At 37.9% G+C, this 288,358-nt stretch overlaps 3 protein-coding genes across 12 annotated transcripts in view; 2 read left to right on the plus strand and 1 right to left on the minus strand.

Moving 5' to 3' along the window:
• Window positions 1–5,014, minus strand: part of CMAS (cytidine monophosphate N-acetylneuraminic acid synthetase) — a 20,117-nt gene extending 15,103 nt beyond the window's left edge. The window contains exon 1 of the mRNA XM_035028082.1: window positions 4,647–5,014. Within this exon, the coding sequence (XP_034883973.1) occupies window positions 4,647–4,906 (260 nt within the window). The 5' untranslated portion in view covers window positions 4,907–5,014. The remainder of the gene's footprint in view (window positions 1–4,646) is intronic.
• Window positions 5,015–50,805: 45,791 nt separating this feature from the next.
• ABCC9 (ATP binding cassette subfamily C member 9) lies at window positions 50,806–204,317 on the plus strand. Of its 10 annotated transcripts, XM_035028085.1 has the most exons (42): window positions 67,723–68,097; window positions 68,435–68,546; window positions 71,348–71,408; window positions 73,010–73,171; window positions 75,546–75,687; window positions 81,431–81,552; window positions 90,271–90,437; window positions 91,666–91,908; window positions 93,803–93,997; window positions 95,943–96,095; window positions 96,942–97,097; window positions 99,056–99,190; window positions 101,441–101,603; window positions 106,208–106,248; window positions 107,362–107,504; window positions 116,770–116,878; window positions 121,228–121,335; window positions 128,470–128,542; window positions 129,446–129,551; window positions 138,102–138,140; window positions 139,509–139,610; window positions 141,269–141,353; window positions 142,664–142,744; window positions 156,344–156,481; window positions 156,628–156,753; window positions 160,815–160,911; window positions 163,262–163,491; window positions 164,147–164,295; window positions 164,510–164,579; window positions 166,644–166,801; window positions 170,670–170,762; window positions 175,212–175,314; window positions 187,339–187,440; window positions 188,032–188,152; window positions 189,642–189,772; window positions 190,495–190,573; window positions 192,481–192,589; window positions 194,113–194,216; window positions 196,998–197,131; window positions 198,280–198,342; window positions 199,054–199,229; window positions 202,954–203,041. In XM_035028085.1, the coding sequence occupies exons 4-41, from the start codon at window positions 73,030–73,032 to the stop codon at window positions 199,189–199,191; spliced, it is 4,650 nt and encodes a 1,549-aa protein (XP_034883976.1). In that variant the 5' UTR covers window positions 67,723–68,097; window positions 68,435–68,546; window positions 71,348–71,408; window positions 73,010–73,029; the 3' UTR covers window positions 199,192–199,229; window positions 202,954–203,041. The 10 variants fall into 10 exon arrangements, with proteins under 10 accessions (XP_034883981.1, XP_034883979.1, XP_034883977.1 ...); XM_035028090.1 differs by lacking the exons at window positions 67,723–68,097; window positions 68,435–68,546; window positions 199,054–199,229 and adding exons at window positions 50,806–50,893; window positions 52,754–52,893 and having other exon boundaries at window positions 202,954–204,317; XM_035028088.1 differs by lacking the exons at window positions 67,723–68,097; window positions 199,054–199,229 and adding an exon at window positions 66,834–66,961 and having other exon boundaries at window positions 202,954–204,317.
• A 16,667-nt stretch (window positions 204,318–220,984) lies between these two features.
• Window positions 220,985–228,234, plus strand: KCNJ8 (potassium inwardly rectifying channel subfamily J member 8). The gene is made up of 3 exons (XM_035028094.1): window positions 220,985–221,325; window positions 222,179–222,620; window positions 226,562–228,234. Exons 2-3 carry the CDS (start codon window positions 222,247–222,249, stop codon window positions 227,460–227,462), a joined length of 1,275 nt encoding a protein of 424 aa, XP_034883985.1. The 5' UTR covers window positions 220,985–221,325; window positions 222,179–222,246; the 3' UTR covers window positions 227,463–228,234.
• The last annotated feature ends 60,124 nt before the right edge of the window (window positions 228,235–288,358 follow it).

Raw genomic sequence — 288,358 nt, forward strand, 5'->3', positions numbered from 1 at the left:
TATGAAAATAGCATCCCATATGTAGACTTAAAATACAATGAACATCATTTATTAAAGGGGCTATGTAAGCAGATGGTTTCCTTTGGCTTAGAGGAATGAGAAGAGGGCGGGCAAAAAGAAAGAATGAGCAAGTGAATAAACAGGCCTAATAAAATGTAAAATCAAGTACAGAGTAAATGTCAAAGCCTAACGCTAATGGCTTTAGCCTCAAATGAAGTCATATTCCATCTAACAGGACGAACAGGAATATCAACCCTGATGCCTGTGAATATTATTTCAAATCATAAAGTGCCATTTTAAGGATAACACAGCATAGGCTTATCATTAATCACAAATCCACACCCTACAAATGAAACTGAAGTTCGTGGTTTTTTTTTTTTTCTCCACAAGTGTGTTAGGCAACATTTACAAAATCAATTTGTCCTGAGGTTTACTAACAGCACTGAACCATCTTTGCAATCAAGCTCTTACAAACTCACCTCTAACAATAACTTTTTACTAAATGAAAAAAATTGTCTTAGCATTTTTCTCAACTGCTAACTATCCAAAGTAGTATGCAAAGTTAGCAACCTTGGAAGTATTGTTAGCTTTGACTCTGAGCAGGCCAGAAAAATTGGTCTCAAGGAATAAATCATGGTTTTGAACAAAATAATCTCCAAAGCATCTTCTAGCCCTGAAACACACAATCGGGCAGCGCAATTTTCTTCAATTCCTTCGTAGGGTAAATATTTATCAGAGAAAGAAAGTAGGAAGATGAGGGGCAGCAAAGTTGCTCCAAACATGGACTGTAGCTTCAGAATAAATCAATTAAATCCAAATCAACACATTTTAATTCAGGTTCCAATACATTAAGCATACCAAGATAAGTAAGAGTACCTGCTCACAAGAACCTCTTCAACCCAGTAGAGCAAGGGTCATCCCAGGCTATATCTGGCTCACAGCCTGCCTGTTTTCATAAATAAACTTTTAATGGAATACAGCTATGCTCATTCACTTATGTATTGTTATGGCTACTTTCACAACATACAACAGAGCTAAGCAACAGAGACCATTTGGCTTGCAAAGTCTAAAATATCTAGTATTTGGCCCTTTACAGAAAAGTTGGTGGACCCCGGAAATAGAGAGTAAAGACACAATTCCATTAACTCTTTAAGGTCAAAGCATGTTAGCATTAGGAAGAATTCTGCAGATAATTACAACTTTCCCATTTTACAAGTAAGGAAACTGTGGCCCATGGAAGAGATGAAGATTGTAAAAAACCTTCAATATGAGGGGAGAATGTCAAGGAGAGATCACATGCTATATGGCAGACACACTCTAAGGGCTGTATATATACTACCTCACTTAATCTCCTCAGCAAGCCTATGAGGTGGATATTTAAGTCCATTCTGCAGATGAGGAAACTGAGGCACAGATGTTAAGTGATTTACCCAAAGTTGCAGTTAACATGTGGTGAAGCTAGAAATTCAGATCCACAGTTTGACTCCAGGGTCTGTGACCTTACCTCGCTACACAGTGCATGCACTAAAAGAAGGTCTGAACACTGCTGCTCTGTGCGGAAAACAAAGGCACAGTTACTTGTCACAGAGGGGATCAGCAAAAACTTCACTGAGGAAGTGGTGCTAGTCCCTTTTATTACCTTTTTAGTCGAACTTTCCAGATCCTTAGAAAGGATGCCACATAGCAAACAGCTATGCAAACTAAACAGAGGAAAATCACTTCATTACACAATATTCTAAGTTTGAGAAGGCAGAGTCAGACCGATTATGCTCATTTTGCTGGTAAGGGAAATACTGGTTTTATTTCTTCCAATTACTATTATTAGTATAGGAACAGATACCATAGATGGCTTGAAGTATAAAATATCATTCCAACTGTCAAGATGCTTATACTCTAGTCTAGATGTATTAAATAAAACTGGTACAGAAAACGTTCTCAGGAATCATTTATTCGTTCATGGATTTTGTACAAATGCATTTTAATAAATGGAAGCAGGAAAATCACTGCTTAATACATAACATATATTTTCCAATCATTTCGTAGCAAAATCTCCTATGTCTGCAATAAGGCTATTTGTTGGGTTTTGACTCTCAGCATCAACTCCCATTTGGTAATCATATTCCAATTTTTCTCTTGATGGAACTGTCACATGGTGCTTCAGGGGGTGGTCCATCACCAGCTCCAAGAGCAGAAGAGGCAGCTAAACTGTACCAATACAAGCACTGGGGACCCAAAGAGACTCTTTTGGTTACACTTAAACCTGGAAGGAGTAAAATAAAGGGGTAAACCAAGCTGGATACTAAAGCAGAAAGAGCAGCTTTGATTTGTTAACTATGGCAGTAGGCTGAACTCAAATTCCCCAAAACAAAGGCTGGAGACTTCTTAAAGGCTAGAGTATGTTAAAGGAAAAGGTACTGAGAGGGTGATAGAGAGGGTTAGTCCATGTGACTAGGCCGTCTGGGTTTGTTAACTGGTGCTTATCCGGGGGAGAAACACACTTCTAACTTTATGATGGGTGGCAAGGTGCAAGTTGAAGCAAGGTGCCCATCGAATTTAGGCCTTTAATTCTCCCACAGGGACTGGGAAGGAATGAGAGTTATCTACTAGGATGTTTGCATTTCAAAGAGACAGTTTTGGGTGGTATATTTACATTCCAAGGGATGGAGAAGGGGTTCATAATTACAAGCTTTCAAAAATAGTTGTTCTGAGAGGGGGTTTAGAGGCGATCTGCATGTCACCAGGTGGTCCCTAAAACAAACACTAAATTCTCCTGGCAGCACTGACCTTTCTCAGCCATTTTAAGGGGGGCTAGGATCATCCTAGAAGCATGGCCTTACGCTGCTGGAAACCATACTAGAGTTTGGACAAGTCGTTATGTGCTGAGAGTTTTGCAGTTCCCAGCACAATCACCTGACACCATAAAGGGAAAGCCTATCTAGAAGAACCAAGAAATGGAGGATTCTGGTGACAGAGGGCACCATTCCCTTACCCTGCTTTATTTTTCTTGAAAATATTTATCACCACCAAATAGAGTATACACTGTTTGTATATTGCCAGTCCCTAGCTCCATGAGACTAGGGACTGACTTGCTACTGCTATCACCTCTGGTTAAGGACACAGTACAGTGCCAGTCACATAGTAGATGGTCAATAAATATTTGCTGAATGAATGAATCATTTTAGCCTCTGAATCTCATTGTATCTGAACAAGTCTTACCCTTCTCTGTTAAGCCAGGCTGAAAGGGATTTCCTGACATGCAACCAAAGAGTTGTAAATGAGTTTTGTTCTTAATTTACTGTGAAAGTGATTTTTGATCTCTACTTCATTTCACAAAAATGGCATATCACTGCTGCCTGGATGCACCTTCTTCCAGTCTTCCCCCCCCCTCCCCAGTGTGCACTCTTTGTAAAGGTGAAAAAATGTCCAAAAGTTTGTAAGCCCCAAAAGGACAAGAACCATGTCATTTCATCTTGATGTTTCCTTGGATGTGTATGGCAGAAATTAGGGCCAGTAAATGTTTACTGAACTGAACCAAAGTCCCAAGGCTTTCCCTATCTCTCCTTTGCACACTTCCTATTACACTGCTACATTAGTGTTACCTTCTGGGTGCCCACCCCTATTTAACTCGCTCCACCCAGGGCTTCCTTTGGATTAAAGCCTTAAGAAAATTAGTAAATTCGTACTTTTGGAGTGTCTTTCTTTAAACAAGACTAGTTAAATGAAAATCATAAACCCATATATTAATGTGGGCAATTAATATGCTCCAAAACAATCATCTCTTTAAGACCCAAACATCAAAAAGTTAAAATAATTTACTTTCCACAGTAACAAATTCAAGCATAATTAGGGTGAAGTTACTATGTGTAAACTCATTCCCGGCACTAAATTCTCTCTCTCTTCTTTAATGAATGACATCAGCTTGTCACCCCTGCCCAAAATGGCATATGGCAATGTCTCTGAATGATGCACAATTAAAACTGTCTTTAGGGCAGACGAGGTTCCAAAGATACAATAAAACCATTTATAAGCATATCATAAAACAGCCTGCTGTACGTTTCCTCACTATCTCTTAACCTATGTACAAAGGTAGGTAGTTTTCTAGATTGTGCTGACTCACAGGCAGATAGCTTGGAGTATTTTTCAAAGGTCAGAAAGGGATCTCCAAGCTGAGCTTGAAACTAGAAAGCCTTGACACCTCACTCCATTCATGAACCTGATGCCTCCCCTAATCGATCGGCACCAAGTGGTTATCACAGGCTAAGCAACAGGGGAGCCCTAATTGGCCTCTGTCTGCAAGAGTTCACATATTGCCACAGACATTTCACAGGGGGTGGCCTCCTTTACTTTATCCTGTGAGGTCAACCCGGGCGGCAGAGACGGCTGAGAAGGGGGACATCTCCCCTTTTACGGATGGCATTCTCAAGGGCAGGGACAGGAACTGTCCCAGGTCAAGGCTATTAACAGCTACGGAACAAGGAAGAAGCTGGAGCACTTCCTCCCCGCGCTCTCAGCCGGGGCCCAGACACCCCGGATCTTGCACACCCCTCCCAAGAGCAATTGCCCTGGAAGCCCCAGCCCTTCCAGCGGCCCGGCTCCCGGTTCCGACCCCCACCCAGGCCGCACCGCCCACTCTCGCACATGCGCACCTCTGGAAGACCCCCGAGTCCAGGGCCGCACGCAGGACCCAGCCAATAAGCGGGACCCCCGCCAGGTGCTTAATGTTCTTCAGGGGGATGCCCTTGCTGCCGCCCCGGGCCAGAATTAGCGCCGCCAGGTGCGGGGGCTTCTCCACGCCTCGGCCCTGGCCTCCGCGGGAGTTGCGCTGCAGCTTCGGCGGTCGGCCCCGGGAGGGCCGCCCCCGCGGGTTGGAGACGGAGGTGGCGGCCCCCTTCTCCACCGAGTCCATCTTCCTCCCACGCCTTCTCCCCAGCTTCTCCACATCCGGGAGCTCTTCTCTCGCCACCTCAGCTCGGCGCCGCCCGATCTCCCCGCCCGACCACTCGCGGGGGTGGCTGTTCCTGGCCCTGGCTCCGCCTCCTCGACGGCCCGCCCCTCAACGAGGCACGCCGGGAAGTGTAGTCCGCGGCCCTCTCGCCTGGGTCCAGTAGGCCAAGTAGGCTCTGGCAGAGCGACCCCAAACCCACGTGAGAGTCCAGGGTTAACTGGAAAGAAGTGCAGCTTCTGGGGGGAGGGGGTTGATAGTATACGGAGATTTCTAAACTAGGCAACGTAGATTATAGATTTTTTGGTAAAGAACTTCTCCACTTAAGAAATGTAGTGGGTTTGGGCGCCTGGGTGGCTCAGATGGTTAAGCGTCTGCCTTCGGCTCAGGTCATGATCTCAGGGTCCTGGGATCGAGTCCCGCATCGGGCTTCCTGCTCCTTGGGAGCCTGCTTCTCCCTCTGCCCCCCCCCCCCCTCTCCGTCTCTCATGAATAAATAAATAAAATCTTTAAAAAAAAAAAAAAAATGTAGTGGGTTTCCCACTGCACACTCAAATGCACCCTAACACGAATCAATCTTATATTTAAAATTATAATTGTATATTTTTCTGCTATGTTCCTGACTCTTTATTCCCAAGAGGGTACCTCATTCAAATGTCCTGCAGGCACCTTCCACTCAACATTAAAAAAACTCAACTCTCCATATGGGCTCAAACTGCTCCTACATCTGCCTTTTCTATCAAGATTACCGAACATCTAGCATCGAAAACTTGGAAGTCAACCTTGACTATTCCCTTACAGTGTAGTAATCACCTATTCTTATTTTTTTGTTGTTGTTCTTGTTATTTTGTTTTATTTGCTATAAATCTCTTCCTTTTAGAAATTGTTACCTCTATCATCTGGGGGAGCTTTCACTCGCATCCTCTGCATTGCAGAGGTGGGTGTGTGACCCAAGCTGGTGGATATAGTATCTCATCTTCCTGAACAGAGCTGTGGTCTAGGGACAGGCATGTGACCAAGCAGAGCCCATTGGAATCCTTCCCAGAGACTCTGGGGAAGAAAGGATCTTTCTCTTGGTGAGTTTTTGGGTACTAAGAACACTATAAATCTGACTCCTCAGGGCAGGATGAGGGAGGGGGGATGAGGCGTTTGCTGTTCTGAAATGGGCTGGGAGACTGAAAAAAAGCTGTGCCAGGACATGCAGGGAGAAGAGAGAAAGAGCCCTGATGGTATCATTTAAACCTCTTGATCCACCAAGAAGCTCAAAGGCATGTATACACATGCACACACAATCTCTTTTTTATAGATTTTTGGGAAAGTGTCTCTGACCTAACATGTATTTTGTCTTTCACCACTTTTGCAAGCCTGTATCTAGAAATAGAGAGGCTCCTTGTCTGGTAGAGACTAACACACCCAGAAGGCATGGGATGTGGCATTGCTGTTTCTTTTCAAGGAGGGTAAAAAGGCCTTTATGCTTCTCAGGTTTTGGCCCTTTTGGGGGCCCTTCACATCCCTTTGCCTGTGAGGTAGCTGATGGACCAACCCTTGCTGGCACTGGTTCCGGGAGAAGGTGCTGCGCTGACAGATATGGGAAAGGACAGCTGTAAACAGATATCAGTGCAGACCTGGAGATGGGAGATATGCTCCAAGAACCATTCCAGAGCTCTAGGCCAAATGGTCAGTTTGTGCCCCCCACCCCCTCACTGGCTCTTTGAATAGAACGCTTGCTGTTATTGTGCTTCAGAGACACCAACACTGATTTTTTTTTTGGTAACCACGTGAGAAGGACATCTGCTTCTTACACACCAAAACTCTTTTTTCCTCTCTACCTCAGTAACAACCTTAGTTCCCACTAATAATACAGTTGCCATTCTCCACAGTAAATCCCTAGAGACCCATAAAGCCTACTGGGCCACCAACACCTCGGTAGATTGACTCCAGTGGCACACGGGTGTCCTTCAAGCTGGGGACAGAACAAATGCCACCAATGTAACTTATCAATAGTGATTTGCGTAAATGCTGTGAGATCATGGACTGCTCCAGGAGAGGGACTGTTCCTTCTTTGTAATCGCATCTAGAACAATGTGTGGGTCAGAGTATGTGTCCAGTAAATGTCAGTGAGTTGCATTTCATATTACTTTTCCAGTCTCTGCCCACACATACTTTTGTTTATAGTTGCAATCCTATGATAATAAAACATTTTGTATTCTTTGTATTGTTACAGTACAATTTTGTTTCAGCTTGAGAACTAGATGATTTCAATCTGGAGAGAGAGGGAGACAGAGAGAGAGAGAGAGAGAGGATGGTAGTAAAGTGGAAAATAATTCATCTAGTTCCAAATATGGCACATGGAATTTTGATAAATATTCTTACAGTAAAATCAGAATATGCTTATTTAATGTATTTTTCTTCTGTGTAATCAGTGGGCATAAAGTTTCAGTTAAGCAAGCTGAGTAAACTCTAGGGATCCGCTGTACAACATTGTACCTAGTCAATAATAATGTATCACACACTTAAAATTTTAAGACAATACACCTCCTGTTAAGTGTTCTTATCACAATAACTTTTTTCTTTTTTAAAGAGAAAGAATGATTGTGCCAGGAAAAAACAAATGTTAGCTTGTCTTTGGATTAGTTTGGAGGAATAAAAATAAACCACCCTCAAAGCAAATATTCAGATTCATCCTTCCTTTAGAGATGAGTGTGAAGTGTTACTGCCAAATAATAATTCGTTTGTATTTATAGTGAAAGAATATATTTTCATATTAACTCTTGTTTTATGCTTCTGTATATGAACACACTCAATGCACAGTAGAGTCCTTTCATTCATTCACTTGTTCCCGTTCATTGCATTCCATAAGCCAGGTGCTGTGGTGCACGCTAGGAATACCAAACAGAGATGACCAAGATGCGGAGCTTAGAATTCTGAAGGGAAGACAGGCAAACTCTGTGGAGTGTGGTTTGTGTAGTGACGGAAGTGCATGTGCTGAGGTAGGTCAGTACAGGGAGAAGTATTTAGGTGAGAATAAGATCTCTGTTTGCTGTGATAACTTCAAAATACTCTTGGGGCACCTGGGTGGCTCAGTCGTTAAGCGTCTGCCTTCGGCTCGGGTCATGATCCCAGGGTCCTGGGATCGAGCCCCACATCGGGCTCCCTGCTCGGCAGGGAGCCTGCTTCTCCCTCTCCCACTCCCCCTGCTCGTGTTCCCTCTCTTGCTGTCTCTCTGTCAAATAAATAAATAAAATCTTTAAAAAAAAAAAAAAGAAAGAAATACTCTTTAAAGTGTAAGAATGTTCTAGGCCGAGGGAACAGCATTGTGGGAGGCACAGAGGAATGAAACAGCAGGATAAATGGGACACTTGAAGTAGGTCACTATAACTGGGGCACATGATACTTGTTGGTTAGTGGCAAACCATGAGAATAGAGAGGAACAGTGGACCAAATTACAGCACAGAAAGGTGTTATGGGCCAAGCTTTGCCAAAGAAGTTATAGAGAGCAGGGATATGACATAATTGATTTCATTCATTCTTTCAACAAATCATTATTGCATGACTTTTGTGCATCAGGTAATTTTCTGGCACTGGAAAAATACATTGAAGATGATGAAAAGTGCTCAATATCTGAATATATCTCAAAAGTACAACTAACAGGATTTGCTGACAGACAGCAGGATGTTTGGTCTGACCCTTAGCAGAAGGGAGCTGCTATTAACTGAGATGCAAAAGACTACAAAAGAACAAGTTTAGGGGACAAAACTAGGCATTCTGTTTTGACATGTCATGTATGAAACACATATGAGACATTCAAGAGATATAAAAGTGGGCTATTGAGTATATGGCCTGAAGTTCACAGGAGAGGTCTAGGAGATAAGTATAACTTTGGAGTCATCATCATACAGAAATATACAAAGCAGTAATACTAGATGACATATAGCAGGTGATGGTGGATAGAAAAGAGAAGGAACTAGGGGGACCAGAGGAGATCAGTTAAAATGAAAAGTTGGTGGAAAAGAAGTCCAAAGACTGAGCCTGGAAGACCTCTACCATGTAGGAGTTCAGGACATGAAAAGGAGACAGCAAAAGAGACAGAATGGCTAAAATTGAGAAGGGAAACCAGTGTGGAAGCCCGAAGTCTAAATGAATAAAAGTGTCAGAGGAGGAAGAAGTGGTCAATTGTACCAAATGCTCTGATGGCCATATAAACAGAGACATTGTTCTATTTAGCAGTGTGGCGTCATTAGTAATGTTAAGGACAGCAGGCCCACTGGCTTGGTGGTGGCAAACCCCTGACTGGATTGGAGGAAAGAGGGCATGGGAGAAGGGGAGGTGGAGATTGTGAGTCTAGGCAACTAAAGAGATTTGGCCTAAGGACAAAAGAGGAAAGGGAGAGTGGTGGAAAGGTTAAACAGAGCCAAAAGAGGCTTTTATTTCTTAGATTAAGAGGTGGGAAATAATAGCATTTTTGCATGGTGACAAGGGGAGTTGGAAAAGGAAAAACTATTGATGCAGAAGAAAGAGGGAAGACTTGTTACCTTTCCTTTAGTAGACCACAGGAAATGTGATCTAATTCCAGGTGACAGGACTGGCTTTGGCTAGCAACAGAACAGAAGATGAACTTCATGGGCACATGTTCAGGTGTGTGGCTTAATGTGGTCCCCAAACCAGACAAGATATCATAAGAAAACTACAGACCAGTATGCCATATGAATATAGACACAAAAGTCTTCAACAAAACATCAGTGGATCAGTTTTCTGTGGCTGCTGTAATAAATTACTAACCCGGTGGCTTAAACCAACAGAAATTGATTCCCTCACAGTTCTGGAGGCCAGACATCTGAAGTCAGTATCTCTGGGCTAAAATCATGGTGTCAACAGGACAAGGCTCCCTCTGGAGGCTCTAGGGGAAAAACCATTCTTGTTTTTTCTAGTTTCTGAAGGCAGCTTGAATTCTTTTTTTTTTTTTTAAATAAAGAGTTCTGTTTATTGTTCTTCTTTTTCTTTTTTACATAGGAATGAAAAACTTCTTTATGTCCGGGTGCCTGGGTGGCTCAGTCGTTAAGCGTCTGCTCAGGTCATGATCCTAGGGTCCTGGGATGGAGCCCCGCATCAGGCTCCCTGCTCAGTGGGGAGCCTGCTTCTCCCTCTCCCACTCCCCCTGTTTGTGTTCCTTCTCTCGCTGTCTCTCTCTGTCAAATAAATAAATAAAATCTTAAAAAGAAGACTAGATAAATAACTTCCAAAGAGGCAATAAATTGGTAGAATTCTCTTAATCCCATGGTGGAACAAAGATGGTCCCCAAGTCATAGGTATTCCCAGATGGTGTGATGACAGTGCCTGAAGGGGTGAAATTTCAACCACAGCTAGACCCTCTTCCTGGCACATAACTCAAGATGCACACCCCTCGAGCAGAGATAATAAACAGAGTGAAAGAATCCTGAATAAGAGGGCTTCCACAGTAAACAAAATTGTTAATGGTTTGGTGTTTGTGGCCTTATAATTATTAAGATTTGAATTGATATTTGATACCTGGGATGAACATACCCATTTTTGAATTTATATCAAAATAAATGATTAAAAAAAAACAACAACCATGGATTTGTTAATGGCTAGGGAAATTACTCCAGAAAGCAGGGTGGAAAGGAACTGCAGAAAATAAACTTGACAACTCATGTGGAGCAAGTGAGAGAAAGGTTAATCTTCAGATTATTAACTCAGATTCTTTGTAGGACTTGAAGGACTCACTGGACCCTTATCTGCCTCTCCCGGCCAAATTCTAACTGATAATGATTTAGGAGGAAAGAGAAAGGGAGGTTCCTCAGAATACTGAGCTCAGGGCCAAGAGGGCCTTTAGCTACTTCAGTCTCAGAACTCTGTGGGAGGAGTTGATAGGGTGTGGCCTGGAGGTGGTACAGCAGCTTGTGGTATTAAAAACATCTGATAAAGAACTATTCATAGTTAGAGAACCCCTGGGAAGAATACCAGGTCTTTACAGGCACACACAACCATTGTTCTGTGACTGACATAGAATCGAAGGTGGGGGGAAGCAGGTCAACTGTAACTGACAGGGGTAACATCCTCTGTTACAGAGCATTTCAGGGTGGGTCAGGAAGCAACCAGGATTTAGTGTTCCATAAAGCTGGAACTGGCCCTTCAAAGACCAGATTTAAGTCCAACAAAAGAAGAGAAGTTTCTGTCTAGCACTGGAAGTAGAATCTTCCAGAACAGTACTCTGCAATGTGAATTAAAAATGCCCACCACTTTGATGTTAGTGGAACGTGGCCTTTTTTTTTTACAGGGATGTATTCATAATTAAGTTCATGATCATACTTAACATTTATTGAGAACTTGTGCGTCATGAAGACTGCTGAGTCTTTGCATGCATTATTTCATTTCATCCTTATAATGACCCTTGACCACTTAACATCACCTCTGATTGAAGATAATAAAACTGAGCCTTACTTAGCTCTCTGAGTAACTTTAACTCCTCTTCCAAGTACCACACCTGGCGAGTGGACAAGGGGAGATTTGAATGCAGAATCTCAAACCCTCCAAGCAGGATTCAAACCCCTATGATATGAGAACCAGTCTGGAAAGAGATATATATCTCAATCATATATATATGATTGAGTCATAAACTCTGATTTAGTAGTTAAAGTCTGACTAGCTGGGGAAAAGAAAGAAGAGAGAGACACCCGGACTCAAAATAGATAGGATCTAGCAACAAATGTTTCTGCAACACGGTCTTCTCCGTCTCCCACTCCCCCTGTTTGTGTTCCTTCTCTCGCTGTCTCTCTCTGTCAAATAAATAAATAAATAAATAAATAAATAAATAAATAAATAAAATCTTATTTCTGCAACACGGTCACTTCTTTTATATAGAGGAGTTCTTGGGCAAAAGAACCAGCCTATAGGTCCAGTCCCATTCCTGCAGGAGTCCATGATGGGGAAAAGGAGGCTATGGACAAAGCTGAGTAATCTACAGAGGATGTCACAAAGTTGCCCAGTGTCCTGGTCATGTGCACCGCTTCTGTTCTGCATGGGCATGGGACTGACCAGCACATTTCTTTCAAGGATGTAGGAGTCTCTGACCCTGGAAGGAAGCCAGAAATACAAGAATGCCCCAGTTAACACATTGCCTATTTCTCCAACTACCAGATTGTGATGTGTGGGCAGGGTGCAGAAGATATTTCCATGGGATTGAAAGATCCTTCAGAGAACACCTTGTCATGTTTTGTGCTCAGTGGTCTATATGTTCAGATCTTCCTTTTACCACTTATTAGATTGACCTTAAGAAATTACTTACCTTCTATGCGTCTAAATTTTCTCATCTGTCTCATAGGTTTGATAATAATAATGACCACATCATAAGATTATTTTGAGGACTAAATCACAATGTATAAAAAGCATTTAGCACAGTGGATAGCACATAGTAAAGGGCCAATAAGTGGAGTTATTGAAATGTTTATGTATTAGAGAAAAAAATTTATGAACTGGTACAGTGTTTCATATTTTATATGAAGATTACTGATCCTTTTTTTTTTAAATGCACAATGCCTCAAGAGGCTCGTTGAGTAGAAAAGATGAAACCTGGAGTAGAACAGGTGAATAGCATGGGCTGGCTGAGCTAGAGTTAGGGCATATTTAAGATGCGTGTTGTGCTGTCTGTGTTGTGCTGTAAACGCCTTCTGTGCCTTCTGAATATAAACTTGCCAAAGCCAAGTCCTAATCCCCAAAACTATGACTATGATACATGAGGAAAAGGGGCTTTGCAGGTACAATTAATTTAAGGATTTTGGATGAGGGATTAGCCTGGATTATCCAGATGGGGCCAATATAATCACAAGCATTCTAAGGAGAGGGAGGCGGGTGGAATGAAAGAATGAAGGTCTACAGATGCCTTGATTTTAACCCAATAAGACTGATTTTAGACTTTTGATGACTAGAAATGTCAGATATAAATTTGAGTTATTTTAAGCCATTAAATTTGAAGTCATTTTGTTATAGTGGCAAGAGGAAACTAACACAGCAGGTAAAGTTTGAGTATTTGGGCAAGTGTGGGAAAGCGGAAAGGACAGTGTGGTGTCTGTCCTTTGCCAGGCCCTGTGGGATGGCACCTGGATTCTATACAAGGAGCTATCAAAGGAAGGTAAAAGGCCTGTCATCATGAAGAACACAGAGTGGGGAGATTATTCACTCTCCTTGGAGCCTGTCCCTGAGAAGCAGAGTTCATGGAGACACCTCCCTGGGACAAAGGAGCCAGTGGGCACCATTTCCCTCCCTTGCCCCTCAGCATACACACAGAACCACCTGCAGGAAGGCAGCTCAGCCAGGACACTGGCTGCCTAACTTGCTTATACCAAGTCCCACACCTCTGTGCTCTGGCGAGATTGCCCTTCTCAGTCAAGCTTGCTTCCGTCCCAGGGCAGTGAGCCTCTCCCTCAGAAGATCAGGGGCAGGCCTCTGCGTTCCTAAAGCTTGGAGTTTTAAAGGTCATCAGGCTTGGGTGGTATAGAACCTGGAGGGCACTGCGCTGCTCCTAGAGAGAAGGCAGGCAAACAACCTGGAGGCCGACAGTGTGGAAACAGCCATTTGAAAAATGCCTGGGACACAGAGTGGGGAGATTATTTGCTCTTCTCAGAGTGCTTCCCAGAGAGGCAGTGTGTGTGGAGACCCCTCTCTGGGCAAAAAGGAACTGGCTGGTGCCCCTTCCCTCCTCCGCCCCTCAGCATACGCACAGAGCTATCTGCAGTAAGCAGCATAACACTGACACGAGCTGTCTAACCTGCTTACACCAAGCCCCACACCTCTGCCCTCTGGTGGGACTTCCCTTCTCAGTCAGACTGGCCTCAGTCCCAACCCAGCAGACCCTTCCCCAGAAGACCAGCAAAAATCCCTGCCCAACCATGTTTCCTGACCAGAGAGTTCTGTAGGACTTCAGTTCTAGTGGAGTCGGTGCCAGGTCTCAATTAACAAGCAGACCAGAGCACACCTAGTTAAAACCACATTCTGGCCAAGGACCAAACATTGTCCACCGCAGACAAGGACTACCTCTGCAGATGACTGGCCTGAAGGACAGAGCAGCCAAAACACAGCAGCAGAACTCACACAGCACACACCAGAGACACTGCCTGAAGTGCCAGGCCCTGGGCACTATATGACCTCTTCCTCATAAAGCCATTACTCTCAGGAGCAGGAAACATGATAGGCTTTTCTAATACACAGAAGAAGACAGAAACTTAACAAAATGCTAATATGGAGGAATTCATCCCAAATGAAAGAATAAGATAAGGCCATGGCCAGAGATCTAAGCTGAACAGATGTAAGTAACATGCCTGATGGAGAATTTAAAGCAATGATCATAAGGATACTCAGTGGGCTGAGAAAAGGATGGAAGACTTCAGGCAAGCCCTTACTGCAGAGATGAAGAGTTAAAACACAATCAGTCAGAAATGGAAAGTACAGTAACTGAGATTTGAAACAAATTTCCTGCAATGAACACAAAGATGGAAGAAATAGAGGAATGAGTAAGTGATATAGGAGATAAAAAATGGAAAATAATGGTGCTGAACCAAAGAGAGAAAGAAGAATTATGGAGCACAAGAATGCACTTAGGGAATTCAGGGACTCCATCAAACATAATAACATGTGTAGTATAGGAGTCCCAGAAGAGGAAGAGAGAAAAAAGGGGGCAGAAAATATATTGAGGAAATAATAGCTAAAAGCTTCCCTAATCTGGGGAAGGAAACAGACATCCAGATCCAGGAGGCACAGAGAACTCCCATCAAAATCAACAAAAGCAGGCCAACACCAAGAGATATGGTAGTAAAATTTACAAAGTACAGAGATAAGGAGAAAATCCTAAAAACAGCAAGGGAAAAGAAATCCCTAGCTTCCAAGGGAAGACCCATAAGTTTAGTTGCAGATCTCTCCACAGAAACTTGGCAAGCCAGAAGGGAGTGACATGATATATTCAAGTGCTAAATGGGAAAAATCTGCAGCCAACAATATTCTGTCCAGCAAGGCTATCTTTCAGGATAGGGGGTTATAAAGTTTCTCAGACAAACAAAAACTAAAGGAGTTTGTGACCACTAGTTCAGCCCTGCAAGAAATATTAAAGGTGACTCACTGAGTGGAAAGGAAAGACCAAAAGTAACAAAGACAGCAAAGGAACACAGAAAATCTCCAGAAACAATGACAAACAAGTAATAGAATGATAATAAATACATATCTATCAATAATTACTTGGAATGTAAATGGACTAAATGTTCCAATCAAAAAACATAGTGTGTCAGAATGCATAAAAAAAAAAAAACCCCAAGGCCCATCTATATGTTGCCTACAAGAGACTTATTTTATTCGTTTATTTTAAAGATTTTATTTATTTATTTTTGAGAGAGAGTGAGAGAGGGAGAGAGCACACAAGTGGAGGGAGGCGCTGAAGGAGAAGAAGGGAAGCAGAGTCCCTGCAGATTGCAGAGCCCGACACAGGGCTCGATCTCACCACCCTGAGATCACGACCTGAGTGGAAATCAAGAGTCAGATACTCAACAGACTGAGCCACCCGTATGCCTCAAGAGACTCATTTTAGACCTAAAGACACTTGCAGATAGAAATTGAGGAGATGGGGAAATATTTATCATGTGAATGAATATCAAAAGAAAGCTGGAGTAGCAATAGTTCTATCAGACAAACTAGACTTTAAACCAAAGACTGTAACAAGAGACAAAAAAAGGGCAGAATATAATAATAAAAGGGGCAGTCCAACAAGAAGATCTAACAATTGTTAATATTTATACACCCAACATGGAAGTACCCAAATACATAAAACAACTAATTACAAACATAAAGAAACTAATCAATAATAATACAATAATAGTAGGGGACTTTAACACCCCACTTACATCAATGGTTAAACCACCTAAGCAGAAAATCAATAAGGAAACAATGGTTCTGAGGCACACACTGGACCAGAGGGACTTAACAGATATATTCAGAACATTTCATTCTAAGGCAGCAGAATATACATTCTTTTCAGGTGCACATGAGACATTCTCCAGAATAGATCACATATTAGGCCACAAAACAGGCCTCAACAAATTCAAGAACATTAAAGTCACACCATGAATCTTTTCTGACCAAAATGCTATGAAACTAGAAGTCAACCACAAGAAAAAATCTGGAAAGAACACAAATACATGGAGGTTAAATAACATGCTACTAAACAATGAATGCATCAACAAGGAAATCAAAGAAGAAATTAAAAAAAAATATGGAAACAAATGAAAACGAAAACAAAACAATCCAAGACCTTTGGGATACAGTAAATGTGGTCCTAAGAGGGAAGTATATAGCAATACAGGCCTACTTAATGAAGAAAGAAAAATCTCGGGGCGCCTGGGTGGCTCAGTCTTTAAGCGTCTGCCTTCGGCTCGGGTTATGATCCTGGGGTCCTGGGATCGAGCCCTGCATCAGGCTCCCTGCTCCGCAGGAAGCCTGCTTCTCCCTCCTCCACTCCCCCTGCTTGTGTTCCTTTTCTTGTTGTCTTTCTTTCTCTGTCAAATAAATAAATAAAATCTTTAAAAAAAAGAAGGAAAGAAAAATCTCAAATAAGAAGTTAGCCTTACACCTAAAGGAGCTAGAAAAAGAACCACAAATGAAGCCTACAGCCAGCAGAAGAAGGGAAATAATAAAGATTAGAGCAGAAATAAATGATACAGAAACTTAAAAATGCAACAGAACAGATCAATGAAACCAGGAGCTCATTCTTTGAAAAAATTAATAAAATTGATAAACCACTAGCCAGGCTTATCAAAAGGAAAAGAGAAAGGACCCAAATGAATAAAATCACAAATGAATGAGGAGACGTAACAACTGACATGCAAACAACATTGGGAGAATACTGTGAAAAACTATATGCCAACAAATTGGAAAACCTGGAAGAAATGGATAAATTCCTAGAGACATATGAGCTACAAAAACTGAAATAGGAAGAAATAGAAAATTTGAACAAACTGATAACCAGCAAAGAAATTGAATCAGTGGTAAATCATCTCCCAGTGAACAGAAGTCCAGGACCAGATGGCTTCACAAGTGAAGTCTACCAAACATTTAAGGAAGAGCTATTACCTATTCTTCTCAAACTATTCTAAAAAATTCATTCTATGAGGCCAGCGTTACCCTGATATGAAAACCAGATAAAGACTCCACTAAAAAAGAGAATGGCAGGCCAATATTCCCAATGAACATGGATGCAAAAATTCTCTGTAAAATACTAGCAAATCAAATCTAACAGTACATGAAAAGAATCATTCACCACGAACAAGTGGGATTTATTCTCGGGTTACAAGGGTGGTTCAATATTCACAAATCAATTAATGTGACACATCACATTAATAAAAGAAACGATAAGAACCATATGATCATTTCAAAAGATGCAGAAAAAGCATTTGACAAAATACAACATCCATTCATGATAAAAACCCTCAACAAAGTAGGTTTAGAGGGAATGTACCTCAATATAATAGAGGCCATTTTCAAAAGACCCACAGCTAATATCATCCTCAATGGGGAAAAACTGAGAGCTTTTCCTCTATGGTCAGGATCAAGACAGGGATGCCCATTCTCACCACGTTTATTCAACATAGTACTGGAGGTCCTAGCCTCAGCAATCAGACAACAAAAAGAAATAAAATGCATCCAAATTGGCAAGGAAGAAGTCAAACTTTCACTATTTGCAGATGACATGATATTCTATATAGAAAACCCAAAAGACTCCACAAAAACATGTGATACATGAATTTAGTAAAGTTGCAGGATACAAAACCAATGTACAGAAACCTGTTGCATTTCTATACACCAATAATGAAGTGGCAGAGAGAGAAATTAGGGGATCAATGCCATTTACAATTGCACCAAAAATAATAGGATGCCTAGGAATAAACCTAACCAAAGATATGAAAGACCTGTGCTCTGAAAACTATAACACACTGATGAAAGAAATTGAAGATGACATAAAGATATGGAAAGACATTCTATGCTCATAGATTGGAAGAACAAATATTATTAAAATATCTATATACTATACTTAAAGCAATCTACACATTTAACGCAATCCATATCAAAGTAACACCAGCATTTTTCACAGAACTAGAACAAACAATCCTAAAATTTGTATGGAACCACAGAAGACCCTGAAGAGCCAAAGCAATCTTGAAAAAGAAAAGCAAAGCTGGAGGCATCACAATTCCAGACTTCAAGTTATACTACAAAGCTGTAGTAATCAAAACAGTATGGTACTGGCACAAAGCTCAGTAGGACAGAATAGAAAACCCAGAAATGAACCCACAATTATATGACCAATTAATCTTCAACAAAGCGGGAAAGAATATCCAATGGGAAAAAGAGTCTCTTCTAGCAAATAGTATTGGGAAAACTGGACAACAACATGCAGAAGAATGAAAGTGAACCATTCTCTTCCACCATGCACAAAAATAAACTCAAAATAGATTACAGACCTAAATGTGAGACCTGAAATCATAAAAGTCCTTGAAGAAAGCACAGGCAGTAATTTCTCTGACACCAGCCGTAGCAACTTTTTTTCTAGATAGGTCTTCTGAGGCAAGGGAAACAAAAGCAAAAATAAGCTATTGGGACTGCATCAAAATAAAAAAACTTCCACATAACAAAGGAAACAATCAACAGAACTAAAAGGCAACCTACAGAATGGGAGAAGGTATTTGCAAATGACATACCCGATAAAGGGTAAGTATCTAAAATATATAAAGAACTTATAAAACTCAACACCCCAAAAATGAATAATCCAGTTAAAAAATGGGCAGAAGGCATGAATAGATATTTTTCCAAAGAAGACATCCAGATGGCCAACAGACACATAACAAGATGCTCAACACCACTTATCATTAGGGAAATGCAAATCAAACTACAGTGAGATATTACCTCACACCTGCCAGAATGGTTAAAATCAACAACCCAAGAAACAATGTGTGTTGGTGAGGATGGGAAGAAAGGGAAACCCTCTTGCTCTCTTGGTGGGAATGCAAACCAGTGCAGCCACTCCGGAAAACAGTATGGAGGTTCCTCAAAAAATTAAAAATAGGACTACCCTAGGACCCAGCAATTGCATTACTAGGTATTTACCCAAAGAATACAAAAATACTAATTCAAAGGAATACATGCACCCTCATGTTTATAGCAGCATTATCTGTAGTAGCCAAATGATGGAAACAGCCCAAGTATCCACTTGGGTGCTTGTAGGCTCTATTTTTGTTTGTTTGTTTTATGTGGTTATATTAATCTAGGAGCTCCCTTTCTCACTATCCCTGTTACTTACAAGTGTTCTGTCACCTGCACCATGAAGTGCGCCTTCTTATCTGTGAAATCAAATGGTTCTATGTTACTTAGTTGTCTTGAGATGCAGACGAGACAGGAGGATGGCATTGAAATTCTCCTTTTTCAAAGATTTAATTTCTTTCTCCTTTTGATAAAGATGGGAAGACAGAATATACAGATTATAGAAGGACTTGCCTCTTTCACTTTTATGGTTTTGGCCATAATATATTCATATAGTCATCCATCTCTTTGCCAACAAACATTTATTGAGGGCCTATTCTGAGTAAAATAAATTTCCTGAGCATTGCAGTGGGTTATATAAATTAAACACACACACATACCTTCAGCTGTAAAGAAACTTAACATTTCATGGAGGAGAACCTATATGTAAATTATTAAATATGACATATAGAGAATAAAATGTATAATGTAAACTGTCCTCAATCTTCATGCATTTTGATGCATTTACTTTTCACACATGATGTATTGGCACTTCCTTTCAATAGCACTTATATTATACTAAGAAAATGTGTTTGAGTTTCTAACAACTGACAAAAAATGAAATCTTGAAACATAGCCATTTTAACTCAGTATTCATGTCTTCAAACATAAAGAGAAATGACAAGTATCCATAAAATTGATCTGAAATGGATTAGAAAGTCCAGGAAATGGGGAAAATGGAAAATTTTACAGTGTATTTTTTTAAAAAAAATAATCTCTATACCCAACATGGGGCTTGATTTTACAACCCCAAGATCAGGAGTTTCATGCTCTATGGACAGAGCTAGCCAGGTGCCCTTTACAGTGTCCTCTCAATGACCTCTTGTCAGTAGAGGAGCAAAACACCAGCTAAACTTGAAGTCTTTGAAAGCAGAAAGGATGAGACTGGGGAACTGGGGAGATGCTGTTCAAGGGCACAAACTTGTAACCAGAATATGAATAAGTTCTGGAGATATAATGCACAGCTTAGTGATTATAGTCAACAATACTGTATTATATCCTTAAATTTTTAAGAAACGAGATCTTAAATATTCTCAGCACAAAAAAGAAATTATGATTATGTAACATGTTAGAGGCATTAGCTTGATCCTCATTGCTTTTGAAAGCTCTTTCACCTATCTTATGGTTTGGAGTTTTGTCTTCTAGTTTTGCCAAAAACAACTTCAGTGTTTTTGTTTCTCTTTTTCCTCATTGGCTTTGGAGGATTTCCAGAAAGGGAAGGCAGAAATGCCAATTTCATGCCATTATTTTGAAACAAGATATTTCTATCTTAAATTTAGATGTTCCTTATCCTTGCCCCCCCCTTTACATTCTTCCTCTTTGTAGTTTATCTGTGCTCATAGTTTCATCTGAATGAGTTACTATCATATTGTCATCTTTATCCCTGGCTTCTCTTCTTTTGATTATTCTCTCCTCTGCCTATTGTCAACTTCACATGGATATTCCTAAGAAACCCCTAATTACTGTCCTTTATACTTTTATGTTCCTGATCTTGGTCAATGGCATCACAGTTCTCTGGTGTCATCTAGCTGAAAATCCTGAAATTATATTTGTGCCTCTTTTTGACCATTCTATATTCAAAATGTCTCCTACCTCATTGTTTCCTTTTTGTTTCCACTCTTATCACGCTAGTCTGGACCCCACACCTGGTTACTGCAGACTATTCTTCTTGGACGTCTTATCTAATGCCAATTCAACTACTCACTGGGCCAGAGTTAAATTCTTTAAGTACATCTCATGTTTCCCTTTCCTCAAAACCTCCGTGGCTCACCGACACACATAATAATCTCTTTGACCTTCCATAAATTGACACCCGGACCCTCTACCAACATAAAATTATTTGCTTCCTAAAAATACTCTTCATTCCTTTATTACATAACATTGTTTATCATTTGTCCTTTACCTGGTAGGTCTATTTCTTCAACCTCATTTGCTGATGTCTTGGCTGGCTTTCAAGGTTCTTAATGAGGCCCTTTCAAAATATCCATTTTCAGTTAATCGCTCCTTTCTCTATACTCTTAAGATTCTTCTTGTTTTTTAATTTATTCTTTACATGTATCGGTGCATGTCATGCATGTGTTTGCCTTCCCCATTATTCTGTCAGTTCCCAAAACACAGGAACTGTGCCTTTTTCAGCTTATATTATCCACATCACATAATATAATTCTTGCATAATGATTGCATTCCTTGATTTGAATTTAAATAAGTTACACTAATAGATGTTTGTAGTATATCCTAATGAATACACATATATAATTTATTTTATATATTATATATAATATGCTATAAATTATATATTATATTAATGATATATAATATAGTATATGTGATATACTATATTAATATATGTAATATAGCATATTATATATAATAGTATATATTATAGATATATATTTTTTCCTTTCTTCTTGGATTCTACTTTATTTGGTAAAACTCAGAAACTAACAACCAATTCACTTCTGTTCACCTTCTCTCTCTGAAGGAGGCAGCTGACCAGGGACAAAAAGGCTGTTCTTTGGGGATCATCCACCATTTCCAGGTTTTATACTCAGGCAATCCATGGCCTAGTGGTCAGGCCTCCAAACCCAAAGCTCTCAGAAGAAATAGAAGGAAGTAAAGGGGAGCTCTCACGTTGAGACAATGAAGCCCTCTCACCTCTCTTTCCACCCATCCACAACCTCCCCACACCCTAACCTAAAAAAAAGGTAGTAGAAGGCAAAGCCTGAGTATGAGAGACAGACAGACACACACACACACACACACACAATTTTCTTTCAGCCAAATAGCTGCAAAATCCCTCCCTGGAAGGAAGACAATTAGCAACACCAATCAAGGCTTGGTGGTCCAAGGTGATGGTTGGAAGCATGTGAAACTGACAAAAAATTAAGGGGAAAAAACATTTTACCATCAGCTCATTTCCAGGTCTCCAGTGAACTTGTTTTAGTTCTAAGAAATCCCCATTTCCAAAAGAAGTGGACTGTGGCCCCTGGAGTAGCTGGCTTAGGGAAAGTTTTCCCATGATAGGGAAGACAATGGTGGGAAATGGGGAAGCAGGGCAGGAGGGCAAAGTCTTTGGGAAAAGTCTAGGAAAGGGGATCCTTGCCCTTGGATATTTATAAATAAATAATGATATATAATATATAATAAATTTATAAATATTCTTTATCGTATTATATTATATAAAGGTTTTTTAAAATTTTGATGTACTAATACAGTATCTTTTAGTATTCCTTTAAATTTCATTTTGCAATACTTTTTTTTAAAAGCTCCTGGATCTACCTTTCCAATTGTTTGAAAAATTTGCATGGTGGGGTATATTTCTCCTGGTAACCAGGTTATGAGGAGATTTAACACTTTTTAGCTTGTTATGGTGTCTACTGTCCTTCCTCTACAACATATTACTACTTATTAGGTATTCTTTCCCTTTATTTCTCAAAGCTCCAATAGCACAAGCTGGTTGTAGATTTCCTGAGTTTTACTGACAATTTGGGGTTATAGAAAGTTGTTAGATCCCAGCTACCCCTGCCATATGGAAGTTATTGCTGGACAACCTTCTTAGGATCTTGATTACTGATTTCTTCCTCATCTATTCCTTTCAGCCCCCAATTATTTTGCAAGATGCTTCACCATAATTCCATAACTCTCAAAGTAGGTATCTATTTTACCTGCCAGGAAAAGATCCAAAATGCTTGTTGCCTTATGTATCAGGATGCTTTTAATAAGTATAGAAAACCCTTTGCCTTATGTATCGGGATGCTTTTAATAAGTATAGAAAACCCTATTCAAGGTGGCTTAAGTCATTAAAATGTTTATTACTTCATACATGAAGTCCAGAGGTATGGAGGCTCTAGACGTAGTTAAAGGTTAAATGATGCCATGTAGTACCAGATTCTTTCTAGTTTGGTTTTCTTCTCTGCAATACCTAGTCTATTGTCTTTTTTCTCAGACTACCTCTCTTCATAAACTATCTGCAGCAGTTCCAGGCATCATAATTAAGTACCATATCTAGAAGTACAGATTGTCTCATCTGGTTTCTTGTTTTTAAGGAAAGAGAAACCTTTCCCAGAAGCCTCCACTCAGAACTCCATCACATATCCATAGGCAGCCCCACTCCTCATCCATCACTTAGATGGGCAAGTTTTACTCCTGAATTAGGGATATGCCCACCTTTGTGCAAAGACTCAAATAGGATTTTGTCAGCATGAAAGAAGTAGGGAATTAATTTTGTGTAGGTAATCAACAGTGCTTGCATACTTTATTATGCATTACAATTTAACATTTTTTGTTGTTCTTTAAACTTTTTCTGCCTAAAAAGTTTGATGGGGGAAACTCATCTTTATAATCATACCAATATCTTGAGGTTTCTTCTCTAAAGAGAAGTGCAGAGTTTTGTTTGCTTATTTTGTTTTGTAAGGAATTCTGCTTTCTTAGGTTCATCAGCTCAAACTACAGTGATTGGCTATTACATAACATCTTTTGTCCCTCTTATAATTTTTAAATTTATTATCTCTCTTGAATTTTCAAAGATGTTAGTGAGGGACATAGCTAAGTCTTTGAAATTACCTTCTTTTTATCAGGCAAATTTCTTTATTCTTGCTGTAAGAATCAGAGACTGGTGTCAACTGAGTAGTTATTTTTGTCTTCATCACTTTAACATCAAGTCAACACTTTGCCCCTGCTCTTAACCTGGTATTGATAACCTGGTCAAGTCTCTTAAAGTATCGGAGTGAAAGCTTCCTCATGCATTTGGGTATATATAAAATAACTTCTGTTCCAAAGCTTTAAGGCTCTACAAAGCTGATGAGGCACAGAAAACCACTGAATTACTTGAGGAAAGTTATTCAGCTTGGTTTACTTAATCTTGACTTACATAGGCCCATGATAATGAAATATCCTCTTTAATTGAATGTGCAAATAATGAATACTGCTAATAACTTTAACAATTGCTCATCATTATACCAGAAAGACGCATCAAATGTCTATTTTTCAATGTCAATATATTTTAGTATTATATTAGTGTTTTCAAAAGGTATTTTGTGTGTCTTTATAAAATACCAGGATAAAGATCAAAACTCCAAAGACTGGGGTTTAATGACGATGTATATTTTCTTCTTTTTATGATACATAATCTCAAGATCTGCAATATCATAAAATTCTCATGTCATTGGCTACTACAGTTTTATGGGATACAAAATAAAAAGTAAACTGAACAAAACTGATATTCATGAGATAATATAAACTTGGAGGAATATAGAATTTCTCCCATAGCCAGATTATACCTTTCTCACAAACCCTGCCAAAAATATGTGTGAATTATTTGATTATCAAATATAAGAAAAGACAACCAAGTTAAGGGTCTTGTTTGCTTCAGGTTTAGATAGAAACCAATTCAATTCAATGTGCACTTACTGAGAATGTATATAATACACACATTTACCATTCTAGAAATGATTTATAGAATAATTGAAATATTGACAGATGAGATGACTTTTGATTTCCTTACAGATGCAGAGTGCTTAAAGCACAGAGGAAAGTAAACAAAACAGTAAAACAATGACCTCTACTATTATGAAAACACAAAGCCCTATATCCTAGTGGAGTCTATAAATTACGCTTATCAAATGAATAAAATATTTTGTGTTGATTCCACAGGAAGTAAAAATAAGGGGAGAAAGGAGAAAAGATGTTGAATATAAAATATTGTTGGGGCCCATGAATATTTGAAATTTAATGATAATACTTGAATTCAGGTCAAATCATTGTCTATCAAAGATAGACACACATTAGTTACAGAAGGTGGTCCTCCAACTCCTCACTGTGCCAAAACTTAGAGGCAGACCCCCACAGAACTCTCCCTGTTTAATGTTTTCCTATTAAAAATGACTTCTTCTCATACCTTAACTTCATAGAATATATTCATCTCTGATTACAATGTTTTTCTAAGAATGTTTTTTATTTATACTACTAAAACCCAATCTGACTTTTCATTTCTTTCACTTTATTTATTAGAATTCTTTTTCCTATTTGTGGTTTATAATTATGTAGTTGAAGCTACTAAGCAAGGTATATTTAAAGGAAGCCTTGCTCCCATCCTTGTTTCCTAGCCTCTAATCGCCTTTCTTTTACAGGGTAATGCTTTTAATTTTTTTTTACTCATCCGCTTAAAAAATAACACACACATGCATATACATACATATCATATATTGTTATGTTATTATACATAACATGATAATATATAATATCCTCTCTTTTCCTAGATAAATGATAAATTATACACAATTTTCTCTACCGTACTTTTGTCATTTAACTATACTTCCTAGAGACAGTTCTATAGTAAATACAACATGTTAAACAAAATGATTAGGGAAAAAACTTGGAGTTACAGTCCAAATAAAATTGAAATGACTTATAAACTTTTTGAAAAATGTCAGTGGTCAACAAATGTTATAGCATGCAAAACAGCTGTTTGTTAAACAACTCCATACTGATAATTGTTTGGTAATCAGAAAGTAATGTTTTAAGCGTTTACAACCTAATACAATAGTGTGTTGCCTACATATGTATGCATACGTGCATACATATATATGCTTTAGTGAGTTTTTTCGCATTTTATAAAATTGACTTTTGGGTTGATAGGGAACATGTTAGTTATAATTTTTCCCCATTGAAATAATAGGATGTATTCTCCTAGTTAGTGTTATTACACAGAAAGTCTGATTTCCAGAAAGAGATTACTGATAATAATAATAAGATACCAGTACTTTATTTCTCTATCCCAGTTTGCCAGGATATTATGATTTTACTAGCAAACAGTAGATGGCACTGTAAGTACACACTCATTAGAGGCCAAATTAATTTCTAATAAACTACAACATGTAATTAATATTATTTAATATTTGAAGTTCTTGTGCCTAACGTTGTTCAGGAAGGAATGGACCATTGTCTGAGGTCTAGAAATATATTTCTGATATATTCAGAATTTCTATTCAATTTTATTTGAAATACTATTTGTTGTAATTACTAAGGGATTTTATATTAATAAAGATGGTGCCCCTAAAACAAAGTGTACATTTTAATTCCGCATGGCGAGTAATTGTGATGGATTAATCATTCAGTGCTAGAATATCTAAAACACAGACTGCAAATATTCCTTAACCACTAGCGAATAGACTATGCATCCCCCATTTTTAAAAGATTTTGAGACTTTAAAAAAAAAAGAACAAAGAAGTCTCAGGGCCAAAATCAGAATTTTGTTGGTCTCACTTGACTTACAATTATGATTTTTTTCTTTCACTTTGAATTTTTTAGGGTGTTTTTGAAAAGTTACCAATGACCTTTATGTTGCTGAGTTCAACTTTTATTCTCCGGCCTCATTTTGTTTGACCTGTCAGCAGCCTTTCCCACTCCTGATCTTTTTTTTTTTTTCTGAGAATCTTTTCTTGGCTTTCAGGACACCACATTCTCCTGGTTTTCCTTTCACCCTACCGGCCACAGCTTCTCTGTCTTATCTTCTCCCACTAATCCCTCATTTTCTTATCTTTTAATGTTGGAGGGCCTCAGTATTGGTTAACTTCCTTTTCTTATCTACATTCACTTCCTTACTGATATCATCCAGGTTTGCTGTTTTAAATACAAGTAAAATGTCTACATTTCAGGTGGAGTCCAAAAGATTCAATTGTATAAAAGGAATTGCTGCATTATTTTCAGGATAGCCGGATGCAGAAGAAGAGTAGTGATTGCTAATCTAGTTATATTTAAATTCTATAAAATCGTGGGATGTGTTGTGGGATGGTCGGAGTACAGGGACCATCTCTGTGGTGACAATGTTCAGATTTGTACTTCTAGCCTAGACCTACTCTCTGAATTCCAGACACATATTCAACTGTTTATCTGCCAATTCTATTAATATCTAATAAAAATCTCAAGTGTGCCCAAATTCCCTTCCCATCTCCTAGACTCCTATGCCGTGGTCTTATTTATTTCTGTATCCTTTCAGTTGCTGAGGCCAAAAACACTGAAAGTTTTCTTACTCCTCTCTTTCCAACCTGTCATGAAGTCTGTTGGCTCCTCTAGCTTCAACCCATCTCTCACCACTTCCGCTGTTAACATGTTGGTCCAATCAATTATCGTCTCTCACTTGAATTATGGCAATAGCCTTCCAGCCGATATGTCAGGCTCCACTCTGACTGCCTTACATTTAACATTCACAGAGCAGCCAGAAGGGTCTAATCAAAATGTGAGTCAGTTCACAGTACTCTGCCCCTCAAAACTCTGCAGTGGCTCCACATTTCATTCAGAATAGAATCAAAGTGCTTACATTGAACTACAAGGTCAGATAAGATCTGGCCCTCAGTAGTTGAGTTCTTCTCTTCCTACTCTTCCTCTCTGTCACTCCATGACAGCCATACTGGCCTCCTTGCTTTTCCTCAAACTCAGTAGGTGCAATCCTACCTCAGGGCCTATGCACTGCCATTCCCTTTTCCTGAAAGTCTCTCCTCTTAGTATTTACATGTCTTGCCTTTTCACCTCCTTGTTTCTTCACCTCTCACACCAAGGAGGACACTGAGTGTCCTGTTTACAATTTCAAACTTTATCCCTGCCCCAGAATCCCATCCCTCTTACCCTATTAGTTTTTTCCAAAGCTCCTGTCACCTTTGACATAGTATTTATTATATTGTTTATTTGCCACACTAAAATATAAGCTTCACATGAGCAGAGGTTATTGTCTTTTTGGATCGCTTCTCTCAGTGCCTACAACAATGCCTAGCCTGTTGTAGGTAACCAATAAATATTTGTTAAATGATGAATGAACAATGAATAAGTGGTGAGGAAGATAGTACACCATAATCCTTTCCATATTTTCGGTCTCTAAATATCACTTAGTTTCCATGTAGCAAAAATCACTCATTTTGAAGGATGACTCTGTTATAATTTTTTTTTCTTCTAAAGCTGACTGAACCAATGGTGGACTCACTAGAATGAAATTCCAAAATAATTGGCAGTGGTCTAGTTAAAAATATAATGTGCACAACTTAAAATATAATAAGTAGGTGCCTAATATTTGAGGAACGTTCACTATCCGGGTTGCCTGGTAAGGAAGGACATTGGCATTAATTGGGTCACTAACATACATAACGACACCATAGGCCTTTCACTTATATATTATCATTTACTCTTTGCAACTCTGTGAGGTGTGGGTTGCCCTAATTTTGCTGACTTTGAGGTTTCTGTTCAGGAAGATAAAATTACTTGACCAGCATCACATATTAGCTGGTAACACAGCTAGGGTTCAAACCCAGCTTTGATCCCTAAGCTCACAGTCTTCTGTGACACTCACTACCTTGCCGCCCCCCTTTTTTTTAAGGGAAAATATGTTTAAATATGTATTATACCAAGACCAGGTATGTGAAAAAAAATCAGAGAGTCCAGTGATTCTTGAATATTTATAGCCCAGAGGTGCTTCAGCTTCTGGACTTACCTCTAGTTCCAACCTAGTTCCAGGATGAATTTTATTTTACTTATTTATTTTTAAATTAAACCTTTTTTGAAGATGTATTCATTTATTTGAGAGAAAGAGAGAGTGCATGTTCATGAGGGGGAGGGGCAGTGGAGGAGGGAGAAGGAATCTCAAGCGGACTTTGTGCTGAGGGTGGAGCCTGATGTGGGGCTGAATCCCACGACCCTGAGCTCATGACCTGAGCCGAAACCAAGAGTTGGATGCTTAAATGACTGAGCCACCCAGGTGCTCTGATTCTGTTTGATTTTAATTGAGAAAAAAATAGATGAAAATGAAACACTGGTGTTATGTTTCTGTGTATACACCCCAGATCTGGATAAGTGGAGGTAGAATAGTTCAAGTCATGTTATTCACTGAACCCTTTAGTCCTTTTATAAAGAACAAGGCAGTTTAATCTATACAATAAAATTATCCTGACAAGGATACAATCAACCTGGTTCCTTTGACAACTCTAACAGACAGTCTAGGTTTTGTTTTGATCTCATGCCTTCGCTCTCTACACCCAGATCTCTGGAGACAGCTGCTGATCAGACAGAGCTCGCATTCTCTCCAAACCCATTCTATAGCCACCCCACCAGGAAAAGTGTTCTTCCTCTGGCACTTAACCTATAGCTCAGAGTCACAGAAAGTTCTTTCCTCTCTCATGCCCTGGTGTTAGTAGAGTGACTTTTTAGGTCTGGGGAAGTCTCACATCACTTTTATTTTGGGATCTCATGGCTTGAGACAGCTGGTAAGTGTTAATGACCAGGCCACAGCGCTCAGGTCTGCACGTCCACTGTCCCCATTTCAGAACAAGGGAAACATCCTGGGATGTGGTTCTCACAACACAAAGGAGACACTAAAGCCTTGGGACGATCCTCAGTGGGAGAGGAGCTATTTTTCAATTTGGCTTGGGACCAAGTACTGAAAAATGTGAAACCATTGATTACATATTACTCCTTTTGGCCAAAAAGTCAAAATTATACAAACATACAAGACAAACTTACTATATTTTTCCCACATTCTTTCTTTTCCCTAGATATATTGTTTAACATTTGAACAGTTGTACAAAAGATCCCATGGGAATGACATTCCCACATGAACAGCTTCCTTGCTTATAAGAGATTCAATTCAATTCTCTGGCTGCTGAGGGGCCAATTTAAGTCCATGTAATTTAACCCTGCAAGTCCTTATATGCTATTACGTGGGAGAAGGGAAAGAAAAGCATGATAAACCCCCAAATCTCCATGAGTTGAGAAAAGATTATCCTGTGTGGTGTTTGGCTTAGCATTATCTTCATGCCATATTTGCCTGTGCCAATACCAAGGCCTGGTGTCACAAGAGAAAGCGTAAGGAGATGTACTTACATATATACAGGCATTTATGTAAGATCTATTGAGATATACTGTGGTGCAGTTCAGATCAACTGCCACATGTTAAGATCCATATTCTAGGAGCTAAGCTAGTTGTGGAAGAGTCAAAGGTGAGTTACATTCAGTTCTTGCCATGCACTTTGTCACCGAAGCAGAAAAAATGGGCTAGAATTGAAAGATGTACTTCACGAACCAAAAGCAAGAATCATACCTAGAGCAGGTAGATATGATCAATTACCTTACAATCACTTTTAACATGATGATGTTATCCCTCTGGGTCACTTGAAATGAATTAGCAATTTTAGCTAACGAATTAGCTAGACTAATGAACCATCCAAAGCAAATTGAAATAGAGAAGCAGTTTACCTATCTCTAGGAAATAATTTATATTGTTAAGCAACTCTGTTATACTCCTATGAAACTTAGATTATGATGTCTTCTAAAAAATTTGGAGTATGAATAAAATTGGAAGGGTTCAGAGAAGCATTCTGTTTCTTTGATAAATATCATTATTGTTGTTATTTTAATCATTATACTATCAGAGACCCCATAGGGCCCCACAGCCCTTATATCTCAAAGACTGAGGAAGATCTCAATCTTTTTATGCTATGGGGATTTGCTCTACTTCACATAAAATTCTGATAGCTATCTTGTGAGCTACAGACTTTAACCTACAACAAAGCCTACAGAGCAATTTATTGAATATTACTTTATGCCAGGGTCTATATTAAATGCTTGTCCATATATCATCTTACTGATTCTTTAGCAACTCTCTAAAGAAGCTGATATTATTTCTGTTATTCAGAGGAAGAAATTATTTGAGATTAACTGACTTGCCCAAGGTTACTCAGCAATTAAGTGGGATTCAGAGCCAAGGTGTGAACAGTGATCAAAAATGATAAGATATAATTTGCTAATAAAAAGCATTTTTGCTTTATATGTAATTGCTAAATGAAAATATCTTTGCATTTTCCAGAGTGGCTTTGAATTTAGCAAAGCTTTAATTCCACTTGAAAGAACAGGATTATATCAATGTACTAATTAAGGTTAAGTACTTTTCTCAAACAAAAAAATGATTTGGAGAAGGCTGGAAAGTTAAGAAAAATTTGTGTTGTTGTTTTTTTTTTAATCCTTCCTTTTCTAGGAAATCAACCAATGCTTTCTTGTTGACATAATTTCTGCCAAGACATTTAAAAGTACCTCGTATCTAGAATATATATGCTCTGTAGAACAGAGAGAGAAAGCGTATAGTGGTGCTGTTTGAATGGGAAACAGGAAATCAGGCTTCAACATAGAATTAGATAATGTGATTCAAATAGCCTCAAAGCCTAAAACATGCTTTTTCTTTTGTTATGCCTTAATAGTCTTACTTATTCTTTTACCAGTACATAAATTTCTTTTGCACTGTGAGGAAAGTATTTGTTTTGTAAAAGTGTAGGTAAGAACTAATTTTGAATACAGTGATAAGATCTTACAGAGCATAAAATTTATAAACACATGCACACACTCACACACACACACATAAACAATCCACACATATAGACAATCCTTAAAAAGACAGAATATCAAAACAAATCAACTTTCTGCCTGTCCTGAATAGTCACTTTCTTTTCGGTTTTTAATTCCTCCTCAAGTTGGGATGAGGAATAGCTGGAAATAAGCGTGGTCTCTGAACTGTGGTTCTGGAGATCTATTTAGTTGCTCTTCAATTAGTTCATCATCTCATTTTACAGCTTCTAGAACACTTGGAAGAAATGAAACAAATCCCTTTGAGGTTTTAAAGCAACGAACATCTATGTGGTTCCAAGATATAGGGAAAATATATGTTTATTATCATTTTCATGATAATGGTAACATTCATTTTTTAATACAGCTGGGTACTTTACCTCTAAAGATTTACCTGTGATGTTTAAATTAAGAGAAGAAGGTTATTTCCTTTGGTAGTGAATCTGGGAGGATGAGAACCATGCAGCTGCCACAGGTCATGACCCCAGCCACAGATGCTGGTTCACACTGGGGGAGATAAACCCAACACACAGAAAGATGCAAAAATGAGAGCGAGAGAGATTGAGAGAGAACTGGTAGCACTGAATTCCTGATTCTAGTCCCTGAGGGCCCTGAAGATGCTCTGATTCCCGGTTTCCTGATGCTTGGCTCCCCATCTTTCATTCTGCAAGTTACACCAACAGCTTTCCAGTAAGGTCTCTTCTATGTCTTTCTATTTGTTGTTGTTTTTCCAGTAAGGTCTCTTCTATGTCTTTCTATTTGTTGTTGTTGCTGCGATTTTGTTGTGATTTTTGCATAAGCTGGCTCAAGTTGAGTTTCTGTCCTCTGCAACCAAAGGTTCTTATACATATTAGAACCATTTTCATCCCAAGTGCTGAGGTATCATCTGAGGTCCAGGAGTTCTGTGACCAAGAAGCAAAGGATTACACAGGGTATTGTCCCAGCCTGTGAACTAGTTTTCAGGGGCTAACCATCCAAAGGCCTGGAAGTCTCCATAGTAACAGTGCTAAGTAAGAGATAAAGCTATATATTCTGGGTTTTCTAGAAAGTCCCAGTTTAGGAGCGTCTGGGTGGCTCAGTTGGTTAAGCGACTGCCTTCGGTTCAGGTCATGATCCTGGAGTCCCGGGATCGAGTCCCGCATCGGGCTCCCTGCTCGGCAGGGAGTCTGCTTCTCCCTCTGACCCTCCTCCCTCTCATGCTCTCTGTCTCTCATTCTCTCTCTCTCAAATAAATAAATAAAATCTTTAAAAAAAAAAAAAGAAAAATAGAAAGTCCCAGTTTATACCAATGGCCAATAGGTCTCCTGCCTGCTTAGCATTTGTCTCCGAGGTTTTATTTTCTAAATAGGCATTATTATTATTGATAGTTGCATTAAAATAATCCAGCACCAGTTAATGAAAGCACTGCTTTTCATTTCTACCTTCCTCAATGGTCTCATCAGGTGCTGTGTGTGACCTGTGTGCAGTAAAGATTCTTTTTAACATGTGATTAAAAGTCTGAAAGACCTCCAGCAATAGCCCGTCTCTCTTCTAACCCATCCTACAGGCAGTGTAACTCACACTTCTCTTGGAATGGTGGTGTGTGCAGTGATTAAAGGTGTATCCAAAGACGACAAACTCTTGCCAGTCTCTAGTGGTGGTGGAGAGAATTGTTCAAACTCGCTGCCCTTGCTAACCACTTGAAGGACTTACCGGTTATGCCATAGGCCATGCCAGGGCCTGGAAGAGGCTGGAAGCTGCCAGGCCACAGTTAGGCTGTCTGGGTGGAGTGAAGTATAAGAAATCATAGTTCAGGTTTACATGAAATACATTAGGCAACTGTAGGCAAAACAGTTCTCACATAAGTCACACAGAGTACAGTCTACACACGTTTCCTCCAAAGGTTTGTCATTCATTATCTGGTGGGAATCTGCTTGTTTCTATTTTACAGGTTGGTAACACTTCAGTATTTTTTTTTAAAGATTTTATTTATTTATTTGACAGAGACACAGCGAGAGAGGGAACACAAGCAGGGGGAGTGGGAGAGGGAGGAGCAGGCTCCCCGCTGAGCGGAGAGCCCTATGCGGGGCTCGATCCCAGGACCCTGGGATCATGACCTGAGCTGAAGGCAGACGCCCAACGACTGAGCCACCCAGGCACCCACACTTCAGTATTTTGTAATAAACTCTTTAGGAAATTGTGAGCTTAAAAAGACAGAAGTCTACCTTCACTGAAACGTTAAATACTTAATTTCCAATTATCAAAAAATTCATGAAGGATATGTGATTTACAGAAAATGTTGACATCACTGTATGAAAGCTACAAGGCACAATCTACTGAAGGAGAATCAACATCCATCTACTTCAAAATTGAGTTGTTATTTTTATTATTTATTTATTTTTAAAAAGATTTTATTTATTTATTCGACAGAGAGAGAGAGCGCGCACAAGCAGAGGGAGCTGCAGGCAGAGGGAGAAGCAGGCTCCCCACTGAGCAGGGAGCCCGATGCAGGGCTTGATCCCAGGATGCTGGGATCATGACCTGAGCCGAAAGCAGACGCCTAACTGACTGAGCCACCCAGGCACCCCTTGACTTGTTATTTTTAGAATGTGCCCGAAGACAACCATTTTATAAAGTCAGCTGTAATATGTGTATTATACATTAGCCATTTAGATCAATTACTTTTCTTAATTGTTTCATGTTTTTAGTTTCCAAATTTGGCCATGCATGTTGGAAAAGAGAATAGGTATTAGGTGCTAAATATATACATATTTTTTAGAGAATGATTTATTTATTGATGAATAAGAACAGAACATTCATATGAGAGAAATAATTATAGGTACCATTGGAAAGACGAAAACTTAAGTTCCTTCTGTATAATAAGTGTTTAATAAATACTTGTGGGCCATAAAGGGCAGGATTTCCACAGGTCCCTTGTTGGATGTTAAATATCTTTCAAGGGCCACTGCACTCTAATTAACAATTTTAAAGATTACCAGTGCTTTCATCAACTTGTGCAAAAGATAATCTTAATGTCATTTATACCTGCAAGTTTAGAGGTTTTACTAAGTAGGTCCTAAATATAATTGCAACAGTTCTTTTTGCTGATACAGATTATTTTGCAAATGGCTCCTGGCAACTTTAAAGAATAAAAACCAGCAGTTGGCCGAACTCCTGGTTAAATTTAGGAACCCCTTTCCTGTGTGGCGCTACCATTTCAAGAGCTGCTTTGGGTGACACTTTGCCAATAGTTATAACTATATCTCAATTTACTAGATTTGCCTCTAAGAATTAGGTAAAAATCTTATTTTTTAATTGGTCTTAAAAATGTAGTGGCAATTCTTTGTGTTTTCTTCTGACAGTCCTATCCTTTCATTGACCTATGAATAAAAAATTACATGTTGAAAGGAATTGGGGAAATCTTTTAGAAATTAAACAAAGCTTTTATTATGTTAATAATTTCCTAATTTAATAGTTTTATGGGTTGAGTTATTTGTATTTTATTTTGCATGTAATTAAGCAAAGAATTAAAGTAAAATGTATCTTCTAAAGAAGGAAAAGGACTATATAGTTTCACTTTTCTTCCTAGTTCCAAAGTCTTTCTCTCCCTTTCTCCCTCTCTCCCCCATCCTCTCTGTCTCTCTGTGAGTGTGTGTATAACATCAGAACTCTAAAATCTAAATCACATTCTAATTATTTGGAAATCTATGGCAGGCTAAATGTAGGAGTGTGTTAGGCAATTTTCCAATGAATTTAGTCAAAGGAAATAGCTAAGGCTGATAATTCGCAGATAGTTCATTCATTGCCTAAACTCTGATAATTGCTCATAACTATATTTCTTTTTTTACACAATGTAGATTTGACCCAAGTGTACCAAAATATATTGCTGACAGAGAGAGTTCTAATCATTCTGACACTCAAATTTGCTCTTACTCTTCCCTTCTATGTAAGAAGTAATAGTGAACAAGACAGAGACTTAATTAGATAGACATCTCAGTTTATCATCTTATTCAAGAGGAACTATGGTCTGGGTAGATAATCACTGGCTCATGGTTCTCACAAAGCTGGAATTCCCCCATTGAGATTTCTTGCATAGGAAGAGTAGAGTGGGACCCCTTACATGTTAAGATAGCATAGTGAGTCCTGAATCTCACTCCCCTAATACCCAAAGGAGAGTAGGCAAAAATGATAATGATAGGCAAAGCTAAGCATTCACCAAACAAACCAATCACAGAACAGATTAGGGTATAGATCTCAACATTTCAAAAATTTTATTTTTCGATAATAGAAGCTGAAGAGTCTGAGGTGGTTGTGCTTCCTTCTCAGCAGCCTCATTTGAGAAGCAAAAGAGGGAACTGACAAGACCCTGAGAAACACCACTTATAACCTTCAATGTAGTGAGAAGCTGTCTAAGGAATGAGAAGAAAGTGTGAGGAAAGAATCCATGAATAGGTCAAACAAAATCTCTCAAGAATGGAAATCCCTGCAACCCATCAGAAGACCTCAGTAGAGGCTCCATGGCTCTGAGCTAAGGTGGAGGAAATGAGCCCAAAGAGGTCGCACCCTGACTGGATATGAGTCTCTGATGTAGGAGAGTTAAGGGAATCTTAGAAGACTAAGCAGAATGTAGGCCTTTAGCAAGTATTTCATTCAGCCCCATCTGGGTTCCCCCCCTTCCTTTCTCCACACTCCAGACTATTGCCGGTGTACAGACTATCTGGTACTACAAGTGTAGAATATAAGGGGTGGGAGAGAATAGTCCAGGATAACTGCAGAGATTATTTTTACTATCCCTCCCCAGAAAAATTTCAGAACCCATCATTTAGGGAAAGCTTTTGAACTGCCTCACAAATCTGTTTCACATGGACAAATAACCAATGGAAGAATTTTGACATTAGTCCTCCAAGTGTGTCAATACAACATAGCTATATTTTCCTAACCCCAAAGAGTATTAACACTCTTTCTCACAGTCATTTTGACTCTTCTGATGTTCCCTTTTAATCAAATTGTCATTAACATCTGTTTTAAGCAACAAGACATTCCCACGGTAGCAAAACTATGATGATTTTTTCATATGGAGAAAGTAATGGAAGCACACGAATCGTGAAAACAAACAACTTGAAACATCTTGGGATTTGAGAAAAAAAACTTTGAGTAATTAATATAAACCTTATTTTGTGGAGGAAGAATGTGAGCAGGATACTCTACTCACAGTAGGTTCTCCTTTACTGCAGAGAAGAACCGAGCTGTAGCAGCACTTTGGTTATCCTGAGACAAGACTCAACTAGCTCTTCTGTCTTATCGCCCTCTCTGGGGACGTTCTCAAGATGGAAGGTGGGGTGGGAGGGATGGGGTGACTGGGTGATAGACACTGGGGAGGGTATGTGCTCTGGTGAGCGCTGTGAATTGTGTAAGATTGTTGAATCACAGACCTGTACCTCTGAAACAAATAATGCAATATATGTTAAGAAAAAAAAGAAGAAGAAGAAGAAGAAGGTAGCGGGAGGGGAAGAATGAAGCGGGGGAAATCGGAGGGGTAGACGAACCATGAGAGACGATGGACTCTGAAAAACAAACAGGGCTCTGGAGGGGAGGGGGGTGGGAGGATGGGTTAGCCTGGTGGTGGGTATTGAGGAGGGCACATTCTGCATGGAGCACTGGGTGTTATGCACAAACAATGAATCATGGAACACTTCATCTAAAACTCATGATGTAATGTATGGGGATTAACATAAGAATAAAAAAAAAAGATGGAAGGAGCCTTTCGGATTTATTGTCATTAATGGGTCTTTATTGTCATAGGCAATGTGTCAAGACAAAAAACTTTTCCTTAGTAGCTCTAGTACAGGATAAACCTAAGTGCCCGAAACTATTTTATGTAACCGGAGAAAGCACTTATCTTCGCTATTACTGCCATTCAAGGGCTAAAACTGTAGGTAGTTCCCACTCCCACTGGTATAATTTTTTACTCCTTTCCATGACAAAGAGAAGTCCTGAAAGCGGGCAAGTACCACAGAATTAACTTTGCCCATCTGTTCTTTTTAGAAGGGTTCTTGATTACTTTCCACAAACAAGAGCTAGCCTCAGGCTGATCAAAATTCATGGAAGGCTTGTGGCTCCTTTTAAACACCACAGTGTGGTATTGTACCCAAAATAAGTATGCTTCACAAAAGACAAAGGAAGTGTTGGTCTAGCAAAAGCATTCTATGTAAGTGCCTGAGATGTTGACTAACATTCTAGAAAATTCTTTGTGTAATTAAGCATTAAAAAGAGTATCTAGAAAAAAATCTCAAAGATATCTAGTGTCTCTCTCTCTCTCTAGTCTATTCTTATTTGATATATAATTTTCCTTAATTACATTCCTTCTTTTGTCTGTTCAACAGGTATTTATTGGGAGCCTATCAATCTCTGCTAGGCACTGGGTATAGAGTCTTGAACAAAACACATATTCTTCAACCTCATGGAGTTTTAAGTCTGCTGGGAAAGACAAAACCAAATTTATGCAAATAATTATAGAATCCCAATTTGGCAAGTTTCAATTGCTCCAGTTGCATGGAGCATTACTTTTATAGATAGTCATCCTATTTATATAGTACTATGAGAAAATTCTCCTAAAAAAAAAAAGAAAAAAAGAAAATTCTCCTAAATCTGTATCTACCTCATGTAGTGTGGACCATCACTTTTCATATGCTTCTAAGGAGCCATCTCATATGTTCGCACCATCTCCTTCACTCTTTGCCCGGGTTTTAAATCCTGTGTCAGGAAAGTGTTCTCTTTTATTCAAATGTATGTACCACCCCTTTTGATCCACCCTCAGAATTTAGCTCAATGTAGATTCACCCAACTTTTGCTAGTACATGTCGGCTGGATCCCACAGCTCTTCTGGGGTAGCATCCTTTTTCTCCTTTATCAAACCCAATATCCCAATATATCCTGGCTGAGTTACTGCTGTCCTAGAGACTGAAGGGCAAGTGGGGGTAGATCCCGATTGTAACTCATACTGTGCTACAAAAGCACCTCTATATAATCTTCAAGGAAGGGGGCAGCTCAGACCCTTAGTGGGGACGAGTAAGCCACTTGTGAGGCTCACAAGGCAGGGGAATCTGGGGATTCAAGAATTTCAGGTGATCTCATCCATGCGTCAGGATCTCAGTCTTCCCTATACAAATGATAAGATGACTAACTTAAAAAAGTTCAAGGATTCAGCAGCGAAACTACTAGAACAACAACAACAAAAGCCCAGTAAGTTCTCCAGTTTCATTACAAATAAACAAAGCCATTGACTTCCAAAATTTAAAAATTGGAAGTTATAAAATACAACTTCAAGATGTTCTATTCATACCAGCATATCAGTTATGTATTGCATTTTGTTGCTAACAACAGAGCTTGTTAAGATGTCTAGCTTTTAAATAATAAACTAATTTTCCTATGGAAGAATCACAAGCTATAAAATACAACTTTAAAGCTTTCCATTTACAATAGTGTATCAGTTATGAGGTGCATTTTGCTGCTTGTAACAGAGACTGAAAGTAGAAGCTGCATAAATAAGACAGGAGTCTCTTTATCTTTCACTAAAAAGAGGCCTAGAGATAGGCAGCCCAGAGCTGCTATGGTTCTATAATTGTTAGGCTTATCTCTTTCTGCTCTGTCATTCTTACAGAATGGCTTTCCAGCATCAAGTTTATTCCATGGTTCTAATAGCTGCTGGAGCTCCAGCGGTCACATCTGTAGTCCCAAGAGCAGAAAAGTAAAGGTCAAGTGGTGCATATACCCTAGCTGTATGTCCCCACTTTAACAAACATTTTCAGGGGTGTCATCTAACAACTTTCACTTATGTTGCACTGGCCAGAAATTAGCCACTGGCCACACCTACCTATAGGGAAGGCTGGGAAATGTAGTCTTTTAACTGAGCACCTTGCCCCCTCAAATCAAACCAATGTTATTTTATTAAAGGAGAAAAGGAGAATGAACATTAGTGTTGGCAACTAGCAATTGCTGCTATAAATAGCATTTAGAACTACATACTATTGATAACTACTGAGGATTTGTTCGTGGGCATATAAAATAAGATTTGAATAAATTAAATTTTACTGAAGCTGAAAATATCTTTGGATGTAATTAGAAGTGCATTGGTGGGCGCCTGGGTGGCTCAGTTGGTTAAGCGACTGCCTTCGGCTCAGGTCATGATCCTGGAGTCCCGGGATGGAGTCCCGCATCGGGCTCGCTGCTCGGCAGGGAGTCTGCTTCTCCCTCTGGCCCTCCTCCCTCTCATGCTCTCTGTCTCTCATTCTCTCTCTCTCAAATAAATAAAATCTTAAAAAAAAAAAAAAAAGAAGTGCATTGGTGACTTTGGGTGGGAGAAACCTGAGGATGAAGTGGATTGTTGTCAAGGCGCTAGCTTTTGTTTGGGGTAGTAGTTTGCAAGTGCTTACTTCATTGTTAAAAATTCATAGCTAATTAAATGCACAGAAGCAGACCATGCACGAACAAACAATAAGAGTGTGTCATCAGCCAAGATTTGTTATTAATCCATCTCAAAAAAGAAAGTGCAATTTTGAAATCTTACTTTTAAATTAAAAAATGACTCTAAAATGTAGATGGAAGTATAAATGGGTGGGAAAGCCAAAAAAAAAAAGTGGGAAGGGAGGAGAATAAAGAAAAAAATGTGCGCTGTCAGATTTTTTAAATTCCTGATACATCATTCTAATTAAGCACATTGCCTCTTGGAAGGAGGAATCAGATCCTAGTCATTATCCCATGCTGTTACTGATTCATGGTGATGTCCTTTGCATATTTTGTCAGGAGTAATGGAAAGGGATTCGTTGTTCACCCTTCTACGCTAAAAAAAGGTGATTATTGCTGTGCTTATTCTACTGTATTTTCCATGACTCATCTATGGATTTTGAGGTGCCATTTATTTATTTATTTATTTATTTATTTATTTATTTATTTATTCTGATGTAGTGTTCCATGATTCATTGTTTGCATATAACACCCAGTGCTCCATTCAATACGTGCCCTCTTTAATACCCATCACCAGGCTAACCCATCCCCCCACCTCCCCTCCCCTCTAGAATCCTCAGTTTTTTTCTCAGAGTCCATAGTCTCTCATGGTTCGTCTCCCCCTCCTATTTCCCCTCCTTCATTTTTCCCTTCCTACTATCTTCTTCTATTTTTTTTTAACATATAATATATTATTTGTTTCAGAGGTACAGGTCTGTGATTCATCAGTCTTACACAATTCACAGTGCTCACCATGGCACATACCCTCCCCAGTGTCTACCACACAGCCACCCCATCCCTCCCACCCCCCACCACTCCAGCAACCCTCGTTTGTTTCCTGAGATTAAGAATTCCTCATATCAGTGAGGTCATATGATACATGTCTTTCTCTGATTGACTTATTTTGCTTAGCATAATACCCTCTAGATCCATCCACATTGTTGCAAATGGCAAGATTTCGGGGTTTTTGATGGCTGCATAATATTCCATTGTGTGTGTGTGTGTGTGTGTGTGTGTATACACACATACCACATCTTCTTTATCCACTCATCTGTCGATGGACATCTTGGCTCTTTCCATAGTTTGGCTATTGTGGACATTGCTGCTATAAACATTGGGGTGCACGTACCCCTTTGGATCACTCCATCTGTATCTTTGGGGTAAATACCCAGTAGTGCAATTGCTGGGTCATACGGTAGCTCTATTTTCCACTTTCTGAGGATCGAGGTGCCTTTTTATGTGTGCCATTACCACCTTCTGTTGAGGACACTGCTGGTTACCTATTCTCTCTCTTTCTACCTTGGTCTTATTCAGAACCATCAATAATGTGAAAGTGGAAATGTGTAACTACCAGAAAATTTTCTTAAAAGACAGCAGATGTGCACCCTTTGAACTTTCTGCCATTTCTCCCTTCCTGCTGCCTAGGAGGCAGAGGTAATGCATTTGCGAGCATGAAGGATGGGAGAGCTTAGTGCTTCTTTGGGGCCCCCGTGACTCTGTGGAGCCAGTTTCAGGCCTGGGCTGCACTCTCTGATCTTCATTAAACAGGCGAGCACAAACTCGTGCTTTTCAGCTTCTCTAGGAGGGTCTCTGTTATATGCAAATGACCCCAGTCCTAACTGACACACTTTCCTTCTCTTGGTTATATGCCAACTATTTTAAGAATCAGAGGCCACAGGAAACCAGCAGCAGAATATTAGACAGAACCCACATTCTGATGCAGGATCTTGAAGACAGTAGTGTAGATTCTTTCTATTGTGCATTGGAACAGATTCTCTCATACGCACATTCACTGTATTTTACAGTCATATCTTACGAGGAGGAAAATTACCTCTTCCAAAGTTGTCTCCTCCATCCTGAAAAAGTGTAGGAGGTTGTTATAGTAGCACTACATGAAAAATTGTATTTAAAATACGAAGTGAAGCATTAGTAAACCGAAATTCTCTGGGATTGATTAATATGATAGTTGCAGCGCAGAAAACATATTTGATGAAGTTCTTGTCTATATAATATCCAGACACAGAGAAGTATGGCATTCCTAAATGTTTCCACCTCAGTAATATTTTTGAAATGTTGTCTTGTTTAACACTTGAAATATAGTTGACCTTTGAACAACAGGGGTTTGAACTGTGTAGATATACTTGTGTGTGGCTTTTTTTTTTTTTGATAAATGTATTACAATACTGTAAGTGTGTTTTCCTTACAATTTCTTAATAACATGTCTTTTCTCTAGCTTACTTTATTGTAAGAATACAGTATATAATACATATAATATACAAAATATGTATTAATCAACTGTATTTGTTATCACTAAGGCTTCCGGTCAACAGTAGGCTATTAGTAGTTATTATGCTTTGGGGGGTCAAAAGTTATACGCTGATTTTTGAGTGGGGGGGTCATGGGCTAACTGTATATCCTTTACTATCGCTGTTACTTCAAATGGAAAGTCCTTGCTCCAAATCTGAAGTGGGAGTTGTAGTGATCCCAGCCAACAACCTGAAAGTCAAAGAGTAAAGTTTGGTCAACGCAGAGGACAGAGCAGCATAGATTTAGGAGAGCTGGGGAGGAAAGGTGAAAAGTAAAGAAAAGACTGGAAGCGAATGGAAGATGGTTGAGAGTGCAGGAGAACTCTCGTTTGTAGGTCTCGCTGGGTAAAGTAAGCTTTGCCAGAAACTATAACCAGCCCTAAAGGATCATGGGATTCTTGGCTGTTCAGTAGCTCTAGCTTGTGACATGCAAACAACTTCTTCAAAGTCTATGGATACAAGGTCCAACCGTCAGAGTTGAATTCACTTCACTGCTAAGTTGGAAACTTCTAAGTTGCTTCTTTCCAAGTGTATTTTCATCATGTACCTCATTCTTTGAAAAATGTGGGGAAAAAATTGAAAGAATTAATTATTCAGTGTTTTCATAGCTAGTGAAATGCTGTTTTATGATAAGAGCCTTCTAAAAATTTAGGTGCCACTATAAAAGGCACATTTTAAGTTTAAAGATTTAAGATGGAGACAGTTTTGATTTTTTTTTTTTTTATTCCCATTCTACATATTATCTTGGCAGTTTGGTTCAAAGGACATTTGTTAGGAGTCAATGCCCCACTACCTGCTGGAGATATGGTGATGATGAGGACCCTATCCCTGACTCGCAGATAAAGTACTTTTACTGTGTAAATGCTATAATTCTGTCTGCAGTTACCTTTTATACTAGTTAAATGAGCAAAATGCTTACGTTGTGTCAGGAATATTCAGTCTCTTGACTCGGCACTAGGGGGAGCAAAACCGCAGAATAAAAGCTGAGAAAATTTGAGCTTCACAATCATGATGGGAAGATTGAAAATTACAAAATTTCAGAAATGAATGGCTGAGAAGTGGTAGGATATTTAACAGTCTGTGATGGTGAGCAACTGCCGTAACCAGTCAGGAAAGTACTTTCTTTTTTTTTTTTTTTTTTAATTTTTTATTTATTTGACAGAGAGAGACACAGCGAGAGGGAACATAAGCAGGGGGAGTGGGAGAGGGAGAAGCAGGCTTCCCGCGGAGCAGGGAGCCCGATGTGGGGCTCGATCCCAGGACCCTGAGACCATGACCTGAGCCAAAGGCAGACGCTTAATGACTGAGCCACCCAGGCGCCCCAAGGAAAGTGCTTTCTAAGTGAGGTCAGACAGTGGAAGTTGGAGATGTTGGTCTGGATCACTGAAATCTGGTTTTTTTTTTTTTTTAAGATTTTTTTTTTTTTATTAGAGAGAGAGAGAGTACAAGCAGGGGGAGCAGCAGGTAGAGGGAGAAGGAGAAGCAGGCTCCCCGCTCAGTAGGGAGCCCGACGTGGGGCTCGATCCCAGGACCCTGGAATCGTGACCTGTGCTGAAGGCAGCCGCTTAACCGACTGAGCCACCCAGGTGCCCAGGATCACTGAAGTCTTTTTAAGGGAAGTTTTTCCAAGACTGGAACTTGTCGAGTCCATATATTAAACAGCATCCAGGAAACTAAAGCCTATCATGCTCAAGGACTTTGCTGCCAAGTTTTGCTAGTTAGCTGGGATAAAGCAAGGATGAGCAGGTAGAATAGTTTTGTGCCAAGAGCAATACAATTATGAGCTGGTTTTAATAAGTAGACCCTTGAAAACAAAGGACTTTTGGAATAACGGTAATTTTATAATGCAGAGAACATACTATGTTATTTCCTGGTAAGAACATTTAAAAAAATCAAGACTTTTTTTAAAATAAAAAAAAATTATTTAAGTAGGCTCCACACCCAGCATGGAGCCCAACGTGGGGCTTGAACTCATGACCCTGAGATCAAGACCTGAGCTGAGATCAAGAGTCAGACACTTAACCGGCTGAGCCACCCAGGCACCCCATAAAAAAAAAATCAAGAAATTTTGAATCAAAGACAATGAATTATGGGGAAAAAAAGATTGCAGTACTGAGGACAGAAAAATAGCGAACATGTATGAAGTGCCTATCCTTATGATTTATATATGTTGTCATTTAGGTTTCCCTAGGATGGTAATGAGATTGGTGACGCCAACCATATTTTTCAACTTAGAACACAGGCTCATTATACTAATAATTATTTGTTCATCACACTCTAACGTATTTATATAGTAAATATGATCAGAATCAACACAAAACATGGTTAACTTATTTTATTTTATTTTTTTGCCTTGACAAATAGCTTTAGAAGATGGAGACTTTATTAAAATACAGTAGAAAGACATAGTTAACTTTATTTTAAAATTGAATGCAAACACTGAAAGCGCAAATTGTCTGAGAAAAACTTGTAATATTTGGCATTTGACATTTAATGGAAAAATGAATTCTTGAAGAGTAAACTATATGTCTTATGACCAAAAGAGAAAGCTCAGTTCATATTGTTCTTGACTTTTAAAAGTGGTGGTTTTATTACTTATTTGAGCTGACTATATAAATAGAATGTGTTTACTATCAGGAGTCACATATACCCTATAAAGTCCCTCTGATTCCTTATGCTGATTCAGGTGGTGTTGATGTCACTGGTCTTTGGTTGTTTCATTACATGACTGTGTTGATGTGGGTATGAGAATATGATATACCAACTCAGATCCCTTTTAGAAATCTCCTGGTGTTAGTGACTGGTGAGTAGGACCTGTTAAACTCCTAACTGAGAACAAAAGACACTGAGTTTACCTTTTAAGCACAAAGAATGTCCCCTGCTCCCTACTCCTAAATTATGGGACACCCTTCCGTTGGGTTTGCAAAGTGGTGGGTTCCCACAAAACCCTGAGGGGAAAGAGAAAAATAGTTATGTACCTAACCCCTAATTCCCAAATTGGAGGACACTAGACTTGCGTATTCTGAAATTTGGGTTATATAAATTGGGGAATGCCATTGACTTTTCATCTGGATATTTCTGAAGACAGGGAGCCCACTGGTGGGTAGTTTCACAGAAGCAGGAGGCCAGCAGGGCATGAGCGTCTCATAGGGTGCCTATGAAGAGGACATGCTGAGGGCCACCATATCCCTACTCCCAGAACGCATGGGAGCTAGTGTTCAAGATTCCACCTGAGAGAGCCCAAAGTTGAGCAGAGAGATAAGAGCCACTTAGATTGTTGTTCCCAGAAGGTGTACCCAGAAGGCTGTATGCACCACTGGTGAGGGTTTGGCTAAGAAAACCCCAGATGCCATCTACATGGAGACTCCCATATCACCAGAATCAACTGACATCACACTTAAACTGATGGAGGACGGACAGGGACCTCCTCTCATCCCTCTAAAAGCACCTGACCGTGACTTTGTCTTTGGCCAATTCCAGGGGCCAGACCAGAGGGTGACATTGGTAGCAGAAGCCTCTGAAGAGGAACAGATAGGAGGTGGGCAGAGAAAATCAGGGAGGTGGAGAAGGACGTCAGGAGAAGACGACTTAAAACCTGACAGTATATGTTTTCATGAAAAGATTAAGGGACAAATACCAGTGGATGGGACTGAACTCATCAGGAAGGATTGAATCAGCATGAGTAGGGGTTCACAGGCTTGGAGCCAAACTACCACGTTTGAATCCTGGCTCTTCTGTTCACTAGCTATGTGACCCAGAGCCATTAATTTGTCTGCACCTAAGATTTTTTAAAAAATTAAAGGGACTATGCAGCGTCTTGGACATAAGAAACACTTATGACATGTTAGATATAATAATGATGGTGATGATAACAAATTCACCACCCAGACATGAGTGGGCTCATAAACGTGGCACCAGTTAGAGAAAAACACATCCTAATTTTGTACATAACTGAGTTCCAATGCTCTATTTACACAAAATGACACATGGTTTATGTTTATATGAAGCATGATATAAAGTTAATTATTATTATTATTTTTTATTTAAAGATTTTATTTATTTGACAGAGAGAGACACAGTGAGAGAGGGAACACAAGCAGAGGGAGTGGGAGAGGGAGAAGCAGGCTTCCTGCCGAGCAGGGAGCCTGATGGGGGGCTTGATCCCAGGACCCCGAGATCATGACCTGAGCCGAAGGCAGATGCTTAACAACTGAGCCACCCAGGCGCCCCAATATATAAAGTTAATTATTAATAAAATATCCTTTTACCAATTATATAGTTTATACTCTTAAAACTGAGTACATAAAAATAAAAAAAAAACTATAACCAAAGTGGTTGTTTTATTCAAACAAAATAAAGACATTCTTTACTTTTTAAATCAAATCTCAAAACATGGATTTTGGGGACATAAATTCTCACCTTGTGTTGAAATAAATGGCCATTATACACACTGCTTTTTGTAAGATTAAATGTTAATTCCGTTGTGCAGCACACAGACTTTAGATCTGGTCCCTGTCTGCCCATCCAACCTCTTATTGTTCAGTCACGATATCCATTCTCTCGCCTTTACACAGGGTCTTTTTTCTGCTTGTACAAACACACACACACACACACACCCCTCTTTGCCATAGGCAGCTTCTTCTGTTTTCCTCAAATATAATTGTAACTCTTTTCTACTCTGAAACACCTTCTATGAATTCATTCTTTCAACATTCATTTTAACATTCATTCTTTCAGCAAATATTTCCTGAACACACAATTGTTTCAGGCACCATTCCATGCCCTTGGAGTACAGTATTGAGCATAGATATGTCTCTGGTCTCAAGGAAATGGCATGCTAGCGGGAAGAGACAGATGAATAGGAAGACAAAATAAATGAATAGCAGTGACATTTAGGTCAGTGAAGAGGAAAGACTTTCTAAATGATAAAACTGCTAAGACATATATTCTATGGTAGCAGAAACTACTTATCTGTTCTCACTACTGTAACCCCAGGGCCTAGGACAGTGCCGGGAATATAATTGATCCTCAATAAACATTTTTTTTTTTTTAATATAGCCATGAATGCAATGGGTACTTCTGGAATGTAAGGGCAGAGTGTTCCAGGCAGAGGAAAGAGTAAGTGCAAAGGTCTTACAGGAGGAAGGAGTTTGGCATGGTTGAGGAACACAAAGTAGGCCAAGGAGCCAGAGCAAGAGCAGTAGGAAGTGTGGTCAGACAGGAAGACAGGACTTTGTAGATTCTGGCCTAGGGTACAGTAGGAAGCCATTGAAAGCAGGTGGAAACTTGCACATACTTCCATTATATATTATCATACTGTTTTATAATTTCTTCATCCACCCTATTAGGTATATTTTTTTTCCACTTTGTCATTGTTTTCTGCTTCTTTCTTTATTATTCCTTTTATTCTACTTACTTTGCATTTATTCTTTTTTTTTTCACTTGTTTCTTGATTTTGATGCTTGATTTATTTTTTACTAATTTTACTAGTTTTACTAATACATGAATATAACACTATAAAATTTTTCTAAATCTTACTTCAACTTTATTCCGTAAGTTTTTTTTAAAGATTTTATTTATTTATTTGAGAGAGAGAATGAGATAGACAGAGCATGAGGCGGGGAGGATCAGAGGGAGAAGCAGACTCCCTGCCGAGCAGGGAGCCCGATGCGGGACTCGATCCCGGGACTCCAGGATCATGACCTGAGCCGAAGGCAGTCGCTTAACCAACTGAGCCACCCAGGTGTCCTATTCCGTAAGTTTTGATAAGCAGTGTTTTTCATAACACATAAACTGTTTTATCTCAATTCGGATTTCTTCTTTGACAGTTTAATTATTAAGAAGTGTGTTTTTATTTTTTTTTATTTTTATTATTTTTTTTTTATTTATTCATTTGAGACACAGAGATACAGAGAGAGAGAGCATGAGCAGGGAGAGAGGCAGAGGGAGAGGGAGAAGCAGGCTTCCCACGGAGCAGGGAGCCCGATGCGGGGCTCGATCCCAGGACCCTGGGACCATGACCTGAGCCGAAGGCAGACGTTTAACGGACTGAGCCACCCAGGCGCCCAAGAAGTATGTTTTTAAATTCCCAAATAGGGCGCCTGGGTGGCTCAGTTGGTTAAGCGACTGCCTTGGGCTCAGGTCATGATCCTGGAGTCCCTGGATCGAGTCCCACCTCGGGCTCCCTGCTCAGCGGGGAGTCTGCTTCTCCCTCTCCCACTCCCCCTGCTTGTGTTCCCTCTCTCACTGTGTCTTTCTCTGTCAAATAAATAAATAAAATCTTTAAAAAAAAAAAATAAAAAATAAATTCCCAAATATATGAGCTGTTGGTTATCTTGTTTTTAATTTTGTTATGGTAAGAAAACATGGATTACTATACAGACATGAGTCACATGTGAAACTTGCTTTGTAGCCTGATATGAGGTCAAATTTTGTAAATGTACCATATGTGCTTCAAAATAATGTTTTTGTAATTATTAGATACCAGTCTCTCTATATGTGTATTATATCCTGTATGTTAACGGTGTTGTTCAAATCACCTACATTTTTAGTAAATTTCCATCTCTCTACCCTATCACTTACTGAAAGAACAGTTCTAAAGTTTATGATCACAGTTGTAGGCTTGTCACCTTCTCCTGGTAACTTTGTCAGTTTTGTTTTTCATATAATTCACGTATGTTGTTGGGTGCAAAAGGTATGTATCTTGCTAATGAATTGCTCCTTTTATAAACCCTTTTGAAATATAATGGTGCTTTTGTTCACCCAGATGTCTCTTTCATCTGATACTGACTGATATGGCCATATCAGCTGGTGCCGTGTCATTCCTGCTTCCCACTTCCCACATTTCACTTTGTGTCCTTCCTTCTCCCTTCCTATTGGATAAATCATGGTTTTTCAAAATTTCCTTTTATTCTCCTTTTATTATTGTATGACAAAAATGCAATCACTTTCTATCCTTTGAGTAGATAAATTCACAGTGTTCACATATGGCATAGAAAGTGTAAAGATGACTAGTATTTTGGGGTGCCTGGGTGGCTCAGGCGGTTAAGCATCTGCCTTCGGCCCAGGTCGTGATCCCAGGGTCCTCTCTGCTCAACGGGGAGCCTGCTTCTCTCTCTTCTTCTGCCACTCCCGGTGTTTGTGCGCTCTCTTTCTCTCCCTGTCAAATAAATAAGTACATTCTTAAAAAAAGATAACTAGTATTTTACTCTCCTCTCAGATTATATAAAATTGGTAGAATGCATTAACTCTAATCTCACCTGAGCTCTACTTACATGTTATTGTTTCTGAAATTCGCCTTGCTTTTGAGCCCTCACCTCTCCAAAGTGAGCATTTTTGTTGTGGGGATGGTAGCTTTCAGAGTCTATGGCAATTTAGTTGAGCCCATATCCATTTACCCACTTTCTTTTTACTGTTCTGCATGGTTTCTTGGATCTCAGACCTTCCTCCTGGGGTCAATCTCTTTCTTTAGTGAAAATCTATTAATTACATTATAAAATCTCCCAGTCACTGTCTAAAGATTTTGTTTTGTTTTTTTTTTAATGTAATCTCTACACCCAAAGTGGGGCTTGAACTCATAACCCTGAGGTCAAGAGTCACATGCTCTACCTACTGAGTCAGCCATGCACCCCTCACAGTCACTGTCTGAAAATGGTTTTATTTTCTCCTTCATTAGTGATATTTTAGTTTGGTTTATATTATATTGACAGTCATTTTCCACTTTGAAGACATTATTTTTCTGTCTTCTGGCCTCTTTTGTTGCTGTCCTGGTAGTCTAATTATTGTTTCTTCATGGCTAATCTACCTTTCCTTTCTGGTTACTTTTAAAATCTTCTCTCTGCTTTCGTGTTATGCAATGTCTCTTTCAGATGCATTTACCTTTTTTTTTTTTTTTTGGTCCTATATAGGAATTGTGTTGTTTCCTCTCTTTCATCACTTCTGTAAACTACTTTTTTTCCTCTCCACCTTCTTTTTATTCTTCTCTTGGGAATTATTATTAGACCCATGGCCAACCTTCTCATTGTTTCCCTGTTGCTCTTAAACTCTCTACCCTACTTTCCATTTTTAGTTCTCTCCATCTGTATCCTGGATAATTTATATATTCTGTCAAGTTGTTTTTCTAGTACACAAAGTCCTTAGTAGCCCTAAATACTTCTGTTGTGTCTGAAGACTCTGTCTCAGATGGATTTTTTTCCCTTGTATGTTTTGTAATTTTTTTTCTAGACAGTTTGTCTTTAGAGATGCTTGTTTATTTGCCTGGAAGAATCCCATGGGAGTATATTGGGTCGTAGTCCTCAGAACTAGACACTTGACATGAGGGTTCAGGGGCTGTGCTTATTAAGGGAGTGGAGGAAAACAGGAGAGAGAAGAAGAGGAATCTGAACAAGGGTGTGGTCTCGGGCAAAGTCCCATGGAAAACGATCTTAGGCTGATTCTGCAGGTGACTTTGGAGTCTAAGTTATGCCACAGAGCTGTTGCCACTGAGACTAGAGAGCTCTGAAAAATGGGCGGGAGGATGTGTCTTGAAGGGCCATGCTCTGAAAAAGGAGGCCCAGTAGTGCTGGAAAAGCATAGGAAAGCATACCCAGGAGGGAGTCCCTGCCTTAAGAAACAGGAAAAATGGATCCAGGGGATCCGGGTGAAGCACAGACACTGCTGTTATCCACTCAGATGTCTTTGCAGGGCGATTTTACATTAGATTCTGCCAAGCACTTAAGGATGTAACTGGCTAAGGACCAATATTTATGTTTGCTTCTCAGTTTGAGGATTCTCTGATACCTTGTGGGTTTCTATTCTGAAAAGTGCAGGCCAAAGGAACGGATTTCTCATTTAAGACTTGTTTTCTCCCAAAGTGCAAGCCAAGATGAGCTTGCATGTCAGCTGCCTGGCTGCTGAGCCACTTTTTTCCTTCCTAGCTTCTCTACATTAAGGGCACAGCTTCTCCAGGACAGGCCTTTCAACAAGGTTTCACTTCTAAACCTTAATCGTGTTCTATGCAAGGATTAAAATCCAATCCAGGTATTAGCTGGTCTAATTAGCCCTCCACATCCCTCCCCTATCACTTCTGAGGACTGCATACATGGTTGCACACTGGTCTGGTTAGAGACTTGGGGCTGCGTTTGTGAAAAGGGTCTTACTCTTCTTTTGTTTTAAAAATTTTTTTAAATATTTATTTACTTATTTACTTACTTAACTCTTCAGTGTGGATCTTCTGTCTCTTCTCTCTTGCAGGTGAGTTTTATGTAGGAAGAACTTCAAATTCAAACTGTAAGTAAGATTTCTGTCCTTCCAGTCTTGGTTTGGACCCGGTAGTCTCCGGTCCTCAGTGGGGTCCTAAATTGTCCTTAATTGTGAAGATCAGCGATGGAAAAAAGTTGGAGAGAGGAGACAGAGAAAGCCGTGAGATCAAAGAGTTCCAGAAACAGAAGTGTGGAAAACTTGATATCCTCAAAAAGGATAAACGGGAAGAACGTGTCACCACTCTACCCAGAAGAGGAGGTGAACGTAGTTGTGTGCTCTGTGACCTGCAGATATATTTTATTTCTGTAGCATGAAAAGAATGGGTAGGAAATTCGCTCTTTTAAGTTCCTTTTCTCCCCCCTAGAATATAATATGAGGTTTCTGAGATAGCTGGAGAAACAACTGAAATGCTATTTTCCTCAGTTTTCCTTTTATCCCAAGGAAACCGAAAAATCTTCAAATGTATGACGAGAAATGAGCTTAATGTCTTGAACTCTGATAGTTTTCTTCAGTAGTTTCTTAAAAGTACTGACACGATACTGCAGTATTACTTATAAGGTAGCAATACTTACAAGGTAGCAGGCCAAATAAAGGTGTGCAAGAAGTGTTTAGGCTTCCAGCAAGGAAAACTTTTAACAAATGACTCCAATGTAGATTGTAGGACTAACACCGAACTTCAAGCTTAGTTCCAAACTGTTAAGCATTATCTTGACTTCCTCAAATACAGATAGCTGGACTGAAAACATTCTAGGTTGGTATTAGTGTAACACATGGAAAAAATCAAATAGAAGATTCAAGACTATTTATGAAGAGGGTTGATTCTGCCCAATTTGGCCAACAGACTTGTCACGATCATGATCCTGTGGGGCTGCTATTCTGTCAGGAAGAGTTCTTTACCTGTTTATAAAGACAGGAGAAGGATTTGTTGAGAATAACTGTATTTATGCTGTAGATGATAGTGGTATTCAGTTTCTTACAGAGACCATGCTGTAAAAGAGACCAAGCTGTAAAAATTATCCACAACTCCGTTTCTTTCTAATAGTAGTTTTCTATTCCCTAGGAACTGGAGAAAACCCTTAAGCAAATACAGCAGTTATCTCAGCTTGCATCCCTGGATATAAAAATATCTATATAAGTCTGGAAGACTGGGAGTAGGCAACACAGCAAGAGTCTGTTTTCCTACCAAGAAAAACGCCTCAGGTAAGAGAAAGTAGAAGTACAGAAGTTTGGTCAAGTCTGATATATTACTGTTAGAAGGGAGTGTATTTGCATTAGTCACTTAGATTATCAATCAGTCCAGCCATCCTCATGTAAAATCAAGCATGTAAAATCTCCAAAAGCTGTTGCTCTACAACCTCCATGAGACATCGAGTCTTCTGGAAATGGTGGCACTGGGGACACAGGGACAGAATGTTAGCTGCATTGGTGGTGCAGATAATAATGAAGAACTGGTTGCAACACCTTTTATTCTCTGGAATGGAACCCCTGACTAGATATGAAGTCTTAGGCTACTTGGCATCGTCAGTGGTACTTCCTGTGGGAGAGTGGGCAGTGATATTGTCGATGGGTAACAATAGCCTAGCTGCTACTCTTAACTTAGGCACCATTAGACACATTATCTCAGTGATCTGGACCAGGATGTAAGAAAAACAGTAGGTTTCCCTATGGTAGTCCACAGAATGTTCTTAAAACTCATGTGAGATGCCCACTGGATATTCTTAAATTTATTTGGAAAGTTCTTCTGCAGGTTATATTTCTTGAGGAGTAAGTAAGATTCTGTCTAGATAGCTTTTCTTTTCTTTTTTTTTAGTAGTTGTTCTTGTCATCTTGTTCTTAAATTCAAACTATTATGGCTCAGAAAACATAGGTGACATATGTATGGTCAGAAGAATGATCTCCATTCTGCTTTCTCTTCCCAAATCGTCCCAACTCTGCTCCTCTTCTGTGTATCTGTGGCAGATGCTGAGGTGTGCTGTCAGACCCCCTTCAAAAGGGCCTGCTACCCAGCCACGAGGAGAGGAGGGTGGGAGCTGACAGTCTCCAGCCACTGGCTTTCTTAGGATCTGCCTCAGCTTTTGAACAGAAGTCAAGTTCTTCTCAGTGTGCGCCCCAGCCAGTGACTGAGCTGACTGAGCCAAATGGTGCTTCAGGGGGCTGCAAGGGCTTGGCTTTGCTCTGACAATTCCCGCGGGGCTGGGAGAGCTTCTGTCAGGTCTGTGTCGTGGTCTGACAGCTCCCTCTGTCCGATCCTACATCCTCCTCCTTTCTTTTAAGGTGTTCTACTTTCCAATCAACTATATGCACTCCTAACTCATCTCGGTATTTGCTTTCTAAAGAGTCCAAAAGGAAGGGTATCCCACACTGTCCTCATTCCATACAGTTCTGTGTTATGATATTCTGTGCTGCACAAAACCCTTCTGTTCCAGCACCTTCGTTCTTAATTTTTTCTTACGCAGTTAAATTGGTACTGTTATAGGAGACCTGATTTTGGATTCAGACTTGTTTTGGGTTTGAATCTCAACTTTGCCTTATACATAGCAGTATGAACTTGACCGAGTTGTTAATTTCTTTGAACCCCTATTTTTTTCATCCTTCCAGCCTGGAACTCAGCTGGAAACAGATCCCCCCGTTGGATGGAAACATGAATGCATATAACTGATGTGCAAAACAATTAGGCATCCTCCTAACAGTTCCAAAGACAGAGATCCCATTTCATGCCCACTGTGGACGGCGTGGATTTAGTTATATTTACGTTAAGTTTTTATTTTCCTGTATAAGAAGAATTTACCACTAACATGTATAAAATGGAGGGAACGTTATTTTTTCTTCTTGCTATTAAGAAGAAATCCCCTGCACTGTAAAATTTGCTTGCTTATTCCTTCTCCCCTCAGAATTTCTAATTTTAATCATATCTCATCTTTTGCCTCTCTTGAAGTAAATCTTTTCTTCCTTAAAGTTTGGTATATTTTCCTACTCATTAATTAAGTTTTGTTATTTTCCTGTGACGAGGTTATTAGCTCTTGCTTTTTACAATTAATAGTTCAGTTTTGGGATGAGAATTATGTCTATTGTGTTATTTACTGTATTTTGAAAGAGAGGTTTCACTCCATTTAACTTCCTCTTTGTCTTTTAAAATAACTACTTGAAATATTTTCCCTGGTATTTTTCCACAGAAACAAAAAATTGGGAGAAAGGCGAAAAGTGAAGGGGAATTATGGAAAATGTTTTAAATTAGTTTTCTTTTTTTTCCTTCTTTTCACTTTCCTTGCCAAGTTTAAACCCATGAAGTCTTGACTAGATACTAAGTACAGAAAGGACCCAAACAAACCGAACCTGCTTTAAATATGGTTACATACTCCTAAATTATATTTTGATAAGGAATCTTTTTTAGTGTAACAAGTATTTATAATAAATAAACACCAGATAATAGTAACATCTTACCATTTTATGGTATTTTACAGTTTGCCAAGGGCTTTTACTTTGCCTTATTTTAATTGTGTATAAAAATACCCAAAAAAGTTCATACTGTCCCTTTTGGACTTTTCAGAATTCTGTTTATATGGTACTAAGAAGATTGAAATGATGTGTAATAGAATGTTAAAATGAAAGCCTTGCTTGAGACCTTAAGACAGCAGAGCCCAGAGACTCCAGACACACAGGACAATCCTCCCCCAACTTTCTGGGGAGACAAGGGACTTGAGAGCAGTCACAAATCACAGCCGAGCAAGCACAGCCCATAGGAGTGTAGTTCTACTATGTCTCAAACTTCACCTCTCCCTCCAGCCTCTCGCCTTTGGGAATTTCCAGGGATGATGCAGTATCTGTTCGCTTGGTCCCTCTAACTGCAGGAGACACATATTAAGCTCACCAACTGGTCTCCTTAAATCTCCTCTCCCATGATTGGGGTTAAGAGGAAACTTCTCATAGTCTTTCTTTCCAGCGGGGGCTCTTTTAAAAGACTTTTCCCAAAGTGCCCTCCAGAAATCACCTTCTGTGTGCTAAGTCCTGACTCCTGCGGGCAAGGAGCCTTTAAGAATTATCTGACTGGTTTTAGCCAGCTAGTTTTTGCAAGTCCTACAGGGTGTTCTTCCTTATATTGATATCTGAAATCTGTTGGTCTCCGTCTAAACTTCTATTTTGAGAGCCAACTACAAATAAAATTTTGAAAAATAGTAAATAGTAAATACATGTGCAGCTTGCATTGAGAAATGTATGCCATCAGAGCTTGTCCTCTATCAAAAATCAATGACTCTGACTTCAGCAAATATTCACTTAGGATTTTTCTAGAGGCCAAACTCAGAAAAAAACAAAAGTATTTGAAAAAAAAAAAAAACCCAAAAACCCAAAAGTATTTGAAATAATTTCAGGTATGTGGGCGGGGCAGGGGAGAAAAAACAAATTCAATAGTAATTAAAAAATAGGACTTAAAGCAGTGGCAACACATGAATGTGGGGCACTCAGATCAGATGGGGGGCCACCATATGTCAGGTGTCCCAGAAGGTGGGGGCCGGCAGCATGGGCAGTGAAAGAATTCACCCAAGGCAGAACAGAAGAGATAGAAGTTTATTGAATACACTGCAAGGGAGTGGCAGGACAGCAAAGGAGAGACAGTGTGCGAGGAGGAGGTGGTGAGGGGCCACAGTTATGGGGCCGAGTGAGGGAGTATGGGGACTATGGATTTTCCCTTTTTTGGTAACCGTAGAAACTGTGCCTCATTGTAATTGGTCACTAGGGCCTGTGGCTATTTCAAGGTGGGTCACTTAATAAGCCTGTTTGAATTCAGCTTGGTGGTCCCTGTGGGCTCTTTAGGCCTTGCTCAAGTTTCCATTGCTCGAGCCTGTTGCCTAAAAGCGGCCTCTACAATGAGGTACTTTTTGTATTCTCTGTGACAAAGACTGTCGCTTTCTCAGGCACATAGCTAGATTGGTTTTCCCATCCTATTTACGTTAATGCATGACTGTGTGCCTAGCTTCAACCAATGGAATATATATCACTTCCGACATGGCACTTTTAGGGAGCGTGTGTGCCTTTTCCACGCTTTCTTTTCCCATCACTAACTGGATGCCTTAAATGTGGTTTCCATAGGGAAACTTTCTGGACTAGGTCTGGTCCTGCAATAGCACGCTATACACTTTTCCCTTGCAGTACCACAATTTTATTTTAAAAAGTGTTTCTTATTTATTCAATAGTTTCCTTCCTTGCTAGACCTAGAGTTCTAGAAAGACAGGAGGTATGTCTATTTGTATAGTGCTATTTTCTCCAACCACATATAAGACACATAGTAGACAGTCAAAAAGTATTTGCTGAAAGGATACGTTAATCCAAGTCTTAATACTCTGTTATAAGAAACAAGTGCTCAGTGGGGCTGGTGGAACCAAGAACATCAACCTGCTGGTTTTCAGGACTTCATTTTCACCAAGGACTAATGAATTGTACTTTCTTTGGCTTAAGACAGAGATCTTCTTTTCCCAAACGAGTCATTAAAAAAGGAAATGCACTCTTCAAAAGCCTCACATTTGCAAAAGAATAAACAATTGTTATTACGTGACTGAGCCAATGTAATCGTTAGGGCTTATCTAAATTTATTAAATGCCCTCAGGATCTGTTTCCCAGATTAGCCTCTGTGATCTGCTGTTCCAGGAACAACATCATGTGTTGTTGATTTGTTTTTTTTAAATTTTGACTCTAACCTTATGTCCTTTTATAGCATTTCCTAAGGACGTTTGCCTGTATTCACATCCTCAATAAGAGCTATTGAATATTCCGTATCAAATGCATGTGTATGATTCTGTATTTCCAGATTTATAAGACGCATAGTAATGGAGATCTAGATCTTACTTACACGCTTTTTGTTTTGAATAAACATTATGAGTATCCTTCATGCCTACAGGTGTCTTTGGAGAAACCGCTCTCTGGTTTCTACTGCTCGTCTCATGTAACTATAGCATGATTTGGAACAAAGTGCATTGCTTTAAAAACAATATACTTGACTCAAAATCCTATTTGGCTCACATCCACAAGTGTCCTCACTGATATCTATCCAAGAAACACAGCTCATTGCTCTTAACTTCTGCAGTTCTCTCCACGTGAATCTCTGTTCTCATTTTCAAAAGGCGTAAGGTAGGAAGATACCCAGGTGTCCACGAAGGTTGAGATGAGCTAGTGGGAGTAAAGGAATGATTTAAGAGATGATAGAAGACTACTTGTTTGACTAGAGTTCACTGACCTTTTCTCTATCCTCTGGGTAATCTATGTTTTGTACTTGCAGGGAGAAGAGAAGGAGTAGTAGCCACTGAGGCGGCTGCCTTCTAGGTTATCTTGATTTAGGGAGGAGTGTGAGGGCTGGAACCAGAGTTGTGCAACATGTAGAGGAAACACTGCAAATGCCACCCTGGGGGAGGTGCTATGACTGCAATTACAGAAAAAAAGGGCTGTAGCAATCAGCCTTAGATCCTCGGTGTGGCAAAAACACTGTGTTAGATCCATAACTGGGCGATGCAGGAAATGCGCTATTTGGGGAGAGTATTGAAGCAGGACAGGATTCAGAGAGGGAAAAGCATAAAAGAGATCATTTGGGCAGTTGGATGAGCAAAAGCAAGGATACAGAGGTGGTTAGCACAGGGGCTTTTATCAGAGTCGTAAGTAGGAGAGTTTGGTTGGAATAGAAGGGGTCAGTGAGGATGAGGCAAACTTTATAAGGACCTTAAATGACAGAGAAGTCATGAAAAATGTATGAGTGTGGTAGCGAAGTCTTTGGAGATGAATTTGAGGAAGATGAATATAATCTCTATGTGTAAAGGAGTTTGGGCAGAGACCAATTAAGAGGTCGATACAATAATTAATTGAGAACTAACTCTAAGGGAGAGGGGAGGCAGAGAGAAAGGAAAAGGGTAGAGGAAGTCATTGCTAAGTGTAACATAAATGATTTAATAGCTGTGAGGATGGAGGAAAAAGAATAAAAGAAAGTGGGCAATGAATTCATGATTAGTCAAGGCTTTAAATCTAAGGTACCAGTGCAATTAAATAAGGAATTAGTAGGTGGGGCTAGTTTAGGAGGGGGGAAAGAGACACAGGGAAAGAGAAGTATACTCTATTGTACTAATATAGTATACTAATATACTACAGATATTTCAATTATTATTATGCCTACAGGGCTCTAATAATAGATACTTTTTTTTTTAGAATAGAGAGTTTAGATTTTTACCAAAGTCCTAAAGAGATGGAGAAATTTTTCCTAATATTGATGTTCTGGGTTTTCTCTACTGTCCTCCAAAATTATGTCTAACCCTTATTGTAATTGTGAAGTAAACACATTGCAATTGCTTGTTTACTTATCTCTATCCTGCAGTGTTCTCTATGTTCCTCAATGGAGGCAGGGAAAATCCTTATTATATTCCCAGTACCACTGGGTTGGTGGTGGGGTGGTAAGAAATGCAATCATTATTTTTTCCATTAGTGTCTTTATCAACATAAAAGGGATCATCAAATACTTAGCTGAGAAAACAGATGTGAGGTTGAGTAAGATGCTTAGCCTAGTGCCTGGCACATAGAAATTGCTCAAATTGTCTCTCATTATTGTTGCTTTTCATGAATAGAGAAGTAAATCTTGGTGCATTCCAGCAAGGCTCATGAAGATAAGAAGGTTTTCTATTTTCCCCTTCTGGCTCCTTCTCCAGCCAAATCATCTTTGTAATTGTGCTATTACTTTCTTATTACCTAAGTTATGAGGATGACTGCTTCAGCTTTCTACTTCACAGTCTGGACAAAGAGCGAGCTGACACAATCTGCAGAAAGAAGAGAGGGCAACAGAAAGTTTGGGTTTGACTGTCTAAAGAGTGATTTCATTAGCCCGTGGATAGCTGAATAAGGAAATAAAGTTAAACTGTAATTACCTTAGACTAAGAGCTGTATTTGGCACGATGATTCAGCATCATTATCTGTATATAAAAATATTTCTGGAAGTGATCCTGGTAAACAACCAGTTGTGAAGCCAGTATCCTACCATGTTTCTCAAACTGGGATATGTGCATTGGACACTTGATAGAACAGAGTAATCATGAAGCATATTCCTAGTGTGCTGATTTTACTTGGATGTTTGGGAAGATACACTTCTTTTCACTGAAGTCAACTTGCATATATTATTTGGTCATTCAACAAAAATTTATTGCATTCAAGCAGAATGTCAGATGTTAGGAAATACTGATTTAGAAAATGGATTTGGGGGGCACCTGGGTGGCTCAGTTAAGTGTCTGTCTTCAGCTCAGGCCATGATCCTGGGGGCCTGGGATCGAGCCCCACATCAGGCTCCCTGCTCAACAGGGAGTCTGCTTTTCCCTCTCCCTCTGCCCCTACCCCCCACCCCCACTTGTGCTCTCTCTCTGTCTCAAATAAATAAATTAAAATCTTTAAAAAAAGAAAGAAAATGGTTTTGGTGGTAGTATTGGGTTCATCAGGTAAAGTGTAAGATTCACATGCATTTTTAAGTTGAAACATAAGACAACAAGAAATTTTGATTTTGAGGTGGGTTCCTTTGGATGAAACTGCCATGTCCTTGAAGGTATACATTCACTCTTCTCGAGTGCTTACGGTGACTCCTGGGAAGAGCTGGGGAGGTAAGCATGGAAAGCTGTAGAAGCGTGAGAGCAACATGCCGTGAGGTGCATCACCAAGCAGACACAGCAGTCCAGCATTCCTACTCTGCCCATGAGCTGCCATTCTTGTGAAAGCTTGGCAGCCTTCAGGAGGTAGATATTGTCTTCATTGAAATTAGATTCAGTTCCTGGCCCAAAGAATCCTCTTTGCTTGTGGCCCCTGAACGCTGGTGGTGCAAGAATGATTTTTCTCTTTGTTACAAGTTCAATTAGAAAGTTGGAAAGGACTGGAGAAATATCTTTTTACCCTTCTGCACCCTGTACCCTGAAAATAATGCCTTGTTAGATATACAGAAGAATAATGATAGTTTTAAAACACCCTTTATTTGACTTTGGAAACTCTATGTAACATATGTGGTACAGCTAGGCACATGCACACAGAATACACATCTGGGGGTTTTATATATACCTAGATGAATCCAGAGAAGTATTAAAATTAGACATATTTAACTATGCTCTCTAAGATTTAATCAGACATAACTATATAACATCAATAAGAAATTACTTCTAGAATTCTGCCTACTAAATTCTTAAACATTTAAACATATTAAAGAGGTCAGTTTTAATAAAAATAACCGATTACAGAGTTCACAAAAGGAAAACAATTATGTGACCTTTAATGCTAATTAATTTAGTGTAACAGCTCTGGATGTCTGTTTAAAGGATTATATAGGAAATACATACAACTAGGGGCGCCTAGGTGGCTCAGTCGGTTGAGCGTCTTCCTTCGGCTCGGGTCATGATCCCAGGGTCCTGGGATCAAGCCCCGCATCAGGCTCTCTGCTTGGTGGGGAGCCTGCTTCTCCCTCTCTCTCTGCCTGCCGTTCTGCCTACTTGTGTTCTCTCTCTGTCAAATAAATAAATAAAATCTTTAAAAAAAAAGGAAATGCATACAACTAGTGTATCAGATATTAATAGATTTCTTTAAAAATTTGTAAAGAAGTTTACTTTTTTGAGTCATGTAATTAATATCCTTGAAATGTTTACAATATTAATCTGATCAGCTATTTACATTTACTCCCAATGTAAATAATGTAATCAAAATTGTTATAATACTCAAATTAGCAAGATCTAAACTTATTTTTTTTTATTATGTGTTAGAATCAAAATAGTTTCGGGCGCCTGGGTGGCTCAGTCAGTTAAGCATCTGCCTTTGGCTCAGGTCATGATCCCAGGGTTCTGGGATCGAGCCCCATGTCAGACTCCCAGCTCAGTGGGGAGTCTGCTTCTCTCTCTCTCCCTCTCCCTCTCCCCCTGCTTATGCTCTCTCTGGCTCACTCTCTCTCTCAAATGAATAAATAAAATCTTAAAAAAAAGAAGCAAAAATAGTTTTACTTCTTTCAATTTGAAAAAAATAAAAATGTATAATTTCCTCAAGTATTTCATTTAACTAATGACAAAAGTATGAATCACTAACTGTGGAGATATTTAGATTTACCAAAAGTCCTGTCTTTACTAAATTTGAACAATGTTGGGACCAGCCCAGTCCCTTTTATTTTACAAATAAAGACTTGAAGTCCTTGTCCCATTCTCGATCTACATTATTTTTAATGCTTGATATCATTTACATAATTTTTGTTTGTTTCACCACATCCATGTTGAATCTGCACCAAGATATAAACAGTGGATTTAGATTTGCCTGCCCAATTCAAAAAACCCAATGCTCTGGAAGTTAATATTACTGAGATTACATTGTATCTTTCACATTGCCTACAGAGTGATCTTTTAAAAGCAAGAATTATTAGGGGTGCCTGGCTGGCTCAGTTGGTGGCACATGAGACTCTTGATTTTTGGGATTGTGAGTTTGAGCCCTATGTTCGGTGTAGAGATTACTTAAAAATAATATATATTATATGTCATATAATATATATTTTATATATATATAAAAGCAAGGCTCATAGCTTCTCGTGCTTGCTTACAAAACCTAGGAAGAAGCTCCATATTGTTTACCTTGAAATATATCCCAATCACAAACCAGTCTCCTCCAATCCTTCTAGCTCACTGTATTTTTATTTACACTACATTAAGCTACTTAGAGTTCAAGCATGCAAGATCTGACCAGCTTCTATGAATCCACACATGCTGTTCTTACTGCTTGGAAGACTTTTTGAGCCTCCTTTGTCCCCATCTCTGACTGGTAATGGAAAAATTCTATATCTTGGCTGCTGCTAGTCACATGGCAGTATATATATTGTCAAAACTCATAGAACTGTTAGATTTTACTGTATGTAAACTTTACAAATAAATTCTACTTTAAAAAATCTGAATAATCTCCATGTACTTGGGAATTAAGACATTTCTAAATAACTAATCAGTCAAAGAAGTTTCAAAGAAAATTAGAAAATACAAAGTGAATGGTACCAAAATTATTTTTAAGCTAAATAAAGTTGACAAATATTTGGCAAAACTGATCAATAAGAAACAAGAGAGAAAATGTAAAAGACCAATATTAGGAATGAAGAAAAGGATATCAGTAAAGATCCTATAGACATCAAAAGGATACTAAGGAAATATTATGAACAACTCTGGGCCAAGACATTAAAACAAGTACAAATTCCTTGAAAAAGCACAGCTTCTATAAACTGACACAGGAAGAAATAGAATATCTGAGTACCAACATATCTAGTAAAGAAATAAAGTTCTTAAATAAAAGTCCTTCTACAAGGAAAACTCCAGGCCCACAAGGCTTCTACTTTAAATCTATTAAAAATTTGAGGAAGAAACAATAATTTTACAAAATCCTTTCAGAAAACAGAGAAGGAAATACTTCAAAATTCATTTTATAAGGCCAGCAAAACCCTGATATCAAAATATTGCCCAAATAGACAAATAAAACTCCCCCAAAACCCAAAAACCAAAGAAAGGAAAACTATAGATTAATGTCCCTCATTAAAATAGATGCAAAATTTCTAAATAAGATATTAGTAAATTGAATTCAGGAATATATAAAAATTGAATTCAGACAAACCAGATCTGTAGTGATAAACCTCAGATCAGTGGTTACTGTAGATGATGATGGTGAGATTGACTGGTCACAGGCACAAGAGAACTTCCTGGGGAGATACAAATATTCTATGTCTTTTGGGGGTCATGGTTATATCAAAACATTTTAGATTTTACATGTATAATGGATTGTTTTTATTTTAAGAAAATTATACTTAAAGTTGATTTTAAAATATAATGTACATATTTCTAATGAAAACAAAGATGTTTGTCTTCTTTTTTAATTTCATACCATTCTGGAATTTGGAGTTGATAAAATTAGAATATAAATAAGCTATAAGTATTTGAAAATGGGAAGTAAGTTGTCTTAGTCAGTTTGGGTTGCTGTAACAAATTACCCAGGTAGTAATTTGTTGACTAGGTGGTTTTAACAACAAACATTTATCTGTCACAGTTCTGGAGGCTGGGAAGTCTAACATCAAAGTACCAACAGATTTGGTTCTTGCTGAAGGCCGCTGTCCTGGTTTGCTGATATCTGTCTTCTCACTCTGTCCTCACATAATGGAGAGCAGAGAGAGCAAACTCTAGTCTCTTTCTCTTCTCATAAGGTCACTAATACCATCATGGCCTCATCTAAATATAATTACCTCTCACAGGCCCCACCTGCTAATACCATCCCAAGGGGGGTTAGTTTTAACATGTAAGATTTAGAGGGAACACAAACATGCACTCCATAATACAAGTGCAACACTATTTGTAGATAAAATCATATTTTTTGGACAGTCAAGGTAACATGGCAAAACAGTCAAGGTAACATGGCAAAACAATACTAAGATTATTGAGAAAGCTTAACAAAATGGTTATATATAAGATAAATACATATCAGAATATATAAACAAATATCAGTACAAAATATGAAAACAAAAATATAAAATTTATGATTGATCATTATAAGAAATGCACAGATTTATATAAATTTGATAGTAAGATAAAAAGGAGGCGTAAGTAAATAGGAAACTATCTTTCTGGATAGAAGGAACACTAAAAATATGATTTTTTTGTAAATTACTTCCTAAATTTAATGAAATTCCAATAAAATGCCCAACAGAGAATAGCTAAGAAAATTTTGTAAAGAGTACAAATGGGACTGGTCCTCCCAGAGTTAAAAATATAGTTTAAAGCTATAATAATAAAATTCATCTGATCACAGTAATATAGTAAAAAAAAAAAATTATAAAAAAGATCCATTAAATGTGGCTCCTGGGTGTTTCAGTTGGTTAAGCATCCAACTCCTGATTTCTGCTCAGGTCATGATCTCAGGGTTCTGAGATCGAGCTCCAAGTTGGGCTCTGCACTGAGTGTGGAGGCTGGTTAAGATTCTCTCTCTTCCTCCCCCTCCCCAACCTCCCCCCCCACTCTCTCTCTCTCTCAAAAAAAAAAGAAAAGAAAAGATCCATTAAACAAAATAGTTAGCTCAGAAACAGATCTTTTATAAAATAATGATAAGTATACAACAAAGATGGTATTACACATCAGGACAGAGGAAAAAAGATTATTCAGTAAATGGTGTAACAAAGAAAATGTTAAGTTCTCATCTCATGGTATATGCCAAAATAAATTCTAGAACAGCATAAAATATAAAAAGCCCTTTCTTTTTTTCTTTTTTTCATTTAAATTCAATTAATTAACATATAATGTATTATTGGTTTCTGAGGTAGAGGTCAGTGATTCGTCAGTCTTTCATAATACCCAGTGCTCATCACATTACGTGCCCCCCTTAATGTCTATCACCCAATTACCCCATCCCCCACCGACCTCGCCTCCAGCAACTCTCAGTTTGTTTCCTGTGATTAGGAGTCTCTTATGGTTTGTCTCCCTCTCTGATTTCATCTTGTTTTACTTAATAAAAACCCTTTATATTTGTTTAAAGGTTAGTATTTATTAACTAAAGCATTGGAATACAATGTACTAGTAAAAGACACCAAATTTGCCTAAGTAAACTTTATCTTAGAAGAAAGCTCCAGGAAGGCAAAGATCCTGGAGTTCTGACTCATCACTAACCTCTGTGATCTACAGGAGATCTAGCCAGTGTGTGTGTTCAAATAAATCCTTTCAGGATGTATGAAAACAACTGTTTCTATTTTTTGTAAAAGCAGCACCACTATCGTTTTCTTAAATGACAAACTGGGAAAAATATTTGTCATGTATATGTAAAGATTAATATCCTCTTATTAAAAGTTCATGCAAATCGTAAGAAACTTCATTAATACCCATTAGATGGACCCATATATGGACAAGCTATTCACAACAGAGGGAATACAAAGATTAATGAACATTTGGAAAAAGTTAATATGAATAACAAAGGATTGCATGTTATCTGTCAAATTACAGGATTTTTAAAAATAAATATGTATATTCAATGCTGGTTTGGGTGTAAGTGTAATAGGTCAGCTCATACGGTTTGGGGGGAGTTAACACAAACCTTTTAGAAAAGTAATTTTGCATTCTAAATCCACAGCCTTAAAAATACTACTTTTGACCCTGCAATTACTTTTCAGAAAATGAACCTTAAAAAAATTATCTGCTGCAAAGAAAGAAGAAACTTTATTTTAAAAGTTCATCATAGGATTAAATACGGTAGTGAAAAATCGGTAACTATATGTCCAACAGTAGGAGAATGGATTTTAAATTATGATAGCCACACAATGCATTATGCAGCCATTTAAATGATTTCTATAAAGATTTTAAAATTCCATCAGAAAATAATTGTTTTAAAAGGTACTGTGAGGAGATAATTTATTTTGTGATTGCCAACAATATTAAATATGCATAGAAAAAATAGTAACCATGGCATACATATTACCTTTTACTGAAAGGGCAGGCACTCAGCACTTTAAAGGGATCCTCCCATTTACCCTCACATCAAGACTATGAAGATATATATATATATATATATATCTTTATTTTATATATATATATATACACAATATAATATGCATATGTTTATATTATATATATATATTTTTTATTTTTCCCCATTGAACAGGTGAGGAAACTAATACACAGGGTGATAAGTAATTTGCCCGAAGTGTTTGAGTTGAGTGAGGTAGTAGGGTTTGATAGCAGGTTAGCTCTTGCGTCCATGCTTTTACTCCCTGTTAAAATGCAATGAAGTGTTTTCAGTTTTACAGGTTTGGGGGTCCACTTGTCTCCCTTATACTTTTCAATAATTTCCAAAGTTTCTACAAAGCATAACTTGTACTCATTATAAACCATCTCAATAATAGTAATATATATTTTTTAAATCCCAAAGTCAACCTGATTTTCTGTAGTAACGCTCAGATTTATATCTGGGGATTATCTGCACCCCCCATTTCCAGGTGTCTGGGGAGCCCCAGATCCCCCTTCCCGCTTGTTCACCGGGTCTTCCCGCGTCCCACCCCCACTACCCGGATCCCCGTTCTGGAAGCACGCTTTCTCTGTGCGCCTGCGTCGTGGCAGACAGCTCCAGGGTGCAGCTGGCAAACTTTCAAGCGCCGTGGGACCAGATTCTTCGGGACCCTCCCAGATGTCGCCCCGCGAGGCCCCGCAGACCCCTAGCGGCCGAGGGTTCAAGCTTCAGTCGCCGGCGGAGGCCCGGCACTCGCGCGGGAACGCAGCGACCCTTTCCGAGAGTGAGGCGCCCGCGGGAAATCCCCGGGGCTCGCAGGGCGCGGGTCGGCCTCTGCCCATCAAGTCGCAGAGGCCGGGAGGCCGCCGGGGTTCAGGGTGCAGGTCCGGGAACCAGCTCCGGGTCCCCGCGCTCCTGAAGCGGTGCCCCGGGGCGGTCGCGCGCGGCGCCCCGGAGGCACCAGCCCGCCTGCCGACCATTCTTTAATGGATTAGGACAATTGCTGAAAACAGTGATTATTTCAAGCTGCTGAGCACTGGCCCCCGAGAAAACCGAGTGTTAATTAAAGAGGGTTGCCCGGGGACAAAATTTACGGCTTGGGTCCTGGGGACAGTTATTTTGGGGTGAGTGTATTTTAAACCGGTTATGTCCTTGACAATTAATTCTCTCTCTGGTCGGGAGCAAGAGTGTGTGTGTGTTGGGGGGGGGACTGTTTGTGCAGATGTGGGAGTCGAAGTCCCACTTTCGGGGAGCCAGGGTAGGGGTCGCCCTTCGGAAGCGCGGCGACTGGTCCTGAGGAGTAACCAAGTTTTCCGGGTCGCTGGGGCAAGTATGCGATTTGAGCCCGCCTCTCTCCTGTGAGCCATTCGCACGCGCCCATACAGCCTGGCAGCGGTGTCCTCTCCCTGGAACGAGCCCTTCGTGTCCCAGGTCCGCTTGGGGGGAAAACGGTGAACTCCCCAGATCCGCTTCCTTTTGTGGTTAATAAAAGGGCGCTTGTAGAGCCTGGGGGGGAAAAATTTGCAAGTGCAAGTGAGTACCTTGCGTGTTTTGACGTCTGAAAACCTGACTCCAGAGAATCATTGAATCCTACGTTGCAAGTTTCAGTGTTTAATGAAGTTTAGGGGATGCGTATTACTTGTGTTTGTAAAATCTTTGCAACGCGCACCCCAAGTTGGTCGCCCCAGTACCGAAAGCAAGGCCGAGCGGGGGTGGGGAGGGTCTCCAGTCCCAGGCGCTGCTGCACTCGGGGCTTCTGCCCAGTTTCCTGCCTCGGAGTTGTCGTGTCCGCCCCAGCTCGGAGCAGTTTGTGCAATTTAGAAACCCGATAGGAGGCAGCAGCTGATCTCCCACCACCCTAAAAATAATCCGCTCCGGCGCCCTGCTTGCTTCGGCTAGGGGAGGAAAACTGCCTTCGGAGTAAGTGAGTCCGTATTTTTTACATAAATATGACTTAAACATTTTAAGAGTAACTGTAAACTGTCGATTTCGGCAACCAAAAGGCGCCCGCGCACTCTCGCAGCGCTGCCTTCAGGGTAGCTATTTCTAGGATGAAGGCACCGGGCCCCAGCCGGAGAAGAGAGGGCGTGGGGATCAGGTTTCCAGCTTTACTTACAAAACTCTGCCGGCTCCTACTTAAAACCGGCCGGGAATAATGCAAGGAGTTATTACCAATTTTTTTCTCTTAGACAATCTCCTGTATTGTTCATGAAGTAGTTTTGTGTCTGCTTAATTTTTGTTACTCTTTACTTTTTAGGAGTTCTGCGTCTGGGTTTGAAACTGACAATTAAGACAGTGTAGGAAGCTGGTGTTTTGAAGGTAGTGCAAGTGCACGAGTAGGGGGTTGAAGCATCAAGCGACCGCCCAAGGTATTTATTTTTTGCTTGTTTGTTCAATTTGGGATTAAAAAAATATCCTATCGGCGTGTCTGAATCTTATCTGTTGAGTACTATTTCCTTTAGTGTGCCATAGAACTTCAACGGGTGCATTGAGATCAGACACTAGATCAGAAGTCAGTGGTCATTTTTGCTAGTGATTTTCCTACTTGGATCTGTCATTCATAGATAGACAGGGAAATAGACATCTTTTGCTTCCTATTTTGTGAATCACAGACTGAATGAAAAATTTCAAAGAAGTTATTACATGTGTTTCTTAAGTGATCTATTCCTGAAAATTCCCTAGATAATGGTAATGCGTTTACAATGTTATGTTTCTCTCTTATAACATATTGTTAATCTCAAATAACTAAAGAGTTACTTTGTATGTAAGAATGAAAGTTTTTAGAGTGCTTTTAGCATGTTTTCTTCAGGTGTTTCTAGCATGTTTAAGTTCTCGGAGGTTGCTAATTCATTAGAGCCGACACTTTCTTCTGTATGAGCAGGAAAGAGTGCTAGTTTTTACTTTAGCCTTCAACCAAATCTAAATTTTATAACTCTTGAGGGTGTGGAACTTTCTATAATGCATTTCAAAGAATAAAATACTGAGGGTGTGATTTTTGCCATGAAACCTTACGTTTGGGCATCAAGGATTATTTTCCTTCTATGCTTTCTGCTTTGCAGACCATCCCTATAATCAAAGTTTCACTTTTGACATTTGTCTTTAAGGTTCATTCAGTCAAGTTCTTCAACCCTGTCTGCTGTCCTAAACTTACTTGATCATCTTTCAGTGAGTTTATGCCTGTGGGAAGAAAAGTGTCATGTCTTCCTATCTGGCTTCTTTTCCCTCTCCCTCCTCCTGGATGCTTGGGCCTCTGTCAGTGCTTAGTTGAAGGAGACAGCTCCAGAAGGGGCCTGGCTCAGGGGCATCACGTGACAGAGTTTAGCCAGCTAGAGCAACAATTTATACTGTTCCCAAAACGTCTCTAACTTAATCATGGTTCTGGGAAGGAAACCCTGAATGACAATAGGAGATTTAAAAATTAATTGAAAGTCCTGATTGAATAAAATGCCTTTGGCAAACACGATAATTATCAGCATAGCTACAAATTTACTCCTTCCCTCTTTTTGCCCATGTTGAGTTGTAAGACGGGCTGACTGTTAGAATGTGCCACATGTGTACTCTAGGTTTGGAGAAAGAAGCTAAGGGCAGAGGGAAAAGGATGGAGGAAGAGGAGACAGAAACAAAGACCCGAGAGATGCAGTGAGAGGTAGTGAACAGGTTGGGAGCCCTAGGGCATTTGAGGTTAGAGATTATGGTAGAAGAAAGGAATCATTCTAAAGCTTTCAGTTTACTGATCTGAAGTATACACCTTAGTATGATTATGTCATTGTGTTATTTCCCTGTCTGGTAGATCATAACCTTTATACCAAGAGCTACTGGGATTAGTGTAGTCGGATTTATATGGTCTAAGACCTCGGGTACTGTTTGTCATCTGCATTCTTGGATTCCTAGTGCCTAGCATATGGTCAGCATCAATACGTATTTTTACACTTAATGAATGGCCTAGAATCCCAGACATCAAGTACGTGGCTGGAAATGCTCTTTGACTTCTGCAGGTTGCTGTAGTTCTCTGATATTTTCTTTCCACCGTTATACACATTTATCCAGAGGTTACTTGATTGGTACATTTGAGGATTGATTAACCATACCAGGTAGGCAATGCTTATTATAGCTAATGAAGTATATGTTTTGCAAATCCAGATTATACTTTAGTATCTGGCTCAGTGATAATGATTAAATATCTATCTTATCTATCTATATATAAATGTGGCCAATTGGAATATTATCATTTTGGATAAAATTATAAAACTGGCAAAAGTAAAAATTATTTTCTGGTTCATTTTAGGAAACAGTTTATACATGTCTTTCAGTAAGAGTGGGTTCAAGTTTCTTTTTGTCATTTCTACTCAATAAAAGAGATAGTCTAAAAGATAAAAGAAAGTCTTAGAAATTCCGTTACTAGCTATTATTTTTCAGTTTGTTTTTTTTTTCTTTTTTTCCCCATTTTATTGATGTACATCGCTGTATAAGTTTAAAGTGTACAGCATGATGGTTTGATTTAGATGTATTGTAATATGATTACCACACTAGGTTTAGTTAAGATCCATCACTTCATATACCTATGGTACATAATACAAAACTTCCATTTTACTGTTACTTAAAAAATCTCAAGCCCATTTTGATTATCTTATGAGGCTTGGAGCCTTAATAGTTGTTAAGAATTTGCCAAGTATATACCCTCATCTTGAGTTTTTTTTAATATGATTTTTTAAATGAGAAAAGGTCTCAACTGGAGATCATATCAATGATCAGTAAAAGGGCTTACTGGAAACAATGTGTGAGAGGAATTCCATATAAGAATTTACAGATTGTAAACACAGGTTTTTTAACTAGTTGTTCTATTCATATAATGCTTTATAAAACTTTTGCTTGAAGATGAACCATGAGAGACGATGGACTCTGAAAAACAAACAGGGTTCTAGAGGGGAGGGGGGTGGGAGGATGGGTTAGCCTGGTGGTGGGTATTGAGGAGGGCACATTCTGCATGGAGCACTGGGTGTTATGCACAAACAATGAATCATGGAACACTTCATCTAAAACTAATGATGTAATGTATGGGGATTAACATAAGAATAAAAAAAACACAAAACTTTTGCTTGAAATTTGGTTTCTCCAATAGCTTACCTACAGTTGCCAATCTTTCCTGTATAACACTGGTTTTTTTTTCTAGGGAAAAATACTGTTCGTGACCATTGCTAAATCATTTCTCAATGAAAGGGAAGAGAGAAAAGGTACTAGTTTACTTATTTATACCTTTACCAACCTTTAATAATCTAACTCAGAATCCAGTGTGAAATAATGTGGAAAAGAGACCAAGTGCAGTGAGGTTAAAGTCTTAAACTGCTACGTCTTTTAATGACAATAGATAAAGATGTTTTTTAAAAAATAGGTTGGAGGCTGCATGCTGCAGGGGGAGAAACATAGTTTAAGTCAGACACGTGGGTGTGGATCACCGCTACCCTACTGGTTGGCAAGTTACTGAACCTCAGAATGCTCTCCTGTAAAATACAGATAACTAACATTGCATGGCTATTCTAAAGACTAAAGATAGGGGCGCCTGGGTGGCTCAGTTGGTTAAGCGACTGCGGCTCAGGTCATGATCCTGGAGTCCCGGGATCGAGTCCCGCATCGAGTCCCGCATCGAGTCCCGCATCGAGTCCCGCATCGGGCTCCCTGCTCGGCAGGGAGTCTGCCTCTCTCTCTGACCCTCCCCCCTCTCATGCTCTCTATCTCATTCTCTCTCTCAAATAAATAAATAAATAAATCTTTAAAAATAAATAAATAAAAATAAAGACTAAAGATAGTGTATGCAAAGTGCCCAGAATTTGGCAGGTAGTAGGTAAATAGGTGGCATAATAAAAGAATTTTTCAGAAGGCTAAAACTCTTGAGAATTTCACAGTGGTATTTGATGCAGACCCTTGCTCTTATATCATCTGTCTCAGGGCGGCAACAAGAGAAATGCATTTAAAATGTGAGTTGGAGTGTGTTACTCCTCTGATCAACCCCCCCTCACCCCCCGCCACCCAGTGATTCCATTTCACTGAGTAGAAGCCAAAATCCCAACAATGGCTAGCAAAACCCTGGGTTACCTTGTCCTCAGCTTCCTCTCCAAATTTGCCTACTACTCTAATGTAATATTGATTTCCAATTAAAAAACATTTTTTTTTTTGTTTCGAAACTTGATTAGGGTGCATTTCATGTAAGAATATTCTCTGAATGCGGGACTTGAGTAATTTCATTAAATTATCATTTGAGTTATATTTAATTTATCTGAAGCACTTGATTTTAATAGTCTTCAGAGAAAGGCTGATTGCTGTTTGCCACCACATTGGCTTCTGTGTATTAGTATTCCTTTGTACAGTTAACAAAAAGTGGTGGTAAATTTTGTCCAGCTTAAGTTATTTGCTAATGCATTTTCAGTGAGAAAGGATGAGAAAGGATTTGATATTACATTATCTTGTAGTATCAATCAGTAGTTTCATTTTTTCTTTCTTTTTCTTGATATATCACCATTTTTGTTCCGTGAAATCATTTTAGTCACACACACACTTCGTTAAGGTACTATCATTGGTAGATATTAGTAATTATATATATTTCCAAATTAAAATAAAATATTTTTCTCTGGAAAAAAAGGTTCTAAAGGAAGTGATTTATAGAATGTATAAGGCCTTTATAAGAAACTCTTAAATGACTTTGGCATACAGTTTCCTATTTCCTCAATTGCAAAAATAAAGGGGGTTAATTTTATAATAAAACCTCCTCCTTAGGGCTCTGAGTGTATGAAAGGGAATTTAATAACGAGAGCCTCTTTCTCTTGTCTCTTCCTTTTAGAGTAAGTGATACAAGAAGAAATGAGCCTTTCATTCTGTGGTAACAACATTTCTTCATATAATATCTATGATGGTGTGTTACAAAACCCCTGCTTTGTGGATGCCCTCAACCTGGTCCCTCATGTCTTCCTGTTGTTCATCACTTTTCCAATATTGTTTATTGGTAAGTGATCTATTCTCCTATATTTCCTCACCTAATATTCATTTTAAGCCTTATTAATGGTTGAGATTTGGTATAACGTTGACCTAATTTTCCCAACATGAGAACTGATTTGTATATCTGTGAGAAAAGGACAAGCAAGTTTTTTGTGCTTCCCAATTATTTATGTCTTGGCATATGATATTTTGTAGATAAAATAGAAGTCACATGTCTCCTTAGAAATGGACTTCAAGTAGCAGCAGCAGTGTTTTGAAAAGAGGGAGAGAGAATTATGTGGGATAGATCTAAAGCCTTTGCTGAGCACTTGTTTTGTGGTGGTGAAGAGAATGGGAAATGGGTAAAACATAGTACTTGCTTGGAATAGTCACTGGAACTGTCCAGTGAAGCAGATGTATCGAAGTCAAGGGAAAAGATGACTATCTCACATTGTAAGCTCATTTGCAGGTACGGGAACAAATTATCCTGGGCATTAACTTGCTAGAACAACTAATTCATGGGGCCAGTGGGGATGATTGCACGGAGAGTGACATGTTGGGGGATCTGAGGACACAGAGCGTGCAAGTTCAAGTAAGAGTGATAAGGCTGTGTTCCAGGTAGAAAGAATACTTTATGCAAACTATTTGCACAGGAGCTAAAAATACAGTTTTCTCTATTATTTTACAGTTTACATATACACAAAATCCAATTATTTAAAATAATTATGTATGACTTGTATAACTTCCCCAAAACAATCAAAATAGACCTTTAACTTAAAAATTTTTTAAAAATACATTTCACATATAAAAATGACAGAGACTAATATGATAAACATCTATTGAGCCTGTCACCACTCATCTTAAGGAATCTAATGGTAAGAACATAAGTGAATTCCTCTGTTACTGTTTCCTGAGCCGGTTACTCTTCCCACATCCGATGTCCCTGTCCATTCAAAAGAGATAACTACTCTCTGAATTTGGTGTTTAACTTTGCTCATAAAAATAAATCTGCTTATAAAAATAAATGAAAAAAACCATCAGACTGCTTTTTTTAAGAAAACTAGCATATTTTAATGATCTGCTTCAAAAGAAGGTTTAAAAATAATTTGCACACTTTTATTTCTTCATTTAACAAATATTGATTGAGAGACTACTATGTACCTGGCATTGTAACGGTGATCAAAAAATTTCTGTTATAAGATATATCATATGCATAGGCCAACGAAACTCTTGGCACATTGTTATTCATGTTAAACAAATATATAGACATTAAATATAACTGTGCCAGAGTGGCCATATATAGAAACACGAGTTGTTGTTTATGTGGTTGGTATTATTTGTAGGACATTAACAATGCCCTTTGGCCAAAAGTAGACCATACTTTTTTAAATGCAATTTTACAGTTAATAATTTATTTTTAACATTCAACTCACTTCTTGAGGGCAATTACTGGGACAGTCTTGTTTGCATCAGTAGCATTGAACATAGGCTGGTAAAGGGTATTTGAATCAAGTGGAGTTGGAGTGAACATTGTCAAAGGGGAATGGTGGAGGAAAATGTAGACTGTTCACCTCTAACATTGGCTACTTGAGTTAGTGAAAGATCATAAATAAATCTCAAAGAAGCATCAGGCATAAGGAAAGCTTGCTTTCAAGAGTTTACAGTGTAAATTCTAGTACAACATGTTATATGTAACTAGTCTTTCCATAATGAAGTTCATTTGGGAACAACTAAGACATGAATCAATTTTCTTTTCAAAGAATGCTTCAGGAGCCCCATTAGTCCTTACAGAAATTCCTTCCTGCAATATTTCGAGCACAAACCCCGATTCATTCTTGAAGTATGTGAGGCTTCTCCACAAACAAAACATTTCTTTGAGAAAATATCACTACCACTGTTGAATAGTGCTGGCCCAGTCATAGGTTATAATTTTTCTCACATGATACACATTTGATTGAGTTGACTCAACTAATGAGTTCTACATTTCATTACCAAATATGGCTCTTTTCATTAGTCCCCCCACAGATTCCATGTTTTGAAAGATTTTAGACACCAAATTGCTTTTATTAACATCATCATTAATTTGGTTTCCTCTTAAACGAATCAGGGACCTCTCAGTAAGAGCTCTGATGAGCATGAGATAACCATGTTGTCACCCAGAGTTGGCCTTATTCTTGAGCAGTGCAACAAATGTCAATGTGTTAACCTAGGCAGTCTTATAAAAATTCATTGAAATGGAATTGTTATTTTTTTAACATAATGAAAAAAGACCAGGATTTTCATTGCTACCCTAGAAAGCACCTCTCATTCCTCTTTCAGGAATCTTCCATCCCCAAATGATATCACAATATGCATTATTTCCATGATTATAATTAATCCTTTTACTTTTCTATTTTTTTCAGGGTGGGGAAGTCAAAGCTCAAAAGTACAAATTCATCATAACACATGGCTTCATTTTCCTGGACATAACCTGAGATGGATTCTTACATTTGCTCTTCTCTTTGTGCATGTTTGTGAAATAGCAGAAGGCATTGTTTCTGACTCGTAAGTGATTCAACATAGTTAATACGATTACAACTATACTAGTGAGTATATTGATATGATTGGTACTTAAGAGCATACCAAGTCAGGCTTAACCCTTCAGTTATAACTCATTAGGAACAACAGCTGTCACTCATTTTATAGCAGTCCTGCTTATCTGTGATTTCATTTACCCATGATCAACCGAAGTCTGGAAGCAAATGGTCCTCCTTCTGATGATGGGTAGTCAGAAGGTCAGTCTACTAACGCTGCATCACAAGGCCTATGCCATTCACCTCACTTCATCTCATCATGTAGATATTTTTCTCATCTAACATCATCACAAGAAGAAAGGTGAATACAGTACAATAAATTATCTTGAGAGAGAGGGAGTCACATAACTCTTACTACAATATATTGTTATAATTATTCTATTTTATTATTATCAGTTGTTAATCTCTTACAGTGTCTAATCTATACATTAAACTTTATCATAGGTATGTATGTATAAGAAAAACATAGTATAGGGGCGCCTGGGTGGCTCAGTCATTAAGCGTCTGCCTTCGGCTCAGGTCATGATCCCAGGGTCCTGGAATCGGGCCCCATATCGGGCTCCCTGCTCAGCGGGAGGCCTGCTTCTCCCTCTACCACTCCCCCCTGCTTGTGTTCCCTCTCTTGCTGTGTCTCTCTCTGTCAAATAAATAAATAAAATCTTTAAAAACAAAAAACAACAAAAAAAGAAAAACATAGTACATATAGGACTCGGTACTATCTGTGATTTCAGGCATTCACTGAGGTCTAGGAACATATCCCCCGCAGATAAGAGGGGGACTGCTGCATTTGATAAGCATGTGTTTTGTCTGTATTTTTGTGTTGCCACGTAATTTCTCTGATAACAAAAATTCAGGTCTCTGTGACTTATGCTTATTCATGTGCTGTTTCTTTGTTCCTTCATCTGTGTAGCTCTTGCAGAAAGTTCTCTCCTTTTAAACATTTTGCTGTTTACTTTACCTATCAATGTAAGTATACATAGAAAGATTGTCTATATTGACATATAGCTCAAATAGCTATATATTTACATATAAATATATAACCAGTTCCCAGAGTTTGTTTTATAAAGAAGCAAAGATAGATGAGGCAGGCATTAAAGAAGTCTGAGAACCAGTGAGGATGTAGCCACAAATTGAGGCAAAACACAACTGTTTTAAAATCAAGATTTGCCATAAAACCCATATTTTTGAAGGAGTTGAAGGAATTTTGTCATTCTTATAAAAGAAGTTTGCATTAAGCAGTTAGAATATAATGCATTCTACTTATAAACCTGAACATAATGTGGGAAAAATATTTTTATCATGTATTAACAAAAAATAGGAAATAATTTTGATAAGCAATATCAAATAAGAGAATTTTGATTATGAAATTATGCTAAATAGTGCACCATCAATTAAAGAACTGATATGAAAAGTTCTTAAGAGTTTTTAAAAAGAAAGCTCAAAAATCATTTTTCTTTTATTAATAGGGACCTCCCCTGACATCTGTTTATGTTTTTCTGTTGCAATTAATGAGGAATGAAACTTCTGAGCTTTTGTTATGGAGCCAACTATTTTGTAATGTTTTATGACAGTTCTTTGCATGGATGTGCACGTCTTAGTTTCTGATAAAAAGAAAAATCAGGGACTCTGTTGATATTGCATGCCTTCAAGCATTTAGAAGCTTGATTGGCTATTATCTTATTGATTACTGTTTAAAACCCTTTGGTGTATTTGTATTCTATTGTATTAACATAGGCAATTCTAGTTTTTGTTTTTAATCCCTTAATATACAAGCTGACTCTGTGTGTTTCTGTGTGTATGTATAAGATGGATCAGTCCAACATTTCCTAAAAACTTGACACCATGTAGGCAAGAATGTCTCCTTCTTTCCAGCCTCATGATTGTTGTATAGATTCAGTCAGAGACTTAGAGGCTGGGCTAAGAAGGGTGAAGACATATGCTAACGGCAGAAACTTGTTTTATAGTAGTAATGATATAAAAGGCCCATCCTGAAATCAAGTAGAAATGTACTCTTGATTTGTGTTACTCCCTCCCATTCCTTAGCTGCAGACTGCTGACTGCTTCCCCTTAGTCTTTTATTTATTTGTTTGTTTATTTATTATTTTAATTAACATATTATGTATTATTTGTTTCAGGGGTACAGGTCTGTGATTCATCAGTCTTATATAATACCCAATGCTCATTACAGCACATACCTTCCCCAATGTTCATCCCTTACCCTTTTTATCCAAGCTTCTCAAAAATCATTTTCCAATGATTCCTGAACTCCAAAATTTAGTTTACTTTCTTGCTTGCCTTATCCTATTCTGGCAACTGCTTGTACAAGAATGCCAGTGAACATTAAAGACACTTTAATGAACAGCTTTTCTTCCTTATCATACTTATTACATTCGACATTGCTGATCATTGCTTCCTTCCTTCTTTTTCTTTTTTTTTTTTCTCATTAAGGTTTTGTTTTATTGGGTCTCAAAATTCTGTGACAGATTTTTGGTCAAGTTGTTTCCATTAAAAAGTACTGATTTTAAAAACTAATAACTTAAAACTGCCACACACACACACACACACACACGCACAAATGGTCCACAAAACAAAAAAACAAATGGTCCAGAAAACCTTCCTTCTTTTTCTTTAACAAAATATTTATGAACTATTCTTTGCTGAAAATGTAACATATGCTCATTATAATTAGTGAAACAATGCAAAGACTTTCCTAATTGAATATTTGATTTTCTTTTTTAGTAATACAAATATTAAAGCTATTCATTTTTCTTTTGAAACATCCTTACCTGTTTTGCACAGATTTTTGTTAAGAAATGTCCTCTTTTTTATTTCTATTTAAATAGTTTGTGGTTCTGCTTTAGATACTCTCCTACATCTAGGAATCATTTTCAGTTTGCTTTTTAGTCTAATATGATTGATTTATTAGTAGATCATATAATTGGTTAAACAAATACCTTTTAGGACTCATTAGCATTTCCATTTTAGTTAAATATTTGATTATTTTATATGGTTTTAATGAGAATTAGAAAATAATATATTTGTTTTGTTGGAGACAAAATTTTATTGAGTTTACTGATTGGATTACCCAAGTTTTACGTGTTGATTATTTTTATACTATTTAATTCATCAAATTCTAAAAATGTGTATTAAAGTTTTCACTATTATTATGTTTTCATTTCAGCTTTTATTTTTATCATTTTGTCTTTTTTGATATTATTTTTTTTGTCCTCCATGATGAATGCATTTTGATTTTCTTCTTTACTTTCTGAGTAAAGATTTTCTGCTATAATGGGATGTGTGTGCTTCTACCAGAACCTCGAGGTCTGCGAGTCACACTCTAAAAATAACAGAGCTTAAGGGAAAGAATAGGGTTGGGACACCACTCAAAACTTGTGCAGCTTTGTAAGTAGACAACTAACAATATAATAGCAATCCTAATAAAAAGACTAGCATGGTTAAAAGACCCATGAAATCCCTAACAAAGAAATGCCACAATAAGTATAAAACTTTACTGTAGCTGTTGCTATCTTTATTCATTCCTTACTATATTGTCTTCCTTAATGTTGTTTTGTCATTTTTTTCTAACTTCTTGAATTGACTACATAATTTATTTATTATAATGTTTTCTCATTGAATATGTTTAAAGTTAGTTATAAACTTTCTTCTGAGTATGGTTTTGACCACATTTATTTATAGGCCTTGATAGGTAGTATGCTCATTTTTAAATTTCCTAAATATTAGGCAAGTGATTTTTAAAATTTTTTCTTTGGTTCCATAGTAAAAGAATACTGGAAGCATTTCTTAATTTCCGTGCTGATGAAATATTTACTTCCTACTTTTTCTTTTTGACCATTTTGAACTATTTCTGGGGGGTGTTGTATACCATATGGACATGGTAACAAAAATGTGAAAGTACCACGATAGCATAAAAGCTGGTTTAAAAACTACCCATCACTCCCCAGAAATAGTTCAAATCACTTGCCTAATATGGTGTATATCACTGGTCATGTTCCAAATCTCTGCATACACTGGGCCTATTAGACAACTCCCTTTGCATGTTTAATAGACACCTTCACGGTCTGCATGGCCTTGCTGGAACTTACTAGCTTCTTTTCTCCAAACTGCTCATCTTCTTCAAGACTTAAGTGGTTACCCACCATCCACCTAGCCCCCTTGGGAATTATTCTTTATGTCTCCTTCACCATCACCCTAAAACCCTAACACTATTAAAGTCCTGTCCATTTTAACAATGAATATTTTCCAGATGTTGTATTACTTCCTTGTTTTTGCTGCCAAAGCTTAGTTCAGGCTTCCATCATCTCTCACCTGGCCTATACCCATAATTTGCTAACTGCTTTTTTTTCCTTCTATGTCTCTTTCCTCTCCTCAGAGGCACACACTACCTATCAACTCCATCATCTGTGTTATTACCAGATTGATTTGTCTAAAACCCCCGAAAATCTGACCATACCACTTACCTGTTAAAATATTTCGATTTTCCAAAAGATTAGATTCCAGCTCTTTACCATGTCATAAGAGCTTTTCACCGTGCATCCTATATGAAACTTTCTATTTGAGAATATTAAACTACTTGGAATTTTGAACATGTCACACAGTTTTGTGCTCCTATGTATTTACACATTCTGTTCCCTATTTTTAAAGTGCTCTTCTACCATGTTCCTGACTAGTGGATTCCCTTTCATATTTCAGTTTCCACCTTCCACCATATCTTGAAGTGTCTTTCCCAAATGCTCCTCCTTCCCCCACTCTCAAACTAGTCACTCTCTATACCTTTTATGTACGAATGTATTTAAGTAATTTGAGAAAAGTTAAATGTTTTACTAGGTGGCGTTATTAATGTAAATGAGTTGAGGGCTGTCTACCATGCAAATCTGGTTTTGTCATGTTTCCAATCCATGTGAAGCTCTCTATTGCCCTCAGAGTGAAATCTAATCTCTTTTCCATCATATTCAGTTGCGTGTGATACACTGAAACATGTCTGGGTCCTCTGCCTGGAACCGTCGGCCTTCTTCCTCCTCTGGGTAGCATCCCTTAGTCTTAGGGCCTCAGTGCAGAAGTCGGTTCCTTCACAAAGCTTTCTCTTCCTCAGATGCTGGCCCTGCATGCGCTTATAGTCCCTTCACCTGTGTGATCATTTCCTATTTCCTACTGTTATCCCCAGGAGACTCTAGGGCTTGTGACCCCCGATACTCTATCTTGTTGTGTTCACTGTTGCATCCTGACATCTAATAGTGCCTGGACACAGCAAACACACGTGTGTTGAATGCATCAATGCCAATGGTGAAATCACTAAGGGCCATAAAGTTTAGGAAAACTATCAAAGGAATAAATGTACTTTTCTTGTACATTGGAGTTCATATCCATGTGGTTGTTTTCTGTCGCTTTAGGTGTTAACTTATTTCAGCAGTTCTGCCCTTCAGTAGAGGAGACGTTCCATGTTTGCTCTTGTTGTGAGTATTTAAGGGCTTGTTTAGCCATGGTACCCGGTCCTCTGTGTCGGGGATAAATCCTTCTGGCGGAATTATGTCTCCCAACGTAGTCTTCCTTTGCATTGTTCTCTTAGCAACGACTACTGCATTCTGATTTTAAGTATCTTATTTGTAAGAGAAAGTTTTAATGGACAATTTGGAAACAAAGTGAGAACTGTCTGGAACCTTCAGCTCTGAACACTGATTCTGTCCCGCTCTCCGTAGGCGGCGGGAGTCGCGGCATCTCCACCTCTTCATGCCGGCTGTGATGGGATTTGTCGCCACTACAACATCAATAGTATATTATCATAACATTGAAACATCAAATTTTCCTAAATTACTCTTAGGTAAGTATGATCAAGTGTCCTCCTCCTTCCCCAGAGCTATTTTTCTTTCTCTTTCTAGTAAACGCTGGGGCTGGGACTGGGGAGCAGGGGAAAACCACAATAGTTAATTCTTCTATAGTCTACTGGTGAATGGGGAAGATGAAGATAAACTGAGTGCTCTGGGCTGTGAAAACTCTCTTCCCCCAGGACATCCATCCTCCACTAGATGCCCCTCGTGATGTGTTGGTGTGTGGCAGGGGGACCGGGGGAGGGGTGTGCTGGCCTTCTGGCTTGCAGAGACTCTACTCTAAGAATTGAGCCCTTGCCCGGTCCTGCCCCAGGAGCAAGTCAGTGCATCTAGCTCTCTGCGTTTCTGCCTCTGTCTTGGGGTCCTGAGGCATTTTCTGAAGGTCCCAACTTTTCAGCGATGCTGCGGCAATGTCACATTCTTCGTAGCCCTGTTGCCCAGGCATGGGGGACCCAGTGCAGCAGAGTCTGTTTCGCAGCGTGCTGGAAACTGTACTGTCCTGAGAAGCAGTGTCCTCAAAGCACGGCCCCTCACATCTGCTTCATGCCTAACCTTTTCTTTTTCAGCCTCTCTTGCCTCTTTGTCCTGTGGAAAATAAGAGGCTATCTAAAGTGTTCTAATTTTATTTTTGCCTGCCATGGTAATAATATCGCTTATCCCAATTAGTTGTATTTAATACTCTGACCAATCCTTGCATTCCGTGGTGTATACTTTTAGAAAGAGAGCTAAGATGAAGGTGTAGAACATGGATCATGGCAGGGCTTCAAGGCCTGTAAATATCCTAAAATTGCAGGCAGAGTCTTGTGTGTTTGTGTGAATGAACACTTACAATTTTGCAAAGTACGGAGAGTGCACTTGATTGTTAAATGATGAAAGTGATGTTGATTACTGATATAGAAATTTGGAAAAGTAATAATTAAACCACACAGATATTTTATTTGCTTGTCCAGAAGACATTGAAATTTAAAATGAATTAAAGGAAAATACTGAAATTTTTTTTTAAAGATTTTATTTATTTATTTATCTGAGAGAGAATGGGAGACAGAGAGCATGAGAGGGGGGATGATCAGAGGGAGAAACAGACCCCCCGCTGAGTGGGGAGCCCGATGTGGGACTCGATCCCGGGACTCCAGAATCATGACCTGAGCCGAAGGCAGTTGCTTAACCAACTGAGCCACCCAGGCACCCAAAAAATACTGAATATTTAATTCTGTGTTGCACCACGTTATGTGATTTGGCAAAGGCAATCTAAGTACAAACAAGTAGACTGGGTTAAATATCAATTTAAAAGGCTTGTCAAAGTCTGAATTATCTTAAAAAAAAAAGCTGTTTAGTACAACATGAAAGGCAGATATTATCAAAGAAATCTTTTTTTGAAAACGCTAAGAAAAAAGAGTGAAATTTTTAGCAGGCAAAACCAAAAAAAAAATACATATGTACTGTTGGAAATCCAATGTTAGACATTTAAGTTTCTGAAAAATTGATGATGAATAAGATATAAGTTATAAGATGTAATTAGAAGGGAAATGTGCATTTTCATAATATTTTGAAGGAGACGTGGTCAGAAGCTGGCTGTAGATAGAAGGCAGAGGGCACAATTAGATCATACTGCTGGAAGGACTTATGGAGATAAAAGATAGTCTAAATTTCTCATTATTTTAGGAGAGAAATATTTGGGCCTAGAAAAATTACATTTATTTTCAGATTACAAAACTAGTAATTTTGTCCCAACATTATATTATGAACATCACCAAACATACAGAAAGTTGAAAAGAACCAAGTGAATACTCATAAATACCTAATACGTAGATTCTTTAATTTCTGTTTTATTCTATTTGTTTGATCACATTTCTGTATCTTTCTATCCCTCCATCCATTGGGCTTATTTTTTATACATTTTAAAGTAAATTGCAGACATTAATATACTTCACCTCCTAATTATTTCAGCATGCAAATCATTAACTAGAGTTAAATTTTTCTACAGTTGTTTTTGTGAGATAAAATTTACCTGTTGCGATTCATCAGTCTTACACAATTCACTGATGAATCACAGACCTGTACCTCTGAAACAAATAATACAAAATATGTTAAAAATAAAAAAGATAGTAGGAAGGGAAAAATGAAGGGGGGGAAATTGGAGGGGGAGACGAACCATGAGAGACTATGGACTCTGAGAAACAAACTGAGGGTTCTAGAGGGGAGGGGGTGGGGGGATGGGTTAGCCTGGTGATGGGTATTAAAGAGGGCACATTCTGCATGGAGGACTGGGTGTTATACGCAAACAATGAATCATGGAACACTACATCAAAAACTAATGATGTAATGTATGGTGATTAACATAACAAAAAATAATAAAAAAATTTACGTGCTGAAGTGTAGAAATCTTAATTTGCTGAATACTCACACCTGTCTAACCCTATCATGCTATAGAACAGTGCCATCATCCATGAAACTTTTCTTGTGTCAATCCTCACTTTCATCTCCACAGAGGCAAAAATCTAATCTGATTTTTTCCCCATCATAGATAGGATTTGCCTGTTCTATATTTCACATAAATTGAATCATGCAGTATAAATTCTTTTGTGTAATACTTCTTTCTGTCAGTGTGATTTTTTTTGAGGCTCACCCATAATATAGTATAGATCAGTATTTTGTTCTTGTAATTGTTGGGTATTATTCCATTGTATAAAGATTCCCCAGTTTTCTGTTCTCTTGACAATAATACCTGGACTATTTCCAGGTTTTGGCTATCATGAAAAAATAGCTGGTATAAACATCCATGTGCAAGTCTTTCCGTGGCTATATGTTTTTTATTTCCTTTGAGTAAATATCTAGGAGTGGAATTGCTGGGTCATAGGGTATATAGGTAAATGTTAATATTTTGTTAAGAACCCACAGGATCTTTTCCCAAAGTGGTTTACTTTACATACTCGCTAATAATGTGTAGGAATCCCAGTGTTTCCACATGCTCACCAACATTTGATGATTTGATCTTTCTAATATAGCCATGCTGGTGGGTGTGTACTGATAATTCATTGTGGTTTGAGTTTGCATTTCCCTGATGGCTAATGATGTTGAGCACTTTTTGATAAGTTTATTAGCCATTTGTTATATTTGTAAAGTAGCTATAGCATATCTTTTGCCCATTTTTTATTGGGTTACATTTTTATTATTGAGTTGCAGGAGTACTTTGTATATACTAAATATTAGTATGGCATTGGATACATGTTTTGAGAATATTTTCCTTCCAGTCTGTGGCATGCATATTAGGATCTTTTGGTGAGCAGAAGATTTTAATTTTGATGTAGCATAATTTATCATTTTTTCATGCATAATTATTGTTTTCTGTGTCTTAAGAAATTTTTGCTTCTGCTCAAAATATGTTTCCCTCATATTCTCCTGTTTTTTGTTTTTTTTTTTAGGAGCTTTATAGTTTTAGTTTTTATTTTTAGGACTGTGATCCATTTAAAATTAATTGTGTATATGATGTAAGGCTGGTGCCAAGGCTCTTTTTTCCCAAATGGATACCCATGTGTTCCAGCAGCCATTTGTGGAATAGACTTTCCATTTCTCATTAGGTTGAGTTGGGACCTTTGTAAAATATTTGAATCAAATTAACATTTTAGTCTGATCTATTTCTCCGCTCTGTAGTTTCTGTTCCTTTGATCTGTTTGTGAGTTTTATGAGATTATCATTCTGTCTTAATCTGATTACTATTGGTTTGGAGGTCTTGAAATCATATAGTGTACCCATACGACTTGTTTTCTTTGCTTTTCTCCCAAGATTGCCTTGGATATTCTAGTTCTTTTGTATTGTCATATATAGTTAGAATCAGGTTGTCAATTTCTACCAAACAAAAAAATCTCAGTAGGATTATGATAAGGATTGCACTGAGTGTTTAGAACAATTTGGAGAATTGACATCTTAACAATATTAAGTTCCACAGTCTGTTTGTTCTTCATTTACTTAGGTCTTCTTTCATTTCCCTTAGCAAAATATTTTGAGGGTAGAGGTTTTCCATGTCTTGTTAAATTACTAGCTTTTTTGTTTTCCCACTGCTATTATAAATAGAGTTGTATTTTAAATTTCATTTTCCAATTGCTTCTGTCATATATATAAAATACAGTTGATTTTGTATATTGATCTTATATTTTGAAACCTTGGAAATTTACTCATGACTTCTAATTATTGCTTTGTAGGTTTCTTGGCATTTTCTATATACACAAATCTATCATTTGAAAATAGAGACAGTTATACTTATTTCTTTTTGAACTTTATGCTTTTTTTCACCATATTGCAATAATTAAGACCTCCAGTAAAATGCAGAATATACATGGAAAGTGTGAAATCTTTGTCTAATGCCCAATTTTAGGGGAAACATGGTCAATATTTCATAATTAATTATAAAGTTAATTGTAGGCTTTTCATAGAAGACCTTTATCAGGTGAGTAAGTTTTCCTCTATTCAGAGCTTTCTCAGAGTTGTTTTTTTTTTTTTTTAAATCATGAATAGGGCACCTGGGTGGCTCAGTCGTTAAGTGTCTGCCTTCGGCTCAGGTCATGGTCCCAGGGTCCTGGGATCGAGCCCCACATCGGGCTCTCTGCTAGGTGGGAAGCCTGCTTCTCCCTCTCCCACTCCCCCTGCTTGTGTTCCCTCTCTCTCTGTGTCTCTCTCTGTCAAATAAATAAAAAAAAATCTTTAAAAAAAAAAATAAAATCATGAATAGATGTTGAATTCTATTAAAGATTTTTTTTTGCATCCATTGGGACAATTAGATTTCCATTAATGTGCTGAATTAATTGGTTGATTTTTCAAATGATAAAGTAACCATGAATTCCTGGGCTATGTTACACATGGTCATGATATATTATCCATGCTATATATTGCTAGATTTTGTTTGCCAAGTTTTTTTAGATCTATGTTGTGAAGAATATTGGTCTGTTATTTTCTTGTAATATCTTTGTCAGTTTTTCATATGCTGGGTTATACTGGCTTTTTAAAATGAATTGGAAAGTGTTCCCTATTTCTCTATTTTCTGAAAAACATTGTGTGCAGTTAATTCTATTTCTTCCTTAAATGTTGAATAGAATTTATCAGTGAAATCATCTGGGCCTTTTAACAAAATGAGGATTTTAAATTTAAACTTATTTCTTTATTAGACACAGACTCTTCAGAGTATGTCTTATTATGTCAGTTTTGGTAAGTTACAGGTTTCAAGAAATTTTCCCTTTCATCTAAGTTTTTTTTATTTATTGTCATAAAGTTGTTCAAGGTATTCCCCAATTATCTTTCTTAAGTATGCAGGATATGTGGGGATAATTCTTTCATTCCTAATACTGGTAATTTATGATTTCCTTCTTTTCTTGATCCGTCTAGCTGGGGACTTAGTAATTTTCTTATCTTTTTAAAAAAATCAACTTTGTGTGCTTACGTTTGTTAATTTTCTCAATTATTCATTTTCTCTTTCACTGCTTTCTACTCTTATCTCTATCATTTTCATCCTTTTATTTATTTTGTTCATTGTTCTTCTTTCCCTAGCTTTTTTTTTTTTAAAGATTTTTTATTTATTTATTTGAGACAGAGAGAATGAGATACAGAGAGCATGAGAGGGAGGAGGGTCAGAGGGAGAAGCAGACTCCCTGCCGAGCAGGGAGCCCGATGCGGGACTCGATCCCGGGACTCCAGGATCATGACCTGAGCCGAAGGCAGTCGCTTAACCAACTGAGCCACCCAGGCGCCCTTTCCCTAGCTTTTAAGATACAAACTTAGATCATTGTTTTTGGATCTGTCTTTTTTTCTAAAATAAATATTTAAAGCCATAAATTTTCCTTAAAGTATTGTTCTAGTTGTAATCTTTAAAATTTTAGTATATACTATTTTTATTATAATTTAGTTCAAATACTTTCTAATTTCCCTAGTGATTTCCTTTTTAACATGCAGTTAATTAGAACTGTGTTGTTTAACTTCCAAGTATTTGGAGACTTCTGGATATCTAATTGTGTAGAAAGTCTCGAAGTTTACCTTCATAGTCTCTGTCCCTGGTGTTCACAACCTGTATAATCCTCTACCCTTGAATGTGAGTGGGACATGTGACTTGTTTCTAGCCAATAGAGTATGGCAAAGATGAAGACACCAAATCAGGTGAGCTTCTATTGAGACTGCAGCCCCACTCAATGCCTGGCTTTGGCAGTCTGGTGAGACCCTGAAGCAGAGAACCCAACTGATCCATGCCTAGACTCTTGATCCATGGAAACTGTAAGATAATAAATGTGTTTTGGTATAAGTTGCTAAACCTGTCATAATTTGCTAGCAGCAATAGAAGATCAATACACTTATTGTTCTTTTTTGTTTCTTGTTTTTGTTTTTTAAATTTAATTAATTTATTTAAAAGTTTTAATCTTTATTATTCATTTATTCATTTGTTTATTTTTATTTTTTATTTAAATTCAATTAGCCAATGTATATCATTGTTTTTGATATAATGTTCTTGTTCTTGATTTTTAATTTATTTTCATTGTGAACTGAGAACACACTTCATATGATTCCTTTAATTTATTTTTTCTTGTTTTCTGAGTATATGTCCTATGCTAGTACCATGTGCACTAACAAGAATGTATATTCTGAAGGTGTTTGGGTATTTGGGTGTATTTTTATAATATTAAATATTATATAGCCTTGTAAATATCAAACAGCTCAAAGTGGTTGATAGCGTTCAGATCTTCTAAATCTTTATTATGGAAATGTGTATTTTTTTATTATTGTGTCTCTAAAAAATTGACCCTTTGTCATTATTAAGAATTTTCAAAATTTCTGATAATACTCTTTTTTTTCAAGTTTTTATTTAAATTCCAGTTAGTTAACATACAGTGTAGTATTAGTTTCAAGTCTACAATTTAGTGATTCAACACTTACATACATCAGCCAGTGCTCATCACAAGTGCACTCCTTAATCCCCCCACCCAACTCCCCTCTGGTAACCATCAGTTTGTTCTCTATCGTTAAGAGTCTGTTTCTTGGCTTGCCTCTCTCTCTCTCTTCATTTTCCCTTTGCTCATTTGTTTTATTTCTTAAATTACACATATGAGTGAAATCATATGGTATTTGTCTTTCTCTGACTGACCTATTTCGCATAGCATAATACTCTCTAGCTCCATCCATATCATTGCAAATAGCAAGATTTCATTCTTTTTTTGTGGCTGAGTAATATTCCATTGTGTGTGTGTGTGTGTGTGTGTACCACACCTTCTTTATCCATTCATCAATTGATGGACACTTGGGCTGTTTCCGTAATTTGGTTATTGTAGATAATGCTGCTATAAACATCGGGGTCCATGTATCCCTTTGGATTAGTATCTTTGATGATAATATTCTTTGTTTTAAAGTCCACTTTATTTGATACTAATGTAGCCTTTCCAGATTTCTTGTGTTTACTGTTTTCATTGTATATTTTTTTCTATCTACTTACTTTCAATCTGTTTCTTTATATGTAAGATGAATATCTTTTTTAAAAGATTTTATTTATTTGAGAGAGAGAGAGTGTGTAAGCATGGGGAGGGGCAAAGGGAAAGGGAGAGAGAGAATCTTAAGCAGACTCTGTGCTGAGCACAGAGCCCAATGTGGGCCTCTATCCCAGGACTCCAAGATCTTGACCTGAGCCAAAATCAAGAGTCAGACGCTGAACAAACTAAGCCACCCAGGTGCCCCAAGATAAATCTCTTTAGGTAGCATGTAGTTGCATGTAGTTTGGTCTTTTTTTTTTTTTTTTTCTAAATCTATTCTGACATTTTCTATTTTATGCTAGAACAAGATAGATGATGAGCTTATATGCCAAAGTTTCAGTTCTTTTTCACTAAGGAGGCTGTGGCCACCTTTAAACTTCAGTAACTTCAATAAGTTTTGTACAATGGATTGTCTCATATGTGTTTCAGATTTCTTCTTTCTCATCCCATATTAATTTGTACTGACCTTTATTCAAAGTTTGAAGTATACTGGACCTTTGATTTCTAATAAAGTGTCTGTGTCCATCTCATATTTGTTGTGAAAGGATGGCTGTGGTTAGGAGATGGTATAGATCCTTACCTTTCTCATCCCACTGCATAAAGTCTGGCTTTGTTCTGTAGGATCATTGTTCTTCTCTTCATTTTGTGGAGGCATGTGGTGTTTTAAGCCATTTGGGTGAGAAGAGTTAGTTACTACTTGAATGTTGATCTGTAAAGCAGAAACCCTATTATATAGCTAATGTGCATTCTGTAATAATTCCAGGGTAATACCATTAGACATACCCCTGAAAGCTGCAATACACCTATTGGACAGATCACGCAGAAAACAACTTGGGAATTCTTCATATAATATAATCAGGGCTTCTTAAAATAATAAAAACAAGACCAGGAGATAGAATCAGTTTTAAAGTCAACAAAATTACACATAAGTTCTGGGTAGGTTATTCCTATTTACATGTCTTTTTACATCTACCCATCTATTACAGAGTCGAGGCACTAGCATTTTAAAGTCATTACTACACCTTCAGTTCAAAACTCCCAAAAGTGCCCTCGGGCATATATGTTGTTTTCTTAAAAAATAAAATTAAGTGGAAATAAAATATTTAAAATTATCTTTGTTATTAAAAAGCATTATATTTATATTGAAACTTCAGTGAAGTTAAACATCAGGGAAAGATTGCATCTTTTTCCTTTTCCTTTTTATTTTTCCAGCCCTATTCCTGTATTGGGTGATGGCCTTTATTACAAAAACCATAAAATTGGTCAAGTACTGGCAGTCTGGTTGGGGAGTATCAGACTTGCGTTTCTGCATCACTGGCATGATGGTCATCTTGAATGGACTCCTCATGGCTGTGGAGATCAATGTAATTCGGATCAGAGTAGGTATCTAATCATTTTTTAAAAAAGATTTTATTTATTCATTTGACAGAGACAGAGACAGCGAGAGAGGGAACACAAGCAGGGGGAGTGGGAGAGGGAGAAGCAGGCTTCCCGCTGAGCAGGGAGCCCGATGCGGGGCTCGATCCCAGGACCCTGGAATCATGACCTAAGCTGAAGGCAGACACTTAATGACTGAGCCACCCAGGTGCCACCGTATCTAATCATTTTTGTTTAATTACTGGAATTCAAGACCCCAATATTAAAGATTATAGTCAGCCAGAAATCATTAGTATTCAAGAGAATGAGCAAATGTATAACCTCTATGTGTATAAAAGTTGAACTAATCACTAAGTTTCAGGCCATTAGTGTTCCAGAAATCTCAGTATGACCCTAAAATCTATTTATTCATTTGTGCATATTGATTGAGCAATTGTTATGTGCCAAACATTATGCTCAGCTCATATTATAGACGAAATTGTTTTCATCAGGAAATTCCATCATCCATGATTTGTCCCAAGCACACCCATATTAAGCAAACTACTGTATTCCTAGAAATTTCAAAATGAAAAGAAGATAATACGTTTGCTCATTTCACTGATGAAGAAACTTCTACAGAGATAACTAGCTATATCCAAAGCCACATAGTCAAGACTCTTGCCTGGTCTGTGATTACAAACTGTTGTGTTTTGCATCACAGAATGCTGTTATGTTGTGTGACATACTTGTGAATGATTTTTCAATATTCATTTTCTGCCAGAGCACTTTGACTTTGCTCTGAATGGCATGTCACAAGCTGTAAGGAAGAGTGGAGAACAGTTAGTGAACATCAGTCAAACCACAAATTATCAGAGAGTGACTCAATAATGGTGTCAACACATTTAAAAAATCTAAGTAATGTAAAAGTCTTCATTTAGTTGACCCTACGACAGGATATCATGAAAGACTGGTTCTTAGTAATAACTATCTTTTAAAGGGATAATCTGTTTTGTTTTTTTTTTTAGAATTGTCCTTAAGTGGATTAAACATAAAATTCTGGCATTTAACTAATTAATCTAGTCACAACAGAAGGGAAACATTTCAAAATATATTTCCAAAGAAATGTAAGAGGTATTAAAATATACATTTCGTCCCCTTGAAATGAAAATGTAGAAAAGGCTAAAATTTTATTTTAATATGTGGAAAAATAATTGGGTTAATTATTACTCTATGGAATTTTTCTTACTATAGAGGTATGTATTCTTCATGAATCCTCAGAAAGTAAAGCCTCCTGAAGACCTCCAGGATCTGGGTGTGAGATTTCTTCAACCATTCGTGAATTTATTGTCAAAAGCAACATACTGGTGGATGAACACACTTATCATATCTGCTCATAAAAAGCCTATTGATCTGAAAGCAATTGGAAAACTACCAATAGCAATGAGGGCGGTAACAAATTATGTTTGCCTGAAAGATGCATATGAAGAACAAAAGGTAATTTAGTATCTGTTTTTCATGTCCATAATTGTAGAAAATGGGTCTGTTAAGTATAAAGTTACTAAGCTTAAATATCTATGGTTAAGGAAGATCAGATTTTCTTCATATGTCTTTCCCAGTAATTTTGAGTCTTGTGAATTGGGCCACTGAGAATATACTAGAAGAGCCAATGAAATAAAGTTACATTGTGTTAATTGCCCAGTTCATACATGAAGAGGGATAGAGGGAACACTATTACCTTTTCTGGAACCAAGTGGAAGGTAAAAATCAAGCTCAACGATCATGTATATCTAATCCTTGTTACCATATGTTGTTAATAACTCGTGGAATTGTTAAGTGTTTTCAAGTATCTTGTCAATAATTTTGTTATATAAAGGTAAAATAAATCATATAATAACCACATTTAATAAACTAAAAAATCCCTAAATTAATTATTGACTAAAATTTGGACCCTGTGTTTCAAACTTGAGAAACTGAATTAAATAAAGTTATCTACCTATTCCATGTATTATCCTATATGTCTGTCAAAATTGGTTTCTTCTGGTACTTTCTTTGAGCAATTGCTTTAAAAGCCTTAAGGAGTCTTTAGATATTTTGAATTTGTCTTGTTATTATTCTATATAGTCATGTGTGCTCTCCACAGTGATAGATGTAATTGATATGGCAGTCATCTACTAATATTGTTGCAATTGAAATTATTAGTATTCACAACATTGGAAAGGGGTGGGGTAAGGTGAATCAGTTAGAGTTTTTGTCTGTTCTAAATCAAGACAACAAAGCATTTATGGTAAATGATGAAAATGACCTCAGTTTTGTGTCAAAACTGTGTCTTATGAAATTAATATTGCAGGAAATGGTTACTATAAATGAACCGGAGTCATCTCTTTGGTTTCACCTCTGGGAAAAGTATTGCATAATATTTTTGAAACTTCTTTGCTAATGTAAAGATTAACAATATAGCCTAAGCATAGTTTAAGTGTTCTGCGTACTCTTTATAATGCAGATCAGCTTGAACTTAGTGCATTAATGTCTTGCATTAATAAACTTTTAAAAATAATCAAATTATTCATCTAACAGGGAATCAAATATGAAACACAGTTGAATTCTATTCCATTGAGTTGGCTTCCCACAATGAAAAAACGTTACCCACCTCCTCTCTATGACTTAATTATGATGATTATTCAGGTCTTAAAATCCTTTCAACAAACCACTACAGATGTGTGAAGTCATGCGTTGGCTTAAACGTATAAACCATTCTTCAATTTTGCATCTCTTTGTCAAATAACTAGGCAACACAAGTCTAACACAACTTTAAACTGTACTGACTAATATTCATGGAGATAGGAAATACCTGGAAGAGAAACAATTTGAAGTTGGGATGATCTGTTTTGTTTAGCTTGTAGTAAAGTACCTTGTAGTATAATATCTTTAGCTTGTGATAAATATCTTGTGATCTAGTAACTCCAGAAATCTTGACTAGTCTTTTGATAAGCTTGATTTTTATACTTCACTATCTTCTTTTCCATACAATGGTATTTGGTAATATTCATGACAGATACACATGTTCCAAACAAAAAAAATTAAAATTAATTTGACTTTAAGAATTTTGGGTTATCCTTTGACAGCTAAAAGTAATGCAAAGTCTTTGAAAATCTGGCCTATTTACTCTTCATTCTATCCCATTAAAAGGTGTTCAGTAGCTACTGTTTGCATAGAATGCAAGGGACCATGGATTATGCATACTATACTAAAGGGACTCATTAACACTGACTTATAAACTTAAAATATCATCAGAAATATCAGAAGGAATTGCCATAGTTGCTGAGATTAATTGCTGTGCTAGCAGTTTTATTTTGGTTCATCTGTTTTGTTTTGTTTTGTTTTCTTTCAGAAAAAAGTAGCAGATCATCCAAACCGGACTCCATCTATATGGCTAGCAATGTACAGAGCTTTTGGACGACCAATTCTACTTAGTAGCACATTCCGTTATCTTGCAGACTTACTGGGTTTTGCTGGACCTCTCTGTATTTCTGGAATAGTTCAACGTGTGAATGAAACCCAGAATGGGACAAATAACACAACAGGAGTAAGTGTGTGGTGCTTTTGAAAGGAAGCATATTATTGGCAGATTTCATTGTAATTGTTCCTTTTTATTAATGCAGTTCTTTGAACGTTCAAACAGGCTTATTTACAAGAATTGAATGCATTTAAAGCAAATAAAACAATAATTTTCCTTGTAGTGAAAATCATGTGCTTATGTATTCACTGAATGGATCTGTTCAAAATTATTTCTCAGATTCAGAGCCTATAAACATTTAATGAGTATCTACTATGTGCCGAAGCCATGTTCAGAAATTTCACATTGATTATTTTCTTTGATCTTTTCAGCAACCCTTTGAAGAATTTTCATGCATGAGTGCATCAGGGGTGGCTGGGTCACTTTTTTGGAGGCCTGTGACCAATCACATTAGCAATGTGATTTGTACTATATACATTTTTCTTTTTTATACAATAAAAGTCATCACCCTGTTTCACAATGAACAGGGCAAGTCACATTATAATATTTTTATTAGATATTATGCTATTATTTGGGGGCTGTAGAGTATAAGATACTATATCTTTGCTGTTATAAATATGTAGTCTTTTATTCTGTATTCTTAAGAAAGTCTCAGCATGAATTTCCCAGTTTCTAAGAGCTGATTTCCCTAGGTTCACAGAAACTCTAGTCTAGATGCATCAGTTTTCCTTTTCTATTCCCTCAATCTGATTTGCTGTCCTTTTTTCTTCACCTGTTAAAATTTCATGCATTCTCAAAGCCTACACCAAATGCCACCTCCTCAGTAAAGCTTTTCTGATTGTTCTGATTGGAATTTGACTCTTCTTCGTGCTGTTCAACACATTGTTTATTTCACCTTGGCACTTGCTATAAATGTTCTTTATAATGAAGCAAGTTATTTATGGATATGCTTATCTTTCTAGGTGGTAAGCTCTTTAAACAGAAGGACTGCGAACTGTTAATATTTATGTTCACAATGTGTAGCCTAGTCACTTGCGCATATTGGTGCTCAATTATTATGGAAGCAAACCAGATATTTTCACCATTGAATGCACTTTTGTGATGTTTTGTCCCTATTAGTCTGATTACAGTCCATACATTCCACATAGAATTTTTCTATCATCCCTCTCCCTTACACGTATTAACCACACGTTTTTCTGAGAAGGAACAGAACTTACATGTTTCTGTGCAACCCCATGGAAGAAGAGGAAGGGACCAGAAATAGAATTTGATGGATTTAAACCATAAAAAATGAAGATTTCCCAGATTGACTATGATTTAGTTATTTGAGTGTTACCTTTCCCTCACTTCTAACCAACAAGTTATCACATACTATTGTTATAAACAAAAAGCAATCAGTTTTGTATGTCCTTCTGATGACTTCAGTCATATTCCTACTCAATTTCATAAGTTGTGTTTTGTCACTGGAAGTGTCAACGTCAATAGCCACATTACATAGTTTATAATTTATAATTTATTTTGTTAATATAAATTAAGATAAATGAAAATTAGATTAAGTCAACTATATGGAATTATTTTAAATTAGCAAAGATATAGAAATTATATTTCTGTTTCAGTGGTCTTGCTGACCAACTATCAGTATTGTGGTTTTTACTTCTGAATTACAGTCTAAATTAACTTTGATCTTCAGTTACTGCTTCTCAGGATGGAATAATATATCTTTGCGGAAGATATACTCAATTTTTTAAAAAATTAAAATGTACCTTTTTTCTACAATCAGGCATTTCCAGCAATCTTAATGATCAATTTGGGATTTTATGCATTGAACTAGTTTGAATCTGTATCTGTGGACATGAGGAAAGGCCAAAATTGCCTTGTTGTGGCTCATTTCACTGCTGTTATAAAGACACTGAGTTTTTATATTTAAAAATCATGTATCATTTAATAGATGTGAACTATACACTGCCATATGAAAAGACCAGCTTTAATTTATGTCCTTTTCTTTTGGGGCAAGATTTCAGAAACCCTTTCATCAAAGGAATTTCTTGAAAATGCTTATGTACTAGCAGTTCTTCTTTTCTTGGCCCTTATCCTGCAAAGGACATTTTTGCAAGCTTCCTACTATGTAACCATAGAGACTGGCATTAACCTCCGTGGAGCTCTGCTGGTATGTACAAGCTTAGAATGATCTTTGTTTTTTGAAAATGCCTATATACCATCCGATGATAGAAGGGTAGTGGAGTCAATTTTATTTTTCATTCTGTTTTTTTTTTTTTTTTTAAGATTTTATTTATTTAGTTGACAGAGAGATACACAGCGAGAGAGGGAACACAAGCAGGGGGAGTGGGCGAGGGAGAAGCAGGCCTCCCGCTGAGCAGGGAGCCCGATATGGGGCCCGATTCCAGGACCCTGGGATCATGACCTGAGCTGAAGGCAGACGCTCAACGACTGAGCCACCCAGGCGCCCCTATTCTGTTTTTACTTTGATACTACAACTCCAACACTTCTAGAAGCTGTTTAATTAAAAAAACAGCTAATTTGTAAACCCACTGAATTTTTAAAACCTTTTGTAATAGTAAGAAAACTTTTGGGGCACCAGAGTGGCTCAGTCGATTAAGCATCTGACTCTTTAACCTCAGCTGAGGTCTTGATCTCAGGGTCGTGAGTTCAAGCCCTGGGATGGGCTCCACGCTGGGTGTGGAGCCTACTGAAAAAAAAAAAGAAAGAAAGAAAACTTTCTTTTATTTATCTCTGTTTCAGTTTGTTCTAGAGCTTATGTTTGAAATTGAATATGCATTTTGATTATATCACAAGAAAATAAGTTTGTATGTAATTGAGGACTGAAAGTATGCTAAAATGAAGATAGTGGTTGACTTAAGAAGATGGCATTCTAGGTTTTTCCCCCCCTTTTTCTCGAGGAAAATTTAAAATGTTATCTTTTCAATAAAAGTGAATAAACAGTGTTGATTAAGTGTAGAGCTTCAAGTACTTTTTTTGTTTTTATTTTTTGCAGGCCATGATATACAATAAAATCCTTAGGCTATCTACATCTAATTTATCCATGGGTGAGATGACCCTGGGACAGATCAATAACTTGGTTGCCATTGAAACCAATCAACTCATGTGGTTCTTGTTCCTGTGTCCCAATCTATGGGCAATGCCCGTTCAGGTAGATCAATATAAGTAATATTCTCATTTGCAGAGGAAACAAAACAAGAGGAGTATAAGGTATTTAGCTCAGTAAAGGGCAAACTTTTTGAATATGCTGATATTATACTGTTTTTATATAGAAGAAAGCAGAGTCTCAGAAATGCTCTGACATAGGTTAAGAAAGTGGGGTTTGGAATTCTGCTTAGGTTCAAATATCTGCTCTACCCTGTTTGCACGAGTGTTTAAATCCTCAAAACATTCGTTTCCTCAACTTTAAAATGGGAATGATAATAGTATCTGCCTCGTAGAACTGTTGGAATTGTCAAGACAAGTAAGTTAGTATGTGTAACACATTCAGCATAATGCTTAGCATTTCATGGGCATCCAGTATTTGTTAGTTGTTACTGTTATTGACCAAATTCAGTCAAGTCACAGAGCCAAGGCTTGACCCCTTTCATTTTAACAGACTCTCTTATAGCATTTCTAAAGTAGAACAATTGCTGTATTCCATCCCATAGTTTCAATAGCTGATGTATTATAAAATGTCAAACTTTATTAGGTGGTAGGAACACTAACAAGCTGGATGGAAATTTAGCTATTTTTTTTTTTAATGGAGAATAGCATTTTAGCAAAGATGCAGTTTTTTCCCCCCTAATTGGGTAAAAATAGCAAAAGAAACATTTTCAGTTCTTTCTTCTGTGTGATGTTGAATATTTTTGGTTACCTCGAGTTTGCATCCTATAGACAGAGCTTAAACTGTAGATCTTATTCAATCCAGTCTGTCACTTTTGTCCCTGTGTGCCACGTTTATTAAAATGCATACAATAATACAGAATATATGGTAGTTTTAAAATGTGTTTGCCTTTTTAGTTTTAAATGGAAATCCAAGTCAAATAAAAGTGTATATCATGCACAGTGCATGGCACAAGGAAAGATTTAAAATATGCTTGGTCTCATTTTACCAATATGTACTTATATACAGGTCAAGTAGGTGGCTGCCTACGTGATATAATTTAAAATGTACCAAAAATCCCAGGCTGCCTCTGAATGACTGCATCATGAGTGATGTTAAGGAAACTTTCATTTTGATTGGAATCCCTCAAAAGCCTAATTGGCTAGGCAGTAAATATGTGCACTTGCCTCCAGAAGGCCACTGTTAAGCTGTTATCATTGGCAAACACACAAAGATTAAATGCTTTAACTACATGGATATAGTTCATTAGCTGACATTTTTAGCCATGATAAACTGAGCTACTGGAGGAAAAAAAGTAGGGAGAGAGATTGCGGGGTCAAATCCTAAGTTTTTAAAGGAAGAAGAAGAAAGTGACAAACCAGAGAGGGTTGGCTTATGTGGCTCAGCCCTGGGTTTGGGGAAATAAATTTTAAAAGGGAAGTGAGGTGTGATGGAGGACCACCAACTTTAGCTTCCTCACAGTTTTAGTTAAGCTAAGCCTTCTTGTTGTCAAGTGACTTTTGGGGTCATTGAGGATGTGAGGAGCTCAGATTATTCCTTTAGCCTGCAAACAACCATCCAGCACTCACTTACATTATGGTGCTGCCTCTTGCTTTCCATCCTTCCTGACTGGAAAAGCTAGTAGAATTCCATGACAATACAGAATGTCAGTTACAGTGGGCGATAACATTTTCAAGAAAAATTTCATGTCCTTTTAAAAATGTGAAGACTGTCTTAGAAGGTCAGAAGCTTCGGGGGACCAGTCTGTAGCCTCATGCAGTAAATTGGTTTGACACCGGTTGTACAGATCATCAGACTAAAAATAAATTCCTACTACTTAGCTTTCCCCAAGTAAAACATAGGAAAACCCAACTGTTCTTCATTGAGTTGACTTCCAAATAAATGTATTTATTAATCAATTACTAATGAAGAAGTAGTACATTTCCACCAAAATATATTTCCTCTCATTGAGTGGTCCCCACACCCCTGTTCATTTTCCCTTTTCCGTATGTTTTCCTTTCTAGATCATAATGGGAGTGATTCTGCTCTATAATTTACTTGGATCAAGCGCATTGGTTGGTGCAGCCGTCATTGTACTCCTTGCGCCAATTCAGTACTTCATCGCTACAAAGTTGGCAGAGGCTCAGAAAAGCACTCTGGTAAGTTCACATCTTTTGGAAACTTGATTAGGAAAAATCTAGTAAGCTGTTTTATTTTTAAAATAATGGGAAATGAATACATACCACTCAGAATAATTTGGAAATTATCATATTTCATTTCAAATCTTAGGCAGCAAATGTGTATTTTCTGTGTTGCAAAAAAAACCACTATTTAAAAGTGGATTTGAAACATATGATTTGATGATCTTAGACTCAAAATACCGGAGGTACAATTCCTGATGTTTTTAAGTGCCATGAGGTGATGAGGCGTTGGATCTTCTTCTAGATCACTTGTCTAGAGAATATACCTAAGTGTATTTGAGCCCATTGGATGTTAATTATTGACATGGGACACATGGATCAAAGAACAAAGAAAGCATCAGGTTTGTTGCTTCTGAAGTTAAATTTCCCTCAAATTGAATCAAACCATGTGATGATCTATGGAGTTATACTCAAGTATTTTAGTGGTAGCTCTTCTGGCTGAATATGTTCGTGGTCAACTTGGCAAGCAAGAAAAAGCCCAATTATTAACCTTTCTGGCTTCAGCGTACCATGAAATCATTTTTTTGAGTAAAAATTGGCTTCTTTATTTATTTATTTTAAAGATTTTATTTATGTGACAGAGAGAACACAAGGAGAGGGAGAGAGAGGGAGAAGGAGGCTCCCTGCTGAGCAAGGAGCCCGATGTGGGACTCGATCCCAGGGCCCTGGGATCATGACCCAGGCCGAAGGCAGTCGCTTAACCGACTGAGCCACCCAGGTGTCCCAAGAATTGGCTTCTTTTATTTTTTTTATTTTTTTTGAAGATTTTATTTATTTATTTGAGACAGAGAGAATGAGATACAGAGAGCATGAGAGGGAGGAGGGTCAGAGGGAGAAGCAGACTCCCCGCCGAGCAAGGAGCCCGATGCGGGACTCGATCCAGGGACTCCAGGATCATGACCTGAGCCGAAGGCAGTCGCTTAACCAACTGAGCCACCCAGGTGCCCAAGAATTGGCTTCTTTTAAAGAAATATTTGCAAATAATAAAATTGTTGACCTCATGTTTAGAAATAAAGTTTGATTAAATATGAGCAAGGATGTCTGTAAATTAGGCATAAAATGTAGGAATGCTGCCACTGATGAAATTGTTCCCCAAGTCAGTTTCTGCTGTGACAAGCAAGTTGCCTGTCATGCAGGTGGTTTCCATCACTTGTTTTTCTGCTGCTCCAGGTGAGGCTACTCATTATTTTTTGTCTGAGCCATCTACCCCTCTTTACTTCAGGACGTGAATACAGAGAGGAATACAGAGTACTCCACTCTACAAAGTGGAGACATGACTATCCTCAAACATGTCTTTCATTGAGCTTGCCATACTGTATTCATTTACTCATGCAACAATCATTTGATAGGCATCTAAGACCCTGTAGAGACCAGAAGATGAATAAAACGCAAGCCATTTGCTACTTTTGCTTCCTCCTCTCTGCCTTTTGGCCACTTGCCCTGCTCCTTTTTATAGTTCATAGGTCATAATGTACCTTACTGATATTCTAATACTTGGTGGTGGTGGAATTTGTAGCAGTTGAGTAAATTGTGGCTTTTGTAAAAATCTTTTTACAGTTAATCCAAATTCTTAGTAATGAGTAAATCTAAGTTAGGCCTTAAACAAGAGCGTATGAAGAAGTATATAGAAATCTCTTGAAGTTAAAGGTAATAGCCTTGGTTTCAGTAAGTGTATTATGAAGACACAATATGAACACACGCAATGTGAACATATAACAACCCTCACATTCCCAAATAAGAGGCAAACTGACTTTTCTTACAGTCATTGTTTTCTCTTCTAATTACGAGTGATAGTGCTGAGGAGAGAATGAGTTAGATGTTAGGAGGAGCCACTGGAAATCTCTGTATCATTTCCCTAAATGTCTATACACACTATCTGCAGACATTATTTAAGGAAATTGTGAAACTTTAAGAAACTGCTTTTATTTAACCTAAAGCAACAGAATCATGAGAGTTTTTAGGTGGAAAGATATTTGAGGCCATTTCATTCAACTCTTCATTTTAGAGTTGGAGGTGGAAACACAGAGAGTTTGCCTTCTTCCCCCCTCCCCCCGTGCCCCCCACCCCCAAGGGATCTCAAAGCCACAATCAGTGGCAGGGCCAGGCAGAAATCAAGGTCTGGCCCATCCCTGTCTGTTATATATATAGTCCTGCCTCTTTGATTCACTTGGATGCAGCGTGCATTGTTTTTTTATTTTTGTTTTATAGGATTATTCTACTGAGAGACTGAAGAAAACAAATGAAATATTGAAAGGCATCAAACTTCTGAAGTTATATGCCTGGGAGCACATCTTTTGCAAAAGTGTAGAAGAAACAAGAATGAAAGAACTATCCAGTCTCAAAACCTTTGCACTTTATACATCACTCTCCAGTAAGTTGCCATTGCTCTAAGGACCACCAAAAAAACATGTGGCCTATTCACTTTAGGTTGTGATCCCTGAAACATTCTACTCATCTGAGGAAGCCCATTCATTTTCTACATATGTGCTGCCCAATAGCCATTAGCCACATGAGCCTATTTAAATTTAAATTAAAGAGCAGGGTTAGTGTAGGCTTAGAGTCAGGTAGACATAAATTTGTTTCCTTTTAAGATGTGTGCTTTTGTCATGTTACTTTGCATCTGAAATCCTTGGTTTCTTCATCTGTAAAATGGGGATGGTGATGAGCATAGTACCTGTAATTGAAACCATCACATCAATTACCACTGGGATGAATAGTGGGTTTTCGGTAAAAATTTGTTTACTTAAGTTGATCTGACTATAGTATTATTGACCTTCTTATCCCCAAAGATCCTCAGAAGTTATCTGTAGTTGTCTACCTGTCTCTCTGGGAGCTTATGATATTATATTTTCTTGAAGACAATACTTAAAATGAAATTTTTGAAAATTGAGAAGAAGAAATGTCAACACTTCTGAGTGAAAGAAGTCAAGTTTCATTCACATAAAACCCTCTTTTCCAATACATTTTCAAGAACTTTTAAATATGGAGCACTTATATCCTCAATTCTAATTTTTATAAAGCAACTGTTAAAAAAATTGTTGTTTTTCCCTCAGAGTGACACTGAGTACTCTCAAGAATAATTAAGTTTATGTTAGTACAATTCTTAGAGACTTAGCCACTCTACTCCCACTAACATTTGATTTGGTTCGTGTGTCAGTTTTGCTTATCTCTATTGTTCCCAAGACTGAACAAATTAAAATTCTGGAGGTTAATATATTGTTTCCTCTTGAATTCTAAACTACTTTAGTTCTTAGAGATTATAATTACTTGTTTGTTAAATAGATTTAGAGAAAATATTTGGTTTGTATAGCTCATTTATTCTAGCCCTGATGCCTGATGCATTAGAAATGAAATGGGAAGGAGATTTATCTTCCAGTTCTGCACCACTGCTAATATGGTGTCAAAATGCTAGAAGATGGAATGATTGATATCCACTTGTTTATGTAATAGTACTATAATCTGGTGACCCTGACAGAGGAATGTATATTTCTCTCTGCAGTGGACTGAAATACTCATGAGAAGGATGGATGCTGCCAGAAATAATGACAATAAAAATATATTGAGATACTCAGCCAATTATTGCCATAAGTGGCTTTACACATATCATCCCGTTTAATCCTCCCAACATCTCAGTGATTTAGATTCTACTATTAATTCCATTTTAGATATTAAAAGATTGAGGTGGAGAGAGAGCTTAAGTAACTTGAACTTCCCTTAAATCATCCACCTACTAAATGGCAGAGGTGTGTTGTTAATCCAGTTTGTCTGTCTACAGACATGAAATTTGGGTTGGTTTTTGAAAGTCAGATACAAAAGAGGAGAGGACAGAGGAGGCCATAATAAGGGAGAAAAACGAGAAATCATGAAGGTAAAAATACAGAGTCATGTGTTTATGATAGGCAGCAGGAATTCTTGAGTCAATGGTGTAAAATTCCCAGTTGGACCACTTGTAAGATTTATGATATGGTTATGTACAGTGTTCTTAGTGATTAAGAGCTTGAACTATGGGAGTTGCATAGTGCTGTCTATAAATCCCAGCTCTGCCCCTTTTTGGCAGTGTGGCCTTGACCAAGTTACTTGTATCCTCCAAGCCCCAATTTCTTCATTTGTAACATGAGGTGATAATAATGTCTACCCTGTAGGACTGTAGTAAAGATTAAAATAATGAATGATACAAATGTTGATTGGATTGTTGATTCTATTCCAGGCACGATGTCAAGTGCTTCGGACTCATTATTTCATATAAAGCACCTGGTAAATGGTTTCGTGCCCTCTAACCTCCATTCGTCAGTTTCCTCATTTAAAAATTAGTGTAATAATAATAAATTATTATCACAGGTATATTGTGAGAATAAAATGAGGCAGTGAATGTGACACTGTTCAGTAACTGTTAAAAATATTTTATAAATAAGGGCGCCTGGGTGGTTCAGTCGGTTAAGTGTCTGACCCTTGATCTCAGCTCAGGTTTTAATTTCAGGGTCATGAGTTCAAGCATTGCATTGGACTCCATGCTGGGCATGGAACCTACTTTAAAAATATATATATATTTAAAATATTATAATATATTAATATATATATATTTTATAAATAGTATTTGTAGAGCATCACAAGAAAATAAAAAATAATGAAAGGAAAAAGTCGGCTGTATAACAGAGTGGTTACTACTGAGTCTTAGAGGGTAAGCTGACCTGAAATGATATCCTGTCTCAGCACCTTGTCAGCTCTACAGCCTTGGTTAGTATTTGGAGGAGTTTCAGTTTTCTCATCAGGAAGCTGGGAAGTATTAAGAGTGTCTTCGGGAATTAAATAAGATAATGTGTGTAAAGTGTTTAGAAAAGTACCTGAAACATAAAAGTGCTCAATCAGTGGTATCTGAAAATATTGAAAAGCAAAGTTAAACAGGACACTTACTAGTAGAACTGAAGATTCATCTCTGCTTTTATGAATCAGTGTTCTTGCCAGTTGAGATAATATCTGGGGGGAAGAGAAATTCTATTAATTTCCTAGTTTCTGTTGCTAAATGGTCTTGTGCTATTTATGGATTTAATCCATTGGTAAAAGGCAAAAAGACAGTACTGTGTTTTTTTTCTCTTCACTTTGATAGAGTCTTATATGGAGAAGTGAAAAGAACATATAGCTTTTAAAAAAATTATTTATTTATTTATTTGAGAGAGAGCACAAGCAGGGGGAGGGGCAGAGGGAAAGAGAAGCAGACTCCCCACTGAGCAGGAAGCCTGATGTGGGGCTCGATCCCAGGACCCCGGGATCATGACCTGAGCCGAAGGCAGACGTTTAACCGACTGAGCCACCCAGGCACCCCAAGAACATACAGTTTGAGACCAGAAAGATCTGGATTTAAATCCAAGCTCTATCACTTCCTAGTTTGGAATCTTGCATGTTATCCTTCTTAAGCTACTTCCTCATTATTGTATAGGGTAGTTATGGTCATTAAATATGAGAATGTATGTAAAGCACTCTTATCATACCTCAATGCTTGTGACATGTTAATGCAGAGCAAGGTGGTGGCGAGCAGTCTGAGAGGCCTGACTGCATTGGTTTGAATCCCAGCTGTGTGACCTGAAGCTTCTCGTTCTCATCTTTGTAATGGGATAGGAAAAGTACCTACTACATGTACCTGGTGCAGATTGCTGTATAAATGGTTTTCAATCAAATAGCAGTTATTCTTGGTCTTCCTCATCAAGGGGATATTACCTATTCAAAGGAGTGTACTATGAAATGAATGATTAACAATGATGAGGGGAAAAGAAAGAAAAACACTTAAAGAACAGGGTGACAATAGCCAGAGAAAGAAGATGGAGGCAAAAACGTAGCTCCTCATCTGTGCTGTTATGAACCTCAGGGCAGTGTTTGGATTCTCAGTCTTGTACAAGAATTCGGATTTGATAACCAAGCCACATCTGGACCTGCAAAAGCACAATATGATTTTGTGTACAGTGGTCATGAGGACTGAATTTGATTCACTCCTGCATGTCAAAAAAAGCAGGTTCTAGCTTTCACTCTGTTACCAATTCACTTACTCTTTTACTCCTCAGTCCCTAGAATTCTATGGTTTATGAAAAATATAACTACAAATCATCAACTTGGCTTTTTAATTTTACTATGACCTCCAAATGCTAGCATTTTAGCTTAAAAAATGAGTTTTCCTTGTTTCATTTGTACATATCATGCTCACCAAATGTGAGTGCAATATGTTCCTGAAGAGATGTTCAAACAAGCAGAGGGTTTAAGAAATGGAGTTATTTTGTTAAGCAAAAGGCCTATAACTGAAAATAAATATCACTTTTGGAAGGAGAACTTGAAGTGATGTCAAATTCTTGTTTTTATGCTGCATAATAACTCAGTTTTCATATATTTAAGTTAGCTTGGTGGACCAAGTGAAATATAGACTGGAAATAAATACTCTCAAGAAGGCACATTTGGTTGGATTCTAATTATTTGTATCATTAAAGGAATATTTCATCTGAATTTTGCAGTTTATAACAGTTCATAAAAAATAATTTTTCCATAAGAAATAGTATTTTCTGGGGCTCCTGGGTGGCTCAGTCGATTGAGCGTCTGCCTTCGGCTCAGGTCATGATCCCAGAGTCCTGGGATTGAGCCCTGCATTGGGCTCCCTGCTCAGCAGGGAGTCTGCTTCTCCCTCTACTTCTCACACCGCTCATGCTCACTCTCTCTCTCTCTCATGCTCTCTCACTCTAAATAACTAAAATCTTAAAAAAAAAACCCTGTTTAAAAAAATATTTTTGGATTCAGACTAATATGGGGGAACTCATACGACTTTAAACAAGGAAATACCAACAGAGCAATGTTTGTGGACTCCGGATAAAATGTTATTTAATGCACTCGGTCCTCTCTGTCTTTAAGGGAAGTTAAAGTAATAATAGATGATTAATTAAAGTTACTGAAAATGTTTCACAGTTCAATGAACCTAATGTATTTGATTTCTTTCCACAGTCTTCATGAACGCAGCAATTCCCATAGCAGCTGTTCTTGCTGTAAGAAACTTTCTCTTGCTTTTAGAAATGGAACTAAGTCAGTGTTTAGAAATGATTTATGAGCAAGAATGTGTGGGTGGTAATATATATTACTTCACTTCTGCCAGTTTTCTCTTGCAGTCCCTATTTTAATAGTCCTAATCCAGGGTTTCTTCACGGTGACACTATAGACTTTTTGGCCCAGATAATTCTGTGTTGGTAGGGCCTTTTCTCTGCATGAGGATGTGAAGCAGCCTCCCTGGCTTCTACCTATTAGATGTCGCTTGCACTCCTCAGACATTGCCAAGTGTGCAAAATGAGTAGTAGTTGAGAACTAACTGTTGTAATCTTCATGACCTGGTTCTCAGACGTTCTTACATCAATATAGTGTTAGATCAACAACCAGAAAAGTACATTACATTTCAAACTAAAATGACAAACTAGGATTGCATTTAGAATCATAAATAAGTCTGCATCGAACACTAATGTTGGCAAATTTAGTAAAGATCCACAATAGGGACCCTAAAACAATGGAACATCTTTTTCTCTTAGAAAATTTAGTATTGGTTGGAAAGAACCTGATTGGTTGTTAAGAACTCTGGGTTCAGGGGTGCCTGGGTGGCTCAGTTGGTTGAGCGACTGCCTTCGGCTCAGGTCATGATCCTGGAGTCCCGGGATCGAGTCCCGCATCGGGCTCCCTGCTCAGCGGGGGGGTCTGCTTCTCCCTCTGACCCTCCTCCCTCTCATGTGCTCTCTCTCTCAGTCTCTCTCTCTCTCAAAAAAAAAAAAAAATCTAAAAATGCTTCAAAGCCAGCATTTAAAAAAAAAAAAAAGAACTCTGGGTTCACTTCACAGTTATGCCCCTACTCAGTAATTTGACAGAAGTCCATTTCCTAATCTGTAAATAGAATCTGCTCTGCCCTTCTCACAAGTTCACTGCTAGGATGGTATGTAAACCATTAAGGACTATCAATAAGAAGTCTTTTTGTTAGGGAGTAATTTGGGTGAAGTAATTGTTTTCAGAGTTGGGATGGACATACTGGCATAGCAAAATAGGTTAGGTTTGTAAAATTGAATGTAAGCATTTGTGAAATTTTCTCCAGCTTGTTCTAAAGAACTTCTCTCTTTGTGCAGACATTCGTGACCCATGCGTATGCTAGTGGGAACAATCTAAAACCTGCAGAGGCTTTTGCTTCCCTGTCTCTCTTTCATATCCTGGTCACCCCACTGTTCCTGCTCTCCACAGTGGTCAGATTTGCAGTCAAAGCCATCATAAGGTATGCCCTGGAATGTCTGGAATTCTTTGCTTGATTATAGAAATAATATATGCTGGTGGTAGTCAATTTGAAAAAGTATAAAAGAGAACATTCAAATCACTGCCCAAGATAACCGTTGTTAAAATTTGAATATGCTACTTTTCAGTCTTTTACAATTATTTTTAAATGAAAATAACTATTATTCTGAAATAAAAATTTTGAGTTTATGTAGCTTTTGACTCCTTATTTCACTTTTTGTTTTTATTTTTTCCCCTCATTAAGATCAGGATGTTTATTGGTTATACAATAGTCCATAGTTTTGAAGTACTGTAAGTTAATTTAATGATTCCCTCCTTATTGGGCACTTAGAGCTTTTCTACTTTCTACCCAACATAAATAACATTGATATAAACATCTTTTTATATCTTTAAACTTTTCTCTGATTGTTTTCTTAAGACAGATTTCTGGAAGTAGGGATACTAGTTCTAACAGTATCCACATTTAAAAATTTTTATTAAGTTTTTATTTTAACTCAATTATAGTTAACATACAGTGTTATATTAGTTTCAGGTATAAAATACAATGATCCAACAATTCCATACATTACTCAGTGCTAATCAAGATAAGTGTACTCTTAACCTCTTTCACCTATCTCATCTATCCCCCCCACCCATCTCCCCTCAGGTAACTATCAGTTTGTTTTCTAGAGTTGAGTGTTTCTTGGTTTGTCTCTTATTTCCCCCTTTGTTCATTTGTTTTGTTTCTTAATTTCCACATGTGAGTGAAATTATATGGTATTTCTCTTTCTGTGACTGACTTATTTCACTTAGCATTATACTCTCTAGCTCCAACCATGTTGTTGCAGATGGCAAGATTTCATTCTTTTCTATGGCTGAGTAATATTCGTGTGTGTGTGTGTGTGTGTGTGTGTATCTTTATCTTCTTTATCGATTCATCTGTTGATGGATACTTGGGTTGTTTCCATCATTTGGCTATTATAAATAATGCTGCAATAAACATAGGGGCACATATATCTTTTCGAATTAGTGTTTTTGCATTCTTTGGGTAAATACCCAGTAGTGGGATTACTGGATTGTAGGGTAGTTCTATTTTTAATTTTTTGAGGAACCTCCATACTGTCTTCCACAATGGCTGCACCAGTTTGCATTTCTACCAACAGTGTATGAAGATTCCTTTTTCTCCACATCCTGGCCAACACTCGTTGTTTCTTGTGTTTTTGATCTTAGCCATTCTGACAGGTATAAGGTGATATCGCATGGTAGTTTTGATTCACATTTCCTTGATGATTAGTGATGTTGAGCATCTTTTCATGTGTCTGTTTGGCCATCTGTAGGTTTTCTTTGGTGAAATGTCTATTCATGTCTTCTGCCCATTTCTTAATTAGATTATTTGGGGTTTCTTTGGTGTTCAGTTGTATGAATGGTACGCACATTTTTAAGGTTCTTTTTTTTTCTCCTGGGATTACCTCTTTTTTTAAAAATTTTATTATGTTATGTTAATCACCATACATTACATCATTAGTTTTTGATGTAGTGTTCCATGATTCATTTTTAAGGTTCTTAATGAATATTGCTATGTTGCTTTTAAAGAGTGGTAGGTCAAAAATTGTACACATTTAAAACAATTTTTTAAAGATTTTATTTATTAATTTGAGAGGGAGAGGGAGAGAGAATTTGAAACAGACTCTGCACTGAGTGCAGAGCCCTGTGTGGGCCTTGATCCCATGACTGCAAGATCACGACATGAGCTGAAACCAAGAGTCGGACACTTAATGACTGAGCCACCCAGTCTCCCCCATTTTTAATATTTTTTAAATGAAAATGGCCATAATATTTTCCAGTAAAGCTGTTCAGTTTATCTTTGCAGTTATAGTGATGGGCAATGTTCCCATCAACACATATTTACTGTTTTAATTTTAATTTAACAGGGAAAAAATTTAAGTAAGGGTCATGGCTTCTGCCAATGGAAAGACTTTGCAAAACCCTTCCACATTTTGCTCATTTTAAATACGCTTCTCTTGTTTTTTTTAACCAGTGTATACTTTGTCTCAGACTTATAGTTTCCTGCAATGCACAACAATAAAAGTAGATGTGATATGATAATGACCATTTTCCCACCACTTTTCTTGTGCTATATAAATAAGTATGCTACCAAACTTTATTATACTATATTATATAATGCTGTATGTGCCACAGTCTACTGTGTCTGATACTCTATTATGAACAGAGAAGTCTTCAAGTAGTATTTCGCTTATAAGATCTCATAAACTTCATAAAAACCCAGCATGTTTCATAAGCAGTCATTATCACAGCTGGCCTTTGAAAGAAATGTCAAGATGTTACAATACTAAGGAAAACTGGAAAACAGAGGCCTTAAATACATGAAGCCTGGTGTTGCCACTGATAGCAAGGTTGAATATTTTTTTGTAAGGGCTTTTGTTTTTTTTAATTAATTAATTAATTTTTCTTGTAAGGTCTTTTAAAATGAGATAGTTTTCCCAATGGCTATGTATTATGAAGAAAACTAGTATTTGACATTTAAAATTCCAGAATCTTCAGTTTTGGACAATTATTTATACTGGTTTAACAATGGCTCAGTCCCAAACAACGGGAAGATGCATGTGCATTATCTTACTATAAACTGAAGTTCTGATTGGTTATAATAGTATCACAAAATGATTTTAGCCCTGTTCTGTAGGTTTTGTCACGGGTAACCAATTCTGGAGCTGTCAGAGTTTAAGGGACAGACTCTCTGGCCTCGTCTGCCTCCTTTGCTTTTCTTACTGTTCTGCCTCTTGAAACAGTTGTACAGAACACGGACTGATTTTCGTAGTGCCACTTCCAAATTAGGCAGTGCTCTGGAAGGGAAGCTACTTCAAACAATAAAATTGATGAATGGCCAAAGTCTGCTATTTTGGTCCTTAGTTTCATTTTCTCCATTTCATAGCTGTCCCTCTCATGGTTTCATTTTTAATTGGAATTTGACTTTGTATCTCAAGTGGGGATAAAAAACATTTAGTTGATGACTTATAACAAATAACTTATCTGAAATCAGGGGGTTACCAAGCATCAAAAGGACTTAAAGAGTTTATGTGAAAAAGAAAAAAAACAGAAAAAAAAAAACCCCACCAAAAAACCTAGGCGTGCCCTCCCACTCCATAGTATACAATCCTGCTGCAATAAATGCTGGTGAAGTTGAGAGTGGATAATATTCACTGTATATTTCTGCATAGCACTCTTTTTTGTTTACATTCCAGGGAAAGGCATTTGCCAGTTTGATAAAGACCAGTCTGTTTTCAGGGCTCAGCTCCCGATTTCCTAAGCCGTAGGCTGAATAGAATCAGCTTATAAAGACTTGCTTCTCTAAAATGAGTCTCAGTGGTTGATTTGTGGGTCCTACAGAGATGACTGGTCAACAGAGGAGCCAGGCCTTTTCCCCACCGTGTGCTGGTTCTAGGAACCCAAATGAGCTTTTTCCCAGTATTGACTGGGTTTGGCATTTTCTTCTGTGCCTGGGAACCCATGGCAGGTCTTTGATGCCAGTTGGCCCACAACAACCTGAGCAGCCTGTTTATAATCGGAGACTTTGGTGAGCTGATTTTGAAACCTCTTCTTCAGGACCATGGAAGTCATAAGTTCTTTGCTTCAGAGATTTGGTGGGCTAGAAGAGGGTGCAACATACTCCCAAACTTGCGTTACACATGCCTGTAAGAGACTTACAAACTTCTTGGGGTGCCTGGGTGGCTCAGTTGGTTAAGCGACTGCCTTCGGCTCAGGTCATGATCCTGGAGTCCCGGGATCGAGTCCCGCATCGGGCTCCCTGCTCGGCAGGGAGTCTGCTTCTCCCTCTGACCCTCCTCCCTCTCATGCTCTCTGTCTCTCATTCTCTCTCTCGCAAATAAATAAAAAATTAAAAAAAAAAAAGAGAGACTTACAAACTTCTCTAATGTAGGAAAATTCCATGCTATGTAAAATTATTTCCTACATGAAAATTCTATACTTTCTTTTAAAAATGTTTAGTTTGTTAGCCAAAATGGTCTTCATGGTGCTCAATGGGCAGGACCCCAGGTATACATAATAAAAGGGAAGAAAGAGGCAGATATGATTCAGGTTATCTCCTTACAACCCTACATTCCACACTGTTTGAGTTTTCTGGACATTTTATGATATCGTATTCCAGTCTACATTTGCAAAAACGGAGTCACGAAATGAGGAGGAGTAGGAAAAGTCACTATTATCTAAAATATTAAAATACAGAGTAAGAAGATTTTCCAAGATGCTTGCCTCATTTTTCCACTTTGCTTTATTTGTAAGGAAATAATATATGTGTTTTTGCTTTTCTGGAGGAAGATATAAGTTGATATGTTCTATTCTTATACAAATAATTTCAGTGAAGGTTTTTGGTATTTGATGTATAATGCAATATCTATGTCCAAAGATGTTATATGCCAAGAGTAAAATGTGTAAAACCAATCCTTTGCTCTGTTGGAAAATAACTTTTTATCCTTTCCCTTATGTACCTCCCAAAGGAATGTATGCTTGGCTAGTCCAGGACAGTTACCTTTGATCAAATAAATTGTTATTGATATTTATCATAGAGCATGAGTACTTCAACCTCTGGTCCCTGTTTACAAGATGTTATAGTTCTTACAAGAAAAGCACATAATTGCCAGCAACAGAGTCACTTATTCCCAATTAACATAATAGCACCTGTCCAAGGTACTCAAGCTTTATCTAAACACCCAAAGTGAAATTTGAAAAGTGAAAAAATAACATGTGTAGCTAAAACCTTAAAGACTGGTATGAATTATCCAAACACACGAGAAATTAGTAAAACACTGACCAAAAAGATGGTGGAGGCAGGCTAGGAAATTGGTTGGTATCAAATACATCTGCTGTCAAATCCTAGTACGGCCTTAGAGTACTCATTGTTCAACCTCCAGCACATCATTTTGTGTCTCTATAGCTCAGCTTCCTCACTTATTAAATGAGCACAATAATAGCTCCTGCTTATGGTGATTGAAACAATTAAATGAGATAGTATATGAACAGGGCCTGGCACATTGCCTAAGTATTTTAGATACTTTACCAATTTCCATTTTACTAATTTACTCCCATTTTATTAATCTCCATTCTGTGCTTCAGAGAGGTATCTTCTGTGGGTCTACATTTACTTGTTAATACTTTGGGTACATTACAAAGTATTAAGAATTGCAAAGATGAAAGGTAGAATGAAATCCACAGGGAACCTGCAGTCTAGTTGGAGAGACCAGGAGGGGAAACTAAGTACAATATGGTGTGTTAAGTTATTTACAGAGCTCTACACAGAATACCATGGGCCCATATATGAGGGTCACTGAAGTTCATTGAGTGAGAAGGCAGCAGTTCCATCAGTGAAGATTTAAAAGAGTTAGTGGCTCCTTCATAAGATCTTAAAGAATAGGTAGGACTTGGTCAGTTGAAGAAAAAGGGAAACCATTTTCAAGCAGAGAGAGCAATGTATTCAGGGGGGAAAGGGTGAGTAAGTAGGTGAGAGCTCTTGGTACATTTAGGGGACTAAACATAGTTGAGTGTAATTGGTGACAGGTTCTGATGTGGAAGGTGGAAGGGGATGAAGCTGGAGAGTAAAATCCTGAGCAGCCTGGAAATGATGCTAAGGATGCGGAAGGCAAAGGGGTGCCATTTGTTATTTTAAGGAGAGGAATGCTGCATAAACAGATTTGGATTTTTAATATATAACCCTGGCAGCATGGTGGAAATTACTTCACCCTTGGTCAGGGTTCATGCATTTTCCATAATTGCTCTGCCTCAGTGATTTCTGAAAGGACCTTATATGAATTGGAAATGCTTTTTGTATTACCCATTTATTCATTCACCAGACATTTCTTGAGAAATTACTATGTTGTATTTTTGACATTGGCTAGATTCTGAAGATGAAAATCTTTGCTCTTAAGGAGTTCACAGTGTAACGGGAGAGATAGTAACAAAAAATGACAAAATAGCACTGCCAGGGACCCTCAGCCTAGAATGATGAGGGCAGGGGAAGGGAAAGGAAGAGGAGGTTCAGGGAAGTATTCATCTTGGGGTCCTCCAATAGTCCTTGTAATTGGAGTTCCAAAGTGGGATGTTATAGAGAGGAAAAAAGTTCTCTCTGTGCCCCAGTTATGCTCAGAGACCATTGCTTCCTGATGTTTAGCAAGAATGGGGCTCATTAATTCCATAAAAGCTTCAGTAAGATTTGTGTGTGTATTAGAAAAGTGAAATGGAGAACTGAATCAACTGACTTTATTTAAATGTCTGAGTCATTGGTTTATTCCTTCTTTGATTTATTCAGCAAACATTCATTGAGTAATATGTGCCAGGAGCAGCTAGATATAGAGTTAGAAAGGCAAAAGAGCCTGACCACTGGACTTCCCTTCGTGTGCAAAGACATAGTATGAGATTGTTTAAAAGGTATTCCTTAGAATGACAAAGCTGTGTTCCTTAAAATCCACTCTTCAAAATATAAGAACAGAATGACCACTAAAATCTATAAAGGTAAAGAAGATCTTTCACTACTACTTTTGAGGTAGATCTTAGACATTCCTATTCCAAGGAAAACAATTCTAACTCTGTATGGTAACAGTGTTAGCTAGACTTATTGTGCTGATCAGGTTGCAATATATACAAATACTGAATCATTATGTTGTACACCTGAAACTAATATATGTCAATTATACCTCAATTTGGAGCACTGGGTGTTATACGCAAACAATGGATCATGGAACACTACATCAAAAACTAATGATATAGGGCGCCTGGGTGGCTCAGTTGGTTGAGCGACTGCCTTCGGCTCAGGTCATGATCCTGGAGTCCCGGGATCGAGTCCCGCATCGGGCTTCCTGCTCAGCAGGGAGTCTGCTTCGTCCTCTGACCCTATCCCCTCTCAGGTGTTCTCTCTCTCTCATTCTCTCTCTCTCAAATAAATAAATAAAATCTTAAAAAACAAAACAAAACAAAAAAAACTAATGATGTAATCTATGGTGATTAACATAACATAATAAAATAAAATTTAAAAAAGTAAAGAATAAATACCTGTCATTTAAGATAAATAAATGGCCATTTCATAAGGCATTTCTAATGTTGGCTTTCCAGTCTATATGGTCAGTGTTTGCTGACAAAGACTCAAAGAAAGTACACAAACTGAAGCTTTTCTTTCTTTCTTTCTTTTTTTTTTGAGGAGTCTAAAATTCTTTTTTAAATAGCAGTAAAACATACATAACATAAAATTTGCCATTTAAGCCATTTTATGTGTATAGTTCAGTCACATTAAGTACATGCACATTGCTGTGCAACCATGCAACCATCACCACAATCCATTCTGGAACCTCTTCATCTCCTCAAATTAGAATCTATATTCATTAATCAATAACAATTGCCTCTCCTACCAGCCCCTGGAAACCACCACTGACTTTCAGTCTCTATGAATTTGACTCTTCTAGATACCTCATGTAGGTAGACTCATATGCTATTTGCTGGGGTGTGTGTGGGGGGGTTGTGCCTGGTTTATTTACTTAGCATAATGTCTTCAAGGTTCATCCATGTTATAACTCTATTATATTGTATCAGGAATCGCAGAACCCTGGTGCAGGTGCTGTTGAAAACAGTATGGTGGTTTCTCAAAAAATTCAACGTAGAATTAGCATTTGGTGTAGCTGTTCCACTTCTGGATATACCCCTCCCAAAAAAATTCAAAGCGGCAGGAACTTGGATAGATATTTGTACACCCAGGCTCATAGCAGCATTATTCACAGTAGCCAAAAAGTGGAAACAACCCAAATATCCATCAGTGGATGAATAAATAAATAAATAAAATGTAGTGTATACATATGAAGTATTATTCAACCAAAATTCTTCTTAAACAATTATCTTTTTTAGTTCTCTGTAAATGCAGTTTGGAAGCTAATAATTAGAGTGCCGGAATTTATTCACCTTTCTGTTTCCAATAAAAAGAAGCAGTTTCTATGGCATGCGAGGCCACCAGGCTTAAAGATAATAGGCAAGAGACTGAGTTACTACTTTTCTTCATTTTATTAGTCTGTCGCACACACACACACACACACACACACTACAAACATATGCACACACAAAAAAAGCTTTGTAGACCTTTTTGGAGGCACTTAACTTGACTACAAGTTCAAATGAAAAAGAATATAAAGAAATTTTTTGTTTCAAATCTTTATTTTCTAGTTTCCTACCACAGGCAATGTATCCCCTGTGGTTGATGCTGCATGAGCCAATCTAGTTTGTTCACCTTCAGCATCCTAGGATGCTAAAAGGAGCATTTCTTTTGCAACTTCCTTTAGCATATTATTCTATTTATAGGAGGATGTTTTCAAATCATGTTGTTGTTTCCTTGGTTTTTTCTTTTTGCTCTTGATTCTATAATTGGTTTGAAAAAGTTAGAATAGGAGGGGTAGGTGGGCCAAGGAGTCTTGTGCCCTGCCCAAGGAGACCATAATAAAGGATGTTTGTAAACCACTCTTCTAGAGCCAGGCTTCTCAAACGGTAATGTGTTTATGAAGCATTTCTGGATCTTGTGAAAATGAACATTTTGACTTAGTAGGGTTTGGGTGGGGCCTGAGAGTCTCTGGTAAGCTCCAGGTGACGCTGATGCTGTTGGTCCTTTGTCAACACCGAACAGCAACTCTGTAGAGGCCCGTCTTCTTGCCAGGTTCAGAAAATATGTGTAGTGTATAGTGCTTAAGCAAGATAGCAGAATGGTCATGGACCCAGAGTTGTGTGTTATATGCTAAATGCTTTTAAGCAGGCTATGTAGCTTCTCTATAACTTATTTCCCCTCATTTGTAAAATTAGAATAATGGATACTTCCCTCATTGGCATTATTATTTTTAACCACTCTGTTTCAAATTCCTTCTCAACTCTACTGTCTTTGACAAGAAGACATAATTGCAAAAAAAAAAAAAAAAAAAAAGTGCAAAAAAATCTGGCTGCATTCAAGGGGTGACAAATTGTTCCTGGTTTTCCTGAGACAATTCTAGTTTTAGCACTGAAAGTCCCAGGTCCTGGGAGTCCATCATTCTTGGGCAATTTAGTTAGGACGCTTGTTCCTCAGAGCTGAATTCCCAGTTGGTCTTGAGAAATGACTCTCAGAGGTGGCTTGCTCAACATGATAATGAGTGAGGGAAATGCTTGTTTATTTTAGTAGAACTTCATTGTTGGTGGCTTTATTTTTAACCCCTTTTTTGTTTGGTTGGTTTTTGCAGTGTTCAAAAGCTGAATGAGTTTCTCTTGAGTGATGAGATTGGTGAGGATAGCTGGCGAACTGGTGAAGGTTCTCTTCCTTTTGAGTCCTGTAAGAAACACACTGGAGTGGTAAGTGTTTTTTCTTATTATTGAAGCTGTGAATAGGTAACAGCTCCAAGATTTGATGATTGTAAATGAGTGCAATTAGAAGAAATTGTAAGCTCCACTTTTAACCTATGTAAAAAATTGCCACCTGCTTCTACAAAAACTTCAATAGTCTAAAATTCATAAACAGTTGTATAAGGTTTGTCATTAGGAATCATCAAAGAATTATTCCAAGAGGGACAGCACATGTTCAATTGAAAAAAAAGTTAAAAGGTTGTCTGCCCCAAACTTTATATGAAAATAATGCTAAATAAGCTTAACAACTCCCACACCATATTCTTTTAATACTTCTTAGCTGTATTATACTTTTTAGTTTAAAAAGTGCTTTTGATGCATTATATCTTTTGATTCACTTAATATAACATTATATCACCTTATTTTTATCTTCCAACTGAATATATTGAGTCTGTGTATTTTGTGGCTTAAATAAAGTCATAAACTTAGTAAGCAGCAGAGCCAGAATTAAAACCTGAGTCTTATAACTCCTGTTCCAGTTTATTCATCCATTACCCAAATATTTACTCAATATCTACATACATCCTGGAAACATGTTCAATATTATTTTGTCATGTATTACATGTAATATGACATGGACCATATATTTGCCTGTGTTTCTAAACTTATTGGCTACTCTGCACTTCAGGGATAAGCTATGAACAAGGCAAACAAGCTCCTCTTTGTCACAGTTAGCTTTTTTAAGGTAGGAGTCAGATGATAAACAAGTTTTAAAAAGTGAGATAATTTCCTTTGAGAAGAAAATAAAATAGGGGTATGAGAGAGTGACTGGGATACTGGAAGCTGGGTGATCATTTCCCAGAAAGGCCCCCTCTGAAGAGCTGGCATTTGGGCTGAGACCTGAATGAAGAGTACATACCTGTTCAGCAAAGATTGGGGGAAGAAAGCATTTCAATCAGAGAACCAGGAGATGCAAAGACCCTGAGGTGGGAATGAATTTGGTGTGCTCAAGGAACAGAGAAACACTTTGGTTGAAGCCTGGTGAAGAGTGGAGAGATAAGACAAGGTAAGAACAAGGATTGAGGGTCTGGATTGTATTGACATGCAATAGGAAACCATAGGAGGGTTTTAAAGCAGGGACTGATAGAATTTTGGTTATCTATCTATCTATCTATCTATCTATCTATCTATCTATCCGTGAAGCTTGAACTTGGGACCCTGAGATCAAGACCTGAGCTGAGATCAAGAGTTGGATGTTTAACGACTGAGCCACCCAGGCTCCCCAATTTTGGTTATATTTTAAAAGATCACTTTTACTACTGGGCTGAGTAATCAGTGGGAACAAGAGTAGAACAGATAGATCAGTAAGAAGATTATTACAATAACATAGGCAAGAAATGACGATGGTTAGAATTAGTTTTTGTGACAGTTGCAGTGGACATTATGAGAAAGTAATCTAATTCAGTGTACTTTTTTTTTGGTTGAGTTGATAAAGACTTGCTGATAGACTGGATAGGGAGACTAAGATGTGAGTGGACTGGTGTTGAGGTAGAATCAAGAGGTATATTTGCACATGACAATTTTGAGATATTCAATGACATCTAAGAAGAGAAGTCAGCATTGGAGATGTAAGTTTAAGAGTCATTAGCCATTAGATATTTAAATTAATGAGACTGGATCACATCACTTTTTTGAAAGGTGTGTCTGAAAAATTCTGAAAGAAGTCTTTAAAATTAATATGTATGTTTCATAACAATAAAATAGAAAGATACTATTCTAAAGTGGGTCATGTTATAATTAGTATTAGTTATTTGTGTTAATATCAGACAAAAATATGAATATATTTACTATTTTCATACCCAAACAAAATTACACATGCAATCTTCTGACTGGAATTAATTGAGGCTTGGAAAGTCTTCCAGGAAGTCAATCTATATTAAATTTTTCTCTACATCATGTCTAAAACTGCTAAAAATAGTTGAGATGAGCACTCAACTATATTTAGATTTGCTGTTTTCTTCTGCTTTTCTGGAGTTTTACTTTACTTTTTTGTTATTTTATTGAGCCAGTGTGATTTTGGCTGAGAAGGAGATACCACCCATGCATGTATACACTGGAGTAACCATGCCTCAAAGTGCTAGTTTGCTATTGTGTGGACATGGACACAAAGACAAGAATACATTATAGAGTGTCTATACTTTGAGGCAGCAGGAAGGTCAAGTACTTGATTAGAACCAGTGTTGTCATCCTTTGGATTATAAGAGATTACCAAAGAATTTATGAGGTCATCTTTCAGAGATGTGGGGATGAGCAGAGTGGATGACCTCAAGAATGAGGATGTAGGAGGTCAAGTTTGTGGAGTTAGGGAAATCTGAAGAACCTTTTGTATGAGATGAGGGATAGAAGAAAAATTGAACTGAGAAAAGGTTTTTGGAAGGAAAAAAGAATCCTCTTCGAATGTATTCAATATCTTCAGGGTTATTGAAACCAGACTGGACTTCTGATGTCTTTCAGGGTCATTCATCACTGCTGATGGGCCAAACCACAAACGACAAACTTTTTAAAATGGAATGAAAAAAGCTGTGTGTTTGAAAATAACACTAATGGAAACTTCTTGAGAGCTTAAGATGCTATGTATTCTGTAAAAGCTTAGAGTTAAGTGGTTTTGGCTGTAGAATCTCCATGGAGAATTAGTGACATTCTAGAGCCAAAGTCTCTTCAAATTACATCTGTGGAACTCCGACTCAAATCTCTGTCAACACATCTCCTTCTCCAACCCTCTTATTAGTTTTGTGAAGAACATGACGTCATTCCTTTTAGACCTCTGGGGCAATAGTACTATAGAATTAAAGACTCTAGAAGACAGAGGATTTATGTAAAGACATAGACCCATCTTGTGAGGAAGATACACTTAGCTTGAAGGATACCGACTTTCCACATCTCATGCAACATACTTCCAGGGTCATCTGTGACATTGTGAAAAGAAAAACAGAACTAAAATTTCAGGAACACTCTCTCTATTTTTTTTTAAAGTTAAAATGCATTCAATATTTTCTATGCGACAGAACCACTGCTAGTTCTTCTCAGCACCTTTTTAATCTGTGTATTTATTTGCACGTAGCCTAGCAATGTACTATTTGATAATTTGGTGTTCTGTTGATATAACAATTGATGGAATTTGGAAAAGCAATATCTTGTTTGGATTAAATTACTGATTATTTGAGTACATTTCTAATTCCCATAGTAGAATTCAGTGGATTTTTCAAAAAGCTAAACCTGCAATTCCAGGCCAAAAGAAAAAAAAAGTTTCACAGTTCTAGAATACTTTGCTTTTATAGGTAATTTAACAGTTTTAAAGTATATTATTACTTAGCCTTCATAAAATCTATAAGGTATTTAAGTAAGACAGATAATTATTTTTGTTGAAACACTTGTTCACTAGATTCCTTGCACAAATTTCGAGATTATGAATTTTTCTATATTAGAGGTTTACAGAGCTGAATTTTCTACCTTCTCTTTAGTCATCTGTCTCTACTGCATGACATTGAAGTCAAATTTAGAGAATAACAAATTTCTATTTCTATGACCTAACTTAAGTTCCTTTTAAGTATGAGAAAACTGTCAAACTTCAGCTAACATCCTCTTTATAATGGATGCTTTAGTCCTTTGACCAGGAACAATGCTATAACATTTGAGAAAGACTAGATCATTTTATTATACTTACATCAGCATTATATGTTTATATACTTATGAAATAATATATATACATATTTGGACCAAAGAAAATCTGATATCCTTATGCTTTTTCTCACTCCACAGTGGATCCTTGGGTGATGTGTAGCCCAATCTGAGTTCTGTGAATGTGTGAGATTCAAAATCCTCACGATTCAAAGGGTGATCAAAATGTACTGTTGGAACATTTACAAGCTCAGTGGCTTCGCAAGTAGATTCTAGTTTAATCTGAGTTAGTCTGCTTGTCTTTTGACATACGTGCTGTTTTTTACTGCCTGAGTATATTTATCGGGAGAGCTATAGGAGGAATATCCAAAACCTAGTTTGGGGCTCTGCACTTTCAATTCCATCTGTTGCAAGTACCACATCTTTGTATTTTCATTTTTCTTAAAAGGCTTGTGAATTAGGTTTAAAATGATAGCTTAAGGCTTTTTGTTATTATTTGCTTTTTTTTTTTTTTTTTTGGAGAAGCCATCGAAAGAATTAAAATATCACATTCACTTTGCTTCTTTCTTTTTCTTGGAATTTCAAGTGGAGAAGTAACAATATGAGTTAATGTTCAGTAAAACATCTTTTTTTTTTTTTCATAAAGCTTCAACTTGTGTTTTTTTCCATTTGGAATGCAGCAGCCGAAAACTATAAACAGGAAGCAGCCTGGAAGATATCACCTGGACAGCTGTGAGCAATCCACCCAGCGTCTACGTCCTGTAGAGACCGAAGATATTGCAATAAAGGTTGTTTTATTTCCCGGATTCTTGCATGGCTAGAAACATTTATGTTACTCTTTTATGGTGACGTTCTGTAAAAGTGTCCTAAATCGGGTCTTTTAAGTCTCTTTACTGTGATCACCAATCCTCATAACATTTTCAGAAGTGTTCTGATGAGTTTCATCGCCAGCTCTGCTTTGCCTCCTGACCACATTTCTTGCTCCAGCAATTCTGTTTTAGTAATGGGAACATGAACCCTTCTTCGGAATCTGCGTTAGAAGCTAGTCTCCAACGTACTTCCTTTCATACTCTTACATTCCTCTACCTAGTAAATTGATTTATAGAGAACACCAATATTATAAATCCAGGTTTTAAGGAAATAAATTAGATAGTAGTTGTCTTCAACCAGGAGAGGCTTAGGCCAGTGTTGCATGCATTCCCTCCCCCCGACCGCGGCCCCCCCGCCCCCCCACCCATGGGCCCCCCCGCACCCGCCTGGTTCCCAGTAGTGCCTTTGATCCAATTTCATTTCAAACAGCCTTTTGTACTTTCCCAGCAAGTGTGCTTAGGTAGAACAGGCCACCAGGGGATAACAAGACAAGGATTGATAGTGGGTCCAAAGAGGGGTCAGTGGTGTGCAGGAACCGATGCCCGAGCAGTCAACGGCTTTTAGACATCAGTGCAGCCAGAGTCCTGGAAATTAGCCCTTTTAGAAAACTGTCGACTGCTGGGCTAACCAACTCCCTGTGCTGCCCAGGCCGGTCAGAGAGTGAGGGAGCCTCCACGCGGAGTATCATAGAGCCGAGGGCTACATTTAGATCTTCTCTCTCTCTGTATTGCCTGACACAATACTTGTCCCACAGTAGGCACTTAGCAGTTGGAGCAAATGTGTGGTTGGATGGAATAAGTGAATGTTAGTTCAAACTCTGCCATCGATTTGATGTGTGACTTTTGGGCAAATCACTTTGCCTCTCTGAGCTATGGTTTGCCCATCTTGTGGTGGGGATGCCATTTTAGCATTATTGTTTTGAGGATAAAATATGTCACGTGAATTTTAAAGAGCTTTAGTGATTTAAAAAAAAAATTTTTGTAAAGATTTTATTTATTTATTTGACAGAGAGAGAAAGAGAGCATAAGCAGGGGGAGCCGCAAGCGGGGGGAGAGGGAGAAGCAGGCTCCCTGTGGAGCAAGGAGCTTGACGTAGGACTCGATCCGATCCTTAAACCCTGGGATCATGACCTGAGTAGATGGCAGACCCATAACTGACTGAACCATCCAGGCGCCCCAGGAGCTTTAGTGATTCTTAATCTTGGCTGTACATTAGAACCTCCCAGAAAGCTTTAAGTGTGTGTGTGTGTGTTTATGAATATGATTCAGGCATCATTGAAAACAATAGTTCTAGTAGTTCCCTAACAATTATAATGTGTAGATAGGGTATGAAGTACTAGGCTATGACAAAGTCTGGAATGAGAGAGTAGGAAGGGCCTTCTGTGCTTCTTACTTCCAATTATGCCCACATAACAAGTAATATATGCATGACTACAGAAACAGGATCAGTTTTTTTTTAATTGACATTTTCTATTCAATATAGTGAAAGTCTAAAAATACATCTTTTCCATGTGACTTACTAAATTTGTTTTTATTTTGAATGTAAAAAAAAGAGGCTATCATTTGTTTTTCTAAAGTTGACCTTTCATGCACCAAAAAGAACACACGCAAAAAAAAGCAAAAAACAAAAAACTCGAAAAACTGCTTAGCAATGGGCACTGCAGTTTCAGGCCCACCATCAAGCCTTTAAGTTTTTATTCATGGTGGAAATTCTCAAGTTGGTAATAACTCATTTGTCTTTTTGAAATCTTTTTTTTATTGTGAAATAGAACATGCCTCCAGAAAAGTACATAAAATATGTATGTACCATTAAATGAAAAAGTGAACCCCTATGCAACCAGCAAGTAAAGAACATCACCGGTTCCCTCCGAAGTTCCTCCCAATGCACACATTTGCTGTTCCCTCTCCTATCTCTCCAAGAAACAATTGCCACCCTGAATTTTATCGTCATCATTTCCTTGGTTACCCCTGCTATGCATGCCTCCCTAAAAACATATTTTAGTTGTTTTAAGTTTAAACGTGTGCTTGTGTGTGCGTGTGTTTTGTTTCTTTTGCTTATTATGTATGTCTAGTTAATCCGGATCATCATGTGAAGACGTACTTCATTCATTCTCATTACTGTGTAACATTTCAATGTATGAATGTGCCAAAATTTATTTGTCTGTTCTACTTTTGATGGGCTTTTGGTTATTTTTCCATTTGGGGCTATTGTGAACAATTGCCAAGTCACGGGGTCTGTGCATCCTCATTTCCCAGATAATGGAAAATTGTTTCCCCAAGTGGTTGTGCCAATTTACACTTTCACCAATGGGGACTGAGAGTTCTGGTTGCCCTGCATCTTCACCAGTGCTTCCAATATTTTGCCAAAGTGTGTATTATGAGGAGGTGCCATTGTATCTTGTGCTTTTTATTTACTTTTATTTACTTTTCTGATTTCTACTGAGGTTGAGCATCTTTTCACGTATACATTGGCCAGGTGGATTTTGATTTCCTCTTTTGTGACTTGCCAGCTTATTTGTTCCCTCTACCTTTAAAAAATTCTGGGTACTACTTCTTTATACTTTATACTTTAGCTGTTTTGGCAGTTATATGTTACAGAACTCTTCTTCCATTTAGAGCTTGGCTTTATCGTATCAGAAGTTGTTAATTTTAGTGTAGTCTGGTTTATATAACTTTTCCTTATGGCTGATGCTTTGGGGTTTTTGTCTCATTTAAGAAAACTTTCCCTGCCAGAGGTCATGAAGATGATTTATATTAGCTTCTAAAATCTTTGAAGCTATACCTTTCACTTTTAATTCTTGAATCAACCTCGGATCCATCTTTGTGTTTGGTATGAAGTAGGGATGTGATGTAGAAGGGAAATCAGTAACAAACAATTTTGGTTGAAATTTAGCAGTAGTAAATTTAGTGGCAGTAATTTTACTACACTTAGTAGTGAGTCTGTAAACTCTGATTTAATTTTTTATATGACATCCGGTTGTTCCAGTTCCTCATATCGGTCATTGTCCCCACTGACATTCAGTGTAGTCTCATACACACTTCAAGGATCTTTATATGTCTAGACTGATTGCTGGCCTCTATTATTTTTTTTCATTGGTTTCTCTCACCCAGATTCCACTGTTATGATCATTATAACTTTCTAATAAACACTGACATATTTTAGGACAAGTTCTTATATGTTATTGTTTTTCTTTTCTTTTTTTTTTTTTAAAGATTTTATTTATTTATTTTGACAGAGAGAGACACAGCGAGCGAGGGAACACAAGCAGGGGGAGTGGGAGAGGGAGAAGCAGGCTTCCTGCAGAGCAGGGAGCCCGATGCGGGGCTCGATCCCAGGGCCCTGGGATCATGACCTGAGCCGAAGGCAGACGCTAAACGGCTGAGCCACCCAGGCGCCCAGCATCAACCTTTTTTTTTTTTTTTTTTAAAGATTTTTTTTATTTGACAGAGAGAGACACAGTGAGAGAGGGAACACAAGCAGGGGGAACGGGAGAGGGAGAAGCAGGCTTCCCGCCGAGCAGGGAGCCCGATGCGGGGCTCGATCCCAGGACCCTGGGATCATGACCTGAGCCGAAGGCAGACGCTTAACGACTGAGCCACCCAGGCGCCCCTATGTTATTGCTTTTCTTCTGAAATATCTTCGCTATTCTTGTCCCCTTTGTGGGAACGAGGCTTAGTGTGCCTCAGGTCTTAAAGCTCTGAATTTGTCCCCTTTTCTTTACACTTGGACTTGGTATTTCCTTACTCCTTGTTTTAATGAACTTCTTTACAAACTACAGTTTATTCAGCACTTTTCCTTATTTTTGCTTATTTTCAGCAGGAGGAAATGGACGATGGTTTGTGTAATGTCCTGCCTTTAAATTCTTAAAAAATTATTTAATTGAAGTAAAATTCACATAGCATAAAATTAACTGTTTTAAAGCGAACAATTCAGTGACATTTAGTACATTCACGATATTGGGCAACCACCACCTCTCTCCCATTGCAAAATATTTTTATCATCCCAAAGGGAAATCCCATACCCATTAAGCAGTCACCCCCCATTTACCCCTATTTCTTACCACTGGCAACCACCAATCTGCTTTCTGTCTTTACGGATTTATCTGTTCTGGATATTTTATATAAATGGGTCATGCAGTAGGTAACTTGCATCTGTCTAGTTCCTTCCTTTACTTTTTTTCTTAAAGATTTTATTTATTTATTTGACAGTGAGAGAGAGAGTACAAGCAGGGGGAGCAGCAGGCAGAGGAAGAGGGAGAAGCAGGCTCCCTGTGGAGCAGGGAGCCCGATGCAGGGCTCGATCCCAGGACCCTGGGATCATGATCAGAGCCGAAGGCAGATGCTTAACTGACTGAGCCACCCAGGCACCCCCTTCCTTTACTTTTAATACATTCTTTCCCCTTATCCATGATCCCCACTCCTGTTCTGTACCACTCCCCTGCCATTATGGTACAAGCTCTAATGTGCTCAATATATGTGCCTAAACATACTCATATCCTTGTAAAATATGTAAAAAGCATCTATGTGCTTTCAGTCTCCTGAAATGTTTTCATGATGGTTTGCTCCTTCTTACAACACTACTCTGTTCTGTAGTATACATCACTGTATTTTCCTTATCCGCTAGGAATGGACACTGGCTTTGCCTCCATCTTCCTTCTATCACAAACCATGCTATGATGTTCATTTTTGTACTTACCCTTTTATGGACCTTTGCAAAGATGTATATGTTGCCTGATTTTCCAAGGTCAAACAAATATTTAGGTAAACCTAGGATTTTAACCCTGGTGGAGACATGAGACTATTTTGTAAAAGGCAGGAGGGAGTGGAAGTGCAGGTTGCCGCAGGAGAGACTAACTTGGACCCTCTTCCATCATCCTTCTTGAACGGAGGTTGTCCCCTCTTTTACTTCTGTGTAGCGACACTGCATTCTTCTAGCTCCTTCCCTGCTGCTTTCAGACCATCTTTTCAACTCTCACACCTTTGTGAAGTTTTGGCATTTTCTACCTTTGTGGACCTGTTTCCCTGTCCATCTCCCTAGCTTACTTGGTGCCTTGCATGGATGTGGTTTAAACTTCCAAGTGCACAACTCTTTAGTATCCCAGCCCAGAAATCTCTTACTCTGCTCTCACTCCATTTCTACTACCTTGCCTGTGGTCATACCTGGCCACCACTGGGAACTGCTCTCCTCCAAAATCTTAAACTCTATTGTGTCAGGCAGTCACTGACCCCAGAACCCTACTTCCAGCTCTCTCAGGCCTCACCACTGCTGACATTGCTTTTTAACCTTATCGAGACCTCCAGCAACTTGAGCCACTTCTTTTTCCCTCAGTCCTTTAGCACTTTCTGTAACCAATCCAACTTCGTGCTTTTGACACTCCTAGAAGAGGCTACCGAGCACTATAGAGGAAATGACACAATGGACGGTTGGCAGAGCCACACATTTAGGATCTCCCCGCTCTGATGCCCCTCAGTAGTTCCTGGCAATCCTTTACGTGCCTCCCGTCAGCATTAGTTTCCTCAGCCTCCTGTGGCTCTTCAGCTTTCAGCACTGTCTTCTCACCTCCTTCCATGTCCCATTTGACTTTTTCTCTCTGCCAACAAGCCTCACTCTCAGTTCGTTGAAAACACAAGATTATCGGGGAGGGCCTTTCTCAGTTCCACGCTGGCCCACTTCCAAACCCAGTTATATTTGCAGCTCCTTGAGCCTCAGAGAAACAGGATCCTCAGGCTGTTTAAATTTTTGGAGCGTCATTTATCAGTTAGCCACAGTATCTTAAACCTCTAACCCAGCCAGCTCTAGTCATTATTTCCCACATGTTTCATAGTTTTCTGATCCTGTGCCTATTTGTATTGTAGGTCTTTACCCCCAAATGCCTTCATTGTAATTCAATATATTTTCCAAACTAGCTGAAAGACTTCTTCTTCCAAAAAAATTTTAAGCCCCATCTCAGACATAAATGGTTTTCTTTCTCAACTGTGAATGGTTTTCTTTTTGTTACCCTTATTTGCCTGTCCCCTCTATTTGTTACTTAGCCCATACTGTCTTGTACTGTACTTGCTCCTGTCCATGGTCTATTTACTCAACTGGCTCCAAGCTCCAAGCAAGTAGGCAGGAGGTATTACACCTTTTTTGTAGCCCACATCGATACAAAGCACCTCACAAAGAGTGGGTGCTCAGCAAATATATGTAAAGCAATCAGTAATGCAGCCCTTCCATGCCACCCTCCTCCTGGGGCTAATTTCATGTACATCTATGTGACGGATATTACTAAATGAGCTACATTCTACAAGTTAGAGAAAACCTATGTGGAAAATTGCAACCTTGTCTTTTCAAGCAACTTCCGTCCTTTGGTTCTGTTGTACCTCTTTTGTTTCCCATTTTTGTAACTATTAAAACTATCAAGTCCACCTCATGCCTGTTAAATAGATTGCTTTGGATGACTATAGGTCTTGTGATCTTTGCTGGTTGTTGAGGTTTATCCCACCAGTATATGTTACCTCATTTCTGTGTTTTATTCCACTCTTCCTTTTACTCTTTGTTTTAACTTCATTGAATAGAGATTAATCCACACAGTTCAGGAAATTCCTTTATTACAAAACCTTCCTCCTGGTAACAGAATCATTTTGTTGGAATAATTTGTCATTATTTCCACTCTATACATTGCATCACCAGGATGCTGGGAATTGCCTAGCACTGGAAAAGTAATCAGTGTTGGGGTTACATTAAAAAATATTTGGGATGATTGCTTTTTAAGAATGCTCACATGTAAATGATCTAGTAATCCCGAATTTTCAGAGAAAATTGTAATTTTTAGCTTATTCATAATATCACTAATTCAAAGACCCTCCTTTCACTTCCATTCTTTTTTGTTCTTCATTTATACCCCTCAATAGCTAGAACTCTAAATTAGAATTTCACCACTGTGTGTTCTACCTTATACTGAAAGTCTTTCAGTGCTCTAAATAGAAAACGTATTTTAATTGGAATTATTCTATAACACCAAATATATATATATAATTTTATAATTTAATTTATATGTTCTTCTTTTCTAGGTCACAAATGGTTACTTTTCATGGGGCAGTGGTTTAGCTACATTATCAAATATAGATATTCGAATTCCAACAGGTAAGTCATTTGTTACTCATTTTTTAATTGTTAATTATCACAACCCTGGATTTCCAAGATAATTGATCTTAACAAAAAAAAAGACTTTTTAAATATTATAAACATTATTTATAGTTGTTTATTTGCACCATGTAGCTCATGAGCCACTGTATCATTGTGGAAATGACTGGAAATGCTAAGACTTGCTTTTCACTATGGAGTGTGTAGACATTTGGACAAGTTATTTACTGCCCAAATAAGCTGTTATCAGCTCGTTTGCTGATTTGTCCATTTAAATAATGGGGTAGTTGATTTTTTGTTTTGTTTGAGAAAGGATTTAAAGAAAGACTATTTAAGAGAATTGTTTTCTATCCCTGAAGACAACTAAAGTTTTCAAGATATTTAAGGCTCAAATGCCCACTAATTTTTATTTAAAATGTCTAGGTAATTGAATAAAAATACATTTTTGACCTGGCCTGATGGCAGATAAGTTGGGATTTTTCTATTTTACATGCATATCAAAGTATCAAATTGGAGAAGATGTCTTAATGCCAGCCTAAATCCCTTTCATCCCAATTATCAATCTGAGTCAAAACTGCCCTCTCCTGAGTGAATTGAATAATAAAATTAAAACTAATCGAGATTATTTAGGCAATTATTTCATTGCTCTCTTCATTAATGTCAGCCATTCTCATAGTTGGAAACAGTAAAGCAAGACCTATATCTTTTAATTTTTCTCTCCTTTTTCAAAAAAACTTGTGTATCAGAGAAAGGAGTTATATATACCAAATATATACCTTATTGCTGGAGACCAAATGTGAGCCATTGATTTTGAAACATCAGCCTTTCTAAATGTATTTTGGGTTTATTTTACGAAGAGGATTCTATGTCCTCCTGTTCTTATCCTTTGTTTGATTTCTCTAGGTCAGTTGACCATGATTGTGGGCCAAGTGGGATGTGGGAAGTCTTCTCTTCTTCTTGCTATTCTTGGTGAGATGCAGGCACTGGAAGGCAAAGTTCACTGGAGCAAGTATGTCTATTTTTAATTGGTTTCTATTGCTCTGTCATACATCTGATGATCTTCCAAGGGAAGAAATTAGAGCAATAGATTCCTAGGTTGGGAATCTGAGGATCCCCTAAGAAATAGGTACAGCTTTTTAGTAGAAACCTTAAATGTCATAAATTAAAAATTACAAAACAGTTTCTTACAGAGGTTTAAAATAGCATAAACTAGTATGATTGGGATTGTAAAGTTAAAAGTTAAATGGGTAACATTCAAAGAAATAATTTGAAAATTCATCCTGTGTTAAAAGAAGTTATGGAAAACTGACATTATTCGGAAAGCTTAAATGCAAACAGAACTGTAATGGTTCGGTGTTCAGTGAAGAAATACCAAATAATATTTTCCAAAATCTTCATAAGGGACTGAGAAATCAGCCATTTCTTTTCACACCCAATTTAAAGTAGACATTAGAAATATCTAGTAAGAGACATATGGGTGGGTCAGAGTGATATGGTGTGTCACTGTAAAGGCATGAAAAAGGAAATATCTAGCATGGGGTTTCTTCTGAATATTTGAATGGTTGACTTGCGGCCTTCAAAGCACATTGCAGTAATAAAGTGACTCAGAACCATAATATTATATAATTGTGTAATAAAGTGTTAATCCTATTTATTTAGTTCGACCTACCTAGTAGATTCCCCATAAGCAGTTTATGAAGCAATTGGCTACAGCTTATCTAAGAAATTGGATTGTAGACCAGTGGTTCTCAACCAGGTGTGATTTTGCTCCTGGGGGAGATATTTTTGGTTGTCACGCTGGGGAAATAGGCTGCTTCTGATCTTGTTGGTAGAGGCTAGGGTTGCTGATAAACATTTTACAGTGCACAGGACTCCCCTCCCCCGGCCACACAAAACAAGGAATCATCTGGCCCCAAACTTCAGTTGTGCCGAGGTTGGGAAACTTTGCTCTAGATCAGTAGATGTTTGCTCATATTTTGCACCCCACCATTGTGAACTCTATTGCTGCTGACTCCACTGTTTACACACAGATATGTCTCAAGGGTGAGTAAAGACTATTTAAAGGCATTTTTAGAATTGACTCTATGTTAAACTCCAGTAAAGAGAAGAAAATGCGTGGATGTGAAATTTGAAGGAAACATCCTATATTTGGTATCATGGACAAAAGAAGGAGACTGAGAAATGTTGAGTGTACATTTTATTCCTAGTGGGCCAACTGAAAAGACAGTAGACATGAAACTATTTAGTGAATATCCAGAAGAGAGCTTGGTAAATAATTGCTACCTACAGTTTGTTTCATGACAAGTTCCTGGTGATCATTAAGGTCAGGCACCAGGCGGTCTGCCCTGTCACTATCTCCTTCCATCTTATAGGTTTTGAGAAGTAGGTTTTACTTGATTAAATTATATTGTGTGACGTGTTCAACCATAATCAAGTTATTTGGGTTTTATTTTTACCTTTGTTTCACTGTCATTAAAACAGAAAGAAAGAATGGGAAATCATGACAGAAGAAGCTTGAGATTTTATTTTCAGACCTCTAGGATGTTCTTCTAATCTAGTCATCTCTAGTGTTAAATTTAAGATCCCACTTAGGCCAGATCAACTTCCAATATTATCATTAATATCTTTATCATTTTGTTAATGGATAAATAAATGATATGCTACTTAGGAAAGTATTTTACATAATCTAGGGGCACCTGGGTGGCTCAGTCGGTTGGGCATCCAACTCTTGATTCCGGCTCAGGTCATGATCTCGGGGTCCTGGGATGAGCTCTGCATCAGGCTCCGTGTTCAGTGGGGAGTCTTCTTGCCCCTCTCCCCCTCCCCACTCCCTCTCTCTCTCTCTCTCTCAAATAAATAAATAAAATATTTTTTAAAAATAAGTAAAATAACATACTATAATAAAGCTTGAAAAATAAAGATAAAGATATCAAAAAAATAAGATTTAAGTAATCTGAGACGTGAATGGGTAGAAATGCATGCACTAGAGTCCTGTGTATTTATAAAACATGGAGCACAGATTCCCCTCTGAGCTTCATGAAAGCTAGGCAAAAAGGAAACTAGAGATAAAAACATGCAGTTACTCAACCGAGGTTAAGAAATCTTTCTTATGGATCCTAATAATAAAAGCTAATAAAAAAGATTATATCTTAGAGATAAAGCCAATAGGATGAAGGTGTAAGAAGGGATTTAAGATAATTCTAAGTATTTATAAAATCCTCATAATTTAAAAATCATCTTTTTATGAACACTTGCCTTCACAGACAGTAATTCCATCTCTTAATGGCAGAAGGACTGAGATTTTCTTCAAATACTGTTTGTGTTGGCTTAGAGACACAACTCTTAAAAACTAAGTCTCTAAGATTCGATAAACTAACACAAATTCTATTTTCCTTTAACTACAAGAATTACTTAATTTTCTTCCATGGTATCCTTAATCTCTGATAAAACATATTTTCAGATCAGGAATATTCAGAAGATACTGACCTTCTTTTAAAGAGTTATTTGTAATTACTCTTCATTCCATAAGAGGTTGTTGTGCCTAGTCCAATAAGGAAAGGCATAGAAATGTTATTAGAGTGAAGCTAACTTAGAAATGATCAGTATTGTGGTTTGTCTCCCTCTCTGGTTTCGTCTTGTTTCATTTTTCCCTCCCAAACCATAAGAGACTTTTAATCTCAGGAAACAAACTGAGGATTGCTGGAGTAGAGGGGGGTGGGAGGGATGGGGTGGCTGCGTGATGGACATTGGGGAGGGTATGTACTATGGTGAGCACTGTGAATTGTGTAAGACTGATGAATCACAGACATGTACCCCTGAAACAAATAATACATTATATTTTAATAAAAAATTTAAAAAAAAGAAATGATAGGTTGATGATGTGCAAATGCTAAGAAGTACTATATGTTTGATATTGTTGAAAGCTCAAAAAAAAAAAACCCAATAAACTAAATGTTAGCATAAGGCATCAAGTGCCTTGCTGTCATTATTTCACCATTGCATGTATCTCTGGTTGCATGAATTTTATTTTTACATGTGTTCTCATAGACTGGCATGAGCAAAGTCCAATAAAGTACTTTGCCCTATTGTGGTGATAAATATTTACTTTAGGCGGGAGAGAAGGTACTGCTGCTCATCTAGGACACACCTACATGGATAGAACCAGGTACACAAGGACCTCTATAGATGTTTCTTTGGAAATTGCTACCTTTGACCTAGTCTGCCATGTTGTAGCCCCAGAAGAGAAAGGTGAGAGAGACAAGGAAGGGACTAAAAAATTTTCCAAAATTGTCAGAATGTCAGGGTTTTTACTCCTGCATCTTGGTGTGCTCAATATTTGTTGAAAAGCAAATGTTCTGGGGTGCCTGGGTGGCACAGTTGGTTGAGCGTCTGACTCTTGGTTTCGGCTCAGGTCATGGTCTCAGGGTTGCGGGTTTGAACCTTGAGAAGGGCTCGGCATTCAGTTCAGATTCTGTCTCCCTCTGCCCCTCCCCTCCTCTCTAAAAATAAATCTGAAAGAAAGAAGGAAAGAAAGAAAGAAAAGAAAGAAAAGAAAGAAAAGCAAATGTTCTGCCTGAATGAATTTGTTTTCCCTAGTTGTCTTAATAAACAGTAATTCCTACTGACATCTTAGGAGCTAGAACTAAACTGCTCTACCTAATGGGCGGTTCCAGTGAGGGAGTCTGGAATGTGTAATAAGTGTGGTAATCATGTGAGACACGACATCATTTGTTTTTGGTTTCCCTTTCTTTCCCTTTCCTTCTTGCCCAAGCTATTAACAATCCTCCTGTCAGGCCCCATATGTGCTGATGTTCTATCTTCTAGTGTCTTGATATAATCAGCTTTGTAACAGTGGTTCAATTATTCTAAGACAGGTGAATTGAGAAGTTACTCCTTTTCATGTGACTTTGCCTGGTAAGAAGGAATAACACATCGAGTCAGCTTTCCTGGATTAGATATAATACAGCATGTTTGTGTCCACATCTAGCTCCCATTCTAAATTTTAGCTTGCAAAAGTCACTCTTTCCCATTCCATAGGTATCATCCATGATACTTGAAAGTTGCTAGCTCTCAAGTTTAATTTTTACTCTTGAAAGAAAATACATTCAAATCCTGCATGCAGAAGGGAAATCTTATGCCATTTTCCAGAAGAGGATTTTCCATATGACCCCTTTGTTTTCTTTTGTGGCTTTCAGTGCGGTTCACTGCCACAGTGAATGGTAGAGGATGGGTCTGGATGTGGTCCTGGTGATTTTCATGTAATCAAATAAGATCCGATGTTGGAAGTCAGAGATAATTCTATTGATTTTGGAAGAGAAAAATAGTCCTCCACAGTTGAATTCGATTAAACATATTACTGCTGTGTAGAAGGTTGTAGAGGTGGTCTTTAGAAGTTAAGGACTATGAAGGACTATGGAAAACGAAAGAGTAAGATTTTTTTTTTTAATTTGTTCATGGAAGATGTCTACCTACAAAAGGAACCATATCTATTTTATCTTTCTTACTCTAATACTAGTATATCTTTGACATGCAGATCACTGTGTTAGTTGCTAGGGGAAAATAACTGAGCAAAACAAGTCAGGCCCTGTTCTCATGAAGCTTACTGCTTAGCAGGGAAGGCCATAGGAAGTAAGAAAATAATTCCATAAGTAATTATTTGGTTAAATTTTTATAAATGCCAGGAAGAAGAAGTACAGGATTTTATAAGAACAAATAATAAGTAACCTAACTGACTTGAGTCTGTGGGGTCAACAGGCTTTTTTAGGGGAATGCATAAATGAATGATACTTGAACTTATATTTTAAGGATAAAGCAACATTAAGGAGTCAAAAAAGTAAGGAGCTGCAATATAAGTGGAGATAGAAGGTGGGGAAGAATATTCTAATTCTTCTTCAGTCTTTCTGTGGTCTGTTGTAGTATCCTCTTCCTTTACATGGCCCTTAATGTATATCTTTGATTTCAGTTCTTCTCTAAGTATTAACAGCATACCAATGTACATTTTTGGCCAAGATCTTTCTTCTGAAGACCTAATAACTCCTCCAAAAAGCCTTATATGAGCTACATATTGAACACATCCAAACTGAGTTCATATCCCTTATATCTCCAATACCTACTTCCCCTGTATCTTGGCAGGGGTGTGTCCCCACCAACTGAAATCAGTTGGTGGATGCCCAAGTCAGAGCTCAAAGGTTCAACCTAGATTCTTTTCTCTCTCCATTGCTCCCACATTCCAACCAGTCACTTTCCTTCTGTCTGTCCTTAACATTGCTATGCCTATTTTAATTTGCCTAGTTCAGGAGAATTGCATTTGTGAACTATTCACTGTAATAACTCCTTCACCTTTCTTCATACTTTTAGGAGATGTACCTTTCTGATGTGAAAATCTAATTACCTCTTGCTTATAATTTTTTTTTATTGACTGGCCAAAGCATACAAGAAATATTCCAAAAACCTTTGCATACTATACCAGACCTTTCATGATCTGGTCCCTGTCTAACTTCTTAAGCTCTTATCCTGCCATCCCTGTACCCTTACTATTGTGCTCTAGTAACTCTGAATTGCAGGCATTTCCCAGATGCACACATTTCCTCTGTAATGCCCTTCCTTAGATTGTTAGCCTCACTTTTTTGCTAGTGTCAACTCACATATTATCTCTTCGACAAAACCTTCTCTTATTCTTCCAGGTAGATTGAAATGTACCTTCTCTCCTGGTCCCTCTGTATTTTGTTTAAGTAACTAATGTGGATGGTCTCCTTAGTAGACTGAGATACCCTATATCCAAAGCATGTTGTCTTTTTCTCTTTATCTGCTTCACATCTAGTCCAGCCCCAGGCTCTTTTCTATTTTTATTTGTGGAAAAACAGCACTCTCCCATCTCTGTCTCTATCTCTATCTCTATCCTGTCTCTGTCTATCTTTCTAATCTCAACCTACAGCCCCCTTCAACTACTACTCTAGCCCCTTCCTTTAGTCCATTCCTCTTATACTCCTCTTGCCTTAGCCCACTACACTCTGGTTTCTACCTCTGCCACTCCACTGAAACTGTTGAGTCCATCACTGGCATCCTAGTTTTTAAATTCACAGGGTACTTTTTGATCATTATGTTACTTGATTTCCTGGCCACTTGACATTGTTGCCCATACCTTTTCCTTTAACAGGTCTCCTTGCTTAAATTCCACTCACAGTTGAGTTTACCTCAAAGCATTTGCCTGCTCCTTTTGGTCCTTTCTCCAGTTTCTCTTCCTTAGCCATTTATTAAATACTGCTGTTTTTCAGGTTCTGACTTTGTCCCCTTCATTTCTGCCTCTGTATATACTCACCAGGCAATCAGATAGCTTCCTATGAATTTAGTTTCCTCTATCTGGTCCTGTACCTGTGTTCTATTATGAAACAAACTACAATTGTTGGAAGTCATTTATTGACTTTTCACTAATTAAAGATGGAATCCAAAGCCCTTGATACCTAAGGCATATATTAGGAAGGAAACATCACTACAAGGTCTTCATTTGTTTACCAGCTCTCTCTCCTAAGCTTCAAATTCTGCTTCCTGGCCATGGTCATTCGGGAATCCCTGGGGTACCTCAAACGGAATGTGTCTGATGTTGAATTTGCTATCTTCCCCCAACATATGCACTTCCTCATCTGTGTTCCCTGTCCACAACTTCTTCCTCTCCTGTATCCCCTCCCATCTTGGTATCTTTGAAGGTATCTACTTCTCTTCATTCATTCACCATTATTCTAATTCAAAGCACTGCCTTCATATCTTGATTACTGACCACTTCCAGTGGTCTCTCTGTCAGTCTAATCTTGCTCCTCCAATTCGTTTGGTACATTCTGCAATTAGAGTGATATATCTAAACTGAACCTATCTCACTCTCTCTTGTTTAAACCTTTTCAGTATTTTTCTGTTGTTCTGAAGACAAGTTCAATGACTGTAAAAATGTTTTATGAGCCCCTTTGCTTTCTGGCTGTGCATGCTTTTTAAGTTCACTCATACTTTTTTTCTTCACTTGCCATTTACACCCACATTTTAGCCATGCCGAATTTACATCAGTTCCTTGTAAGGCCAGGATAACTCAAGACCATCAGTATGTGTTTTAGTGGGTCTGAAATACTCTTCACCTTTACTTCATCTAGCTCACTCTTGCTTGCCCCTCTGGCAGCAACTCTGCTGTATACCCTGGCTTGCCAAACGTGGACTGGATGTTCTTTTCCTAGGGAGATGATCAATATATACTTTAAAATTGATATTGAATAAATATAGTTGGAATTTAATGAATAGTAATTGAAAAAAACTGATGCCTTCCAAATTCATATGTCCAATCTGGGCTGACATTTTCAAACATCTGGTGAGCATTTTCATGAGTCTAATTGGCACTTCTGGCTGAATGGCCAGTGGGCAAATGAATCCATTAATTTCTGCCATACACCTGCTTTTCTTCATCTGTTTTCTGTCTTCCTCAAATTAACTAAAACCATTGAGGTCATTCACTGGCTTTTTACCATTAGAAAATCAAATTTCTCTATATCTAAAGCATATTATGTGGAACTATCACTTAAGGGAAATTGTATATTTCATTTTTGTGTGTGTGAGCAACTTAAGTTAGGGAATAGTCATTTTTGAGAGGGAATTTTTAGTCTGAGATAGTTTTTTCCTGCTTCCATTAACCATACCAAGATGTTATTAGCAATGTGCATGCGTGAAAATCTTATCATTAGTAGCTCAAAGCTAAACATCACCAGGCAACGTACTTAGGTATATTTTCTCCACAAAAGCATATGGTGTTTTCCAAAGCCAAATCAGATCTATTTTGGGGGTTCCATTGGACTTCAATTTTGTGTGTAGTTTTTGAATTCAGGTCTTTCCGAAGGATGGGATTCGATTAAATTATTAAAATTCAGAACAATAAAATGAATAGGTCTTCAGGTGTTTTTTTCCCCCATAACATAGACATAACTAAATGTTTTTAGACAAACACCTTTTTGTACATGAATCATATCAAACAATACTTAATTTTACCCAAATGTTGCAGTTTGACTTATTGTACATGTCTGTCTTTCTCACCAGTTCCTTAAGGGCCAGGCTGTGTCTAAACCTTTTAAGTTTAGAGCCCCCAAAATGTTCTTCTTTTCATGCCACAGGGTAGCTAATTAAGAATTTAAATAGATTACATTTGAATTTTAAAGGTAGGAAGGCCTTGGAGATACCAAATCCTTATACAGACTAGAAAACTATTCTAGGAAGATTACCTAAATTTATACAGCTTGTTGGAACAGAGTTGGGGTAGAACTCAGGTCACTGTATGAACCCAGATTTTGTATGTAATAGAATAGTACTGTCTATCTTTTGGAAGGTTACTAAGTAATTATTTCCTAGCTGATGAAGATGTAAAAGAAAACTATTATCTGTCTGGTTTGTCTTTGAAATTAATATCAAAAACCATTTGGGAAACAGCTCTTGAATATGTTCAATGTTTATTTTATTTCCAACCTGATATATGCACACATTCATTCTATATTTATATTTCATAATTAATGAACATTGTTTGCCATACTTGCAGTGTAAATGAATCTGAACCTTCTTTTGAAGCAACCAGAAGGTATTATTTCTATTTTAATCTGCGTTTAATAAGAATAACTTTCTTCCTCAGACTTTACTTAATACTCAGTCTCTTACTCCTGGTCATTTTATTCATTCTTATAGTGTATGAAGTTTTTATTAAAATGTGCCTACATATTTCCAAAAGCAGTGGTTCCCAACACTTATAGGCTGTTAAAAAATTAACTTGCCAAACAAAATGGCCTATTGTGTCAATGGTTTTCCTCTCCATGATTCACAAAGTTCTCAACTTTGGCTGAAATTCAAACTGTTCTTTCTTAGCAAATTGGTTTTGGGACTTCATAAAATAAAAATGCAAGAATATGTATATTGTTTATGAGTTAAACAGTGATGGGATCTGTCCATAAGCTAGAGATAGGAAGACTGGGGGGAGGGGAAGGAGACATGTCAGAAGTTGGGAACCACTGTTTTACTGTACATATGGTTATCTCAGAGACTACTAGCATACTGTGTATCATCATGTCTTTTAACCTCCTAAGACATAATGTTTCAGGTGATCACTGAGAATTTCTAATTACTCTTTTTCTTAACCTTACTATCTTTTAACCTTGATTCCTTAATTAGTACTTACAGACCATGAACTAACTGTGGAAGTGTGACTTTAAAGCTGACCCCTTTCTTACCCCAATCCCATCGTATTCTTTATCTTCAACTCACATGTATTTGTTACTGCAAATTAAAGTCTGATATATAGACATCTGGTAGAATTTGCAAGCAAAAAAAAAAAAATGGGGGAGGAGGAAGAGGTTATAATTTTTTAAAAAATAAACTATTTCAATATGTTTTGAAATACATAGTTTTTAGATGTGTGTTATTTCAATATTAAAATGGACTCCTCAATATATTATTCTTTGTTTTGAAATAATTATATATTACCTATTATCTTAAAATATGTTAATGTGATTAAGCCACAGACACAATACCAATTCATGTCTTTTTCTAAGGTCTGCATATAAAATTAATAATTACGTAAATTGCTTTTAATAAAAAGGAAAAAGCTGTGGCAATCAGAGAGAGTGTGTTGCTATTTATCTTTTAATTATTTTTAAAATTACAATCATTTTAGAAAGTAAATTTTCAATTTATTTAAACACTTCTTTAGCAAAGCAAAATTAAATTTTGCACATTGGGAGACATTTTGATTAAATTCAAATCCTTTTAATTTAGGTGAAATACTTAACCATTAAATAATAAGGTTGGTGGTTATTAAAATGTTCTTTCTTGGAAGTTTCCATTTCTGTGTCTGAGATATTTTATCAACTTTTATTTTCCTTAGTTTTACTAAAATACACACAGCACAACACCCTGGTATAATTTTGGCGTTTTGTTTTTCTTTTCCATTTTCCAGTAGGAACAGGTATTCTGTGGCTTATGCAGCTCAAAAGCCTTGGCTATTAAATGCTACAGTAGAAGAAAATATTACCTTTGGAAGTCCTTTCAACAAACAGAGGTAATTTTGAATGTATAAAATTTAGAACTAAAATGAGAAACTATTTCTAATCCTTATGTTTGGTCCATGGGAACCTTTATAGCCATGACTTCCTTTTTCCCTGCTTGCCTGCCTCCCTCCTCACCACCAGGTCTTCTGAGTCAACTTTTTAAAGAGAAGTCTTAGTGGAAGTCTCAGCCCATCTTGTACATTTATTGAGAACAACTTGTACACCAAACTAAACAGCTGAAATGGAATTGGGGGGCAGGGGGAGTTACTGAAGTTATTGGTAAGTAGAAGGAAAAAAGCAAGGAGCAGAAGGAAAGTTACTGATGGAAAGAAGAATAATGTAGGACCTGAGAGGTCTAGTTACTGAGAGCAGCCAAAACACGCCATCTCTCAACCATCTTTAAATACCACCAGAGTGCACAAAGGCATAACCCTTTCATGAAGCCATCATCTCAGGACTGGGTCTTAAAACCCTAAGTCAAACCTTGAAAGTTAAGAATTAGGTCAGGGGAGAGGCATGAGGAGGGGAGGGAAGAGGAAAGCAGATAGTGTGGGAGGAAGAACCTAAATTACATGGGAACATTTGAGGCCTGGGGAACAAACCAGTCAGGAAAGGATTTATGTGTATTGACAGTGGCAAACTAGTTTATAAATAAAAGCTGAAATGATGTAGTGGAGTGCCTTAAAAGACAACTGGATATAATTCAGTGCATTCTGGGGAGGCGCTGTAAGTTTTAGAAAGGGGAATAGCAAAGTAAATGTGATGTTTAGTCTGGAAGTTTAATGGTGGATACATACAAGATGAATATGAATTAGTAGCAAGGAGACATTTAGATGTTTGTTGGAATAATCGTCCAGGCATGAAGTGTTCATTGCCTACACTTGGGGGTGACTGCAGAAATAGAAAAGAAGAGACGGTTGACAGAAAACCATTCTAGAAAAAGAATGGAAAAGTAAGAGCAAGGAAGAAGAGGGATTATTCAAGAATGACTTTTTAATATTTTAAAACTAGATGATTGAGAAAATGAAACTATGGATATTTTCCCCAGCCTTCCCTATCTCTATGGTTCCCTAAACTTCCAATTTATCATTTCCGGTCCCAGCCTTAGATTTATTTGAGTATTGTCAATCCTGAACACCTTCTATTTCTCCTCCCTTCTGCATGCATGACCATATGCAGACACCCACCTGCAACCTGTGTTTCAACTTGAGTGAGCCTCCTGTTGTCCCTGAGATGCACCATGACCTTTTCACCTTTGTGCAGTTCCTAAAGCTTCCTTTCCCTCATTTTATTCTGGGCAAATTACAACTCATCCTTCTGGGTACAGCTTATGTGTTGCCTCCTTTGCAAAGCCGTCACTAATTTCTCAGAGTGGTCAGCCATTTCTATGTATTCTAGGAGCATTTTACACCTACCTCTGCTGTAGTGCCTAAGGAGATCAATTTTATTATATGTTTCTTTATCAGTCTTCTGCTCCATTTGGTAGTTTTATAAGAGTGGGAACCAATATCTAATTAGCTTTGTGTCCACAAACCCACTGTAGGGGCTAATCTGTACTAAATTGTTCAACAAATGTTGTATTTCGGCTTCCAAGATATTGAACCTGGGACTTACTTTCTGGGCAGTATATTAATAGTGATCTAAAAATTCAAAATAATTTCTCCCAAAGGTACAAAGCTGTTACAGATGCCTGTTCTCTTCAGCCAGATATTGACTTACTACCTTTTGGAGACCAAACTGAAATTGGAGAGAGGGTGAGCTATGTATAGTTTAAACAATAAACAAAAATCTAGAAAAGTCTTCTGGTTGTCTTTAACCTTTAATGGAGCATAATGAAATCTGAGAGTATAGGAGCTGTGTGTTGTCCTAGCGACAGGTTCCAGAAACAGGAGCACAGGAGCTTTAATTCCACTCCTTAAGTATTTGTTGGGTAACCACCATCTATGTAACATCATGCTAGCTACTAGAGAGTTCTTAAGGAATATAATGCAGTTCCTGCCTTTGATCAAATGTATTTTTCCTTACTTGGAGTTGAAATTGAGATTATTTCTGACTTCTTCCACTCTTGTCCACATCTATTTATTCTTGTTAAAGTCTTTTTTTTTTTTTTCTTTGTGTAAACATGTTTTACAGTGATGTCATACTATTCTGGGCAGCTAAAAAATACTTATGCCTGTATATAATCTTTATAACAATTTTGGCTAAAATTTTTTGACCCTTATAGGTTTCAAGTACTGGGCAAAAATTTTATGCATTATCTATGTTTACAGCAAATTTGTTATATGGGTGTTATCATCTTCTGCATATTGCAGCTGAGGAAACTAACCTGAGAAACGTTGAAGAACTTGCCCAGTTAGTGGTGTAGCTGGGATTCATCTAACTCTGTAGTCTGTGTTCTTAATGCCTATTCTTGATTGCAGCACAGTATAGTATTTAAGAGTATGGACTTGTAGTTTCCTCGTGTGTAAAGGGAATGATACCTATATATTGGAATTGCTATAAGGAATAGAAGAAATAAGGAATGTAAAGGCATTCACACAAGCCTAGCACATACCAAGTGCTCCATATAGTTTAAAAATGTTTATAATTAGTATTTGATTATATAAATTATAATTAGTACTTGATATATAGTACTGCTATATAGTTCTGTTGAACATAATTGGTAATATCAAATTTAAGAGGTATATGTTAAGTAAACTACAGACACAATTCACAAAACTAGTAAAAATTCTGGAGTTACTTGCTGTGTTTAGCACTCAACTCACCATGTGTTTGGTTATTGATGTTTTTGTACAGCAGAGCTGTCTATCAGAGTGAAAAAAGGATTTATGTTAACAGTCAAAAATTATCTTAATATAAAGTATTGACCAGTACTTTATAAAGTATTAATATAATTATAAAGCATTGACCAGAAAATAGACAATTTTCATTTTACCTTAACAATGTTATCACAATTTAATTAATAAATTACCATTAATTTAAGATTTTTTAAAAAGAAGTTTGTATTTTAAAGAGAATTTTTACTATTGGAAAGGGTGGATGTTTATGGTTATTTCTTCTCTAGGGCATCAACCTGAGTGGGGGTCAGAGGCAAAGAATCTGTGTGGCACGAGCTCTCTATCAAAATACGAACATTGTCTTTTTGGTGAGAATATGACCTTTATTTCTACCTCATTTTTCCCTCTGGACAAATGAGCCTTTAGAGACAAGTCAAGTGACTGAAGGACAGACAGTTTAACTTCTGAAATCATAAAGAATATAAAGGAAACAAAATTCCATAGTCCAAACATAAGGTTGAAAGTTGGGGTATCCGGATTGGTGTCCAAGTGACTTAGGTGCCCTAAATTGTTGCTTATATGAGTTTCATAACCATGAGGATCATTAATGAAAAAGTCTGTATGGTGTTGGATCAACTGGACAGGATCATGTCTTCTCATTTATATTTGCTGACAAAAAAAGGACTAGAAAATATACTCTTGGTGGACAGAGAGGTAAGTGAGCATAGTACTCCATTACAGTGGTATGCAATTCAAGCTGTGCATGAGCTTTGACTGTGAAGCTTTCTAAAACTATAGAAATTTTGGTACCACTCTCGACCTACCAAATCATAATTTATGGGGATAGAGTCTAGAGTCTGAGTCTTAAAAGAGCTCCTTGGATGAATCTCATGTATATCCTGGGTAAAAAACTTGGTTCTACCTATGGATCCATAAACAGAATTTGATGGTTATGTTGATTATGAATTTTGTTCTAGTTTGGTTCCTCCAGCAGAAGGTAGCCAAAATAACTTAACTTACAAGTATGTATATTAGAGACCAGTAGACTATGTAAATGCATTCTTCCTCTGCCTTCTCCTTCTGTGCAATTATTCACCATTTATAAATCTGGTTTCCAGACTTACTTTAGAGTTTTCACTCCATCTAATATCTAGAAGCTCTTCAAAAAGTAGGTTGGTTTTGGAGTTTCCCACTAAATTTGGATCTATTGCTGGGGATAGGAATAAAATTTGGACACACTGGAAATGGTTAATATCCCTAAGAATACCTGTCCCCAAAATTTTCCAGAAAAACACACCATTAAAACCAAAGCAGCATCTAGCAGTAACTTTTTTTTTTTTATAAAGATTTCATTTATTTATTTGACAGAGAGAGAGAGCACAAGCAGGGTGAGCGGCAGGCAGAGGCAGAGGGAGAAGCAGGCTCCCCGCAGAGCAGGGGGAGCCCGATGCGGGACTCGATCCCAGGACCCTGGGACCATGACCCGAGCCGAAGGCAGTCGCTTAACCAACTGAGCCACCCAGGGGCCCCAGGATCTAGCAGTAACTTATGTAATTGTAAATCCCTTTCACAGTGGATAGACCCATAACTGGCAATGACTTCTCGAATTTGGGGATCATTTAATGGCTGACCTACCTGAAGACCAAATGACTTGGGAATCTGAAAGAGACCCAGGTTCTCTGGGTGTAGTATTCTAACCCTGTTCATTCCATTGCCATCAATTTAATGACCCTTACTTATTTCAGTTGTAGAGTCATGGAATTCAAAGAAGTCATAGGATTAATTTATTGTAGATTCCCATCCATTCTTTGTAGGATTACTTTTCACATCGCCTCTAAGAGCTTTTTTTCAAAAGGACCTGCGCCCAACGTGGGGCTCGCACCCACGACCCTGAGATTAAGAGTCTCGTGCTCTACCGACTGAGCTGGCCGGGCACATGCCTTTAAGAGCTTTTTGATGACTCTCTCTCAAGACAGATTGCTTAACTTCAAGGTGGCCTTTTCCTTGTTGGTCAGTGTATAAATTTCCTATTGCTGCCATAACAAATTGCCATAATTGGTGATTTAAATAATATGTACAATGTGATGGTTCTGTAGATTAGAAGTCCAATATGGATCTCACTGAGTGAAAATCCACGTCAGCAAGACTGTGTTCTCTTCTGGAGGCTCCAGGGGAGAGTCCATTTCCTTGCCTTTTACAACTTCTAGAGGCTGCCCACACTCTTAGGCTCATGGCCACATTCATCATCAAAGCCAGCAACTTTGTATCTCTGACCTTTTTTACTACTCACATCTTCCTCTCTACACAGCTGGGAAAGTTCTCTGCTCTTGAGGATTCATGTAATTAGTTTGGACCTATCTGGATTATCCAGAATAATCTTCCAATCTCAAGGTCTTTAATCTTAATCATATGTGCAAAGTCCCATTTACCATGTAAGGCAACGTATTTACAGGTTCTGGGAATTAGGACACAGACATCTTTGGGAGCTGTTATCCTGCCTACCACGGATAGCTCTTATTGGAAAGTTAGTATATGATTAAAATTTGCTTCTGTGGATTTTTCATTAATTGGTTTTCCTTCTGCTTCTGCAGCAGCATATATTTCTTTTATGCAGCCATATTCGACACTTTAATATTATTTCCACAACTTGCCTTAATTTACTTTTCTCTAAACTAAGCAAGCTTAGTATTTTTAATTCTTCCACAATAATACAATTTCTATAACTTTCGTTAATCCTGGATATAATAGTGCTCGTCAGAGTCCCTTTGAAAAACTGTGTTCTAGATGCACTCTGGTCAGTTCAGATAACCTTTAAACTATTGGATCTTATGATCTAAATATTGTATGTACTTCATTGGAACCTGAAACTGAATAATATTTTAGCAACAAAAAAGATACTGTTTATGTGTTTTAATAATTACCTCAAAATGATATCTTACACTCCATTGTTTAAAAATTCACAAAGCACTCAGTGTTATCCCATCTGATTTTTACAAGTGTGCTGTGAGGGTAGATGGTATCCCCATGTTAGATGAAGAAACATGCATAGAGTTCCTTACCCAAGGACTAATGACTAGTGAGTGGCAAAGTCTGGGCTAGAATAGCTTGTCTGTTGAGTACTGTTTTTCTGATCAGCAAAGATTCTCTGGTATTAAAAATTATATATTACTGTCAAATTACTACCTATATTGTTCTATTTTTCCCTTCCTTTTGCCTTCCCCCCTTTATCTCCTTCTCTTCCTAGCTTCCTCCTTCCATTCCTCCATCTCTCTCTTCCCTTTTCCAACCCTTCCTCTTCCTCCCTTCCTTCCACCCTTCCTTCCCTCCTTCTTTCCATCCATTAATATTTAGTGAATGTCCTCAGTGCCATCTTCTGTGCTGGGTGGAGGAAACAAAGGAGAAAAAGACATTTCTCCTATCTTTAAGGACCTTGAGCAAATAATTACTTGGATGATGTTATGTTTTGCTTTAATTAACTTTATCATATGAGCCTTTGCACAATATCAAAGCCAAGTGGAAACATCTTAAAGATGTTTCAAGTATATTAGTTATTTTTGAAGCTTTATGGCATCTACAAATGTACTGTGTTTATCAGTGAATATACTTATATTATTTTCAAAAGTATATCCATGCAAAGCTTATACTACTTACACATTTTCATTGAATATAGGAAGAATATATTATTGAGAACTGTATATATGTATATAAAAATAAATAATATGCTCTTGAAAATAAAGAATTGTTTATTCATTGAATTAGTCTTTTGACAAATTGTCTTGCTTTCTTTAAAAAAAGTATCTCCCCAAAATATTAATATACAAACTGAATCTTAAGGAATGATTCTCAACTCATCAAACTTAGATTTTTATTAAGTTGTAAAAAATATTACATTTGATTGTAACACCAAGATGCTCCATAATGAAGCTATGGCACATAAATGATAGCAACCACTCTTAAAGGCTTTCTATGATGTAGGCATGATTCTAAGTACATTAACTCACTTAATTCTCAGAACAACCCTATTAATTTTGGCATCATTGCTATTATTATTATTATTATTATTGCTATTTATGAATGAGGATGCTGAGGCTTTGGGGGATAATTTATCCAGAGTCACACAGTAATAGAGAAGCAAGGATACAAACCCTGATGGCCTGATTGCATAGCCTGTATTCTTTTTTTAAATTTTATTTTATTATGTTATGTTAATCACCATACATTACATCATTTAGTTTTTGATGTAGTGTTCCATGATTCTTTGTTTGCGTATAACACCCAGTACTCCATTCAATACGTGCCCTCTTTAATACCCATCACCAGGCTAACCCATCCTTCCACCCCCTCCCCTCTAGAACCTTCAGTTTGTTTCTCAGAGTCCATAGTCTCTCATGGGTCTTCTCCCCCTCTAATTCCCCACCTTTCATTTTTCCTTCCTACTATCTTCTTTTACTTTCTTTTTTTTAACATATAATATATTATTTGTTTCAGAGGTACAGGTCTGTGATTCATCAGTCTTACACAATTCACAGTGCTCACCATAGCACATACCCTCCCCAATGTCTATCACCAAGCCACCCCACCCCTCCCACCCCCCCACCACTCCAGCAACCCTCAGTTTGTTTCCTGAGATTAAGAATCCCTCATTTCAGTGAGATCATATGATACATGTCTTTCTCTGATTGACTTATTTCACTTAGCATAATACCCTCTAGTTTCTTCCACGTTGTTGCAAATGGCAAGATTTCATTTTTTGCTGGTTGCATAATGTTCCATTGTGTGTGTGTGTGTATATATATATATATATATATATATATATATATATATCACATTTTCTTTGTCCATTCATCTGTTGATGGACATCTTTGCTCTTTCCATAGTTTGGCTATTGTGGACATTGCTTCTATAAACATTGGGGTGCACGTACCCCTTCGGATCACTACATTTGTATCTTTGGGGTAAATACCCAGTAGTGCAATTGCTGGGTTGTATGGTAGCTCTATTTTCAACTTTTTGAGGAACCTCCACACTGTTTTCCAGAGTGGCTGCACCAGCTTGCATTCCCACCAACAGTGTAGGAGGATACCCCTTTCTCCACATCCTTGCCAACATCTGTCATTTCCTGACTTGTTAAGTTTAACCATTCTGACTGGTGTGAGGTGGTATCTCATTGAGGTTTTCATTTGGATTTCCCTGATGCCGAGTGATGTTGAGCACTTTTTCATGTGTCTGTTGGTCATTTGTATGTGTTCTTTGCAGAAATGTCTGTTCATGTCTTCTGCCCATTTCTTGATTGGATTCTTTGTTCTTTGGGTGTTGAGTTTGATAAGTTCTTTATAGATTTTGGATACTAGCCCTTTATCTGATATGTCATTTACAAATATCTTCTCCCATTCTGTCGGTTGTCTTTTGGTTTTGTTGACTGTTTCCTTTGCTGTGCAAAAGCTTTTTATCTTGATGAAGTCCCAATAGTTCATTTTTGCCCTTGCTTCCCTTGCCTTTGGCGATGTTTCTAGGAGGAAGTTGCTGCGGCTGAGGTCGAAGAGGTTGCTGCTTGTGTTCTTCTCTAGGATTTTGATGGACTCCTTTCTCGCATAGCCTGTATTCTTAACCACTGCACTCTTGCTTGTTAAGAGATTCCTGGAAGTCACTGAACTCTCACTGTGATGCTTAAAGGGGATTAGCAAAGTATTAATCTTCCACGACTTTATAAGAAAATAATAATAAAATAACACTTCTAAAACACTTTACAGAGACTTCTACAACACTCTTTTATTTGATCTTTGCAACAATTTTATGTGCTGACAAGTCTCTCTATTATCTCCATTTTGCAAATGAAATAACCAAGTTTGAAAAATTACCCAGCATCAGAGAGGTGGAGTCATGACTAAAATTTCAGCCTCTCAACTCAGAGATAATGGACTTTCCATTTGCCTTACTATCTTACACATTTAAAGTCAGAATTTTATAGAAAACCAAACTGAATTATTATTAAAAACTCATTTCTATTTCATGTCCTATTTCTATGTGAAAAGTTCTCAGAATTATTTGGAATAGTTTTGTCTGTATCACAAGGGATTCTTAGGGTTTTATTGGAATCAGAGGCAGTAGGTTGTTTCAGAAACAATCAGATTACCTCTACAATCATTACCTGATTTTTGAAAGTCAATGATTTGCTGGTAGCTTAGTTTTGGTCATTATATCCTTGCTGCTTTATTGGAAATGGAGATAAAGAAACTTTTGTCAGTATAACCCTGATACCAGTGCTATTTTTCCATCTCTGTGGAAACATTACTTTATCCCATATCACTTTCTATTGATATCTGAACTCTCCTTTTTAAAGTAATTCTTAAGTTCCATCATAACTTCTGTTAAAAGAAATTCCATATATTAGCAGTTGGTCTTTCTATCACTTATCCAAAATCTAACAATTAGAAAATTCAAATAAGAGATTTTCTTGTTATTAAAAGAAGCTAAATGACAAGTAAGAAGCTGATGTCTATGATGATTCAAAAAAGAAACTCAATAGATGGTAGTAGAAAGCTAATTCAATCTCTTATTCATACTTCTTCTTGGAACATTTCAAAAATAAATAATGTTCATTAAGATGATCCAGAGGTTCTGAAAAATTTTGAAGTATCTCCCATGTCATCCAAAGAAATTTCAGGACAATCAAGACAATGTATCATTAAGCCCATTTTGTTTAATTATATGTTTAAGATATATATACACACATTAAGATATATATGTATATGTGTATCTATATGTGTGTGTCTGTATAACGAAATCATTTTATTAACTGAAATATTACATAGTCCAAAATGTTGCATTATTTAAATGATTTAAATAAATGAGATTACTGTAAGCATGTCTCTGTGGTTAAATGTATTCCCATAAAAGCCGTTTGAAGACATTAATTATATCACCTCTTTATTCATCACTATGAAATCAGTAGACTGATTTTTTTAAAAGCTATTATAATTTTAAATCACCCTTTAACTATCTAAATGCCTTGCTAGTATTTCTTTTTCATACAGGATTCTCCTAAATACTTTAATAAAGCCTTCTTGCTTATAGTTTCTGCTGATGCAGGCAGAGATTGATGGAGACTTTTGTGAAATTATTGAGCTAATCATACCACTAGTGTAATGACCACATACATGCATTTATTCTAACTTCCAGATATTAATTTCTATCTCGATAGAAATTGTTTCTATATTTCACTGTCCAGATAATTAGCCAATGCAATTTATCTGTATATACACTATGATTGTGCTTACTCAATTGTTTAGAAATTTTTCCCCTGTTGTAATTTTTAAATATTTCAATATGTAACCTATGTGTAGTTGATCGAGTGGACACCTTTTTTGGTCCCATAAGACAAAGTAAAAATTTGTTTCATATTGCATGTATGGAGGACCAACGAAGAAATAAGAATGATGAAGAAGACATTTATGAATTCCTTTTTCATTGTTCCAATCACTCTTCCCAATTCTTTACCAGAAACCTCTACCATTTTGTACTATTTTGTCCCTGAGTTTCTCTCATCCCCTGCCATGAGTGGTGTTTTAATTGGTGATTAATTATCTCTTCACCATCTTCCCTGCATGTCACTTTGCTTTTTAATTCATTGTTTTCTGGAAACATTCCAGTTTTCTCTAGTAGTTCCGAGTTTTCTTCTTTTAAGGATTCCAAAACGTCATGCTGTATTTAACATTATAGAAATAAAACGTATGTTAAAATAATTAACAGGAATGTCATCACCAGGGAATTATTTCCCAAATTATTTTCTAAATGTCTTAATTGATACATAAAAACTTCCTTTCTTCCCAAGATGATTGTTGGTTAGTTCAGTGGTAGGTATGAAATCCTTGTAGTTACTACTATTAATATTGATAATATAATAATAGCTGTCATTAGTTTAGTGTTTATTAGTTACCTGGTACTATACTAAGTACTTTATTTATATTATCTAATTTGATCCAATTAATATTTTTATGCTTTTTTTACCATATATTTTCAAGTCCTTGAATATATCATAATAACTGTTTAAATGGTTATTAATTCTTACATCTGAGTCATAGTTTCTACTGACGGCTTTTTCTCTTGACTATGGCCCAAACTTTCCCATTACTTTATATATCTGTTAATTTTTTCTGTATCCTGGGTATTGTAGGTGATATATTGTAGAGCCCCTAAATTCTTATATTTTCCCATAATGGTAGTTGATTTGTTCTAGCAAAGGTAGTTAACTTGGCTACAGTCAGACTCTACCTGAAATTTCTTTTTTTAATTGAAGTATATTTGACAAATAAAATATATTTAAGATGTACAACATGTAATTTGATATATGCATACATCATGAGAGTTAATCGTTGAGTTAATCAACACATCCATTACCTCACATATTTACATTTTTGGGGGGGGAATGAGAACACGTAACTTCTGCTCTCTTAGCAAATTTCAATTTTACAATACAGTATTACCAACTATAGTCATCCTGTTATACATGAACACAGAATATCTTTCCATTTGTTTGTCTCAATTTTTTTCACCGATGTCCTCAGTGTACAGATTTTCACCTCCTTTATATTCATCTAGGTATTTTAATCTTTTTGAGTGATTGTAAATGGGATTGTTTTCTTAATTTCCCTTTCTATAGTTCTCTCTTAGTGTACGTAAATGCAAATGATTTTTGTGTGTCAATTTTATGTCCTGCAGTTCACTTATTAGTTCTTTTCTTTTTAATTTTTATTATTAACGTGTAATGTATTATTTGGTTCAGGGGTACAGGTCTGTGATTCATCAGTCTTATACAATACACAGCTTTCACCACAACACATACCCTCCCCAAAGTCCATCACCCAACCACCCCATCCCTCCCACCCCCCTCCACTCTAGCAACTCTCAGTTTGTTTCCTGAGATTAAAACTCTTATGGTTTGTCTCCTTCTCTGGTTTCTTCTTGTTTCATTTTTTCCTCTCCTCCCCTATGATCCTCTGCCTCATTTCTCAAATGCCACATATTAGTGAGATCATATGATAATTGTCTTTCTCTGATTGACTTATTTCGCTTAGCATAATACCCTCGTTCCATCCATGTTGTTGCAAATGGTAAGATTTCATTTTTTGATGGTTGCATAATATTCCATTGTATATATATACCACATCTTCTTTATCCATTCATCTGTTGATGGACTTCTGGGCTCTTTCCATAGTTTGGCTATTGTGGACATTGCTGCTATAAACATCGGGGTGCAGGTGCCCCTTCGGATCACTACATTTGTATCTTTGAGGTAAATACCCAGTAGTGCAATTGCTGGGTCGTAGGGTAACTCTATTTTCAACCTTTTGAGGAACCTCCATACTGTTTTCCAGAGTGGCTGCACCAGCTTGCCTTCCTACCAACAGTGTAGGAGGGTTCCCCTTTCTCCACATCCTCACCGACATCTGTCGTTTCCTGACTTGTTAATTTTAGCCATTCTGAATGGTGTGAGGTGGTATCTCATTGTGGTTTTGATTTGGATTTCCCTGATGCTGAGTGATGTTGAGCACTTTTTCATGTGTCTGCTGGCCATTTGTATGTGTTCTTTGCAGAAATGTCTGTTCATGTCTTCTGCCCATTTCTTGATTGGATTATTTGTTCTTTGGGTGTTGAATTTGATAAGTTCTTTATAGATTTTGGATACTAGCCCCTTTTTATTTTTTTAAAGATTTTTTATTTATTTATTTGACAGAGAGAGACACAACGAGAGAGGGAACACAAGCAGGGGGAGTGGGAGAGGGAGAAGCAGGCTTCCTGAGGAGCAGGGAACCTGATGGGGGTCTCGATCCCAGGACCCTGGGATCATGACCTGAGCCGAAGGCAGACGCTAGCGACTGAGCCACCCAGGTGACCCTGGATACTAGCCCTTTGTCTGATATGTTCTAACAGTTTTTTGGTGGATTCTTTAAGGTTTACTACATATAATATTTGTCATCTACAAACATTGACAGTTTTAGTTCTTCCTTTCTGATTTGGATGCTCTTTATTTCTTTTTCTTGCCTATTTGTTCTGGCTAGGACTTCCAGTACTATGCTGAATAAAAGTAATGAGAGTGGACATCTTTTTCTTCTTCCTGATCTTATTGGAAAAGCTTTCAACTGTTCACCATTGAGAATGATTTTAGCTGTGGGTTTGTCACCTGTGGCTTTTATTATGTTGTGATATGCATTTATATCCAAATTTTTGAGAGTTTTTATCATGAAAAGATGTTGAATTTTGTCAAATGCTTTTTCTGCACCTTTTAAGATGATTGTATGATTTTTCTTCCTCATTTTCTTAATGTGATATATCACATTAATTGATTTGCTTGTAATGAACCATCCTTGCATCCCGGGAATAAATCCCACTTGATCATGATGTATATTCCTTTTAATGTACTGTTGAATTTGTTTGCTAATATTTTGTTGAGGATTTTTGCATCTATGTTCATCAAGGATATTCATTTATAATTTTCTCTTCTTGTAATATCCTTATCTGCTTTTGGTATCAGGGTATGCTGACCTTGTAAAATATACAGTGTTTCCTTATTGATTTTCCTTATTTGATTTTTTTGATTTTCTGTCTAGATGATCTATCCATTATTGAAGGTGGAGTATTGAAGTCCCCTACTATTATTGTATTGCTGTCTATTTTTCCCTTCAGATCTATCAATATCTGCTTTACATATTTAGTTGCTTTGATATTTGGTACATATTTATAATTCTTTTATCCTTTTGATAAATTGATCTCTCTATCATTATAAAATGAACTTTGTTTCTTGTTATAGTTTTGGCTTAAAGTCTGTGTATTTGATATAAGTATAGCTACTTCTGCTTTCTTTTGGTTTTCATTTGCATGGGATATCTTTTTTTATCCCTTATTTTTAGTTCATATATGTCCTTAAAGCTGAAGTGAGCCTCTTGTGGACAGCATATTGTCGGGACTTGTTTTTTAATCCACTCAGCCACTCTGTGTCTTTGTTTGGAGAATTTAGTCCCTTTACATTTAAAGTGATTTAATAGGTATGGACTTAGTTTTGCCATTTTATTAATTGCTTTCTGGCTGTGCTGTACTTCCTTTGTTCCTTTCTTCCTCTCTTGCTCTCTTCCTTTGTGATTTGATAATTTTCTATAGTAGTATGCTTTAATTCCTTTGCCTTTTGTGTATAGACTACAGGTTTTTGCTTTGTGATTTCCATGAAACTTACATAAAACATAGTTAAAGCAGTCTGTTTTAATTGAAAATTTAACTGTAAGTACATACAAAAGCTCTGCATTTTTACATACCCCTCACCCTACATTTTGTTTTTGATGTCACAGTTTTAATCTTTTTATATTGTGTATCCACTAATAAAATATTTCTGTGTCTCTTTGACCTTAATATTAGAGTTTTAAGTGATTTACCAACCACTGTTACAATATTAGGATATTCTAACTTAATTATGTATTTACTTTTACTAGTGAGTTTTATGCTTTCATTTGTTTTCTTCTTCCTAAATAGTGTCCTTTCATTTCAGCTTGAAGAACTCCTTTAACATATCTTGTAAGGGCAGTCTAGTGATGATGAAATTCTTCAACTTGTGTTTGCCTGGAAAACTGTCTTTCTTTCAGTTCTGAAGGACCAGTTTGCTGGGTAGAAGATTCTTGGTTGGTAGTTTTTTTTTTTTTTTTTTTCTTTTAGCACTTTGAATTATCACCCTTCTATCTTCTAGCCTGCAAGGTTTCTGCTGAAAAGTCTTATACACTTATGGGGATTCCCTTGTATGTAGCAAGTTGTTTTTCTCTTGTTATTTTTAAGGTTCTCTTTTTGTCTAACTTTTGACAATTTAATTTTAATGTGTCTTAGTTTGGCTCTCTTTCAGTTCATCTTTTTTGGCACTTTTGGGGTTTTCTGGATCTGGATGTCTGTTTCTTTCCCCAGGTAGGGGAAATTTCCAGCCATTATTTCTTTGAATAAACATTTTGCCCCTTTCTTTCACTTCTCTTTCTGGGACCCCTACAATGAATATATTGCTCTTCTCGGTGGTGTCCTCTGAGTCCCTTAAGCTATCTTCAGTCTTTTTCATTCTTTTTCTTTTTGTTCTTCTGACTGGATTAGTTCCACTGCCCTGTCTTTCAGTTCACTGATCCTTCATTCCTCTTGATCTAGTTATCTGTTGAAGTCCTCTATTGAAATTGTCAGTTCAATTATTATATTCTTAGCTCTATGATTTCTGTTTGGTATTTTTTAATATTTTATATCTCTTTGTTAAAATTCTCACTTTATTCATGCATTTTGAACTCTATATCAGATAAATCACTTACTTCCATTTCATTAAGATTGGTTCCTGGAGATTTATCTTGGTCCTTTGTTTAGAACATGTTCTCTTGTTTCTTAATTTCCCTTGACTCTCTGTGTTGCTTTCTGTGCATTAGTAAAGTAGACAGCTCTCCCAGTCTTGACAGACTGGTCTCCTGTAGGCGATGAACCTCATCAATCAGCCTGACCCAGGCTTTTGGTTGCCTCTCAGAACTTTGTGACTGCCCAAGCTGTCACAAACTGATTCCCAGTAGTTGATGGTGTGCTAAGACCCATCAATGTCCCAAAGGGGAGGATTTCAGTCAGCACCTAAATGGAGACTGATTAGAAGCTGGACCTTCAGGCAGCAGCTGGGAAAATATTTAGTCAAACCCCTTCCAGGGAGAAACTGGGAGATGAGCATTTTTGCCTGCTCCATAATGCACTGAGTCAGGGTGTATAGCCATGTGGCATGCCCCTATGCCTATTTAAAAACTTCTTCTTTGTTTGCTATAGTCCTGTGGGACTCATGAATGCAAGCCCTGTTGGCTATCAGAGTGAGGTGATGGGAGCCAGTACATTTAGTGGCCCCCGCAACAAGTGGGACACTAGAGGTGAGAAACTCCTTCCAGGGAGATATTGGCAACTTGGTTTTATTGTTAGAGTAGGTTGGAAAGAAAAGACAGAGGAAGTGCCCAATAGCTCTTTCAGGCTACAGGAAAGATCATAATCAGCACTGTTCATGCTAATTAGAAGTTGGACCCTCCGGTAGCAGCTTGTAAAGTATATAGTCAGACTCCTTCCAGGGAGACGGAGAAAAGGGCTTTTTTGTCTGCTCCCTCTGTGCTGAGTCTTGGAGAGAGAGATGTGGTAAGTGCTCATGTGCCTATTACCAGCTGCTTTTTGTTTCCTATATTTCTGTGGGACTTATCAATGTAAGCCCCCTGGCTTTCAAAGCTCAGTGATTTGGGGGCCTGTTCCTTGGGTAGCAGCCATAAAAGTTTGGGCACTAGATGTATGGTCCCAATCCTTCACTACTCAGAGAGAAGCTGGGAGTTAGGGATTCCCTCCAATTGTATGGTGCTATGCAGTGGGTGAGGTTTGTAGTGAGAATGTGTCTCAGCCTTTACTGTCTTTTAGATGGGGTATTTTTTTAGTTTTCCAGTGTGTAGAAGTCACTCAGCTAGTTTCTGGATTTCTCTCAGAGAGAATTGCTCTGTGTGTAGCTGCATAGTCAGAGCACCCAGGGGAGGAGGGAAATTTAGGAACCTCCTATGTCGCCATCTTGATCTGGAGTCTATGACTGTTTTTATTATCTAAATTTCAACTACTGGAATTATTGTTTTATTCTTTCTTCAGTCTATTGTTAAAGGTTGTCAAGAAGTGTTGTCTTTTGAGCTTGAAGTTCTTATATATAATAATACAAACCACCTGGGATATTGTTATTTACTTTTTAAATAATTTTTAAGGTGAAAGAGAAAATAAAAGCTTCACTTTTAATTTAAAACCTTTTCTCAACAATTTAAATATAGACAGGGTCTGGTTTTTTTATAAATTGGATGTTAGAGATAATTTACTCTTAATTATTTATATTTCTACTTTCTAGAGAAATTGAGTCATATCAAGAATATAGAAATTGTTTCTTCTTCTCTCCATTTTACTGGTTGTAGGATGATCCATTCTCTGCCCTGGACATTCACTTGAGTGATCACCTAATGCAGGAAGGGATTTTGAAATTTCTCCAGGATGACAAAAGGACACTTGTTCTTGTGACTCACAAATTACAGTATCTAACACATGCTGACTGGGTAAGAGTTTAAAATAAATTTCATTAATTTTAATGTTATAGTCATATTAATAAATAGGGACATTAAGAAATGCTGTCTGAATAAAATAATTCATGTGGCCAGTTAAGGATTTTTGTCACAGTTATGCTAATATGTGCTTTCTTTAGATCATAGCCATGAAAGATGGAAGTGTATTAAGAGAAGGGACTTTGAAGGACATTCAAACCAAAGATGTTGAGCTTTATGAACACTGGAAAACACTTATGAATCGGCAAGATCAAGAATTAGAAAAGGTAATTGCTCATAAATCAGAAGAGTTCAGAGTTCACTTTAAAAGAGTCATGAATATACTGTATAATTATTAAAAATTTGTTTAAAGGAGTATTACCATTTAATATTTGATGATATAATGGTTCTCATTTGAAACCTAAAGTAATTATAAATTTATATGTCATTAATAAATAGGCTACTTTGGGGGCACCTGGGTAGCTCAGTAGGTTAAGTGCCTGACTTCAGCTCAGGTTGTGATCTCGAGGTCCTGAAATAGAGTCCTGCGTAAGGCTGTACGCTCAGTGGGAAGCTTGCTTTTCCCTCTCCCTCTGTCCCTCCCCCTGCTCGCGCATGCACATGCTCGTGCTTGCTCGCTCTTTCAAGTAAATAAAATCTTAAAACAATAAATAAGCTACTTTGAAACAATACAATTCTAATGATATCTTTTGGAGGAAGTGCTCTCAAGTTTTTAGGAGATTTTGATTTTAATTTGAACCATATTATAATTATATGTGTTTAAAACTTAAACTTTGCCGAAGCATGGTATATCATTATTTTATCTTAATTTTTCTTCTTTGTATCTTATTTTATTCATATATAATGTGAGGATGTTTTCACTCACCACCTATAAATACAGGGTCATGGACGAAACAAAATCTAAGATGATTTTGAAAGAAGGAAGAGCTGTGAGCTGTGGGTGAAGTTGTTAAGCATGCCTGGAATAAGGCTGGGAAGTGAAGGAAGGTGATTAGGAGGAAATAAAAATTAATTTTTACATTGATATAGTTTTTAAGTTTAAAGCCTTTTTTTACATAAGCTCATTTGATTTTCACAAACCCCCAGAAAAAAGCAAAGAAAATATGGGAAATAAGTAAAGAAAATGTGATCTCACTTTTATAGGTGAGAAAACTGAAGCCGAGAGAGGTTAAGTAACTTATAAGTTGTACAGTACATATTATAAGTGGTACTAGTTGGACTTAAATCCAGGTCCATATTCAGTGTAATTCTGGTGTAATGTTATGTATGATATAAATATAACATTGAATGAGGTGATAACGGAGTCGGAGACCAGACTGAGAGCAATGAAAGAACAACTTGTGGTTGAGAGGTGAAATTATAAATTGTATTAGTAAATTTTTTAAATGTTTGTTGACTTGAGACTAGAAAGTGTCCAGAATTTGGTACTCCTGGCCAGGACTCAACATTATAAAATGAAATTTTTGTATCAGCAAATTCCTGAGAATATCAAGAAATTAAAATGCATTATTTTTATAAAAGAATAAAAGGATCTCTGGTCCAATAGAGAGAGGAAGATAAAAAGTCAGACAGACCCTAGGTTTCTCTGTCTTCTGTGGATTTGCCAAAGACCTCAAAAGCAAACTACCTAAGGAAGAAAAGATATTTGTAAAAGTAGAAGTGAAGTAGAATGGGACACAACACAGAACCATTTAAATGAGGATATTCATCAAAAAAATTATGAGGTACCATCAGCAAGTGCCCACTTAGGAATTATACTGTGAGAAACTTGATTGGAATGGCTCCAAATGACATTTTTTACAGTGACCTAGATGCCAGGGACAAAAGAATATGACGTAAGCTTAAGGAATGGGGCCACTTATGGTTTACTTTGGAAAGAAGATTTGGAAAAAAAAGAGAGAGAGAGTTGTTGGCTTGATTTTATAGTAATACTGACTGTTAAACAAGCCAGGAAGAAAGTCCATTAAGTTGTATGTAGAAATGAAGTGATCACTTGAGATAGCATAACTCTATAATTAAAGACACATTACAGGGTTATAAATCAGCTGGCGGAGATACAGAACAAGTTAGGGTGTGGACAAAGCAAATGCAGTTGTGAGGTTGAACAGTGAGTGGCCAGTAGAAGCCAGAAGGAACCATGCACCTGTCCAGAATCCTCACCTGGGGATACAGGGAGGTTACTGCCACCTAGGGACGGGCAAGCATTGGAGATTCATTTGAAGGCAGTGAGATTCACACTGGCGGGGGGGGGTGGGGGTGGGGGGAGAAACAGTTTCTTGTTCACTTTGTTATGTGGCAGGATGGGGTGTTTGCCAAGAGCACTGGTTCTCAACCAGGGTCTTGTTTGCTTTCTAGGGGACATTTGGCCACATTTAGAAATATTTTTGGTTGTCACAGCTGGGGGGCAGGTGCCACTAGCCTCTCATGGGGAGAAGACAGCAATGCTGCTAAACATCCTACAGTGCAGCCCCCACAACAAAGAGTTATCTGACCAAAATGTCAATAGTGCCAAGGTTGAGAAAGGCTGACCTAGAGCCAGACTAGATCAAGTAAGCAGAGAAGGCTGGTGAAACAAAACATCCTGTCACTGGGCTTTAGACCCAACTGTCAGTTTGAGGACTAAGGTGTCAACAAAAGAATATGTTGCAAGGATAGCAATGAAAACTACAAGAAGAAAGGGGAGATAACACTTTGAGCTGATTTAAATATTATTAAAAATTCTAGCTTGGATGACACCTTTATCTTCCTGATGTTTTTAAGCAAAATAAACTAACATCATTTGATATCTCCTGCCCCAACCCTCACCTTGATCCGATCTGTAACAGGCACTCAAGAAATACTTATTAGATAAGTGAAACAAAATTCACATTTACTTAAGCCAAATATCCATGTAATTTAAAATATTTAACCTGTAATGAGCTTAATATGAGCATTTACTTGTAAGAAAAATGAATAAAGATTTTTTTAAGTATCTGAGATGTTCCATCTTTTGCTCACATAGCAGGGAGAGTTGAACAAGAACCAAATCTGCTGTTTTCCAATGTGCAGGGTCATTTCATTTTATTACCCTAAATGCAAAGGATCGAGTCAGCTTTAATTTTGTATTTAATTTTACATACGAGCTTTAGTTTTCATATCATTAGACAAAATTAAAAGCTGATATGAAATTGTCTCTGAAAAAAATGCTATTCAAGAGACACTTTAGTTTTCATTCTTTTTAAACCAAGAATCTGGAAGCAATAGAGCCTTCTAGCAAATCTCCCAAATCACACATGTTGTATAAGGCCAAAACGAAACAACAACACGATCACTACCTAGAGACTGATCACTAAGGGTTTATTTGTTTATTGATATAACAGTCAAACAGTGATATGTGTGTGTGTGTGTGTGTGTGAGAGAGAGAGAGAGAGAGAGAATATACAGAAAGCCCTCAATTTACCATGGATTCCAAAAGTTTGTGGGTCAGTTGTTTGGAACTCAGAATGCATTTCCCCATAGAAACAAGGCTATGGTTAGTTTCCCAAACTGTCCTGCAGCAGCGGATTTAACCCACAATGTGTCAGAACTGATACTACCACTCCAGTTCTGAAGCCAAGGGAACTAGGGTATTGGAAGCAGAGGAATGGAGAAAATGAAATCCTGCTCCCTGTCTTGAGCGCACAACCCTGACAAGTTCACAGTTTGTTTGGGGCACGTTTCCCTTCTTCTGCATATTTCCCCCTCTTAGGGCTTTCTCTTAAGCTGCTAGGCACCTAAGTACCCTCATTTTTCATTTGCTTCAAAATTACCTACCTTCCTTCACTGCCTATTGAAGTCCATTTCTTTTATGCAGCTACCCTAGTGAGATGCTAAGGAAACTCACTCTGATTTAGTAATTTATAATAAGAGGGGATGAGTGATGGAGCTCTACCCAGTCTAGAACTGCATGCATTGTTGAAGGAAATTATTTATTAACATGGTTAAATCTTTAGTTAGAGAATTACAAGGAGTATCTGAAAGTGATGTCAAGATAAAATAAGTAGCAGTGGTAAAATTATGTTTTAAGACTGGAGGAGGTGTCCCTGCTCCTGGGGTTGGCGCCATTGTGTTGTTGCTACTTGCCCTGGCTTCTTACTGCCCAACACTTCGGAGCTCTGAAGCCTTACAAACCTCAGACGTTGCCTCACAATTACTCCTACAACAGGAGTTGTTGATCTCTAGAGAGAGCAGAGAGCTCAAGACTGGTATAGATAACTAACGATTGATATGTGTGAGTCACTGATGGGTAAGTCAAAACCTTCCTAGGGCTGTGAGCTCCTGAATGATGATATCATGGTGTTTACTGTAGGATATGGAAGCTGACCAAACAACTTTGGAGAGGAAAACCCTGCGAAGAGCCATGTATTCGAGAGAGGCCAAAGCCCAAATGGAGGATGAAGATGAAGGTAGATCTTTTTCTTATATCTGAAACATTCAAGTGGGACGTGACTGCTTTACCTTGGCTACTGATGCACAAGTATGTCTGTGAAGAATAAAAAGCCACTTTGCAGGGAGAAAAGAGCTAAGCCAAATATGTAATACTGAAAATGAAAAGAATAGGAGCAAAGAAAAGGTGTATGTAATCCATCAACAGGCATCGTGAGCGGTTTCTAAGTGTGTCTTAGTGTATTTGTGCTGTGCGAGAGAGAGGGCTGAGAGGAAAAGGCCCTGTTTCGTAAATAACTCTAGACCCTTGTTCATATAAATTGGAAAGTCTAGTAGAATGACCAAATCAAGTTATTAATAAAATGTCAGTCCTTCAGAAATAAGCAATAAATGGGGAATATGAAGAAAATACTGTTTTGAAATATTTATACTTGAATCATTCAGTAAGTCCTCAGGGAATTTTCATGACAATACAGCAACAAAGAATAAGAGAATTCCACGAAAGCCATTTGTTATGCTTCAGTTTTCTGGATCTAATAAGGTACAGTAGAGAAAAAAAGATTTCCTGGAAAATAGAGGAATAAGATGAAATAATTACATTGCCTTGACATTTGTTGCCAAGAAGTTTGTAAGATAAATCTCATTTAAGTCCATAGGGTAAATGCACTATACTTCATGTTTCTTATACAGTTTTTGCTTAAGACTGCATTTCTACAAGCCAATTAAGAAAGAGAGAAAATTGTAATTTCAAGGCAAAGAATACCAAAATATGCTACCTTTATATTTCAGATAAGTATTCAGTACTTCAATAAATACTCATTGAGAGAGTGAATGAATGAACAAATGAATGAATAGATTTTGCACTTCAATTCCTTAGATTTAAAAATATTTTTTAAAATGTCTGGTGCTATAAACAGACATCAGTTTCTAGAATTTAAAACCAGTTATTTCTCATGCACTCTAAAAGTGGAGTCATGCCCAGTTACTCTCTCCAGTGTTCCAGTGGTTTGTATATGGCTGGATACTCTACCCTGGGCTTGTTGTGTTAATCCATTCTCTCGGGCATAAAATAAGGTAGTACTATTTTCTTACAGAATAAAATGATGTAATGCATATTAAAGAGCACGATATGCTATGTATTTCCCACTAGGTTGTTATTCCTGGTCCTGGTCCTGGTCATTATGTCTGTTTCTAGCCACCAGGAAGGGAAGAAGGGAAGTAGTTGCACATATTGTTCCTAACTCCTTGCCATTGGCTACTTCAATACATGGACAGATTAGGTACTGGGAAAAGGATGAAATCTTGTATTTAGCTGGGCAGCCATAGGCCAGTTGAAATTTCAATTAATATGGAAACAGAGAATGGATGTTGGGGAGACAGCTAATAGTCTGCAAGTGTCTAGCACTTTCACCATGCAGATTTCTAATCCTGTCCTCACACATTGACCCCACACTTACCAAAGGACATATTATCTGAGACCTGTTCATTTGCTGCATCCAGTTCGAAATACTAGGATCTTTGGTGATGCTCATTCTTCTCATAGTGTCCATATTTAGATCTCTGTGGTCTGATAACCTGTAAACCAAAGTTATCTATCTTTGCTACCCACAACCTACTCAGTATAGAGTAGTGGAGTATGTAACAGGATAACTGCAATGAAAATGGTCTTTGGAAAAGGAAAGGATGGGAAATGCACAACATTCACCAGACCACACAAATAATCAAATTTTGCCAGTGAGGAAATGCTGAAATTCCATCTTCATTATAGAGTATGTTCTTAGGATAACCATCTTGGAGTTTCCAGATGGTTTAAACATCTGAGAGAAACTCCCTGACTCTTGTCCTCTGTCCTCTGCTTTTGCTGTCTGGAAGGTTTCTTCTTGCTCATGCTCCTCCATGACCACATCTAAAATGGACCATAGAGAGCATAGATTATGCCTTCTTGGGCAATCCACAAACTTCAGAGTCTATTTCCTTCTGGTGAAGTTTTACAAATACAAAAATTTAGAGTTCAAAAAATTGTAAGTGTCTAAAGGCCAGACCTGTGGTTTTATTGGCAACACAGTTCTTTCGATAACTTTGTAAACTTCTAGTCTATACTTCCTGCCAATTTGATGTGTAATAAATTGGCAAATTATCTCATCCAGACATAGATGTTGCTTATTGTTTTGCTCATTCATTCATTCATTCATTCATTTTTCACCAATTTTTTAAATGAGGTTCTTCCCGGCTAAAAGCATTTAAAATTTCTAAGACTAACACTTGTATTTCTATAAATCTGAGGGAGATTTTTATATGCTTTTTTGTGAGATAATATGAATTTTATCTACTTGTTGATGAGGAAAGCTTAAACTAATATTTTACATGCAGAGGAAGAAGAGGAGGAAGATGAGGATGATAATATGTCCACTGTAATGAGGCTCAGGACTAAAATGCCATGGAAAACCTGCTGGCGGTACCTTACTTCTGGAGGATTCTTCTTGCTCTTCCTGATGATTTTCTCTAAGCTTTTGAAACATTCAGTCATTGTGGCCATAGACTACTGGCTAGCCACATGGACTTCAGAGTACAGTATAAGCAATTCTGGAAAAGCTGATCAGGTATAGTGAATTCTGTTTTTAAATCATCAAGGATAAAATGTTGAGATTAACATGATACTCTTTTGTTTAGTTTGATATTAATAGCCCAAATGTCATAGGACTTTTGTAATGATTCAGTAAGTTAATTAAAATAGGACCTGAAATGGAATGGCATGTCAAAATGGAATCTATTAGGATCATTTTTGTGTTTTAAAGCTTATCATAAGAAACATTTAAAGATAATGTTTGGATTTGGATTCAAGAGAGGTATATGCACATGATGTGTGTGTGTGTGTGTGTAACATATACACGGGACTTTTGTGTTATTGTTTTAATGGTATTGATTTTAACTACTGATGCCAATGTATTAGCTGGTTAATCTGAGATTGGGGATAGGAAGGATGAGCTCTACAGTGTAGAAAGCCAAGAATATTTCAAACCTGAAAACAGACTTTAATGCTTCATCTGCCTTTAGGCAAACCTTGGAAGAGAGTGAAGGAAACAAGGAGGGACATGGTGGGGGTACTGTCTTTAGTCTCCAAAAACTGCACTCCTTCAACTGTCTAAATTGATACAAGATAATGAAGTTGAAAATATTGTCTGACTTTGATATTTTGTGTTCTGATAATGACTGGTAATGTCATATGTGGGTTTTTTGGTGTCGGTTGCTTTTTAGACCTACTATGTGGCTGGATTTAGCATACTTTGTGGAGCAGGTATTTTTCTCTGCCTTGTTACATCTCTCACTGTAGAATGGATGGGTCTCACAGCTGCCAAAAACCTTCACCACAACCTCCTCAATAAGATAATTCTTGGACCAATAAGGTAAAAATGTAATCATTTCTTATTCCACTACACAAAATCATAAAAACATACATCTTTAAATTTAAGTGAAATGTGGAATTTTAGAGAGTGTATTTGGTCTTTTAGCAAATAAACAGGAACCTTCTCATTTTCCCGACTCTAAGATGTCCATTAGCAGTGCTCAGGTTCCAGACAGTTTACTATTATCATACATTCCAATCTGTTTATTTCCTAGATTCTTTGATACCACCCCCCTGGGACTGATTCTCAATCGCTTCTCAGCTGATACAAATATCATTGATCAGGTGAGTGCCTGAGATACTTCCAAGTTCAGAAACAATTTTTTCAGTATAAACTAGATAACATTTAAGATAAAACATGATTCCTGTTAACAATAGAGGATGTCTAAAACTTAAAGCCTATAGGCACACTTATCAATATTATATTCATAACAGATTTATAGAGTAAAAACTTAAAGGAAAACCTTAATTTGAAATAATTTGTGCATGTAGAAGAGGATACTTAGAGAATGAGCATGAAATAAAGGGAAATGGTAAAGAATAAACTAACATTTAATTTTTTTATTATAAAAAGGAATCATTTTGATCAATGTTGTCTCTCCATTCACAGCAAAATTCTTAAAAGTTTAGTATTGATGCAGAGTGTCTCTCAGAAGCAAAGGATGGAATGCCAAGCTGTCTTAGATGTCCTTTACTTCAACTAGACTGGCTCTTTAATAAGAAAAGTTTCAGATGGTGTGATATTTTAGAGAATATTCCAAGGATGCCCAGTTTAGTTTTAGATCCCTCTGCCCTTCTAGAAGTTTGTCCTACAATTAAAGTCCTCAAACTCTAAAATTGGATCACTCCAAGAACATACCCCTTAAGATAATGGACAAAAGAATCCATCAAATCCAGCACTTGTCTTTTCTGACTTTTCAGAGTTACCTTCAGAATACCTAAATTACCCTCAGTTTAGGAAAAGAATGCTTGATGCATGCAGCTGACTAAAAAGTATACTGAAAAATTTGATGTTTTCTTTGGTGGTTAGTCACACTGCATCTAAAACACTTCATAAGGAATACATATGGAAAAAGAAGAGACAAAACCGTCCTTATTTGGAAGATGATATGATTGCCACCTAGAGAGTCCAAGAAAATTAGTACAATAAAAACCAGCTAGAAAGTTCAGAAGAGTATCTGCATAAGGTATATGACATAAAATTCAATAACTTTCTCTACACCAATTAAAAAATTAAGTGAAAAATAAATTCTATTCATAATAATAACAAAAACAAAAATAGAGAGAAACCTAAAAGAAGAAAAGAGATCCAACAATCCTAGAAATCAAAAAATCCTGTATATATAGAGAATTCCCCTATCAGATATCCAGAAACCATTATAAAAATAAAATACTCTGGTGATCACAGAAAACAAGCAGATCAAAAGAAAAAAATGGAGAACTCAGAAACACCAGCATATGGAGGGATTTAACACAGGATAAGTGTGGTATCTGGAATCAGTTAAAAAAAGGATTATTTTTTTCAATAAAGGATGTTGGACAATTAGCTATCCATAAAATACAAAGCAAATACATATGGAATAAAGATAGCCATATAAAAACATAAAACTATAAAATAAAATGTGGGAGAGTAGTTTTAGAATTTTGGGGTGGGAATTAAGTAAGACACAAAACTCTGAATAAAGAGAAAAGCCAAAGGAAATGACTATATAAAATCTTAAACTTCTTTTGAGCTAAAAGCATCAAAGACAAATTTAAAATGTAATAGATTAACTGGGAGAAAATCTGGCAACATATGTAAAGCAAGAGGAAAACATCCATAATCTGTAAAGAGCATCTAAAAATCAACAAGGAAGATAAATAATCCAGTCAAAAATATGAGCAAGCAAGATACAGAAAATTAATGTAAATGTCTTACAGAAGAGGAATAGCTAACTATGTTTTTAATAATATGCTGTGTTTTTAATAATATCCATTAAAAAGAGAGAGAGATTTGTATATGGTAACATGGGAAGGTTTATAGTCTATCTTGTTAAGTAAAATAAATCAAGAACACATGGACAAATAAGATTTATAGTATAGTACCATTTCCATAAAATCCCCAAGATAAACAGACCGACAGACTGACCAATGATAAGTAGATAGGTAGATAGATGGGTAAAAATACTGAACTAAGGGAAGTAAACGAAGTTGAAGGAGTGAAGACTTGCTTACAATGAAAATGTTCATATACTACTTTTGTAACTAATTATATAACTTAACATTAATATAAAGTGAATATTTTATTCCATTGTAATGAATATTTTCTTTGAGCTAAAATATTTTCCTTTCAAACTACCTTCTTAATAGCACATCCCTCCAACTTTGGAATCTCTAACTCGCTCAACACTGCTCTGCCTGTCCGCCATTGGCATGATTTCTTATGCCACCCCTGTGTTCCTGGTTGCTCTTGTGCCTCTCGGGGTCGCCTTTTATTTTATCCAGAAATACTTTCGAGTGGCTTCTAAGTAAGTAAAACAAAGTTCTATTCATTTTCAAAAGCCTATGTATTTGATTTGCTGTGATTCAGATTTGCTGTAGTGTTTTTCAAGATTAGGTACGGAATTTGGAAATGCAACCTATTTTTAACATGATAAAACCTGTGTTATATTTCATTTGGAGATCTATTATAATTGTTTCTGTTATTGGTTGTTTAAGCCCTGGACATAGATTAACATGTGGATTAACATGTTGAGTTTTGAGTCCACAAACTATGCCAAATTTTTCATTCTGTTGTCCTTTTTCTGAACATGACATTGACAGAAAACTTGTAAAACCAAACACAGTTCCAAAGGGTAAGTGACTTCATATTGTTCTATTCCACAAATGGGGAGAAAAGATAAAATATTGTAAAATGCTAAAATGCCTTCTGTAAAAATCTAGGAGAATTTAAAAAGGTTAAAAATTTAAGCCAGAGTGATGACAATAATGTAGATAATCTTGAAATGTCTGATAGAAAAGCTGTAACTCCAAGAGATTGGAACTTTCCAGATTGGATCATTTAACACGTACTTGAGTACCCAGCCAAATATAAATAAAGGAAGCCATGAATCTTACATTCTTTTATTAACATAAGATTTATCATTTGCTAGATGTACTGTAGTTAAATGAAATGTAGTACAGTTGTTTTAAATTTCCAGTTTAGCTTTGAAGGCTTTCTATATATATTACAGTGAATTTTATATCATTGCAATAATCATCTTATTGCAACAAACACTCAGTAAGCATTCTGTGTTGAAAATAATTGTGTAAGCCATGTGGCAGCTGAAGAGATCCACCTGACAAGAACCTATTCTCAAGAAACTTAATCTCTGGGGAAAATAAAACATAGATAAGGTAATCCTTGTATGTGGATTAAGTGCTGGAATAAGAAGGTAAATACTGAGTTTATTCAGTAAAATGAGAATACTTAATAGGACTTGAGTGCAAGGAAGATGATGAAAAATTGGGGAAGGTAATAAGAAAAGCCAAGACTCTAGTTGGGATCCTCTCAATATATCATATAACATTTTTTAATTTAAAAAAATGTGGTTGTTTCTCCATTTCAGCTATGATTTAAGGTCCTTCAAATGTTAGAGATCTGTACTAAATCTAGAATGTTTTTTCATTCCCAACCTCATCCATTTTTCTTGTAGCAAACTCAGACCAAAAGGAAGAAGTTAGTCATGAGTTCACTCTTTCATTTCTTCTAGTACTATTGCTAATGCTGCTTGCTGGAGGGGCAAGACATTCAGTTAATCCATTTCTGTTGTTTCTAAATCTATCCTTGTCTTGTTACCATTAAATATTACAGTCATGTCTTACTACAGTCATGTCTTACTTCAGTCATGTACCAATTTGGGCCTATTTTTGCCCCTTTGCAATACAAATTGAGTGCAAAGACCCGGCAAATATTCCTAGTCCGTTATAAATTGGAATTGCAAATAATCAAATAAATAAATAAATAATAGGAATTGTGAATTTTGTTCATTATAAGAAAGAACAATCTGTTATTAGCATTGGTAGTGACTAAAATACGAAGATGATCCTTTTTAGAAGAGATTTATTTATTTATTTTAGAGAGAGAATGAGTGGAAGGGGCAGAGGGAGAGAGAATCTCAAGCCAGCTCTGTGCTCAGTGCAGAGCCCCACGTGAGGCTCGATCTTGGGACCCTGAGATCAGGACCTGAGCTGAAACCAAGCGTCAGATGCTTAACCGACTGCGCCACCCAGGCACCACATGGAGGAGATGATCACTTTTGAAGAATTAACACTGATAATGGATTATCAACCATTCTTATTTGAAATTTTTTGAAAGTGAGCAAATATGACCACATGACATTAAATTTCACAGACAAAAAAACCTTTCTAGGGGCACCTGGGTGGCTCAGTCGGTTAAGCATCTGCCTTCGGCTTAGGTCATAATCCCAGGGTCCTGGGATCGAGCTCCGCATAGGGCTCCCTGCTCAGCAGGGAGTCTGCTCCTCCTTTTCCCTCTGCCTGCAGCTCTGCCTATTTGTGCTCTCTCTCTGTGTCAAGTAAATAAATAAATAATCTTTAAAAAAGAACAAAAGCCTTTCTAGATGCTGAGGCTCTGCAGGACTCACTCATATTGAAAAGCTCAGGCAACTTAACAGACGTTTTGTAAACACCCAAAGGAATGAAAGTGGGAGACAGGAAATGCCATTGAATTTGGAATCTCTGAAATCAAAGACCTAATGTGTGGTTAGCTCTGTAAGGAAGTGTTTCCTACTTATAAGAATACAAGGTCAAGCTATACACTCACCTTTTTGGTTTCACAAAGTATAGTCCTATAAACAAAGGCTTCTCCTTCCTAATTTTTTCCCTTCATTACAAACCTCAAATGTAGTGACCACCTGATACTTGTGTCAAATTGACAAATAGCCACTTAATTTTATGTTTAAAGTAGCAAACTACTCACATTCCTTCATATTCATTTTCCTCCTCCCCTCTTTCTTTCCCTTCCCTCTTTCTTTCTGTCTCCTCATCTGTAGTTTCTAAAGTGGACAAACCCATTGTAGAAACTCAAAAGAGATTTGCATTTGTTTGTGGCACTACACAGGCCACCCAGAATGGCCCAAGTTAATTGTTGAAGATTATGTAACAGTATAATTCAGTTGACTCTGGAAGGTGAATGTTGATGCTGCAACTCTAAATCCTCAACCCCAAAAACCTAAAAAAATGGCAGAAAAAAAAGACTGAAAAGAAAAAAGAGGGATGTTTTGAAACATATGGTATAACTCTTAGTCTATCTTCTAGAAATGCAGGCTTATGTGGTTTAAGGAAACGTTTTCATCAGTAGTGTGCATCTTTATCAAAAGGATGATTCAGGGGTTTGTCCACCAAACATTCACTGGATATCGTATATATGTAGTTTCTTGGAGGACCTATGAAAAAAAGTTCCATGAAGCATGGAGGCAAGGATTCAAACTCATTGTGGCCAAGGGCAAACTCATTGTCTTTTTCTTCAAATTCCTTTATTCTGTGGCCCCCATCCTGGTAAATAATATGGTCATTTGTCAAGACTGCTAAGCTAGAAACAGCAAAGCCATATTTGACTCTTCTCTCTTACTCACCCTGCTACAATTCATTGATTGTTGCAGTTTAGAAGCCTACTTTTGGAAGACTATCTCACAATCCTTCCCTTGTTTTAAATCTCACTAGCATCCCAGTAATTCAGAGCTTTAAAAAAATCTCTGATGTAGACTATCTTAACTCACTTACTCTTTTTCATCCTTTATAGCCTCCCAAGTCATGTTGCTTAAGCATAGCCTGATCATTTTATTTCTAGTCTTCAGTGATTTTGTCCAAGCCACCCAGGATCCTCCACCACCTAGTCCCATCTCTCCTTTATACAGCCATTCCCCACTTCGGCACTCACAAAGGATTCTTAGCACCAGCCAGACTGAACCTGCCAGGTTCTTTAGTCTGCGGTGTTTGCTCTTGTTCTCATAGCTGGAATGCACTTCTTCTTGTCTGTTTTATTGAAGCCCTCCTCAAAGCTTAACATTTGGCCTAAATTCCACCTCCTCAAAAAAAAAAAATATTATCCATCTCCTAGGTATGAGTTAAATATCCATCCCTTTGTGTCCCCATAGCAGTTTACTATAGTTGTTATACAAAGCAAGTAGTTTTGTATATTTGGCCTGGACCAAAATTCATTATGTACTCATCTTTCTCTTCCTCTTTAGATTATAAACTCTTTGAGGTTTTTGTTAACTGGGTTCTAGAAGAAATTAGTTGCAATGACAAGTAAAAACCCTAATTTAGGATGAACACAGTAGCCTCTGAACCTGAAGGCATATGAAGTTAATTTTGTACTTCTCTCTGTTCTAGGGATCTCCAGGAACTTGATGATAGTACCCAGCTCCCTCTGCTTTGCCACTTCTCAGAAACAGCTGAAGGACTCACCACCATTCGGGCATTTAGGTAAGCACACATATTTTCATTTTGCTGATTAAGCAATTACATCATCAACAGATCTATCTGCAAATAACTGATAATTGCTACCATTCTTTGGATGCCCACTGTGTGGGCATGGCAGTGTTCTAAACTAGAAGAGAGAAAAATATGGCAATAAATGTTCGGAGTTAGTCTAATCCTCTGAAATTTTAACAAGAATAAAGAAAGAATGAAACACCATATTGGGAAGATACTAGCTGTGTAATATAGACCAGGCTTGTCAATTTCCTTATCTGTGAAATGGAGAATCAACTTTGCTTCTTAAGGTCATTGGACTAATTGACAAATGCATGGGAAGCACTAACCATGGTGATTAGCAAAGAAGCACCCAATAAACAAATTAAAATAAGTATATTAATAATAATAACAAAAGAAACACTACTAAAAATAAAATAAGATAAAAACTACTATATCAAGTTATTTTAGGATTTAATCAGTTTTCTTCAGTTATTACTGGTTAACAGTAAGAACCCAAGCTTTTGATCAAGAGCATTTGCTTAACACTCAGAAAATTATCTGGCCCCTATTTTCCCTGTTCAAGTAAACTCAGAAGAGAAGGTGGCCCCAATGAATATTTCATTTAATCTTAAAAATTGACATCTTAAAGTATGTCTTCTTGGAACCCTAAATGCAAATATGTAGCGATTTCAATTAGAGCTTTTTCTAACCTAAGAAATATTTATATTATTATATATATAAACTTGAATCAAAAAGTAGAATATAGAGATATAACCACCCACAATATGTATCACGGAATTTCTACATAAATCTACATAGACTTCATCATGAAGATTCACACTTTCTGCAGTGGTGTGTTTTCCCATCAGAGTGCCTCTTATTGGAGATGGCAAAGCTACTTATTGATATTGAATGATAATATTAAGACCAAATTTGTATCCTGATAGAAGCCAGCAATGACCAGTGGTACTCCTAAGTCTATCATATTAAATATTACATTTTTCACCAAATAAGTCCTTTCAAGTTAATCTATTTGAGTATTGAACATATGATAGGTACTACTCTTGATGTGGATATTTAAAGATTACAAAGACATGGCCTTCCACTTCCATCCCAGATAAATACCACAAAGAAAATAGATAGGATAACATGACAGGTGGGGGGCAAGAAGTGACTGGATTCAGGCAAGCTGGTCAATGGAACAGTAGGATGTTAATGAGTTCAACATATAACAGCCTCTGCTCTGTTTTCTCCCTGAACAAGGTGAGGTTATTTTCTAAGAGTGATGAGGACTAGAATCAGGTAAATCGTCTTGAAGGAAATAACAACTTAGAATGACAGAGGAACTTGACCACAAGTCAAGGTTTAGGCTTTTCTTTTACCTTCTTCGCTAGACACATGGACAGAATTTAGCATGACTATTCCTAATTTTACATGAGGAAAAGTCTAGGTAGTTGTAAGAAGAACAAAATACTATGTGTTAAACCTTCAAGGCTTGAATTATGATTGGAAGAAACAAAAGACAACCCAACTTTTTATGGAAAAGTATCTGTGTCATATTCATTCAGATTTACATCTTCCAACATTCATTTCTAAAGTAAATATTAAGTACCATAAATATCAGCATTTTTAAACCAAAGGAAGTTTTAAAATGTGGGACAGTCCTGCTGTCATGAATAAAATTCTAGGGTCTTTACATTTGGTGCTTTTGGTCAAGAATCAAACATGTTCTTTCCATCCATTTCTTCCTTTCTTTCAGGCTACCCAGAGTCCCCAGAGTCTTCAGCTCTTTTGGAAAGTTAGTATTTACTGATTAGACTGCTTTTCCTCCCCGGCATTCAGGGTTCGTGGTGTACTCACATGTGGCAGTGAACTCCCTCAAGTAGTTTACCACGAAAGTATCACAGTTAAATTAGACTGAGATTTCAGTGACCTTTCCTATTTTTTTTTTTTTTTTGGACCAATAGAATAAAGGTCTAAGAATGTTCAGAAGATGAGCTGGATGTGGATGAAAAGATACAGACTGAGTGTGTCAAAGTTTCCATTAGGAAAACAGAAGGTTTCTTGCCAAATAGAAACACACAGAAAGAATGTTCACTGCATTTCCACCCCTCCCCTCTCGCTGCTGCTTCAGACCATTGCCAATTCCATTTACAAACTCTTTAAGAGTGCATCTGAAACAATATCCCAAAACTAAATGAAGAGTAAGAAGCGTCCCAGACCAAGCACTTTGTCAGAATAAAGTGTTTGATGTTTATCCCAAATGTAGTCCAGTGGCTTTTGTCCAATGGGCCCCACCTCCGATCTCCCCATTACCACTGTCCTCTAGGGAGAGAACCTTGTCCTGAGCCCCTGAACGTGATGAGTTTTCTCATTTCTGTGCCTTTGCTCATGTTGTTCCTACTGCTTCCAATGCTTTGTCCTCCCTTGTTCACCTGAAGAATTCAGCTCATCCTTTAAAACCTCACTCGGATCATCCTCCCCGTCCTCGGTGAAACTTTGCTTAATCCTCCTTCTCTCCCCATCCTCCACCTCATTCCGTGTGCAAATCACCCCCTTCCTTTATATTCAAGTAGCATTTTGTGCACAGGGCCATTAAAACCAGCTTCTGTGTTTCACGATCCTTGCTTGTTAACACCATGTTTACCTCCTTCCCTAAAGACTGGGCTCCTCAAGGGCAGAGGTTACGTATTGTATATATATATATGTATATATACGTGTATATATACATATATATATAGTCTTGTGTAGAGTTGGTGCTTGCTAAATGTTTCTGAATGAATGGCCGAAAATCTCCCTAACACTGCAAATACAGAAAGGTGGTTCCTTACGTGGATATTATCTTATTACAGTTCATATCCACTATTACAGAAAATCCTCTAATCCTGTGGGCCATCCTCCCTTTTCCTTATTCACTCTCTTCCTCTCTAAAGGGGCCATCCCAGGACAAGGTAGCCATGTTCCCGGGACTGCTCAGCCCCACTCGAGTGTGTTGCTCTTCAGTGTAGGTCCTCCTGTACATGGCATTTAGGTCAAGTCTGCAAACTCATAATTCAAAGTGAGGTAATTATTTGGCACCGATTGCCAAATCCTTTGATTATTGTAGATCAGATGTTGTCTGACGCAGTTATCTGATTTATCTGGTTTGGAGTATTGGAATGATCAGATGGACTGGACAGATACCAAGTATCTGCTCTATATTGGCCTGTATGGATGGCTTCGTGGGCCAAGTGAACGCCCCACCCAGGACTTCTTCGTGCATTTGACATAGTGATGGTTTAATATAAGGTTTTGCAAATTGATTTGAAGATTTGGTGACACTTGGGGCAGTCTTTTATCAAACAGAAATCACTGCTGGGCTGTCAAATGAAACTTGGTTATTCCTTAGGAATGTAACACACAGATAAGTGGTCCATATAAGAACAGTAACAGCCACGGAGAGTGAATAGACCACATTCTGATTTGGCATTTCTTCCAACCTTCCAACCAGTTATTTTGATTATATTATCCAGCTTTCCGTTGTTTCTGCTATTCAGGGAAAATAACTGAAAAACGAAAAGAGACTATTTTTGTTATTTAGAAAGATTTATCACCATGGAGCATAACTTCTGTAAGAAAGTAGCTCACATGTTCAGATGGATAAGATTCTTATTAGAAGTTTCATTTATAATATGGATTACCCAGAATGGGCAATGGGTCTGATGATGTTGATTTCCAAGAATGAACTTAATTTAGCCAGGGATCGATATCTAAACTGTATTTGTCATAAAATCCTGTAAGTACCATAGACTGAGGGTTCCTTTCGTGCAGTGACCATCCTTATAAATATTTTAGAACCTTGAGCATAAGATTTCTCATCTAACAAGAACATCTGCCGCCTCCAAGGACCCCCATCCTCTACTTCTTTCCACTCAATTTCCTTCTTTGGTTCCCAGAAACACCGGCAGAAGGAGACATTTAAAAGTATATATTTGCCTGTAACACATGCATCATTTCCTGTCTTCCCTGGTCCTCATCCAGCACCTCCCACCCACCTCTAACTGTGTTATTTGGAAAAGTAAAAAGTGCAATAAAATGTAGGTAGAGCATATTGCATTTCTGTACAACTTACTCTGGTTTTTGTAAGGCCCTTGCAACATAGGCCATGCCTTGTTTTTGTGGCTACAAAATTATGTGGAAATTTATGAAGCGATCCTTAATAGGAATTTGTCATCAGAAAGCTTCCTTTTCATAGCAGGGGTCTGAGAAAGGAAGAAACCCCGGACCACACCCTCTCCAATAAGCGTGCAGCAAAGCAGTAGCAGCTGGCCTTTATTTTGAAGTAGGAGTCCATTTACTAGTCATTCCATCCCATCCGTTTGTCACTGTGTTGAGTAAATAGTGTAGTAGTAAGTGTGACTGTTTCTTATTATTTTTCCTGTTGTGTGGCTAGCATGATAATATTTTTGTTCTCTCCAGGCATGAAACCAGATTTAAGCAACGTATGCTGGAGCTGACGGACACAAACAACATTGCCTACTTATTTCTCTCAGCAGCCAACAGATGGCTGGAGGTCAGAACGGTACGTTCATTTCATGATTTCGAAATGGAAACTAAACTGATGCAAAGGCTGATGCAAAGAGGGAGACAGTTGTAAAAATTAGTCTTGCACCGAGATTCACACTAACTTCACTTTTTCCGGACGTTAAAATAGCTCAGGTTTGTTTATGTTACAGGTGAAATTTGTCATAATGTTTTAGCTAATGACAAAACAAATACCCCAAAAAGCAAAAATTCATTTTGTGTTCATTAGTCTCTAGATTACGTAAGTTAATGGAATGGCAAATGTTTGTATAACTTAATTTTTTTTCAAAAGAGCAAATTTGACAAGTGAACAGATGTACTCGTTTCCTTCACTGAGCAGGACAGGCCTGGAAGAGCTGGTGACTTTCTATGTTTTAAGCCAGTGGAGGATCACGTTAGCACAAAACATAAAAAAATGCCAATTAATCATCTGTTGCCTTCTTCTGTCCCTTATAAAGGAGGATGCTTTGGCATCATACAGACTTGATCTAGCAAGTTAATTAATTTGAGTCTGTTCCTCATCTGTAAAATAGGAATAAGAATATGTACTTCATGGGGTTGTTAGGATGAAAAATAATAATATAAGTCCCCTAGTTCACTGATTCGTAGGTACACTCAACAAATGTCTTTTGAATGAATGGATGAATAAATAAGTGAATGGAAACAGCACCTGCTGTGGTAAGTGGTTCATAAGCCAACCAGCTGGAGTATGAACCAGGAGACGGATGGGACACAAGTTCCAGGAAGGAAGGAAATGTAGTTTGCAGACCTGTCTACATAATCTGCACTATAAATAAGCTACTTTGGTGGTAATGATGAGTTGTCTGTAATCTTTTTTAAAAAAACAATTATCTATCAGGGAGCCTGCGTGGCTCAGTCGGTTAAGCACCTACCTTCAGCTCAGGTCATGATCTTGGGGTCCTGGGATGGAGCCCTGCATCAAGCTCTCTGCTCAGCGGGGAGTCTGTTTCTCCTTGTCCCTCTGCCTCCCCTCCTCACCCCTCCTCACTCTCTCTCCATCAAATAAATAAATAAAATCTTTAAAAACATAAAATAAAAAATAAAATAATTATCTATCCATTTGTCAAAAGGAAAAGGAAGTTTATCTGTACTATTATAAGGATATCACATCTACTAATTAAACATCCCTAGTATATTCAGGCTTTCAAAACTCAACAGACCAAAGAAGGCAGATAGTAAAAGGAATTTGATGAGATGGAAATGAAGGAGCCCAAGTTATATGCTGAGTTGTTGATGGATGGATACAGGTGGATATGGATTCTGTGAGCTTTACTTGTCATGATTTCCCACTGGTTTACAGAGATTCTCTTCCACTATATTGGTTATAATGTAGAAATTATTCAGTGACATAACACAATTATATTTTGCAAATTTTAGATAGAAGCATTGGCTGTTGATAAGAAATTTCTTCCAGGTAGCTATGGGGGCAGGGCAAAATGTCTCCTGAATTACCTATAGATAGCATAAAGGCGGATGAAGTGTTGCTTGGGATTTATAACAAAACTAAGACATTATTCCTAGATCCTATCCAGACCCTAATTCCTTGTTTTAAGCTTCTATTTGTTTGTTTAAATTTGTTTTCTCTAAGGAAGAAAAAAAAAACCCAATCATATCTGAAAAACAGAATTAATCATGCAGTAGCTTAGTGAAAGAATGTCCCCCAGTCATAAGAGACACTGTCAGTGGTTACATTTGTTATTTGATTTTTCTTAACCTGGACATCAAGCAGGTTTTTTTAGGGAGCAAGTGTGTTTGCTTTGGACTTGAGGTGAATGTTTGACTTGACTCCTGTTACTGCTCTTTAGCACTTCCTACTGTCAGGTTAATGGACAAGTGTTTAACAAGAATCTTCAAGCAAACCATATGTTCTGCTCTCGTAGCCAAAAGACAAGATATTAGAGCCTTCAGATTGCCAAGAAAGGGGAGGTCAGGAGAAATTAGAGAGGAAGAGTGGCCAGATTCAGAATGGCTTGGTTCAGTTTGACTCACAGCTCATTACTTTAACCCCCATGTGAAAGGCGGCGGACCAACCCAAAAGTGAAAATGTTTTAGTTCCAGCTGTAGAGACCTAAAGAAAATACTGATGTTTGAAACAGGAAGGGCAGGTTCTGCCATCCATTCTGTTCCTTGATAATACATTTGTTAGTGTGTCTTGTGTTTGTTTGCTCTGTATTATGATCCTTCCAAGAATTCCTGTCTAGTCTCATTACCAGAGCTCTCCCTTAAAAACCAATACCAAAAAAAAGGAATATTTTGCTTCTGTTTCTGATGGGTAAAGGTAAGTTTTGGTAAGGAACTTGTTGATTTATTGCAAAATTCCAGGCATCTCTGCTGACAGAAATCAAGGTCCGAAGTCTTATATGTGTATGATTTGTCTCCTTTGACTAATTGTGTGTGTCAGTAAGTTTATGAGGGTATGCATACACACACACACACCCCTCTAGACAATCCCAGTGATCCAACTTAAAACTAGTCAGATTCACTTTCTTTCTTCTGAGTATTTTGAGAGTGTTCATTAGAACCAGGATATTATTTAGAATGTGTGAATATAGGAGTCTTTATTCGAATATAAGTGTGTAATTCAAGAACATATACTACAGTAAGAGTATTGAATAAGTTAACTCAATAACTCCTATGAGGAAATAACCTTTCTCCCAATTGTACACATATAAATGACCTCCTCACTACTGTGATCCTGTGGACACGTCCACATCACTGGAGACACAATTTCAGTTTGAAAAAAATGGATCTTGTGTCAGGAACATGAATGTTGAGATACAGGACCTTGGAGACTAGGGTGTGAACTGTTCTCTGACCCCCACAGCTGGACATATTCTGCCTTGTAAGTCATTAGAAAAATAAGTAATGAAAACTTCTATTTGGTCCAGTGAGTCCACATTGATCTTACTTACCCACAGTATCAACACAACCTCTCCTTTCTCTATTCTTTGCCAGATTCCTCAGTTAGCAAAAATATTTGCTTATAACAAATATTCTTAGAGTTTCCAGAGCAGAAACACAACTAAAATGGTACAAGGAAGGTTGAGGCATTGGGCATAAATCAGAAGAAGCAAGCAGGATTTCCTAAGGCAGATCTGGGGATTTCACCAACTCTAATTCATGGACTCATCACCTTCATGAAGAGAAAGAGGAGAAAAAGTATCATAGCTTTCTGTGCCTATTTTTTGCTTCCACTGAATTCCCCGGACAGAAAATCTCAAGAAGGAAGGAAAAAGAACCAGAGAAAAACACCTCTTGTGGGATTCCGGAAGATCCATGAGCCCCATCCAATTTTTGTTTATTTTCTAATTTATTTTAAATATATGGCTCTCATTTCCTTTCCTGGTCAAGTTAAGAAAGAGGTAAGACAATCACAAGTTACTCCCTTTCTCTTAGTAAACAGCTTTCCCTATGGAAGACATAGCCCTACCCACCATAGTCACTTCATATTCACTCCAAATTAGGAAAAAAAATAAAGGTCACAATACACTCACATCAAAAAGGACAAGAGTCTAAAAGAATAAAATAATTTGGCTGGTGGGAAAGTAGCTAGGCTGTGACCACCCGACTTGCTTTGGCAGAGAGGGGAGTGTTTTTCCTCTGGGTGCCAAGTGAGTGGACCACCGTCACGTGCAGCGCGTCGCTGCAGCCTAACCTTTGAATGCTGCTTACGCTCTTTTGTTCAGCATGGCGTTTTCTCCTCAGCCTCTGCACTAAACAGTTCCAGTTCTTTGGCATCGGTGTTTCCATTTGCGAAAATTGTGTAACTCTATCTAAAGGCTGTCTTTCCAAGGCTTTGTCTTGCTGTGTGGTGAAAGGATAAAAGAAAATTCACATCAGGAAGCCCCCCCCCCCCCAAAAAAAGTCTTTAGAATCAACAGGCTCAAGTGAAAATAGCCTTCAGGGTGAGCTTGCACGAGAGTCGATTTTATGAAACAGCACAGAGCTTTTTTGTGTGTTCATAACTCCACCACAGACAGGTGTGCCCTGACCTTGTCATTGGGAGGCCCTGATATATGCTCCCAGATACTCAGTGGTACCATAGACTGGTACTTCCAAGGACTATGTAAGGAAAGAGATTGTGTTACTGTTAACTATTTGCAAGTCTGTTTTATAGAAAATTACAGTTTTCACTATAATTCTATAGATAGATACATGTCCTTGAATCACTAGAAATCTGAGAAGAGGCCTCTTTTTTGACTTGGAAATCAAAAGCTTCTCCCTGGGGGGAGTGTTGAATTCACAAACTCGATGCAAGTTATAATTCATCACTATACAGATACAATGTCCGGACATGGAGCCCTCTTTGAGAACTGGCAATTCCCATATGCAGTAGTTTCTGTTTCCTAAATTGAATCTCTCATTCCATTGTATCGTTTTGACCACAGGTATGTTTTCGTTGAATTGATTGGTTAGGATGTGTAAGGACTAAGCAGTAGAATGAATGCTGCTAGTGATCCCTAAGTACTTTTTCTCCTTTGTGTGGGTTATTCAGACCAGCTGCTTCTCCTTTCTTAATTTATTGCCTTGAAACCATTTTGTTGTTGGCATGTTTGCAGAGAAAATAAAAAAGGTATAACTATAGAATCACTTTGTAATTCATTAAACTTAAGTTTGATGGTGAAGGAAGTGAGGGATGCCTGGGTGGCTCAGTCGGTTAAGCGACTGCCTTCAGCTCAGGTCATGATCCCGGGGTCCTGGGATCGGGTCCCGCTTCGGGCTCCTTGCACAGTGGGGAGTCTACTTCCCCCTCTGCTTATTGCTCCCCCAGCTTGTGTGTGCACTCTCTTTCTCTCTCTGTCTCTGTGACAAATAAATAAATAAAATCCTTTAAAAAATGGTAAAGGAAGTGAAAATAGGGAGCTAACACAAGCTCTTACTATCTATCAGTTCCAAACATCTATATTCTTGTACAATTTGAAGGGAAGTTAATGGAATTTAGTGATTTTGCTATGAGTCTTCTTGATAAAAATGGTGCACAAAGGAGCTTCCTTTCTTATGCAGATCAAGACCTCCAAAACATTCCAAATTCATTACAAAAAAGTTTTGGTTTTTTTTTAGAAAAAAGATTTTTGAGCAGTGGTAATAATCCAGGAGTGAACTGAAAATATCTAGTTGGTATAATTAAAAGACAAGAAGAATAGCATTTTCTAAAAAAAAATGATGAAGGGGGCGCCTGGGTGGCTCAGTCGTTAAGCGTCTGCCTTCTGCTCAAGCTGTGATCCCAGGGTCCTGGAATTGAGCCCTGCATGGGGCTCCCTGCTCAGCGGGAAAGCCTGCTTCTCCCTCTCCCACTCCCCCTGCTTGTGTTCCCTCTCTCACTGTGTCTTTCTCTGTCAAATAAATAAATAAAATCTTAAAAAAATAAAAAATGATGAAGAATATTTTTTATAATAAATAAAATAACTTTGTTATAGCTATGAAACTGTAGACATTGGCTTTTAAACTCTCATGTCTATTTGAATTTAGTAGACTGTAGATTTTGAAAATGGGTTCATCCCCTGGAAAATGTGCTATAAATGTACTTCAAGAAGGTATGTCTTATTTCTGAGATGTCAAAAACATTTATCTCTATACATTATCTTTAATAAGAAATAAAACAAAAAAATAAGATAAAAACAGAGAGGGAAGCAAACCATAAGAGACTCTTAAATATAGAGAACAAAATGAGAGTTGCTGGAGGGGGGGGTGGGTGGTGGGGGGTGGATGAAATGGGTGATGGGCATTAAAGAGGGCACTTGTTAGGATGAGCACTGAGTATTGTATGTGGGTGATGAATCACTGCATTCTGCTCCTGAAACCAGTGCTGCACTGTATATTAACTAACTTGAAATTAAATTAAAATATATATGTATATATATATTATCTTTACACATTTCAGCATATTTTATATACTGGACTAATAATTAAAATAACAGTGTCTAATGATCATACTGAGAACCTTTCAAGTAGTTTTTAAAAAATTTTTTACTGTTATGTTAATCACCATACATTACATCATTAGTTTTTGATGTAGTGTTCCATGATTCATTGTTTGTGCATAACACCCAGTGCTCCATGCAGAACGTGCCCTCTTTAATACTCATCACCAGGCTAACCCATCCTCCCACCCCCCTCCCCTCTAGAACCCTCAGTTTGTTTCTCAGAGTCCATCGTCTCTCATGGTTCATCTCCCCCTCCGATTTCCCCCCCTTCATTCTTCCCCTCCTACTATCTTCTTCTTTTTTTTTTTCTTAACATACATTGCATTATTTGTTTCAGAGGTACAGATCTGTGATTCATCAGTCTTGCACAATTCATAGCGCTCACCATAGCACATACCCTCCCCAATGTCTATCACCCAGCCACCCCATCCCTCCCACCCCCCACCACTCCAGCAACCCTCAGTTTGTTTCCTGAGATTAAAATTCCTCATATCAGTGAGGTCATATGATACATGTCTTTCTCTGATTGACTTATTTCGCTCACCGTAACACCCTCCAGTTCCATCCACGTCGTTGCAAATGGCCAGATCTCATTCCTTTTGATGGCTGCATAATATTCCATTGTATATATATATATATATATATATATATATATATACCACATCTTCTTTATCCATTCATCTGTTGATGGACATCTTGGCTCTTTCCACAGTTTGGCTATTGTGGACATTGCTGTTATAAACATTGGGGTGCACATACCCCTTCGGATCCCTACATTTGTATCTTTGGGGTAAATACCCAGTAGTGCAATTGCTGTGTCGTATGGTAGTTCTATTTTCAACTTTTTGAGGAACCTCCATACTGTTTTCCAGAGTGGTTGCACCAGCTTGCATTCCCACCAACAGTGTGGGAGGGTTCCCCTTTCTCTGCATCCCTACCAACACCTGTCATTTCCTGACTTGTTAATTTTAGCCATTCTGACTGGGGTGAGGTGGTATCTCATTGAGGTTTTCATTTGGATTTCCTTGATGCCAAGCAATGTTGAGTACTTTTTCATGTGTCTTTTGGCCATTTGGATGTCTTCTTTGGAAAAATGTCTGTTCATGTCTTCTGCCCATTTCTTGATTGGATTCTTTGTTCTTTGGGTGTTGAGTTTGATCATTTCTTTATAGATTTTGGATACTAGCCCTTTATCTGATACGTCATTTGCAAATATCTTCTTCCATTCTGTCGGTTGTCTTTTGGTTTTGTTGACTGTTTCTTTTGCTGTGAAAAAGCTTTTTATCTTGATGAAGTCCCAATAGTTCTTTTTTGCCCTTGCTTCCCTTGCCTTTGGAGATGTTTCTAGGAAGAAGTTGCTGCGGTTGAGGTCGAAGAGGTTGCTGCCTGTGTTCTCCTTTAGGATTTTGATGGATTCCTGTCTCACATTGAGGTCTTTCAACCATTTGGAGTCTATTTTTGTGTGTGGTGTAAGGAAATGGTCCAGTTCATTCTTCTGCATGTGGCTGTTCAATTTTCCCAACACCATTTGTTGAAGAGAGTTTTTTCCATTGGACATTCTTTCCTACTTTGTCAAAGATTAGTTGACCATAGAGTTGAGGGTCCATTTCTGGGCTTTCTATTCTGTTCCATTGATCTATGTGTCTGTTTTTGTGCCAGTACCATACTGTCTTGATGATGACAGCTTTGTAATAGAGCTGGAAGTCCGGAATTGTGATGCCCCTTTCAAGTAGTTTTAAAAACATTAGCCACGTGAAAGAGAGCCAGAAAATATATATTAGCTCAAACTTAACTCATCAGCCTCCTCCCTTCCCTCCCTTCATCTCTCTTCACTTCTATTGCTGGCAATATTGCCAGGATAAGACTATCTATCACCAAAATTACCATTTTAATTCAATAGAAAATAATTTAAATTATCATCTAACTGAATCTACCATTTAGTTCTGTATGAGTGAATCCAGGCCCCAATATAAAATATTCCATAGTCAATTTAATGAGGGAATGGTGTGAGAGAAAGAGAGAAAAAGAGAAAAAAAGAGGCAGATTGAGTGCATAATATTTTACATTTCTTTTATAATGTTTGCATTAAGCCTACTGTCTAATTTCCATTTTTTGAAACTCAGTGATTATTTTATTGTTACACTTTTAAAAGAATGCAATTTTGAAAAAGAAAAGCAGAGCTGGAGGCATCACCATTCTGGACTTCAAATTATATTACAAAGCTGTGGTGATCAAGGCAGTATGAGACTGGCACAAAAACAGACACATAGATCAATGGAACAGAATAGAAAAACCCAGAAGTGGACCCACAACATAATGGGCAACTAATCTTCGACAAAGCAGGAAAGAATATCCAATGGAAAAAAGACAGACTCTTCAACAAATGGTGTTGGGAAAATTAGACAGCCACATGCAGAAGAATGAAACTGGACCACTTTCTTTACATCATGCACAAAAATAAATTCAAAATAGATGAAAGACCTAAATGTAAGACAGGAAACCACCAAAATCCTAGAGGAGAACCCAGGCAGCAACCTCTTTGACATCAGCCATAGCAACTTCTTACTATACACTATGTCTCCGGAGGCAAGGGAAACAAAAGCAAAAATGAACTATTGGGACTTCATGAAGATAAAAAGCTTCTGCACAGCGAAGGAAACAATCAACAAAACTAAAAGGCAACCTTCAAAATGGGAGAAGGTATTTGCAAATGACATATCTGATAAAGGATTAATATCCAAAATCTATAAAGAACTTACCAAACTCAACACCCAAAAAACAAATAATCCAGTTAGGAAATGGGCAGAAGACATGAATAGACATTTTTCCAAAGAAGACATCCAGATGGCCATCAGACACATGAAAAGATGCTCCACATCACTCGGCATCAGGGAAATACAAATCAAAACCACAGTGAAATACCACCTCACACCAGTCAGAATGGCTAAAATTAACAAGTCAGGAAATGACAGATGTTGGCGGGGATGCGGAGAAAAGGGAACCCTCCTACACTGTTGGTGGGAATGCAAGCTGGTGCAGCCACTCTGGAAAACAGTACGGAGGTTCCTCACAAAGTTAAAAATAGAAGTAACCTATGATCCAGGAATTACACTACCAAGTATTTACCCAAAGGATACAAAAATACTGATTTGAAGGGACACATGCACCCTGATGTTTATAGCAGCATTATCAACAATAGCCAAATTGTGAAAGTGCCCAAATGTCCATCGACTGATGAAGATGTGGTGTCTATATACAATGGAGTATTACTCATCCATAAAAAAGAATGAAACCTTGCCATTTGCAACAATGTGGATGAAGCTAGAGAGTATTATGCTAAGCAAAATAAGTCAGTCAGCGAAAGACAAATATCATATGATTTTACTCATGTGGAATTTAAGAAATGAAACAGAGGAACATAGGGGAAAAAAAGAGAGGCAAACCATAAAACAGACTTAACTATAGAGAACAACCTGAAGGTTGATGGAGGGGAGGTGGAAGGGGGGATGGGCTAAATGGGTGATGGACATTAAGGAAGGCACTTGTGATGAGCACTGGGTGCTATATGTAAGTGATGAATCACCAAATTCTACTCCTGAAACTAATATTACACTATGTGTTAACTAAGTGGAATTTAAAAAAAGCTTGAACCAATATATATATGACTGTATGAATGAATGAAGCTCTTTCCAATAAGGTCAGCTGGGAGGAAGTGGAGAACAGAAATTAATAAAAATGTGCCTTGTTTCAAATCCTTAATGTGTATATTACCCACAGAAATTTCTCAGAAACTGAATGGTGTATTTCTTTATATCAAGCTGGGAGGGAGGGCCTTGCTCCAAGTATCCCTTGATACTAACTTACTTTCTGGGACTCTTCACAGAAACTTCTTATGAGTCTTTTTAGAAAAGATATAGAAATTACAAATTTACGCCATAACTTCAGAAGTGTTAACTTTACACAGAGGGCTGGAAGAGAAATTCATATCGCTGTAAATATTTTAGAAGTATTTGGGGAGCATGTTGCCATTTGTCAGATGTAAGAGTGGCCCAGACTGGTTAGATTATGCAGCCATGTAGTTGTTGCTTCAGATAAAGGGAAAAAGAAGAAATACTGTCTAATTGGGATGTGACAAGTTGTTAACACATGATCTGACTGGAAGAAGCGATCCAAGGAGTATTTACTACCTCTTGGGAATTTACTACCTCAAGAGAGTAACTCTGCATGATTCCTTTCTTTATTGTTTGTAAAGATCGTGGAAATCATTATGGAATTAAATTTTAGTGCCTCTTTGTAACCTTTGATGTTTTATGATGCACATAAACTTTTAAGCTTGCTTCAAACATTTGAAAATCATCCAGAGGAAGAAAGATATCCTGGTACATGGAGGTGGTGAAATGTAACGGGTATTTAATCTTTTTTTAGTCCTTTCAACGTCTTTGAATTAGGTATCATTTCTATTTTCCAAAGAAACTGAGTTTCAAAGGGGTTTAAATTATTTGTGTGGTAATTGGCAAAGTCAGCATCTGAGCCCAGATCTCTAATTTCAAGGCTGGGATTATTGATTGTTCCTCAAGAGCTGGATCTTTGGATCTGTTCTAAAAAGAGGCAGGAATGTGCACATGTGAGCTGACTTGAGTAACTTCATTTGTTGTCTCCAGCACGTTAAACACTCCATTACAGTCATTAAAGTCTTATCACCTAGTTATTAGTTGTTTTTTTTTTTTTTTGAGGGATCAGAGACATATCTAGCTAAAAAGGTCACAAGTGAGATGAAACTTGAAATAGTTCTAGAAGTACTTGTGCCTGAAATGCTACCTGCTTCCAGGATATATGACTCATCAGCATGAAAAGTTTTTAAGATTTCTTTTTCAATTGATAAGACAGAACAGTGCCTAAAAGTGCTGGGAAATGAGGAAGAAAGAAGTGTTTGAAAATGGACAGATGTGGGGTGTCTGGGTGGCTTAGTCGGTTAAGAATCCGACTCTTGATTTCAGGGTTGTGAGATCGAGCCCAGCGTCGGACATGGACCGTGCTAAGATTCTCTCTCTCTCTCCCTCTGCCCCTCCACATACCCCCTGTGCTCTCTCTTTCTCTCTCTCTAAAATAAGTAAATAAAATCTTTTTTAAAAAAAAGAAAAGAGGGCGCCTGGGTGGCTCAGTTGGTTAAGCGACTGCCTTCAGCTCAGGTCATGATCCCAGGGTCCTGGGATTGAGTCCCGCATCGGGCTCCCTGCTCTGCGGGGAGCCTGCTTCTCCCTCTCCCACTCCCCCTGCTTGTGTTCCCTCTCTCGCTGTGTCTCTCTCTGTCAAATAAATAAATAAAATCTTTAAAAAAAAAAAGAAAAGAAATGGACAGATGTGCCCTGTTTCTTATTTGAGTTAAAGACTGACCTCAATGAATTTTTAAAATTTCACAGGAGAGTTTATCACTGATAGACCATAGATAATTCAAATGCTCTAAGACTGGCCCACACTTCCCATTTATGAGTAAATATAACCCTTATTCTTATTTACATGGAATCTGGAGATTTAATGTCCTAGACTCTGAGCCCAGATATTTGAAAAGAGTTTAGATATGAATCTCAACAAGGTAACCAGATGCAAATTTCTGCAGGGCCCTTACTGTATTGCACAAGGGAGATAGATCACAATCCAGATATAAGTACACATGAAATTTAAGGTAGTAAATCAAGTCCCCAGATAATTACTTATCTGGCAACACAATGCAATAGAAAGGGCCTGTTGTTGGGGGGTACGGGGAGGGGAGGAGAAAAAGAAACCCTATGTCTGACACTGGTTGGGCCACAAATTGCAGTTGAATTTCTGGCAAGTTATTTAACTTCTATGAATCCATTTCTGCATGGATACAATTAGAGCATTGAATTACGCCCATTCTAGCCTTAATATGGTGAGTTGGCATTCATCCATATCTTAGGTAGTGTTCCTCGGAAACTTAACAGGACACACAAGAAGTGATGTGTACTGTCTTAGTGATAACCTCTCCAAATCAATTGGGATCTTTTGTTTAAGAACTTGAGGAAAATCTTTTAACGATTTTTCTTGCTCCTTTCTAGGATTATCTGGGAGCTTGCATTGTCCTCACTGCGTCTATTGCATCCATCAGCGGCTCTTCCAATTCTGGATTGGTGGGTTTGGGTCTTCTATATGCACTTACGGTAGGTATGGATGAACACATCACTTTTCATGTAGTGTTGAAGGTACTTTCTATAGTTATTATCAATTCCTATTCATGGATGTAAGAGGAGCAGATTGAAATTCTTAACAAAATGACATCTTGCAAATAAAAGGAGATTGGGGCCCAAACCCAGCATTTTAGGGCAGCGTGGATTCAGTTCTGATACTGCAAATTGGTTTTTAGAAACTCCTCAAAATCTATGGTGAGAGCACTCCCAAGGCTGTTTGAGATCCCTGTCCCTAACTTGTTCACAGCCTATTTGGGGACACTAAAATGAATATGAATATAAATGAGATAAGTGCAATCAGAGCTACATTCAACTTGTGCAGGGAAATCAGAGGACAGTTTACGAATCATTGACATGTGAGGACCCTTGAAGAAGAGTGGACACCTCCTTTGCCTATTTTATCCCATGACACTCTCCCTGGTCTCTGATATCTTGCAGCACTTACGAATTGTACCACATGATATACACTAACTGTCCAAGTCATCCTATCCTAAAATATCCAGTGATTACAAAGATCGTTACTTCGTTTCAAATGTGTTAATTTCTTTTTGTCACCTGCCACAGATAACCAATTATTTGAACTGGGTTGTGAGGAACTTGGCTGACCTGGAGGTCCAGATGGGGGCAGTGAAGAAAGTGAACAGTTTCTTGACTATGGAATCTGAGAACTATGAAGGCACTATGGGTATTGCTCTGAATATTATTTTGTTTCACTTAAATATTTATTTTATACAAATATTAGTTGTGTGTCAGACACATTGCCATTTTTGGTTTTGTTTTCCACTTTAATATCCAAGAATCCCTTCTTGTCTTGGCTTTGCTTTATGAGATACACCTGAAATGATATGGCTATTTAGGCCTGAAAAGTTTGGGATACGACCAGACTCCAAATAGATGTTATGTAGTAATATTTAAAGAGAATTATAAAAAGTATTTGGACTTGGGGCACCTGGGTGGCTCAGTCGTTAAGCGTCTGCCTTCGGCTCAGGTCATGATCCCAGAGTCCTGGGATCGAGCCCCACATCGGGCTCCCTGCTCGGCGGGAAGCCTGCTTCTCCCTCTCCCACTCCCCCTGCTTGTGTTCTCTCTCTCGCTGTCTCTCTCTCTCTCTGTCAAATAAATAAATAAAATCTTTAAAAAAAAAAGTATTTGGACTTTATTACATTCATTACCAACCTACACTATGAACTATTTATTGTGTTCTCTTTCTCAAGATCGTATTAACTTAAATGTCAAGAAACTTGGCTCTTACTGAGATTCTCAGCTTTGCTAGAATAAAATTGGCAGGAAATTCAATACTGAAGATGGAATGATCTTTCTTAAATTCAGATTTCATGCTTAAAATGAATTATTTTGCCTAAATCGTTCAATAGCTATCTGGGTCTTCAAGGACAAAATCCAGATAAGTTAGCTAAGACCACTAGACTCTTCATTAGTTGATCCTTGCCCACCTACCTGGTCTCATCTCTCATCATCTATCCAACATGCCAAGGTTTCTTTTTATCTTTGTTCTCTCCATATATATTTGAAACAAATCTCCCCATCCCTAATCCTTTAAGACTCATCTCAGGCACCATCTTCTCTTGAAACCCTCCTGGAACTCTCAGGTTACCACCATCTGTGCTCCCAGAGCACCTTGGGTTGGACTCCATCATGTGACCCTGCATGCAGTACTATAGATCCTGATGCTTCCCCAGGATGCAGGGAGCACTTTGTGGCATGTCTTTCATCTCCATATTCCCATCACCTTGCACAACACTTCTCATTTTAAGCACTCAAATGTTTGATGACTGACTGAACAAATGAATGAATTTGCAGATGAACTATCTTCAATAGAACCAAACGATGGAATACAGAAAAGACATGATAGTTCATGCTTCCAAAAGAAACACACACAAAAGCTATTTTGAAATTTCTTAATCAATAGGCCTTTACTCTGAATGTAATTTTAATTTTAAAAAGACACAGAATTTGGTTCAGTATTACTTAAAATTTATTTTTTATATGTATATGTTTGTATGTATAAATGTATATAAGTATGTGTATGTTTCTTCCTGCCCCTCTTTCCTTCCCTCTCTCTCCCTCCCTCTCTCTCCCCCTCTCTCTCCCCCTCTCTTCCTGTCTCCCTCTCTCCTTCTCCCTCTGACTTCCCCTACTCCACCCTCACCCCCCAGACCCTTCTCAAGTTCCAGAACATTGGCCACAGGAAGGAGAGATCAAGATTCATGACCTGTGTGTCAGATATGAAAATAATCTGAAACCTGTTCTTAAGCATGTCAAGGCGTACATCAAACCAGGGCAAAAGGTATGGAATTCACTGCCATTTGTTTCATACAAATCAGAGGATGGAGCCACTTGATCACTATCTAAGCTCTTGAGATATTCAGCCAAGTACATTTTCACTGGGCTCGCATAATTCTCCCTATACTTGTAAGTCAAATTATCTACATAGAGAGAAAAGAGAGAGAGAGGATCAGGATAAAATACATGTTCTCTAAGTTGTATTGACATTCATTATTCTCCCGGGAAGATCAGGAAAATCAACAATATGTGTGTTTGTCCAAATTTCTGGCTTCTGGCTTACAGCCATATCAGACATCTCCTTGAGGACTTTTGCATTTGTACTAGCTTTAGTCCCAAAATGATTTGTTTTAGCTACTTTAAGAAGAGAAAATGTGCAAAAAAGAATTGGAGCCAGTCTACTTTTTGTTATAAAATCATCACTTCTAAGATAAAATTGAATACTTACTTATTAGACCAACAATATACTAAATGCAAAAATTAAGCCACGAAGGAAAAACAACACAGCCACATACAAATAAAAAGAGTTAGAATGAAATCATTGAAGATTTGGTGAGGACTCTGTGTTTTTATCTTAATGTTCATAATAAAAGAATGACGATTTATTAGCTATTTAAATAGAGGTACAGTTTCCCCATGGTATCTTGTCAAAATTAAAAATACTTTGTGCCCATCTTCTGCCTTTTTTCTGAGTCCTTTTCTGTCTGAGTGACATTTGCTTTTTAGGTGGGCATATGTGGTCGCACTGGTAGCGGGAAATCATCATTATCACTGGCTTTCTTCAGAATGGTGGATATATTTGATGGTAAGTTACTAACTAAATGTTCTCATTCGCTATGTGGTGCTTTTCCTTAAAAAAAGTGAGGCATCAACTTACCTAATCCTGCAGAAATAAAGAGCAAATATTTATAAGGACTTTGTGTCCTGAGACCCATGATTTGAGGCAGGTGTCCCAGGTCAACAGTCTGGAAGTAAAGAATGAACGTAAAATTGCTAATAAAATTATTAGCTCTAAACTCAGCTCTAGAGATTGTTGTTAAAGAATTCTAATAAACTGGTAAAATGAAAACAAAGCCACCCATTTTGAACAGCAGTAGATGTGGGTGGCATTTCAAGAGGAAAGGAGAGAAAGGAAGTCTGTCTTGCTTTGCTCAAACTAAAAACACATCCATTTCCATCAAAGGAAAAAAATGCAAGGAGATAAGTAATCTGCATTATTAATTTTGGTGCATGACTCTTACCTTCATAACATGGTTTAATGATGCTGAACATTTTGTGGGGTGGCAACTTGCTAAGTGCCAAGCACATGTTGACAATATACAAAAATATTTATTCATCCACAAAATTATTAATAACATGATACATGGGAATAATTTAATCTTTGCTTTAGAGAAAATATGTCACATTATTTAGTCTATCAAGTAACCTATAAATAGCCCAGCACATAAACCGTCTTGAGTAAAAGGGGATCCAGCAATGTGCTTGATCATCAGCTCCAGGAAGCGCTTCCTACTATTATCTGAAATGATTGCGATGATGATTATAGTACTTCACATTTCTATTGTACTTGACAGTTTATATTACTTAATCTACACAACAGCTCTGTGAGGTGAAGAGGTCAGTTTATGAACAGAGATGAACTACAGTAATTGCAGTCTCCATGGGGGTTAGATTCAGGAGCAGAGTAGGTAGGCATCAGCCGCTGGGTTAGCAGCTTGCTCTTCCATGGCTAGTAATAATAAATAATACACAGATACTTTAAGGAATTTCAGTGGATTTTCATTATAAGTCAGTTACATGATCCAAAGACAATTGATTGACACTTTCCATTAAAAAAAAAACAAAAACGGTTATAACTGAACATATTAGATTAGCCTGTTCCTTATGAATCCAGAAACATGTTTTCAGGCCCCATGTGGACTATCAATGACTGATTCTCCTGGTTAGCATTAGGCTATTAAGATTTTAATAGATAATGTGTTATTCCTGAAAGAAAGGTTAAGCTGACCACCTTGCCTCCTCTTGAATCTACATCTAGCTGGAAAAGGGACTCCACCTGCCATTCTTTGCTTGGCCTACTCATTTCATATGGCAGTACTGTCTTCGCACAAAGTGACATAATCTATCTTAAAATAATCTATCAATTTGAGGTCAAAGATATCAAGATGGCACAAGTCTCTAATAAGTCTAAATACAGTATGGAGAAATTCATTAAAATTTGATATCTATGTCATAGAATTTCCTTTCTTATTTACAATACACTGTCCTGTTCAATCAATAAAAGAGTGAATAATTTAGACAAAATCACTGTCTTCAGGGAGTTTATATTCTAGTTGGGAGAGAGAGACAATAAAAAAAGATAAGTACATGTATATAAAATATCTTGTGAAGGAAAATAAAGCAGGGAACAAGGATAAAGGAATATTGGAAGGGAGAGGACCCATTAAGGAGAAAAAGTACTTTTGGTTTGTATGAACCATGGAAACTGAATAAAAACTGAGAATCTCTTTAAGAGAAAATACATAGGAAAGAGAACATACCACCAAAATGTATATTTTTCATAAAAATGCATAATGATGCTTTTAATAGTTAAATGGAAAGCTTTATCTTCTGATAAACCCTGAACTAGGAAGGTACTTTCAATTTGTAAACAAATATTATTTTACTTTTGATTTTACTAAATGCCTGCAATTTTTTGTTTCTGTTTAACAGGAAAGATTGTCATTGATGGGATAGACATTTCAAAACTACCACTGCACACACTACGTTCTAGACTTTCAATCATTTTGCAGGATCCAATACTATTCAGTGGTTCTATTAGGTAGGTGATGTATTCGATAGAAACCCGAATGTCTCAGGATTTACCTTTTGGCTCATAGGAGAGTTTTACTCAGAACTGTTTTTCAGGTAGGTGTGAAAGACATTTTCAGGATGATAAGAAGGAATATTCTAGTCAACAATTCTGGTCAACCCTAGAGTTGCTAAATTAACCTCTACAGAGGCCAGTCCTTTATTTATTCCAGGAGCTCTGCTCTTTCAATTTGACTCCACAAAAGTCACTTCTTCCTCAGTACTTGGGGCAGTGATTCTTTTTTTTTTTTTTTTAAGATTTTATTTATTTATTTGACAGAGAGAGACACAGCGAGAGAGGGAACACAAGCAGGGGGAGTGGGAGAGGGAGAGAGAGAAGCAGACTCCCCACTGAGCTGGGAGTCTGACGTGGGGCTCTATCCCAGGACCCTGGGATCATGACCTTGGGCCTAAGGCAGATGCTTAACAACTGAGCCACCCAGGTGCCCCTGGGGCAATGATTCTTGGCAGACATTTCTAAGGTGTTCTACCCTACAGATATCCTGCCTATCACTATGTGTCTGGCTTGGGCTCAGCAATATTGAGTTTGGTTAATCCCTTGATTCCCCCATCCCTCATAATTTTTCTTTCAGCCAAAATTGCTTTTAAGAAGCTGCTACAATCTTCTCCATGCCTGGTTTATGGTTTCCCAGAGTAAAAAAAAAAAAAAAAAAAAGCAGTATCTACTACCTGCTAAGTGCTTTAAATATATTGTCTCATCAAATCCTCAAAGCACTGCTCTAGTATACATATTATTATCCTCATTTTACATATGAGCATTTTGAAAGTCAGAGAAGCTCTAACTGGTTCAAGTTCATACACTTAGTAAGTGGTAGAGTTTGTCTGATTCCCAGAGTCCACCATGGCATTAACCACCAGGTCATGTCTCTCAATGCATCCATCTTTTGTTCTCTCTTGCTCCCCTCCTCTACCTTAATTACAAAGAAATATTGCCACCTCCTTTTGTCTTGAAGAGAAAATGGACGTAAGATTGCTCAATATTCAGCTGTAAAATCACTTTAATTGAAAGTTGCGGATGTATGCAGTTATTTAGAAACGCCATAGTGAATTTACATGTCCCGGTAGATTTACTATTTAGATTTACTACTATTGTGGTTGGTGCAGCACAGCTCATCTAAGATAGCATTGCGTGTTCCCGTATAATCATTGGTTCTGTAAAAACACTTTGCTAGACACTATTCAAGTTACATTAAATATATCAAAGTGGATAAATCCACATAATGAATTTTATCATGTCATATCTTGCATATAAACTTACTAATTGTATCTTTGGAAAACATTTTTCATAACATTAAGGTCATTCATTTATTCATCCAACATGAATTGAATGCCTGCTCTATCCTGAGCACTGTTCTAGGTATTAGGGATATAGCAATAACCAAAACAAATGGAACTTATATATTTAAGGAAAGAACAGCAATAAGCAAACGTATGTATTTATTGACTAAATAACTTATTTTTTTTCCCCTACAGATTTAATTTAGATCCAGAGTGTAAATGCACAGACGACAGACTCTGGGAAGCTCTAGAAATTGCTCAGCTGAAGAATATGGTCAAATCCCTACCAGGAGGTCTAGGTATATTTTCTAGAGAATACACTTATTTTTACATATGCAATTAATTCTATATATCTCTATATTTTATGCTAAAATCACATAATTCATGTTAAGTCCCTTTAAACTTAATCTCCAAAAGGTCATTAGGATACTTCAAAATCTAATGTTTTTGCATAGGATGCCAGAGGATGAAACTTATAACAAATTCTGTTCTATATGAACACTCCAAAATATTCCAGTTAATACATTTAACTCTTCAGTCTTTTCACTTTTAGTGGTACAGTTATTTTATTTTATTTTATTTTATTTTATTTTATTTTATTTTATTTTATTTTATTTTATTTTATTTTATTTTATTGAGAGAGAGGGCGCAAGAGGGTGAGTGGGGGAGGAGGGGCAGGGGGAGAGAGAGAATCTCAAGCAGGCTCCATCTCATGACCCTGAGATCATGACCTGAGCTGAAATCAAGAGTCGGATGCTTAACTGACTAAGCCACCCAGGCGCCCAAGTGGTACAGGTCATTTGAATCAGAATATTTCCCTGTGGTCATTCTACTCATGTGATTGACATGACCCCTGACTCCCAGTAAATGGGTAGGAGGATTGAAGAGGCTACTAGGTTCAGAGTAGTCGGTACCATGTAGGAGCAGGCAGTTTCTCCACATTGGCAGCCATTTTCTTTGTTGCCAGTAGGGCCTATTCCTTATATTTATGTGACATAATTTTGTGAAGACATTATTTTCTATGACCTTGCTACAACCTCAGTTTTAGCCACCTGTGTAAGAGATAAAACATGTACTCAAACAATCAGATATAAATTTAGTACCAGAGGTAGACAATTTCTGGCAAATAACTGATGACAGAATAAAACAACAACATGAATAATTAAAGATTAACAAAACAAAACAACAGAAAGTACACAATGCGGTCTTTAATTCATAAAAATGATGAATATCTATAATTTTGGACTTTTGCTTCCTTTGATAAGGAAAATCTATGTCCTAAGACAGCCGACAGAGCCAGTGAGAGAGTCCCAGTCCTTGCCCCAGGGCTCTTCTGGGTTCTTTTCCCTGCTCTGCTTCCCGAATGCACCAATCTGGGTTCTTCTCCCTGCCCTGCTTTGCGCATGCGCCAAAAGTGCCAAGTATGCAGAAGTAGAAGTGTATAAATTGCCCCCTTTGTTTGTGCTTGGGGCTCAGACGTTTGGAGACCACTCTCCTCTGAGCCCGCTGGCGTTAAACAAACCTCCTATCCTCCAAGATCTCCGAGTGCCGCTTGGTTCTTCTGTCAGGCGATCCAGTCCAGGTTCCGTAACACCTTAAAATCTGAACTCATTTAAGAAAGCAGTCAGAAAGATAAGAGTTGGTTGATATTCTAATTTTAATACATAATATGTAGCTGCCATGTTGATTGTGTTGTTTTGGCATCTAGAAAAAAAATCAGCCCACAAAATAAAACATGTTTATTTGGGAAGGAGGACCTACTCAAAAATAATACCTTTTATGATTTTAATTAAGTCCCAAGGGAAAGGCCTCCCCCAAAAGAAATTGAGATAGCATGTCTTTAAAGATAGTTTTATTGACCTTGCCAGTGTTAGACTATGGGAGCAATTCCAGGGATCTGGATGAACTTTCCCATCATAATTTTGATGTCTCTCATGGCGAGCCAAGCAAGTCTACTTGAGAAATTGATACTGCATATAGACCCTTCTCCTGTGATATTTAGAGACACTCACACCTTTAGTACTTGGGAATACAGGCAATTAATGACTTTGTAGTCCTCTTCCTTCACGCAAAAGATGTATGCACCTGTTTTGAATCATGGGCACAATGTTCAAGGGTTATGGTACAGTGTAAGCAACAGGGGATTATATTTACACTATGTAATTGAATGTTGTTTATGTTCATTGTCTTCATAAAGATTACATCAGTTGCTTGATAAAGATCTGGTTCAGGCCAATTCTGGTGAAAAACATCCATCATCTCTTGCACCCTCCTTATTTATTATGTAAATTAAAATTTAGAGAATAAAGGCATAGCCCCCAAGCATGAAAAATTACAAGAATCTGATGCAATGAGAAAACAGAAAATAGAAATTTATCCCTAGGACTCTACTAGGATGTGTTTGAATTCTAATAAAAGAGATGTTTTGAGAACAGAATTTATCTTAAACTCACAAGAGGACAGTTTATGAAATGTGGATGGAAACCAAAAAAGAAAAAGAAAATGATAATGAGGATCTAACAGTCATTTATCTATCCAACAAGGTTTTATTCAGCTGCTATGTCAGATACCAAGTGCTGAGGATACACTGATGAACAAAAATAAATCCAGTCTTTAGCCATGTGGAACTTACAGTCCAGTGGGATGGTATAATAAAAAGAGAATGGACATTGGAGTCAAGAATGTTCTGTTTCTTATCAAGCTCTACTGCAAATTAGCTCCGTGATCATGGGCAAGCCACTTCATTTCTCTGGGCCTCAGATAACTATGTTAAATAATCTCCTTAGATAATTATATTAAATAACTAAATAACCTCTAGGGTCTTCCAGTTTTCAAAATGCCTTACCAGTATTTTATATCCTGTATAAGGAGGTAATTTACCACCTTTTGTCAAAAATAGGATGGCCCAGGATCATCTTCATTTTCCCAAAGTAAAATTCCTCTTTGCCTCTCCAGTATGAAATGTTTGCAAACAGTGAGATCCAGTATCCTCTTGTGGGACATTCCCATTTTTCCCTACTTTGCTTAAGGAAAAAGTTAGTAGCATTTCGGTGAAATCCTTGCTTCTCTCTCTGATGTAGATGCAGTTGTCACTGAAGGTGGGGAGAACTTCAGTGTTGGACAGAGACAGCTGTTCTGCCTTGCTAGGGCCTTTGTCCGCAAGAGCAGCATTCTCATCATGGACGAAGCCACGGCTTCCATTGACATGGCCACGGTGAGTGCGTCATCTGTACTTCTTAAATTGAAGATCTGGGGAAATGCACGTGAAAATGACAACTTAGTTTTTCCCGCTTGGGTTCAAAGTCCTCAGTACTGTTGTTCCAGTGCCTTCTCATTCATCTCTTTAATCAACTGATGATAGCACACTGAGAATTAAAATAAAGGAGACATGACAGTCTACTGCCAGTCAACATAAAATAAATTGGCCATCACTTTTTGATAAATTCTTAAAACAGTATAATTCCAGTGCTCAGTTGACAAGAGTCCTATACTGTGTTCAAGCGTTCAAGTCTTGAGCCATGGAAGTTATAAAATGAAGTATGCAAATCTTATTGCTAACCAAAATCAATCATTATTTTCTAAAGCAATTTGAAGAAGGATTCACTAGAATTAATAATGATCTTCTCAGTGTGTTCATGGTAACGAGCCAGAAACTTTGCCTTTTGAAAGAAATTATTTAAAACTGAAGGATCTGTCTAGAAGGCTATGATTAAGTGGAGAAAATGTCACATTAAGCCACAAACTGTAAGCGTGAGCAATTAATGTTGTTCTTATACAAGTTAACTTGATATTAAAAGTTTGGCATCAGAAAGGACAAAAATAAAAAACATCCGCAAACATGGTATTTTCTTGCCGCACACTCCAGATTGGGTAAAAAATATCCAAAAAGCTGAAACAGTTTCAAGATTATTAACAGCCCATTATATATGGAAATGCTAATTGACATCATTTTTTTCTGTTAAGACTAATCAGTTATACAAAGTTATAAATCCGTCTCAAAGTTAACATAATTTAAAGTAATAAGTAGTTTCTAATTAAGCCAGTTCACTAGATACATAACTACATCAAAATTAGTATTAATTGCTGAGGATTTACAATATTTACAATTTACAATAAAGGTTATTATAATACAGCCTCAGTAGAGATGGGAGAGAAAGGGAGAATGGAGCATATGGAGCCTTAGGAGCCCAGCAGAAGCTTGCTGTGGGGACTGCTCCAGAGAAGACAGGAGCTGGGAGTTCTCAGCAGGGATTGGGCCTGGGGGCGGGGCGCGGGGCGGTCTTTGCTCTCGGGGACAAAATAGTATGGAGAGAAAAAGGACTCCAGAGAAAATTCAGACTTAATTTATTGATTTTTTGGCAGGAAAACATTTTGCAGAAAGTGGTAATGACGGCTTTTGCAGACCGCACCGTTGTTACAATAGCTGTAAGTATTGGAGACAGGGTTGATTTACTCCTCTTTGGTTTTTGTTCCAAGATTCAATAATCTTTATTTTGGGGCAATTCAAGTATATGTATCTTGAATTATATATTTCTCTGCCAATGTTTCTGTATCTGTGCAAAACAAAAAACCAAAACAACAACAACAAAACACAGCTATGCTCTGAAAGCCTTTATATTGTTTTTTTTTTTCCCCAAACTGTTCTACCTAGCTCCCCTAATTTACAGTGATGGGATATCTTAAATCTAAGGATTCCAGCAGGAATGCCTGCGTGTTTTTTTTTTTTTTTCACCAGATACAGATGGTAGTTCATATGGGATAATTCTCTTTTCAATAATCTAATCATCCGATGAGCAGTTTCAGAAGCAAAATTCTTCTACGTGACTACCAATTCTGCTACCGCTTACACTTAATTTCTGTTCCTATTCACCTGTTTAAAAAAAGAAGGTAATGAGATACATCACAGCTGAGGTAGATACTTTCTCTGAGCACCAATCCAATTGAAGAATTGCCCAAATCTTTGTAATTGTAATAGCTTAACTTACAGTAGGCCATGGTTTTCTTCTTCCTCTTTGCAGGTGGATGGATTCTTGCTCACATTTAGGCTTAATGTTTAACAAGAACTTTTTTGATCGAATCACCTGGACATTTTCCCTCTTGCTGATTCTTGTCTTTCCATTTCTCTTTTCTCTCCAGCACCGTGTTTCTTCTATTTTGGATGCAGGTCTTATTTTAGTCTTCTCTGAGGGTATTTTAGTGGAGTGTGATACTGTTCCAAACTTGCTCGCCCACAAGAATGGCCTCTTTTCCACTTTGGTGATGACCAACAAGTAGACCATCATCAGCTACCCTGCCAACTGTTCCATCCTCTGGTAGTTATCTTAAGGGCATCCCTCTCAGCCAGGCAGGGCTAATGCAGTGATTAAAGGGGGTGGGTGGGGAGAGAGCTACCTACAGAGTGTTCTCACATAAATCAGCTTAACCAGCTGATTCAGTTATGTTCAATTCTGAATGAGGCGCATGCATAATTCTCTAATATATATATATATGTATATATATATATATATACATATATATATATGCGAAAGATAGTATTTACAAAAACCCAAGAACCAGATTCACCTCTGTTGTAAGGACCAATTTCACTCTTCTTTGGGGGATATATTGTAAGTGTCCTTAAAAATACTGTACATGTTCCTTACCTACCCTGAAGATTGCATTTTTTTAATTTACAGAATTATTTAGGTTTAACTGTTGAATACTGGGAGCTATGTATGGAGTGCTTGCTTATGCTTCCATTTTTGTCAATGATGCATGGAAAAAGAGCAGCCTTTGAAGTGCAGCGTTTTTTAAAGTGGCAGGAAATCAGGGCCCACCTTCTGTACACTGGGTCTAAATGAAAAAAACACTTTTCTCTCACTTTCCCAATGAACTCTGCCCTGGAGGAGAGTTTCCTGATTAAGTCATTCATACTAGAGTGTGAATGATTTAATGGGTGAGAGAACTGGCTAACTTGAAAAACAGTTCTCTAATATTTTCAAGAATTTTCTCACTGGAGAAGGTAGGAAGATATTTGGAGGTGGGGGAGAAAGAACGGACTGGTAAAGGGGGGGAAGCAGACCCTTGCATACTCAAAAGACTAGTTTTTTCTCTCTTCTGCATGAAGCGTGGTATTGTTGAGTGGCCCCATTTAGTTTACACCTGGAAGATTACTTGAGCATAATTTGTATTTTTAACCAAAAAATTATGTTCTCTTTCTTGTCCACCTACATTCACTGAATACTTTTCCATAGACTTCTGTATCTTTCACTCATTCTTCATTTCAAGACCACTGAAGTGGAGGGGGCCACTAGGATACCCGCCCACAGGGACACAGAAAGCCATGGGTAGGATGAATTACTGTGGGACCAACTCCTCTTGCCAGGCTCTTAACAGAGAGAGACACCAGCAACCTGTGGAAGAACCCTTGTAGAATGATTCTCAGTTCTGTTAAACAGTAACTGTTCTTTCTTCCCTGCTAAAAATTGTTCTGTTAATTTTGTTAACTACCACTGAAAATTGTGAAAGAACTCCAAACGATAACTTTCTCTGGCTTCTTAAAGGAAGCCTTCGTGCACCAAAATAGTGCATGGCATTTATTTATGAAAGTGATTTTTATCCTTCACTCTTGATTAGATTAATTCTCTAGAGCATTTTAAAAATTGCACCAATGCTCTTATAATTGACACCACACTTTCTCAGGCAAAAAGTAATTTGGATTAATGGAATAAGCACCACATATATTTCTTTCTATTGGCCAAGATTTTTTCCATGTTTTTATTTTTATTTCTTAAATAAACATTATTTTAGTATAATAAGGCAATGTTTATAATGTTCTCTTTAGGGATTTAGAGGCCAGATTCTTTTTTTAGCATCCTGATACAGTTATGGAAGAATTAATCTTTTTTGGAGGGAAAATACACAGCAGATATTAAACAGTTCAGTAATCTTAAGTTTATTTTTTTTCTAAATGCTGGGTACACAAGTGACTCTGGTCTTCTCTCAAAGATAAATAAACATTATCCTGCAAATTTTGGTAATTCCTAAATACATATTATTCATTACCAATATTCAGTGAATGATAGGTTTGTCTATGGAGGTTGGAAATAGTGGTACATGTTCTAAGCCGGCATCTTTATTATCCTCTATATATGTCTTACTTTTCTCCTCTAGTTGTCCTAGCTGTGACTGTTTGCTTTTCTGAAAGCATAAGCATTGAGACTACCCCATCTACATGGCCCAGGGCAGATGATAGGCCTTTGGCCCTAGGGATGGCTTTAGGTTGGACTCTGTGTTGTTAGGAGAAGGGACTTTGGAAAACTGTGTATCAGATAAACAGACGATATTTCTGAGTTTGGCACTCCCATCAGCGTGCTGATGTTTTGACCACAAAGTCCAGCTCCAGTATGGTAGGTAGCCCAGAACCACATATGGCTATTGAGCACTTGAAATGTGGGTAGTCCAAATTAAGACATGTTGTAAGTGTGAAATACACACTAGATTTCAAAGACCTGGTACTAATAGAAAAATGTAAAAGATACCATTATTAATTTTTATATTGGTTATATATTGAAATATTTTGACTATGTTGGGTTAAAATATATTATTAAAATGGATTTCATAGGGTGCCTGGCTGGCTCAGTTGGTAGAGCATGCGACTCTTCATCTCAAGGTCATGAGTTCAAGCCCCACATTGGGCATGGAGCTTATGTTAAAAAAAAATCAACTGTATTTAATATAACTTCACATAGATTTCACCTGTTTATTTGTGCCTTGAAAAAGTGGCTTTTAAGAAATTTAAAATTAGATGTGTCTCACATTTGTAGTCCACATTATATTTCTACTGCACAGCACCTATCTTACCAAGAAAAGTAAAAAAGGCCCACGGCACAGATTTTTCCCTTGTAAATTTTTAAAAACAAAAAATAATTTTAACTGACATTTAGTATGTGCTTGTATGTGTCAGACAAGGTGCTGAATTCTTTTTACATGGATTATCTCATTTGATCCTCACCACCATTCTGCGAGGCAGGTGATTATTACCATCATTTTATAGATGTGGAACTTGAGGCATACAAAAGTTGAGTTTGCTGATCAGGATTGCACAACCACACGGGTAGGGAAAGCAAAATACACACCCAGTCTAACCTTAAAGCCTGTGCTCTTTTAACCATGATGCTAATAATGGCAGGTGAGCAATCCTCGAAGGTAGCAGATACTCCCTACAAAACAATTTGATAGCAGGGTGGAAATATCTCATGCTTTGAACTTAATAAGCCTGATTTTATGCTGGTTCTGCTACTTATTATCTATGTGATCTCCTTTTTTTGCTTTATCTCTATGAGCCACAATGGTCTCACACATAAAGCAGAGAGAGAAAACACCCACATCTGAGGAATGTTTTGATGATTAACAAGTATGTGTGTGGAGCACCTAATGTATAATATATGCTCAATAAGTGGTAGCTTGTGTTATTATTAATTACTAATCCCAAAGCTTCTCTCCAAAGGGTGCCAGGAGAAAAGAGAGAACAAGTGTGTGGCAATAATCTCTAAAGTCTAAGAGTGGGCTTGTCTGAAGTCCTGGATAACCCATTCTAATACTGCATGCCAGAATGGAATTCCCCATATTGTGTTCCCAGAATCGAACCACCTTCCAAGGCTCTTCAAATTGTGTGTTAGCCCACGAATTAGTTGACTCTACCCAAGAGAGAATTTTAGTCTAGACTAAACTATAACCCAACTGGTTCACGATGGGTCTTCTTATCATTTAATTATTTGACAAACAAAATTAGCCTCCTTACACTTCCATGAAAGTGCTGAAACTATATTAGCTACACTCAATTTAACACAGCCCATCCAAGACCCAGTCACACTCGCCAGTATTTAAAAGTATGTAAATAACGATATGTTAAGTAAGACAGAAAAAGAGGCTGTGCTTTTATTCTAGTACCTCCTAGCACCTCAAGATAAATAAGTAGTGAGATATGCATATTCCATTGCTTTGGCTCATGAAATTTGTAACCAGTACATGTATTTTTTTTTTTTTCACTCGCAGCATCGGGTTCACACTATTCTGACGGCAGACCTGGTTATTGTGATGAAGCGAGGAAATATTTTAGAATATGACACTCCAGAAAGCCTCTTGGCTAGGGAAGATGGAGTTTTTGCTTCTTTTGTCCGTGCAGACATGTGAAGGGATGTCTTAAACTGATACATGAATTTAAAATAATGCAGTCATAACCTACTTAGTGGATCATCAGCTTGACCTTCAAAAAGTGGCATCTTAAATTTTTACACTTTTGTAAAGCATATTTGTTGTGTTGTGGGACTTTGTAATTAGTTACAGTGTCACTTTACCAATGAATATTGTATTTCCTATGTTGATATTTCTTTTTTGTTTGTTTTCCAAGATCTTACTGCTTAATATGTTCATTACTGATGACTGTCTAATGATTAAGCCACTTTACCGTTAAGAATAGCAGGCTGGGGCGCCTGGGTGGCTCAGTTGGTTAAGAATAGCAGGCTGTATGAAAACATGTAAGCTACTTTAACTGGTAAGTCAACAGCTATAATTTCTCATAATTTTAAGGCTGGTAAATACCTCTCAGGCATAGAAGTCACCATGAGTATTCAGTATGGTTATACTCTTATTTGGAAGAATATGTTTTCCGTTTTGTTGGTGTCCCCAGATGTTACTGGAAGAGAAATAAGAGGACAGGTTTTCTAATCAGTGAGAAAAGAAAACACTCAAATCCATTATCTACCGGATGAAAATATTCTCTGTGTTCATTACCATTAGTAGCAATACTGATGCTTCCTTTAACAGTCTCTTTTCCTCATCTAAATTGTTTCCTGCTACCAAGAAGTCATTTATGGTAGCTTTGGAAAGCCAAAGCCTTAATCAGAGAGATCATGGGAAAAGTTTGGATATTTGAAAAATTATACTCAAGGTTCCATTTTTCCCTGTTCAGTCAGGAGAGAGTTCCTAAGGTATCAGGAATAATGTGCTTTTTCCAGACTAAAGTTCAAAGAGTAAATATATTCAGTCCTTCCATGGCAGGCCAGCTAAAACTCTCTATGGTTTAATTCACCACTAAATGTGGTTATGATCCTGAACCCTAAAATTCCACATTTTCAAGATTCAGGAGCATAGGCAAGTGGCCTCGTTTGCCTATATAAGTATATATGAAACAAGTGTTTATTTCAAGGTGGAAGAGTATATTTCTTTTTGACATTTCTGCCCAGTGGTGTCACATGTATATCCATTTGGTACTGCTCTAATTTTAATGCACATGTAAAAAAGTGAATCAAAGTGCTATTCTAATTTTAATGTACATGTTAAGAGTGCATCAAATATGGATTGAATATTAGTGTTATGTTTTGTTTAAATATAAATTAATAAATTTTAAAATACTAAAAGTTACCTGCATTGTCATACTAAGCAGCCAAAGCTTTCTACTATAATTCTCTGCCCATCTAGTATAAATATCATGGGTTTTCATATGAAGACCACGTGCATTGTTAGATTTTGAAGAATTATGATTGATAGAAAAAGAGAATTTGTGCCCCCTCTCTGTAGTTTTTATGTTCAGTTTATTGTATTGTGTACTCACTCTTGGGAAATCTGTAATACTAGTTTATCTGGCATATATGACTGGGCCTTCACCTAAATATAGAGTCCTGATGTTTACCTAAGATAAGTTCTATAAGGATGGACAGATGTGTTCTGTGTCATTTAGCTTGAATTGTCACCCTTTGTTGTATATCTAAAACCTCATTGAGAAAAATCCTCTTAATATTTCCTGAAAACTAAACAAAACAGAATCAATAACTATTAAATCAATCTTGAAAATATTTTCTAAAAATTCTACCAATCTCCTCAAAGTATTTCTGGCATGGAAATGTTTTGTAAGGTTGCATTTGCATGGTGCTGGTTATCAACTTACTCCTCATTCTCACAGAGAAATGGGGATTTACCCGTAACAGTAACCCCTCATGATATTTGTAAATATATATGTCAACAGCAGCATAGCTGATGACCCTAAACTGAGAATCACATTTCTCATTCTGACACCCAAGTGGTCACTAGTTCTGTCATAACTTTTAGTAACTTGAGTGTTTAATAGTTTACAAAACTGAACTGACTGAATAAAGTCAGGAATGACTTTTTAAATTGTTTAATCATCTATTATGCTATATGTATGATCTATTGAATATAGAAATGACTCATCCTGAAATAATTTTTTAGTAAATAGGTACGTATCTATAAAAGATGAGCCTTAGCCAAATCAAATTTTACACTCCCCAATTTTACACTTAATTAACCAAAATCCATTTTATAGATTTTAATTCATAATATTTGTTAAAAGCCATAAATGCATAAAGATTTATATGAAAAATAACAAGGTTACTGATATCACTTCAAGGTTTTTAAAAAATTTCTCTTGAAGGACTGAGCATCCTCTATTCTTGTGCTACTACTCGTGATCCATTTAAAAGTCAGCTTAGCTCTAGATTAGATACCAGAAGACTGGTATTTGAGATCCCATAACTGATATTTGAGATCTGGGACCATGTCTGTTTATTCTTTATGTCCTTTACATTTAATACAAGTGTCTAGCCCACAGTAGGCCCTAATAAGTATAGTTGATTGACCCATTGATTAGTCTCACCACTAGCCATGGGCCTAAAACTCTGGGTTATTCTCTGCACTTTTGTGTTGTGTTGATTCTACTGTGAAAATATACTGCCTTGATATTATATAATAAATTACTCTTTCTCTTTGCTTGATTAAATAGGGTTATTATTCTATCACTTATTCTTTCACTTATTGGGTATCAACTAGGATGATCAACAGATATAAATCAACACCAATTGCTGAGATAATACCCTGTTTTGACAGTTTTGTTTCACATTTGCCACTTGTCCTGCACTTCACTAGTTTTATATATAGGTTCTATGTGGAAGTTTCCATTAAGTGAAACAGCTGTGTCAATAATTTTATGACATCTCTAATTAAATAGCTGGATGTCTGGACTTTTCCCTAAGGTTTGTTGATCAATTTTTATAGTTATCTTCCAATATATCTTTTATTGCTTATTTTGTTCTATACTCTTTTGGACTTCTGTGATTTACAGTACCATGATAATTCCATTATTGATCCATTATCTAAAGTTAAATGCAATCTTCTTATCTTAGTGTCTTAGCATAAGAAACAGTAGTCAAGAGTATGTGTCCTGTCACTTAGGTTTATTTTTTTCTTGAGTAAATACACATCATTCCCAACAGTTTTTCTCGAGCACTAGTAAGGTGCACCTGGCTCAGACTTTCCAATGAAAGGGCTTGGAGCTGTATTTCTAGCGAGTGTCTCCAGATGAGATTCATAACTAGCCAAGTTTGGAATCACTGGTCTACCTCAGTCATCATGTAAATAACATGGAACCACAGAATACTGAAGGTGATTTTCACATGCTCCCGCCTCTTTCCTCGCATTACCTTCTTCCAGATGGCTAAAACGGGCCTCTCAGTGTCACTGAGTGAACCCCTTAGTTGCATCGTAAAAGAAACGTAGAGGTAAATGAACCGAATCTTACCTAGACGATATAAACTGGGGTTCTGAATGCTGTTTTCTTTTGTTTTGTGGTTTAATCAGCAAAGAGGCAAAGCCTCTTCCCCCCACATCTGAATTAGCTGTCGTATCATTTATACATTATTCTGCTAAATTTAGAGTCATATTTCCAAATGTTTGCAGTCCATAAATGTGAGGACTTTGGGTAGGTTTCACTATTGATGTCTCACAATATGGAAAGAAGGTAAGTTATCTGATGATTATTCTCCTTTCCACCTTCACCTTTTTTTCTACAGGTGTTGTCATCATTGCTGATATGTGAAGGTTGACATATTCAGTCTGTATATCTGCTATATAAGATTTAAGTAATTTCTTTTTTGGGGTGCCTGGGTGGCTCAGTCGGTTAAGCATCTGACTTCTGACTTGGGCTCAGGTAGTAATCTCTGGGTGGTGGGATCAAGCCCTGCATTGGGCTCCTCGCTCAGCAAGCTACCCCTGCTTGTGCTCTCCCTCTCCCTCTCTCTCGCAAATAAATAAATAAAATCTTTTAAAAATAAATAAATAATTTCTTTTTCTATGGGTAGTAACAAATTCCTCTTAGCCATTCACACTATGGTCACCAATGTCCTCTTTCTAAATTGACAAAGATCAAGGGAGTCATACCTGGCTAAAGAAGTTAGTAGGCTCTAAGAAGAATGCCCTCTGTGACCTTTGTGCCACCAACCATCACAGATCATCTGCAGTTATATACTACATACTAATGACAAAGAACTTTGTTTTCTTTTTTTAAATTTTTTAAAATTAACATATAATGTATTATTTGTTTCAGGGGTACAGGTCTGTGATTCATGAGTCTTACACAATTCACAGCGCTCACCATAGCACATACCCTCCCCAATGTCCATCACCCAGCCACCTCATCCCTCCCACCCCCCACAACCCCAGCAACCCTCCGTTTGTTTCCTGAGATTAAGAGTCTCTTATGGTTTGTCTCCCTCTCTGGTTTTGTCTTGTAAAAACTTTGTTTTCTGAGCATTATTTTTATCACTTAACTGACCCACTGCATAAAATAAGTAATGTGTTCATAAACAGCAACAGTATAACACTGCTTAATGCCACTTCATTCCCGTTTTTCTCTTAGAGCTACACTATGCACTATTTATACACATTATCAGTTATTGTTAAGTGAAGGACTATTGACCTTTAATATTATCAGAGTCAAGTGGATTTAGACCAGCTCTTCCATATCTAGGTATTTGCTCTTTGACCCATAGTAGTTGGGGCTTTGTTCCAACACTAGTTAGTTAAGTAAAGAGCAATTTAAAAAAATTAATCTCTTTCAGAAATCCAAAATGTTTATCAAGCCTTTGAATGTAGACATAAACAGAATTCTCAATTGTTTAAATCCCTTAATGTGTACCATTAAGCATCTTTCACAGGTTACAACATATCCTTCAAACCCTCACCCAGTGTGCATGCCATCCCCCATGTGCACATAACTGTTCACATTTTATCTTGCTGTCTTTTTTTTTTAAAGATTTTATTTATTTATTTGAGAGAGAGAGAATGAGAGACAGAGAGCATGAGAGGGAGGAGGGTCAGAGGGAGAAGAAGGCTCCCCGCCGAGCAGGGAGCCCGATGCGGGACTCGATCCCGGGACTCCAGGATCATGACCTGAGCCGAAGGCAGTCGCTTAACCAACTGAGCCACCCAGGCGCCCCTATCTTGCTGTCTTAAAGAATAAAGCTGCATGAATCTTTTCACCACATATTAATACAATGCATAGAAAAGTCAAATACAGGTGCCCACAATAGATGGCATAAAGAGAAATTCTTATAATCACAGTAATTTTTAAGTGTATCTTCTAGCCCTAATGCCACTTTAGGAAGATATTTAACTTCTAGATGGATCATAGAATGTGTTTCCAGTGAGAGGAGATTCAGTGTTTTTTTTCTATCATTTTTTAAGATAATCATGGCAATATATTGATGGGTTATAGTGATCAGGCTCTTTTTAGTTCAACAAAGGGATGATAATTGTTGTCATAAAGGTAGTGACCTGGGTTGGGCATCTATGAAAGAGAGATGGTTGTCTCCTTACTAAGGGATGCTACAGGAAAATGAACTTGGGTTTTTCATCTGGATTAATAATTTTATGAATATCTGCTATGTGTTCACCTTTGAGTAAATCAGGTGTGATTCAAGGAGATTTTTTGTCAGGGTAGTACAGAACTTTCTGGTATGTTAAAAATAGTATGAAATCTTCTGAAATAACTATCTTTATTGTACTTCTACAGGGAAAGAACTGAGATTAGAATTTAAATGAATCACCTCCAAATCATGGATCTGTCTCCAGAGATGGCACTTTAAGCACCAGGGGATGGGAGCGGAGAGATGGGGGTGCTGCTGAAAGGACACATCTGCCTTAAAATCTAGGGAAAGCAGAATTATCAGGTCCTAGGACAAGTGCAGGCTGGGCCAAGTCTAACAGCCTGTCTGGGGACAGTCCACTCCCTCAATTCCATCTCTCTATCTCAAGCTTCTCAGCTTCCTTCTACCGTTCTGTGCCATTCTATCCTTCCATCCACTTCTGTCTCACCTCGCATGTAGCCTTGATTAACCCACTCATATCTTAGATGAAACCATCTTCACTTTTCAGACTGTCCTCAAAGTATCAAGCAAGGAATCTATTTTGCGCAGCTCATCTTTCTATCTTATGCATGACTGGACAACTTTTCACTACTTCACTTTGGGTCAAGGATTGACTTCTGGCCTAAAAAGCTGTGGCCAGATAATATAGCCAATTGAAAGTAATGCCGAGGAAAACGTAACACAGTCTGGAAAGTGCCATGAAAGCAAGAATACAAACCAAAATCACAACCAGTAATTTCAGAAAAAGAGTGATGATACTGAGCTGGCTACTGATTATTTTTCTTTGGAAAATAAAAAATTAAGGGAGGGAGAACCATTCTTCCATCACATGAGCAGTAGAGTGAGCTTGTTGACTAAACCCTTTGGACATTCTTTACATGGTCCCACCTTTGCTCCAGAGAAAGGGAAAGTCCAAAGTAGGATGTAATTTTCTTTTAAACAAGAAAACAAAACAAAATCTCCTGCCATAAGTAATCACCTCCAAATATTGACTTTTTAAGCCCAAGTTTTATTTCCCTGTGGGAATGACTGCATAACTCACAGCCTGTTAGACACTTTCTCACAACCACCCATTCAAAACAACCAGTAACACCCACTTAGAATTGCACTCTCTCACCCATTTTAGGATCTCCAATACATAGGACAATTATAAGCATACCTCAGATAGGGCACCAGTTCCTCCCAGGGACCTGTCACTCTCAGACACTTACAAGTGCCAAGCACTTGGCCAAGGCACTGAATTTGCTGTGTCATTGGCAAACTGGAAAAAAGAGGTGGCAAAATGCTGTGATTTGGGGTACAAGAGTTCACCTGAAAAAGAAATGAGCTTCTTTTCTTTGTTCCCACTTGACTGAACTTCTAGCATATATTAAATACAGTAAAATATTATATTGGAAACACAAGGCATCTAGGCTTTTGGCCAAAAAACTTAGGGAAAAAATTAGCAAGCCTAATATTTCATGAGAAATTCTTGGCTTAAACAATATTTTAATAAAGCTTAACTATGTGTGCCAATAAAGCAGAGAGATGACATAATGACTTATGATTTAAATATCATATAATTTCTGTAATGTCTAGTACCATCTTGTATCAAAAAACATGAGAGAAGCAAAATTCCTGGGGGAAAGAAGAGCAATGTGAAATCAATTCAGATATCAGTAGAATGCATATTGCATAAACCATCTCATTAAAAAATTTGATGAAAGGATAATTACAACTAACATATTGAGCAGATATGAGCCTTATAAGTATAATCTCATTTAATCTTGACAAAAATTCTACGAGGTGAACATTATCACCATTTTATAATTGGGGTTCAGATTGGCTAATTTGCCCAAGGTTTAATGGAACAGAGATTCAGGCAGTCCGACCCCAAGGCCCACACTCCTGGCCATGCACTATACTAGACTGATGATTCAGTTAGTGAATCCATTGAGTTCTCTTGGAAATAAGTGCTTTACATGGTCTGTGATATATAATAAAGAATAATTATGTTAGCCTATGGAGAATATATTGAAAAAAGAAACTGGACCAGGAATTAGAAGACCTGAGTTCTAGTCTTGTTTCTATCACATATTGGATGTGTGGCCTTGGATTAATCATTTAAAACCTGAGTTTCCATTTCCTCATTTGCAAAAAGGAAAACAAAAAGGCGTGATAACTACTCTGTCAGCTTCACTGAGTTTTTGTGATACTCCAATTAAATGGCGATGAGAGGAATTTTATAATTTGAAAAGCACATTTTGACATGAAATACCAGTATTGAGAATCCACTACATATACCACATCTTAATATTATTATGTGGGATTATTTTGTAAGTCACAGAATAAACTTTTTCCCTCTTAAAAAATTGATATGATTCCAACTTTACAATGGTGAAATGACATACTCAAGCTGAGATATGATACAAAAATGGCTCTAGAATATTGATATCCTTGGGGTTCTGGAAAGGGCAAATGCAAAATCAGTCTGTTGGGGTATAACCTAGATCTCCTGAAAAGGGAAAAAAAAGCAACAGAATTAATTCACATTCAAAATTAGAACCACATGAGAAAATGAACCACCATGATGAGAAGCAAGAGACACAACAAATAGGAATATTAGCACAAGAACCAGAAATAGTAAAACGATCTATAAGAGATTTAAAAATATGTATGTTTGCCAATAAGGATGTAAAAATGTGCTCAACATCATTCTTCACCAGGAATGCAAATAAAACAGTTAAAACTACAAAGACTGACAATAAATCACTGAAACTGCAAAGACGGACCATAGCAAGCTCTGGTGAAGCTGGACCTCCCCATGCCCCGCTGAAGGAAATGTAAATGGCACAACCCGTATGGAAAACAGGCAGTTTCTCTAAGCCTAAATATGTGCCTATACCAGGATTCAACAATTTCACTCCTGGGCTTGTATCCAAGGGAAATGAGTGTTTATGTCCACAAAAAGACTTGTACAGAAATGTATATAGCAGCTTTATTCATAATAGTCTGAAAAACCCCAAATGCCCATCAATAAGAGAATAGACAAGTAAATGGTGGTTTCTTCACACAATGAAATACTCACATATAAAATAATGTAACCAAACCTCACAAATGCAAAATCAGTACAGGAAGTCAGGTGCTGAAGAGTACCTACCGTAGGAGCCCATGTACACCAACTCAAGAAGCAAAATAGACAAAAGAAGTCATAACGGAGTTAGCTCTGGGAGGGAGCAGTTAGTCTGCAAAGGCGCAGGAGGAAACCTAGGGTGATAGATGACCTATTTTATGTCTTGATTTGTGATCCACGTGGCAGTTATATGGTTGTATGTACAGGTTTTTAAAAGGTGAGAAAAAGATTAATTTGGAATAGACAAATGGAACTAGTAAAGAAAAGAAAAGAGCCATTAAAATTAAAAGTTCAATGGACAGGTTAAACAGCAATTAAGCTTAGATGATGAGACTTCTTTCCAATGAAAACAGATCTAGAATGTATCCAGAACGCAGCACAGAACAAACTGATAGAAAATATGAAGCATAATGAAAAGATATGAAGGACAGTATTAGAAGGTCTGAAATAGGGGTCTTAGAGGGGAAAAAGAAAAACCCAGAGTGAAGAGGATTTAAAGAGCCAAGAACTATTCCTTAAAAAATTCAGACTCAGATGATTTCAAAATTATTACACTTTTAAGGAGCTAATCCTTATCCAATTAAACTATTCCAATCCACAGAGAAAGAATCTGCATCAATTCTTTTTACAAAGACTTATAACCTGGGATGCTTGGGTGGGCTCAGTAGGTTAAGTGTCCGACTCCTTATTTCAGCTCAGGTCACAAAATCAAGCCCAACGCTGGGCTCTGTGCTGGGCGTGGATCCTGCTTAAGATTCTCTCTCCCAAGGGGGAACCCTCCTACACTGTTGGTGGGAATGCAAGCTGGTGCAGCCACTCTGGAAAACAGTATGGAGGTTCCTCAAAAAGTTGAAAATAGAGCTACCATACGATCCAGCAATTGCACTACTGGGTATTTACCCCAAAGATCCGAAGGGGTATGTGCACCCTGATGTTTATAGCAACAATGTCCACAATAGCCAAACTGTGGAAAGAGCCAAGATGTCCATTGACAGATGAATGGATAAAGAAGATGTGGTATATATATATATATATATATATATATATATATATATATACACACAATGGAATATTATGCAGCCATCAAAAAGAATGAAATCTTGCCATTTGCTATGACGTGGATGAAACTGGAGGGTATTATGCTGAGCGAAATAAGTCAATCAGAGAAAGACATGTATCATATGACCTCACTGATATGAGGAATTCTTAATCTCAGGAAACAAACTGAGGGTTGCTGGAGTGGTGGGGGGTGGGAGGGATGGGGTGGCTGGGTGATAGACATTGGGGAGGGTATGTGCTATGGTGAGCGCTGTGAATTGTGCAAGACTGTTGAATCACAGACCTGTACCTCTGAAACAAATAATACAATATATGTTAAAAAAAAAAAAAAGAAGAAGAAGAAGATAGCAGGAGGGGAAGAATGAAGGGAGGGAATCGGAGGGGGAGACAAACCATGAGAGACTATGGACTCTGAAAAACAACCTGAGGGTTCTAGAGGGGAGGGGGATGGGAGGATGGGTTAGCCTGGTGATGGGTATTAAAGAGGGCACGTTCTGCATGGAGCACTGGGTGTTATATGCAAACAATGAACCATGGAACACTACATCAAAAACTAATGATGTAATGTATGGTGATTAACATAGCATAAAAAAAAAAAGATTCTCTCTCCCTCTCCCTTTGCCCTTCCCCCTGCACACTAGCTTTCTCTCAAAAAAAGAAAAAAAAAATAGGGTCGCCTGGCTGGCTTAATCGGTTAAGCATCCGGCTCTTGATTTTGGCTCAGGTCATGATCTCAGGGTCCTTGTATGGAGCCCAGGGCTTGGCGCTCAACAGAGAGTCTGCTTGAGGATTCTCTCCCTCTGCTCCTCCCACCACCATCCACCACCCCCCCGCCACACACTCACATGCTCTCTCTCTCTCATATAAACAAATCTTTAAAAAAAAATAATTAATTAAAATTAAAAAGAGTCATAACCTTCATCCAAAACCAGGCAGAGAGAACAGACAGAATAATACAGACCAATCTCACTTATAAATATTGATGCAAAAATCCTAAATAAATATTAGCAAAAACAATTCAGCCTTATATTAAGATAATATATCACCATGACCACATGCAGTTTATCTCAGGAATGTAAAAACTATTTGACATTTTTTAATCCAGTGCTTTAATTTACCATATTAATTGGCCAAGGAAAAAACAAAAAGATAACTTTGATATATGCTAAAAGGGCATTTTATGTAATTCACCATCCATTATTAATTTTAAAAACCTAGAAAAGTAGAAAGAGCACACTACCTTAAAATGATAACTATGTAAACTATATATTCTGGAAGCATTTTCTCAAAATCACTAAGGAGAAGAACATGCCTGTTATCACCATCGTTATGGACTACTGGCCAGAAAATACTAACAAAAGCAGGTAAAGAAAATATTCAAATAACAAGTGATAAGTTAATTAAACACTAATTAAGGAGGTTGTATCAAAGTTATAATTTTTTTTAGAAAATATTGTGGTTTTTTTTTTTTTTTAAAGATTTTATTTATTTATTTGAGACAGAGAGAATGAGAGACAGAGAGCATGAGAGGGAGGAGGGTCAGAGGGAGAAGCAGACTCCCTGCCAAGCAGGGAGCCCGATGCGGGACTCGATCCCGGGACTCCAGGATCATGACCTGAGCCGAAGGCAGTCGCTTAACCAACTGAGCCACCCAGGCGCCCGAAAATATTGTGTTTTAAGTGTATCAGCCTATGCTAAATTCTTTACATACTCACCTCATTTAATCCATACAACTATGAGAGGTAGATGTTAAAGTGTCCATTTTCCAGAAGGGGAACCAGGCTCAGAGTGATGAAGTATGTTTTCCAAAGCCACCAACTAAGTAAGTGGCAGAATGGGCAACTGATCCCACATCTTTCTAACTCTAAAACTCTGTGAACTTAAACAAAGGGTTACGGCATATTTCATGCATCTTCCCCAGTTCCTCAATTTTTTTTTTTAAAAGATTGACCCAACTGCACAATAAACTTCTGTAGGTTTACAGAAAGATCATATTATTACCCCATTTATTCTAACAATAAGTAAGGTAATTTGGCATTTTAAATTAGTAACAAATACCAAATATTTAAATCTAATATGAACCTGTTTAGAAAAATGACTTTGTGAAAGCTTTCCTGGCACAGATAATTTTTACCTAAAGGAAAATCCAGGTCACTTAATAGCAGGAAAAAAAATCCTGGCCAATGATCATGGAGTCTAAATATCACTTTAAACCTCTATAATCCCTTCCACAACTGGCACTTTTGAAAGGTGGCAACAAGGAATCACCCTACAGAGAGTTGTGGAAAATGTCAGATTTCTCTTTTCCAAGTACCATATGAGTCACTGAGTTTTCAAAACATTGTGACATGAAAGTTTAGCAATACATCAGGACGTTGTTCGGAATTGCTCTTTCCCTAAGACCTTCAGAAAAACCTGTGAAGAGGTCCTACGGCAAGAAAGATCCCAGGCTCATGTGAACTTGCCTTTCTTTGGCACAAGAATATCCAAGCATTAATTTCAAGGCCTGGAAAAACGAACAGTGACAGCCACTATTCTTCATCTTCTCTTGGAAGAGACCCCACCAGCTTTATTTAGTACTAGCATTTTGTGCTCTCCTGGCAGAAAATAATTACCACTTCAGTCAAGTACTTTGTACTTGACTGAAGAAACCACTTTTATCTTGGAGACGTTAGTAGAGTAAAACAGACAGGTTGACTTTCTAGGTCTTTATTTTACTACCAGGGTCTTAACTGGCTTCTTTTCAGTCCTCAGTGTCTTGATTCAATTCAAGACTTGAGATACCAGTACAAGTGTTGGTTAGTTAGCACTCTGAAGGTCAATGAGGTCTCAAAAACAATTCTCAAGTCTATAAAATGATATTGTCATGTCTCCTTAGTCTTAGGTTAGGAAAGATAGTTAACTAATAGTTAAAGGAATCTGTGGGTCTATACCTTTCCCCCTTCCCACCTCCACACCCAGCTCTGAGGTCTTTTGGACCATCACCCAACCAAAACCAGTCCACTCTATGAATAAGGACCGACAACTGATGAGCCACTACATTCTACCTCTGAAACTAATAATACACTGTATGTTATTACATTGAATTTAAATGATAAAAAAAGAACCAACATTTATTAAGTACTTACTACAGGCCAGTAAGTACTGAGCACTTTATAGGGATTGTGTCATCTTGTCCTCAGGACAATTCTATAAGTTTCCTATACCTGACTGAGCAAGAGAATCTCTAGGGGAACTTTTATTAGAAGTATTTAAAGTTTTCATTAAAGATATTTTCATTTTGGGGCCAAAGATTTTATATCTTATTCTATCCTTACTCAATAAAAGCCTGGAGGGGCATAAAATAATTATACCAGGCGTTTCTCATGTAGCTGAACAATGGAATAACAACCGTCCCTCTGAGATACTGTCCAGTGAGAAAAGCATAGGATTTGGGATTAGATGTTTTGAGTTTGTTGTAGCTTTTCATCTCCTAGGTATTTGATTTTGGATAAGTCATTTAGCTATACTCTAATAGACTCATGTGTAAAAGGAAAAAAACAACCCAGCGTAGCCATTATCAAGGATTAGGTCAATGTTTTTCAGAGCTTAGTATATGCAGACTCTATCTATTCTTTGGGTAAATGGAGAGATGGATAGATCAGTGAATTCCTTTGCCACTCTTCCCAACTTGTCTACTTTTTCTCTTCTCCATTCGATATATTGATCTTGTTCTGTTCTTAGAATACACCAAACCATTTCCATTTTATTTGCTCTTGAGCTGCCTGAAGCACTCTTCTGCCCCCACCCCACCGCACCTCCCCCCATTGATCACCTGACTAATCTTTTGTTCAAATTCCACCTCTTAAAGAGGTCTTTTCTTTTTTTTCTTTTTCTTTTTTAATTTATTTTTTTATTATGTTAGTCACTATACATTATTACATCATTAGTCTTTGATGTAGTGATCCATGATTCATTGTTGGCGTATAACACCCAGTGCTCCATGCAGTATGTGCCCTCTTTAATACCCATCACCGGGCTAACCCATCGACCCACGCCCCTCCCCTCTAAAACCCTCAGTTTGTTTCTCGGAGTCCATAGTTTTAAACAGGCCTTTTCTAAACTGTATATAAAATTGCCAATTTCTGGCTCCAGTTACTTTCAATACTGACTCCTCTGCTTTATTTTCCTTCTAAATCTTGACACCATTGATAACTACATAATGTATTACTCGTTTACTTGCTTGCTCAGAGCTTCCTCCCCAAGAATGCCTTGGTGCAGGGGCTTTGTTTTGTTCACCTAGATGTACATTAAAAGGTAGTGATTGTTATTAATGCCTCCCTTCCTGACTTGCTGATCCACACCTGTGAGCCGGCATAAGTTTAAGGAGCTGAGCATGCAACCTGAATGGATTCTTTTGCACAAATAGTGCTGATGGTTATCCTTAAAGAAACGGGGTGGCCTAATTTCAAGGACAGTGAGGTTTTTTTGTACATAAATAGATACATATCTCAAAAAGAAATATTCTCTAAACTCACTGGAACAGATAAATAAGAAGAGTTGTATTGTCATTCCCATTTCATGATAACTCAAAAAAAGTGAGTTTATAACATGCTGTTTTGATTACTAGTTTATGTAACAGTTTTATTAAGCTGATTCCCAAGCAATATGTTCCAAAGTGGTTTATATGAGGACACTAATAAAGCAGCATACCAAGCAAATAGACCAACCGTTATTTGGGCTGCTAACATGAATCATTTCCATTGTCATTTTGAAGACTCTCCAAATTCTTACATCTAACATGGCTCAGGAAGTCCAAAGGCAAGGTCATTAAATGCCAGGACTTCACCCTTAATCTAGAGAGTACTTTCAAGGACTACACTAATTTGTACTTGATAAAGCAGCACACAATTGGGAAAAGCATCAGCCTAATACTTTCTCCACTTGTTTGAAGGCACCTGACAAACTTTGTTTTTAGGAGAACAGGAATTGCAGAAATGTCTTTATCCACAAAAAAATGCTCATAGGGTCTAAAAGGAACCTAACAGATGTTGACTTAAAAGTGAACAGATATCCTTGAATTGTTTCCCAGTTGCATAAATTTCTCTGGTATGCAACATGAACAGATTCTAACAGAATTCTTAAAGTCTTATAGTCAAGAAAATCATAAGATTTTAAAAGTTAACTCTGTTCTAAATTTATTACTGGTCTCCTCAAGAGTGGTGCACAAAGTAGTCTTTACTCTTGAAAGAACAAATAGGAAAATTATAGAACAGTTAAGAAAACACCTGTAACTTTTAGGGGATGATAGCAAAATAGTGATTTAACAAGTAGACCAATAAAGAAGCCCTAAGTAGTAAATGTGTTCTTAAAAAATTAATTTCCTTAACAAATTTCTCAAGGTAAATTTAAATGTTCATATTTGGGCCATAATATGAGAAGAGGAAGATCAAAAGGGAGAGAAACTGGATATCAATCAATAATAAATACAGTTGACCCTTGACCAACTTGGGGGTTAGTAGTACCAACCCCACCTGCTGTTGAAAATTCATGTATAACTTTTGACTCCCCCTAAAAACTTTACTAATCACTTGACTTTGACGGGAAACCTCATGGATAACATAAACAAATCTGTTACCATGCATTTTGTATGTTATATGCATTATATACTGTATTCTTACAATAAAGTAAACTAGAGAAAAGAAGACATTATTAAGAAAATCACAAGGACGTGACGTAATGAACACTGGATATTATATAAGACTAATGCATCATTGAACTTTACCTCTGAAACTAATAATACACTCTATGTTAATTAACTGAATTTAAATTAAAAAAAATAAAAAACCCCAGAAAATCACAAGGAAGAGAAAATACATTTACAGTACTGTACTGTATTTATTGAAAAGAATCCACCTAGAAGTGGACCCGCGCAGTTCAAACCTGTGCTGTTCAAGGGTCAACGGTATTTCCTGGTCACGATAAATACCACAGTCAGCTCTGATTTTTCCCTCTCCCACTACTGATTCTGTGTAACACTCCTTTTGTATATATTTGCTTATTAGCCCCAGAGCTCACTTCTTCTCTAATTAATATAATAGTTTCCAGTATCCCCTTCTGCCAATCACAGAGTTTTGGAGCCCAAGGAACTCTACTCAGAAATGCAACTCCCAAAGCCATTATATCCCCTGCTTCCTGATCAGTCCTACTAAATCAGACTTACTGTGTTGTTTTCTAATCCAAATCTTTCCAAGGCTTGTCTCTACCTACTGAAAACTGCCACGACTCCTTTGTTGACATTTAAGGCGTCTATGCATTTATTTTCAAGTCCCCGGACGTGGTTTTCAGCCTTACTTTTTCCATGCATTGGTTCCAGAGTAATTTTTCAGCACCTCTGTCATTTGAGCTGTGATAGGCCAGAGGCTTAGGACACAAAGATAAAGAAGCCCCAGCCTGGCCCTCCAGCAGCCCTCAGTTTCATGGGGGGTGAGTGATGGAGGGGACAAGTACATGAATAACCCATGTGTTGAGAAGAGTGGTGACAGAGGCTGCTGCCCCGGCAACCCTGGACTCAGGCGTCCAGTCTGGCTATCTTGTTGACCTTGCTTCATCAATGCTAATTCATTTAGTGCTGTGACTAAAACGTGGCCCACTCTGGTCAGTACTCCACAATTTTGTCCCTGATGTTTCCTCTCTGTGGAACATCCTTTCTTTGCTTTTCTGCATACCCCAAATATATCTGATCCGAAGACTGGATCAGATGTCAATTAATCCATGAAGCTTTCCTTATTGTCTTTGTCTTAATATCTCTCATTTGAATTTCTATGACACTTTGGTTGTATTTCCCTTTCTCGTTCTAATCACATCCTTGCTTGTATTGGAGTTTATTATCAAAGTCTTGTTTCTCTTACTACAGCTGTCTGCCTCTTCAGAACAGCAACTATGATTTTATATATAAAAACCTAAAAAAAAAAAAACAACAACCAAATGCTTCAGAAAAGGATGAAAATGTGCTCAGTGAATGCTCCCTGAGCTAAAAGAATAAGGAGTAAGTTGCACACTAAACTCAGTTGTAAAATAGAACAATGAGGGGATTAACTAAACAAATCCATCCCCACACACATAGAGTAAATCTACTACATAAATTACTATAAATATTAACATCAGTAGAGATGAGAGCTGCCACTAACAGATTGCATTTCCTGGCTGAAAGGGGTTAAGCAGATCTATCCACAATGGGAAAAAATTCTTCATTGCCTTTATTAAAGACTAATTTTAGGTCTTTTGGTAATTAAATGAACACACTGTTTATGCTCCATACGCTTTCTGCCCTGAGTCTTGGAAAATACGTGAAATTTCCAAGAATTAAAGTTTCCATTAACACAAATGCCAAATCAGGAGGCCTGACCTGTGGGAGAAAGCACATTTGTCTTTGCTGGAGGCTATTCAAAAAACTATAGAAAGATATTTACTATATAACCTTTCTTGTGCGCAATTGTTCTGTTTTATCATTCAGATCATCTAGACAAGATGAGGAAGCTGCAACATTTCAGAAAGTAACCAAGTACTGAAGAATGGCCATTTGAGTTCTAAAGTGTTGACAGCTATCCCTTTTTTGGGGTAAACTTTCTCACTGGAAGAGACCTCGACTTTTTTTTTTTTTTTTTTTTTTTTGGGGGGGGGGGGGGGGTCGTTGCGTGCGAGTGTGTGTGTGTGTGTGCGCGCACGCGCGCGCTTAATTCCCTGAGAACTAGCTTTGGCTGAAGAAACCCTTCACTTACAGTGGGTTCCAAAACATCTTCCACCTGTATCATCCCCACTAGATGGAAATTTAATGTAAATAAATGTGTGCACACAGCTTGAACACTTCGGAAAACTGTTTTCTGATCTCCGTATCTGGTTTTGTTCAATCTTAAGTAGCCCAGTTATCTACCCAGATTACAAAATAAAAATAAAAAATAAATTCTCTTTACGTCAGTGAACTTGGACTCATAAGTTCTCTCCTGAGCAGGGAGCCTTTTAAAGACGAGCGGGTCAGGCTGGCAGCGGGGGGTCGCAGCTACTGGGAAAGAGCTGGCTCTACAGGTCCCGCCCTCCCCACCCTCCCTTTGCCCCTCCTTCTGGCCGGCTCCTCCGCGGGATGCACCTCCCCCCACTCCCCTCCGGCCTCCACCTCGCCAACTTCGGCAGCTTCGGAGGTCTGGCGCGCGTCAAAGCCGGAACTGGGAGGCTGATTTGTGGAGCATCACCCGCAAGGTCCTCTCCCCCCCGACCCCCCCGGCCCCTCCTCCGTTCGGAGCAACGGCCCGGGGAGTAGAGCCCAGCAGGGGGAGGGGAAGATCCACACCCATCCCCCTTCCTCTAGCCCTCCCGCATTCAGATTCAGTTGCACCTTTTATTATTTTAACTCTTCTCCCCAGGACACGCGGCCCCCGGATCTGTCCCTCTGGCGTTCGCGGTCCCTGCACCCGCGCGCCGGGATGGGAGAGCGAGGGACCTGCCCGCGGTCGGCCGGCGCGTGTAGGGAGGTGCAGCCGCCGCGCCCGCTGCCCAGAGTCTGTAAGTTTCAACGCTCCTCCCGGGGAGGGGAGGGGGAGGCTGTTCGCGTCCCGGCAAAAGATTTAAAATGCCAAACACAGCAGAGGTTTACAGTGTTGGATGGACTTTTCGGGGCACACTCTTTTAACTCTATCTGCAGCCCGCGGGCTATTGTCCGGGCTTTTCCTGCAGCTTCTATGTTTGATCCCTTCGCTGTAAAGTTTTCAATTAATAATATTATGAATTCCACTGGGAATTTTTCTCCTTTTTTTTTAAAATGCAGTTCATACTTATTTAAAACGTAAAATACTTCTTCATCATTTTCAAGTTACGGAGCACATCGCTTATTATTATTTTGTCAAATGTCACTAAGCATGTTATTTATACTGCGCAAGAGGCCACCGCCTTTTCTTTGCGTACTTCTAAAAATAACGGAGGAAGAATTTCCTCTCTCTACTTTTAATATTGCTGTATCGTCTAAATAATAAATGGATCGTGATACCCAGCTGGCTTTAATTTTCATCATAGACGCCGCATGTTTGTATCTTTACACTAATCTACAGACGCGGTTTATCTCGGAATTATCGTTGAGCCTGCTGTTTACAGGAAGGCTCCTGGTTTTGTTTAACTAAGGCTATGCCCTTATGTGTTCAAAACGATAAGGAAAATGGAAACAGTTCCTATTCAGACCAAATAATTTCTTCTCTGCGATCCCAGAACTCAAGCACAAACTAGATTCGTGTTTAGATTGATAAAATCATGCCTTAGCTTTGCATGTCACCTAGAACGTATGGACATATCCCTGAATGCAAGAACTGAAGAGGTGAGGAAATGGGAGAGGGGAAAGTTTTAAATCGTCGTTTCCCTTATGCAGGAGGACGTCCCGAGGGAAGGAGAGGCAGGTCAGAGACAGGTGAATAGGCGGGCTATGGTGACGGGACGATGTTGGCCAGAAAGAGCATCATCCCCGAGGAGTATGTGCTGGCGCGCATCGCGGCGGAGAATCTGCGCAAGCCGCGCGTCCGAGACCGCCTCCCCAAAGCCCGCTTCATCGCCAAGAGCGGGGCATGCAACCTGGCGCACAAGAACATCCGAGAGCAAGGACGATTCCTGCAGGACATCTTCACTACCTTAGTGGACCTGAAATGGCGCCACACGCTGGTCATCTTTACCATGTCGTTCCTCTGCAGCTGGCTGCTCTTCGCCATCATGTGGTGGTTGGTGGCCTTTGCCCATGGGGACATCTACGCTTACATGGAGAAGAGTGGAATGGAGAAAAGTGGTTTGGAGTCCACTGTTTGTGTGACTAATGTCAGGTAAGAATGCAGTGGGATGAGGCAGGGATTGAAAACAGTATAGAGAGAAATATTAAACTGCCCTTTTTCTATCACAGTTATTTTGTTGAAAGCGAAATAAAGCATTTGCTTTAGTACCTTCAGACACAAAGAAGTAAAAAAAACCTAATCTAACACATCAAGAATCTTTTTAAATGCAGCTTTATGGATGAGGAGTCTCTGAAAACGTGGAACTTCAATCCTTCTGATACTATATCAGTTATTTAAAGAATGGTTGTGGTTCAAAGGATTACACAGAGTTCCTTACTCAAAAAAAAAAAAAAAAAACAGCACACATTCAGTATTTAGTATGAAAAAATTGCTGTGTCCACAAATAAGTATCTCTGATCGACAAAAAATATTGTGCAAATGCTAGTAATATTTTTCCCTAACTTCTCTTACCTGTGACATTTCCAGAAATATGAGGAAAATGGGAAAATACTGGTGGAGAGGTATCCTCGATTAAAAATCCACTAAAAATGAAATAAATAGATATTAGCCCTTCTTTATCAAGATTATCTTAAATAGCTGGTTGCTTGCACTGGATTGCAAAGTTTAAAAGTTATGCTAAGATGCAGAACTAGAAAAAATTAGTTTTTAATGGAAATTGGTCCAAGTTTTTCATGGAAGAGATTATATAGGAGTGAATTAATGTTGTGGTTTTCTTTACAAGTCTTAATAGAATAGGAACAAGACAGTCCTCAGATTGCCTAACGTTTGCTTCTTTCTCTTATATTGTGTTTCAAAAGTAAATAAAATGAATTTGATTTCAGTCATTCCCCTCATATTTTCACATGGTCTAAGAACATTTAGTTGGGATGATCTGTCTTTTAATTTGTTTTGTTGGAAGACGGAAAGATCATTTATATCAATTGCAAAAATATTCACTCTTGAAGCGAAACAATGGTAATAATACTGGAAACTTTGCCAGGACATTTTCTGAGTAATGTTCCAAATTCACATAGTGTACAAAGCAAAACAACTTGAACAAGCACCATTCTGCCAGGCAACTGTAAAGAATGAGACCTTTACTGACCCTGAAGTCTTCTGAAATTAGCATACCGCTGCAAGAAGCAGAAACCCAGACTGTGAACTTGTCTGTCCTTAGTAACCGCAATGCCAACGTATGAGGGAGGGATGCAGCATTTGTGTGCCGGGATCACACGTCACAGATTTCAGCTCGGATTTTGAGGAGAGAAAAATATATTGAATTGATCTATTGCCTTTATCACCAAGTAGCTATTATTTTCTTGTCTTGAACTTTTCACAAAGTTTTGTCTCCAAGAAAATATAGATGAAAAATGTTGGTGATCATCAGCATACCAGATACAAAGGAAACACTTAAAACACTGTGTTTAACAGGCATTTGTAGGTCAAATATCATTATCTATAATATTTCTCTTTAAGAAATTTATGGGCACTGATATTGGTGAATCACTTCCATCTCAAGATAAATTTTTAATAAACATGAGGTAGACAGTCGTAAAAAGAGATAATAGAAACAAAAATGATAAGCCTCGAAAATAAATGACAGATTTTAATTACAAGATAAGTATGTTGGCTTTTCCTGTGAAAAAGGAGTCATAAAGCAGTTTATTAAAGATGTATCATCAACGTGACATCCTTCCCATGATTTTTTTGGAAAGAACGTATGGAGTGCACTGGTTGTTAAAAGCTGTTTTAATGTTAGCTCTCATTTTTCACCCAGATGTGTTCTGAAGCATGTTCATTCCCCTGATGCATTCCTTCTGCTGGGAGAATTCAGTTTACTGTGAGAAATGGTGTCACAAATACAATGAGATAAAGTTGATCTTATTAGCGTGACAATTTTCGCATTTTTAATTGCACTTCTTACCTTAAAAAAATTACTTGACATCTTTTAAGGTTAAAATCTTGCTAATTTTATTTTAATGTTATGATACTATTTGTGCTTTAAGCTCAACATACAGCTTAATCATAACAAACCGTACATAATACAATTTTTTCACCAAAAATATAGAGACAAAAAATCTCTATTCTCTCCCAAAGGGGATTTAAAAGATGCCTAATAATGTTTCTTATTCTTTGCATTTCCTTTCAGAGGTTTAGTGTCCCACCATTTCATCGAAATTAGACACACCTTATTGTGATGGTTACTTACCAGTATGTCCAAATAACATTTTAGCGTTCTTATTTTAAGATGGCTCACTTTCCCTTTCATGTGGATGACTTTTCCAACATGAGTCAGAAAATAAACCAACATATTTCTTCTTATTCAGCCTAACTCCCTCTGTAGCAGAACAAACAAGCAACTGAACACTTTCATCTTTTGAGAGTATGACAGGTGTCCATAAAAGGTTGGGTCTTGCTACCATATAATGTTTAGAATTAAATTCATTCATAAAATAAACAATATGTAAAATATGGCACTTGAATAGTCCCTCAATCCATTAAAACGAAACATTTGGGAATATTCATCCCGAGGCTGCTCCATGAAGTATATAGACGTTATTTGAAATCAGCGTTGGGTCCAAGCCCCTCCCCTGGGGTCCATTCTTATTCTTCACAGAGTTTTTGGATCATACAACACATCTGTGTAATTCGTGCAAAAAGCAATCATTGTGGTACTCCATGAATCTTTTTAGATGCAGGAGTTAAAGGGTTAAAAAGGCAATTTTCACACCCCACTTAAAAGTTAATCTAAAGAGTCATTTATGCTTACCGCTCATGGTGTTGCACCAAAGTGCAGTGTGTATACTCAGTATTCAAATGTTTAAGCATTTTGCTGGCTCGTTGTGCATGGCATTAATGGATAGATTATATGGATAGCCTATGCATGGTTAATCTTCTGTAAAATTAGAGAAGTTTGAAATTGGCATTGGGGGTAAACACAGACTAACCCTGTTTTCGTTAAGAAGTCACAGCAATATAAGATATGTAAGTTAAGTAAATAAATTAATCTTAAGAATAAACAAATGTGGTGCATCTTAAGCAAGGGGATAAATCAGACTTCCCTGAGAGCTTTTCAAAAGTCTTAACCCAGGTCAACCTTGGACCTACCAAATCGGGGTTTACATTGAGATATATGGAAGAGATGTACAATTTGAAAAAGCTTCCCAAGAAAATACTGACACTTGTTCACTCTCCCCTTGCCTCTTTCAGAGCACCAAGCCAAAACTGAGAGGATTCAAGTTCTCATCAATTATGTGATCTTGACACAGTTACTTACTAATCTCTGCCTCAAATTTTTCCTTTAATAGCCTCAGTATTCTCTAGAATTAGAGAACAAAATGAGACAATCAATAAAAAAAGTTTTCTTTCCAAATGGCAAAACATTAAATCATTCTTTTTTATTAAAAATACTAGTACTTTTGAATGATGTGGTTTGTACCACCTTTTGGTAGCACTGTGTTTTCTCTGTATAAGATACACAATAAGTGTTAACCAATGAATATGATTTTAAGGGTTACAAATAATAAAAAGTTCACTTTTTACTCAGGATCTTCCCACGTGACTCCAGTCACTGAAACTCAGATATGCAATAAATAATAAACATCTACCTGGACAGAAGTTGCACCAAGTAAACTATGACATTGTGAAAGTATTTCACAAGGTAAAATATGTCTATAAATACAAGTATGTATTTATTATTTTAACTTATTATTTTAATGCCTTCATACAAGTAGGCCCATCATTACATGACACAGAAAACAATAGAACTGTATTCCAGAAGTCTGGGAGTAGATGCATTCCGATGAGAGAGAGAGGGAGAGAGAGAAAGTGCTTGTGTTTAGAATCAGGCATTTGACAAGTTAAGTTGCCAAGTCTTTCCAAAAGCATTTAATAGCCTTTGGAGGAAGAAAATGGAAAATTCAGCTTGGCATGTTATTTCATTATTCAAAATGTGATCTGATGGCACTGTTTTCTGATATCATTCCTTACAGGTCTTTCACCTCTGCTTTTCTCTTCTCCATTGAAGTTCAAGTGACGATCGGATTTGGAGGGAGAATGATGACAGAGGAATGTCCTCTGGCCATCACAGTTTTGATTCTCCAGAACATTGTGGGTTTGATAATCAATGCAGTCATGTTGGGCTGCATTTTCATGAAAACAGCTCAGGCTCACAGGAGGGCGGAAACCTTGATTTTCAGCCGCCATGCTGTGATTGCTGTCCGAAATGGCAAGCTGTGCTTCATGTTCCGAGTGGGCGACCTAAGAAAGAGTATGATCATTAGTGCCTCGGTGCGCATCCAGGTGGTCAAGAAGACAACTACACCTGAAGGGGAGGTGGTGCCTATTCACCAGCTGGACATTCCTGTTGATAACCCAATTGAGAGTAATAACATTTTTCTGGTGGCCCCTTTGATCATCTGCCACGTGATTGACAAGCGCAGCCCCTTGTATGATATCTCAGCAACTGACCTCGCCAACCAAGACCTAGAGGTCATAGTGATTCTGGAAGGAGTGGTCGAAACTACTGGCATTACCACACAAGCAAGAACCTCCTATATCGCTGAGGAGATCCAATGGGGCCATCGCTTTGTGTCTATTGTAACTGAGGAGGAAGGAGTGTATTCTGTGGATTACTCCAAATTTGGCAACACTGTTAAAGTAGCTGCTCCCAGGTGCAGTGCCCGAGAGCTGGATGAGAAGCCTTCCATCCTGATTCAGACCCTCCAGAAGAGTGAACTGTCGCATCAAAATTCTCTGAGGAAGCGCAATTCCATGAGGAGAAACAATTCCATGAGGAGAAACAATTCCATCCGAAGGAACAACTCATCCCTCATGGTGCCAAAGGTGCAATTTATGACTCCAGAAGGAAATCAAAACACATCGGAATCATGACAGCAAGCCAACCTCAAGAAAATCTTTTATCAAGTGTTGGATGGTTGAGGCAAAGCACTGTCAGACTGCACCAGAGCCAGAACACAGTAATTTGTTCTTCTATGTCTTCATGCACCAAATGATACTCATATTCAAGCAACAGCACTTTCTGTGTCAATAACCAGTCACACAAGGTGGATTCATGGCTCACACTTGTCTCACACATGTGGTATTTGCAGTGACATGCTTCTATTATGTATAGGAAATAGTATGCTCTCCTTTCTCTCAATTTGAAACCCAAGAATTCCGTTCATAGTAATAGACCTTGAATACCAAAGTTGGCCAAGGAATGATTCTGTTTGAAATGCTTAGTGCTTGAAATCACAGATCTCTCTGTTTCCATTGGTCACTCTGAAAATGCAATTAGGATGGGCAGGGGAACCCCAAAAAGGTGCTATTAACACCTTTTGTGTATCAACCAGTATGTTGCCTTCTCCTTTTTCTAGATGCTGCGCCTGGTAAGAATCCTGAGGCAAAAACTGCTTCTCTCTAGTTGCTTCTAAACGGATTGTGTTCAGTCACTTACTTCTTCACAGTGACCTTTGCAGGTTTCTTCATCCTCCTCGTTGGCAGAACTGGACAGAGAGCTTTGGAGAAAAGCTAAGAACATTCCTGTCTGGATATTAGGACTGGATTCCCAAAAGTGACAGTTATTTCTTTTGGCTTCTCACTTCTTAAAAGCCCCCACAGGGAAATACTGTATTGAATATTTTATTAAAATATTTTCTTTGTATTCACTGTAGTTTTGTGATTTCTCTTTCACAAAATCATCCCTAGTCAAAGCTCAAGGAAGAAAAAAGCATTTTTAGAGGCATGTGAAAGAGATATCATACAGTGATAACACCTCTCAGATCTTCCTGTCTTTGAAATTGTTTTATTCCAAGAGAACTACAGTTTTTGTTTCATTTTGATTTTATTTCCTTCCAAGATTTGAAAAGTTTTCTTAGCTCTTCTATCTGAAGCTGATGTATCATGGAAATCTTACAGTGTTTTTTCTTTGGATCTCCAACTTCCCTTCTTAAAACTCTGCTCTCTTCCTGAAGTCAGGCCTGGCATATATTGGTTTAGAGTTATTTCACTTGTTAAAGTGAGATTTTCTATCAGAACCTGATCTAATCATCCTTAGCTCTTGTTTCTTCAGGGAAGGGATAAGGGCACCCAGGGAAGCACTGAGTTGAGAGACTATGGGTTTATGCTTCTATTTTACATACCTGAACATCGGAAAGCTGAGCTCTTGTATAGCATTTTACACCGATTTGGGGTTTGTATTTATTTTACTTCATTGATGAGCATTTGAAATAGGCAGGTAATCATTAATATATTCAAATCCTATCTTAAACAAATGACTCACGATTCTAAGCAGATGAATGGAAATTGGTTCCTGGGTTACTGAGTTAATCATTTCTGAACAATTCTAACCACTCTTTGAACTCCAGACTCATGTATCAAGCAGGTACTTGAAGCCCCACCTGGATACCCAATATGCATTTAAAATGTGCCTAAAGCCAAATGCCCCATTTCCACTAACAAAACCTACCCTCTACCCCCAGTCCTTCTTCCAATCAGGCCAAACCCTGCGAGTCATACTGGACACCTCTTTTTTATACCTCATATGCCATCCATTAGCAAAATCTGTTAGGTCTGCTGTCAAAATATATCCAGAATATGACCAATTCTCTCTATCTCTACCATTTCTTCCAGAGTCCAAGCTGGGCACTCATTACCCAGTATATATGGATGCAGCTGTACCAACTGTCAGAATATTAAAACACTTTTGAATAGGATGCCAAAGAAAAAAATCTATCTTAACAAGAGCCCAACAGAGGCTTCAGAGATGGACATCAGACTTCCTAGCAGTTCTGGCACTGATGCCTGTCCCCCACTCCCGCCCTGGGGCAGCTGAGCAGAGCCAGAGGGCAGCTACCACAGCAACAATAAGAGTATGTAGGATGCCCACTCACAAGTTAGTGTTAGTGGAGGGTCGCAGGCTGCAGGGTGGGTAATGTTGGGGCATAGTCAGTCGGACTGAAATACAGGATTTCTGAGTCCAAGGGATACAGAATGCCCTGGCACCCAGGGGCAAATCTAGCTAGGAAGCATGAGCAATTCCCCGGGCCCCCTTCTGGCTGCAACCAAATGGTTCAATTCAATGGGGAAGTCGATCAAAGTGTTCGATGGAGCCTCCTATGTCAAGTCGTGGCTCGGGCAGGGGCATCATTTAGCTGGTGACCGCCACATCAAAGAGAAGATCACATCCCAATTCCTAAAAATATACAAATGTTTTAGAGTAATACAATGATTTGAGAACTTATTTTTGTTAAAATATATTTAACTGGCTAAAAAGGTTTCAGGAACTATTTAGTTTAGTTTTAGAGAACAAGAAGACTCTGCATGTGTGTGTGTGCGTGTGTAATTTTGACGTATGTATTGAATTTAAGTATTATATTATATTAAATATTTAGAGTCTCCGCTTCCACCCTAGTCTTCATACATAGTCACAACATTCTTTTTTTTAAATAGTCTATTTATTTATTTGAGAGAGAGAGAGAGCACAAGCAAGGGGAGCGGCAGGCAGAGCGAGAGGGAGAAGCAGGCTCCCCGCTGAGCAGGGAACCAGATGCAGGGCTCAATCCCAGGACCCTGGGATCATGACCTGAGCATTGATCATCCTTAAGGCAGACGCTTAACCAACTGAGCCACCCAGCCACCCCACAATATTCTTTTAAATACTACTACACCACACCTCTGCTTAACACCCTCCTATGGCTTTCTGTTTTTCTAAAAATGAGAACCAAAATCTTTCCCAAGGTCCATGAACCATTCCATCTCATTATTACCACTCTTGCCCACCAGCATTTCCACTCTGTACCACAGGGGCCTTGCTGCTCTTTGAAAAGGAACCATACATACTTTTGTATCATGGGTTTTCTTCTACACGGAGCATTTTCCCCATAGAACCTCCTGGGCCTGTCCTATCATTTAGTGACTAGAGTGTCATCTCATGAGACAAGATAGTATTATGGTTAAGGAAATAGACTCTGCAGCCAGACTCTCTTGGCTTAAACTCCAACACTTAGCAACTGTGAGATCTTGACAAATTAATTAGTTTCTTTTGCCTCATTTTCCCCATGCATAAAATCAGAATGATTATAGTACCTACCTCCTAAGTTGTTATAAGGAGTGAGTTAACACTTATAAAGGGCTTAAAAGACTTTAATTGATTTGCCCAGAACAAAAGCTTGAAATGAAGGACTGTTTCAAAATTAATTGCATTCTTAGTAAATGATTAATTCAATGCATTACATTTGTTCTCTAGGACAGAGACAAAAGATCTTTGCAATGTAAATCTGATCTCTTAAATCTGCAGCAGAGACCTTACATCTGCCCACTGCCTTACTGTTCCTGATTCTTTGATACCTGCCACTTGCGTGTCATCAAATAGTGTAATGTGTAAAATACTATAATGTGTAAAAGGGAAACATTTCACATACAGAGGATATTTCTGGTTTTACAAGTCTATCATTTATTTATTCATCCAATAATATATAGTGAATGTCTGATATTTACCACCTGGAAAAATAGCTAGGTGTGTTTGTTTTTGTTTTTGTTTTTTTTAAGAAGGACTAGAAATTTACAGGTAAGATAGGTGCTGATTCTGCTCTTAAGTAATCTGAGATGGAAAGTATGAGGAGAGAAACACTGGCTTATGTACCAGAATTACAGAAAAGACACTTCCATCTCAAAATCAAGATCAAGATCTATTCCTAGTTGCTGAGCAGGCAAGGGAAGACAATAAAGATCCAGATCTGTTGCCCAGATAGCTTTGCTGAGAGTGAGGTGAGAAACGAGAACACTGTTCATGCTGAGAAATGATTTTCTCCTGCTTTACCTTAGCCCCAAACCACAGTTTTCTTCTACAATTCCTCATTATTTGCCACTTGGCTCAAGACTTTTTCTGAGTAAAAATCCCATTTCCCAGACCACAGACATTTCTAAATCCCCTGGCCAAGGGTTTTGGCACATAAGTGTCTCAGAACCAGCAATGACTTAAAGAAATGACCTCAGTTCCCAAAGTCTAACTCCCAGAGAAGTTTTAGCCACGTAGTCAACACAGGGGAGTATTCTTTCCCCTCCATCGATAAGAATCATTTTTGTTGTTGTTGTTTAATAATTTGGCATTTAAGGAGCAATTGGTTCCTCTTTGAAAATAAATTAATTATAGATGAAGAAGAAAGAATGAAAAGATATCTATATCTCTTGGGGTTCCCACTCCCAATTTTTGTCATTTTCAGCATGTCAAAGGTAGAGGCAGAACTGAAATTAGTGTCTCTAAGGACCAGTGCATTAAAATAACCATAACAAATCCTACAGGCTGTTTAAGAGGAAACCCAAGGGCCATGCTCTTCCCATGATCTTTATGCACAATTCTCATCAATGGTGATGGGAATTTCCCCACAGACCTAGGAAGGAAGTGACTCTAATTACACCCCTCGATAACTTGCTGCACAGATTCAAATTTAAGTTCATGAAAATCTTAATTAGCCTTTAACTTCAGATCAAAATATCACGTCAGGGCCCAATGTCATGCCAGATCATTCACCTCTTCATTAGTCCTCTTTTTTGATTGTTGTCCTAGTTCTCATGAAGATTTTCTTGGCAGTACTGTATGATACCCTTCCCCCGACTCTTATACTCTCTGGGGTAATTTAAGTGAAACTATTACTTCGCACAGTGTTTATTTTAATCACTTGAGAAAACAAAAATATTAAGGCTGGATCTCTACTTACTATCGGATTACTTTGGTTTGTATTGAATAAATATTGACAAAATGGAAGATAAAATAGTTATCTGTAAAAGTGAAGTTAAAATAGACTTTTTGTATTTATCACTGACTGTTGAAAAAAAGCCCACATTCTTTAAGCATGATATTCAAGGCTCTTGTGGTCTGATTCCAACATATGTTTCCAGCCTCCTCTCCCGCCTCCCTCCTCAATCCTGCCTCCCTCCTCAACACCTCAGACTGCTTCAAGTTCACTGAATGCTTCATTTGGTCTCTCACACAAGTCTGCAAGTCTCTGAGGTTGAAATCTGAGCTTTTTCTATCTACCAAAGCTATGGCTTTTACAAAACCTTTACAGATCTTCCACCTAACTTACTTCTTCCTGTCCATCATGTGTACCTCTGTGTATTCGTTATTTCATAATAACTGGTATTATATAACATTTTGATATCACCTTCACCTCTCCTCGTTAGATTAAAAGTCTGTCTGTTCCCAAACTACTTACCACAGTGCTTGCCTAAAATAAATGGTAACAGCAGCTTGATAACTACCTTTCCCCAAATCTATTCTTCCTTTTACAGCAACAGAGTGGTTCAGCTAGTGATACTACCTCCCCCAGACTCTTTTGCTGTTAGTTGTAGCCACGTGCTTAATCTGGGGTCAACAGCCCATGGACAGAAGTCAAATGGACCTCTTCCCATTCTTGATTTTTAAAATCCTGAGCTTATATTTCTCCACCTTCTTTTTCCTTCCCATGGACCAGATACATATGTGGTGGAGACCAGCTTTCACCAGGATAATGAGGACAAAACCCAAGGAGCAAAAAGATGAAAAAACTTGTGACACTAAATGACTTTGTGGAACAGAGTCACACTACACTGGACTATCTACCTCTAGACAGCTAGTTACATGAGAAAGAAGGAAATATATTTTTTATTTTAGTGGTTTTTTCTTTTTAGTTTTTCAAAATTTGTTTGTATGTTTTGTTACTACACTCAAGCTTAGTGTTTATCCTAAATAATACAGTGCTACATTAGGTCAAATGGCCTTGCAACCCACAGAATGGCAGAAGATATTTGCCATCCTCATATGCTACAAAAATCTCATACCTATAATTTATATAGAACTCTTACAAATCAATAGAAAAAATACAAACAGCCAAATAGAAATAATTGGAAAACAACATGAAAAAGCCTATCACAAAAGAGAGAATCCAAAATGCCAACATACATATCAAAAGATGCTCAATTTCACTAGTAACCCAAAAATGCAAATGATAACCACAATGCAATACCATTTTAAATCACCAGAATGGTTAATCTGGAAAAGATAAAAGCAAGTGTTGGAGATGAAAATGATCATTATATAATGACAAAGGGGTCAAAACATCAAGAAGATATAACAATTGTAAATATTTATGTGCCCAACCTTGGTTATATAAGTTTATGATATATAAATATAACATAAAAACATATAAAATGACAACTAACAGAGCTAAAAGGAGGAATAAACAGTTATACAGTAATAGTTGGAAAGTTTTTTTAAAGATTTATTTTAGAGAGAGAGGTGGGGGGGGAAGGGGCAGAGGGAGAAGGAGAGAGAGAATCCCTAACAGGCTCCATGCTCAGCTTAGAGCCCTACGTGGGGCTTGATTCCATGACCCTGAGATTATGGCCTGAACCAAAATCCAGAGTCGGACACTCAACTGACTGAACTACTCAGGTGCCCCAATAGTTGGAAACTTTAATAGCCCACTCTCAACAATGGAGAGATCATCCAGGAAAAGAACTACTAAGGAAACAGCAGATTTGAACATCACAGACCTAAGTTCTATACAGAATATTCAATCCAACCACAGCAGAATACACATTCTTCTTTTAAGTGTACATTAAATATTTTCTAGGATAAGCTATCTATTAGGTCACAAAACAAGTCTTAGCAAATTTAAGAAGATTGAAATCATGCCAACTTCTTTTCTGATCACAAAGACATGAAAATAGAAATAACAAGAGGAACACTGGAAAATTCACATACATGTGGAAATTAAACAACATTTTCCTAAACAACCAATGGATCAAAGAAGAAATAAAAGTTTCTTGAGACAAATGAAAATGGAAACACATACCAGAAATTATGGAACAGCAAAAGCAGTTGTAAGAGGGAAATTCATAGCAATAAATACCTACATTAAGAAGCAAGAAAGTCCCAAATAAACAATCTAACTCTACCCCTTAAGGAACTAAAAAAGAACAAACTGAACCCAAAGTAAGCAGAAGAAAGAAAATAATAAAGATTAAAGGGGAAATGAATAAAAATAGAGAACAGAAAAGCAATAGAAAAGATTAACCAAACTAAGAGTTGGTTCTTTGAAAAGATGAAAAAAATTGAGAAACTTTTAGCCAGATTAACCAAGGAAAAAAGAGGAAGTACCCAAATCAACAAAATTAGAGATGAAAAAGAAGACATTACAACTGACACCACAGAAATTCAAAGGGTCAGAAGAGGCCACTATGAACAACTACATGCCAACAACCTGGACAATCTATAGGTAATGGAAAAAGTCTTAGAAATATACAACTTATCAAGACTGAATCAAGAAGAAATTAAATATCTGAATACAAATTATTAGTAAAAAGAAAGAATCAGTAATAAAAAATCTCTCAACAAAGAAAAACTCAGGACCAAATGGCCTCACTGGTGAATTTTAGCAAATATTTAAAAAATAACACCACTCTTTCTCAAAGTCTTCCAAAGAATCAAAGAGGAAGAAACACTCTCGAATTCATTTTTCAAGGCCAGCATTATCCTGATACTAAAATCAGAAAAGGACACTACTAGAAAAGAAAACTACAGGCCAATATCCCTGATGAATGTAGATGCAAAAGTTATCAATAAAATACAAGCACACCGGGGTGCCTGGTGCCTCAGTCAGTTAAGCATCTGTCTTTGGCCAGGTCATGATCCCAGGGTCCTGGTGTCAAGCCCCATGTCAGGCTCCCCCCTCAGTGGGGAGTCTACTTCTCCCTCTCTCTCTCTGACCCGCCCTCCCCCCCCCCGACTTGTGCTCATTCTCTCTCTCTCAAATGAATAAATAAAAAATCTTTGAAAAATACAAGCAAACTGAATTTAGCAGCACATTGTAAGGATCATTCACCATGATCAAGTAGGATTTATCCCTGGGATGCAAGAATGATTCAACATACATAAATCAATCAATGTGATACATCAAATTAATAGAATGAAAGAAAAGAATCATATGACCATCTCAATAAACAGAAGCATTTGAAAAAATTCAACATCCATTCATGATAAAAGCTCCACAAATTAGGCATGGAAGGAACATATCTCAACATAATAAAGGCCATATGTGACAAGCCCAAAGCTAACATCATACTCAATAGTGAAAGAATGAAAGCTTTTCTTCTAAGACCAGGGACAAGATGAGGGTGCCCACTCTTGTGATTCCTACTCAACATAGTACTGGAAGTCCTAGCTAGGGCAATCAGGCAAGAAAAGAAAATAAATGTATCAGAATTGGAAAAGAAGAAGTAAATTGTTACTATAAGGGGAAATGATTTTATATACAGAAAATCTTAAAACCTTTCATATACAGGGCGCCTGGGTGGCTCAGTCATTAAGTGTCTGCCTTCGGCTCAGGTCATGATCCCAGGGTCCTGGGATCGAGTCCCACATCAGGCTTCTTGTTCCGCGGGAAGCCTGCTTCTCCCTCTCCCACTCCCCCTGCTTGTGTTCCCTCTCTCGCTGTGTCTCTCTCTCTCAAATAAATAAATAAAATCTTTAAAAAAAAAAAAAACTTTTATATACAAGGAAAATCTTTACATATACAAAATCTTAAATCTCAACCAAAAAAAAACCCTGTTAGATGTAGTCATGAATTCAATAAAGTTGCAGGATAAAAATTAACATACAAAAATTAGTGACATTCCTATACAATAACAACAAAATTTCTGAAAAAGAAATAAAGAACTTGAATCAATTTACAAAAACATCAGAAACAATAAAATACTTAGGAATAAACTTAACTAAGGAGGTGAAAATTCTCTATGCTGAAAACTACAAGATATTGATAAAAAAAAATCAAAGAAGACACAAATAAAGGAAAAAGTATCCTGTGTTCGTGGATTGGAAGAATTAATATTGTTCAAATGTCAATACTACTGAAAGTCATATACAGATTCAATGCATTCCCTATCAAGATTCTAATGGCAGTTTTTACAGAAGTAGAAAAAATGCCCTAAAATTAATATGGAACCAAAAAAGATCCTGAATAGCCAAAGAAATCCTGAAAAAAAAGAACAAAGCAAGAGATATCATACTTCCTGATTTTAAGCTATGCTATAAAGTTATAGTCATCAAAAACAATATTGTACCGGCCTAAAAACAGAAAAGTAGACAAATGGAATAGAATCAAGAACCCAGAAATAAACCCAATAATAAACCCAGTCAACTAATATTTGACAACGACCCAAAAATACTCAATGGAGAAAAGACCGTCTCTTCAATAAATGATTTTGAGAAGATTGGATAGTCACATGTAAAAGAATGAAACTGGATCCATATCTTATATAACTCACAAAAATTAATGCAAAATGGATTAAAGACTTGAAAGTAAGGCCTAAAACCATGAAACTCATGGAAGAAAACATAGAAACAAAGTTCCTTGACTTGGGTTTGTAATGATTTTTTTTGCATTATGACACCTAAAGCATAAGCAACAAACTAAAAAATAAACAAGTAGGACTACGTCAAACTAAAAAGCTTTTGCACAACAAAAGAAACCATCAACAAAGTGAAAAGACAACCTACAAAATGGGAGAAAAATTTATGCAAATCATATATCTGATAAGGGGTTATATCCAAAACATATGAAGAACTCATACAACTCAATAGAAAATAAACAAACAACCCAATTTAAAAAATGGACAAAAGACCTGAAGTCCAGAGACATTTCTCCAAAGAAGATATACCAAAAATCAACAGGTACATAAAAAGATGCTCAACATCACTAGTCATTAGAGAAATGCAAATTAAAATCACAATGAGAGGGACGCCTGGGTGGCTCAGTCGGTTAAGCGTCTGCCTTCAGCTCGGGTCATGATCCTAGGGTCCTGGGATCGAGTCCCGCACCGGGGTCCCTGCTCCGCGGGGAGCCTGCTTCTCCCTCTGCCTCTGTCTCTCTCTCTGTCTCTCATGAATAAATAAATAAAATCTTAAAAAAAAAATCACAATGAGATATCACCTCACACCTGTTAGAATGGCCATCATCAAAAAAGACAAAAGATAACAAGTGCTGGAGATAGATGTAGACAAAAGGAAACCCTTGTGCACTGTTAGTAGGATTGTAAATCGGTTCAGCCATATGGAAGACATTAGAAGGAGTCTCAAAAAATTAAAAATAGAACTACCATGTGATACAGCAATTCCACTTCTGGAAATATATCCATAGATAATGAAAATACTAACTCAAAAAGCTATCTGCAACTGCATGTTCATAGAGCATCATTTACAATAGCCAAGACATAGAAACAGCCTAAATGTCCATTGACAGATGAATGAATAAAGAAGTTGTGGTATATATATATTCCATAGAACAGTATTCAGCTATAAGAAACAAGGAAATACTACCATTTGCAACAACATAGATGGACCTTGAAGGCACTATGCTAAGTGAGTAAGTCAGGCAGAGAAAGACCAAAACTGTATCATCTATTTATATATGGAATCTTTAAAAAAAAAAATTCATAGAAAAAGAGGTCAGACCTGTGGTTACCAGAGTCAGGGGTGAAAGGAGGGGGAATTGGAGGAAAATGGTCAAAGGTACAAACTTCCAGTTATAAGATAAATACTAGGGATGCCATATATAACATAATGACTATAGTTAATATTGCTGCATGATATATAGGAAAGTTATTAAGAGAGTAAATGCTAAGAGTTCTTATCACTAGGAGAAACTTTTTTTTCTTTATTCTTTTTTCCTTTTTCTTTTCATTGTATCCATATGAAAAGATGATGTTTAGCTAAACCTATTGTGGTAATCATTTCACAATATATGTAAATCAGGCCATCATACTATCTGCCTTAAATGTATACAGTAATCTATGTCAATTATTTCTCAATAAAACTGGAAGAAATATTTTTTTTAATGAGTGATATGCAACATTCCAAAAAAATTCTAATAGTATGGGGCTCAGGGCTAGGAGAGTTTCCTAGCCCTGCTGGGAGAGATGTGTACCCCAACTCCACAGGGACAGAAGCTCCTGTGTGCAGACCCTTAAGTTCTCACCCTAAGTATCCCTTCATCTAGCTGCTCATCTGTATTCTTTAGCATATCCTTTATTATACAAAAACTAGTAAATACATATTAACACAAAAAACAAAGGTTGAAGAAGATGAAGAATTTGAATATGCAACTAGTGGAAGAGTATTTTGTCATTAGCTCCTTAAAGGACTGTTTGATAGGATCTTCTAAACCTAAATATGACAAAGTTTATGATTCAGCAATTCCAGTTTGGGTATATACTCAAAAGGCTTGTGTATGAATTTTTCTAGTATCATTATTATAGCCCCAGACTGAAAACAACCCAAATGTTCGTCTATAATAAGGCAGATATATAAATTGTAGTACAGTTATATGATAAAATTTTATAGCACAATGAGAATAAATAATTTACAACTACTCACATTGATAGATATCTCATAAACACACAGTTGAGCAAATCACAAGAGTTAAAAACAGCAAACACAACTCTGCGGTGTTTACAAGTCAGGATATCATTTACCTTTAGAGGGCAAATGGTAGTACCTAGCTTCTGGGGTTCTGTTTTGTTTCTTGAACTGTGTGCTAATTATTTAGGTTATTTATCTTGGGAAATCATTTGCTGAGTTTTACATCATAACTTGTGTACTTTTTTATATCCACAGTTTCATTCAATAAAATTAAAAAAAAATTAAGCACACAAAATACACTAAAGAGAAAAAGAATGAGAGGTAAAAAAACAAAACAAAACTGAATCTCTTAAAAATAATCAACATGGGTAAGATTCTACTTTTCTAATTATGTAGTAAATGCACTGAATTTTTCGAGATTGATTGACTATCAGAAGATCCTATAAAATTAATGTTATTTAAAAAGCACTTATCTGGGGCGCCCGGACCTCAGTCAGTTGAGCATCCACCTCTTGATTTTGGCTCTGGTCATGATCTCAAGGTGGTGGGATCAAGCCCCGTGTTGGGCTCTGCAGGAGGAGAGTCTGCTTGCAATTTTTTCCCTCTGCCCTTCCCCCTGCTTGCACTAACTCTTGCTCTCTCTCAAATAAATAAATAAATCTTAAAAAAACAAACAAACAAAAAAACCACTGGGGCGCCTGGGTGGCTCAGTTGGTTAAGCATCTGCCTTTGGCTCAGGTCATGATCCCAGGGTCCTGGGATCGAGCCCCATGCCAGACTCCCTGCTCAGCAGGGAGCCTGCTTCTCACTCTCCCTCTGCTTGCTGCTCCCCCTGCTTGTGCTCTCTCTCTCTTTTTCTCTCTGTCAAATAAATAAAATAAAATCTTTAAAAATTTTTTTAAAAATTAAAAAACACATCTCCATCAGTATCACAATCTATTAGATTTACAGCTCATGCTGGAGCCTGAATACAATCATTCATTTAACTGTTATTTATTTATCAACTTGTTCCAGACACTGCATTAAATTGTGGGAATATAAATGATAACCAAGTCATTACAAGTTGCCTACAGTCTAACAGATTATGTTTAGTTATATTACTGCTAAATTATTGTGTATATATAATACATACTATACATATATTACATATATAATACATATAATATATAATGTATAATTATATATAACATTTAACATATAGAATACTTATGACAACATATAAAACCTATAATGTATATGTATTATATATGTTATATAGTATATATAGTTATACATAGTATATATACCATAAATACAATTATATATAATTACAATATAGCAATTATTTATTTTATATTACATATTTCATATAGGGTCATGTTGAGGAGTTATAAAGACTTTGTGTTCAGCACAGTTTATATCCTCAGTGAATCTTAAGCATATCATTATAATTACTATTATTTTGCAGGAATAGCACTGTGGTGCTCCCATAGGTGTGTTAACCAAAGGACAGAAGAGAGAAAGAATCTCTAGCAGAAAAAGCAATAAGAAACCATGAAAAGGGAAGAACAATGGATTTATTCTAGATCAACCCCTAGGCTCCTAAAATAACCACTGTGACTATACGGGAAGCCCATGAAGGGTGCGCCCCATCTTCCACCAAAGACATTGGGAACTGCTACTAGGCCATCAGCATCCAAAGTCCCTCTTCCCCCCAAGTTGTGTGTCTAATTTCACAAACATACTTAGACCTGAGTGATTAAAGGCGGAGAAGGAAATAAAGAGAGAGGCTATCAAAACTCTCTTTTCATATTGATCTCCTTTATATCAGAGGTAACAGGCACATACAGAGGTTAAGTGGCTTAGGACCAGAGAATTATTAAAAAATTGAGTATGAGTAGGATTTTTAGCTCAAAGTGATAAGCTAGACCTTTAGCTGGTTCTCTTGTCTTGGACATAAAAACAAACAAACAAACAAAAAAATGTAAATCAGAATTAATTTACTACAATTCCATAAATAAGAAATCTTTTTATCAGTGGGAAAGAAACCCTGAGGACTCTCTGGAAAACGTAAATAAGATGAAACGGAGTTGTGGGGAAAACCAATCAAGAGCTGAGCCATATTAACCAGATTCACCCAAGAGAAGGTAGAGAGTGGCTAGACAAGAAGTTTTGCTGCAAAGGTCAGGAAATAGCCAAAGTTCAGAGTGAGTTGGGGCTGGGAACAGAAGCAGGAGCAGACAGTGATCTGGGGATGGTGCAGGGCTGGGGTAGATGTGCGCCACTCTGTGGACAGACAATAACTGGGACTGTAAGTTAGGGATCCCTAGTTAGGGATCTGCTACCTGAGATTTCTGGTGATGCCACTGGGGCTTTGGGCTGCAGATAACTTGCGCCATCACAAGGGATACAGAGAGAAAGAAGAGGATCTTTTTAATCCAAGGTCTAAGAGGCTTTATTCAATGCCCTTTGAAGTTTCCTAACATTTGATCACTGTTTATGTTTAAAGATTCTGTATGTTGATACACTTTTTGACAGATCACCATATTGGCATTCTCTAAAGGGCAGAAATCTGACATAGACATTAAATCTTTATAAACAATCACTCAGGAACATAATTCAACTTAACTGTATTTCCATTTTAGGTGGAACTACATTAGGCAGAAAGGATTTCTGGCGTATCTTTGTTCTTTGCTGTTGAATGGTATTACCCTGCATCTTGGAGACAGGGCGAAATGATTTCAAGACTAGAACTAGGCTGTCCAGGACACTGCAGTCGCCATGGAAATCTGCGTCACAGTAGAAGCAATATACAGAGAAACACATATAGAGAGCTTAATCTGGAATGCTGGAATGGCAAACATCATAAATAAAACAAAGAACAAGTGTTCAGTTAACACATGGAATTTATCAAATTTAAATAAAATTTCTGGCATTTGAATAAAAGACTTGTTATGTGCTTATTCAAAATAAAATTATTCTGTCCCTGATTTCCTTTTACAGATCACCACCAAAATCAATTGTATTTCACTGGGGGAAAATGTGACTCTTTTCTCTTTTTAACCTTTTATTAGAGAAAATTTCAAACATACGCAGAAGTGGAGAGAATAATATAATGAACTCCCTGTATTAATCAACCACCTCAATAATGACCAAGTTATGAAAAATCTTTTTTCTTCCTTTACCTTCCTCGTCCCCCTCTCTCATTGTTTGAAGGGCTCCCAGCATCATATATTTTTATCTGTAAATATTTTTCTACATATCTAAAAAGATATGGAATCTTTACAATTATCACACCCAGAACAAAACCAAGGACAATCTCTTCATGTCATCACATGCTCCAAAATTCGTATCGCCACAGCCAGGGTAATGCTTATCCGCAGTGGTAATTAGAAATAAAACCTGGCAGGAGCTCCTGGTGGTTCAGTCAGTTAAGCAGCGGACTCGATTTTGGCTCAGGTCAAGATCTCAGATCCTGGGATGAGCCAATTCTGGCTCCCTGCTCAGCGGGGAATCTGCTCCCTCCCTCTGCCCCTCCCCCTGCTCATGTGCGCACTCTCTCTCTCTCAAATAAATACATAAATCTTAAAAAAAATTGGCAGAAAAGTTTATCTATATTTGATAACACTACAAGGTAGCAACAAGGAGATTAGAATATTAAAGAGGGTATAGAAGGTCAGCCCACCAAGAGACTATAAGTGGCTAAGACTCATCAATGGGTCCAGTTTAAGTCGAGATTACAAAAAATAAACAAATACATAAAACAGAGAGTAGAAAATGGTAAAAATAAAATGAATGTTATCAATATAAGAGAGATGCCTTTGGAAACAGGCACTAATGGGATTCTAACAAACTATACTTGAAAATAGTTTGGTATTTTGTTAATTTTTGATAGATCCTATTTACCCTTGTACTTTTTAAATTCAAGTCAGGGGCACCTGGGTGGCAACATCAGTTAGGCGTCTGAATCTTGATTTCCACTCATGTCATGATCTCAGGGTCTTGAAATCAAGCCCTGTGTTGAGCTTGGCACACAACAGGACATCTGTTTGAGATTCTCTTCTCTCCCTCTCTCTCTGCCCCTCCCCTTCCCCCCCCTCACGTGCTCTCTAAACAGATAAATAAATAAATAAATAAATAAATAAATAAATAAATAAATAAATAAAATCTTTTTAAAAATTCAAGTCAAGTTCACACTATGGTTCCTTTAGACCAACTGGATGCCCATATGCATGGAACCACTTATTTTACTCCAGAAACAAAAAGAAAAACTCTTTATTACTGATTTTTTCCTTAAAATAATGAGATTTACATTATCAGCCTTTTACCACTGTTAGTTGGTACCATTGGACATTATAAATTCCTATATCAATAATTAGCTCCAGAGACAAAGATATCATTTAAGATCTAAGGCCAACAGAACTACGGGGGCACCTGGCTGGCTCAGTCAGAAAGCATGTGACTCTTCAAGATGTCCATCAACAGATGAATGGATAAAGAAGATGTGGTATATATATACAATGGAATATTATGTAGCAATCAAAAAAAAAAGAAATTTTGCCATTTGCAATGACGTGGATGGAACTAGAGGGTATTATGCTAAGCAAAATAAGTCAGAGAAAGACAAGTATCATATGATCTCACTGATATGAGGAATTCTTAATCTCGGCAAACAAACAGGGTTGCTGGAGTGGTGGGGGGTTGGGAGGCATGGGGTGGCTGGGTGATAGACATTGGGGAGGGTATGTGCTATGGTGAGCGCTGTGAATTGTGTAAGACTGATGGATCACAGACCTGTACCTCTGAAACAAATAATACATTATATGTTAAAAAATTAAAAAAAAAAAGAAGATAGTAGGAAGGGAAAAATGAAGGGGGGTGAAATTGGAGGGGGAGATGAACCATGAAAGACTATGGACTCTGAGAAATAAACTGAGAGTTTTAGAGAGGAAGGTGGTGGGGGGGGAATAGGTTAGCCCGGAGATGGGTATTAAGGAGGGCACGTACTGCATGGAGCACTGGGTGTTATATACAAACAATGAATCATGGAACACTACATCAAAAACTAATGATATAATGTATGGTGACTAACATAGCATAATAAAATTTAAAAGAAGAAAAAAGAAAAAAAAGCATGCAACTCTTGATTTGGGGGTTGTCAATTCGAGCCCCACATTGGGTGTAGAGATTACTTAAAAAGTTAAAAATTTTTTTAAAAATAAATAAATAAATAAGAAATAAAACCAACAGGACTAAGACATCAGTTGTGAAACCTTACCATAGTTTCTTGTGGTATTTCTTGCCTTTTAATTCAATATATCAACTATGTATGCAACTATAACTGTTTTGGCACAGTAATTAAATGTAAAGATGAATATAACAAAATGTCATTGCTAAAGAAAATTGTAGTCTAAAGATCAGATGATGGATTTAAAATAACAATCAAACCTGTCAAGGGCCATAAAAGTTGTGCAAAAAAAAAGACTAAAAATTTGAGGGTGGGAATAATATTTAGATACCAAGATCAAAGGAGATTCAGACTTCAAGATGGGTCCTGAATAATGAAGTAGTTCAACAGGTAGAGATGGCAAGGAGTATAATCAATTCAAAATAAATGTCATTGATTCATTAATCCATTTAACATATATTTGTTAAACAAGGAATGACACTGTGTTAAATATGGTGCGAACACAGCCGTGACCAAGATAGACAAAATCCCTGACCTCATGGAGTTTATAATGTTTTGAAGAAGGACAAGCAACAAAAAGTTAAAATACATATATATATGTATATATAATATAAATATTATAACAATATATATATATTTTAAACTACAAGGTAACTTTAGCCGAATATACAAAGTGTATATGGCTTTTTAGGAGGGGCTTTGAAGGAGGGGCGTCTGGGAGGCTCAGTCAGTTAAGCGTCCAACTCTTGGTTTCAGCTCAGGTCATGATCTCAGGGTCCTGGGATCAAGCCCCGCACCAGGATCCACACTCAGCGGGGCGTCTACTTGTCCCTCTCCCTCCACTCCTCCCCCTACACACACTAATGCTATCTCTCTCTCTCTCTCTCTAAAAATAAATAAATAAATCTTTAAAAACAAACAAAAGTGATGAAAGAAATAAACAGGGTGATGAAATTGATTGGGTGGGGCAAGGGCAATCTTTAGGTGGGACGATGTAGGAAAGACTCAAACAGTTCAATTTCTATTGAGACCTGGACAAGAAGTTGCCAGGGGAAAGTCAATGAGAAGTGCAAAAGCCTGAGACAGGTCTTGTTCAGAGGCTAGAACAAAGGCCATGTACAAAAGGCCTCCACTCTTACTCCAGAAGCAATGGGGAGCCGTTGAAAGGACTTATGCAAGGATTATCACAATCTGACTTTTATAAATATATTTTAAAGCTTATTCTGGTGGCTGTGAGCAAAGTGGTAAACAAAGGGGCTTCCTAGAGAACAGCAAGAAGGGATAAGATGGAATCTTATGGGAGAAATAAATGATAAGAAGGATGAATTCAGAAAGTAGATTAGGGTTATATTATAGAAGGCTTTGAGTGCTGGGATGGGGAGTAAGAATTTAATTTTGAAGGAAAGAGAAAGTCTTCGAGCTTTTTAAACAAAGGACATGATTGTGGTTCTACTTTATGAAAACCATGTCATTAACAGTTTGTTGGATGCTTCAGAGAAAGGAGGGGCATGAAGATCAGATTGAAAGTAATTATAGTAGCCTAGGCAACAGGTAATGAGGGTCTGAACTAGGAATAGAGTAGGAAAAGTATAAAAAGAGTCAGATGCACAGGACATTGTGAGAGAGGAAAACTATGAAATTTTGAAACTGATTTATTGAGGAGAAAACAAGGGGCAACAAGGGATCAAAGAAGAGTAAGTATGATGTATGTTGGGCTTTTTCCATTATTCAAAAGATCCAAAATGAGGAGCACCACGTGTGTGTGTGTGTGTGCGTGTGTGTGTTTATGTGTGTATTTGGAAGGCATCTGCATAGACAACTCAGATGAGACCACAGAAGTGGATATTCCTGCCAGGGAAGAGAGGAGAGAAAATGCTAACTAGAGCCAGGAAGAAAATTTGCCAAACTTTAGAGAGATAGGAAGAGGGAAAAGTCTGTAAAGAAGATAGAGAAGTATAAGGCAAGAGAAAAACCTGGGAAATGTGTCACAAAAGCCCTAAAATAGGATGGGAATAAGCAATAGTATTGAAGTGACAGAGGAAGTTAGGAAAATAAATAAATCTCTTTGAGTCATTAGGGTCATTTTCAAATCATATTTCAAGGTGATTCAATATCCTGATTGACGGGCGCCTGGGTGGCTCAGTTGGTTAAGCAACTGCCTTCGGCTCAGGTCATGATCCTGGAGTCCCGGGATCGAGTCCCGCATCGGGCTCCCTGCTCAGCGGGGGGTCTGCTTCTCCCTCTGACCCTCCCCCCTCTCATGTGCTCTCTCTCATTCTCTCTCTCTCAAATAAATAAATAAAATCTTTAAAAAAGAAAAAACATCCTGATTGACTCAGATCTATATGACTCAAGAGGTTCGTCCGAGGCTGCATACAGGTATTGACAAACTGCTATCAAACACGTGGGAATTTCCATGTGAAGTCAATTGGTTGCATATTAGTAGACAAAGAGATCTTGGTGTTTCTCAGATGTTGAAGTGTTTTCTCACAGTTCAGAGCCTGAAACCCCTTTCCCAAGGCATCTTCCAGTTTTCAGAGTTGCGGATGCCTTCTTGGCTGTGCTAATGTGTTACCCATTTCATGGAGTCTAAACGTGGTGGGAGTATATACATGAAACAGATTACATTTTCTCCAAGCACTAACTTATGTATACCATGTCAAATTTCCCTTTCTGGTTGGATAGAAAATCTCTTAATAAATTTTGGCACAACTTCCGAAAACCTTGTCTACTTAAAAATTCCAATCACATATTAGAAGAACAACTTCTACTCTCCTATTACTGGAACAGCTTGTGGCCCAGAGGACTTGAAATAAATGAGTGGATGTGACCTGCTTTTTTAATCTTCCTCCCTCTCCCTTACTTTGGAGAAACTCCTATCACCAGGGCATCTCCTCCCTCTTCCTTCTTGGCACCAAGGGTATTGGGGAGACAAGGGGGAGTAAGAGATATAGTAGAAAAATATGTAACTGATGTCAAGTATGTTTCTACATGTTGCTAGTTGCCTCTGCCAATGTCATGGTCTCTATCAACATGATGTGTGTGTATTTTTCTTGGGGTTATTTTAGCTTCACCATTACATTACTGAGTACCCCCTTCAGTTAGGGGGATTTTCTCATTCTTCATTCATCCTTTGCCAGGGGCCATGCTTTCACTGTCTCTGTATTAGTTATCTATTGCTATGTAACTTAATAGTTTAAAGAAACATACATTTATTATCCCACAGTTTCTGAGGTTCAGAAGTCCAGGGATGGCTTAGTTAGGTCCTCTGCTTAAGTTTGCTAATGAGGCTCAAACAACTCTCATCTGAACACTTGACTGGAAAGGGATTTGCTTCTGAGTTCACATGGTTGTGGGTAGGATTCAGATCCTTGTGACCTATTGGATTGAGGCCTCAGTTGCTAGATGATTGCTGGCCAGTGGCCACTCTCAGCTCCTTATCATGTGGGACTCCTAACACAGTTGAATGCTTCAGCAAAGCATGCAAGCCAAGAAGGCTATGGAGAGAGACAGTTAGCAAGACGTAAATTACAATCTTAGTAACAAAATCATGCAAGGGACATTCCCTCACCTTTTCCATATTCTATTAGTTAGAAGACAGTCACAGGTTGTGAATATTAGGAGGCTGAGATCATTGGAGGCCATTTTAGCGTCAATCTGCCATAGATATTTTTGGGTAAGGCTGGACCACCCTCTTCCTCCTGCCCCACCCTCTATACCTAACTCCTTCACTTGGAGCCTCAGAAAGAACCGAGTTCCAAGGGGCACCTGGGTGGCTCAGTAGGTTGAGGGTGGGATCCTTGGTTCGGGCTTAGGTCTTGATCTCAGGGTTGTGAGATGGAGCCACGAATGGAGCCCTATGTGGAGCCCCACCAACAAGCCCCTCCGTAGATCTCCGAGCTCTGTGTCAGCTAGCATTGGGCTCCCACTGGGGGAGTCTGCTTGGGATTCTCTGCCTCTCTCTCTCCCTCTGCCCCTCCCCTGTGCTCGCATGCCCTTGCGCATGCTCTCTCTCTCAAATAAATAAATAAAATCTTAAAAAAAAAAAAAAAAAAGAACAGAATTCCTCTTTTGCATCCTGCAAAGGCCACAGAGAATCTGTCTGGGGTGAGGGGGGTTCTCCCATTTTCCCAAGGACATTATATCACAATCTCTTCTCTTTGTTGTCACAATCAGTTCTAGCAGGCCTCATACATCCAGACTTCTCTAAACAACAAGACTAAGTATTTATATAGGCCCTGAACATTCCAGGGAACACGAGTAAAACTTTGTCAGAAAGTGGCTCACACCCTCCACAGGGAGAGGATCACAATTTAGCAAACATCCATCCACAGAATGAGGTGACAGTCTTCACACTTTGCAGGCAACCTTAAACTTTATGAATGATTTTCTTGGAGCCCTGGCTCATAGGAAACAGCAGGAAAAGCCACAGAACCCCCACTAACACACGACGTTAGCCTTTTTCCTTCTTCCCATAGTTGTCTTACATAGGCATACAAAATGCGGACAGGGCTTGAGGCTGTGGCTGGTGGCGGGAGGTGGGTCCCGTCATCTCTTATAAATGCTAACGATGGGACAGGGCGGGGAGAGAAGAGGCTATGGGCTTCCCATCACTCAATAGGACATGGGGGTATGTAGCACTTTTTGACCCCATTGTTGAGCCCCAGTGGCCAATTTTGGAAAAAGGAAGTCGCTCTAATCATCATCTTACACGTGCAAGACCCAGAAGAGCTTTAGGTGGGCATTTCCTGCAGGCTTGCCCACACCATCAGCCTATAATCCGGGCCCCCTGTAGCTATTCTAAGTACTGGTTCCATTTTACCTGCATCCTATCATACCACATCTTTAGTTCACATTTTTTTTTTTAAGTGGTCACTTTGCCTACTGTTTTAGTTTAGGCTTTGCACTCTCAGGCATTCTCTCTCTCTGTCCTGTGTCTATTTGGTCCCCTAAAATGCGACAATCTCAACTACTTCCAAAGCCTCAATTATTTGATGACACTGGGGTCTGAGCCTGAATCACATCGCTATTTTTGCATCCTAATATTTAAGTGCCTGCTCCCAGGGCAGGCACAGGAGGGCTCCTTAGAAATGCTAAGTTATTTCTCATCTTCCAGAGAAGAATGAGGAATTCTAGATTCTTTGAATGTTAAGATTAAAAGGAAACTCTGAGGTTATGTAAGGCAACTCTCTTCGTTCTGTAGATGAACATCCTGAAGGTCAAGTCATTTAGGAGAGGGTCAAACCAATTTGCCTGGTTTTCAGTATTCTGCCTTTTCCACTGTAAAATACAGTTGTTGGGCAAAGAAGGCAGAAATACTAAAATCGCACCATATTTATCAAAATGATATGTGTCACATATATTACACTATTTAAATCACTCCATATGTATGACGTAATTTTAACTGAATTGCTACACGTTTTAAAACTTACTTGAAAAAGGTCCTAATTTTGCATATTATAAACGAATTATGCTACTTTGTTTTGTGAGCATTGAAATCCAACCGCTATACGATACTTACCAAAGTACTTGCTTCTCCTGTTACGATGTTGAGTGACCCATGTTGGGAGTGAGAGGGCAATTGAATCTTCCAGAATCTGGGAAAAGGAACTTTTCTATTGCATCTGCCAGAAGGGAGACTCCATTTTAGTTAAAAGGAGTTTGTATTAATTCAACATTTGGATGAGGTCCAAAGTCAGTTGCAATAAATCTTGATAACTACAGCTCATTTCAGACCAGAGCCAGGCAGTTTGTTTATTTTAAACGCTTGCTCGATGGGTTACTCCCCTGGGAAAATGACCTTGTTTTCATCTCAGGCCCAAGGGAAGCTTCTTACACTGTGGAATCTTATTCTAGAACATGTCTGGAAAGACAACAGTGACAGCCTACACTCAGCTAGCATCATATCATTCACTGCAGTAGAGGCTTTTTATTTTTTAAAATAAAAGTAGGAAGATAGAGAAATGTTAACCCTTCCTCCCTCCCCACCCCCACCACCAGTCTAAAATCCCAGTTGAGAGCTGCTGACCTATATTACTGCATTCCCTTTTACTTTCAGGGCGCCACAGATGATAGAGGTCACAACCCCCTTAGAGCGAAAGGAAACTCAGATGAGTCTACAGATTCCGGGTGAGGGTGAAGCAGTGTGAGAGATAAGCCTACTGCAAACAACGTGGGCATCTGGGATGAGCAGAAAGCAAGTTTGTATCGCTTTTCTGGAAATGCGGACCCCATTCTCCCTCTAGGACTCCCTTCTTGTCTCCTCTTCAGCACACTAACACCTAAGCAGGCATTTGCAATGCATGCTTCTGGTTAGGAAGCAGGCTTCTCCTGCACACACTTCCCATTTGTAAATAAATCTTGGGTGATAAACCTCTTATGCTCTTTTAGTCCTTGACACAAATCTCTGCAAAGGTTAATTTTTTCGCTTTTTCTTAGACACCGAGTTGAGGGAAGAAAGCTGCAGAAAAGGAACTCTGTTGCTAGAAAGGGACAATTTTGGAGCATGTGACTTCATCTTCTTAAAAGGCTTTGGAGGAAAGTTATAAAAACATAGATGTAACCATGATCTCACCATCCCCAGAAATCCTCGTGTCCTGAGAGTAGAAGGGGAAAGGAAAGACAAGATGAGAAAAAAGGGAGAAGGGTACATAAGAAAATAGTGAACACAAAATTAGAGTAGGTCATGGTCTTACCTAGGGCACACCCACCAGGCCATTGAGTATACATGTTGTAAACAGTCACTCCATTTCTGGAGCAAGCTAGTCTGCAAATACAGTCCCGTCCACCATCTAAGGTCATGCAAAAATCATGCTGACCAGCACTCTTACCAGAGATACAGTAAGACTGCAACAGCTTGGGGCACCTGGATGGCTCAGTTGGTTAAACATATGACTCTTGATCTCAGCTCAGGTCTTGGTCTCAGGGTCATAAGTTCGAGCCCCGTGTTGGGCTCCATGTTGGGCATGAAGCCTACTTAAAACAAACAAACAAACAAACAAAACGCAAAAGCTTGTCTGGGAGCATGAGAACAGGCACCATGGTGAAAATCCCGAGACAACTCAACGTGGGTATCAGATGAAGCAGCCTAGGCTGGAGAATGGCACCCTGTATAAGAGAGAATCCGTCAGGGATGACAGGACCGCCCTGCTGCTTCTGCTGGTATCACCTTCAGGGCAGGAGCCAGAAAGGGAGAATGGCGGAGAAGAGGCAACCACCTAAAGCTCCATGCCCAGATTCCTAGACTGGCCTCCCGAAGCACTCTTTAGCCATCCCAGAAACGACTCTAAACAAACAAGCAGACACCCCACACCTAAATAGGACAGGGATCTTCTAGTGCTCCATTCTCTTGGAAAATTTACTCAAGACACTCTAACTGGAATAATAACGGCAGGGGGTGGGGGTGCCAGGAAGGAATAAGTACAAGTCCCACCTTCTAATAATCCAAAGAACAAATGGAGTGACTTACCCATACAAAAAGTATAGCACCTGTTCCACTACATTGGGTAGGCTGAAAGGCAGGTGGAGTTTTCCTGATAAAACAAATTTTCAAAAGTAAGTGTTGTCTTATTTCATGTTCTATATTCATGACATTCAGTGTCTATTAATTTTAAGGTATAAATAAACAATATTTTATTTAAAAAATAGCTTCTTTAGTGAGCTACCCAAATTCTTCTGGGGTCTGGTCAATGCACTTAATGCCTTATGATTTGCCAACTGATAGCTGAGATATCCAATAAGTTTTGGCAAGGACTGAACCAGGTATCTATCACATCAGCCAAGATTGTATCTACTTTTAAAGTAACAGCAGAAGGGGCACCTGGGTGGCTCAGTCGGTTAAGCGGCTGCCTTCAGCTCAGGTCACGATCCCAGAGTCCTGGGATCGAGGCCCACTTTGGGCTCCCTGCTCAGCGGGGAGCCTGATTCTCCCTCTGCCTGCCGCTCCCCCTGCTTGTGTTCTTTCTCTAGCTGTCTCTCTCTGTGTGTCAGTTAAATAAATAAATAAAATCTTTATAAAGTAATAGCAGAAGACAGCAGACCATCTTTATTTCAAATTTCATAATCCTTGAAAACTAAAAGCTCACTAAAAAAAGTTTGTACTTCGGCAATTTTTAAAAACATATCTTGCAATTGTGGCTTAAACACGGAAGAGGCTCTTCCAAATGGCTAGAATGTATAGCTTGACATAAAAGATACTGGCTGGCAGTTTCACCTGTAGTTTATAATATATAAAGAGAGCAGATAACTGTCCTGGGGAGGTACTATGCTAAGGTACTACGATTAGTATGGGTGTAGGTTCCTCAGAGAGAGACAAAGAACAGGAGGCAATAACTCTCATGGTGGTGTACTAAATTTTAAGAAAAATTAACATAAAAATAAGGATTTATGAAACAAATGAGTTTGGGGTGGTCAATCATGTTATGAAAGACAATCCCACACAATGACATCAGCACAATGGCAGACTAGGAAGCATCAGGCTCTCCTTACTTCACAGAGAAACTGAGTTAACAAATATATATGGACAAGAATACTTCTGTGAGAACTCTAGAGACCCGTTGAGAAGGTACAGCATCCAGGCCAATGTAAAACCAAGAAGGAATACCAGGAAAATGAATAGAAACTTTTGGAACATTTGCATGTCCATCCCTATGTGGCATAGTGGGAAACTGGGAAAGAATTCCCATAACACAGCTTTTCCCTCCAGACACAACAAAGAAGTAGAACATGCATCCAAAGTTCTGTAGTCTGGGGTCTGCCTAGTGGACTGATTTCTGTCTCTCCTGACTCCAAATGCTGACTGGACTGGTGGCGTAATTTGGAAGCTGCTAGAAACAGGCTTGTATCCAGGCACATTAGAGCACAGTTCCACATGCAAATGTCAAGGGGAGCAAGAGCTCAAAAAATGTTTGAGAGGTCCTGGAACCCCTAGCCAGATTATGCAAAGACTAGGAGGGGTGGTTTTTTCAAATGCCCAAGTCTCAGCAAAAGATTAAGTAGCATACCAAAAAAGTCCTGTGAGGAAGCAACAGGTAGAGGCAAGAAAAACAAGAAAGACAATCAAGGGGGGGAAATAACACAAAGGTAACCAGGTAATTAGAAAGTCTAGAATAGTCCTCCTTCTCTAGCTCCTCACTAGCACCCAAAACTCATTATTAACTGGCCCCTAAAGACTCTCACCTTTCTATTATCTTCCTTCCAGGACACTCTGCACCAGGATACTAGAACTACCATCATGGCTTGTAGTTTAAGGAATCCCCATTTCTGTGTCTGGCATTGGGAAGTGTGGAAAAAGTTGCTCAAGCCCCAGCAGAGAGAGAAAAGTCTGGCAGGTATTCAAAGTATAAAATCTATAAGTAAGTATAAAATCTAAATGCATATTCCCAAACAAATGCTATTATCCTTAGAAATTACATTATATTCCTTCTCACTGAGGACAATAAAAAAATTGACAAAATATCTTTTAAAATTCTGCTTGAAAACACCAGAGAGCTAATAAGGTAGTAAAAAATTATGAAATGAAATCCATGGAAAGATGAGGCTTAGGAAGATGAGCTAGAATTTAAGGCTACTTTTCTCCTGGAAGAATTCACCAATGCTATGCTAGTGAAGACAAAATGATGACACACAAGGAGACAAGATGACATGAATAAACCAGCAGAAACAACAGACATTGAAGTAGACCTACAAGAGCTCCAGGATTCGAGTTATCAGAGAAGTACTTTAAAACAAAAGTACTCATTAGGTTCAAGGAAATGATGAGATTAAAAATTTTAGCAGTGAACCGGAAATCGACATATATAATAGCAGATTAGAACTCAGTGGGTAACACAATTAAACAGTATGGCAACAGGTAAGAAAGAGGAGAGAATTACTGAACTGAAAGAGATCAGAAGTTAAAAACCATAAATCCATAAGGAAGCATGAAGAGACAAATGGGCAGAAACCCTAAAAGAGAAGGTAAAAGACATAAAGGATAGAGTGAGAGTCTAACAATAACAATACTTATATTTGGAGTCCCAGAAGGAGAGGAAAGAGAAAAGCAATATTTGAAGAGAGAATGGCTGAAAACATCTCAAAACTAATAAAACCAGACTGTAGAATCCCTTACAAATTCAGAGAATTAATTAACCAGATTTCTAAGGATAAAATTGTGAAAAGTGAACATACTTTTAAGAGTGCCTGGGTGACTCAGTCAGTTAAGTGGCCGACTCTTGATTTCAGCTCAGGTCATGATCTCAGAATCCTGGGATTGAGCCCATCGACTGGCTCTGTGCTCAGTGGGGAGTCTGCTTGAGATTCTCTCTCTCCTTCTCCCTCTGCCCCTCCCCCACTCGCATGCACTCTCTCTCCCTCTCAAATAAATAAATAAATCTTTAAAAAGTAAGTAAAACAATAAACATACTTTTAAAAATATTATCTGTAAAGATATACATACATATATATGTATATATACATATATATAATCTGTAGAATTGATGTAATATCACTTCACAGGATTGTTGTAAGAGCAAATGTGGTAACATGGACATGATCTAGAAATTAATTATGATCTCAAGTGTTTTATTTTAGTGATAATTCTAACTTTTTTTATTCACTGGAGCTAAAAATCCTAAAAAAGCCTTTATTTTATACAACAATCAGTCTTAAAAATGTTAGGTTAAAAAAAAAACTCCATTTAACTAATAGATTTGACTCATATAGCAAACACTCTTAATAATGAGTTATAATTTATTAACTATTCTCTCTCTTAGCCTTTATAGTTTTTGAGTATAATATTTATCAATCTTAAGAAGTTGCTGGAATAATTTGGAATTACTGGAGCCAAGTGGGGTTTTTGGCACCAAGAAAGGAATGTGGAAGGAAACCAGCAAGCCAAACGTATGACTGAAATTCAATAGTCTTTAAATGACTGTGGTATGGGATCAATATTTGTTTACATGCATGTGAAGATAAAGATCATGAAAATTCCAGGGTTTATGTGATGCCCAAATAAATCTTTTTTAAAAATCCATATCTGATTTAAAAAAAAAAACAACAACACTATTGGATAATTACTGAACATTTACAATGCCAGGAAGTTGGGAAAACAGAAAACTTGAAGTTAGCTCATAAACATTTTAATGACCTAATAAGAGTTATTTTCACCTACAGATATTGATCAGACTCCAGAAGAGGAGAGAGTATTCAGCCAAGTTTACTATCCTCACATGACCTATCTTGGCTGCTTATCTTTTTTACCCTCTGCTGAAGTTCAAATCAAGACTTTCATGTTCAAATAGGAGGAGAATTTACTAAGCGAATTAAAGGAACTGGTTTCCAGAGCCAAATGAGCAAGGAGTACCACAAACATTTTAGTTTCTTCTGGGATGTTTTTTTGGAATCTTTAAGTGATTGGCAACATACTTTATATGGCACACATAATCCTGTTGTTCTTAAAGTTGCCATGTCTTGTTTGATAGTCACAGATACAAATGATAGTTGTGTTTTAATGAATGATATCTTTATATTTCACTGTTCTTAAATATACTTCAATATATAGGATGAATAAAGAAGTTATTAGTAGCAGAGCTTTATGCCTTTGGAAATATGAATCAATAATTCTGAATTCCAAAGACTGCATAAAACTAATTGGCCTGGGGGTGCCTGGGTGGCTCAGTCAGTTAGATGTTCTACTCTTGGTTTTGGCTCAGGTCATGATCTCACAGTCCTGGGATCGAGCCCAGTGATGGGCTCTGTGCTCAGTGCCGAGTCCGCTTGAGATTGTCTCTCTTCCTCTCCCTCAGCCCCTTCCCCCCGACTCACTCTCTCTAAATAAATAAATAAAATCTTAAAAAAATAATAACAATTGACCTGACCTTTAATGAAACTGAATTCTTGTTTAAACAGCAGAAGTTTCATTATGTGGAGGGGGCCCAGGCATTAATCATTAAACAAAATCAACAGAGAAAGATAGCAACAGCTTATCCCCAGATTTCTGTATCACAAAGACTTTATTTGTTAAAACCTAGTTGATACGAAAATGACTCTTGAAACCCTCCAAATTAAAGAGTTTTTCTAAAATGTTCTTTGTTATAAAATACGGTTCCCAGAATGGTTCACACTTGGTTATTTGGAGAAGCTGTAATTTTTTTTAATCTGCATATAAACCTCAAAATTCTTTCTGCTATTATTGATGAAAATATGGGAATAAGAACAAGTGCACCACATGGAAGACTGTCTAGACAAGAATGTTAGGGGTTATGACTGAAATAATTTATTATTATTGAGAGCCAACAATATGCTTAGCATTAGGCAAGACATCCAGAGAATAAGATCCCAGTCACTGAACTCACAATTTAAGCCAGATACACGAACAACCAAATCATAAATCACAACAGCTAAGAAAATGGTATATATTTTACAGGTGTAAATTTTGATGTTGATTTACTTTCTAAGCAATAAAAAACTAAGAGATACTAAAAATAATCATCATAAAGATTGTCAATGTATATTATTAGTCCAATCCCAGAATTAGCCACCTGACTGATTTTGAAAGCAGATTTTTGACATTTAACAATCATGGGAATGTATATTTTTAGCAGCAGTATTTATAAAACATTTTATCGCATGATATTATGAAAAGCAAATTTATGCTTAGCATAATTCCTAAGCATAATTCTTTGTGTGCATAAATTTACTAATTTCCACTTTCTATTCCTTCTTGCCTTCATGATCACTGGCTTTGTTTGATGCATAGGAATAGTGAGGCAGTAAGATTAATTTTTCCTTGTCTTTTTTCCTTTTAGAGTAAATTTGTATATGCAATCATATGGATATAAATGTCACCCCAGCTCAAGAAACCAGAAAACCAAAAACCTCAAATATTTTTCTTGTCACTTTTCCAAAGGATATTAAAAGTTTGACAAACAGCTTTGTGATTAGAAACTTACGTTAGCTACAGTTGACAAATATTCTATCTTTACCCTGCTACAGAGATTAGGTGGTATTCAGGCTTTGGCCAACATACAACATCTCTGGATCTTTGTCTCCTCCTCTGTTAAATGGGGGTAATGCCCAGTTCTCATGAGAATTAAATCAGTTAATATATGTAAAATGCAAAAATAGGGGATCTTTAGTAAACAATAACCATGAGTGAGTCTTATTATCTAATACCATATTTATTTAAATAATATAATAATCAAGTTTCCACATTGTCCAAGTTTATCATGCTAGAAAAATATAATGAAAAATAGAGCTGATAGATACATTTTTTAAAAACCTACAATGAAACCCCACGGAATTAAAGCATTTGTTTTATGTTTTGGGGGAAATAAAGCATGAGAATTAGAGGGAACTCCATGAGAGGCAATTCTTTCATTTAGAAGCTATTCAATAAAAAAGGCATAGCTATTGAACAGGAGTGGCTATAGGTTTTGTGGGTCTTGAAGCTTATACAATTTGAGGTTCTCTTTAAGATAATATATATAATTAGGGCCCCTTGGTGGCTCAGTCAGTTAAGCGTCTGCCTTCGGCTCAGGTCATGATCCCAGAGTCCTGGGATCAAGTCCCATGTCAGGCTCCCTGCTCAGCGGGAAGTCTGCTTCTCTGTCCCTCCCCAGGCTGGTGCTTTCTCTTTCTCTCTCCCACTCACTCATTCTCTCTCTCTCAAATAAATAAATAAAATCTTTTAAAAAGGTAATATATATAATTATATATAATATATTACAATAATATAATATATAAATATATATTTAATATGCAATTAAGTACTTTGATGTAGATGGGATCCAGGGACATAAGGATCACAGAAACTTATTTTTTTGTTCTCTCCATTTTATTTATTTTTTAATTTCAATTCAATTAATTAACGTAGAGTGTATTATTAGTTTCAAAGGTAGAAGTCAGTGATTCATCAGTCTTATATAACACCCAGTGCTTATTACATCACGTGCCTTCCTTAATGCCCATCACCCAGTTATCCCATCCCCCACCTCCTCCCCCTCCAGCAACCCTCAGTTCGTTCCTTAGAGTTAAGAGTCTCTTATGGTTTGTCTCCCTCTCTGATTTCATCTTGTTTTATTTTTCCCTCCCTTCCCCTATGATCCTCTTGTTTTGTTTCTTAAATTCCACAGATGAGTGAAAGCTTATGATAATTGTCTTTCTCTGATTGACTTATTTCACTTAGCATAATACCCTCTAGCTCCACCCATGTCGTTGCAAATGGCAAGATTTCTTTTTTTGATGGCTGCATAGTATTCCATTGTGTGTGTGTGTGTGTGTGTGTGTGTGTGTGTGTGTGTGTACACATGCCCCATCTTCTTTATCCATTCATCTGTTGATGGACATCTGGGCTTTTTCCATAGTTTGGTTATTGTGGACATTGCTTCTATAAACATTGGGGTGCATGTGCCCCTTCGGATCACTACATTTGTATCTTTGGGGTAAATACCCAGTAGTGCAATTGCTGGGTCGTACAGTAGCTCTATTTTCAACCTTTTGAGTAACCTCCATATTGTTGTCCAGAGTAGCTGTACCAGCTTGCATCCCCACCAACAGCATAAGAGGGTTCTCCTTCCTCTGCACCCTCGCCAACATTTGTTGTTTCCTGACTTGTTAATTTTAGCCATTCTGACTGGTGTGAGGTGGTATCTCATTGTGGTTTTGATCTGTATTTCCCTGATGCCGAGTGATGTTGAGCATTTTTTCATGTGTCTGTTGGCCATCTGGATGTCTTCTTTGGAGAAATATTTGTTCATGTCTTCTGCCCATTTCTTGATTCGATTATTCTTTGGGTGTTGAGTTCGATAAGTTCTTTATAGATTTTGGATATTAACCCTTTACCTGATAAGACATTTGCAAATATATTCTCCCATTCTATCGGTTGTCTTTTGGTTTTGTCAACTGTTTCCTTTGCTGAGGATCACAGAAACTTAAATTTCATTAGCTTCGTGGTGGATCTGCCCCTGCTGTGAGATAAGGTGAACGTCAGATCCTTCCAACAGTGCAGAGTAGAAATAAGAAATAAGGGTAAGGGCTAGTGCTTTGAAAAGGAATTGTAGAAGTCAATTAACATAAAATCTCATTTACCTTGGAAACTGCAGGAACTAAGAAGGCCCATCTGTATGTCCAGAGATTGTAACATGGATACATACACACCATAAGAATAGGATCCTGTTAAGATCATATTCTATAAAAGGTTCTGCTTACCTGGTTCTATCCACCAAAGTACCCAGTACCGAGACCAGGGTCAAAGTAGAATGTACATAGTTGAAATATACAAAATAATACCTGCACAGACAATTTAACACTGATTGCAAAAGGATTTGTCCCGGAGGTACTTCATTATTTCATTTGACATATACTTACTGGGAATTTACTATATGGCAAGCATTGTTCTAGGCAATGAGATGCAACAGTAACAGAACAGATTTTAAAACAAATAGGGCAAACAAAAACTTTTTGATGCTTACTTTCTATTCAGAGAACACAAAAAATAAACAACACAAATAAATAAATCTCATAGTACGGGGGCTATGAAATATAAAATAAGGAAGGGAAGAGGGAGGGGGATGATTTTAAAGATCTAGGCCCAAGAAAGGCCTCACTGTGAATATAATATTCGAATAAAAGACTTGAAGGGGGAAAGATTTAAAGTGGCAAGCTCTGTGGAGAGCTGAAGAGCAGGAATTCCGGGAAGAGGAAACATCAAGCTCAAGCTGCCGAGAGCAGGGTCCGGCACGCCGCAAGGGTTCAGCAATACGTAGTCAATAAAAAGGAAAAGTGGGTTGGACTGAAGATGAGTTTGCAGAGGTGACACGGGAAGGACAGCCTTTGGTTTTTCTTTCCGGCAGTGGGGACCTGCAGCAAAGGGCCAGAAGAGCACATGCCTGCGCAGGTGACGGGGTTCGGCAGCGCTGTGGCCATTTCCCCGGGATGGAGCCGCTGAACCCTCGGTCCTGTCCTGCGCGCTGGGCACAGCTTTAACTTCGTCCTCCTCCGTACCAAACTCTTAGCCTCCACGAGGAGCTCCGTTACTCCTGTCCTCCCAGCAGCTATAGGAGCCCAAGGGCTCCGACGCGACACGTTCCTGCGGGTCCTTATTCAGATCTCAGCCACAGGGACCACCCCCCCCACCCCTCCCCCGTTGACTCGCTTCCCATGACCATTCTCCAGAGTCCCCAGCAATGGCACTGCTGCCTTATGATGGGGGTTGGCATAAAGCAGCCTTCTCCGCTACCAGGACAAATATAGCCCTTTTCTCAAAATACCGAGCAAAATGATAAAGCAGATTCTGTCGTCAGGTCAGTGAATTGAATCAGGAGGAGAACGCTGTTTATGACTACCTAACAACACACCTTCAGTGTTACACAAGGAAGAGGACACAGTTCTGAGGAAAATCCACCAACTTCCTGCATGCCCGTTGCAATAGAGCATTAAACTTCTTCCAGTTACATTTCCTGAGTTACAGTTCATTTTCATTGGCTCACATACACACTCAAGTCTGTAAAATTTAGTAGTGTGAACAGTGCCAGGCTAAAAGTAGACTGGAAAGAATTTGCTTATATATACAACTATAGTAATTTGAGGGACTGTAAAGAGCTATGGGTTAGCCTATCATTTATTCTTGCACCCTGCCATGATCCTCTCCTGCAGTTGTCCTGGAGACATTCGTGCTTTCACTTCCCTGACACAGATTGTAGCCACTAAAACTCTAAGTCTCAAATTTATTGAGCGTGCGCTATGAGCCAGGCCCTGAAGGAAGGGTGCTACATACGGTGCCTCATTTAAAATCACCAATATGGGGGCGCCTGGGTGGCTCAGTCGGTTAAGCATCTGCCTTCGGCTCAGGTCATGGTCCCAGGGTCCTGGGATCGAGCCCAGCATCGGCATCGGGCTCCCTGCTCAGAGGGGAGCCTGCCTCTCCCTCTGCCTGCAGCTTCCCCTGCTTGTGCGCTCTCTCTCTCTCTCTGTGACAAGTAAATAAAGTCTTTAAACATAAATAAATAAAATAAAATCACCAACAGCTCTGGGGAAGAACATACTAATATTATGATCCTTATTTTACAGCTATGAAAATTTAAGCTCAGATAAGGCAAGTAACTTGCTCAAGGTCACAGAGCGTATTAGTGTCTAACCCAGGATTAAACCGTCGAGCTATAGGATGCTAGAGCTGGAGATTGTAACTATATTCTCCACATCCCCAGGGGTTAATCCCGATAGAAGAGCAGGATCAGGCAAGAGGCAGGTAGTCTCAGCCTGACGGTTACAGACAGCTTCCCACGATACCTCCCTGGGACAGGCATTGTGATTTGCCTCCCTTTCACCTCATAATGGAAGCCTGGTTTTGTCTGGGGCTGGAATGTACCTCGCTAAATACTTTTTCATCGTTCTTTGCAGCTAGAGTCGGCCACGTGACACACAGCCAAGAACATGTAAATTAAATTCTGTGGGGTGGTTCTGGGAAAGGTTGTGTTTCTAACCTTTCCCAGAAAGAAACAAGAGACATGCTTGACCCAAATCTTCCTTCCTCCTTTCTTCCTGCCCAGTGTGAACAAGAGGATAGTGGAACTTGCAGCTGCCACTTTAAAGCCAAAGGGGGAAATCTGAAACAAAACAAAACAAATCTCGGCAATGAGATTTAACTCCTGAACCCACATCACACTACCTATTCCCAGACAACTTGTTAGGAAAGCGAAATAAATCCTTATTCATTTACGCTATGCTGGCTGGGTCCTCCGTTACCTGTAGCTGACACAGGCCAGGGGTCTAGTCCTGTTACCCAAACACTTACCATCAAGCAAAGATTTAAATGTTCACAAGTGGGTGCCTGGGTGGCTCCGTTGGTTAAGCGACCGCCTTCGGCTCAGGTCATGATCCTGGAGTCCCGGGATCGAGTCCCGCATCGGGCTCCCTGCTCGGCGGGGAGTCTGCTTCTCCCTCTGACCCTCCCCCCTCTCATGTGCTCTCTCTCATTCTCTCTCTCTCAAATAAATAAATAAAATCTTTTAAAAATAAATAAATAAATAAATAAATGTTCACAAGTTACAGAAGCAAGGCCCAGCTAGGTACTTCGAGGTCAGCCATTTCCTTACTTTGTATAATGCACAGTGTTTCCTTTCTATCATTTATTCATTCTCTTTTGTTTTCTGTGTCTATGTTTGTTTCCTCCACTCAATTTTATATTCCTTCCGGGACAGGGAAGCACTCTGCCTATACCAGGAATTGATAAACATGTGTTACATAAAATATAATCAATCAAAGCGTAACTTGAACACCAAGACATGTTTTTGGTAGATTTTGCTCTTTTTATGTTCAAGGCTTGCTTCCAAGTGGTTTATGTTTTTACTTATTTATATTATTATGTTATGTTAGTCACCATACATTACATCATTAGTCTTTGATGCAGTGATCCATGATTCATTGTTTGCGTATAACACCCAGTGCTCCATTCAGTATGTGCCCTCTTTAATACCCATCACCAGGCTAACCCATCCCCCCACCCCCCTCCCCTCTAGAACCCTCAGTTTGTTTCTCAGAGTCCATAGTCTCTCATGGTTCGTCTCCCCCTCCGATTTTCCCCCCTTCATTTTTCCCGTCCTTCTCCTAATGTCCTCCATGATATTCCTTATGTTCCACAAATAAGTGAAACCATATAATTGACTTTCTCTGCTTGACTTATTTCACTTAGCATAATCTCCTCCAGGCCTATCCATGTTGATGCAAAAGTTGGATATTCATCCTTTCTGATGGCTGAGTAATATTCCATTGTATATATGGACCACATCTTCTTTATCCATTCATCTGTTGAAGGGCATCTTGGCTCTTTCCACAGTTTAGTTATTGTGGACATTGCTCTATGAATATTGGGGTGCATATGGCCCTTCTTTTCACTACATCTGTATCTTTGGGGTAAAGCCCCAGTAGTGCAATTGCTGGGTCATAGGGTAGCTCTATTTTTAACTTTTTAAATAATAAAAGTATACATACAAGTTATATCAAATATTAGTGCTATCAAGTGACAGACTAATGTTAAAATCATATGATGGGGGTGCCGGGTGGCTCAGTTGGTTAAGTTTCTGCCTTCAGCACAGGTCGTGATCTTGGTGTCCTGGGATTGAGCCTCGCATCGGGCTCCCTGCTCAACTTCTCCCTCTCCCTCTACCCTTCCCCCCACTGCTCGTGCTCTGTCTCACTCTCTCTCTCAAATAAATAAATAAATAAATAAATAAATAAATAAATAAAATCTTTTTTAAAAAATCATATAATGATCTCCAGCCTATCTCTGTCTGCCCTTGATTCTCGTGTACAGGAGGGGCTCCTGGGTGGCTCAGTTGGTTAAGTGACTGACTCTTAATTTTGGCTCAGGTCGTGATCTCATGGATCATGAGATGGAGCCCCTCGTCAGGCTCCATGCTCAGTGGGGAGTCTGCTTGAGATTCTCTCCCTCTGCCCCTCCCCTCACTCACAATCTCACGCTCTCTCTCTCTCTTTCTCTCTCCCTCAAATAAATAAATAACTCTTAAAAAAAAAACAACAACAGAGGGGACAGGGAAGGCCCCACTGGTGTCTGAACTATGCAAGGAATCCCTAGTTCTGCATGATGACATTTGACACAGCATCTAAGTTTCTTGTAAACACCTGTCTGCTCCTGTCCTTCCATCCTACCAGCCCTGTACAAGTGCCCCACCCTAGACACACAAACACGCAAACCTTCCTGGATGTAGAAGAAGATCCATATTACTTCAGAACTTCTTTAATTGGGCTTTTATCAACTTCACTCGTTGCTCTCAGGTCTTGATGCAACATCCTATATTGTTTTTTCTCTTGGATCACCCATCAGATTCAAAGTCCTTCCTGGAAGTGGATTTCCTGTTATCTTTAAGGAATCTTTGGAGAGAAATATCCTTTCAAAAGCAGTTACTTCTTCAAAATGGGATTTGGACCTTCCACTTACATGTAATTCTCACTCTTGAATTGATTTGTGATTCTCTCCAGCAAACCTGTGTGCTCTCTTATTTCAGGGTGTGATTTACCTTTGTGACCCGATGACAAGTAAAAGTGCCCGGCGCATAGTAAATACTCAGGACATGTGTGATGAGCAAATGAATGATGTCATCAATAGATACTAACTTTTCCTAGGCCTCAGCTTCTCCCCCTCAACTCCTGTGCTGGAGACCTTCCCTTTGCTCCCCGAATCCACTCTTCACCCCCTCTACTCTCTTGCACTCTGACTTCTTGCCAGGTTTGGCCATTGGAGAGCCATGATGGGAGACCAAAAGGAGAGAGGACAGTGAGGTCAGACTTGCCTCCTTCCCTGTGGAATCACTTTGAATTGATATTGGCCCTTGACCTGAGGTCACGGCTCCTTTCAACATAGCCTTCTCAATGCTCTTCTTCCCCATTCTAGTAACTTCTTCCCCTCATTCCTTTGGGATAAAGAATAATAGTAATTTTGCTGACCCTAACCAGGCTGACTGCACTTTCCTCTGTGGTTCCTTTACACCCTACCCAGACCCATTTGTAAACCATCCTAAAATGATTCTGATCTGAATGTGCCATCTGTCTCCCAGTGGGACATGGATTCATGTAACTGCCAAACATAAAAATATTGGAAACCCATACATATCTTTAAATAGTCACCAACTACTGGGTTGTTCGCAGTATATGGTGTTTTGGCATAAGTATACTATTTTAAATATTTCAAAAGTATAACATTTTACATTGGAGGAGTTATAAAACTTACACCATCCCTAGTCTCCTAAAGAGACAGTGCAGAGGGCACTGAGCCAATCTGTGTCTGTCTGTAAAATGCTCTAGTAGAGCTAGAATTCCTGCCAATAACTTCATGCAAGCAAAGAATTTCAGAGAATGCACAAATATACATATAAAACATATTCCATTTGGTTTTCACATGCATGATACGACGTTTCCTATGGGTGCAATATCTTTGATTTCTTACTTTTGTTTTTTGGTTTGTTAGGATATTTACATTTTAAAACTTCCTTCACAGAAATAAAACCACTTGTGGAATTTAAAAAAACATATACTTGGAAATCTATATGTTTTTAAAAGGCCATCAGATGGTTCTGATTGGAAGCTGGAGTGGAGCCCCAGTATATATTATCATGGCATAGAGTTAGTAGGAAATATTTTTACCTGTTTGATTTTTTAATATCCTTTTGTAAATGTAGTACCACAGTCTGGAACTGTAGATAAGAAAATCCCCTGGGAATCAGAGGCCCTCACTTGTACTATTCCACTACTGTGATGCACGGAGTCATTAATTTTGCTGCACCTTGCTATTCTCACTTGTAAAACGGAAGAGCTGAAGTAAATAATCTCTAGAGCTCTTTCCAAAACTGCAGTTTTTTATCCTGGTGTCATTAGGAAAAAAAAAAAAAGGAATACATGTCTTTTCAAAACTCAGTCTTCATAGCTATATGCTAACTAAATATAATCCCAAATGAATTGAAGCCATATGTACCTTATTTTCCAAGTTTAAAAAAACTCAACTGTGCCTGTTGACCAGTTCTCTAAATTGTTCCTGCCTATAACTTCTGCTTCATTCACTATTATAACCCTGGCTAGTTTCGTTATTTTGTGTCATTATTGAAACAACCCCTTCTCCAAATCTCAACCTCCAGAACGTCCTACGTGATGCCCTGTATGTGGAGTGAACATGAGTGCCCACACCGCCTTCCCTGTGCCTTACTTGGTCTATGATACCCAGATCCATGCCTCAAAATCTTATGATCAATGTGCTTCACCAAGTCCCTCCATGCCGCTTCCCTTGTCTTGCGATTTCAGTCTGCCGAAGCTCATCCTCTATCCAATCAACCTCAGTCCTCTTGAACAACTTTGCATTTCTTATTTTGAACTTCTCCCAAATATATATCCAAAAACATACCCAAGTGTAGCCCTTTTTCTGTGGCTACTGCTTCCGCCACAAGGCTGCCCTGGGTTCAGTGAACGCCTCGGCATCACCTTCAATGACAGTATGACCTCAGCAACTTCTCCTTCACTTGTACTGATTCATTCAACAAACATTTACTGGGCAACTATTTGGTGGTAGTACACTGTACATTATCCCCAAATGCTCTTATCCTTTCCCACAGGAATATTTAATCTTGTCTATTTTATAACCATTCATTACTCGAATGGATAAATATCTGCTTGTGCTTGTTTGCGTCAACATAAACCTGTGTGAATAAGGAAGCGTGTCTGCTCCCTTTAGCACAGTCATGGTATGAGCTGTGGGGTCACACTGCTCGCTCTTGAAGGCATTCCAGGCTTTGAGAACCCTCCTGGCACGGGCCCAGGCACTAGTGAACCCTGTGGTATGATGCTCAGATCTCCTGCTACGATGAAAAACGTATTCCCCCTGCTGGGAGTACTGCCTACAGACAGCTCCTAGCACCAGCTTCCCTCAAACATTGCCTCAACCAAAGTGTTGTCTTGTACAAATCAAGTTCTCTTCAAGGATGGCCCATACCCAAAGACTATTTGGCATGGGACTAGAAAGGCCCCTCTCTCTCATCTCTGCTCAGGGAAGCTGTGACATGTCCTTCAGAACTTCCCATAGCATTGGCTGAGTCTTTTGCCGAGACTGCCTTGAAGCTTGATTTATTTTCCTCTACCCAGTCTTGCTTCCTCACCTTCTCTTTCACGAGCATTGATCCTAAGAACCTCTCCTGCCTGCTCATCTCCATCTTAGAGTTCGTTTCTCGGGCACATCAACTTAACAACACACATAATAGATCAGAAAAGATTCCCACCATTAAATGAATAGAAATATAAGGGAAAGCCCACCAAGAGCAAGACAAGATCTCAGCTCTCGCCCTTCATTTTGGCTTCCTGAGAAGAGAAATGCAATGCAGAGACTATATGTGATATAAACAGAGCAAACTGATTCAGGAAGGTGCCTATACTTTCCTAGTCATGATAAATCCTATAAAGCCCACACTGAGTGAGGAGGAATAAACATTTATTGAGCAACTATTAAGTTCGGGGCATTTTATCCCTATTATTTTATTCTGTCTTTACAGTTACTCTAAAATGGCTAACATGCTCAGAGAGTTAAGGTAGTTTGCCAACTATCACACCATTAATAAGTTAGTTAGAAACAATAGGACTTGGACTACTGCAAAGTAGTCTTAAAGCAAAGGCAAAAATTTAACTTAAATTTCTCCTCTCTGCATGGCTCTTAAAGACAAGATTTTAAAAAGATTTATACTCCCTGATTAAAGTGGAGACCAGTGTTGCCAAGTTTGCCTTTCAAAGCCATGTTGGAAGCTCCTACCAGTTCTGTTAGCTGCAGAGAAAAAGAATCCCTTCTTGTTCTTTGTGATTTATATACTCAACAGAACAAGACCTTTGCAGTCAAGCATTATCAATTTCTGATGATGGCAACATGTTATCTACCAAAAGCTGCCTACTATTGGTACATATCAAGTAATGTTCCAGAACACAAGGTTTTGGTAATTGAAGAAGAAAATTAAAGAAGACTTTAAATCATATCTTTTTTTTAAAATCAATATATCACTTCTTTGACTCCTTTTGTCAAAGACCACCACTCACCCCCTCCCCTATAAGCTATTTAAATTTCCATGAGGGCCTGTTTAATTTATGGCCCAGAGAAATGTGTTAAGTATTAGAGAATTGTGCCAAGGAACTGCTTAACTGGGTTTTTGTTAACTGATCTGAAATTTTCTGGGCCTTTTACAAGATTTGAAAATTTCAAACTGAATTTGTACAGGTTTTGTAAGTGCCAGAAAAATCAAAGTGAGGGGGACCAGAGAGACCTTTGGAGGGAAGGTCTGTTTCTCATGTAGACAGTTTAATAGCTTCATGTGAAACAACACCATACTATTAAAGATTCTTTTGGAGAGCGAGTTTCACCCTTAAAGCAGTGGATTTCCTGCGAGTATTACAGTATGTTGCCGTTGGCCCTTCACCACCGGAAGGCTGCTGTTGGAATCCTGCAAAACTGGCTCTCTGTGATGAACTTGAGCAAAGATCACATTCAGCAAATTGTAAGAAGGGACAATAGGTCATTGCTCACAAAAAAAAAAAAAAAAAAAAAAATCCATTTCCCTAAATAGGTCTCTATCCTAGTGGCGTTCATGTCTTAAGTAACGTCAAGCCCTTATGAAGAACTCCATCTTGTCGATTTTTTTCAACTTTCTGCCAGCCTCTGTATCAGAGAAAATTAAATACCTGTCTTTGCAATCTTTATGTCCTGTGTAAACCAAGTGTCAGAAAAATTGTCAAAATCCACCAAATGCCAATTTTTCTAACATCAGGAATTTTTGTCCTTTTCATCCATTACTTTGAATTCTTCTAATAGTAACATTGACTTGTAAAACTGCAAATGTCTTTGATTAAAGTGGCTAAAAGTGATGGACAGTGATCGTGATCATTTATTAAACATACATTCACCTTCACTATAGGCCAGTTACTAATTTTGCAATTGGCAAGTGCATTATCTCAACAGCCCTAAAAGAATATTCAGAGAGGTTAAGTAAAAAGCGATACAACTACAACGTAGTCCCATGCCTGACTCACTGTGATGTTAACCATTGATAGTACAACCTTGTCTGAGTGAAGCTAGAAGACAAGTGGTGACCTCTTTCCTCTCTCCCATTTCCAGAAGTGCTATTTACAATCCTTCTGCAAGACAGGAGAAGATGAGGAGCTTGATACACTCATCCTTTATCTTACAATGACTTTGAGAGAACTGAACCTGGCTTCAGCTTGGCAAAATTCTGGCATGCACAGGGCATGGTGCTTGGTGTCTTGTGATCTTATTTGATAGATACATACATACATACATACATACATACATACATACACATACACATACATTACAAATTATATATAACATATATATATAAATTATACATACACATAAATAAGCACACAAAAAGTTCTGTAACAAAGAAATACTACCTAAGCATTGATGGAGAAGATACAAAAATGTTCTCAATGAAGGAATTTAGTGAGGGAATTTATTAAGGGAATTTTGCCAGGATATTCTTGCTCTGTCAATAATTGAAAGGTATATATTTTGATCCCATTGTACAAATAAGGAGGCTGAGGATAAAGTTAAGTACCTGGCACATGGCCACATGGATATTAAAGCTAATCATCTAAATGAAAGCATCCCCTCCATTTCTGAACCTGTCAACTTTCTTATAGTAACAACTTCACCATTTCCGGCTGATTTCCAACAGCTGTTTTTGTTATTGTTCTCAATGTTGTTTTCATTTTCTGCTCTCCATTTACATAGAGATATTTTCAGAAAAAAATCTGCCTTTCAGCCAAGATCAATTTGTCCTACTTTAATTCTCGCCAAATGATATAATATAGGGTCCACTCTGGCAATGGTCGCCAAACTTTGCTGACATCAAAATCACCTAGGAATCTGGAAAGACATACTCATGGTATGTTCCTGTCCCCAGACATTCTGATTTAATCAGTATGGGCTATGATGTGAGAATCCAGGTGTCCTAAAGCTCCCCAGGTGATTCTAATATGCAACAAAATTTGGGAACCTTGTTCTTTGCATTTTTTAGTCTTGGGCTGATCTCTGAAAATCTCAGCTCATGCCATTGGACAATATTATTCCCTCTTTATTCCAGTTATTTGTGGACCTTCAGGACCCCTCCCTCATTCCTTGAAGATATTAACAATGGTCAGTCCAAAATGACTTCTGCCATAACTCTTGGTGGTTTTCCTATCCAGGTAGACAATCCCTCCATTATCTTGTCCTTTCAGATTCTTGCCTCCTTCCTTAAATTGTGGTTGTCCTTAACTCTGCCTAACTCACCCTGGGCCAATCATACTCTCCATGTGCTTTACCAATAACTGCACCGTTCCCCATGCTCAATTTCAAGTGCACCTCTCTCTACCCATCACATCCCCCTTTAAGATCATTTACTTTTCTCCCCAGCTCCAACAGTTAGGTAATCAACTTTGCACCGTCTTTGGATCTCCAATTCTTCTACCACCTGTTCACTGTCCCTTACCCATCTCATATTCTCACTTCCTTCCTATCCAGCTTAGATTCTAGAATTTATCAGTATTAGTACTTCCTTACACACACTCTCCCACTCATTTTTCTCTCCATAGTAGTCCTCTGGCAAAACTCCAAACCTGGTTAAATATCACTCTGTATCTAGTTTTCATATGCACCAAAGGAGGAGAACAGAGCTGGAAAAAAAAAAAAAAAGCATTCAACCCTGCTGACTGTTCTCACTTTAAAATGATGATCATTAACTTCAAGTAGGCCCTTATTGCTTCCAGGCAGTCCTACTCATTTCCCTGATTCATTCACTTACCATTTTCCTAGCCCTTCACTCTGAGCTGATGACCTAGATTCTTATTCTGTTATAAAATATGACTCAAATGAAGAGAGAACGTCCACATGGGTCTACCACAAAACCTATCATGCCATCTTTTTTGGATGCCTCTGTACTTGATCTTCCCTCCTGCTCTAGGGATGAACCTCCTGTGCTCTTTGGCCGCCTCTTCCACGTGCACACAGAATTCTACTGCTCTCACTTAAGGACCTCTTTCAGGTTACATTCTTTTTTTAGAGATCATTTCCATTAATATACAAACATACTATAATAGTTGCTGTTTAAAGAAAAAAATCGGAGTGCCTGGGTGGCTCTGTCGGTTAAGCGTCTGCCTTCAGCTCAGGTCATGATGCTGGAGTCCCGGCATCAAGTCCAGGGATAGAGTCTTGGGATAGAGCCCCATTTCTGGCTCCCTGCTTAGCAGGGTGTCTGCTTCTCTCTTCTTCCTCTGCTCTTCCCCTGGCTTGTGCTCTCTCTCTCGCTCGCTCATGCTCTGTCGCTTGCTTGCTCACTCTCTCAAATAAATAAATAAAATCTTTTAAAAAATAAATAATTTTTAAAAATAAAGAAAAAAAATCCTTTCTTGACCCCTTAACTGCCTCTAATAACTGTTTCATTTCTCTGAGTGAATTTACCGAAAATCTTCTCACAAGACTACCCATCCTCACTCTCTCCATTTGCTCCATAGACACATTATTTCCCTGAATATCCTCTTTTTCTCTTGAGCCCCCTCTAACTGGGCTATTGTCTCTATACTGAAACAACTTTTTACATGGTTTTACATGACCTCCACACTTCCAAATCAGAAGGTCAATTCCTAGTCCTCATCTTGATCTTAGCAGCCTTCAAGACAATGCATCACTCCTTCCATCTTCAATCAACTTCTTCACTTGGTTCCCAGGATACCACAGTGTTTGGATTCCATTCCTACCTCTCCAGCTGCATCTTCGCAGTCTCTTTATTGGTTCTTCCTCATCATCGTAAACATGAAATTTGAGAATCCTTGGATTTTTTACACCTTTTTTTCCTTTTCTATATTTACTCTCAGGTCATCTCAATCAGTCTCATGATTTATGATCTCTATGCTCAGATGATTCTCCACTTTTTTTTCTTCAGCCCAGGCTCCTTCCCTGAACTCATCTCAGATATCTACCTGCTTATTTGACATGATCACTTGGATGCTAACAGCCATCTCAAAATTTGTGTGTTCAAAAACGGACTCTTAGCAACTGTGGGCATGTGTCCATGAGGCCTACCTTACTACAACTGAACTCATAAAGAGAAGGGGCAGAAGAAGCGGAAGCGTTAGGCTGAAATGAAAGAGAAGGAGGATGAAGTGTCTTGAAGCTGATTAGAACCCATTAGAAGAAGGGTGAGATATGAGTTCATCATCACCTGCTTCTCTAGGAACTGCTTCCAATGTCTTCACATTGTCTATTGAAAGAAGTTTCTTTTCTTTCTTTTGTTTTTGTAAATCTCTATTTCTGATTTGTTGACTTAAAAAGGTCTGAAAAGATGAAAGAAAGGAAGAAAGGAAGAAAAAAGAAGAAGAAAGAAAGAAGAAGGAAGGGAGATGAAAGAAGGAAGGAAGGAAAGAAAAGAAAGAAAAGGGAAGGGAAGAAAAGGACAAAAGAAAAGAAAGAAGACTCATTTTTTATTTCCTTCCAGCACAACCTGCTATTTCTCTAGGGGGTCCCCTCTCAGTAAATTACACTTTATTTCTTTCACTCGCTTGGAGCAAAAACCTTAGAGTCATTTGTAGCTATTCTTCTCTCACACATCACATCCAGTCTGTCAGCTAATCCTGTTGGCTGCTCTAAACATGTGTCTTGAGCCCAAGTACTTATTACTGCCTTTACCACCACGATCCTGGTCCAAGTCACCATTGTCACTCACCTGGGCTGTTGCAAATAGCTTTCCAAATGAGCTCACTACTCCCACCACTTTTCCACTACAGTTTTCCCTCAACCTGCAGCAGGAGGTTTCATTTTAAAATATAAGACACAAGGGGCGCCTGGGTGGCTCAGTCGTTAAGCGTCTGCCTTCAGCTCAGGTCATGGTCCCAGGGTCCTGGAGTCGAGCCCCGCATCAGGCTCCCTGCTCAGCGGGAAGCCTGCTTCTCCCTCTCACACTCTTCCTGCTTGTGTTCCCTCTCTTGCTGTGTCTCTCTCTGTCAAATAAATAAATAAAATCTTTAAAAAAAAATAAAATAAAAATAAATAAATAAAATATAAGACACATGGGGCGCCTGGGTGGCTCAGTGGGTTAAGCATCTGCCTTTGGCTCAGGTCATGATCTCAGGGTCCTGGATTCAAGCCCCGCATCAAGCCCAATATCAGGGTCCCTGCTCAGCAGGGAGCTTCCTCCTCCCTCTGCCCCCCACCCCAGCTCGTGCTCTCTCTCTCTCAAATAAATAAATAAATAAATAAATAATATATATATATATATTATATATATATATGACACATCCTGTCAGTCTTCCTCTCTGTACCTCCCAGTGATTTACTGTCTCACTTAGAGTAAAAGCAAAGCCACTATTTGTCTTGTTTTGTTAAGTTTTTATTTAAATTCTAGTTAGTTAACATAGAGTGCACTATTGGTTTCAGGAGTAGAATTTAGTGATTCTGTAAAGATCTGCATGGATCTTTACAGAGATGTTATAGTGGCAGATTGCTGCAAATACCATCAGAATCCCAGTGCCATGAAACTCTCAAGTTGTGAGTTCAAAAGTAGATGAAAAGCATAGGATTCTCAGAAATCCATCCTACTGCCCTGTGTCCATGGTCACTGTTTGATGGTAGTGATTGCTTCTAAACATATGTTCAGACTAAAGTATCAGTGCCTATAATTTACTCAAAGTTTGGTTTTCCACTCTCACAAAATTTTCAATTTTATAGCTTGTCCTGAAACTAAAGTAACAGTTTCTTGCCTGAAGTTATTTGATATCTCGTGTGTTCCTAAATTATGTCTTTAAAAGCATCCTCCTGCTGTACCTAACAGATGTTGTCCTAAGAAGATGTCAAGATTTCTTATTTCCCTAATTGTCATGGAAAATGCAAGAAGTTTTCAGACTGTAATGAGTTCCCAAAACACAAAATGCTTCTGCACTCAACACCTCGCAAGCACCACTCTGCTGCTACCACGAGTTAGAGATTTTTGATTTGCTACTAGATTATTGTTTTGATAACATAAAATAAGAATTAAGAAAAATCCTCTTCCATGATAATGGGCAATCTTTGCTTCAAAATTGTTGATCTAAAGCCAAGTAACTAAACGGATAAAATTATCCAAACTAGGGCGCCTGGGTGGCTCAGTTGGTTAAGCCACTGCCTTCAGCTCAGGTCATGATCCTGGAGTCCCGGGTTCGAGTCCCGCATCGGGCTCCCTGCTCAGCAGGGAGTCTGCTTCTCCCTCTGACCCTCCCCCCTCTCATGTGCTTTCTCTCATTCTTTCTCTCAAATAAATAAATAAAATCTTTAAAAAAAATATCCAAACTAATTAAATTTCTTTCTCATCTCAAGATGCTGTTCAGTACAGAAAGCTTTGGAAAATAAGACTACTCTTCCTGCACTTACTCTGAACATAAAAATTCTCTAGGCCTTGAATTATCACCTTGTACTTTTCTAAAAACAAAAGTACACTCAGTTTACAATGCATATTTCTAAAGGAAAATAAACACATTTTATTCAGATGTTTGTGAAGCCAAACACGGACACCGTCATCCAAGGAGCAGACTTTATGGGAAAAAAAAAGAGAAAAGATGGTTCTGGGATAGTTCAAATCCCAAAGGAAGAGAAAGACACATATCACTTAGCAAGAATTCCCACCAGAAACAAGGACACATGCATGTGAGACAACGAAAAACTGAATGAAACCCAAAAACAATAGACAGATAAGAAGGTTTAGATGAGTGAAAGTTTTGTTGTTTATATTACAGTGTCACAACTAGGTTTTAGGGCAATTTTCCAGCGGTAAGTTTTTAGACTTCATTCAAGTATGAAAGTTGTTCAAGGTATTTACTTCAATATTTTAACAAACATTGGCTTGATAGGAAACACCAGGGTGTTAAAAAGTCTCGGGATTAAAATTTTTGCTTGAGATGTATTGAGGAGAGAAAATTAATGTCTGTGTTCTAAGGAAAAGTAGCAGGTAAGTAAAATAGTTGTGAGAGCTACTTCCGCAAGTCTCTTCATAAAATGTTCTTTGCAGATGTAAGTTACCACCGGCTAACACACTACTTCTTGCACACTTGGACTATGGGGCAGCCTGGCAGTTAATTCTCTTCCAACAAGAAATGACTGTTAGTCTGACTTGAAAGAAAGAACATACTGAATGCTATAATGTTTTCTGCTGGTGTATCTCAAATAATATTAAGGCTTAGTGCAATTCTATGCAAAATCCCAAATAGATAGCTTTAACTTGGCAAATAATTTTAAATTTCTGTAAGATCAAACAGGCAAGAAAAACCAATGCTTTTGTAAAGATAAAAATAGTAAAATGAGAGGGGGCACCTAGGTGGCTCAGTCGGTTAAGGGACCGACTCTTAATTTCGGCTCAGGTCACAATCTCAGGGTTGTGAGATCAAGCCCCAAGTAAGGCTCCACACTGGGCCTGGAGCCTGCTTAGAATTTTCTCTCTCCCTCTGTCCCTCCCTCATCTCTCTCTCTCTCCCTCCTCTCTAAAAACAAACAAACAAAAAACCAAAAGATAGTAATATGAGGAATTTGTCTTACCAGATGTTAAAATTTACTATAAAGCTATAATAATCAGCACTGTAGAGCTAGAATAAGAATGAATAGATCAATGAAATAGAATAAAGAGCTCCAAAATACACAGTTATAAGAAACTGGCATATGACACATATGTGATCAGTAAGGAAATACATAATATGCATTAAAATATACAATAAATAAGAAAATGTATAGTAAGTAGGAAAAAATATTCAATAAATGGTTCTGGGAAATTGATCAATTATTGTATTGAGGGGAAGAAACAAGTAAGTCTAAGTACTCTATAAAGTTAAACATTAAAACTTCAAAGCAGAAAAATCTGTGTGAGGAGAGAATGCAAATAAATATTTTCAATGCTTTATATGGAAAACTCACAAAGAAAAAAATTATTAAATTCAATTTCTTGCAAAAGCTATCAAGAAATCCCACATCAGAATTAAAAGGTAAACACTAAAATGGAAAAATAAATATGAATCCAACAAATATGGATGCAGATAATGTCCTTAATAATGTAATGAGTTCCTATGAACCTGAGTAACACATCACATATCAAATTAAATCGAGAAAGAATCACAAACGGACAGTGCACAAAAGAAAACAGTTAAATGTCTATTAAATATAAGAAATAGATAATGTCCCTAATAAATGAAGAATGTAATTTAAAATAATAAAAATTTGTTTCTAAAATTAAAAAAAATATATATATATATACTCAACAATAATACTGACAGCTGCAAAAATGGAGGGAAAGGGCATCATGATAGACTGTTGGAATTGTACGTTGGTAAAAGTTTTCCGGAAGAAAGACACAGATATTTATCAAAATATTTTTTTAAATAAAGTCAAAACGGAAACGATTTAAATGTCCAACTGTAAGTAAACAGTTGAATAAATGATGGCTGGCAAGATTGTGCATTTGGATAATATTTCATAACAAAAAGATCATGACAGGTTATTAAAAAAACAAGTATCAAAACTGTATATAATATGATCACAGTTTGTTCACACACACACATTTTCAAAGGAAAAGATCCCAGAAAAATAGAAGAATATATTTCTTGCAATTTTTTGACTACTTCATATTTGCTTTATTATCTTGGTATTTCCCAGAATATCCACAAGGGGTATGTATTGCTATTTTTAGAAGTTATTATTTAAAGTAACATTCATTTGCAGCAACCGGGCATATGATGTCTGGACTTGACTAGAATTATATGAGCTAGTCTGTGTCCTCAAGGAGCATTTGTTTCACTCCATACAAGCTCATACATAAAAGAAAATTCAAACACATATGCCAAGGTAAATTCAAATACATGTGACAGGGTATATTCAAATATCAAAATAGGGAATCATTTGTCTTCTGAAATTCAGAGGCACTGGGGAGTCTAAAGTCAAGGAAGAGTACCTGAGGTGGGTCCTGAAGGAAGATGGGAATTTGTCTAATGAGAAAAGATAAGTGATAAAGACTTGAAAAAAGGTGGTCAGGACTCGCTGTGACAATATATCTCATATTCTCTATCCTTTCTTTTTTAAAAAAAAGATTTTATTTATTTATTTGACAGAGAGAGACGCAGCGAGAGCAGGAACACAAGCAGGGGAGAGTGGGAGAGGGAGAAGCAGGCTTCCCGCCGAGCAGGGAGCCCGATGTGGGGCTCAATCCCAGGACCCTGGCTGGGATCATGACCTAAGCCGAAGGCAGACACTTAATGACTGAGCCCCCCAGATGCCCCTAACCTTTTTAAAATGATTATTTTAAAGTTGTAAGGTATCTGGAAAACCAACATAAATACACTACTAACATATCAAACGTTTGACGACTTTCATTTTCTAAGAGATCCTATAATAGCCTGTCTCTTTGAGAAAGAGGCAAAACTCATCTTCAAAACTGACAAATGAGTTATTTAAATGGAGGAGCATACTAGAATTTGTTCACAATTATAGATAGACAACAAGTTTGGCATCATGACGACATCTCAATTCCTTGGAGACAATGCAACTATCCACTCCTAAAAAGTGGCTGTGGAGAGCAGGACTCATATATGTGCTATGCAGGAAAGACAGAACTTTCCCATGACCTAAAGAGACTCTGCAAAATGACCACAGATGGTTTATACCAGGAAAGCTGGAAAAATTATATGAAGTCCTGTGAAAAATCTTAGTTTGGAAAAAAATAAGAGGAAACAAATAAATAAGAGGTCACCAGCAGCCTCCAAATTAAGAGGTCTTTCTGAATCAGCCTCTCTGAGATTTTAACATATGGACTTTCTAAATCACAAAGGTCTGGAGAGAAGATGAGAACCAAAGTGAGTTCCAAATCCCTGAGTTTTATTGTGCTATTGTTACACACTAATGAGATTTACGGGAGCCTCTCCCATAAATGTTTTTAGTGTACTAAAGCAATAGCTTGTTCTCACTGGACCTTCTTATAAAGAAGAAATACAGTGTGCCAGGAAGAGCACTGCGTGAATGGTTAATAATCAGAATTCTGGCTACCTGGATAATTATCTTAGGGAAATGTCATCTCATACTGAACCTCACAGGATTTTCGTTTTCATTATCTACAATGTGAAGACCATGTTTAAAAGGGGAATAACGACAGTCCGAGTACGGAGATTGCTGCTCAGTAGCACTATTCAGGAAATTCCAGCTGAATTCATAAAAAGTCTAAAAAGAGTGGAATAACCTATAGACCACCAGGGAAAAGACTTATGGTCTCCGGGGCCATAAATTCTACAACATTGGAGCTGGAAACCTCCGGGCCTGACCCCTTCATTTTAACTGAAACAGTACCTGACATTTTATGAATGAGATCTAATGACAGGCTTGAGGTTAACAGTACTTTATTTATAAGGTAAATAATAATGTGAGGTAAAAGATATCTGTAAAAGATGTGTAATCTTTTACAGATGAAAAACTCAAAGCATCAAAGAAATTAAGTCACTTGTCAGAGGTGAGACAGCTAAGTGCCAGATCTAGGAGTTGAACCCATGGCTGCCCATTCCAGCACTATGCTCTTAATTTTTTTTTTTTTTTGTAAAGGAGTGAATGTTCTATTCTTTAGTGCTTAATGGAATACATAACAAGTCACACAATCAATGATTCATTATGTCACACACAGGAAAATAGTATCGAGTATTTCTACCGTACAACTCATTGTGAACAGGGCAGCGCCATGTTCTTAAGCAATTTGCTCTACCTTCTCCAACAGGAAGGAGCTGAATGGGACCCAGCTGGGGCTAAGAATGGCTAAGTATTTCCCAAAGAAGTGTTCAGAAAGATCTATCTAATATCATAAAAATGAAAAATAAGTAGGCTGAATTGCCCATCTGAAAGATAGTATGGAAACTGAAACACAACCAAATAACAACTTACTAGAAAAATTCACGTTAATATTATTTTAAATTTCACTGAGATGTTTTGTATAATTGAAGATGCAACCTCAAGATATCAATGCTTGACACCTTTATGTTACATGTTGGTGTGGAAGCAATGACACATTTTTTTTCACTCACCATTAATGAGAAAACAATAAATCATGGTTTTGTGTAAACAACGATTTTTAAGAGGCAGTTGTTAAGAGAGCTCATGATGGAGTTAGCTGGGCTGAGCTGAATCTTGGTCCTGAAACTTACTGGTTATGTGACCTGTTGTCTTAGTCATTGCTATATGGTAAATGCCTAGCAAAGGGTCTGACACTTAATAAACTGGTAATAAAATTTTATTGAATTTTTAGCACTTAATTCATTTTTCCAGAAAATGGGACTTGGTACCCACCCCCTCGCTCTGTCATACACACACACACACATACACAATCAAGACTTTGTTTAGAAGATAATGCAGCATACCATTTCTTGTTTTATCTCTTTCTCTTTCTTGGTCATTTTTGAGAATAACGGCTTCACCTTTGATGGTGACATTTGTAGAACAACAACATTAAAATATGTTATGAATAGTTTAACCACAGGATCAATGGGCACAAATAAATTCATATTTTAAAGTCTAAAACAACCAGTTTGATTACTTTGATCACATTAGATAAAATATTTCAGTCCAATTTTTGCCCTATGGACCTATCTGATCAGAATGTCTTTGGCTAGCATTTATTTTTCTGAAAGAAGCAAAAGAAGCTGAGGAACTATTTAGATGGTATCTCAGATGACCAAAGAAACAAAAGTTCCTTAACCAAGCTTTGATATCTGTTCTTCTGAGCACTGATAGTATTAATAAAAATTAAAAATCATACAAGAAGAAACTAAATATTTCAAGGCACCCCAAACACCACAATGCATAACAAATATGATGCCCTGAATGAAATGGAAGACAGGAAACAGAGAAAGTTCTATTTAGTGGAACATGAATTACCTTTAAGGCTTTTGACCTCCTACATTAAATTTGTATTTTCTTTTTATTGTAAGCCTAGTTACAACTAGACTATTCGATTCCCCTTAAACAATACAGACTAAGAGAATTTAATTAACATTCCTCGCCTTATTACTAGTGAGCTAGATGATTCAGCACAAATGATTTTACCTTCTTTAATTTTACTTTCCTCATGTTTAACTGAGACAGTTGGAATAGATCATTCCTAAAGCCCTTTTTAGCTGTAAAACACTGTGAATTATCAGGTTAATAACAAAAATGAGATCCAGAAGATGAACTGTGTTATATTTATTTCATGTTTTAGTTCATTTATTCAATAGTAATGGTCAGTAGTTATCGAACCAAAAACTTTTCTGACACTTCATATATGTAAACACTTTTAATCTTTCCAATATCCCCATAACTACCATTAGGACTCCAATTTCATTAATGAAAAAAGAAAAGCACAGTGACCACAAAGCTTGTGGTCAAGCACTGTAGCCGGGATTCAAACCCAGGCCATGTGGCTGAGACCCTGTGTGTTGGAGCACTTTGCAATCCTGCTGGTGCAGATTTCAACATTTGTCTTGATCTGATGTCCTGATCGCTGGCCAACCTAGTAGGTGGTAATGATTCTATTAGCGCAGAATACCCTGTCTTCTTAGAAACACTTTTTTGTTAAAGTATTTTGAAGGTTAAAATTGATCCCCACTCCCTGTATGTACATAGAGAATTGTGTACCTATCCTCTAGCTCCTCCTACCTTTCTAATATTTCCTCTAGTTTTTAAATTACATGGTCTGACTGCTGGGATTTAAAAGTAATTCTGATAGGGGTGCCTGGATGGCTCAGTCAGTAGAGCATATGACTCTTGATCTCGTGGTTGTAGGTTTGAGCTCCCATGTTGTATGAAGAGATTACTTAAAAATAAAATCTTAAAAAAAATAAAAATAAAATAAAAGGAATTCTGATATATCAATATTTTGTTCTTTGTGTCAATAGATATAGAAATGAATGCTGTATAATTACCCCAATCCCATAAAGACACCATTAGCAGATTCAGCTGTTAAAAATATGAGTATTGGACAAGGAAATAAAGGCTCCTCTTAAAAAAAAATATGAGTATTGGTTTCTTAAAATGTAATTACCAATTGTTCTGACCAAGGCTATCATAAAATATGGAATAGATGAAGGAAAAAAATTGTGCAAATGGTAAGCTAGGTATGCCTTTAAGTATTAAAAGATTGTGTATGTGTGTGGGTGTACATAAATATGAATTACTAAAGATAGTAGAAGTCAGCTAAAGTTGTGACCTCTTATCAACAATTCCTGAGGGAAAAAAATGGATAATACGGTTTTAGGTATCTATGTAGGTTGATAAGCTTGTATGTAATTAATAAGACAAGTTCTTAAGATCTAATTTAGATTAAGTCAAAACATTTGGTGAACTTATTATGTAACAGCAAACATGGGCTTCTGACATTATGACAAAGGACCATAGTGATATGAAAGAATGAGAATGATGGTATTTCCTTGAGGGAAAACTCTACCAGAAACTTGAAGAGCTGCCTAATCTCTCTTTACCACCTACATGGCGTGTAATAACTGCTGCTGATGCTTGGAGACCATGAATGACAGAAGTAATAAAAATTCAGTTGGTGATGACAGGGGTTATGCGCCTCCGTTCCACCATTTCCAAAAGGGGAAAAACATTTCTACTGGGAAAAACATGTAAAAAGCACATAATCAACCAAATAAACTATGAAATATAAACCACAGTCACTGTTCATAACGGCAAAAATCATGATTAAAGGAATTAAGATAAAAAAGAAAGCATCAGCAATACTGAGTCCAAATAATCTGCTTCTTTTCTTGACATTTCAGTAATGCAACATCTATCATTATCTTAATGAATATGTACAATATGCAAACAGCATGTGTACTCAATTACTACTAATAAATGTTTTCAAAGAATATGCTATCAGCTGCAATTTCTCATAATGCTTTCACTCTCCTGGGTTAGTTCCTTCTGTCTGACATCCCAAAAGAGGTAAGAGAAAATACCAGAGGGCTCGAGATCACATACGTGTGATTCCATTTACATACACAAAAAGGCAAAATTAATCTACACTATTAGAAGTCAGAATCTGGTTTAGAAGGATGACAAAAAATGGATAGCGGCATAGAAGAGGCTTCTAAGTTTCTTGTAATGTTCTTTTTCTTGATCTGGTTGCTGATTACTGGATGTGCTTAATTCATGAAGTTGTCATAATAAATATATATTTGGTATATATGCTATACTTTAAAGGTTTTTTAAAAATATAAAATCTTTTTAAAATTTTTTTTTAAATTATGAGGGGCAACTGGGTGGTTCAGTCAGTTAAGGGTCCAACTCTTGGTTTCTGCTCAGGTCGTGATCTCAGTCATGAGATCAAGCCCTGCATCAAACTCCATGCTGAGCATGGAGTCGGCTTGAGATTCTCTCTCTCACTCTCTCTCCCTCCCCCTCTCCCCTGCTCTCTCTCTCTAAAATAAATGAATAAATAAAATCCTTTAAATTTTTTAAAAAATAAATTATATTCATATGCACCAGCAACTATCAGAAAATATAATATTTTTTTATTTTTTAAACATATTTATTTATTTATTTTGATGTAGGGTTCCATGATTCATTGTTTGCATATAACATCCAATGCTCCATTCAATACGTGCCCTCTTTAATACCCATCACCAGGCTAACCCATCCCCCCCATCTCCTTCCCCTCTAGAGCCCTCAGTTTGTTTCTCAGAGTCCACAGTCTCTCATGGTTCGTTTCCCCCTCCGATTTCCCCCCCTTCATTTTTCCCTTCCTACTATCCTTTTTCTTTAAATTTTTAAACATATAATGTATTATTTGTTTCAGGGGTACAGGTCTGTGATTCATCAGTCTTACACAATTCACAGCGCTCACCATAGCACATACCCTCCCCAGTGTCTATCACCCAGCCACCCCATCCCTCCCACCCCCCACCACTCCAGAACCCTCAGTTTGTTTCCTGAGATTAAGAATTCCTCGTATCAGTGAGATCATATGATACATGTCTTTCTCTGATTGACTTATTTAGCTTAGCATAATACCCTCTAGTTCCATCCATGTTGTTGCAAATGGCAAGATTTCGTTTTTGATGGCTGCATAATATTCCAGTGTGTGTGCGTGTGTGTGTGTGTGTGTGTGTGTGTGTGTGACATCTTCTTTATCTATTCATCTACTGTTGGACATCTTGGCTCTTTCCATAGTTTGGCTATTGGGGACATTGCTGTTATAAACATTGCGGTGCACATACCCCTTCAGATCACGACACTTGTATCTTTGGGGTAAATACCCAGTAGTGCAATTGCTGGGTCGTATGGTAGCTCTATTTTCAACTTTTTGAGGAAACTCCACACTGTTTTCCAGAGTGGCTGCACCAGCTTGCATTCCCACCAAAAGTGTAGGAGGGTTCCCCTTTCTCCGCATCCCTGCCAACATCTGTCATTTCTTGACTTGTTAATTTTAGCCATTCTGACTGTGGTGAGGTGGTATCTCATTGAGGTTTTGATTTGGATTTCCCTGATGCCAAGCGATGTTGAGCACTTTTTCATGTGTCTTTTGGACATTTGGGATGTCTTATTTGCATAAATGTCTGTTCATGTCTTTTGCCCATTTCTTGATTGGATCATTTCTTCTTTGGGTGTTGAGTTTGATAAGTTCTTTATAGATTTTGGATACTAGCCCTTTATCTGATATGTCATTTGCAAATATCTTCTCCCATTCTGTCGGTTGCCTTTTGGTTTTGTTGACTGTTTCCTTTGCTGTGCAAAAGCTTTTTATCTTGATGAAGTCCCAATAGTTCTTTTTTGCCCTTGCTTCCCTTGCCTTTGGCGATGTTTCTAGGAAGAAGTTGCTGTGGCTGAGGTCAAAGAGGTTGCTGCCTGTGTTCTCCTCAAGGATTTTGATGGATTCCTGTCTCACATTTACGTCTTTCATCCATTTTGAGTCCATTTTTGTGTGTGGTGTAAGGAAGCGGTACAGTTTCATTCTTCTCCACGTGGCTGTCCAATTTTCCCAACACCATTTGTTGAAGAGACTGTCTTTTTTCCATTGAACATTCTTTCCTGCTTTAAATCTGTAGGTTGCTCTAGGTAGCATTGACATCTTCACCATATTTGTTCTTCCAATCCATGAGCATGGAATGTTTTTCCATTTCTTTGTGTCTTCCTCGATTCCTTTTTCTTTCATGAGGATTTTATAGTTTTCTGAGTACAGATTCTTTGCTTCTTTGGTTAGATTTATTCCTAGGTATCTTATGGTTTTGGGTGCAATTGTAAATGGGATGGACTCCTTAATTTCTCTTTCTTCTGTTTTGTTGTTGGTGTATATAAATGCAACTGATTTCTGTGCATTGATTTTAATCCTGCCACTTTACTGAATTCCTGTATGAGTTGTAGCAGTTTTGGGGTGGAGTCTTTTGGGTTTTCCACATAAAGTATCATATCATCTGCAAAGAGTGAGACTTTGACTTCTTCTTTGCCAATTCGGATGCCTTTTATTTCTTTTTGTTGTCTGATTGCCGAGGCTAGGACTTCTAGTACTGTGTTGAATAGCACTGGTGATAGTGGACATCCCTGCCATGTTCCTCACCTTAGGGGGAAATCTCTCAGTTTTTCCTCATTGAGAATGATGTTTGCTGTGGGTTTTTCATAGATGGATTTTATGATATTGAGGTATGTACCCTCTATCCCTACACTCTGAAGAGTTTTAATCAAAAAAGGATGCTGTACTTTGTCAAATGCTTTTTCTGCATCTATTGAGAAGATCATATGGTTCTTGTTCTTTCTTTTATTAATGTATTGTATCACATTGATTGATTTGCAGATGTTGAACCAACCTTGCAGCCCAGGAATAAATCCCACTTGGTCGTGGTGAATAATCCTTTTAATGTACTGTTGCATCCTACTGGCTAGTATTTTGGTGAGAATTTTTGCATCCATATTCATCAGGGATATTGGTCTGTAATTCTCCTTTTTGATGGCATCTTTGTCTGATTTGGGGATTAAGGTAATGCTGGCCTCGTAAAATGAGTTTGGAAGTTCTCCTTCTGTTTCTATTTTTTGGAACAGTTTCAGAAGAATAGTATTAATTCTTCTTTAAATGTTTGGTAGAATTCCCCTGGAAAGCCATCTGGCCTTGGGCTCTTGTTTGTTGGCAGATTTTTGATTACTGCTTCAATTTCCTTAGTGGTTATGGATCTGTTCAGGTTTTCTATTTCTTCCTGGTTCAGTTTTGGTAGTTTATACATCTCTAGGAATGCATCCATTTCTTCCAGGTTATCTAATTTGCTGGCATATAGTTGTTCATAATATGTTCTTATAATTGTTTGTATTTCTTTGGTGTTGGTTGTGATCTCTCCTCTTTCATTCATGATTTTATTTGTTTGGGTCCTTTCTCTTTTCTTTTTGATAAGTCTGGCCAGGGGTTTATCAATCTTATTAATTCTTTCAAAGAACCAGCTCCGAGTTTCATTGATCTGTTCTACTGTTCTTTTGGTCTCTATTTCATTGATTTCTGCTCTGATCTTTATTATTTCTCTTCTCCTGCTAGGTTTAGGCTTTATTTGCTGTTCTTTCTCCAGCTCCTTTAGGTGTAGGGTTAGGTTGTGTATTTGAGACCTTTCTTGTTTCTTGAGAAAGGCTTGTATTCCTATATACTTTCCTTTTAGGACAGCCTTTGCTGCATCCCAAAGATTTCGAACAGTTGTGTTTTCATTTTCATTTGTTTCCATGAATTTTTTAAATTCTTCTTTAATTTCCTGGTTGACCCATTCATTCTTTAGTAGGATTCTCTTTGACCTCCATGTATTTGAGTTCTTTCTGACTTTCCTCTTGTGACTGAGTTCTAGTTTCAAAGCACTGTGGTCTGAAAATATGCAGGGAATGATCCCAATCTTTTGGTACTGGTTGAGACCTGATTTGTGACCTAGGATGTGATCTATTCTGGAGAATGTTCCATGGGCACTAGAGAAAAATGTGTATTCTGTTGCTTTGGGATGGAATGTTCTGAATATATCTGTGAAGTCCATTTGGTCCAGGGTGTCATTTAAAGTCTTTATTTCCTTGTTGATCTTTTGCTTAGATGATCTGTCCATTTCAATGAGGGGGGTGTTAAAGTCCCCTACTATTATTGTATTGTTATAGATGTGTTTCTTTGATTTTGTTATTAATTGGCTTATATAATTGACTGCTCCCATGTTAGGGGCATAGATATTTACAATTGTTAGATCTTCTTGTTGGATACACCCTTTAAGTAGGATATAGTGTCCTTCCTCATCTCTTATTATAATCTTTGGTTTAAAATCTAATTTGTCTGATATAAGGATTGCCACCCCAGCTTTCTTTTGGTGTCCATTAGCATGGTAAATATTGTTCCACCCCTCACTTTCAATCTGGAGGTGTCCCTGCATCTAAAATGCATTAAACAAATCAGAAGAGACCTGAAACCAGGGAAAAAGAAAGGGAAAGAAAAAAAAAGAAAAAGAAAAAAAGGATACGATCAAACATGATCAGGCTGGTGAATAGATCAGTGCCACACACTAGATTTGGGGCATATTTTGGTCTGTTAGACGAAACTGCCTCCCAAAATTTTAAAGAAAGAAAAACTTATATATGTACAAAAATAAGGGTAAATACGATGAAGGGATGGAATATGACTGTAAAGATGAAAATTATGAAAGATTTTATAAAAGGAATTGATAAGAAGTTGGTTGAAAAAAGAAAGAAGAGAATTTTTTAAAAAAGGGAGGGAAGAGACTGTGATCAAGCAGGAGACTAGAACAAAGCCATACACTAGAGATTTAGGGTATATTCTGGTCTGTTAGAAGAAACTGTATCCCAAAATTTTAAAGAGAGAACAATTTATATATATATATATACATATATATATATATATATATATATATACACATACATATATATATATATACCAAAAATAACTACAATGAAGTGATAGAATATGACTCTAAAAGTGAAAAATAAAAAAGATTTTTTAAAAAAGGGATTGATAAGATGTTGGTTGAAAAGGGGGAAAAGAAAAATTTTTAAAAAATAGAAAAAGAAAATTTAAAAAATTAACTTTGAAAGACTAAAGAATCAGGGGGGCAAAAGCCATGGATTCTATGTGCAGTATTCCCCTAGTGCTGGAGTTCTGCCGTTCTCATTGATTGGTAAACTTGGTCTTGGCTGACTGTTCTCGCTGATCTTCTGGGGAGGGGCCTGTTGCCATGGTTCCCAAATGTCTTTGCCGGAGGCGGAATTGCCCCGCCCTTGCCCAGTCCGGGCTAAGTAATCTGCTTGGGTTTGCTCTCGGGAGCTTTTGTTCCCTGCAAGCTTTCCGTTCAGCTTTGGAGGCCGAGAGTGAAAATGGCGGCCTCCCAGTCTCTGCCCCAGAGGAGCTGAGAACCTGGGGCCCCGCTCCTCAGTGCACCCCCAGAGAAAAGGAATCACTCCCGTCTCCCCGGTCTCTGGCCGCACTCCATGCTCACCCAGCCTGTGACCGAGCGTTTCCATCTCTGGCGCATGACCACGGGTGGAGTCTCCAAACCCAGCAGATCCCTGCGGTGCACTCCTGTGCGGCTCCTCCCCGGGGAGGAAGGTGAGTCTCCCCGGATCTGCCGCTTGTTGGGTCCCTGCTGGAGGAGCAGTGGCCTGACTGTACCACAGATCACGGTTTATGGCAACCCCGAGCTGAGAGCCCGCGCCTCGGCTCCGTCTCTGCAGCCGGCTTCCCCGCTCCAATCCCTGGGAGCTTTGCTGCACTCTGGCACCCCCGGTCTTTCTGTGACCCCAAGGGTCCTGAAACCACAGAGTCCCAGCGAGGGTTCCACCCCCCGCTTAGCCACGGGAGCGATGTCCCTCAGCGGAGCAGACTTCTAAAAGTTCCAATTTTGTGCTCCGTGGTTCTATCACTTGCCAGAAGCGGCTGCTGGAGGCCCCCTCCCCCGCTGTCTATCTTCCCGAATATCACCTCGGATTCACTTCTCCGCACGTCCTACCTTCCAGAAAGTGGTTGCTTTTCTGTTCAGAGAGTTGCTGCTATTCTTTTCTTCGATCTCCCATTGAGTTTGTAGGTGTTCAGAATGGTTTGATCCCTATCTAGCTGAATTCCTGGGACCACATGAAGTTTAGGTCTCCTACTCCTCTACCATCTTCCTCCTCCAGAAAATATAATTTTAAAAAGATATTATTCACATCTATTAGATTGGCTAATTAAAAAAAAATTGGCCATACCCTGTGCTAATGAGAATGTGAAGCACCTGAAACTTATGCATTGCAGCTGAGAATATAAAATAGTACAGTTAGGCAATTTCTTATAAAGTCATACATATATTATGATCCAACAATCTTACTCCTAGGTATATATACTAAGGAAATAAAAACTTACATTTAGATAAAAACCGGTACACAAATGCTTCTAGCATTATTCAGTATCACCCCAAACTGGAAGCAACCAAAATATCCTTCAAGGAGTGAAGGCATAAACAAACTGTGGTACATCTATACAATGGGCTACTCCTCAGTAGTAAAAAGGAGCACACTATTGATACACACAATGACACAGATAAGCCCCAAATGCATTATGCTAGGTGAAAAAGCCAGTCTCTAAAAGATTAATCTAAAAGATTACATACTATGATTACATTTATATGACATTGTGGAGAAGGCAAAATTATAGGGATGGAGAACAGATCAATTAGGACTCAGGAATACGGGGATAGTTTGAC

The sequence above is a fragment of the Mirounga leonina genome, unplaced genomic scaffold (genome assembly GCF_011800145.1).
Source record: "Mirounga leonina isolate KUSES-001 unplaced genomic scaffold, KU_Mleo_1.0 Mir_201, whole genome shotgun sequence".
Lineage (NCBI taxonomy): Eukaryota > Metazoa > Chordata > Mammalia > Carnivora > Phocidae > Mirounga > Mirounga leonina.

What these genes read in the sequence shown, in the direction of transcription:
- KCNJ8 (XM_035028094.1), top strand. Translation starts at nt 222,247, where the DNA reads ATGTTGGCCAGAAAGAGCATCATCCCCGAGGAGTATGTGCTGGCGCGC. An exon ending in GTTTGTGTGACTAATGTCAG is followed by an intron (nt 222,621 to 226,561) that starts GTAAGAATGCAG and finishes CATTCCTTACAG; the next exon opens with GTCTTTCACCTCTGCTTTTC.
- ABCC9 (XM_035028090.1), top strand. Translation starts at nt 73,030, where the DNA reads ATGAGCCTTTCATTCTGTGGTAACAACATTTCTTCATATAATATCTAT. An exon ending in CCATAGCAGCTGTTCTTGCT is followed by an intron (nt 106,249 to 107,361) that starts GTAAGAAACTTT and finishes CTCTTTGTGCAG; the next exon opens with ACATTCGTGACCCATGCGTA. An exon ending in AATGGAGGATGAAGATGAAG is followed by an intron (nt 160,912 to 163,261) that starts GTAGATCTTTTT and finishes TTTTACATGCAG; the next exon opens with AGGAAGAAGAGGAGGAAGAT.